Source organism: Leptidea sinapis, chromosome Z (genome assembly GCF_905404315.1).
Source record: "Leptidea sinapis chromosome Z, ilLepSina1.1, whole genome shotgun sequence".
Taxonomy (NCBI): domain Eukaryota; kingdom Metazoa; phylum Arthropoda; class Insecta; order Lepidoptera; family Pieridae; genus Leptidea; species Leptidea sinapis.
Window position 1 is genome coordinate 35804709 of NC_066312.1, and position 288358 is coordinate 36093066.

The 288358-nt window shown below is 37.2% G+C and overlaps 8 protein-coding genes and 2 pseudogenes across 11 annotated transcripts; 5 read left to right on the top strand and 5 right to left on the bottom strand.

Annotated features, from left to right (window-relative positions):
* The first annotated feature begins 13887 nt into the window (after nt 1-13887).
* Nucleotides 13888-27971, top strand: LOC126978584 (uncharacterized). Of its 2 annotated transcripts, none has more exons than XM_050827540.1 (6): nt 13888-14034; nt 20196-20316; nt 22587-22793; nt 24230-24466; nt 26734-27017; nt 27392-27971. In XM_050827540.1, the coding sequence occupies exons 1-6, from the start codon at nt 14022-14024 to the stop codon at nt 27787-27789; spliced, it is 1260 nt and encodes a 419-aa protein (XP_050683497.1). In that variant the 5' UTR covers nt 13888-14021; the 3' UTR covers nt 27790-27971. The 2 variants fall into 2 exon arrangements, with proteins under 2 accessions (XP_050683497.1, XP_050683498.1); XM_050827541.1 differs by having other exon boundaries at nt 27691-27971.
* Nucleotides 27972-30531: 2560 nt separating this feature from the next.
* On the bottom strand, nt 30532-59147 carry LOC126978578 (alkyldihydroxyacetonephosphate synthase). Its single transcript, XM_050827530.1, has 9 exons — nt 58929-59147; nt 48586-48672; nt 42191-42482; nt 40777-40962; nt 40291-40464; nt 39634-39750; nt 35501-35661; nt 35097-35218; nt 30532-33506 (listed from the first exon to the last, which is right to left on the bottom strand). The coding sequence occupies exons 1-9, from the start codon at nt 59099-59101 to the stop codon at nt 33307-33309; spliced, it is 1512 nt and encodes a 503-aa protein (XP_050683487.1). The 5' UTR covers nt 59102-59147; the 3' UTR covers nt 30532-33306.
* A 701-nt stretch (nt 59148-59848) lies between these two features.
* LOC126978595 (attacin-A-like) lies at nt 59849-61806 on the bottom strand (annotated as a pseudogene).
* Nucleotides 61807-64573: 2767 nt separating this feature from the next.
* Nucleotides 64574-107625, bottom strand: LOC126978596 (uncharacterized). The gene is made up of 2 exons (XM_050827556.1): nt 107353-107625; nt 64574-66316 (listed from the first exon to the last, which is right to left on the bottom strand). The coding sequence occupies exons 1-2, from the start codon at nt 107367-107369 to the stop codon at nt 65740-65742; spliced, it is 594 nt and encodes a 197-aa protein (XP_050683513.1). The 5' UTR covers nt 107370-107625; the 3' UTR covers nt 64574-65739.
* Nucleotides 107626-116178: 8553 nt separating this feature from the next.
* LOC126978586 (putative mediator of RNA polymerase II transcription subunit 26) lies at nt 116179-132890 on the top strand. Of its 3 annotated transcripts, none has more exons than XM_050827546.1 (2): nt 116179-116423; nt 131744-132890. In XM_050827546.1, the coding sequence occupies exon 2, from the start codon at nt 131795-131797 to the stop codon at nt 132863-132865; it is 1071 nt and encodes a 356-aa protein (XP_050683503.1). In that variant the 5' UTR covers nt 116179-116423; nt 131744-131794; the 3' UTR covers nt 132866-132890. The 3 variants fall into 3 exon arrangements, with proteins under 3 accessions (XP_050683503.1, XP_050683502.1, XP_050683501.1); XM_050827545.1 differs by lacking the exon at nt 116179-116423 and adding an exon at nt 121549-121857; XM_050827544.1 differs by lacking the exon at nt 116179-116423 and adding an exon at nt 130791-130925.
* An 8070-nt stretch (nt 132891-140960) lies between these two features.
* On the top strand, nt 140961-149761 carry LOC126978587 (E3 ubiquitin-protein ligase RING1). Its single transcript, XM_050827547.1, has 4 exons — nt 140961-141817; nt 142019-142188; nt 142662-142834; nt 149487-149761. The coding sequence occupies exons 1-4, from the start codon at nt 141069-141071 to the stop codon at nt 149529-149531; spliced, it is 1137 nt and encodes a 378-aa protein (XP_050683504.1). The 5' UTR covers nt 140961-141068; the 3' UTR covers nt 149532-149761.
* Nucleotides 149762-159957: 10196 nt separating this feature from the next.
* LOC126978598 (60S ribosomal protein L22-like) lies at nt 159958-162176 on the top strand. Its single transcript, XM_050827558.1, has 3 exons — nt 159958-159994; nt 160089-160375; nt 161983-162176. The coding sequence occupies exons 2-3, from the start codon at nt 160096-160098 to the stop codon at nt 162144-162146; spliced, it is 444 nt and encodes a 147-aa protein (XP_050683515.1). The 5' UTR covers nt 159958-159994; nt 160089-160095; the 3' UTR covers nt 162147-162176.
* Nucleotides 162177-175813: 13637 nt separating this feature from the next.
* Nucleotides 175814-205459, bottom strand: LOC126978574 (probable aconitate hydratase, mitochondrial). Its single transcript, XM_050827526.1, has 16 exons — nt 205154-205459; nt 204774-204854; nt 204493-204636; nt 201401-201592; nt 201131-201317; nt 200967-201053; nt 193377-193555; nt 193119-193241; nt 192776-192973; nt 185167-185286; nt 184807-184987; nt 184580-184729; nt 184308-184509; nt 178344-178562; nt 177202-177331; nt 175814-176204 (listed from the first exon to the last, which is right to left on the bottom strand). The coding sequence occupies exons 1-16, from the start codon at nt 205184-205186 to the stop codon at nt 176064-176066; spliced, it is 2367 nt and encodes a 788-aa protein (XP_050683483.1). The 5' UTR covers nt 205187-205459; the 3' UTR covers nt 175814-176063.
* A 2887-nt stretch (nt 205460-208346) lies between these two features.
* On the top strand, nt 208347-224011 carry LOC126978575 (exocyst complex component 6). The gene is made up of 17 exons (XM_050827527.1): nt 208347-208539; nt 208709-208858; nt 209154-209259; nt 209557-209695; nt 211612-211792; nt 211981-212056; nt 212439-212565; nt 212911-213044; nt 213114-213270; nt 213345-213480; nt 213753-213838; nt 215138-215348; nt 217574-217666; nt 220390-220504; nt 220947-221043; nt 222079-222279; nt 223699-224011. The coding sequence occupies exons 1-17, from the start codon at nt 208519-208521 to the stop codon at nt 223937-223939; spliced, it is 2271 nt and encodes a 756-aa protein (XP_050683484.1). The 5' UTR covers nt 208347-208518; the 3' UTR covers nt 223940-224011.
* A 10299-nt stretch (nt 224012-234310) lies between these two features.
* LOC126978264 (uncharacterized) lies at nt 234311-238466 on the bottom strand (annotated as a pseudogene).
* Between the last annotated feature and the right edge of the window lie 49892 nt (nt 238467-288358).

Sequence of the window (288358 nt, forward strand, 5' to 3'; positions counted from 1 at the left end):
ACAATCACGCAGTTCTTAGATACAATTTGAAACGTATGGCTATTCTACGAAATTACGATCCGTTCGTTGCGGCAAAGAATAATAATATATAATTATTGTACTACATAGTACGAGGTTGCGGGAGTAGGTACGATGTGCCACGGGCCAAGGCAATGTGTGTCTACATTGCTGCATTTACTCTAGTTATTTAAAATATTCTTCGTCAAAAAGCAGCAATTTAAACCATTTACTCAGTTCAGGTTATCGTGTATGTTGCATTGAGACCCGATTCGTACAGTGACAGTTGACACACGACTAAGGAGAAAGGTGTGCTTACATTGTCTTAAAGCACACTTTTGCTGTCTGCTTTCAGACTGCGAATATCCTTAGTCCTTAAATGTGTAGGGGAAGGTGGTGTAAGACGGGGTAGCGAGGTAAGATGGGGACCCTACCAAAATAGGTAATGCAGTGTCACAAGAAAATTAATTTTAACACTATTTGACAGTGTTTAGCATTAGTTGTTAGTGTCACAAAAATAATTTTCGAAGAAGTGCACCTTTCTTGTTGGTTACTATGTTTTTTTAATTTTAAGTGGTTTTATCTAACTATTGACGTATATAAACTGCGTGACTGCTCGTAATATACGAGTATGTTATACAAGCTGCCTTACTTATTTTTTTATTAATGATTTTTTATTTTACTATTCTAAACTCATTATTTCGTTCCGGTTTGCTTTGACTTATTACCTCAAAAAATTTAATACAACTTATAAGTACAGTTTGGGAAAATGGGGTACCTACTTGCGGGCAAGACGGGGTTGGTACCCCCATCTTACCCGCTGATTTGTTATTATTTTTTGGATGTAAATTTAATTCAAAATATCATTATTCTTTTGTTTAAATATCTTTTTTTTATAAATTATGTTTGGAATTATAAAACAAAAACTGATAGAGGAGGGTGGTGTGAAGAACAAATTAAATTAGCCATTTAAGAAGTTTTGGATGGAAAAAAAGGTTACAAATCGGTGAGCAAGGCTTATAATGTCCTTCAAACAACACTCGAGCGTAAAGTTAACCAAGCGAGAAAAAGAGACAATAATTTACTAAAAGTCAAGGTCCCCTTGGGTCCAATTACTACAGTGTTTTCCGAAGTAGAAGAAGAACAAATACTTGTTACTTATTTGAAGGAAATGGCAGAACGATTATTTGGTCTGTCAACTTCCGAATTCCAGAAGTTAGCTTATGAGCTACCGGTTCGTAACAACAAAAAACATAAATATAACGATCTCAAGGAAGAGCCCGGTAAAGACTGGTTGCGTGGATTTCTTAACCGTCATCCTGTCTTGAGTTTACGAAAGCCAGAAAATACGTCAGCGGCTCGTGCTGCTTGGCTAAACCTTTTACTCCAAACAGGATTTACAATTGTGACGAAACAGGTGTGTCGGTGGTGCCAAAATACGGGTCAAAATGATCGCAGCAACGGGTAAAAAGCAAGTGGGAGCTGTGACATCAGCTGAACGAGGTTCAACTATAACGATTGAAATTTGTTTCAACGCTGCAGGTACATGCTTTCCTCCAATGTTTATATATCCCAGAAAACAGTATGGAGCCCGAAATGCTCAATGGAACTCCTCAGAACTCATGGCAGAATGTCCAGATTCTGGATGGATCACTGCAGACATTTACTTAAAATGGTGTCAGAAGTTTGTGATACTCACCAACGCTTCTAAAACCAACCCAGTAATGCTGATTTTAGATGGTCATACCCCAAGGTTGGGTACCCCACCCAGGTCAATATATTATAAAGATACACTTTGTGTTTAAGAAGTGATAGAGTTAAACAACTGTCATAAGAAAATTTATTATTATTTCCTCACAAACATAATTTTACGACCGTGTGAGTTATAATTTAAAATAATGTCTACTTAATAATAGCTCATAGTTATATAATAATTAAATTTAAATGAATTTAAAAGGGTAACAATTACCAATTTAAATTTGATAGATGTTTAATTTAAATAACAAAAGTACCTATTTATTATTGGTTTGATAAATGGTAATTACCTACTTGTTTGTGAAAATATATATTAGTTAAATTTGGACTACGGCCGATGGAGGTTATATAAATATTAAAAAATTTCTAACATCTTATATACCTAAAGATTCAGTTATATGTGTTGTATTCCTTTACCAAGTGCTTAATTCGAATAATAAAATTAAATTAATAAAAATAAACTTATACCTACAATGCAGATAACAAAAAAAAAATATCAATTTTAATTCCTAATATAAGAGTTATACCTACTTATAACAAAATATTCATTTTAACTAATATCAGAAATAATAATATTACATTTCATTGCACACAACATAGTTATTTCAAAAGTTATAAGAATCATCCGGTATATTTAATTCGCCGTTAAAAAATCTAAACATTAAAAAAATGTCCCCTTATGTAGGTAGCAGCTATCCAACAACATATATCACATTCGCTTTTTTTAAATATAATTCGTTGTGATAATAAAATAATACAATTTCCTTTTACATGAATGACCGAGGTAGTGTATTAGTCAGATCATGAATTGCAGTAGCCAGTGAAGTTAAAGCATAAGGTACTTCATCTGGTGACTGGTCCAGGGTCCCGTGGCTCACTGAGCCGCCTTAACCGTATCTCCGATTCAGAAATCGGAGCTCTTGGCCATAATCTTGTTTAGCCGTAACTATTTTCACTTGTACCTAATGTGTTTTTTTAAAAAAGCCAGTCTTACCATTTAGATGCGGGGATTCGAACCCGCGACCTCTCTCTCGGGTTCCATCCGAGCGCACTTACCACTGAGCCAACCGTTCGAGTTCTGTATGAACTATTTTGTACATTTCAGTATTCAGGTGTGTAGGTTGACGCCCTACACGTAACTTGGCCGAGGCATTGTCTAAAGTTTTATTTATTTTATTTTCTTTATTAGGTATAATAAACAGGTGTTACAATAAGTCTTAATTATATGCCGTATACACGGGCCATGCAGGTCTCTCTTGGGAAAACGTCGACCAGTGCCGGGAGAAACTTATGTCTTCTAACGAGTCCTCTCTCGAGAAGGTCGCGCAATGGGGTAAGTTGAACCATGTCCAATTTAACCCCCAGAAGACTCAAGTTTGCGCGTTTACCACAAAAAAAACCCCATTTGCCGTATCACCGCTCTTCTATAACACTTCCCCTAGTATCGGAATACTGGGTCTCGAAATTTCGAGCGATTGCCAATTCCGTGGCCATCTGGAGGGCAAAGCCAAATTGGTTTCGAAGAAACTGGGCGTCATAAATAGAGCACGGCAATACTTCAAGCCGGCCCACATTCTAGCGCTCTACAAAGTGCAGGTCCGGCCACACATAGAGTATTGCTGTCATCTCCGCTCTGGCGCACCCCAATATCAGCTCGATCCATTTGACCACGTGCAACGCAGAGCAGCTGGAATTATAGGGGACCTAGTGCTCTGTGAACGGCTGGATACTTGGCGTTGCGTAGAGACGTCGCTTCATTGTGTGTTTTCTACCGCATTTATCACGGGGAGTGTTCCGAAGAGCTGTTTAACCTGATTCCTGCCGCCGAATTCCACCTTCGCACGACACGCCACAAGTTAGGATTTCATCCCCACCTCCACAGTGCGGTTTTCAAGGAGCTTTCTCCCTCGTACTACAAAGCTATGGAATGAGCTTCCTTGTGCGGTGTGTCCGGGACAATACGACATGGGTACCTTCAAAAAAAGCGCGTACACCTTCCTTAAAGGCCGGCAACACTCTTGTGATTCCTCTGGTGTTGCAAGAGAATGTGGGCGGCGGTGATCACTTAACACCAGGTGACCCGTACGCTCGGTTGTCCTCCTATTCCATAAAAAAAAATATATATATAATAAATTAATTACGTTTTTACTAAAGATAATTTAAAATTGTGAGCACATTAATTTGACTTTAAATGAAAAAATATAGTTATAATGAAATAACAATCTACTCGGTTGAATTCTCTATGATATCTACAAATGTAATATTTCATCAACTTTTTGATCATTTACCGAGCTATAATCACCGAAACAACTTTGATCATTTGATGTGTAATATTTATCCTTTATTAATAGCAGATAGAGTACAAAATAGCTTTTAAATAAAACTATTTCAGCATTTCCTGTGTAAATAAATAGTATATATTTATTAACAAGGTTATTACATTATTTATTAACAATTCACACGCAAGGTCCCACAAAGAAACAACAAAGTCCTGCTGCGTTTTATATTATATTATTACTAGTCCACGTTGACATACAAGCAGTAGCGGATGTTCCATGAGTTTGTTTGGTATTGTTTCACGCCTTGATGTTCACATTACTCCAGTCCAGTAATCCAGCGAGTTAATCCAGTCCAATTCTGGACTGGTTCATATTACAGTCCACATTATTCCAGTCATTCAAAAGCTGTTAGATCTGTAACATTATAGTGACAATGCTTTCAAGAAAGAAGTTTAGAAATTATTTTAGAAATAATCTATGTAATCTTTGAAATTATTACTATATAATCAGAAGTGATATCTAATCAACAAACACACATGTTCTCTGTGCAAAGAAACATACTGAAGTATTTGGGTTTCAGCTTTATTGTTAGGAATTAACTATTAAATTTAAAAAAAAAAACAAACTGTGTGTTCACTGTTGAACGTTTAATGAAGTACTAAATAACTATTCCAGTGGCACTCGAATGGGCGAGCTGGAATGAATAATAGACTGTCAATCCAGTCTGTAATGGTACACTCCAGTACAGGTTCACATTATTGTAGCACTGGACTAGAATACTTCGCTGAAATAATGTGAACCGGGTATAACTAAATAGCCAGTCATGAACATTTTTATATACACCTTGAGAAGTAAATAACATTTTTAAGATTTTCCGAAGATGCGCGATTACGAAATTTATACGGATGAAGTCGCGGGCTGTATATGTTCAGGAGTGGTAGTGCCATGTTGGGTCCTCACGGACACAACCGAATTGGGCCGGCACGCCCGGAGAAATACCACTCCCCCACTCGAAACCGGCGTGAAATAGCGGCTATGCCGCTGTGTTTCGTCCGGTGAGTGGGGTATCCGGAGGCCTACACCCCCCCTCCCAAATACAAATGGCAGCACACACTAAAACGAGACTACTTCAGGACGGTACCAGGCTATGCAGCCCTGGAGAATCCGTCCCTGGGCGTCCACAATTAGGGCCTGTACCTAACAGTGGTTGCCCAGCGTATTCTGGAGGGGGCAAATCTGCGCTGACTCGGGGCAAACAGAGCAGGAGGCTCAAACCACCCTCCTCCACACTCGCTGTGGACTTTTGCAACATCAGGGGGCTTCGCTCAAATTTAAATGCCGTCCACTTTCACCTGGAGACGGCGAAGCCGGCCCTGCTCTTTTTAACCGAGACACAGATATCCTCCCTGGCTGATTCATCTTACCTTTCCTACCCGGGGTATAATTTGGAACACTCCTTTATACCACGGGCTGGCGTGTGCGTTTACGTCAGGGAGGATGTCTGTTCTCGACGCCTGAGTTTTCTTGAAGGACAGGACCTATCCATCATCTGGCTGCGTGTAGACTGCGATGACCATCCGCGAATCTACGCATGCCTGTATAGGTCCCATAGCGGTAACGCAGAGACTGACCGGCTCCTCGAATACATCCAAATGGCTACAGATTCCGTGTTGGAGCAGATCCCCACTGCAGAGATCGTGTTTCTTGGCGATTTTAACGCCCACCACGCCGAATGGTTAGGCTCACGTACCACTGATCATGCAGGGAGATCTGTTCACGACTTCGCCTTAGCATATGGTCTGACGCAACTGGTTATTGCGCCAACGCGAATCCCAGATGTGCAAGATCATACACCTTCACCTTCTGTTGACCTCACATCCGAACGGCTACCTAGTTTCCGTTGACCCTCCTCTGGGATCGTCGGACCACTGCCTGATCCGGAGCACCGTGCCGATCACGCGCCCAACACGGCCCCGCTTCTTAGGCTGTCGCCGCGTGTGGCACTATAGGTCAGCAGAGTGGGACGAGATGCGGTGCTTTTTTGCATCCTACCCGTGGAGGCAGATCTGTTTTTCGCTGGGAGATCCAGATGCCGCTGCTGATGCTGTTGCTGATGTGGTACTGCAAGGTATGGAACTCCTTATTCCATCCTCCTCTGTGCCTATCGGTGGCAGGTCCCAACCATGGTTTGACCGCTCCTGCAAAATGGCCTCTCGCCGAAAGCAGGAGTGCTATCAGGCTTGGGTCAATGCGGTGGTATCTAAGGATGTGAATTCCAGCAAACTTAAAAAACACTTCAATCATGCCTCCAGGTCCTTCAAAAGAGTTATTGCTGACGCGAAGTCGAAGCACATTGGCAGAATTGGCGACAGACTTGCACGCCTTCCCTCGGGAACTCGTGCGTTCTGGTCGCTCGCCAAGGCTGTCCAAGGAAACTTCTGCCAGCCAGCCATTCCGCCACTGCACAGGGATGATGACTCGCTGGCCCATGAAGCGAAAGAGAAAGCTGATCTCCTGGGCTCCCTCTTCGCGTCCAACTCGACTCTGGATGACCAAGGTGCACCACCACCGCATATTCTGCGGTGCGATTCATATATGCCGGAGGTAAAAATCCAGCATGGTGCCGTGCTTAAGGCGCTTCTCACCTTGGACATTCACAAATCGAGCGGGCCCGATGGCATTCCCCCGATAGTGCTACGGACATGTGCTCCGGAACTGGCGCCGGTCCTTACCCGTCTTTTCCGGCTCTCCTACTCATCAAGCGTAGTCCCGAAATTATGGAAGGCGGCTTTAGTGCACCCGATCCCTAAGAAAGGTGTACGCTCAGATCCGTCCAACTACCGCCCCATTGCCATTACCTCCATTTTCTCCGAAGTAATGGAGTCGATCATCAACCGCCAGCTCTTGGGATACCTAGAGGGGCACCAGCTGATCAGCGACTGCCAGTACGGTTTCCGTCAGGGTCGCTCAGCTGGTGATCTTCTTGCGTACCTCACCCATAAATGGGCGCAAGCGGTTGAGTCGAAGGGAGAGGCATTGGCGGTGAGTTTGGACATAGCGAAGGCCTTTGATCGGGTGTGGCATAAAGCGCTTATAGCGAAACTGCCATCCTATGGGCTTCCCGAGAAGTTGTGCAAATGGGTCACTAGCTTTTTGGCTGATCGGAGCATCAAGGTTGTTATCAACGGTGCATGCTCCGACTTAACACCCATAAACTCTGGTGTCCCGCAAGGCTGTGTGCTATCCCCTACGCTGTTTCTTCTTCTTCAGCAATATTCATTGCTATGCAGACGACAGCACGGGGTATGCTTCCTACACCGGCCGTGCCAACATGTCCCGGGATAGCGTCGACAAGAACCGGATCAAACTTGTGTCTGAAATCGAGACTATGCTTTGCAAAGTCTCGGAATGGGGCCGACAAAATTTAGTCCAATTCAACCCCAAGAAGACACAAGTTTGTGCGTTCACCACTAAAAAGTCTCCCTTTGTCGTATCCCCTCGATTCGAGATCACTCCTCTAACTGCTACAGCCTGTATTGGCATACTTGGCGTCGATATATCGAGCGACGTTCAGTTCCGTGGTCACTTGGAAGAGAAGGCCAAACTGGCCTCTAAAAAGCTTGGTGTACTCAGTAAGGCGAGACAGTACTTCACTAAAAGCCACCGCCTGCAACTTTATAAGGCGCAAATTCGGCCTCACATGGAGTACTGTTCTCACCTCTGGGCGGGTGCTCCCCAGTACCAGCTTCTTCAATTTGACCGCATACAACGAAGAGCGGCTCGAATCATCGATGATCAAGTCATCTCCGATCGGCTTGATTCTCTAGCATTGCGTAGAGATGTGGGATCTCTCTGCATCTTCTACCGCATTTATCACGGGGAGTGCTCAGAGGAGCTGTTCGGGTTCATTCCAGCGGCCGAATTCCACCATCGGACATTACGTGCAAAGTACCATCCGCATCACGTAGACGTCTGGCATTCCACAACCGCGCGTTTTCTTCGAAATTTCTTGCCTCGCACAGCCACTTTGTGGAATCAACTACCGACAGCGGTCTTCCCGAACAGATACGACTTAGGGACCTTCAAGGAAAAGGCATACTTCCACCTTAAAGGCCGGCAACGCATTTCTTCACACACCTGTTGTTGCGGATGTCCATGGGCGGTTGCCTCACCTCTCCCCATCCCGTGAGCCTCTTGCCCGTTTGCCCCCTCTCATATAAAAAAAAAATAGTGAATGAATAGTGGATGGTCAATGGAAAAAAAGCCTAGAACTGGTGTCAGTGATAAAACGTATATTTATCACAAATATTTAACAAAAAATATACAATTATTATTATATATAATACAGACAGAAGCTATAGACTCACATTATAGTAAATATCATCCGCAACAAATATACAAAAAATCACGGTTATAACAATTTAATTAATTATTATTATATATATTACAGACACAAGCTATAGACTTACTTTATAGTACATATTCAAATTCAAATTCAAATAGTTTTATTCAAAAAAGGATTTAAAATCACTTATTGAACGTCAAAATCTATCACCCATTCAAAAGAGACTGCCTCAGACCTGAGAAGAATGGGCGCAAGAAACTCAGCGGGCTTTTTTTTTAACATAAAATATGAATTACAATGTAATATCGTACAATAAACATTTATAATTAAAGAGCCTGAGGGTGTTCGCTTTATTCCCAGTCCGTGGTGTCATTAAGAAAATCGTTTATGCTATAATAACCTTTCCCACACAAACGTTTTCAAACAATTCTTTTAAATTTTGTAACACATTTGTTTTGTACATTTTCTGGGATCATATTGTAGAAGCATATACATCGCCCAACAAAAGACTTACTAACTCAACCCAACCGAGTAGTAGGCATAACAAGTTTATGTTTGTTCCTCGTGTTAACATTATGAATGTCACAGTTTCTAGAAAATTCCTCAATGTGCTTATGAACATACAAAACATATCAAAAATGTATTGAGAAGCAACAGTCAAAATGTTTATTTCTTTAAATTTTTCTCTTAATGATTCTTTAGGACCTAGGTTACAAATCGCGCGAATAGCCCTCTTCTGCAGCACAAAGATAGTATTAATATCGGCCGCACTGCCCCATAACAATATACCATAGGACATAATACTAAGAAAATAACTAAAGTATACTATACTCGCCGTATCTATGTCAGTTAACCGTCTAATTTTCTTAACCGCATATGGTGCAGAACTAAGCCTATTCGCCAATCCTTCAATATGGGGGCCCCACTGCAATTTGGAATCAAGAGTAATGCCAAGAAATACAGCAGATTCCACTGGTTTTACCACCTCTCCATTCGCATCTACATTTTTGACATTTGGCGCGGTGAATTTAATATATTTAGTTTTATGATTATTTAACAATAAGTTATTGGCGCTAAACCAGTACACGATGTCAGATAGAGCATTGTTTACTTCGTCATATAAAACTTGACTTCGTTTCACTTTGAATATAAGTGAAGTGTCATCCGCAAACAATACCACCTTGTGTTTTTTTTCTACAAGGTTAGGTAGATCATTTATATAAATTAGGAAGAGGAAGGGTCCAAGAATAGACCCTTGTGGTACCCCCATACCGAGGGGAGTCCCAGGAGATCTTCTGCCATTCACCTGGACCCTCTGAATCCTATTATTTAAATATGAGATCAGAAGATCGAGTGCAGATCCTCTTATACCATAGTGGCATAGCTTCCTGACCAGCGTTGAATGTTGAACACAATCAAAAGCCTTAGATAAATCACAGAAGATACCAAGTGCATTCTGTGATCCTCCCATGCCAAAAAAATATTCCTGATGAGTTCAACACCTGCATCCGTAGTCGAGCGTCCCCTAGTAAAGCCAAATTTATATGAAGTTTTATATGAAGTAACTTATAAGTGTTAAAGTGAGTAAGCATTAGGCTTAAAATATTTTTTTTTTAAATTTTACTAAGGGTCGGAAACACCGAAACAGGGCGATAGTTATTCGGGTCAGAAGTGAGTCCCGATTTAAATATTGGTGTAATTTTACTATACTTCAGAAGGTCAGGAAACACGCCATGTTCAATACAGCTATTAAAAACTAGTGCTAGATATGGTGCTATGACGTCAATAACAGAACTTATTATCCGCAACAAATATACAAACAATCACGGTTATAATAGTAGTAGCTAGTTACTTCAAGAGACAATCGTAATCTTTTCTCATTATATGCAATACATAAAGCTATAAATAATAATTAAAATGATATAAAAAAAATTAAATCAACGAGTATAAAGCAACAATTATCATTTAAATACAACATTTTTCCGGTTTTTCTAAATTGGTAGGCCTCCTCGTAATGACGCGCCTAGTGACTAACTTCATAATATGTAATGACCTTATCAGTTTACATACGATATTATATATCATAATATTTGATTCAAATTGCTTATTTCTTGAAGAGTAGACAGTTGATCTGGTGGTGCACCATCGTGACTTCGCCTTTGCATATGGTTTGACACAACTGGTTATTGCCGCAACGCGAATCCCAGATCATACACCATCACTGTTGGACCTTCACATCCGGACGGCTACCTAGTTTGCGTTGACCCTCCTCTGGGGTCGTCGGACCACTGCCTGATCCGGAGCACCGTGCCGATCACACGCTTAACACGGCCCCGCTTCTTAGATTGCCGCCGCCTGAAAAAGCTTGGTAGTTGGCAGTAAGGCGAGACAGTTCTTCACTATAATCTACCGCCGAATTTAGTACTGTTCTCAACTCTGGGCGGGCGCTCCCCACTACCAGCTACAACGAAGAGCAGCTCGAGTCATCGACGATCAAGTCATCTCCGTCCGGCAGCAAATATTTTAATACTCACAACGTTAGATGTACGAGTATAAGTTAATCGACTGAATTTTAAAGATCGCCAGGAAAATATTATTATTAGATCAGTGCCGGATTAACCACACAGTAAGTAAGAGTAGCAATTGCTACAGGCCCCGCGTGAAAGCGGGCCCCAATTATTTAAGCCCACTCATCTCTGTGTGAGCGTAATTTTTGCACGCTTTTTATTAGCTTCACCTGTATGTATGTTTGTTTGTAACCGACTCATTTGGGCGTTATCTACTTTGGCCAGATTTCATTCAAACTTCGTAGAGTTATTGAGGATCAATGACAATACATTAATTTGATAAAATTATTCCATTTTTCCAATTTGCAAGATAAGATTTTTGTTAATTTATATAATTTTCATCTATCATCTTTAAGAAATGAATAGATGTAAATTATAAATTTATTTTCTATTTTTTAGTTCGGTTTTCTATAAAGCGTGTTTTTGTTGAATGAAAGTTATAAGGAGGTATACTGAATTTACTTGATGTCCCAAAAACGTGAAACTTTTCCAAGTAAAACAAACCACGTCAGACACTCGGTAACATACTATTTCCAATAGGTACAGATCAAGGGCTCTTTGAAAGAATTTGCTACGGACCCCGCTTTTGCTTAGTCCGACACTGTATAAGAGTTAATTATGATTGATGATGTATAGTTCAACTATCATATCAATCATACTTGCGATAGCATAAGCCTCTTGTAACTGGTATGTTTACTGAACCACAACAAATGGATGAGAAATAATAAATTTCAATATAAGTTTTAAACAAAAGTTTCAATTCTTTCTAATTGTGTATATAAATATTAAATAAATAATGATATTTAAATAAGCGTTATTCAACTACATTATGAGGTATAATAATATTCGTTGGGCGAATTTAATTGAATATTGTTCTTTAAATAAACATTAAATAGGACGGGGAATAAATATTTTAATGCGCCAAGAAATCTTATTGCGTGCGTACATAAGCAAACCATCAATTTTTTATTTATATCGGCATTGTTTGAGACCTTGCTCCTCACAAGGCCGTTTTTCAAGGCTCGGCTGGGCTTAGGCAAGGAAGAGTTTTAAATAATACTGCAATAGATAATCATTGACTTTGCAATGAATAAAAATATTTTATGTGCAATACAATGAAATTGTTACTTATATATATATATTTTTTTTCTGTATATAAATGAAGTATTACTGTTTGTATTGACACGAGAGTGGGCCAGGGATTGGAAATAATACTCTGCTTATAGGAACGAGTCTTTATTTGCGGTCACTTTTTCCGAACTTGCACTTCGCCGGTGTGCCGCTGTTCCTCTCGTGGGCGGCGGTACCTTCAACGCGTCACACCGCACCGAACACTAAGTCTCTTCTATCTTCTTCTTCTTGGAACACTTTCACTTTTCACTACTTCTTTTTTTCTTCTTCCTTCTTGGAACACTTTCACTTTTCACTACTTCTTCTTTTCTTCTTCTTCTTCTTCTTCTTCTTCTTCTTGACACTTTCGAGTCAGAACTAGAACTGCCGTAGGCCACGTAGTAGGCCAGTACGGCTTATATACCCCTGGATATGACGTTTGACAACTCTCGTCATATACGTGAAAGCGTTGCTACGCGACAATATAATGACCTTCCATAATACCTTACCCCACCAACCCACCACCAACTTCTGAATGAAGTTCTTTGTGCTGTTTTCCCGTCATGATATGATATCAATATAGTTATAGATAAGTAGATATAGATATAGTTATGGTCGGCGAGTAGTTAAGGTTGGGGTCCGGACACTGTGGAAAATTTTTATTGTGGTCCAGAAAAAACAACTTATAATTATTAAGTGCTATCTATTCATTGTAAGTTTTAAATAAAATTCAAAAATTATAAAACTCATGGACTAAGATTAATGGGAAAAACTACACCGCCGGTCTTGAGCTAGTTTTTTATAGTTTGGTTCTCGACAAGAACAGCAAAAAAGGGCGTCTTCTAATGTGGGAGGCGTCCTAACGAACGAACATCGAACGATATTTGATATTGATAAAGATGTTTCACATACATATGTCGAGCCAAACATAATGGCTAAATTGAAAGCTAGTTTTTTTGCAATTTCATATTTTTCTTTATCATATTTGGCTTCAAAATATTATTCCAATAAATAAAGGTAAAGTATACCTGCTCTACGTATTAATTTGTACCTGGCTTATAATACTTTACGATATTTGGCGGTCTGAGATTCGATCTACCTCGGTTCGCCTGTTGCCCACCCTTTTGATATGGGCACCCTCAAAAGCAGCGCGGAGAACCACAAACAAAACAAAAAGTCGACAACGTTCCTGTGATTCCTTTGGTGTAGCGAGAGATTGTGTGCGGCGGTGATCACTTAGCAGCAGATAACCCATGGCCGTATCCTGGAGGACAAACCTTGAGTTCCATAAAAAAAGAATATTAAGTTTGTAAGTAAGATGACTTTTGAGTCTTCAACTTTATCTCAATCGTTTATAAAAAAACATGTAGAATATCTTCTTATGATCGAAAGTACCTATGATACCTATAATACCTATGTAGCTACGATTTATTTTTATAATGACATAGCTAAGCTATATTGGTCAGGTATCTTCGTTTGTCCTCCTCTTCCATATAATAAATTAAGTATCATGTTAATATAATATTCATGTCATTCATACATTAGGTTGAAGTTGTATGTAGCTAAATTGGTTTTCTTTCAAACGAAAAAAAATAATATTATAATTTTCCCAGATTTCAGGCCATATTATCAAATGTTGTTTTTCGTGTAGAAGCTCACAGTTGGAAGATGGTCAAATGTCAATGGACAGGAGCTAGAAGCACGAGCCCACTCGTCACAACAATCCAATTCAACAGTCACAAAAAGTATATGAGCATAAGAAATTATAACGACCTTGAGAAATGTACATTTTAATATGAAACTCAGTTATTGCGTACTTCACTTACTTCTTACACTTCTTATGAACAGTTGACAAGACTTAACAAGGAAATATATTCAGTTGTGCAATATCTTCGGCTCTGAGCGTACTCCGTACGTACTAAATATATCAATATTTATCATCAAAATATCAAGAGAATCTATATAGTAATGGACTTAAGTGGTGAGTATGTTCGACTAAAATATATAAGTCGGTCATAATAGTGTTACAAGAAAAATTATTTAAAAGACAATTTCACCAAAGTTTTTCATATCTTTAAAATTAAAAAACAAAAATTATAAGCAAGTCTTAATTTGGATCGAACAAGTAACTGGAACAGGCTCACTGTGAAGGTCTCAATTACCTATTATTATATTTCATATAAAATAGTAACTTAACTGATATAACTTAATTGATATTATATATTATCTGAAAGTTGACTGTGATGTTAAAAGGGAGCGAACAAGACCTTAAGCTCACTTACACAACAATATTGTAATTCTTATGAAACTTCCCAGATATTTGGGTTCTACAAATATATTTATTGAATAAGGCGTTACTTTGCGGAAATCCATAATTATACAAATTATTTAAGTTTTCTTTAGTGTTAATTCCGCCAATATTTGTCTTTAAAACAATTCGACACGTGTTTCGCCTCTACACGAGGCATCCTCAGGACGTGTTGTCTCGCCAAAATCTGGCACGAGACTAAGACTAAGACTAAGACTAGACTCTCGTGCCAGATTTTGGCGAGACAACACGTCCTGAGGATGCCTCGTGTAGAGGCGAAACACGTGTCGAATTGTTTTAAAGACAAATATTGGCGGAATTAACACTAAAGAAAACTTAAATAATTTGTATTCTACAAATATGTTTACGAGAAAGACACTCGACGGTACCCGACTGTTTCGCAATAATTCGCACACAAATTGCATATTAAGATGTCTAGACGTCCATCTAGCTAAATATAGAAAAATATTAGGTATATGATAATTTATTATGTATATGTAATGGTATGTAAATTATTGCTAATTTTATCTTGACCTTGATAATGCTCTTAGGTAGTTGAAGTTCATTGTCGGAACGTATAATTTACTTACATCGTTAATTAAAAAAATATTACATTATTATCAAAAAAAATTTTTTTTGTTTTCTTTTATTTCTGGTATATTAACAAATTTTATGTATAAATAAATATAAATAATTAAATTTCTGAGTGTTTATACTATCCTCCTAAGACCCATGTCTATATTTTTTTTGTACTCATTGGAACTCTCTGTACAGAAAAATGTACAAATTAAAAAATCCTTGTCAGACCCAAGGATTGAAATGCTTCGTATTTGTATTAATTGAGTTGCTAAGATTAGAATTATATTTTTTTATGTTGTTGATAAATGGCTGGAATACATTTATAGTGTTTAAATGTATTTGTATATGCCCTGTACTTTCCCCGGGGCGTAAAAAGAATAGGGGAGTCCCAGGCCCATGGGTGTCGTAAGAGGCGACTAAGGGCTTTTTAGAAGTGGGAGAGTCACGCTGCCGTCTTATGACGTCAGCACAATCGGGCCAGACTCGTCCGGGTTTATTACCACACTCGCACAGAATACCGGCGTGAAGTAGCGGCCTAGTGCCGCTATGTTTCGCATAGGTTAGTGTCGAGGACCGGAGGCCATCCCTTACCCCCACCCCCTCCCCCCAACAAAATATGAGAGCGGTCCATAAAGAGATATTACCCCAGCAGGGTACCGGCTCTGCCAGAGCCGGAGAAACCCTCCCACAGAGAACAGCCCTCCTCCCACAGAGAACACCACCTCCCACAGAGGGCACAGAACCGCGCATGACCGAGGACAAACGAGGCAGAAACACCACGGCACCCCGCTCCACGCTTAACGTGGACTTTTGCAATATCAGGAGAATTCACTCCAATTTAAACGCCGTCCACCACCACCTTGAGACGGCGCAGCCGGCCTTGTGTTTCCTTACGGAGACGCAGATATCTCGACCTAGCGATACGTCATATTTAACGTACCCCGGGTACAAAATTGAGCACAATTTTTTGCCTCATGCCGGGGTATGTGTGTACGTTAGGGAGGATATCTGCTGTCGCCGTCCCGGCAATTTTGAGGGGAGGGACCTGTCTACTCTCTGGCTCCGCGTAGATTTAGAGGACCGCGTCCGTATGGGCTGCGTTCAAGCGGCAATTGACGACGTGCTTGCACAGATCCCCTCCGCTGAAATCGTAGTCTTGGGTGATTTGTGATTTGGTGACTGGGCACAAAGGATCTGAACTGCAAAGTTGTTAAGAGGAAATATAACCGTGCCTCCAGATTTTTTAAGCGGCAAATCGCCCGTGCGAAGTCTAAGCACGTCGTCAAAATCGGCGAGCAGCTTTCCAGTTACCCGACCGGAATACGCAAGTTCTGGTCGTTGTCGAAAGCTGCTCTTGGTAACTTCAATCAGCCGTCCATGCCGCCGTTGCACATGAGGAATGACACCCTGGCCCATACGGCAAAAGAGAAAGCCGAGCTCCTGTGCGCTCTTTTCGCCTCCAACTCGACACTTGATGACAACGGAAAAACACCGCCGACCATCCCGCGGTGTCAGAGCTCTATGCCTGAAGTACAGTTCAGACAGAAAACTTTTAGGTGAGCTCTGTTTTCGTTGGATGTCAGGAAGTCGAGCGGGCCGGATGGCATTTCTCCAATCGTGCTTAGAACGTGTGCACCTGAGTTGACGCCGGTGCTAACGCGTTTATTCCGGTACTCTTATTCCAAAGGCGTAGTCCCTGACTCATGGAAGTCAGCCCTTGTCCATCCGATCCAAAAAAAAGGAGACAGTTCGGATCCGGCGAACTACAGGCCTATTGCTATCACCTCCCTGCTCTCTAAAATCATGGAGAGCATAATCAGCCGCCAGCTTTTAGTATACCTAGAGGGTCACCAGTGATCAACGACCGACAGTACGGCTTTCGCCATGGACGGTCGGCAGGTGATCTTCTGGTATACCAACACATAGATGGGTGGCGGCTATTGAAAGCAAGGGGGAAGGCCTGGCAGTTAGCCTGGATATAGCGAAGGCCTTTGATCGTGTATGGCACAAGGCGCTACTCTCCAAACTTCCATCATTTGGGCTTCCCGAGAGCATGTGCAAGTGGACCTCCAGCTTCCTCACTGGGCGTAGCATACAGGTCGTTGTCGACGGATATTGCTCGAACCCGAAGCCCGTGAATGCTGGAGTGCCCCAAGGCTGTGTGCTATCTCCTACGCTGTTTCTTCTGCATATCAATGATATGTTGGACACCTCCAACATACATTGCTATGCGGACGACAGCACTGGTGATGCCGTATACACGGGCCATGCAGGTCTCTCTTGGGAAATCGTCGACCAGTGCCGGGAGAAACTTGTGTCTTCTATCGAGTCCTCTCTCGAGAAGGTCGCGGAATGGGGTAAATTGAACCTTGTCCAATTTAACCCCCAGAAGACTCAAGTTTGCGCGGAAAAAAACCCCATTTGTCGTATCACCGCTCTTCGAGAACACTTCTCTTAAAACCGCGCCTAGTATCGGAATACTGGGTCTCGAAATCTCGAGCGATTGCCAATTCCGTGGCCATCTGGAGGGCAAAGCCAAATTGGCTTCGAAGAAGCTGGGCGTCATCAATAGAGCACGGCAATACTTCAAGCCGGCCCACATTCTAGCGCTCTACAAAGCGCAGGTCCGGCCACACATGGAGTATTGCTGTCATCTCTGGTCTGGCGCACCCCAGTATCTGCTCGATCCATTTGACCGCGTGCAACGTAGAGCAGCTCGAATTGTCGGGGACTCAGTGCTCTGTGAACGGCTGGATCTCTTGGCGTTGCGTAGAGACGTCGCATCATTGTGTGTCTTCTACCGCATTTATCACGGGGAGTGTTCCGAAGAGCTGTTTAACCTGATTCCTGCCGCCGAATTCCACCTTCGCACGACACGCCACCATCTGGATGTGTGGCGGTCCTCCACAGTGCGGTTTTCAAGGAGCTTTCTCCCTCGTACTACAAAGCTATGGAATGAGCTTCCTTGTGCGGTGTTTCCGGGACAATACGACATGGGTACCTTCAAAAAAAGCGCGTACACCTTCCTTAAAGGCCGGCAACGCTCTTGTGATACCTCTGGTGTTGCAAAAGAATGTGGGCGGCGTTGATCACTTACCACCAGGTGACCCGTTCGCTCGTTTGTCCTCCTATTCAATAAAAAAAAATGTGATTTGAATTTGTACATTAAAATGCACATTAGGTATTTACACATACTTAATAATTGATCTAAGAATACTAAATAAAACAAGAATATTGCTATTACAATGAGAATTAGGTTATTCCCACCAAATATTCCCTTGTTTTGCGAAACCAGATGGTCTACAAAGTACAAAAGTATTCGAAGTTTCGCTCAAAATTTCACCAAAATTGTAGAAGCATTACAAGACCTCTCAGAAGATCAAGCCACTAATTCTAAGACAAAGGTGAGAGCTTACCAACTGCGTACTGCTTTGACCACCACAAATATTATTGTGGCATTGCATTTTATTGCTACTTACTCGGCAAAGCTTGAGCCTGTCTGCAACCAGCTTCAACAAGTGGATTTACACATTAATACAGGGAATGACCACATTTGAGATTAAATGCCAACGAGTTACGAAACGACAGATCCAACCACCCATCCGAAAACTTTGAAGAATTTTACAGAAGAGCTTTACATCCCTTACCTTGATTCGATCATTTCTTCTTTAAAAGACAGATTTTCTGAAACACATAAAAAAACATTTTCTGTTACAACTACACAAAAATAATAAAAGGCCTCAGTAAAGAAGAATTTCTTAGAGCTGCAAAAGACATTGAAAATTTGGCGATGGCGATCTTTTACCTAATTTTATTCAGAAGTCACAACTTGGTTTGAAATGTGGAAATATCCACAGCCAGCGGCAAATAATATCAGTGGCGTTGATATATCGATATGAAAAACATCTTATAGACTACATCGACGAGGCAAAATATTTCTTTCCTTCGGTAGCAGAAGCGATCAAGATTGGTCTTAGTCTAACCGTCACAACGTGCACAGTAGAAAGATCTTTTAGCACAATGAGAAGATTTAAAACTTGGAATAGGTCCACAACAGGTGACGAGCGACTGTCTGGACTATGCTTATTAAGTGTCCACCGAGGCAAGATAACTAAGGACAATAAAGATAACTTTATAGAAAACGTCATTAATAAGTTCGGTCAAGAACCCCGCCGGCTGCAGTTGCTTTTTCAAGGGGTGCAAGTGCACCCCCTGGCACCATATACCATTATTACCTGGCACATTCTACAATTATTGTATAATGTGCCAGGTAATAATGGTATATGTATGAATTCTCATATTATGTAATGAAATGTCATTGACTGAATTATTTGTATTGCGAATACATGTTTGATTCTAAGTCAAAAAATATAGATTCTTATACGCACCAACATATCTTATACTTACTATAAACATTCTTCAAAACACGCTGCATCTTGTCGGTTATGCAGCTCGGTTCAGCAGTTTTCGCAGCATAACCACAAGCCTTATAAGCGCAGTAAAAAACGGCTCACCATTTATTAGTGTAGATTATAGATATTGACATATTCACTAATTAATTAATGTCTTATTGATAAACGCAATGAAGGTAAAGTTACTCCAGGTTTAAAATTAATTCTCCCTGTTACGTAATTCTGTAGTTAAGACAGTAAAAAGCGTTTGTTAATAACACAAATAGTGTTCGAAATGTGATTATAAAGATTCTTATTATAATATACGTAACTGTATACAGTAGGAATAGGTACCTACCTATTCCCACCCATAATATATTATATATTATGAGTGGGAATAAGTAGGTACCTACTAATGTATTAGTATCTAACTGATGTCATTTGATTTAATATAATACCGTGTTTATCTTTTAGATACATGACATACCAGAGCTAATTCTCATGTATAGATTAAGTTTAGTTTTACAAATTAATATGAGAAGATACTAATTGAGAAAACTTAAAAAATAAATTAATTATGACGTAATTACCTTGTTGCTTAAATAATAATAATTAAGTTCAAGAAAAATAATATTTGAATTAAATATAAGTTACATGCATACATCTATTTGGTGGCCGCGGCCTGATCGCCGCACCCTCAAACCGCCTCTTTTACTTGTGTCGCCTATTTATCTCGAAGATGTTCTACTTATATGTTTTTGTAGGAAAATATGATTACTTCAACAATTAAAAGAAAAATGTTGTTGTATATTTCGGAAGATAGTTACACGATCGCAACAAATATAAGTGGACCGTCTTTTTCAGCGGAGGAGGTGGTGAAAGGTTTGCTGAGTGAAGCTGCCTACGCGACACCGTCTGACAATGTAAGAGTAGAAGATCTGGAGATGAAGCTACCGAAGTGGTTCGATGAAGCTAAATTTAACCAGTGAGTTTAATTCTGGCTCGTGTTCCATTTGTTTGATGTGTAGTTATTGGTTTTTAGAACGTATGACGTAAATCACACAGGATGTAAGTCAAGTAAATCTTTAGACTGTCTAGTTGCAAGCAGTGCCTGTATGTAAGCTCCTGACTTAGTTAGAATCCCTAATTAGGTAGTACGTTTCTAACCTCCAACATTATATTGTATACGGAGATACATTTCCTCGGAGTATTATCCAAAAGGGTGACAGTGATGCTGACGTCAGTGTCGCCGTTAGCATCGTCCTAGTAGTTGTAACTCATGTCAAAATGGAAGTTCAACTTCCATAGTATCCATGTATATTATTAGTGTTAAGTTATCATGAGAGTTTACACTATTGTGGAATTCCGCATTGTCCGATAGCAGGAGAAGAACACCGGTCATATCATATCGGTTAGTACCAGGGTCTGTGCTTCCATATATCCGTGCCAGCCTCTACCAGGCTCTGTGCTGGGATCAATCCGTGCCAACCGCTACCAGGCTCTGAGCTGCGATAAATATGTGCTAGCCTCTACTAGGCTCTGAGCTGCGATTAATCCGTGCCAACCTCTACCAGGCTCTGAGCTGTGATAAGTCCGTGCTAGCCTCTACCAGGCTCTGAGCTGCGATAAATACGTGCTAGCCTCTACTAGGTTCTGAGCTGTGATATATCCGTGCTAGCCTCTACCAGGCTCTGCGCTGCGATAAATACGTGCCAGCCTCTACCAGGCTCTGAGCTGTGATAAGTCCGTGCCAGCCTCTACCAGGCTCTGAGCTGTGATAAGTCCGTGCCAGCCTCTACCAGGCTCTGAGCTGCGATAAATCCGTGACAGCCTCTACCAGGCTCTGAGCTGCGATAAGTCCGTGACAGCCTCTAACAGGCTCTGAGCTGCGATAAATCCGTGACAGCCTCTACCAGGCTCTGAGCTTCGATAAATCCGTGACAGCCTCTACCAGGCTCTGTGCTGCGATAAATACGTGCCAGCCTCTACCAGGCTCTGAGCTGCAATCAATCCGTGCCAGCCTCTACCAGGCTCTGAGCTGCAATAAATCCGTGCCAGCCTCTACCAGGCTCTGAGCTGCGATCAATCCGTGCCAACCTCTATCAGGCTCTGAGCTGCGATCAATCCGTGCCAGCCTCTACCAGGCTCTAAGTTGCGATAAGTCCGTGCTAGTCTCTACCAGGCTCAGAGCTGCGATCAATCCGTGCCAGCCTCTACCAGGCTCTGAGCTACGATCAATCCGTGCCAGCCTGTACCAGGCTCTGAGCTGCGATAAGTCCGTAACAGCCTCTACCAGGCTCTGAGCTGTGATAAGTCCGTGCCAGCCTCTACCAGGCTCTTAGCTGCGATAAATCCGTGACAACCTCTACCAGGCTCTGAGCTGCGATCAATCCGTGCCAGCCTCTACCAGGCTCTGAGCTGCGATCAATCCGTGCCAGCCTCTACCAGGCTCTAAGCTGCAATAAGTCCGTGACAGCCTCTACCAGGCTCTGAGCTGCATTCAATCCGTGCCAGCCTCTACCAGGCTCTGAGCTGCGATCAATCCGTGCCAGCCTCTACCAAACTCTGAGCTGCGATAAGTCCGTAACAGCCTCTACCAGGATCTGAGCTGTGATAAGTCCGTGCCAGCCTCTACCAGGCTCTGAGCTGCGATAAATCCGTGACAGCCTCTACCAGGCTCTGAGCTGCGATCAATCCGTGCCAGCCTCTACCAGGCTCTGAGCTGCGATCAATCCGTGCCAGCCTCTACCAGGCTCTAAGCTGCGATAAGTCCGTGCCAGCCTCTACCAGGCTCTGAGCTGCGATAAATCCGTGACAGCCTCTACCAGGCTCTGAGCTGCGATCAATCCGTGCCAGCCTCTACCAGGCTCTGAGCTGCGATCAATCCGTGCCAGCCTCTACCAGGCTCTGAGCTGCGATCAATCCGTGCCAGCCTCTACCAGGCTCTAAGCTGCGATAAGTCCGTGCTAGTCCCTACCAGGCTCTGAGCTGTGATAAATCCATGCTAGCCTCTACCAGGCTCTGAGCTGCAATATATCCGTGCCAGCCTCTACCAGGCACTGTGCTGCGATATGACCTTCGAGCTCTTTTTACGACTAAAAATATTCCATGTCTGTGATGTTCAATTGCCTCGAGTGTCTTTGTTCCGAAACATGTTTGTAAAATATAAACCTAAACTTATACTTTAATATAGAATAAAAAAAAAAATATTGACAAGATTATAGATGAACTACAAGTGCTTATTTTATTTTTCAGAGGTCGCCGGTTTTTTTCAGACTTTTGCATCGCGCACACGTTAAGCTTAATATCAGGATTTATAGCTGTTCTGGCGGTGCCGACTGTGATCAAGGTGATGATCGGAACCCAGAGGTCAAACACACCGTACACTGCTTACAAACGATACCTGTCTACATATCTCCACATTATCACCTGGGCCTCTCATGACCTGAAGCCAGGCTCACCGTAAGTAGTTGTTACAATGGCAGTAAGGAAATGAATTTAAAATTATTAAATTAAAATTAATAAAAATAAAATTTGACTTATAAAAGAAACCTTAAAGGATTTGTAGTTTGCGTTTATTTGAAATAGTACCTACTATATATTTTGACATTGCACAATATGTATATATTTGAAGCGTGTAAATTTGTAAAAAAAGTAATCATTTATTTAAAAGGGCCATTAATAGACATGAAAGGCATTTATTTTCTCATAATTGAATATTTAATGAATATTCCTTTAGATTTATTTTTGATGTCATTTCTAATATTCTAGATACTTCTACCGCTTCGGAAACAAATGGCGCTCTGAAAGAGAAGAAACGGCGCAATAACTCTCTCAGCATTCTTATTTTGCACTCTTTTTAATAAAAATATACAATATTATACTGTATTGCTATACATAATAAAATAATCTAGTCCCAGGCTGTCCGATCACTTAGAGCTGTGGAGTAATAGGATCTATTATCCACCAGATTACCGGATAGACTGGTTTATGGCCACTGAACAACATTATACCTAAATAGTAGCTACGCAATGTGTATAAAATTATTTAATCACCTACCTCTAGAAATAAAAAGCATACCACAGAAACGATTTAGTGGACTCCTGTTTAAATGGTTAATCGCCAAATAAATTTATAGTGATAAGGATTTTTTAAATTTTAAGTAAAGTTTTTGCATGCTTATTTAAATTAGCCGAATAGAAGACAATACAATAAATTTAACATCTATAATGTATTCGACGCAATAAATAAATTTCATTTCATTATATTCATTTTCCGGTAGATTGTGCTGTTTTTTGATACAAACTCAAAAAAATTTCTTCTGTTTAAAAATTAATTCAGTCAGCAGCCCTTTAATTTTAAATATACAGGAAGTGGCGGTGATATGTACTCGATGACTAGAAAATTAAATTTGCTAAAGCTAATATATAAAATTCTCGTGTCGGGGTGTTACCAAACTCGTCAGAAAACGACGGAGCGACTTGTAAAAAATTTTGTGTGGATATCGGGTAGGTCTGAAAATCGGCCAACATCTATTTCTTATAGCCCAAAAATCTATTTTTTCATTTTTTATTAATTTGTATCGTATTACAACGTTAGCTGGATTAGCTAGTTTATTCATAAAGCTTAGAAAAAAAAACATTATTAGAGTTAGCCGTAGGTTAGCCCCTATTTTGACAATTGCACGCACACTAACACAAGTGTCATACAAATTGCAAGTGTAAGACGTAGCTTGTGACGCAAAGTAAAGTATGAAACTTGGCCTGTTTTATCGGTTGTCTAGCAGCAAGAGACTCTGACTAGACATATAAATTATCTAAGTCATAAAACTGAACATTCTTATATGACGTAGGTGTGGTTCATACATATCTACGTGTCTGATATAAGTATATTGACAGAACCTGGCGATCTTTGAACACAGTGCGGGCCCGCCACGTGGTGGCAGGTAGAGCGGCCAGGCTGAAGAAGCAGGGCACCGTGTCGCAGCGTGACCTGGCACTCACCATGCTGGGCTTGATAGGCTTCTCCGTGCTGAAGCCGGACAAGTTCCATCTGGTGTCGGTGAAGAAAGGAGACATGGAGGCCTTCCTCCATTTCTGGGCTGTAATTGGCGCTATGATTGGGTGTCAAGATAGGTAAGTACTCCTATATGTTATATGTTTATGGAGAAATATATACGCCAAAAGAAGCGTTCAATATGCCTATATTATAATCATTTGTGATACTCAAAGCGAGTTGGATGGAACCACGAGCTAAGAGGTGAACAACTCATACCAATATTTACGAACGATACGTTACTCGAACGGTTGGCTCAGACGCGGAAGAACGCTCAGACGGAACCCAAAAGGTCGCGGGTTCGAGCCCCGCATCATTAATAAATTTTGGTTACAAATTTAATTTAATATATAATACACTGGCCTGCAAAAGTAAGTATCACACTTTTCAAATTAATTTTTTTTCTTAACTATAGAAGGTAGAGTTTTAAGATTAAAAACGTTTTGTTGCAAATTTTATAGGCTTAAATTCTTAGAAACTAAAATTATACATTAGTAATATTTTTAACTTAAAAAAGATAAAACAATGAAAATAGACATTTTTAGTTTAGTGTAAAAAAATTCAACTAAAATGTATTACATGTTATTTAATTTTTAATAACTGGTATTGCCTCCTCGAGCTCTGATTACAGCTTCGAGCCGATTTGGCATACTGAACACTAGGTTTCGGAGCGGATGTTGGGGAATATTCTCCCATTCTTCTAGCAGGGCCAGCTTTAGTGCCCTGAGGGTAGTAGGTGGTGGTCTACGATTTCTGACTAGCCTCCCAAGCTCATCCCAGGCGTGTTCAATCGGGTTGAGATCAGGACTTCTTGATGGCCAAGCCATCACGCTGATACCGACCTCCTGAATATACTCTTGTACGATATGAGCCGTGTGTGGCCGGGAATTATCATGCATCAGTATCGATCCATCACCCATATTTGCTAAATACGACCCTGCATACTCATTGAGAATCTCTTGAGCATATCTTTGCCCAGTGAGGGTGCCATTTTCTATGGCTACTAGCTCTGTGCGACCTTCTGAAGATATGCCACCCCATACATGTACACTGCCTCCACCATATTGGACTTTTTCTGAGATGCAGGCTTGAAGGTATCGCTCACCAGGTCGCCTGTAAACACTTCGCCTTCCATCACAAGTGTAAAGGGAGAATCGAGACCCATCTGCAAACAAAATTCTTGACCATTCTTCTTCATCCCACTGCATGTGTTCACGGGCGTATCGCACTCTCGCTACTCGATGCTGTCTCTCGAGTTTTGGGCCAATCGCTGGTCTTCGGGGTTTCAAATTTGCTTCAGCAAGTCTTCTTCTCACTGTACTGTCACTAATGTAGTCCCTCCGGGTCTGAAGTAGCTGTTGCTGGACTTCAACTGCATTTTGGCGGCGATTTCTTAACACAGTGGAAATTATATAACGATCTTCTCGGGCACTGGTAAACCTGGGTCTGCCATTACAAGGTCTCCTCAGATGGTGTACAGTCTCTTCGTACCTTCGCTTTACCTTCTGGACCGTTCGTACCGTCACAACCACCATTCTTGCAGTGCGACGCATACTGATGCCTAGTTCCAGAAAAGCCATGATCCTAGCACATTCTTCAACTGAAAGAGGCATGATAAATAAATGTTATGTGCTTTTTAGCATAAATTTTTAAAACAAGACCCATCGATCGTTAAAAAAATTTAAAACAGAAAGAAAAATGTGAATGGTAAAATTGTAATTCGGTAACGTCCACTTTGAAAAAGGTATGGTTTTGTTTTTGAAGTTTTTTTTCAGCCAATTCTTAAAAGAAGGTTACCGACTATAAAGTTTTTATGTACAAAATTAAATTCTCTTTGGAGTCCTTTTTATTTCGAAAGTATATCTTGTGAACTTAAAACGTTATCCCAATTTTAAAAGTGTGATACTTACTTTTGAAGGCCAGTGTATTAATGTCGCAACATCCGAATGCAAAAAAATATCAGGAAGGATAATAATCATTATTCTTACGTCTTGTATGTTATCGCTAGTGAGGTGAAAAGTAGTATGACTGTATGAGAGCAAAGTATTTTCTTTTTTGTGCACTAGGCTTAGAATTCTAAATTAGATAGGCCGGTGATATATTCGTACACTCTGTCGCTTGCTGGGGATCTAGCTGTGTTAGTGCAGATGACATAATGGTGTCTTTTCTGCTTAATTTATTAATAAATGCTCAATTATTATACTCTAAAAAGTATTTGTATTCTACAGTAAGTAGCGAGTCGAAGATTTAAAATTATTTTGAGCCTAATTGAATATAAACTATTTTTCTTTCTCAAGTATGAAAGGTTTTATTAAAGTTCTTTAATTAATCACATCATCTGCTACAGATACAACATTTGCCGTAAGACGTACGATGAGACCTATCAGGTCTGCCAAGAGCTCGTGGACAGAGTGCTGCTTCCGTGCCTGGAGAATGTTCCGGAATACTTCGAGCATACCGCCAGGGTCTTGATCGATGGTGGCTCGGCCGTGTTCTCCTTTATTGACGGTGACTTCATTATATACTGGACCAAACACTTAGCAAATGTCCCTGGCTACATCTACACTGAGGAAGAAAGACTAGCCTTACAAAGGAAATTGAAGAAGTTTAGTACTGGAGCAGATAAAAACGGTAAATATAACATGAGATTTATAAGTTGAACTAAGTTGAGACGTCAAGGTTTATGTAAAATTCAATTCTTATACTTTCACTTCCATCATTCTATTGTGGCTGTTAAGGTACTGATAGATCTACAAGCTAAACCCGAATACATTTTCACTGTACTATTTTTCATTTGAGTATAGGATAGACTGTATCCTGTAGTCAAATGAAAAATAGTAAAAAAGTAATACTAGAAAATGGTCAAGTATCAAATTATTCCAAAAATAAGCATCCTATAGTCATCTCCAAACAATTCCACATAGAATTGTAACAGTCCCATCCCGATACGTTTTATAATTGAACCTCAGAGTAAAGTAGTTTTAGAACTCTTTGTCTTTCTGCAGGAGTCGATGCAAATGAATTGATTGAAGCTTGTGGGCTGCCCTTTGATACTAAATCGTCGCGACGGCTTCATGCTGATGACTACGACACCGTGGCAACCTCGCCCGCCTACAAGAACCTACCATTGAAAGCCAAGTTCAATATGGCAGTGCATCATATAATCCTGTCTATCTACTCAGTGGCTGTCGGAAGAGCTATACTAAACTTTATTTTTAAGTGTATGCTGTTTACAGTAACACATTTTCCAATGACAGCAATGTGGAGATACGGCTATTACAACGCATTCGTAAATATATTTAAGGAAGGACCAAAAGACGACACGCCGCCCAAGCTGAACTGCGAATATCAAAAGAAGAATGAAGAGACGTGGCACCAGGCGCTCACCAGTCTTATCTGGTAAGAGTCTACTGACCAAACCAAAACCTAACAGCTTCATCATATTATTATTACCTACTGTTAATAATGACGTAACTTTGGTTTTATTTATAAATACCTAAAGTTAAATGCAAGCTGTGTTACTTATCTAAGAATTATTATGTTTATAATATTGCATCTTATTAAAAGAATAGATAGGTAACTAAATGTGTTTCATTTTATATTGTATATAATGCTTTGCAAGCAATAACAAGAGTCACTATTAAGGTGGGGATACACATGCCCGTAGCTTACACACTAGCAGACCAGCACATTGCAAGTGCCAGCTACTGCAATGTGTATACACTAACTGACATGCCTGTTAGTGGCATACATGTAGCTAGCACAACATTTGATTTACTTACATGCCCATTGAGGGAGGGCACGCGGGGGGTGCCCAAACTGGCATGTGTGATCAGACAAGCACATTGCACGTGCCAGCTACTGTAATGTGTATACACTAACTGACATGCCTGTTAGTGGCATACATGTAGCTAGCACAACATTTGATTTACTTACATGCCCATTGAGGGAGGGCACGCGGGGGGTGCCCAAACTGGCATGTGTGATCAGACGAGCACATTGCACGTGCCAGCTACTGTAATGTGTATACACTAACTGACATGCCTGTTAGTGGCATACATGTAGCTAGCACAACATTTGATTTACTTACATGCCCGTCGAGGGAGGGGTCGCGGGGGGTGCCCAAACTGGCATGTGTGATCAGACGCGACAGCTACGACGGTAATGCCAGTAGCTGACTCGTTGATTTTGTTTAATTCGCTTCGATTGTTATCCATTTTTAGCGCGCAAGGATAAGTACAAGTTCTCTCACGAACTATCCTGAGTATACGCGATGGTATTACTGGCAAATGTATCCGCAGTGTGCTAGTTACTCGTAAAAGGCAAAAGCCAGTAACTTTTATGTCAGCTACTTTGCTAATTTACTGGTATGTGTATCCCCGCCGTTACTGTCTTGAATTGAGGTCACTGAGGTCACGGCGAAACATCGTCACTAAAATAAGACGACTCAGTCAAATGTTGCACGAAATATAATATTTACACAAAATAATCACGTTTGTATTACTGACGAATAATATATGGCTTCTATTCATGACGTTGGTTATATTATAATGACGGATAATAAATAGCTTAACCTTCAAATCAACGTAATTAACTTATTGTAAACTACTGATATAACATACTGTTTCATGTATCTGCCTGAGAGTTGTAATAATATTTCTATGGAATAAGAGGAATAACTGGTCATCGGGTTACACTTGCCACACTAAATTGCTGGCGAGACTCTTGTCTTACCTATTGTGATGCGTAGGTACCTCGTATGTTATAACAAAGTGTGGTCCGCGGTGATCACATATCAACAGGTGGCTCATATGTATGCTCGTGTCAGATTACTGGGACGTTCGTTTGGTTTCCTATTTCAAAAATCATTAATGGGTTAACTGAATCCGATATAATGTATTTGCTGAAGACTTGTCGCACACCTACCTGCCTTCAGAATAGACTTCTCATCTTTCATCTTCAGAATACCTAACAACCGTCGTCAGTTCCTGCACCTGTTTCTGGTATCGTTGGCCTAAGACTAACTATTTCTATGTGTGATTGTTCCAGCCCACGTGTCCCAAGGAACATTGTTACTCTTGTGAAAAAAGGGGCGAAGTGACATTTTAAATGTAGATATTTTAGTTAATAGGTAATATGATCTAGATAACTAATTGAAGTTTTAAAAGTCTACAAGGAAGCGCTGTTCGCCATGAATGCAGTGGGCTATATAGTCTACACGTGTCGAATCAGTTTGTAAATAGTTGGATTACAATCCATTAAATCCGCAGCATCCTTTTGTAATGAGAAGCAGGTGATCACGTGCCTATAAATGAGCTCCATGCTTGTTAACCTTACTCACGTACACCCCATTTGCCTCTAAATAAATAAATAAAAACACGGACTATTTTTGAATCTTTATTATAAATACATTATAAATTTAAAAACTAATATTGACACCATTTCACACTAATTTGTCTTCAGAACATGTCAGGTGAGTGCCCATTATACAAAGTTTGTTTTTTTTTAGAATATGTATTGGAATGTCCGGTTCACAAACAATATTTCATCACAGTACTAGAAATATTACAAACACTTAGCCACCTACAAACATTGTTAAGCCAGCCTAGTGCCGAGTAAAATAATATGAGTAATTCAAAAAACGTAGGACCGTATATCAAAATCAGCTACATCTAAAAGAATTATTATCATTCCGTTCCCGCCCCACACCAGTACACAATTGTCACCAAAATTGCCCGCCTATTCCTGTCTCGCATCTAGTCCCTCAGCTGATAGACAAGTTGCATAATCGTCAACGACTCTATCAATATAATTATAAGCCGTCTCACAAAAAAGTCTCGCAGATACGGCGCCGCCATGCGAAGGAATACAATTACTAACCTAAAAATTATATAATTTATACTCTTTGCTCTTTACAGATTTCGCCTAGAATTTCCCCCTAGAAATGTTGTAATTTTAACATTTATTTTTATCGTTTGTATGAATTGATACACATTTTAAAATAAATTTAATTATTTAAATTACTTAATTAGCTCCCTTTAACGCCGCGGCCACTTTCGTGAGGCGGAATCTGGTTTTAAAGTTACAACTCTACAAGGTCAATCGGTTTCGCACTGTATGTAATTGTTGACTCGCGTCAATCTACCGTAAAACAGTTACCTCCCCAGATGAAGGTAGATAGAAATTTAATTTAAGCGATCATTTCACTCAACCACTCTAGAAGCTCTGCCCCAATGGCTAAACAAATGGAGACTCGTGGTGAATGTGGCGAAAACGCAGGCGATCATCACGGAATACGAAACTACCCTCACCCTTGAAGCTGATGTCGGATGAACTCACATGGAGGCCGGACGTCAAATACCTGGGAGTAACCATTGACCGGAGACTCAGCTTTAAGAAGCACATAGATAAAGCCATAGGGATGGCGAGGGGAACCCGCGCCAAACTACTACCCATCCTTCGGTCCAAGCAGCCACTAGGAACAAAATTAATGATTTATAAAACGTACATACGGTCCAGACTAACCTATGCAGCAGCAGCTTGGTATCCCTTTCTTACCACGTGGAACCGGGATCGCCTGCAAGCACAAGAACACCTGGCGTTGCGTGCCATAGTGGGGGCACCGCTTTACGTACGAAACGCAACGATCGCCAAAGATAAGGATTGAAAATATAGACGCCTTCGTACGAAGGCTTACAACAGATATGTTCCGGCGAACAGATGCCACTTCACACCCACATCTGGTGGGAATTGCCCCGCTACACGCAAGACCCCCGGATGAAGAGGGTAGAAGAAAAATGAAGGCGTATTCCAGGGACTGTATAATTGAAGAGGAGGACGAAAACTCCACAAGACCTCGAAAACGACGAAAACTGACAGACTGACAGCCTAAGCTACAAGCTAAGGGAAAACGAAAAAAAAACAGAAAAAAAAAAACACAAAATCACAACAAAAACACATACCGATGTGCCCCCAGCATGTAGCGACGACCAAGTATACCCAATGACTCTCCCAACGTCTTGGGAGAAGAAGTGCCAGGGTATAGGGCACCGCAATGACACCCTCCTTCCGCCCTCACACAGCCGGTGAGAAGAAAACTCGACGACTGCACTCTCATTTGCACATTGGTCGACCAAAAACACTTTTATGCAATAATATCTGCTAATATGACTAATGAAGATGACGTCTCTACAACGCAGACACATGGTCACACTCGATCCTTGATGTGAATAAAATATGACAGCGACTATATTTGTCAAATAAGAAACAAAAAGCCTGATACTATGATAACAGAATGATTTAAAATTACAGAATAAATAGATAATCATAGTACATATTACATTTTAGTTTTCAACACTTTGCTGTTAAAAAAGAGTCAGGCGTTACTTTTACTTTGATAAGGTATATAATTCATTCCTCTGCATGTTTTATAAAATAATAATTTTATTAAATTTAATATCTTATCTTAATATATATTATAAATTGGCGATGGACTCCTAAACTAATGAACGGATTTTAATGGGGATTACTTTAATGGGGATTACTTCATGGAGTGCAGTTTGGTCCAATTTGAGAAATAGGGTAGTTTTTATTTCGATTTGGGGTCCATAATTTTTTTATGAGAGAATTTAGTGACGCACGGTTTGACAGGTCCGCTGTGAAACAATTTCATTGTAACAACAGGGAGCATTATTTACGAAATAATTTTTGATGTTTTGAAATATTATTGGCAAATTCCTATAAAACAGTATTTTTTTTACTATCTACAGAACAACGTCTGTCAGGTCAGCTAGTAATATATATAAATTACGTGACACGTTGTTTGTCCGCGATTGACTCCTAAACTAATGAACGGATTTTAATGGGGATTACTTCATGCAGTGCAGTTTAGTCCAACTTGAGAGATAGGATAGTTTTAATTTCGATTTGGGACCCATAATTATTTTTATTTCCAATATTTGTTTTGTATGGACATATTTTCTGTGAGAGAATTTATTGACGCACGGTGTGACAGTTCTGCTGTGAAATAATTTTATTATAACAAGGAGCATAATATGTTACAATGAAAAATTATTGACAAATTCATCAAGAACAGTATTTTATTTATTATGTACTGAACAACGTCTGTCTGGTCAGCTAGTTATATTATATAGTTAATAGGTGGTAATGAACAGTCCTGTTTAAATAAAGATGAACTTTGTATAATTTAATGAACGAAGGTACCAAAATGAGTCTTCCATGAAAGCGTTCAGTTCATCGGTTTTAGGGTAGGTATAACATATATACTTATATATGTATATATAAACAGAGAAAACACTTAAAAATGAAATGGGTGACCCGTGCTTTGAAACCTGTTAGTTACTACTACTACCTACTAGTCCTTGTATTTTATTTGATACTTTAATATTTTAGTTTATATTTTAGAATCAAATAAAATTAAAAAAAAACTAGAAGTTATAAGTAATTTAAATGAAAACATTGATTAGTTCTTATCAGGTAACCTCTTTATACAATAAATAAATAATTGGAATTGAAATAAGTGACCAATCATCAATTACCTTTAACTCCTGAAGGCTGAATTATTTTATTCAAATATAGTACTTACTGGTGAGCTACATACTAACTTATACATAAATTATCATGTAAATAATAAATGTGGAAAATAACATTAATTGTTTGCATATTTGGTCAGTTGTATATTTTTTTGAGTTGGTACATATTATTATACTTAACTTAAGTCTTTTTGAACCTTTTGTACTAGTAACTACCAAGATTTGATCGATCGAGGTGATTGTTTCAAGTATCCTGATCAGGTGATGACTTCATGAACCATTATTAGCGTCCGGGTTACCGTTGAACGTCTACAGCCCTTCTAACCTAAACACAATATGGTCAGACCACTGGACGGTCACATCTATATCTACAGCTTGCTCCTGGCCACCCCCGCTGCCCCCTCGCCGGGGCCCGGCTGCTCCAGCACCATGTTGTTCAGCGCGAATATATTGTCAGGGTCGAGCGTGGTCTTAGCCGCCACTAGCAGCCGCCGGCCTGGCTCGCTCACCGCCTGCGTGTACCACTTCTTCCTCAGCTTGCCCACGCCGTGATGGTGGGATATTGAACCTTCCATAACAATCGATTTATTTTAAAATACCAAAAATCCGACTAGGTGTGCCATTAACTTTAAATTTGAAGAATTAAAGAACCCTTTTTAAATTGCATTTAAATATCAAAGCATATTTTTTGAAAAAGTAAAAATGGAATTTTTTGAAAATTTCATTTATACATTTAACCATTTTCCACCACTTCGGAAAGGTTGAGCTTTAATGAGAAGAAGTAGTAGCGAGAAACTCATTGCCACTGTTTTAAATCAATATTTACATCTTCAACATATTTTTACAAAATATTTTATTTACAATCTATGTGAAGCGATGTAACAAAAATTTCTCAGCGTCATGGCTAATTATTATTGAGTAAGAACCTACAAGTAGATGCATCAACCAATGAAAATATAATATTATATTATTATAACTATAAATTTAAAAATTGAAAACATGAAACAGAGTGATTTGATAACAGGATCATCCTCCCACCACAAGAAGCGCGTGTTCGCGAGTATAACGCGTGGACCAGCCATCACCTTCGTCCACCATTTTTTTCTCACAATATCTTTATTTTAATACTATTTCTATGCAGCATGTTTTAAAATAGCGTTTACGATAAAATGGAACTTCTCGTGGTTCTGTACCATCGTGAGGATAAACGTGAGGTAAACATTAAGTAATTCAAACCAATGCCAACTAAAACTGAAAATCACTTATTGTATGTCAACAACTACCACCCATTCGAAATAAAACATTACAATTAAAAAATATATTAACTGACGGATGAGGAGCGGGTTGTGGTTATCTGCTGGGTGGAACTAATAGATCCCAAATATTGGTTTGCAGGCAGAAATAAATCATGCACAGAATGACCTATCATCATCATAAGTTTAGCTTGCAGCCGTCCACTGACGGACAGTGGCCTCCCAGACCACGATACAACTTTCGGTCTTGCTCCTTGTGTATCCAGTGGACTTCTAGACATTAACCAGGTCGTCGGTTCATCTAGAAAAAGCTTACAGCCCTACTAGCCATTAGTTCTGCGGTCTATGTGCTAAACTAGAACCTATATGAGTTTTAAATTAATATTGCAATATACATATACAATACTTTTTTTTAAAATATATCTTAGGTTAGATCTTTAGATCAAAGACTTGTAGTAGTTCCTTGTACATTAGCTACCCAATCCACATACCACAATACTATTTACCAATCACTAGTCGTAGGCTCCTTTGCGCAGGATGCCGGCTAAATTTTGGGTACCACAACGGCGCCTATTTCTACCGTCAAGAAGTAATGTGTAAGTATTATTGTCTTTCGGTCTGAAGTGCACCGTAGCTAATGAAATTACTGGGCAAATGAGATGTAACATCTTATGTCTCAAGGTGACGAGGGCAATTATGGTGCCGCTCAGAATTTTTGGGTAATTCATGAGTCCTGAGTGGCACTGCGTTGTAATGTGCAGGGCGTATCAATAACCATCGGCTGAACGTCCTGCTCGTCTCGTCCCTTACTATCATAAAACAATAGTTCTCTGTACATTCAGTATCATCTGATATAAGCTAGCCAAGTTAACTTATTAACACCCTGGTGAGAGGTGCGGACCGACCTCCAGATGCGATGATCTCGTCACGCGCCGCCTCCTCGATCAGCTCGTACTCCCGCACGGGGTCCGCCAACCCTTGCGAGTTGAACCCGAAGTAGAAGTAAATACAGCAGCCGGCATCATATCTGATCACAATATACAAATTGTTTAACATTATTGTTGCCATCTGAAGGATGGGAAGAGAGGGAAGACCATCTAACGGAGTTACAGCAAGATAGAAAAGGAAAGCGAACCTGTTGTTATTGTGATTTTGTCAGGTCGCTCATTCTCCCAGAAACACAAACAAATCACATTTAACCAGCAATGCGTGATTATCTAAAAGATGTGCATTATTGACGACTTAGTCCGGTGAAAGTGGTCTGCACTCTTAGCAGAGTAGAGGAACTACAAATGAAGAGAAATCCTACGTCTGCGTGAGTCTGCACGAGATGAGATAGTGGGAGATGTTCCGGGCGCGGCACTCGTCCCGCAGGCGCCGCTTGGTGTTCCGGCACAGCGCCAGAGTCCGCTCCCACGGGACTGAGGTCTCGAACGACTCCGCCACCACGCCGTACTCCAAGGCCAGGTCCTAAAAGGACAATGTCAAACTTTAATTGTAACAAACGAACGATGCGGGACTCGAACCCGCGATCTCTCGGGTTCCGCCCGACCGCTCTTCCACTGAGCCAACCGTTCGAGTCCCGTATCATACTGCGTATTAATAATATGGGATTTTAATTTTAATTTGAAATATAAAATATTCTTATTTAGATTTCTGTGTACCAACTACTATAGGTGAGTATTTATCTGTGTACCAACCGCTATATGTGATAGATCAATGACCTATGTATACATAGGTATAGACAATGCACTTCATAGAACATCAAAGCCGAAATATGGCACATGCCGCAAATGACGCCATAATAAGCTTCGACTGCTATGTCAATACATTTCTGCGTTTACTCCAGTTGTTTAAAATACAATAATATTTTAAATAGGCATATAACTACAGCAATGTAAAGACCTTTTTAATTCAGGCTGTTTATTTTGAAATTAGAACTCGATTTGGACAGTGACATCAGTCGAGTAGCAGTTACGTTTTTTTTAAGCCCAGACGAAAAGGAGGGAATGCTATAAGGTTAACGTTTGTCAGTCTTTCCTTATTTTCTGATCAAGGTACGTTGAGTCGAAGATTTATTTCGTTTTTAATCAAACATCACACTCATATTATATAGGCGATAGTTTGTATGTTTATTTATTGGTTTGTGCGTATATTTATTACGCCTTATCGCTTTAAATGTATTTGGATCTAATAAATAAAGATAACCTATAATGAGAAACACAAACACTCAAATCTAATATTTTTATTTACATAAAATAATTCGTTATTGAGCGAAGCGAAGCTGAGCGGAACTCCCACCGGGTGACTCCAATTGATTTCTGTGTTAAATTGTTTTCATACTTGCTATAATCAGTTCAAAAGTACAATCAAACAGCATATAGCTAAAACTCCACGAGCATTCTGGGGCTACATCAAATCAAAAAATAAAAATTCGACATTACTTCCAGCGACTATGTATAGCGACAACACATCGGTTGAATTCGGGTCTGATATTACTGATCTCTTCGCTAGCTACTTTTCTTCAGTTTATAATGCTACCGAGAACTCTTCACAAAACACACCCTATGATCATTTCATTATTAATAGTAATTCTATTAACAAAATTAATGTAAACGAAAGAGAAGTATTAGCTAAATAAAAACAAATAGTTATTTTAAGGGTTCTGGCTCCGACAGTTTTCCTCCTATTTTTGTTAAGCATTGTAGTTCTGCTATTGCTTTACCATTATACATTATTTTTAACCGCTTTTTGGCTGATGGATGTTTCCCAGATGAATGGAAAATGGGGCGAATATTTCCGTTGCACAAAAAAGGGAATAAGAAACCGTGAAAAATTATCGGCCAATAGCAATTTTATCTTGTTTTGCAAAAATATTCGAGTCTCTTGTATGTAAAATCTTAACATCACATGTAAAACATTCCCTTTCTGGTTTGGTTTCAGTCTTACCTAGCAAAAAGACTTCAGATTGTGTCAGTAAATGGTTACATTTCGCAGCCTTACTTTGCTATTTCTGGCGTTCCTCAAGGCTCTCACCTCGGTCCTACATTATTTTTAATTTTTATCAACGAAGCCTCTGTAATATATTATTCAAAATTTTTGTTATTTGCAGATGATTTGAAAATTTATAAGACAATTATATCGTCAGAGGATATAATCCAATTGCAGTCTGACCTATGCAGAATTGAACAGTGGTGCACGAACAATAAAATGGAACTTAATACTCAAAAGTGCTATCATGTTAGATTCCATAAGAAGAAACCAATTCAAACGTATTACAATCTCAGTACTACAATATTGCTTGAACTTATTGAAATAAAGGATCTTGGGGTTATATTTTACAGAGAAATTCGCTTTACATCTCACGTTGATCATATTGTGACTAAATCTGCACAAATGCTTGGTTTTATCAAAAGAAATTCAAAAGAGTTCTCTTATCCACCAAAATTAATCTCTTCAATGCTTTAGTCCGAAGTTAATTAGAATATGTCTGTGTAATATGGAATCCCTTTTATAATATACATTCTCAACACACCGAAAACATTCAATGATCACTCCCAGACACTTGGCTTTTTTGGCAAGTGGAATTAGCCAAATGTCCTCACACACAGCGCCTTTCTTTCTTTAAGATGAAATCCCTAAACAAGCGCCGTAAAATGTTTGATATTTTGTTTATTTCCAAAATAGTTAACAATCATATCAATAATACGGAGCTACTCGATCAAATATCTTTCACCGTACCTTCGAGGTACCCGCGTAAAAATATTCATAATAGATTTAGCAGAACTCTAATAAAATCAAATTTCGGACTAAATTCGCCAATTATCAGAGCTGATGAACAATATAATCTGCTTGTTAGAAAACACCCAAATGTAATATTCAACTACTCTCATGGCTCACTTAAGAATAAATTACTAATATCTTAAGTCATTCTATAAAGTAACCTAGTAACTTAAATCAATGTTCACATTTACTTTTATTTGTACTTAGTTGTAAAACACCTACTTTAAATTATTATTAGTCAATGCTGTGCATTTCTTTTATAGGTGTAGGACATATTATTAGAATTGTAAATAATGTTAAGTTTGTATTTGTAAATGTAATAATATGTATTCTATTGAAATGTCTAATAAAAAAAAAACGTTTTAACGTTCTCTGTTAGTATTATAGATTATAAAGTAAACATTTTTTTTATAGAAAACGAGGACAAACGAGCGTACGAGTCACCTGGACATACATACATGGAATAGAGTACAATAATCTATTTTAGCGCTAGCTTGACAACCCATTACATACATTCAGGTGAAGCTAAACTAAAACCTTTAATGAAGTCCACGTTTCAACTTGCCCTGATGTATGCGATGACGAAGGTGAGAGTGTATCCGACCTCTCCGTTCGTCGCCCCGCCCGGCACGCCGCCGAAGCAAGCCGCTATCTTGTTGAGCTGGCTCTCCCGGTCGGCCACCTGTTCCACGCTGCCCTCCATCAGCAGGGTCACCACGCACAGCCGTTCTGGATCAAACCTCTTGATCTTGGTGATGTACAGTCGCTTCAGGCCGTCCAGGAGCACCCCGCCCCACGACTGCTCAGTCTTTAGCGCATGCCCGAACCTGAACTAAGGATATACGAGCACTTAGAAAATATTTTATTTGTTAATCTATAGATCAGCGGGCATACCTTACACTCTAGTATACCTTACACTTATATATGGACAGAGGCCATCGAAATAGTAATAGTAAAAAATAGTCCAAGACTGGGACAAGGGATTCCAGTAGACTAATAAAACCCACCTACTTAAAATATAATGTTTAAATTGTTATATTAATAATGAAATCATGATACATTATGTACATAAATTGTTGATGCTTCATCTACCCTTATATAAATATAAAGGTAAATGAAGTGTTTATCCTATTGTAGTAGTTTATAATTCTGGAAATAAAAAGCTTTCTCGCACCTGTTCGTTGTCCAGGAGACGAATGCTGGAGGGCTGTAGCCGCTCCCGGGCCACTTCCCGCTCGAACCTGACCCCCGACTCCCAGTCCGGGAACACCAGCGACCCGTAGCGGACCACGGCTGGCAGTGGACGGATCTTCAAAGTCACCTGCCAAGTCAATTGTGAACAAATAATAATACCAGTAGTCATAGCCTTGCTAACTTTTTTTTATGCACGAAAATGTGAGCGGTGGTGATCACTCAACAGTAGGAGACCCGTACGCTCGTTTGTCCTCATCTTCCGTAAACAATAATAAATTTATGTAATCTTAGTTTGAGATTACATAAATTTATAGTTTTTTGGAGAGTTTATTATAGAGACAGGCCTACCAAGTTAATAAGGATCGGGTACAGAACATTTAAACGAAATCCAAAAAAAATATTCCAATGGGAATGAGAAGCAACTATCATGTCATGGCATGCGGCATATATATATTGTCAGTGTACCTCTGTGACGACTCCCAGACAGCCCTCGGAGCCCAGCACCACGTGTTCCCACTCCGGGCCGCACGACACTCGCGGCGCGCAGCTCCCTTTCTCTATGACGCCGGTGGGAGTCACCATCTGACAAAGATCACCCACTCTTAAGGCCTGAATTGACTTTGAATTCTGAAAATTCACTCTAGTTTTCTCTAGATTATTATAACTGGCAGTTCTAAAATAATATTACAGTGTGTGATGTGGTTGTTGAACATTTTATATAAAATCACATGTTGTAACTAAAACTAACATCTAGGGTCGGTGTGCGCGCATATCGTTAATATTGTCTGTGAGAATGTTTTCCCGACGCGCCAAAAGAATATAAATTTTGAGTTAGCGAGACGAACATTGAAAATTATTTATAATGTATTATTATATTTATTTATTAGAAATATACAAATACAAATAAATAAGTAGACAGTGAGTTCTAAAAATTATAAGATATGTATTCTTCACGTGTTCCTCTGATTTTTAACAATATTGCGTAATCTACGCTTAATAAAATTAGTGGTTAAAAATAATGTGTAGGTATTTAGCGATATTTCAATTTAATTATATGTTATTTAATGAGCCCCCAGTGCCATCAAATTAGATACAGGTCACATCCATAGATCGACTACCAACCTTGGTCTGTACCACGAGGTCCTCAATGTTCCCGTACGTGTTCTTCTTCATGCCGCTCGCTCGGGTGGCGACCCAGCCGCCCAGGGTCGAGAACTCGTACGAGTCGGGCTCGTGGCCCACGGTGAACCCGCGGGTCCTCATCTCTCTCTCCAGGTCCTGTCCGACAATACCTGCCTGGAATAGGTCCGCGTTAGATACATTTTAAGAATATTTTTATTTTTTACTGTTCTTGTTTTGTTTATTATTATTGTATTTGAAAATAATGGTACAACTTGTTTGATGTTCTTTTATTAATTATTTTCATTATTATTATTTTACATAATACTGAAAATTTACTCAATAACAACAATATATTTTTTCTTCTACGCATACATTCACATGCACATAAAACATTACACACTCACGCATACAGATGCACACCGAATGGATCTGTGGAATTGAAGTACTAGTCAATTGTCTTAGCACTATACATATATTTATACCGACCTGGACTCTAGCAAGCAGCTGCTCCTTGTCAAGCCACAGTATGGAGTTCATGGCGCTGGTGTCCAGGGCCACGATGGCTCTGGTCTCCCGCTCGGGACACGAGATGGAGCCGGACACAGAAGTTCCACCGCCGAATGGGATTATCACCAGCTTGTGTGTCGACGCACATCTCACTATTTGCTCTACCTGGGGACAGATTACCATGCAATGACATAAACACTGTCTGGTAGTAGGTATTCGACCATACGATATTTATAAAAAAGAGAATTTTGTTTGAGCATTGTTTAATCACTGCTCTCCAATCTTGTAAGAAATGATGCCATTGACAGTAAAGTAATCCCGAATACAACACAGAGCTCATTTATAATCCGGATTGGATCTAGTGATCAATCTGGATCTGAAGATGGAGTGAGCATGACTTCTCATTAGCAGGCGAGTGTCGCTCTGTCACAAAGAACACATAAACAATATACACAGACTATCATAACATCGGGACAAGGGAGTTCGAACACTATTCCACTTTTACCTGAGATTACAATACATAGCGGCGCGTCACTGCCACAAGAGCTAGTACCGTCGACTCTCAACACCGTTCGAAGCTCGTCCGCGTCGTACCAATGCATGTTTGGTTCTTCTTCATCGCTGTGTGATTCATCTGGTGTTACAAGAGAGTTCGGGCGGCGGTCATCACTTACCATCAGGTGACCCCTACGTACGCTCGTTTGTCCTCCATAAAAATATGACAAGATTGAACCGAATTAAGAAAACGCTATTACGGTTTGTTCGTTACTTAGAGCTAAGAAAATAGAGAGAATAGTTATCTGTTCAACAAGTGAGCAAAGTTATATTTGCTGAGAGTGCTGATTAGAATTGAATTCAATCACGAGCGTAGCGAGTTATTCTAATATAGACTACTGAGGTAGTGAGTGATTTAAAGGCACGAGACAAAAAAAAATTTGCTCTCGTGTGAAACATACAACTTTTCACCTCGACTAGCGAGAAAAGTGTTATAGGTTATAGTGAGAGAAACAATTAAGATAATATTTAACAATGTTTATTATAAATATCATAACTAGTATTTACTCTAAATATTAAGTCTTTAAAAAGGCAACAGTAAAATTTATAAATCTAAATTTTGATAAGTAACATATAAATTTTTGAGACAATAAGATAATACGCTAGGCTAAAATGAATTTCGGAACGCACCGGATCACATTGTTAATTTTTTTGGTTCGAAATTTAAATCACTTTGCCTCACTCTCGCAGAAAAAACGCTTTTTGTTGTCACGTAGCAAAAGCGCCCTTTTCGTGCTGGTGAGGTGAAAAAATTTTTTTCAATTTGTTTTGTGCTTTTTGTAGTACCAAATGTAGTATCGTAAAAAAAGGTTTATTTTGTACAAAAAACTATATTAACCTGATCATGATTCTCTGGCCACACGACAGCATCAGGTATCCTCGGCATGGTGCCGTTCCTCAAGTTGGACACTTCGTGTAGGGTCTGGCCGTGAGACCGCATCAGTCGGTCCAAGCCTTCTGTGCTGACGTCTGCTATACTCTCCAACTCCTTGCGTTGAGATTCAGAAAGGATGCTCGGTGGAAACGTGGTGGGCAGGGCAGGTATCTTGGGTGGCTGTGTCAGGTCCAAGTCGAACTTTTCTTTGGCGAAATCCAGTAAGTGTGGCAAATGTTTTCCTCCAATTAAATACCTAAAATTATAGAGCTAATAAATATACATTTTTAGAATTTTTTTAATGTTTGTTATGTCCCATGTCGTGGGATCGTATCTCATAGCAATCCGCCTGATCCTATCTCCTCCTATCCTATATCCTACCTCCATCTTATTTATTTATTTATTCACTTATTTATGAAATTGCCGTTTTATTATAATAGGTACTTGGAATTTAAATAGAACCTTCATGGTTTGAGATTATTGAGTGAAACTTTTTTTATATGGAAGGTACGATGTAGTTCTTCTTTTAAAAAATGTGCAATATTCGAATATCAACCTTCATATGCTTTTTTTATTCGGCTTAGACAAGAAAGAAGGATAAAGTATTTAAAGTTTGAGCGATATCCCTACTATTTTCGATGACCATTCCATCTTTTTAAATATAGATAGAATCTCTATTTGTTTTATTTTTAACTGTTTCCCTATATATATTTGCCAAGGTTCGTCATGCTAACTGAATGGCATTGCTTGCGGCGGTGTCGTGCGCCTTACCTCAAATATGTGGGAGGGGAACGAAGGCTGGTCCATGCGTCAACTCGTGAACTGCTTGTGGTGGCAGGTCGAGCTGTTATTATTAATAAATCATTGTATTTGTTGAATGCATCTACTAATTGTGATAATAACCATGACCATCATGTTCACGAAGCTACACAAACAATGATGCATCTAGTATACGATAATTTATATTAATATAGTAAATTGCGTACGTTAATGTATATTATACAGTCCTTATAAAATACTCTATTTGATTAATAAGGGTGGCCGTTGAGTTTCTTATATTATGTTCTTCTCACGAGCTCAACTTTATAGGAACACTAGCTGACCCAGCAAACGTTGTATTGCCGATATTAAAATCGCGATCAAAAGTAAGTGTTGATCGTAGATGAGTGAAAATTTGAAATTGTATGTATTTTTTAATGCTGACTCCTAATCAAACAAATTAAAAAAAAAATGTCAAAAAAATTAAAAAAAAAAACTGTGGACCTGTGGGATGAAAAATAGATGTTGTCCGATTCTCAGACCTACCCAATATGCACTCAAAATTTCATGAGAATCGGTTAAGCCGTATCGGAGGAGTTCGGGCCCGCACACCGTGACACGAGTATTATATATATTAGATATGGTAAATTCAGTAATTTATAAGAAATATTTATACTGACGATTCAAACGCGCTTTGTTTAAGCCTCATTTAGAAAAGTTTATTTAGCCTTTGACTTTGCCCGCGCACACAGGTGAATGAAACAATGAATTGAATGAGATTGTGGAAGCTGATCTGAGCCAAACTACCCAGAAATTAGCGGTTTAACGTTACCTTACCAACAAATAACAATATGGACTCATTAGCGACAAATTAATAAAATAAAATAATATGAAGAATGGGTTCCTCGTGATTTGACTGATCTGCTGAAAGAAGCGCGTGTTGTAACTTGTGTTGCCTTATTGAATCGATACAGAAATAAAGGAGTATTGACATCGAATTGTGACATGCGATACAAAATTGATTGTTTACGATGACGATAACCATAACGCGCGATCTCATACAGCACGAGAAATCATTCGTCACCCTCCGTATTCGCCAGACCTTGAACCAACGGACTTCCATTTTTTCGCGATTTGGACAATTTACGTGATAAGACGTTTTCTTCTCAGGAGGCAGTACAAAATGCTTTCACACAGTGTGTCGAATCGAAATCATCACAGTTATATCGCAAAGGAAAGGCATAAATGACCTAATAATAATAATGGTAATTATTTTGATTACATAAATAAGTTAAATTATAATTATATATATTATAATTATTGTTAAAAAAAATGAATTTAAATTTTTCTGTAAAATCGCGAATTTCTTTCTTTTATCCCTAATATGTATATTATGTAGGCCTGTATATTGTCAAAGCCATGATATTACAATTTCACTAGTAATATTAGATTTAACTAGCTGACCCAGCAAACGTTGTATTGCCATATAACATATCAAAAAAAATCAAATATTAAAATGTTGATGCAACCAATTCATCTATCTACTAATCACATCTACTAATTATATCGTACTACAATTATTGTGTTCGATTGCTATCTTGCAACCCTATATCGGTTTGGCAGATGGAACAGAATAATATAAAAATGATACAAAAATAGTAATTGATCGTAGAAGGACGAAATTTTAAATTTGTATGTATTTTTCAATGCCAAATCATAATAAAATAAAAATAAAAAAAATTGTCAAAAAATTTACAAAACAATTTGGGGTAGTCCTAACATTTAGGGGGATGAAAAATAGATCGTAACCGATTCTCAGACCTACTGAATATGCATATAAAATTTAGTAAAAATCAGTAAAGCAGTTTCGGAGGAGTAAGGTACTAACTAATATTGTGACACGAGAATCTTATATATAAAATTCTTGTGTCACAATGTTCGTTCCCGTACTCCTCCGAAACGGCTTGACCGATTCTCATGAAATTTTGTGAGCATATTGAGTAGGTCTGAGAATCGGCCAACATCTATTTTTCATCCCCCTAAACATTAAGGGTGGTCCACACGAAATTCCTTTTTTTAATTTTTTTGACATTTTTTTTTAATTTGTTTGATTATGAGTCAGCATTAAAAAATACATACAACTTCAAATTTTCACCCATCTACGATCAACAGTTACTTTTGTATCGCGATTTTAATATCGGCAATACAACGTTTGCTGGGTCAGCTATAATATATATAAATTACGTGACACGTTGTTTGTCCGCGATGGCTTCCTAAACTAATGAACGGATTTTAATGTGGATTTCTTCATGGAGTGCAGTTTAGTCCTACGTGAGAGATAAGATAGTTTTTATTTCGATATGAGAGCCATAACTATTTTTATTTTCAATATTTGTTTTGTATGGACATATTTTCTATGAGAGAATTTATTGACGCACGATTTGACAGTTCCGCTGTGAAACAATTTCATTATAGTTAACAAAAGGGAGCAATGACGTTCTATACATAATATAGAAAGTCATTGACAGGGAGCATATTTTACAAAATAATTCTTGGTGTTATGAAATACTAGCTGACCCGACAGACGTTGTTCTGTTCATAATAAAAAAAAAACTCTTACGGATGGAATTTTTGAAACCCCGTTCTTAGCTGACCTCTACTCAGTTAAAAGAATACTCCTACCAAATTTCAAGTCTTTAGCTCTAATGGTTCCAGAGATATCGTGATGAGTGACTATATACGTGGAAATCTCTTATATATATACAGATTATTGACAAATACATAAAAAAACATTATTTTTTTTATTATGTACAGAACAACGTCTGTCGGGTCAGCTAGTTTTATATATAAGATTAAATGGTAGATTGACAATTGACTTCATTTTTCACAATTCAACGGCCAAATGTATTATTTGTTTGTTTAAAAATTTTAATTATTTAGTTTGATTTTTAGATTTTTTATCAGAGTTCAGTAATTTGTGTTCAGTGTTCATTTAATATCACCATTGTGGTGCCAATTTACAATATCGTAAATGGAAACACAAGTATTGAAACTCAATAGTTATTGAGTATGAAGCGTAGTTTGTTTGTTTGTTCGTGATTGCATTCCGGTGTTGTTCCAGGTATGCCAATATTATGACGTGTACTTCAAACGTTCCGGCTCGTGTGCGGCCGAGACGTGTGACTCTGTTAGTCCTTCTCGTAAGGTTTATTAGACGTCAGGTTTTATTTACTAACAACTCTATATTAAAATATCAGATAGAGATCTCTAACTGTGCTAAATATCACAAACACCCGGTTTCTGAATTGAGAATAAATAGCAGATCTCAACAGTATTCTTCATCAAAAGTATTCTCAAATCATTTGAGAAATATTTGTGAATATTGCAGTTCACAAATAAAAATTAACTTTTATCATAATAAATATAATACCGTCACATTCTTATTCATTTTGACAGTCAAAGGTAGCATGTGATATAATGAAACATTAACTTTAAGGATGCTTTCTGCAACTTTGAAGTTTGAACTAAAGTACATAAGAGAAGGATATTACTTGTTCTGTTACATAATATAATGTTTTATTAAACGTAATGTAAAACGAGAACAGCGGTTTTTCCATTATCTAATATTTGACCATATGTTATCAGCTTTTGCAATAATTTAATTATTTGCTCCTAATATTTCTTGTATATTTTTCTCACGAGCTCTACTTTTTCCGAACATATGTTAGATTCAGTAATTTAAGTTAAATATACATAGTGACGAATCAAAAGGACTTAGTTTAAGCCTCCTTCAATAAACTTTATATGACTGACTTTAAATTCATAACCAAAAGAACTTTTTTAATATTTCCTTATTAGAGAACTTTCTTTAAATACTAATTACATTTTTATACCAATTCTTGATTTTAAAATATATTATTGGGTAAAATTTAATTCTTTAGAAATTTTAAATTTAATGAGTAATTGTTATTTCTAGCTAGCTAATTCTAAAACTTGAAATAATTTAAAATTGATTTAATTTAATAATGTCTCATATATATTTACCTAGTACAATATACTTAAACCTAATACATATATACATCCATGACTCGGAAACAAACACCTATATTGTTCATATAAATGTTTGCATCTGCCTGCAGGTGGTCTGCCTGCATACCTTAGCTCAGTAGGCAGGGTCACTAACCACTGAGCTATATGGGTAAAAATGTAACAAATTTGTGTATTTTTTTGCAATAACCTAGGTCCATTTTAGCTTTTGTCCTTATTATGTTATTTTGCTATTATGAGCGTAACAACTACAAAACAAGAGCAAGTGCCACACGTAGTTGAGTGGTGAGTAATCCGGAAACGTCAATTCCCGGCGAGTGCGGCCGCCGCCCACCACAACACGACTAGGACCGAGCCGCTCACATCTGTATGATGACGCAGGACCCGACCAGCACATTATATTACTAGAGCTCAGGCAGGCGCGCCGCTGTCTTTGGAGAAGATAACATATTAGGGCTCCGCGCTTCAACAAATAACGGAACTCTTGTTACCGAGACTCCTTACTGTACGTTTGTTTATTACAAAAAGGAACGAGACGAGCAGGATGTTCAGCTGATGGTTATTTATACGCCCTGCCCATAACAATGCAGTGCCGCTCAAAATTCTTGCCGTTGTCGTACCCATAAACTAGCCGGCATCCTGTGCAAAGGAGCCTCCCACTCTTGCCTAAAATAATGTCAAGTGTCACAGGCTGACCATAGCAGTGTCGTAATACAACACAAAACCACCTAAAGTACCTATAATATATTATGATATGACCCCGATAACATCACACTGTGCCCGTCACCCTAAGACTATAACACAATACTCGAATAACAAAAATCAGACACATATAGCAATATCAACGCAATATTAGAGTACATTAGGTACATTATTTTCTTATCTTCGATGTGCTTATATTAATATCGTAATTAGGTACTTAGGTACTGCCGATCATCTCACCCACGTCATCGCGACGGTATGTTGTTTTACAGTTTTTAAATCTAAGAAAGCCCTGACCTAATATTTTCTTTTAATGAATATCGTCCTTATCATCAGGACGTGTGGGGTTCCTCTACAGTGCGAGGTTGTCAAGGAACTTCGTCGACGATTTTACCTACTTGTTTAATGTGTTTGGACGTTCATGTAAATTGCCAAATAATACCCATGTCAAATTATTATATTATAGATCAATTGTCTTCATTCAGAATGAAAATTAATTATAAAATTTATCACAAGTGCTTTACCCCTGACAATGTTACGTACATTACTATCGGTATATTATATTATAATATTAGAAAGATTTACGGCCTAATAGAATTTCACCAAAACAGAAGAAATATAAAAAAATCGAGCTTGACTAATCTAATATAATGTTAAACTTTCATTTTTTAAGTGTTCTGCTGTAAATATTTAGGAGAGGTTTAGAAATCAGTTTAATAATAAAAGATAATAAATATAAAACTACATTATACACTCAACTCTGATTTACTCTCTTACTAAGTACCTCTTCGAGCTATTTAAAACATTCCTGTCCATCTCGTACGTGATGAACTGTTGTATCGTGGACGTACCTGTCTCCAGTAAATGTGGCCTTTTCGTTGACGAGCTGAAACTTGGAGTCCTGGTAGCCCCAGCCGTACCATTTCAACAGATCCTGTCTGTAAACAAAATACAGAATATGTTATTGCATGCTCGAATAACTGCCCATACCTTTACGTATTAAAGGTATAAAGATCAATTCTATTATGCAGAAGTTTCAAGCGGGTTTCGACTGAAGATAGGAACTTATCAGTTTTCATTTCACAGTTCACAATGTCGACATTCAGGACCTTTTTGTCGATGTAAAAATATTCAAATGAACTAACACAGCCTATCTTCTGAACAATGTCAGGAGGTTGTCGGTAGGCTATGTACGTGCTTGGAGAATAGTTATTTAAAATGTAACTCCGAGCTAATATGCTGAGCAGTATTGAAAACTCCAAAACGTTTTATTAAATAAAATAATCTTTAGTTACCACCTAAATACTGGCTCATTACACCTGCAACCACCAAAGGTGTCAGAGCCTTACAATAAATATCCTTTCAAGTAGATCAAATATAATATTACTGCATACTTAATAATATAAATATAGTAAGTGGTATTATATTATGTTATATATTATATTATGTTTACTTAAGTAAGTGTGTAAGTGTAAGCTCAGTTATAATTTCTGTATGCTTAACTCCTAACTTAATTAACAAGTTATTTAGATAGTTCTATCTTATCTCCTCTTCGTTTCTTAGCCCCACAGGACGAATGTGTCACTTGTGTAACGCACCGCCCCCTGAGTTAATCTGATTTCATTTTAGTTGCTAAAAGTAATAATAATTTAAGAGTGATAAGAATTTAGTACGTGGTACTGGATGATATCATATTGATAATGTTAAATTCCAAAACATTTGATGAATCAGTGATATCGCCGTGTCTGACACTTACCTACTTCCTTGCACTCAATCCAAATGATCATGGCACTGTCATGAATGTACGTACATGTTAGTGATATTCGACAATATCTCTGTGTATGCTCTGAGTGCCCGGAGAATCGTAGCTATACTCCAATACTGGCTTTAGGTGCATCGTGACAGTAACCAAATAGTTATATCAGTACACTTTGTACGAACCTAGGTTTGGGGCAATTTTAGTTTTAAGTTATTTTATTTTATTGAGCGAAGCTAGCGGAGTTCCCACCGGGTGATTCCAATTAATTTCTGTGTTAATTGTTAATATAATTGTTACTAGGCCATTTCTGGACCGATTTTAAATAATTTTGAACTCATAAAAAGCTTTCGAAATTTTCTAGGTCATTGTCAAGACAGAATTTTGAATTTCGACTTCCATTATTATAATTTAAAACAAACATGATTTACAAATTATTCTAAATTAGCACGCGCTATTTATTTTTATTTTAAAATTGAGCCGATTGATCAAATCTTGTTTGATTAATTTTATATTGTTTTTGTACACAGACTTAGTTTACCTGGCTTCGCTTAAACATACACCGCAGCGAAGCGGTACAACGAGCGACTGCGGCATCCTAGTAAATTTTATTTATTATATAGAACTGTCATTATATAATAATTATTATTATACTACCTCTTAGATGTTTAGAACTCAGATAACATAATGAGTGGACTTATTCAAGTAATTGTTACATATGTGGCGTGATTACGTAATGCAAGACCTAACTCCTTGTAGCGTTACAGAGTTCTAAGCCTCACTATCCTAGCAATGCTTGCTTTCTACAGTCGTTTAAGTGTACATACATAAAATCGCATGTTCACATACATACATCTCGTTACATACATACATACATTCTGGTTTACACACTTCTCTTCCCTATCGCTGTAACGGCGCAGAGACATCGCAGATGGACAGAGGATCAACGTCCTTGAAGTGTGCTATTGGCGTCACGGTCGTATGCTCCGATGTCGTATATATAGCGCAAATAACCGCATCTTAAAGCAGCTCAAGATAGAAGATGCTCGGCGTCTGTACACGGCCTGCTTAAAGCGCATAGAGCGATAGTTTGTTCATGTCGGACGCAGAGGAGCAGACTACCTTAAAAATAAAGGGTAAAATACCTAGATTCCGTAGTCCTAAACGATGATCGGATCGGATTTCCGAAAACTGGAAAACGTTCATAATCGCAGCAGTCCACCAGGCGACAGGCGACCAGGAGACAGCTCGTTGACCATTTGATTATTATGAGTCACGATTCCCAGCAGTGAGGAACGACTAACAAGAAGAGACATACATACATACGATCATGTCTGCCGCTCAGGCACAGATTACAAACTTCCGCTTGCAATAGGCCCTCACATAGGTTCTGAATTGGCTACTTCCAATACCATCACACTTTACAAGCATGCTTTGTTTTAATCTTGTTACTTTTAACACTAGACAAATAAACTTCTTCCATCCATTTTGTCTCTCTGTACATGTATTCTGTCAATCTACTCGTTCCGTAATAGTCCCATTAGCAGCAGCGAATGTTACATACTGATTCTAGTACATTTAGTGCAATGGGTGCGGTAACCTAGTTGGCTTACTATAACATTATCGTTAACATTAAGATATAAGTGATATCGCTTATCAGTCAACCCATAACCCACTTTACAAGTCTGGCGAACGCTTCCGGCACCTGACGGAAAATATATTACTAAATAAACAGAACCAAGGAGCTGGTTGGCAAGGATGAAATCATTTTGTCTCTAAATATGCTGCTATCAGTTGTTTATGTTCCGGATACATCTTTGACAAACCCCACCATTATATCACCTGGGCTTTATAATATTATTCTCACACTGAAAATACAAAAAAGAGCAATAGGTTTCAGGTCGTGGACATTTAAATTAAAACTTATCCAAGTACTTACAGCAACCAAACGTTAGAACGACCCTCCTCCGATGTTTTCGGAAAAAATAATGCGCTTAATATTCGTAATAAATAACCAAATAAAAAATATTTGATTAAAGGATTCTTAAAAATGACATAGTTTTGATATAAATTAAAAATATATAAAATACTAGCTACTGCCCGTGACGTCATCCTCGTGAATGCTATAAAGTACCTGCATCTTGACGGACATTATGTAACGTACAATATATCCCCACATCTGTTTAAATAAATAAAATTGTTGTGAATAAATTCTATTCAGTAGTTTTTACGTTTTGCCCTGACATAGATACAGGCAAACAGACAAAAATTGTATTAAGTAGATATTTTTTTGGATTCTGTATTATTTGTAGAACACACAGCAAGCATTATTTCGAATAAATAGTAAATGTACCGGTTTTACTTTGTTACAAATTGAAATTGAAATATTTTAATTCAAAATAGGATATACAATAGGAGCTCTCTTGCCATTTACGTTAATCTTCTGAATTTTATTATTCAAAAATATGAAATCAGAAGATCGACCGCAGTTCCTTTTATGCCATAGTGACGTAGCTTCCTGACTAGCGTTGAATGTTGAACACAATCAAAGGCCTTAGATAAATCACAGAAGATATCAAGTGCATTCTGTGATTCCTCCAAGGCATTAAAATATTCTTGATCAGTTCAAGACCTGTACTTATACGTTGTTGAACGTCCCCGAATAAAGCCAAATTGTTTTATATGAAGTAATTTATGAGAGTTAAAGTAAGTAAGCATATGGCTTAAAATTATTTTTTCAAAAATTTTAGTAACGTTCGGCAAATAAAAAATTAGAATTTAGTACAGTTCAAATGTGGAACTTAATCGAAATATTTAGATTAAATAGGTTACAAAAGGTACTAATTACAATAACAAGAATGGCAAGTCATTACCATAACCTTTTGTCCATTATTTAATTTATTCTAATTATTACAATTACGAAATATAGTTTTAAAGTCCGCCATTAGAGTTATTTTTCTTTACTATATTTAATTGATAAATAACTGGTAAGAAATAGAAATGTCACATTGGTATATAGCTGTGGGGTTTCTGTTTCTCGAGGGTCGGGTCGAGCAGAGTCCGGCACCAAAGACCGACGCAGTCACGGCGTGACAAGTGGAGACACCACCTCCCCGTGCCTTTCCAGCAGTCGAGATAGCCCCCACTGGCCTTTCTGAACGCCGTGTACATTTATATTTGTTAAAATCTCGTGATGGAGCAGGAAGGTGGACATAGGAACTCAGTAGAGAAACGACACAATCCCTGGTCTGATTCGTCTTGAACAAGTACTTTGGTGCTAGATGGTAACCAGGGTCTGAAAATGGCGATTGGAATTCAGTAATTAAACGACAGGACCCCATTGAGTATGAACTCGTTTGATTCATCTTGACAATAACTTAATTACAAAATATTAAATAACAGCCCAAGATCAATTAATCGATGGAACAAAACAGATTGACCAGATTGATATTATTAAATATATAATACACTTGTACATTGAGAGGCTGAATAGTGTCAATAAATTTGAGAGTTCGAGATTCACCACACCACACCCACTATATCTTCTGCGATAAAATAAGAGGTGTCACACGCCAATGTGGGGAAAAAGTGTACTAATTTACTTCAACTGTAAGCTTAAGTAAAATTAGCGCTATAATCAAAATCCACTAAGAAATTTACATAGATATAGTTACGAAGGATAAGACAGACATTCCTCAATTACCAAAACAATATGTCATTGTTAGGTACAAGGGCGTTTACTTTTAATAAAGATATGATTATGGTATCCCTCTTATAGAGATGAGCCCCAGGAGATATTCTGCCATTTACATAGACTTTCTGAATTCTATTGTTAGTTAATAGTGCTATAAATAAAATCGTTTTCCTATCACAATAATGGAACGTTAAAAACACTACACCTTCATCAATTTTCTTTTGCAATCACAATGTGTCACCTAGGTACCTGTAAAGAGTTATTTTTCTTATTAGGTTTAAATTATTCTTGTGCTAGTGTGTTTAATAGAAAATAGTTTTGAAGGGCCGGTAGCGTCATCAAAGTAAATAAGAACCTAAACCTAAAAAAATAATACAAACTCATTATTGAATTGGCTAGTGTAGAGCTAGAAAAAGCAATTATAATTCTTAAAAACAAAACATTGGAAATACATGCCAGTATAAATAAATGCTCACCAAATTGTGTTTCATAAAGTTTTGTAGAAATGAACCTGTGTATTTTCCTTACACTCACACTTAACGGTAAATAATCTACTACACTCCAAGCAATTTGGTTTTAAGAGGATAAAGTCAACGATGGATGCTGGAATGTCACTTGTTAAACATATGTTTGACTTTTGGGAGGACTCCCAAGCAACAGCGTTTTTTTAACTCTCGAAGGCTTTGAACTTCGAAGGCGTGGGTTTTAGTACCCCTTAGTTCAGCTTGAGTTTAATGGTCCTTGCGACTATTAGACTCAATCCTATTTATGGTAATCCTCCATCAAATAATCTTATTTATGGTAGAGAAGCTCGCGGATATAGTTTTATTTGCTGATGACACCTCACTTTTATTCAAAATAGAACGAAAAGACAATACGGTGGATAGCAAAATGCCTTATTTGTATGGTTGTATGTATTAAATTCGTTCACAAATACTAACCTATTGTTAAATAATAAAAAACCAAATGGGAAACAAACTGAGGTAAAGGTAATGCATTACTCTATTCTATTTTGATTACTTCCATAGCATTATATCATATTGACACGGGAGTGGGTCAGGGATTGGAAATAATACTCCGCTCATAGGAACGAGTCTTTATTTGCGTTCACTTTTTCTGAACTTGCACTTCGCCGGTCTGCCGCTGTTCCTCTTGTGGGCGGCGGTACCTTCAACGCGTCACACCGCACCGAACACTAAGTCTCTTCTATCTTCTTCCTCTTGGAACACTTCCACTTTTCACTACTTCTTCTTTTCTTCTTCTTCTTCTTTACACTTTCGAGTCAGAACTAGAACTACCGTAGGCCACGCTTAGTACGGCTTATATACCCCCGGATCCGTTCTATTTTCAAAATGATTCTCCCATTCCATCTTTAAATTTAAATTGTACTAGAAAATTCTTTTAACTATTTTTATCCTGCTTACACATTTTCCATCCCTTTTTTTCTGTTCTTTTTGATCCTGAACTAACTAGAAATTTCCTTTAACTTCACAAAACCCAAAAAAATCCATACACTGGTAGGTGTATCGAACCCGGGTCTACAGCGTCTAAAGTAAACACTTTTCCGCTGAGCTACGAGTAATGCTGACGGAGCTGTTGAAATTAACAATCTCTTGAAGTTTGACAACTCTCGTCATATACTTCGAAGGGTTGCTACGCAACACTATGTTTGTTATTGTGAGGTAATGCTGAAAGTATTTTTGTCGTCGGATGTTCATTGTTCATTTAATTTTTGTGCCCCAAAAGAGGGCTATTCTATTAGTAGGGCTCGCTACAGAAAAAAATCAAGTTGATAAGCATCCTAACGCTTCCTTCACAATACATAGATATTAATATAAAGTATGTTAGAAAAAAACGATGATTTCGTGATCGTGATTTAAATCCTTTCAATTCAAGAAGAAAGAATAAACTGTATTTGCCATTTTGTAAGTTTGCTAGATTAAAGGCCCCTTCATAGCTTTAGGATTAAATTTTACAACAAAATACCAGACAGTATACTAGGACTCACTCAGCACAAATAATAGAAATATTTAGATCTATAAAGCTTCTTTGACAAAGAAGGCTTAATATAGTAAAGTAGATTATAATAAAGAGGATAATGATGCATGATATTGCCCTCTACTTTACCCGGGGCGTAAAAAGAATAGGGGAGTCCCAGGCCCATGGGTGTCGTAAGAGGCGACTAAGGGCTTTTTAGAAGTGGGAGAGTCACGCTGCCGGCTTTTGACGTCAGCACAATCGGGCCAGACTCGTCCGGGTTTATTACCACACTCGCACAGAATACCGGCGTGAAGTAGCGGCCTAGTGCCGCTATGTTTCGCATAGGTTAGTGTCGAGGACCGGTGGCCATTCCAACGGGGGGTTCCAAGTGGGGTGATTTCAACGGGCACAATGCCGAATGGCTTGGATCACGTACTACAGACTACGCAGGGCGATCTGTGTATAATTTTGCATTGGCGTATGGTCTATCCCAATTGGTTGAGTCGCCAACGCGGCTCCCGGATGTGAATAGCCACATGCCGTCCTTATTGGATCTTCTACTGACTACACATCCCGATGGTTACCAGGTCTTTGTCGACGCCCCTCTCGGAACGTCCGATCATTGCCTGGTCAGGAGTGTAGTGCCTATCCGACGCCAACGTCGCAGACCACCAGCGACCCGCCGCATTTGGCACTACAAGTCAGCAGATTGGGATAGGATGCGTTCCTTTTTTGCATCCTACCCTTGGGGCAGGGTTTGTTTCCCTTCGGATGATCCTAGTGCCTGCGCCGTTGCAGTAGCCAATGTGATACTACAGGGTATGAATATTTTTATACCAAACTCTGTAGTACCCATCGGTGGCAGATCACAGCCCTGGTTCGATGCGTCAGTTAAAGCAGCATCTGACTGCAAAATACAGGCGTATCGAGCTTGGGTTGCGGCGCTGGGCACAAAGGATCCAAACTGCACAGTTCTTAAGAGGAAATACAACCGTGCCTCCAGATTTTTAAGCGGCAAATCGCCCGTGCAAAGTCAAATCACGTCGTCAAAATCGGCGAGCAGCTTTCCAGTTACCCGACCGGAACACGCAAGTTCTGGTCGTTGTCGAAAGCTGCTCTTGGTAACTTCAGCCAGCCGTCCATGCCGCCGTTGCACATGAGGAATGACACCCTAGCCCATACGGCAAAAGAGAAAGCCGATCTCTTGTGTACTCTTTTCGCCTCCAACTCGACTCTTGACGATAACGGAAAAACACCGCCGACCATCCCGCGGTGTCAGAGCTCTATGCCTGAAGTACAGTTCAGACAGAAAACTGTTAGGCGAGCTCTGTTTTCATTGGACGTCAGGAAGTCGAGCGGGCCGGATGGCATTTCTCCAATCGTGCTTAGAACGTGTGCCCCTGAGTTGACGCCGGTGCTAACGCGTTTATTCCGGCACTCTTATTCTAAAGGCGTAGTCCCTGACTCATGGAAGTCAGCCCTTGTCCATCCGATCCAAAAAAAAAAAGACAGTTCGGATCCGGCAAACTACAGGCCTATTGCTATTACCTCCCTGCTCTCCAAAATCATGGAGAGCATAATTAGCCGTCAGCTCTTGGTATACCTAGAGGGTCACCAGTTGATCAACGACCGACAATACGGGTTTCGCCATGGTCGGTCGGCAGGTGATCATCTGGTATACCTAACACATAGATGGGCTGCGGCTATTGAAAGCATGGGGGAAGGCCTGGCAGTTAGCCTGGATATAGCGAAGGCCTTTGATCGTGTATGGCACAAGGCACTCCTCTCCAAACTTCCATCATTTGGGTTTACCGAGAGCTTGTGCAAGTGGACCTCCAGCTTCCTCACTGGGCGTAGCATACAGGTCGTTGTCGACGGATATTGCTCGAACCTGAAGCCCGTGAATGCTGAAGTGCCCCAAGGCTGTGTGCTGTCTCCCACGCTGTTTCTTCTCCATATCAATGATATGTTGGACACCTCCAACATTCATAAGAGGTGTATTAAATTAAATTTTAAGTTATTTCATACTTCTTCGTTTTTTAAGTCGGTTTTTTTAAACGTAGTTTTTTTATTTCTTACTTTAAGTGTCAGTTAATAATAATATATAATCAACCTAAATGAAAACTCATAAAAATGCCGTACATATAAAACAATTATATCATCGAGGAAATGTACATAAAATGAAAACTACTGGGCCAAACTATATAAATTTATGGGACCAAATGGCATCTATTCTGCATCGAACTAAAGAAGAATTACGTAAATCGGATCATAAATCTCAGACTAATCGGTGTACATACATAAAAAAAATACCGATTGAATTGTAAACCTCCACCTTTTTGAAGTCGGTTAAAAATGATAAAGCAATCCGACTGATTTAAAAAAAAAGTCAAAACAGAGAGTCAAAATAGTCGATATTTAAGCGGGCACACGCATCAGTATCAGCTCGAACCATTTGACCGAATAGTCGGAGATCCAGTAACTACTCTCGGAACGGTTCGATTACCTGGCGCTGCGTAGAGACGTCGCTTCGTTGTGTGTGTTCTCACCCATATAAAGGGAAGTATCAGAATTCAGGAGAGACTTTACCAGTCGGAGGGCTCTTTCACAGGATGACGGCCATCAAGCAGTTATGTGCAAGCACTATCGTGTTTAGGTTTAAAGGGCGCCGTAGCAGGAGGAGTTATTGGGCTGTGAGGCTTTATATATTATGTCTCAAACTGTCTCTGAACTTTAGAGTCAAAACTCGTGAGCGGCACTGCATTGTAATGCAATAACATTCAGGTGATCGTCTTGTAATGTCTGCTGCAGGACTCAACCATTGTACCACACACACGCCACAAACTACAAGCAGTGCCTCACTAACACACTAGCTGGACTTAGTAAGTAAATAACTTTCTAGAACACACCTACTCTCAAACTGATAATGAGCTTCCTTGTACACTGTATCGGTCCAAACAACCTGGATACCTTCACAAAAAGCACGCAAACTTAAGGCTGGGGACCAAGCCAATGACCTCGAGGAATCGAGCGAACCTAGGTTACCGCTCTCGCACAAGATCAGCATAGTTTTAATTCAGAATTAGAAGATTTTAATTTATTAAAAACATAATACAATTTTCATTACAAAACTAAGAAAACTATGCCATGTTAAATAGTTTTTGGTGTACAGTTAATAAATTTTCGTACAATTTTTATCTACCCAGATTGAATGATTAGTATGGCTCCAACTGTTAGTACCCAACTTTTAGTTGGGGGTAGTTCAATTATTTTTTTTTTTTTCACACTTTCTATAAAAAATAAAAATGTAAAGAATAAATGAATTTTCGTCTCATATTGTGTAGATATATAATTATTATTTGTAAAAATATAAGCTTTATATAAACCGCCTAGAAAAGGTTTTAAATATGCGCTATTTTCGCGATTTCTTGGGATAGCGGCCTTAACTCAAAAGTCAGTAACGCTCCTGTGATTCCTCTGGTGTTCTGTGATCACTTAGCATCATACGCTTGTTTGTTATATGTCCGAAAAACTATTTTGAAACATTTTATAAAAAATATTTAAGTGGACGTCAGCATGCGATACTTTGGAAAAATTAAAATTTTCAAACATGAAATACTTAGTAATGTTTATTTTTAGTTAGCTTCGTTAATTATATCCTAGAACTGGAGCAACCGGCAGCTGGCTCGGCTTATTAATTGACGATTACTGGATTTTGCTTAATGACATAACATCCAAGAAAAATATCGGAAATAAGTACTCACCTTCTCCTAGGAATAGCGCTTTTAACTTTAATCTCTGTACTTTCGTGAATCTTGGGCCCGCTTTTATGAATAAAATCACCTTTATTTTTAACACACTGTACGTCACCTATAGTTTTATTTATTCGATCCGCATTTTCCGACATATTTGGATTTATTTTATCATTTGATGACATTTTATAACACACGACGATTATAGAATTGTGTCGGGGAACATTTGCTGCGATTTTATAAATCGCGCATCTAGCTGCGCATACATGTGCGTCTCGAACGTCGATAGCAGAAGTCGTTTTGTTTTCTACGCCATCTGACGGTTTTGCGCTGAATTATTGTCGACGTATCATGTATGTAAGTCATGCATCTGTAAAGTCTTTTATGCAGCATAGATGGCATTAAAAAGCAATCATGTTTTCAAAATGTATTTGATAACCTATTGACAATAATATCAACCCGCGACTTTTGCTTACAATTCGGCATATTGTCTTATTAAACTTTTTTGTTTATAAACTGATTAGAATAATACAAACACTAAGCTTACCACAATACATCAAGGAAGGCTGCATAGAGCATTCAGAATTGTTTAATCCAATCCATTCCTGACCAATTTTTGTCTTTTTTCCCTAGGTAAATAGTATAATAATTATTATAAGTATTATTATCTACTCAAAGAGCCTCTTGCTGTTAGACAATGATGACTGATTACAATAGGCCAGGTTTATTACTTTAGTGTGCACTGTGCATGTCAATAAGTCAGTTACTTTGTTTTAGTGTGCTATGTTGCTGAAAATAGAGGCTAACAGTTCGCCACTATTTTTTTCGACGTGTTCTCAGCTGTAACAGTCTATCTAGACGTATAAATAATCTCAGTTTGTTCATTAATAACACATTTATTATTGTTTTTTAAAATAAAATTTTTACATAAGTAAAGAAGTATTTAGATTTATTTGGAATGAAGACGGTAACATATATTTAAGCATATAAGGGTAGGTAATCTAGAAGGATTTACTGAAAGTAAAACCAAAGTTAGGTTCCCAACTACTCTTGGGTATGTACGGTGCGAAGGATCTTGAGACGCCTGCATTGAAGTCAAATGACGAGGTCGGGTTCTTGAACAGGTTGAGTCTCCCTCCGGCAGGTAAGTCAGTGCGCTGCAGATATTTAGTGTTCGTCACTCCTAAGTTAGCACCAATTCTGTTCCTGGAAGGTAATACATAGAAGTCAGAATAAATTTTTAAATAAAACTTTGGTATTTAAATCTTTATCGGTCGTAACGTAAGTAAGTAAGTATACTCAATACTGCCGATGATGTACATTATTATTATTATTATTACAATTAGTCAGTAAATAAATACAAACTTATAATAATGATGACTCTATTTCATAACTATGGGTTTTAAAAGTGTATACTTATAATATATACTAGCGTATAGACAAACAGAGCGTGCGAGGGAGAAGAACATCTCTAACGGAGATAAAGCGAGATAGAATGGGAAATGGAATCTCTTGTTACTGTTACCAATTTTGATTGACAAGACAAGAGTCAGCCGCGCTTCTTATTAGCTCCTTTGTATTTTCAATATAAAACAACTAGCACCACGCACACATTGACAAAACAAAATTGGTATGTTAGTTTTAGAAACATACAATCGAATAGAGACCATTATTTACATTTTGGTAAGTTTTGACCAATCTTAGAAAATAGTCATCTCGAATATTGTTATTGAGAACCACAGCTCAGCACGCATAAGAATTTTACACTAAAGGATTACCTTTAGTGTAAAATTCTTATGCGTTCAATTTTAATTAAACTTACTTAAAAGTGTAATCCAAATTTCCTCCGACAGTGTTGAAATCGGGAACATTTGGGACCCTGGGCATGTTCCTCGTCACAAAGGCATTGGCGTCCAGATTGTGACAGTCAGTTTTGATTAGGTTCAGTCGCCCTGCTCCCGTGATCTGCTTGCCGAAGTCCGGGATCTCCTTGGATACGGCTCAAACCATGGCCATTACTGAATAATTTAACACTGTTTAGTAAATTATTAAAAAATAAATAATTTCTTAATCGCGTCACTTGGTCGAAGACTAATAATTAAATGGTGTTTGTCTGCCATGAGGACTCCGCGCGGCCGTAACGGTATGGCCACTCTGCCGCTAATAGACGGTATACCTCATTAAATAATTTATCAGTCTACTCAATCTAGCATTGTCAACGGCTGAATAAAAAAAATAACACTTCTACTAAAGTTCTATTTAATACGTAACTATCAATACTCTTTCGATTCTTATAAATTATTATATAAAACTAAAAACTTAATAAGACACAGCCACTTACACGTTATCCAAAGCCAAGCCAGCTCCGTAAGACCTGAGTTTGTCACTAATTGAAGCTGATCCAGTAGCACTGAGCATGTTCTTGTGATCCCCCAGCAACGGTATTTTACCAGCTAAGTCCAAGTTCCCTTTGTTATCAAAACTTATCGAGCCAACTGCTTGTCTCTTGGACCTCGGATGATCATACTGGAACAGGCCAGACTCTTCATTCGCGTATACTGGTGTTCCATCTTCTACCAGGATATACCTGCCCTGAGCACAGACGAACAGACCCAATAAAAATAGTTTAAAAAACATGTTTCTTGTTAAGTGGTTGTTTACAGAATGATACAAATATTTGTTCTGCGTTTCTCCAGGATTGTTCCTGGTTTTATACGCTCACTTGGGACCTGCTAGTGAATCCCCTGTTGTATGAAAGGTCTTATCAAATTTACGGTCACATTGCTACAGACTTACTAGAGACGTCTAAAAATTATATATTGATGGTTACTGTAAAGGTATGAGCTTGATTAAATATTACAAAATCAATGCTGAATTAATATCACTTAATGTTAGTCATCATATTCTGCCAATTAAAATATCAAATCAAATCTAATCAAAAGTTATTTATCCATGTTCGTTAAAAAATTTCGTGTATGAATGTCACATTTGTACATTTTCACTTTTGAAAAGATGAGTTTTAATAAGAAGACGTACCAAAAAGCTTATCGCAACTCTTTTGAGTCAATATTTAATGCTTTATCATTTTTTAATACAATCTAGAAGAAAGTGATGCAACAAAATACTCAAAAGTGTCTATTTAATTCAGGTAAGTAAAAAAATTAAAATCATAATTTAATCATATCATAAAAAAAAACCCTCAATAATTATTAAGCATGCATCATTTGACTCACACTGTAAATAAAATAAAGCGTAATTCAAACATTTCATATCATAATATGAAGTATTTAGAGAAGATATAACTTACAATTTAACAACAAGAGCAGGGCTCTCTATGGCATGATCAGCTACCGCAACTAGTGCCCATTCATGAGCATGACGCTTGAACCAGCCAACGTTTCCCTCGACCACTTTTTAGGGAAGGTAACGACCCTGAAATGTGAACACTGCGTTGGAGTTTTTTATAAAAGCTATTTGTACGGAGTCATAGAACCGATGTAGGTAGATAATTATGTAGATATTATACGAGTGTGTGGAAGAAACGGGCTTTTTATTTTATTGATTTAGAGGTGAAAATTTATTTAAACGCGCTGGAAACATAATTTTTTGAAGGATGCTGAAACTGTTCATGTTTCATAATGATTTGTAAAAGTGATAATGATTCCAATTATTTAATCAATTAAATCTTAGCTTTTCTGAATTTTTTTTCAATTAAATTTTTTTTATTGTATGTATGTAGATTTCAAGTAAAGGTCACTGGGCAACTTAGTATGAAATCTATAGCCCAGACCTACAGAAAAAAAATTAAAAGGATGTTTAGATAAATTTCTCTAGTGCATGAATATATCTGTCCCAGTAATGTGGATAATTGGATTCAGGCCAAAAACTAATTGTAATATTACTAAAATATGAAGGTAAATAATAAGACATCTTTGAATTTTTTTCGGTTTCTTGTAAATAATATTATCATAGGTCGTCTCGCCATCTTTTGCGGGATCGGCTCCGGATTTAGAATCATCTGATAATGACTAAATATGTTTATACGATTAGGTACTGAAAAATAAGGATGGTTATTGACTGACCAAAATATAATGATTATTAATTGAGGAAAACTGATGACAATTTAAAATACGTACAATATTAAAGTACACATTTAAATTAATCATCTTTACATTTTATTCCCGTTGCACGTTGTTAAAAAATAAATATCTACATAAAATTGAATGTGGGTTAATACGTTTTGGTAGGAAAAAATTAGTTAGCCGGGTCTGATTTCGCCCAATGATCTTTATTTGCATCTGAATTTACTACTAAAATTACCTTACCAGCACCTTGACAAAAGTATATAGATAATAATAGGTCTGATGAGAAAAAGTGCTATGAGAAATTGGTAAACTGTATCTATTTATTACTTTGATTTTAATAAGTGTGATGTTTTGAGCTGCATATGTTATGAATAAATAATAAGTGGTAGATTGATATTTTAAATTGTGTTCCAGTAATATTTGATAGCTATATCTTAAACTTGGGCAGTTCTCTCTGTTATCAGTGTAACCCTGTCTCGTCTTAGTGTGTGATGGATATGAAACAAGGTATTCCTTGTTTATTATCAGGGGAATACCCCTGGTCCATTGTTCGTTAAAACAAAGATGATGTAACAGGACAGGATGGAAAATGTGTTCATCAACCAACGGGTCGCGAGTTGGATTCTCGCTGGATAAGGAAAATCATAGTTCAGCTATATTCAGATGAAATGTAACGTAAATTGAAAAGTTATGTCTATCTGTTCGTGACCTTTCCAGTTGTCGTATGACCAATGACTTCATTAGATATACTGGGTATATTGACGACCCGTATATCACTGTCTAGTAACCCAGCCTACGAAGGTAGAGGGCCCGGGTTCCCATACATGTTTGTTTCCCAGTGTTTTAATATGTAATGTATATAATCGTTGTCTCACAACTATATAGCACCGGCTATGGCTAGTTTGATAATAATAATAGGTCATACCTACTATGTACTTCATAGTAGGTATAACAATATTGCACCAAATCACATTGTAGTTTTAGTACCTGGTTAGGCACAAGATAGTTTGGGTGAAATTATGTCAATATCACCCGCCAACAAGTGAATTTGAAAATGATACATGTGGCAATTGGGAGGGAGGACCATATTGGCCTCTGAAAAGCTTGGGGTAGGTGCTGAGGCGAGACAGCTGTTCACTTCAAGCCACCGCCTGTAAGATAAAAGGCGAAGCATAGGGTTGCCACAGTCTTTCAAGACCTACAAATTGTCTAAGGTATCTTCAATTACCTTTTAGTATGTATAAAATAGTTTGTAAGTGCATCATGTGTTCATCTGCTATTGCAGGAACATGATGTCTGGACGTGGCGATATAATATTATGAACTGACACCTGTATTCTGTGTAAGTGGACCTTCAATAAATAAATAACATAAAAATAAAGACTGACAACGCATCTTTTAAACCTCTTAACCGCTTTTTAACCCCTGGTGGTATCGGATGTTCATGAGCGGTTGCTTTACCACCTCATAAAAAATCCCATCACGTGAGCCTACTTCCCGTTTGCGCCCTTTTATATAAAAAAATAGGTGAAAATGACAACAAATTCTCTAAAAAACATTTATTGCTAGGTTTTTAAATGTTGTACAAAATATAGTTAAGTATAAATATAATATGTAGGTACTTATATCAAAGAAAAGTGCGTTTTATATTTTACACTATAAATCTTATAGAAGACGAGTACCTATTAAAATATTAAAACAACGTGAATTTTTTTACATTAAATGATAAGCTCGATTAAACTATAAGAAAAATAAACTGAAAATGTACGCGATCTAGGTGTTAAATAACTCTTATTCATGTATTAAGTCATGTAAAGTCATGTTATGTCATGTAAATTAAATTACTAAATAGAATAATACATATCAGACCTTTAGTTTATTTATTTACCAAGTATAATACCTGTGTATGATACAGAGGTACCTACATGATTATATATTATTAATAGTCATGCCTAGAATATAAAAAAGTTATGGAAGTTAAATTATATATTATATTTAAAATATAAAAATGAGTTTCCAATAAAAGTAATTGAAGTAACCAATAATAAAGTTACGACAGTTTTTTCAATAATTTCTTGATTACTATTACAGAATTAATAAGAGTTAATAGTTTTTCTAGCCTCATCAATCTATTTCTAAGAATCATAAATGCATGGTTAAGTATTTAAGTAAATGCTAAGTGTCAACTTAAGGTACTTATGTACTTTCTATGTTAGCTTAACCTACATCGTATGTAGAGTCGAGTTTTAGTGTTAAAACGTTAGTTAAATTCGTATCGCAATCTTAACAATTAAAAGCACCTAATTTAAGTTGTGACTATTTACATAAGTTGTGCCGGGTACCAAACAACAATTAGCAAAGACCTTTATTACTAAAAGTCACCTAGTCCAGGATAACGATATCAAATAAGTATTTGGATAAATAGCAATTACTTCCGGCCTCACTCAGTTTAAAAAATACATGCTATTGTTATTTAAACCAATACACGTTAACATAATTAAATAATAATAATAATCGTAAATATAAAGTTTAATTTAAAAAATCTTGCTGATATAACTGATGTGTCTATAAAGTATCAATGAATATTGCTTGCGGTACAAATGAAACCTCAAATTAAAACATAATTTACAATAACATCCGTACTTCGCACTTTTATATTTTGCTATGTTTGCTTTAAAATATAATGTATTGTTACACTGATATTATTTAGGTACGGTATTAACAGCATGAAGTCTATAATTACGGCAGTAATTTGTGATATTCCGCAGCCATCTTGTTTTTTTCTAACACATAGAAAGATTTCGGCTTGCCATTGCCAGAGTAATACTTCCTGAATGAAGGTTTCTTCGCTGGCACATAATACGCCATGGCTTCTATGGAGTTTGGGTGCCCTTTGGTCCATGTTGGCGTGCCCTCCACGTTGATGACGTCATCGTTGAGCCTGGCTTGCGGCCGGTTCTTTGCCAGTTTACTTAAAACTGGGAGATTCCAGTGATAAACGCGAGCAGGTTTTCCATTGCTGGTCATCTGCAGGGGCAAGGTTCTGGCAGCGGCTGGTGACGGTTCTATGTGGCTGTAATAGTTCATGTTCGGGGGGAGCTTGATGACAAACATCCTGGAGTCACCCGTTGCGTGCCTCCTTCCTTGCTCGGCGAGCCGTTTCCTATGGTGCGCTGCCGGGACCACGAGCTTTTTGAGGCCGAGGGACGAGAGCAGTTGGTGAGTTGTGGGGTCCTTGTCTATCAGGTTTTTAGCGCTCGGAGACGAGGCTGGTGTTGCACATGTTGCTCCTACTGCGAACAGGAGAATTGTGCATCTGAAACAAGATTATATTGCATTAATCCTGAGTTTATTGATAAATCTTTAAACACCGGAATTACAAATAATGTTTTTATGTAACCTAGAGCATTCGAACCAAAATTTATGGACGATACGCAATCGTCCATAAATTTTAGTAAAAATTAAAGTATAATATATAATACCAAAAGTCAGGGATTTCGCTTTAAAATAACAAACTGTTAAGATATTTTTTTATGTCTCAAAAAATACAAATATAAATGAAGTATTTTTATGACAACAAGGGACGAGACGAGCAGGACGTTTAGCTGATGGTAATTGATACGCCCTGCCCATTACAATGTAGTGCCGCTCAGGACTTTGAAAACCCTAAAAATTGTAAGCGGCACTACATTTGCGCTCGTCACCTTGCGGCATAAGGTGTTAAGTCTCATTCGCCCGGTAGATGACATTTATATAAAGCCGCATAGAGTGCGGAATTCAACGTGAAGGGCAGACACTTGTTCTCATCTGCAGCTCAAAGTACTCTTCAGTTCTTGGAGGTAAAAGCTAGACCATAACATCACCTCTGATTGATGGGATCATTGACCTCCTGTTTCTGTGTCAACACAATATCCTCAGCGAGGTGACACGCGTGTGTGGCGTTGTTCTTGCTTCTTGTAACTGGTTTCCTTGTTGTCAAATGTGGACTTAGCGGTGAGCCACAGTCTTATCAATAGAGCTCTTGTTTTGTGATAATTAGCGCCTTATTTTATTTTTCCTCAACCCCGTAGGATGGTATTGGTGAAATATTATACAAAATTTAATTGAACAATTGGACAGACGAGCTTATAGGTCCCTTGATTGTAAATATTTTGTTTACGGAAGAGGGGGGGTGTTCCGTAGAGCTGTTAAGGTTATATATGGCGTTCCTCAAAATGGCGGTTTTCAAAGAACTATCTTACACATACTACAAAGCTGTGGACTGAGCTTCCTTGTGCGGTGTTTCCGGGACGATACGGCATTCAAAAAATGCGCATACACCTTTCTTAAGGGCCGTCAACGGTCCTGTGATTCCTCTGATGTTGCAAGAGAACATGGTCGGCGGTGATCACTTAACACCAGGTGATCCGTATGCTTGTTTGTCCTCGTTTTCCATAACCAAAAAAAAGAGAGGGAAATCTAGTGTACGGGTTACGTGATAGTAAATGATAACCATCGCCCATACCGCCCGCAAACCATGAGGAACGTGTACACTGAAGTTCATCCCACAGGTTGATGGCAAGGATGATATCCGCAGGAATCAGATTAAACAGCTCTTCAGGAAATTCCCGGTGAAAATACTTATCACTGGCAATTCACGCAGCTAAGCATTTCACGCGCTCAAATGATATATAGTGATACCTAGTGGGGTACCAGACCAGGGATGACAACAATACTCCTTGTCTGGCCGGACTTGTGTCTTTCACAGCGCTAGAATGTGAGTCAGCTTGAAGTATTATCTTGTTCTATTGATAGCCTCCAGTTTGGTAACTATCGACTTTGACTTCCAGATAAAATGATGATGAAATTAAGTCACCTGAGATTGCCAACACAGCAGTAGATCACTGCCATCCGTGACGTCCTGCGATACCCGTGGAACTAAAGGAGTGAACACAACCTCAGGGTGTTTGTTGGCTGTCACCGTAATGTGGGTAGGAGCATCTTCAATAGGAAGGATATGAAAGAAAGATTATCTCATGTTGTGCCTTCAATTTCCAACACCCGTCAAACCGAAACACTGCAGTAATAAACCACAATTTTGTAGAAAAATATGTGGTGACAGCAATGTCCCAGAAATTTCTACGGAAGTAACAGTCAATTTCTGTTTATTTTAATTTGTTTGAGTTCTTTTGATCAAAACATTCATAAGACTGTTGTATATCGTGCAACATATGCCTTGTGCCACCGTGGCTTCCATTAAGTCATCGTTTGTGTTCGCTCGGCCTGACGACACGTTGTACAATTGTGGTTTCTTACAAGTGTTGCCAACGTGTTGGAAACACGATCACGACAGATTGTAACGTGAATTACAATGTACTTTCATAGATGTGGCAAAGAACGACTACCATTGCAATATTTGATATAATCTGCAAAATATGGTGTAGAATAGAATTACTTATTGAATCTTGATGTGAAATCTAAATCATGATATTGTAACCAGTCCTACCTATTTAGTCCTACCTATCATTAACAATAATTTTAAGGTGATATCCCTCAATTCTTAATTATCAATATCCTATATGATTTGGAGACTTAACAAACGGAGAATTCTCGGCTTTTTGTAGTATGATCTTCTCATGAACTATATTTTTTCCGCACATATAATTACTTCCTGGTAAATTTGAATCAAAAGTACTCAGTATGAAATTAGATAAATAAAGACTGTAGGATTCGCTTGTCAAAGTTTGGATTATCATTGTGTGATTGAACTATACGGAAGTAAGGGGAGGTCGCTGTTGGCTCATTAATACAAAGATTAGTATTGTGAGACCATTATGTATGTAGAGTGATACCCTTCACACGGCACAACTGATCATTATGTACAAACATGTAACAAGGCTTAGCTTAATAGCGTGAATATGGGGCTTTACATTAACAGCATTTTTTTCAAATATATTAAGCTCTCGACTGTTTTTCGTTGTTTTAAGTTAAGTAATAGTCTATGGCTCCCTATTTGCTTTTATACAAAATTGCCTAGTATGCAGATAAGACAACAATAAGCGAGACAATATCTTCAGACACAGAAAAGTCTTCCTTCTCATTTATTAGTTTTGGACTCATCTATGTCTCGAATGATTTAGAATTCTTAAATCTCAGAAAGCCCTGGGCTAAATCTACTTCTTAATAATGTAGCTTGGTTGCGGGGCCGGATAGATACTCCATAACAATAATTATTAACTATTTAGCAATCTTCAAACGGTACATAATATACGGCGGACATTAATATTAAGGAGGGTGTTGTTCAAAGCGAATCATGAATCAACGTAACTGTAGTAAAGTCAATTAAGAGCTGCCTTGTGTAACAATATACCAGAATATTTTAATTTAGTGCAATAAATTGAGCTGTGGTTAGATTGTGAGAAACGCGAGTTACACGGTCAAATAAAATACTTTTGTAGGGTTAAAACGCGTGTATTAGTTATAATTAAATTTTATAGTTTCCCAATGGAAACTATGCTCCGGCTGATTATGATGAGCCAAGGCCTCCCCCAAAGATCTCCACTATGATCGGTTGAGCGCTGCCCTCATCAATTTATTGACCAGATCGTCGGTCTGTTATATTCATTCAATTTTTAACCGGCTTCAAGAAAGGAGGAGGTTCTCAATTCGTTGTTTTTTTTTACCTTTGTTACCTCTAAACTTTCGACTGGGTGAACCTATTTTGATATTTTTTTTATTTGAAAGCTGGTGCTTCCCGTGTGGTCCCATTGTAATTTGGTCCACATCTGACAATGGCATCTATGAGAAAACCATAAAAGTCTTACATTTGCTATACATACGTATAGCAAAGTGAATGATAAATTTACGAATAACTCATTATCACGCCAATCGATTTCGATGATTCTTTTTTTATTGGAAAGGATATACTTCAAAGATAGTTTGGTGAGAGTTTGGTTAGGTTCTGATAACGGAATCCATGACAAAGTAACGAAACTATTCAATTCTTAGGAGCAAATTAACGATACTCGGCCGAATCTTTTTTATGCTATCCGGATATTTAAGTCATCTACCAACACATAGTTATGGTCTAGTAATTATTGTCGTAGTCAAATATGATGTTCAATGGGACTCCTAAACAACTTACAGTAAGGGTGCGATCTGTAACAGAATTTATAACTGTCAGTAATCAAATTGTAAAGCACTTACGTTCATTGCTGTACTGAAAAATTAAGTATATTACACATATTTAGACAAATTGTTTGTTAGTGTACTTCAAATTCACTAAAAATCATAAAATAAAAAAAAATAACAAAAAAACAACCGACTTCAAAAACACTATTCCAAAACAATAGATATAATGTGCACTAAAAAGTCATCCAAGATAGGTCTGTTACTAAATACATAGTTATAGGTGAGATGTGGTTGTGCGCCCTCTATTGCCTCTCAAATTTATTGAATTTAAAAAAGTTTTATGGAAATCGAAAGAGCTTAGTCCAGTACCAAAAAAAACCTAAGCGCACAATTACGATCGCGACCCTAGTGGTGTATACTATGTAGTATTTCGGAGTTCAGTGTATGCCAGCACTCAGCAGTGACCGCGTGATCTTGCCCTGCACCCTGTGCCACTCCCCCCCCCTTCGCCGGAGCACGCTCCCAGGTCGACGATCGAGGACTACCGACGAAGGAAATCGTTAATGGAATTGGAGGAGCAGAGCCTGAGCGACTCTACTGTACTGTAACACCAGAGGAATCACAGAAGCGTAGAACTAATGAGTGTTTTTTCATCGGAATATCTTTCCTACTCAGCATGAAAGAACCAGAAAGGAGAAATAATTGGAAATGCTCAAATTCCTTAAATTAACTACACTCAATTTCCAGGAAAAGACAAATATGATAACAAAAATAGAGATTTACGGTCATTGGGTCACGCTGCTGTGTATAAAATGTCCTCCATCAGCTCACGATATGGCTGACCGGACAAAAGTGCCGCGTGCTATACGTAGTTGACACGGACGGTCATGGTGCTCGCTGACGCTTAGGGGTTACCAGCAGCATCCTTATAATTAAAATATTAATATTTCCATTTTGGATACAAGTGCAAGGCCTATACCCCTTCATCTCTCGGGAGTTGGACTCGATCGTCCCTGGCTATTACTCTTTTGCCAAAGAAGTTTGAAAAGTTCTAGTGTTAGTCCAAAGGCGTTTGTATGGATTACGGGATTGATAAAGCTAGTACAATGTGATTACTTCGAAAAGTTAGGAAGACTAGTCGTCAGTAATTCCAAAATTATCAGAATATTTACAAATCTCTAGAACAGAAGATGTCCTCTTTGATGAGTTTTTCAATATAATAGTATTCATATATCTTCGGAACCATCTTCCAAGTATAAAATCCAAGCGATCAACTTCAAACTTCACTGATACATAAGGTGTAATGTGTGAAAAAAAAATATGACCGACAGACGCCCATTAGATGTCAAACATATTAGTGATAACTAGATGACATAATGCCTTAATTGTAATAATAATAAGAAGCGGTACACATATATTATATGTTATAGTCTAATGGATATAGTAAGAAGCTTATACAAAGACGCAACGGTGCACAATGGGAGTCGAGAGAAGTGGTATAGACGGTAGAAGGAACATGAGAGGACGTGGTGGCATCGTGCAGCTTGACTGGCCTTTTAAACACCCAAGTGCATCAAGTCAACAAATATTTTTCTATATATTTTTTTTTTATTATATTTAAAAAAAAATATACTATCCATCTGGATGTGTGGCGTTTCTCCACAGTGCGGTTTACAATGAACATTCTTCCTACCTCCCTACAGCCAAGCTGTGGATCGAGCTTCCTTGTGCGACATGGGTACCTTCAAAAAAAACGCGTACACTTTGGTGCTGCAAGAGCATCTCGAAGGACCGATGATGGTGTTGATATATTGCTATAGGACAGTGCAGACGATATTAATACCATTTTTGTGTTGTAGAACAGGGCTATTCGCGTTATTGATAACATAGCACCCAAAGAATCCTACAGAATAAACGTTTTAACTGTGGCCTCCCAATATATTCTTTATAATGTGATGTATGATCATAGATGTGTATGAATAATTGTTGTCAATTATTGTCTATATTAATGTGATTGAGGTTTTCTCTTGGCGATGCGCCCTCCTCGCCCCCTCGTGTATGTATTCGGCTAATATTGAAGCGTCACGCGACATTTACACACATCATGCTGCGACTGGAGTCTCACATTTTCGACTCTTCAAATGACATGTTCTTAATTATAACGTTTTTTATAAGTAGGTTATATATAATGTTTGTAAACTCTACATTTATTAGGATGCAAGCAACATCTCAGCTTCGAATTTGATTGTCATAGTAGCTTCATTGATTAACGAGAGTGTTACACATTTAAATAAAATACTTTTAAAACGATTCAAACGCCTCTACTGTATTATTATGTTAGGTTTTTGCTTTAAAGAGGACTTTGTAGTATATGAGGCTGTCCGTCAATATTGTCAAACACCATCAGCTGTCTTTATAGCAACCTCCGAGGCACCACATGGCGCTAAAGTTCATAATGGCAATAATGACAAATTTACGCTCGACTCCTAACAACCGCAGTCCCCCTGAAAACGTGCTCTGCAAAGATCACGTAACGTCGGAGCAAATAAAATAATAATAAAAATGGAACTTTTACGCAAAAACCTAATGTAAAAATATAGTTACAGTACCAGTTTTGATTTTCACTAAAACAACTTTTATCTATACCTACTGCCACAGTAGGTATAGATAAAAGTAGAGGAGGGATACTCTGTCTATACACACAACATTTTAGTTCAAATGTTTTGATAAATATTTCTTTTGCGGATAACTGTTACCAACTCCATTATTTTTAAAATCTGTTCCCTTTTATAACTTAAGGACCACTTGACATATGTACATGGACGACATGCGAGATAAACTAAAAATGTAATGACCTGAATTCTATACATAAGAACGTCATTATAAAAATGTAATAAATCGAATGTTTATGTTTATAGAATTTTAGTTTATTTATGTGTGCGTTTGTTCCGCTATTCTCAGACATGGCATAGCGCTCATAAGGTTTCACGAGATGTATTGCAAAAAGATTAAATAAAAAAAGGAATGGCGAATAAATTAAGCAATAGACGCCTTCTAAAAAATGTCTCAAGAAACAATAAACATAAATAAATGGCTATTATGAAGTAGCGTCGAGCACGTAAGCCGCTTTACGAACGTTTAAGTCTTAAATACTGCAGAGTAATGTGTTATCTCCGACATTTAATAGTTGATCAGCGAGCCCTAGAGTTAGTCTGACCACATTCCCAGCTTCGAATAAGTTGTTTATTATAAAAATAATGCCATACTCATTTATAGAAAAGTGTTGCATTCCAACAGTGTTTCAGTTTTGTTTTGTAATTATAATAGGGTTATTTAATATTTAAAATAAAGATACAGATTATAGTCCGGTCAAATTAGTCCAAAAAAATAGGGGTGAGGTTTTATAAGGATTGTTCAAAATACTATTATAAATGAAACGTGAAAAGTTCCCATCTATCCGACACCAGGAAAAAAATTTACTCGGGGTCAAAGGTAACAAGAACAGGTTTTTCGCGATTCCCAAAAAAACGGTTAGTTTAGATTTTAGGTCAAACAAATCTATATCAAATCAATCTATAAAAAATATCTTAACACTTTTTTTCTTAAGTGCCACCGTTTTACAGATAACAAATTAATTGTTTTGGGGGGATATCGAGAGGGACACTAAACTTATTCTTAATATTAAAACTGAATTATCATATATTATAATAATAGATTAAGAAAGACTAAACATCAAATCCAAGAAATCTCTACATTGGCTCAAGCTATGTATATTAAAATATGCTAGCCTTTCTTTGTGAGATATAATGTTGTTTGTAAAACAAGCGTTAAATTATCCTCACGTCACCATTCAATTTATTTCCATTCAACCCATGGTATCGCAGATAATTTGCCAAGTTTAGTAAGGCCAGGTTCAATTAGAATTAATATTTCATAAGATATCTATCGTGGCTGTTCAGTTTTTATATTATTTGTAATGGTGCACGAGTGATGCTGATAAAAATGAACGTGTACTTGCTGCATCCAGACCGCAGTGAACTAACAGGGTTGGAATATTAATGGACCGCTCGACATTCTCGGCAGCAGTACTTTATCTCATAGTTATTAATAAAGTGCCTGCGTGATAAACCATACATAGTTATATACGTATTACATGTTACTATTATATTAACTTTTTCAACAACATTCTATTATATTCTTATCAATCAAAGGTTTCAGCTGAAGTCTGTTAAATTATATCCAAGTTGTATGAATTGCAAGCTTAGAGAACAATTATGATTTTTATTTCAATGTCATAATAATATGTTAGACATCCAACATGTAACATGTGAGCCCTTCTATCTCACGTCGCAGTGAAACATAAACGTTATTTCTTCTACATTTTATTCGGCTGCTGTTACTTCTCTATATCATTTTGTATTAATTCTAGTTCACGTTTTTTTGTTAACAAAGTTTATTTCCAATTTGTCGTAAGTATAGAGAAATCGCCTCCAATAATTTTACAAAAGCAAACATTTATAATCGAATGAATAATCGATATACCGATTTCTAACGAAGAAAATTAGAAAATAAAAAAGCAAAAAAGGAGATATTTCTTAAAAGTTAACAAAGTCTACAACAATTAGAATCATAGAATGCAGTCTTTTTCAGTTAGTAATAGGTAGGAATACGTAGGAAGAAGTCAGACATTAAACTCCGTTTATGGCAAGTCGAGTCTCGTTGGTTCGTTTGGTTCTAAAATTAACTTAATTTGTATGTGCTTTGTTCAGAGACGGGAATGCGACGCAATTATCGTCTTCGAGATCTATGAGAAGTACTCACACGAGAACATTTACTTTTTAGTGTGTGTAACATATAGAAGCAGTATGTTTTGTTATTGTATCTTCTTATTTAATCAATTACAATTCACAATAAACTTGTACATATTTTAACTTGAGCATACATTTAAATCTACATAAAATAGTTTATATACATATAAATACTTCGACTTTTTTTTGAGGGATTAAGTAACACGCTTATATAATTAAAATTTTTATTATTTCTAGAATTCACACAATTTATTTATCATGTTTCGGTGTGTCAATTCTGCATGCTCACGGTCACATTCGCCGTAGTATTTGTACAATCTCTATGAAATTAAAATGACTTTCGTTGAGGTGTAATCACACAAGTGCAACTAAAAGTATCGTAGTAGCTGCCACTGTTCGATGCTACATACATATTTTTTTTCTTTTATATTATAATATTGGACCACAGCGAAGTGTGGGCAGATTAAGCTAGGTTGTTACGCGTTTGAATCTCTCTACAATGAAATAAGCTTGAGTGATATTCTTAGATCATTAAAATTTATTAAACAAATACTAACCATTATTTTATTAAGTTCTTTATTCTCTTTAGCAATATTTGACATTTTTACAAGAATTATCGTCTTACAAACTAGGCATAGCCTTTACTATGAATGTAACACAATGCAATACTTATTGTACATAATAGCATGTGTAATAGTACTGGGAAATGAACCCGGAACCTCTAGCACAGTTAATGTTTACTTTACTAACGTCTGCACACACGGACAGACAAACAAAAAATGGTAAGACTCGCACTGTTGAATTTTTATAGCTGTCTATTTTGTATAAATTCTCTGTTGTCGCCAGACAAGATGTGAATTTATAGTCGATACTTGTATCTCTGGTCACGTACAAGTCACTGGATAGTTTCCGTTACTGCGAGATTTTCACATTGTTTCGGTCGGGTTTGTTGACAATCGTATACGTGAGATCGACGAATGTAATAAAAAAATAACTAAACTAGTTCTGCTTGCGACTGCGTTCACGTAAATGAGGTTGCATTTGTATGAACGCACCGTATTTGATCAAATACAGCCTATATGTTGCTGCAAGTTACGTTGAAAGCATTCGTGAAAGTTTCATGACAATCTGTCCAGTAGTTCCAGAGATTAGCGTTCACAAAAAACGACGGACACATTCTTTTTTAAATTTGTTTATTTGTGTTCAGCTACTCCACAGACCACACATAACACAGGTTTTGAAAAAAATATCCAATGTACAGAAACGTCGGCTGGAAAACTCTCTTAGCTTTGATTTTGTCGCTTAATTGTTCTCGTTTTGTGTTATCTTATATCTTTAAACGAGCAATTCTTGTATATATATATATATATATATATTTAATCTGAATCTCGGAAACGGCTCCAACGATTTTCATAAAATTAAGTATGCAGGGGATTTCTGGGGTGATAAATCGATCTAGCTAGGTTTCAATTGAAAAAATATGGTTTTATCCATGTTTGAATGAGAAACAGCTACAATAACATTAGAATACAAAGGTAAATTTCGCCACTATATACAAGACTATTATAGCTCAGATGGGACATTGGGTGATCCGGAAAGCAGAAGACCCCGGTTCGAATCCAGATGTCCTATTAGTTTTTTTTTTGTTCAAGTTTTGTACATTCTTAAAAATCCGAGCAAGACTCGGTCGTCCGGATATTGGTCCTTAAAATAGCCTCAACACATGATGACTTGGTACGATCGTATCATCAATAAATAAATGGATAAATTATCGGAAGCGGTCCGATAGGGGACCATATTCCTTGGTATGTCGCATTGTTCATCGCACCAAATTATTATTATTACAGTCCGGACCGTACCGAGAACGACGCTGGACCTATTGGTGCGAGGCGCCCACCGGACAGTCTGATGGTCCGCCCGTACCAAATGTGACCATGTGTTTAGGCTATACATATTATATAACCACCGCTCACGCTCGGTCGAACATCATAGAAGTGACATGAGCGATGCTGGTGTTGGAGCTATTTCTGCCGGAGAGCCAAACATAACGTTTCAATAACAACAATTTGCAATCGCACCACTGTTTGTCTCCGTTATATTTATCTTGATACACTGTCATGTAACGTGTAATGTTACGTTCTTGTGGTCGTGTACAAGTGAGCCGTGCGGTGAGACACCGCCGACCCGGAGAGAGCGTCGCGTGCTCACGACCCTCATGCAAAATCTATGTTCAGAATGTTTCATTTTCTAATTCATAATCGCCACCGAAATGTTAATATCAGTACTCGAACGTGTCTGATGTTGGAGAAAATCAAGGCTCTCAAAAAGTGAGATGTTAGTGGAAAACTACACAAATTCAAATAAAATTTGAAGCTTGTTGAACGTTTCTATAACATATTAGAAAATATATTAGAGATGGGAAGAAAGGGGAGAGAAACTAAGTGGTATATTTTTATATTCATTGAACAGAAGTGTGGTTTTATTAAGAAAGTAATTTATGCTACAGTAACCATTACGGTTTACCATATTAACGATTTTGAACACTTTTTCACAATTTCAGGGATTTTGTTGTAAAACATAAACACACTTACATCGCCAACCAAAACTTGCCAACTTGCCTCTACTGAGTAGTTAAAATCATAAAAAGTTTCTGGTATTAACGATATGAAAATCACAATTTCTAGAAAATTGTCTTTATATGTTTCATGTTTCTCGGGGGAAGAATTACTAGTGGAGGATGATTTTCAATAACAGTAGTGTGAGTCCTGACAGACTGAGATATTGGACTCTGACAATTACAATTATATATTTCTGTGATTGAGTCTAATTGTTTTGTGTTGTAGTTACCCAACTCAATCGAGCCATCAATAGCAGTCATGTGTATTTCTATTTATTTTTATACATCTGCTATTTATTTTTGAGAATATAAGAAATATTCAATTTATGTAATTTTATATACCTAGTCTTGCCATAAATACTGAAACAAACAGCGGTTTTCAAGAAGCTTTCTCCCTCGTACTACAAAGCTGTGGAATGAGCTTCCTTGTGCGGTGTTTCCGGGACGATACGACATGGGTACCTTCAAAAAAAGCGCGTACACCTTCCTTAAGGCGAGGTTTTCCCAACAGTTTAGGTAAAAATTGTGCGAACGTTAGATTCGATAGGTACGCATGGACACGGGCGTCGGGCATGGCTGAGAACGAACCGAGCGATGCGGGTCAACGACCGCCGACCCAGAAGGGGCGCGTAATATTTTTTAAAACTTACAGTTGTGCTAGAGTACGGAATTACTGTGATAATATTTTTTATGCATTTTTGAAGTAAATCTTTTTTATCGACGTATGAGAGAAATGTTATATTACGCGCAAAATTATGATTTCGACATTGTGGATATCGTATCCGAGATTCTCGAAGGTGCAGAGAACTAATTTGGGAACATTTTTGAAATCCAAGATGGCCGCCGCGCAAAATTATGATTTCAACAATATGGGTATCGTATCCGAGGTTCTCGAGGGTGCAGAGAACGAATTTGGGATCATTTTTGAAATCCAAGAAGGCCGCCGCGCAAAATCATGATTTCAACAATATGGGTATCGTATCCGAGGTTCTCGAGGGTGCAGAGAACGAATTTGGGATCATTTTTGAAATCCAAGTTGGCCGCTGCGCAAAAATATGATTTCAACAATATGGGTATCGTATCCAAGGTTCTTGAGGGTGCAGAGTACGAATTTGGAATCATTTTTGAAATCCAAGATAGCCGCCGCACAAAATTATGATTTCAGCAATATGGATACCGTATCCGAGGTTCTCGAGGGTGTCGAGGACGAATTTTGAGCGGTGGCCATCTTGGATTCCAAAAATGATCCCAAAATCGTTATCTGCACCCTCGAGTACCTCGGACACGATATTGAATTAAAAAATGATCACAGAATCGTTCTCTGCACCCTCGAGAACCTCGGACACGATATCCATATTGCTGAAATCATAATTTTGTGCGGCGGCCATCTTGGATTTCAAAAATGATCACAAAATAGTTATCTGCACCCTCGAGAACCTCGGACACGATATCCATATTGCTGAAATCATAATTTTGTGCGGCGGCCATCTTGGATTTCAAATATGATCACACAATCGATCTCTGCACCCTCGAGAACCTCGGACACGATATCCATATTGCTGAAATCATAATTTTGTGCGGCAGCCATCTTGGATTTCAAAAATGATCACAAAATCGTTATCTGCATCCTCGAGAACCTCGGACACGATATCCATATTGCTGAAATCATAATTTTGTGCGGCAGCCATCTTGGATTTCAAAAATGATCACAAAATCGTTATCTGCATCCTCGAGAACCTCGGACACGATATCCATATTGCTGAAATCATAATTTTGTGCGGCGGCCATCTTGGATTTCAAAAATGATCCCAAAATCGTTCTCTGCACGCTCGAGAACCTCGGGCACGATATTCATATTGCTGAAATCATAATTTTGTGCGGCGGCCATCTTGGATTTCAAATATGATCACACAATCGATCTCTGCACCCTCGAGAACAATCTGACACGATATCCATATTGCTGAAATCATAATTTTGTGCGGCGGCCATCTTGGATTTCAAAAATGATCACAAAATCGTTATCTGCATCCTCGAGAACCTCGGACACGATATCCATATTGCTGAAATCATAATTTTGTGCGGCGGTCATCTTCGATTTATCTAATTTCCCTAAAGTACATATATACAAAAATCCCGCGTGGCATAATATTCAAAATAATATTACGTAAATTTTATTTTAGTACTTTCCGACTTACATTTACCTATATATTTCAACAAATACGCTGTCGCATCATCATTATTTTTTTAACTACCGCTTTGTACTTGTTTGCTAAAACCTTACGTAATGTGAGCCCGAGAGACACGAACACAATACCTTCCTTGACAGTGGTCACGGGCGTACTGCTGGCTTGAGCGAGCATGCAACCAAGGCGTCGCGTTTGGTTTATTACGAAAAAAATTAATATAAAATAATTCATAAAGCGTATTGATAAATCCCACAGTGAAAACTTATAAATACTAATAAACTATCGAATAAAATAAGTTTTGTGTTTATAGCTATCATAGTTTTATGATAATATAAACAATTCAAATAAAAAAGACAATTTTTCAAAAAATAAATCTATCGAGATTTTTTTTCATAATCGTGTTTTCGAAACAGCGATAATTTAGATAAAGAAATGAAGATAAACATGTCAAAAAATTGGAACCGTAGTATTTGTAGAAGTATTTTAAGTAGATTTTTAAAAATGTTACTTTTTAGGGCTATAGCGCCTTAAAGGCCGGCAACGCTCTTGTGATTCCTCTGGTGTTGCAAGAGAATGTGGGCGGCGGTGATCACTTAACACCAGGTGACCCGTACGCTCGTTTGTCCTCCTATTCCATAAAAAAAAAAAAAAAAAAAAACAAAGAGAAAAAAAAATCTATTGTGCATAACAGTTATTACTTAAATAGTGTGTCAGTTTAATACATAAATATAAAACAACTTAAAATATGAAAAGCTTGTTCGAAGTGGTCTCCATTGGCTACAATACAGTCCTTTAAACGTTGAGGTTAGGTATCAATAGAAGCAAGCACTCTTTCCATGGGAAAATTCTTCACTGCCAATCGTACGGATTATTTTAGGGAGTCTAAATTATCATGGCGTTTAGAGCATGCCGTACTCCCTACATGACCACAATAGGATTAAGATTGGGACTACACGACGTCCAGTCTTCAGCTCTGATGAAGTCCGAAACGTTCGTTTGCAACAAAGGCTGCGTAGATCGAGCTTTATGACCCGGCGCCGAGTCTTTCTGGAAGGACCATCCTTGGTTATTGAACATGGTGTTGTTAAGGGGCTTCACTACCTTTTCAATAATGGTATCTTGCTACACTTATCAAGATGTGCCGATCTTTTGATACCTTTTTCACAAAAGTATGGCTCAGGTCACTCCTTCATTGCTAATACCCCACCAAAAAATGACTGAAGTCGGATAGTGCCCACGTCGCACTCTGTCGACTGATTGGGAAGCTTCCTTAAAGCTTTGAGCATAAATACGGTCATTTTGTTTGTTAAAATGTTGCTCAATTGTAAAAATAGTCTCATCCGTAAATAAAAGTCCTCTGTTGTAATAACCGTAAATATACGGATGTGTATTTATTTAGATAACTATGTGAGCAAATAGCAATCTATTGGAAACCTTAACACAGTCACTTAATATCCCGTTACGATGTCATGAGGTGTGACGATATTTGTGTGGAGAGTGGAGACATAACTGGTTAACTCAGTGACACGGGGTCGTATGTGCCATCCGAACACATCATGAACCCACTTGTCTATAACGGTTTATAGCTCCATGGGATATTAGTGAACACACATATATTGATGAAATCTTTAGTATATCATATCGTTTTCTCTGGCTTGTATCATAGTGACCCTGCAGGCCTGAAGACAAATTATATCACTTCACTTATTCGTGTATTGCAACGGTCGCGGTGGTCTGAGCAATAAGTATTTACGATATGATTGGATTCTGAAACAAAATTCAGGAGTTAAGGTCCCAGACGGATCTGACATAAATTATTTCACATATATGAAACCTTAGGTTCTCAGTAGCGTCTCATGTTCTTTGAATACCTACGTGCTAGTGGAGCTCTCCCTGCGACAACCAGGTCAGAAAGGTTACTAAAAATAATAATTACTCAACTTAAACTTACATTATATTATATGTTTTGTAGAATATTATGCTAAAATAGTATCATAAGTGTCAGACAATGTCCATGGACCAAAACTTTTGTCAGACGCTTTAAAGTTCCACAAAAATTAAATGCACAGCACCGACATGTTCTTGTCATGTCTTTGGTCGTGAATATATTTTTTTTTCCTATGAGAGGCCAACACATAGACAGATGCCATATACGATTCACTGTAGGCGTGTGTTCTCTAATCTCTCGTATTCGAGGAAGTTGTAGAAATGATCGCGCGGTTTATTGTCACTCATTAAGTCGTTTTATCTCTCTTCTTGATCGCACAGACTAATTGCATCTCGCGGAAAAGGAATCTATAGATGGCGCGGAACGAACGTTTAAAAAATTTCTATGATTCCAATGAGGAATACATATTATAGGTGATCATGATACGTGTTACAACGTTCGATCCGCTATTGTAAAGTATCAACTTTGTAATTAACGATTATTTTACTGAATATTTTACAAATCGAAAATATTTACAAGATTTTTAGAAATATTTAAATACATAAATAAATATCTACAAGCGCATACTCTCTGTTACTTATATACACATACACATTTTTGTTTCAATTAAAGTATTTTTTTCATAGTAATGTGTAAGTTTTAGGTAAATTAGTTTTTATCCATATAGACCCATGAAGAGCGGAGCGTCCAATTGCAAGCACCCATTGACATTGAAAGAACTATTATTTTATACAAGTTACAAGTCTTACAAACTCATCAAGTGCTTTGTATTTAATTACAATTAGTATATTACGATAAGTTCGCTCAGGTTGAATTGTTTTATTAAAAGAGAAAATAAAATATGTCTGTCTTGCCCTGCACAGGAAATGAAGTATGAGCTACCTACTTGAAAAAATAAAGTCAAGTTATCTAAACGAAATAATTAAAAAACCTCTTTTATCCGTCACTCTAAATTAATAAGGTACCAAATATTTATAAATATATCTCCATACTATAATTAATACACACTATTAACTTTTACGGTGACATTTTTGTAAAATTCAAATAATATACGGAAACAGTTGATATACAAACGAATAACTTTAGCTGGTTTGCATTGCAAAGTTATTTGACTTTAGCAATAAAAATGTTTAGATACCGGCTAACCAAAAATTGTGTTGTATTATTTGACAATTTTTATATGTCATAACTTAAAATGTTTACCGTAACCGTCCAATCTTCGCCGGTGAAAGCTATTGTTAATGTTAAATTGCGACCTGTCAAAATTTTCAAATAAATATTCGATATTGACTTTAGAGCCTAAGATACCATTGTTCGATTAAGCAGTTATGTGTTTATTTTGATAAAACTAATTTTAAATGAACGTACATGCAATGTATTAGTGATAGGTTTATATAACAGCTAATACCCAGCCTTAAATGGCTCCGTCTATTCAATTGTTTTGATCACAGATTAATTGCTGTATGATTGTTTAATAATGTTCGCATTGCTTCATCTCGGCTATAAAACTAATTAGATTTAACATCTGCGTTGTGGATTTCGGTTATAAAATGTTACAACCTCTATTTAATTAAAATAGTTTGGTAACAGTTAGACGTCGCGGGTAACGCTGACTCTTTTACCATAGTAGACACGCCGACTGTGATGTAACCAGAAACCATAGAGATAGGAAGGATACAATGTACATATCAGCTGTGGTAGTTTATATGAAATAAATAAATACGGAAGCTTATTAAACACTTTAAATAATGATACTGGATGAAACCTGTTTTGTAATTATTAAGGTAATACAATATGTCCTATTCGATACGGTGACCTTCTTAGATAGTGATGAACGGAACATATACATGTTACGGGATTTTTCGTGGTGGTTTTAAAGTAATTCAACGTAAATTAGTGACGCTGCGACCTGTGTTGGTGATTCTGCTGGTGATCGGATCGTAACATCGGATCGGATGATCCTTAACCATTAAAAAAAACGCTATGGGAATAAAAATGTTAATGGGGTATTTGGTTTCGAAGCGTATGTGATAACTTGTATTTCTAATTAATAATTTAAAACTTTATACATAAACTAGATTCTAATACGGGTGAAATTTTATTTAATTTCAGACCGCGTGTGCTATAATTGGTAGATAGACTAAATGTTAACGAAAACTAGATTACGGCTTTCACCCAACTATTAATGTTTTAGATCATAAATATAACCGCAATTATCATGATTGGATGTTTTTGGTGAGTTGTTATTTATATACATAACTCTTGATCGTTAAATGACACCGGAACGGCGAATGCTTACAATTTAATACATTTAAATGTCCCACACCACTGTTGCAAGTTATAATATCACCGATGTAGTTCGTAAAGCTGTAAAAAATAAACATTTTGTCAAATTTCAGCTTCTAACTCTTAACGAAAAAGAACGAGGCATCCTCAGGAGGTGTTAACTCTCCGAATTACGGCCGAAACTGTCTGACTAAGAATTTCATTTGGATAAATGAAAAAAAAAATCCAAATATAGTTGGGTATTTTTATATGAATAGCAAAATGTATTTTTCATCGACACAAATGATGTGTATAGTTAGTATATTGTGACCAGTTACCACATAACTGTCATTTGTGAACGATGTCTGCTCAAAGCCGGATAATCAGAAAGAACACAATGTGTTGGTTAGTTGAATAGTCAACAATAGGAACATTGCACTCGGAGCCAGGTATGTACAGACAGACAGACAGACCTACTGGACGGAGAGCTAAATATAGTTGAACTGGGAACTGGTTATCGCTAACACAAACCTGTAGGTTTTATGACCGAGGACTTTATGAGTTAGCATTATGTGGTGCCAATGCTATGGAAGTTTGTATTGATTTTTATAAAAGGTATTTAGGTAATATCACGAATTAAGAATAATAAATATACAGTGGGAGGCTTTTTTATGGAAGAGAGGACAAACGAGCGTACGGGTCAACTGATGTTAAGTGATTACCGCCGCCCACACACTCCGGTAACACAAAAGGTACAGGGGCGCTGCCGGTTTTTAAGGAAATTATACGCGCTTTTTTTGAAGGTACCCATGGCGTATCGTCGCGGAAACACCGCACATGGAAGCTCATTCCACAGGCTTCTTTGGATAGGATATAAATTAGTGTGAAAGGCGCTGTGGCCAGTGATATTACTGTGTATATTAGACAGTTACTATGTATATTATGTTAATATAAATAGGTACTTATGTACTTACTTAATGCTATCACGCCTCTCTTGAGTCATCTTTTTACATCGTTTACAAGGACTGATTTACGTTTTCTGGACAACTTCACTGATTTTCTAAGTTTCCGCCGTAAATAAAAATGGTAGTTAAAAATAACTCTGGAGTATTAACTATAACCAACAGCAAGCAAGGGTATGTCTAACAAGATAAATTAGTGTTCATAGCTCCAAATGCTATATTTTCACCATAAAATTTACCTAAAAACACCGTGTTTGCGTGTTTTCTCGTCACTCTTCGCCTTAATAACTATATCTATCTTATGTTTTCGGTTTAATTTAGAATCTCGCGTGGCACGGCATTGTATCGGTCACTTTTCTCACAACACAGAAGTTAATGTTATGTTAAATTTAAAAAAATCGTCGCCATTATCATATAATAATTATAATAATAAAAGCCCTTATTAACAATAAATAAATAAGTGTAGTTACATTTCTAATCTTAAATCTACTATTTTAATTTGATTATATAAAAGTACTGTATGTAATAATTTACTATATTAGATACCGGTTTCTAGATTGTTTTGCTTTTCAGCATAGGCCAAGTTTTCTCCACAAAGACCCATCTCTTGCTGTCCTCATCCAAGTCGCACCTGCCACCTTTCGAATATATAGAACTATATTATATTAATACTTAAAAATATAAAATAAATTTGTCATTTTCAAATAAATAGATTTTATATAGCATTTGTATATGAAGCAATATTTGTTGATAAAACTTGTAAGGCGTTACTTATTTGTGCATAAAAAACGTGATGCGTCGGTAAGTATTAAATACTAGAGGCCGTACCTTATCATCACTTGGGTTATCAAACAAAAACTTATTTGTAACTCTTGCTAAATAATATACGTAAAACTAAGCTATAAGTAATTATAAATGAAATTTAAGTATAAATATATACACAAGAATTAATGAAGTGAAATTATCAACAATTACCAATGTAAATAGTTCCTTGAAGCGCACTCAGGCAGAATGCACCACGACCTTTGCCTTCAACAGTACAATAGAAAAACAAAGGTGAGTGACCACACACGATAGTGACGGCCGAAGACGTTCACGAGAGCTTACTATTATTTCTCACTCCTATCTTGAATAAAACAATATTTGCAATAAACTTGGGATATTCTATTTATTTATATAATGACTTTAACAAAATATTCACTCAAATTGAACCACCTCAAGAATATAGGTATATTATATACAATTTAATATTAGCTGGGCTTGAGTTTAGTGAAAAAATAATAATTAAACACCATAGAGAATTGATTTTGCGTACATGGAACGGTTTCTTGAGTGTTACTTTCTCATGCTGACATTACCTATGATTGTTACTTTTTATTTGTTGGTTCCTAATTATAATACTTTTGAAGTTAGAACATAAATTTTATTTTTTACTATATTAATTTTTTATGAGGTGGGTGTACATTGTTTGGAAAGTTTAATACTACGTTTAATTCCACAGTTTGGTTGAAAGTGGAAGAATCTAGAAAGTTCCTAAAAAGAAAACTGTAGAGGAACGCCACGCATCCATCAACATATTCTAAGGATGCTAATATTGAGCTTATGGAAGACAACAAGACTAATTTATATTTTATGGAATCCTTGAAATGTGAAACTGTCATAATACTATAAAATACTATATAATTTTTGTACTGTCCTGACTTGGGACACTTCAAGAACACAGGATTTCAAAATGAAACCAGAACAGAAATCCGCAGAACAAGCAAGTGGCCTCTCCACAATTCTTGACATTCCTCCACTAGTTTCCTGTAATTTAATTAGGAATGCAGCGATCACGTCAACTTGTCATATATAATAATATAGCAGCTCGCAGTACGACGACTTCTGTTACTGATATTCGAGCTTTTTATTTCCACCTCGTATGGGAACCAATAACCGCAATCTGATCAGATACACGCGAGAGTTACACATTTACATACTTTTAAAAGTACTCGTGTTTTAATTCTTTGAAAAATATTTTTGAAGTTATACTTCTTTTGGCACGTAATGAAAAATTATGAGAGTGAAATTTAAAGATGCGCGCGCATCACTGTAACACAAAAATAACAGGGTGAAGTTGGTTCCTAACATTTTCTGACGTTCTCTCTGAGTTTCTTCGTCCATTATTAGTACAGGTAAAGCGTTCAAGCGTATACGGTGGTATTCGTTTTTTAATAATTAAGTATCAAAGCCATTGTTGCAAGTTTTTTACAATATTGTTCTTTCTACAAACGTAGAATAGGAGGAGGAATAAATAATTTTAATAATTTTTGCTTAATTACGCCAAAGAAGTATAACTTCTTGTGTGCATACATAAGATATAACATATAACATACATTGTACGTACATACATAAGATATAACATATAACATACATTGTATGTGCATACATAAGAGTTAGTAGGATCTTTAATTATGATGATATTGCGCCTTACCTTAATTACTGGTTATAGGTATAGCTTCATAAATAAAATTTTCGTGTCATGAACCGATTTTAATCAAATTTTGCACATCGTGTGCAATTTGATATAACTTCAGCAATATTTTTAATATTTCGAGACCTTTATTAATTTTTAATTAATGAAAATTGTTCTTAATTAATGAAAAATATTTTAAATTTTTATATGAAATATGTGAAGAGAACCGCATCACTCAACGCCAGTTATATACATACCTATCACTAGTAATATATAAAATTCTCCAAATACCATTTCCACACCACCAATTAAGATTAAAGATTTTTAGTTTTGATCACTATCCATTCAACAGTGAAATGTCGTGGCCAATATATCTTTTTTAAATTAGAAGTTGATAGCAACCATATTTTAATAAATCACATCCAAGTAATCTGTATCTTAGAGCAATGAACAATTGAGAGGTGAAATTGGCTCTCGAGTAGAAATGGGACGCTATAATCAAAAGTCTAACTGAATAATTAATAGTCGTAAATACATTGTACTAATAGTCGTAAATTGAATTGATTTGTTCATTAACTCTCGACTTTCGTACTAAGATTATTTAATATAACTTCACAAAAATAAGTTCTGGATGAAAACATGACCAATTTACAATCATTTCATAGCACTAATTATATGAAGTAAATACTGGTAGCTCTACGAGGAAGTGTACCAAGAACACTGGTAGCTGAGCTGATCCGCTCGCCTACATTGCGGCCAGCGCTTGGGTTTCCAGTTATAGGTGTACATTTTATAGTTTCTTAAGTACCTGCTACTATGAATTTAACATTTATATCTCCAAATGGGATAATATAATTGTAATAATAACAAATTTCACAAAACTTAAGTTATCGGATTATCGCGCGCTGTGCCTACCATTGATTTAAATAAATACTTGAAGCTTCAGTCAGATAGGCTTGATTTATTGTACTTAGGTTAGTTATTAGTGACCTACCGCCAGCTTCACTTTGCTTGCACACGATCTTAAATAGATGGACTTGTGGCGTAATTACATGTATTTGGCGATTCTAGATATTATTAAATAGTACCACTAATATATTAAGTATTACTAACAACAACGTATGAATTAAAAGGTTAAAACCTAGCTCCTTCAAGGTAACAACAAATACTGTTGGGAAAACCCCTTGGGCCCTTGACAATTGTAATTTCAAGGATGTGTGTAATTTTATTATTGTAATTTCAAGTCATATTTATCATACTGATCCGGTCAACGTTGTTCTGAATAGGAAATAGTGCCGGCAGAAGTGAAAACTTGAACACTGAGATTGTTGTGCATTTTTGAATATTTTGGAATGGTTAGGGAATTATTTCGCACGAATTCTTTTATTTATCAGTATAAAAGTACAAGCATTTATGTGGTTAAATACATTATTCATTTATTGCGCTATCGTACACAATTATGACTATTTATTTTACATAAAAAATTTAAAACTTCACAACTTATCTCTCAGACGAATCTCTTTTACGAATCTTTTACGAATTTCCGATCAAGCCACGTGCCCTGACGCGAATTTAACATTTTATCATCCAAAATAAGTACTCAATGCCGCTAAAGAAGTTTTCACTTCAAAAATCTGGATCACCTAGCCTAACTAGCCTAGCCTATATATAAAATTTCATAAAAATCGATCAAGACGTTTCGACGGAGTATGGCAACAAACATTGTACGACAACCAACTAACACGAGAGTTTTATAAATCGCCTATTCCAGCTGCAGAATGATATTGTAGCTGGTGAAGAATACGAGTTATATAGCTCTGTATTTTGTAATGTTTTTTTAAAAGGATATACTTATCATGTCATAGGTAATATTTAGGTACTGGCGGTATTTTTTTTCATGTTCTGAGATTTATAATTTATGGTGTACCACAAGTCACAATTTTTAGGTACAAGAGTGGTCTTTTAGGATATATTGGCTTTGCATTAGAAATTTGTATTATATATTTTATTGGTACAATATAACATGTATCATCGTCGCGGGCTTCTGTTAATAATATGATACGTAAGCGTGCGTAATGTGCTGGAAATAATGTGCTGGAACTAATAACAGTTCTGTCTAATTAGTTAATGTTATCTCAAACATTTGGCGCGGCCGCCACGCGATCCGCGGCCAGCCACCGCGACCGTTACCATCAATTTATGTTTGCTTATTTTACGACATTATTATTATCTCCACAATGTTATTTAATTTACCGGCATTACTCATCCTCTTCTCATTCCTTGATTATAATATAGGTATTCTATCTAATTATCTCAATCTTATAAAACAGCAACATTAGCCAACCAAAACAATTAAAAAAATCAAATTTGTTATTTTATTTAAAAAATTATATTTCTAGGGAGACCTAGGTCCCATGATATCAGGGGGAGCCCGTTGCCGTGCTTCTGAAATATTCCTCAAAAAAAAAAGCAGGATACTACTTTACACAAGCCGGGTTCGAAGCCAAGACCTCGTATACAACAGGTCGCAGTCGCCACTGAGGCAATATTTACATGTTAAAATATAAATAAAATTGGAGTGTCTATTTGTAATATTGAAATAACTGTTTTGTACTACGTGTATATGAATATATTATATACGGTACATACACAAAAATAACTTCTTTTAAAACTGTTTCTTGCGGCTAATCTCTGAAATGCCTGGACTGATTTTGACGGGACTTTTATTGGCAGGTAGCCTATGTAATAAGGAGTAACCTAGGATTACTTTAACGTTTACTTTAGAAAAAATCTTTTATTTCAGAAAAATAAAGTAATGTTGCAATGTCCAAGAAACTGTCTCACTCTATATTAATCACAAATGGAGCCTTTGAAGGGAGGCTTTATGCAACGTCTGTTATAATAATGTAAACCAGAGCTACAATTAAAATGACGTTAACTAAACGTCGTTTAGTATTTTATTTGATTAACGCGAGCATTATACATTTAAATAAAACACTTTTTAAAGGATTAAAACGCGTTTTATAATAGTAAATGTGTTTTTACATTTATTCCTTTAAAAAGTGTTTTATTTAAACAGGACGGTTCTTCAATAATTTTCTTACGAACCGGCTCCTTAAATAAAAACCCGCGAAGTAAATGTAGAACTTAATAATTAGAATGTGAATGCCTGAGTCACTCAACAACGCAACCTCCATCTGGTCGACATGCCACATGTTTACTTGATCCAGTGTTTCACTGGAAGACGATTCATCAAAACTCACACACGCTGACTAATTGTACCGACAGATTCAATCATTCAACAGACGGAGCAAGGAAAAATAAATTCGCTCATCGTTCTTATATATTAATCCGATAAATTCTGAAACCAACTTTTATTAATATTTTGAATGTTGAAAAATTAAAAATAAAATCAATACATGCAAATAATTTTTAAGTTTGATAGTCAAGTAGATAGGCACTACGGCAGCTAGCAGATAGGAAAAATTTTAAAATTCAATATAACCTTAACAGATTGTTTCATATATTTTGCATGGATCCTTGATCACTTTATGATATCAGATTTCACAATAAAGAAGCATTATTTCTCCAACTTCTCCAACTTCACGAAGAGCACAATAAAATATAAAATATATAATTGACTAATGTTCCTATAAATAAATAATCGATGATAATAAAGGCTTATCTAAGACTTAATAAAACTCTTCCGTCAAGTATGTTCACTGGTCAGTGAAGTCGCTCCGTCTATCTCTCACTCGGTCTCGGTTCATCCAACATTTCCTTATGAGTCAGACTCATTAGAATTGTGAGTGGGTTAGTAGAAAGTCGTCTTAATAACACATACCAGCTACTCGTAATCCTGAATTCTTCTAATTCCACGGAATAACTTTCCAGTTTCAAGTGAAACATGAATCCGCCTCGAGGGCCGACGGAACATACCTTACAATGTCTCACCATACAGTTGGTGCAACACTTAATAAGAATAGTGCATTCATTCATGTTGCCACTCTCACAATAATGTTAAGGATCACTTTCCACTGACGCTCAGTTTGAGGCTATTTTATGAGATACCCAATTATAATTTTGAAACAATGGATATGTTTTAGGATGTCAGTGCTACAATTTAAAAGACTTATATAGCAGGGCTATTGCTTCCATACAATAATAAATCGTGGAACTCGCTCATATTAAATTTAAAACAAAATAATTATAATTTCTTACACGATTCTTAAATAAAATATCTAGTCACAAATTATGGCTATTTGGGTGATTGACAATAATATTATATTTAATACAATAAACATACACATTGATAAATTCAATCCGGATACAAATGTTTGCACCTACTTACTAGGAAGGTGCAAATGTTTCTCTATTCTTAAATTTAAATCAGAAAAATCCAATCAAAAGATATTTATCCAAGGACATGACACTTCACAAAGCTATTTTACCATATGTGTATAATTTTACCACTTAGATTAAGGATTGGCCTCCGCTGCGCTCCAACTAGATACCGTACTACCTAAGAAAATAGCCTTTTTACTATGACAACTATTTGATGCTTGTGTGCGTGGCACCTTGGCACTCAATAACATCTTTCAAATTTGATTGTTTTCCTTACGTTATTTAAATATTAGTACAAAGCCTTAGTTATATGTATAATTATCTACACAATATCAACTGTATACTAAAAAATTGTCAGTATTTTAAAAAATAATTTTTCTATAGTATTTAAGCTGACAAAAAGCATATGAATTCTTATTATTATTGAGGATCGGAATCTACATTTAGTGGTTATTAGGTAATACATACCGACCGATGTATAGACATGATTGTAACGAGCTGCTTGATGATCAGAGAAAGTAAACCAATTACATTATCATAATATTACTTGAATATGATTCAATAGTGAAGTGGTGTTCTGACACTTATACACTCATATTGAAGTATATACCAGAGTCCGGATAAATACTTACGTATAACTAGACGTAATGAAGACGATAGGCGTATTATTATTTTAAGTATAAAAGAGTATTGGCCATGGTGATCACATACCATCAAGTGAACCCTATGTATGCTCCTCGTTTGTCCTCCTCTTCTACAATGAAAGTTTTTAGCCTTTTGAATAATATTATAACACTAACGCAGTTATAGTTAAAGATATTAATTAGTCCATCACGTACCAAATATATTATGATGCTTAAATGGGTGTATTGGATAAAAAATAACAAAGTTTAAATTATTTGACCTTAAATTCTTTTGACAAGTACTAACACGTAATATAACAATTTAGTTTAAATTATATACTTTTTAATTCTTTAAAAAGTATTTTACTGATAGCTTTTATCTTATTTTAGTTTGTTTACATGTGTATGATGATATTGGCTATAAAATTTAGTGTGTTAAAAGCGTTTTATATGTGAATCCTTATCCAATAAATTTCAAGTTAAACTGTATTCTTGGTGACAAAAATTTATATTGACTGGACTTCCTTATGTTTATTAATCTTAAATCATTTTTTAATTTTATTTTATTGATATTTGCATGCTATTTCAAAGAATGATAAAATATACTTCTACGAGATACTTAACACCTACATAACTTTATCAATTCCTCATTTCCAATATAAATACCGTGTTTTATGCAATTGTTTATTATTATTTAACAGTAGCCCCCATTGTTTCATATTTTGTTTACACATCCAAGTGACTTGTAAACTATCTAATTAATTATCAAACAACAAGCTATCAATACGTTTTGTGTATTGGATTGGTCTCGGATTTCGCAGAATACTCTAAAAACAATTCAAAATATTTCGTATTGACGAATATAAATTATTTGTACATAATAATAGTAGATAAGTTCAAATAATTCTCGTCTCAAAAGGTATAGGTATATCTATACGCACATTACTTGGTAGCTATATACTATATACATATAATCTGTTAGCTGATATTAGACGCTACAAATATGAAATATCCAATAAATTTGAAACCCCAAGAAGGCTACATACCTCAGCTAATGTATTCCTAGTAGGAGCCACTTTGTCAGACTTTCTGTAAATAAACAACAGAGGCGGGAAATGTCAGATAGACTTTACTTTATGGTTTCTGCCACATTCAATGTGTTTATTTACAATACGGTGCTGAGTCGGACGAAGCAATAATAATTCAATGCGTTACGAACATTCCCAAGTTAAAGTATTTTAAGATGCTGCACAATTTATAGTCGTGATTATCCTGTTATTAAATATTAAAAATATTAAAAATCCTGTTACACCTATGTATGTACATGAAGTATCTTTATTCGTTGAATTTCCATCGTTTGGTATTTTTCTACCACTTCGTGACATACTAGATATATTGTTAGAAATTAATGATGATCTGGATCTCTTTAGGTAGATGTACACTGACTCCATTATTTATCACATCGAAAAATAATTAACTAGCAACGATTAAGAAAATGTCAACATGAACAGATGCTTTATTTATATTTTATATTTAAGTATACCTTGAACCACTTCACGAAATCACTTCGCATAGACACTCGGGTGTGGAGATGTTGGAGATGGAGAGCACAATGTTATTCTCAGACATACTTTGTGAAATAGCACGCAGATAATTTATCACGCGGAAACAGCAACAGTGTCTGTACAAAGCCGTTTATTAGTTAGTTTGTTGTTTTTATAACGAGTTCTCTTTGTGGTCGCCCGACTTTGTCGTGGAGTGGCTGGCCTGGTCGTAACTCATAACTTTATGTTGCTATTAAAAATGTCTTTGAAATACCTTGCCATTTATTTTACATTTTACTCTTACCAATATTATAATTTTGGCTGGAATTTCTGGTTGGTGGTCGAGTTCACCTATATTACTTAATTCCATACAAGTATATCTCCTGCGAATGGATGGTATGTTTGAACTATCAATAAATATCGAAATCCAATATTGAATAAGAAAACTCAAAGCTCAAACTTTTAAGAAGTGGTGGTTAAAACTTAACGTGACTTAAATGAAGAAAAAAAGAAAACTTTTGACATTCGTAAATGTCGTATTCTTGACCTACAATACATGACTAAAGTAATTTTGATTTGATTTGAATTTGAATTGCACATTATTAAAAGATGAGTCAGCCCCGGTGACAGTTTTTAAGGGAAATAAATAAACCCGTTAGTTTTTGTTACACCAAAAGCCTTATTATACCAGTCGGGCAAGCAAATAAACACTAAATCGGTGTCCGGAATCGAGTTAACAATAAAATATGATGCCGCAGTACTGTTAAGTAATCAGATCAATGAAAAAGTAAATCTACCGTTCGTTTAAATCTCAAATATAAATTCGCATAAAAATGCGATGGCGTTTAGCGCGCAGGCGATACAAAAAACTATTTATATTGCAATTTCTACGAATAGTTGACCGAGCACGCGATACCTTCTGGCTTGTTGGTTGATACCGACGGGTACCTGCCGACCATAAGATGTATCACGTTATCGACACAGCAATATGTCTGTCCGTCACAACTTTATCTCTCGTGTTACAAGCCGCTAAGCTAGAACTGTCATAATATTCAATAGGAGCACGAGCACAAACGATCTTACCCTCTCGGCTATGGTCTTGGTGACCATACGGGAACTACTAAGACTCTACTTTCCGTAGTCCATTCGTCTGTCTGTTTGTCTGTCTATATCCTACCGCAATAGCTACAACAACAAAAATAAATCAATATGGCGAAATTCAAAATGGCCGTAAAATAACTTTAAAATAACAGTGTCTCTTACAAGAGTACTAAGAAGTACATTGTGTTGTATGTTGGAAGATTGTTCGTTCGTGTCTACTTGATGGATATTGCTTGCAAGTTGTAAGTGATGTGAGCAAAACAGCCACGATCCGCGCTTATTTGACTGGAAAACGCACGAGTGCCCATGATGTCAGATAGGATTGAGAGGGTAGTTCATTCTCGCAGTGGATGAGGGAAGTTCACACAGCTGGTGAGAGCGATGACTTACGGTTTTCAATAATGTATCTCTAGTTACGGATTTATTGCTATCACCGTTTAATGACAAGATCTTATCTATCCATAGGTCCAATATAGTTATATTATAAGTTATAGTCCAATGCTACCTGTCGATAGGTTATTGAAATGTAAGTAAGCGTAATAGGATAGATTTGTCTACTTCTGATAAGTTAAACTAAGGATAGATAGGTTATTGAAAACGGCCGTAAAACAATGGCTCCATGGCTGCACGAGATGATTTACAATGAAAGAACGTTGAAATAGTTGTTAGTGTTTGTGTAAGTACTGTATATAGAGCAGAAACTAATTGTTATATTATATATTAAAGGATAGTTTACCTACCAAGCTTTGAATACGATTGTTATTGAATATGTTAAATAGAGAAACTATACGAAACATCATTGAACAACCACAAGTATGCACCTAACGTAAAGCTCAAATTAATTAATAATTTAATTTACACTCTCTTCACCCTACACAATGTTTCAATCGACTGTCACTTTGGACCACTTTGGACTGTGTTGAGAAACCATTTTATTTCATTGTGACAATAATAATCAGAAAGTAATAAGAATATTATGATGGTATATACTACAACAATATGGTGACAACAACAGTGACGTTCTGTATGTGTCGGCTGCTAAAACGCCGTTTTCAAGAAATGCTCATCACAAATTTGTGGCGCGGGTTTCGTGGAACTTCGCCGCACTACATTTACGTTGTTAATCTTTATTAACAAAACGCATGTTCTGTCTTGATTGTAGGTCGGTTTGGTCTAATATACTAACTGACGTATTAGAGAACGTTTTTATGTATTTAGCATTACAATAATAATAATAATAATTAACAATTACGTTTATATTAAGTTATCACACACGTAGTTTCAACATTTGATTAGTAACAGTTGCATAATCCAATATCAGACATAAAGGAACGCCTTAGATGAATCTAGGATTGCACGTGCTCCTTTGTTTCATGATACACGTAACACTATAACTAATTTTAACTTTATGTGTGTGTGTTTTAACTATTTGTGGGTGAAATTTCTATTGGGACGCTGTTCGATTGGATTTATAAATCGAACAAGAGACGCCTATAAATTACAAAATTTCTTAATTCAACATGATCAATGTAATCACTTAGATAATAAATTAGCCACAAAAAACTCAATACAATAACAGAGAGACTCAATATAAATGAATATTTTTTTATGACAGAGGATGATAAACGAGCGTACGAGTCACCTGGGTTTTAAGTGATCACCGCTCCTGCAACACCGCAGGAATCTCCATCCATTTTAAGTTGGTATGTGCTATTATTTGGACAGCTTTTCACTGAACACTTTGTCATTGCGTGGCGTTGTATTCAAAGCGCGGTCAAAACACAACTGAACGACAATTCTGCCTAATAGACTCGTTAGCAGAGTTTTGATTCAGACAGTTTTTAAGTGTGATTGTAAGTCTAGTTGTACATTGTACGTTCATGGATAAAGCACGTTGTTTATAGTTTCCTGCGGCTAGCTATGGTTCGTAGCGTGTGGTAGTGTCCCACTACTCTGGCGTCGTACTCGGGCCCGTACCCCGTATCTGCATACGAAGGAGACTAGTCCACTACTCTCTGGATATACGAAATATATAAGAAAAGAAGAGGAACGCTCAATATAGTACATTATTTTGAAGTGAAGTTATCACTTTAGGCGCCATGATTCACTTTTTTAGTGTGTATTGAATGAGGCGATGAGATCAGACAGATATTTTCTATAACAGTGTATACTAATGTATATTTTAAATGACTGCTTATAGTCTCTGGAAATATTTTATGCACTCAAACATAAATAACTTTATATTAAAGTAAGTAAGTTCAGTGAAGTTAAACTGCCATGTTCTCCACATTATCGCTTGTAGTCAGCCACTTGGCCGCGGGCCAGTCTAATATTGACTCTTTTAAAACAAATTCCCTTCCTCCCCGCCTTCCCCAACGTACACACAACGATGTATGTTCCTGCCATTTATTATTGCAGTACAAGCTGAGTATCAGTTGTTTGAATTAAACTGCTATATTATGTGGAGTATCTCGAAGTCTAAGTCGATTAACAATTAGGCTTAAACTAAGCGCTTTTGAATCGTCACTTTAAATATTTCTTTTAAATTACAGAAGCTACCATGTGTTTGGAAAAAGTAGAGCTCGTGACAAAAACATACAAGAAACTCAACGGCCACTATTTTCAATAAAATAGAGTATTTTACAATGGATGTAATGTAATATAGATAACATATTAGTATGTAAGGTGTTACGTCCAATTTTCTGAATTATTTCATAAAAAGCAATAAAGAATACGCTGTGTAAATATAATATATTATCATATATTGGATGCATCAACCTTTAGAGCTTGAATTAACTGTTTGTGTAAGAATGCTTCATTAACATGATAGTCGTGATTACTATCATATTTAGTAATCCTAAGTTTATATTCAATAAAAACACATAATTAATAAGATTTTTACCTATGATTAAATAAAGTCCAACGATAGCTTATAATAATAACAAAATTCGTTCCTCTATTGTATTTACTTAGGTTATAGAAACCGATGCATTGCTATCCATAACCGTAACTGATAAATTAAACCCTAGCCAACTTATGTTGTTAACAGTCGACATGTACCAACGTGTTCACACGGAGTGATTTTGGTTGATCAACTAATAATCACTTGCGTTTAAAACCGTCTGAATAGACGTTCAAAAAATCGAAGCAAAAAAAATCGGTACGATAAAAGTTTGAAACCCCTCAACCTAAGTATACCTACTTGGTCTGGCCATAAATGCTGTAACAATTAAAAATATAAATTTTAACAAACAAAATAACCGTATTTATGCTCAAAACTCTAAGGAAGTTTTCCAATTAGTCGACAGAGTGCAACGTGGCTACTATCTGAATTCAGTGATGCTTTGGTGGCGTATTAGCTATGAAGTAGTGTCTGAGCCATACTTTTGTGAAAAAGGTATCAAAACATCGTCACAGGTGTATCAAGATACCATTCTTGGGAATGTAGTGAAGCCCCTTAACAACACCATGTTCAATAACCAAGAATGGTCTTTCCAGACTCGGCGCCGGGTCATAAGACTCGGTCTACGCAGTCTTGGTTGGAAACGTACGTTTCGGACTTCATCAGAGCTGAAGACTGGACGTCGTGTAGTCGCAATCTTAATCCTATTTTATTTATTTTTTTATTTGGAACACGAGATTCAAAATTCAAAATGGAACACGAGAGCTACATATATGTGCAAACGCTAGGCGTAGCCGCCATTTTATGACCAGTGGGCAGTAACACAAATAAAGAAAAGTTGAAAGGTTTCAAAGCGAGTGACAGTTGCCAAAACTTTCATTTTCGGGCCAACTAACAGATGGCTATAGTGCCAGTCTTCTGAAAACGTCACTTTAAGGCGTCTGACCCACCCCTGGTCTCTTATCAACTTCAGTATATTATTTATTTACGCTATTTATTATTAAACAATAAACATATCCGTCTGAACATGTTTATTTTCATTCGCTTTAATTTTTTAATTATTGTGCAATAAAAGTTGCTCAACTAAAATCTCTCCGTGTGAACCTGTTGTCAGCATAGAGTACACGGGTATATATATATTATATTATCTACTAATAAAAACGGAATCACCAAAATTCATTAATATTAATTATGAATTAAATTGATTTTAAAATATTCTTTTAAACTTGTTTTAATCAATAGTGTTTTATTTTTAAGTTTTTTGTAACATTATTAATTTATATATACTTAGTTACGTAATTTTAATTTATAGCATACTAACTTGCAGATTCTACGGCAGACAAAGCATATTATCACTTCTAAGAATCCTAAGCACAGGATCACTTTCTTTTCCGTCTGCCCATCTTGACTCTTTCTCTTAGGACCTCGTGGAGGGATCAATTTGATTTTAATTTAGATAGAATCATAAAATTTTCCGAGTTATACATATTATGTCACACCATAATTCGGTACTAATGAACAATATACAGGATATTGTTACCTTTTATAATAAAATTGTAATCATGCTTGGCCTGTGCATTTGATATATTTAAAGGTTTTTTGAAAAAAATACCACCATTTTTTATTTCGCTAACTCTAGTTTGTTAAATCTTCATTGTAAGTTTATTTTCTAACAGTTTGGTAACAGTTAAATTATTTATTTATCCCGACTTTCCTGGAGTTTAGAATTTTAGACTTATCGGTAAACAGGATATTATGACAATACTAATAATGACTGGTTAGCTAAAATTTAACCAAGTTTTCAATATCCATCCAGTGAAACTACTTGTGGTCTTAGTATGAGATATGATTCAAAAGAGCTCTATTTAATTCGTACCTGACAAGTTATGTCAATATTAACACTTAATGTCCTTTTCAAAAGCGTTCGCGAAATCCTTAGAGAGAAATCAGTATATATGACGTCAACCTGGTGACCATAGTTGACAAGCCTGGAAGGATTATATTTAAAGTTCACCATATTGGAAATTAAGTGATCTTTTGTGAAACCATGTTGCTTTGATTTAATAATTTGAGAATTATTCATTTATCTGGTATATATTATACTTTTATTTTGGTCCGAGAATCGGCATTGCAGCCCTGCATGGGCACCAAGCCAACCAATGGAGGCCTCATAATGAACTTACTATTTGGGGCAATAGTTGAATGCGTAAAACTAGTTATTAACCAGTTGTAATTATATTGAAATGTTAGAACTGTCCGTCGATTATTTTAATGAATTTCTTATAAATTTATCACGTTTAAATATGACATTATAGCATTTTTGACAAAAGAGAGTAGTATTCACGTTCAGGTGCCTCGATACACATACTTTTCAGTTGGTTGACTTTTGTAAATAAAGAATTGCAGGACTGACATATTCACTTGAAAATAAGTACATTGCACAAACGCTAACTATATAGAAGTGAAAATCCTTTTATCTTGAAAAAGTTGATGAGCCTGCACGTAAGATAATATCTCAGCTAATTTGCATTTTATGTATCAAAAGGGTTGATAATGTACTGATAGCTGGTCCGCGGAGAGTGGAGTCTGTCATCTCTCGGTGATTACTTATCTTACTGGATTAAACGCTTATTTGCAAGTATAATGAAAAACTAAAGTGATAATTGCATTAATTATTAATATCTAACGGTTGTTAGAAGGGCAGGCGATGAGCTCGGCGGATATGATCAAAAATAAATTTATTGTGTTTGATTAAATATTATCCATTACTCCGTCCGTAGTGACAGCCTCATCTGGTGATGAAAATCGCTGATCATAACTGGTATTTAATTTTTGGGAACAAGAAAGTCACAATGTTGGGACCACTGGGACTGTATGCGGAATCGTTTACAAGGTCTGCGTTTTTCAAATTCAAAAATTTATTTACCTGTGTGGTCTTGTTGAAACTGGTATTAAAACACTGAAATTATATTAGAATTTAATATGATGATATCCTATAACTTGTCACAAGATGAAAATGCAGCTAAGAGTCATAAACAGTGGGCATAGTCGTATATTAGCTACTCGTATATTTTATTTAAAAAAGAACGGGTTGCACTCGGAAGTACCGGAAAAAGTGAAAACTTAAACAAAACATTGTGCATTTTTGAATATTTTGGAATGGTTAGAGAATAATTTCGCACGAATTGCTTTATTGAATTGAAAATGAAAAATGACAATATATAGGAGTTTATATCAGAACTAATTAAATGTTTAGCAATTATAAAATAGGTGAGCCACAAAAAACGGCATTGCTGTTGTTTAAATAATTTGGTGAGCATACAAAGATTTTGTTTGCAATAAATAAACATTCAGTCCGCAAAAAAACTACATGTTGTATTGTATTTTAGTGGGTTGTTATATTGCAAATTGAAAGAAATTATTGAATAAAAGAGAGATGTGACTGTCCAGTCCATAATTTAAAAAAAATTATTAGGTTAGGTTATGCTATTACAGTTAAAACAACGAGCGTAGCGGGGCTCGGCTCGTTCGCGGTAGCGGCCGGCGAGTGCCATAAACGAATTCTAGGAACTTTTTTGCTTACCCTCTAAGGGCTTACCAAAATTTTATTAAACAAGAGCAGCTCATTGTAACTAATATAATTAATGTGCAAAAATAATTACATCCTTCCAGAATGACATAAATTGCTGATTGGTTTTGAAATATTTTGCTGGCTATGAGTTCCTGAACAAGTTGGTATTTCTGTTCACAGATTATATTTTTCTGCTTACAAAAATACTAAGACTATGCTTACTATTTAAATTACACCTAATATATATTACATAAAAATTTCACATTTCAGAACTATTATGTACATTTATTTTACATTAAAATGTTTCTCTCTCAGTAAAATGACTTTCATCCCTAATTTCAACAACGCTATAGAAGTTTTCACTTCCATTATTTCAACGAATTTTCCATCAAGTAACGTGTCCTGACGAGAGTTTAACATTTTAGAGCCATCCCAAGAAAAGTGCTCACGCCGCTAACAAGTTTTTACTTCAAAAATGCAGTGCGATTGTTTTGTTCTGAACAATTAAAATGTCATATTATAATCTGCCATAAAGGCTGATAGGTGATGAAAATGATATAATTCTGACAGGGATCACACCACTAATAAGTTTCGCAAGAGCTTCAATTCGCTTCTGCTCGCGTGTCTTAATGCCTCTCTTTACGGATATAAAACTTGAACTCAACTCATCATTTACGTGGATGGCGGAGTTCGTATCTCTTTCAAGGCTCAAGAGGTAACGATGCCGCTGACGAACCAGCCAGTAGGGGCTCACAGATGACAGCAATTGGACCAGAACAAGTAGCCTCCTGGATGGCCTGCATCAGTCAAAAGAGATACCAAGGAGCTACATGATAAATACTGGACGGAAGTGAGTGGGTGAAGACAGAAGAAGCTCTACCATCCATCGACCTTCTCTCTCGCAAGCTGGTGAAACTCCCACGACCTCTATGGAGGCAGAGTAGACACAATCTTTCTGGAGTGTGGAAATTAGGTCACTTACCGGGTTTGGTCCGGGGTCAAATTCAAATATTTTTTATTCAAAATAGCATTCTAAATCACTTACTGAACGTCAAAAACTACCACCCACCTTAGGCCTCAAGGTAACAGAGGACACTCCCTGAGGTCATAGGGGACATCAGGGTATTGATATACTACCTTGAGGATTTGGGATAGCAAGATAAAGCAACACCACTTAAAATACGCGCGCTGGAGTCGTCGAGTTGCGGAAAACAGACCGTAAGTACCTATACCGATGGATTGGGGTCACAACAATGAGTCTTATGACTATTAAGGCTCAGAAGAGAACCAATAAAGACAGCACAGAGTTGGACAGATTATTTATTATATATATTAACAAATTGCAAGCGTAATAATGTATCGCATTGCCAGCCCTACTTACTCGTATTTATATACTTGAGTTGCGTGTCACAACTATCCTATCCTAACATTCGCGCAGCCAATGATCCGTCAAGTAGGACGCGGCCGCGGTTGAGGTTCACTGGATTGACACCCGGTGCTCCTTGGCATTTAGCTAGCCGACACATAAAAGAGTCTAATCAAACTAAAATTAAAAAAGGAGTTGTGTATCAATGTAGATTTATATATTATTTAATAAATTCAATACACACCTTGTTTTTATTTTAAAAATTTGGTTGAACTGTGTAGATCAGTTGACAGATCGTAAATATGAAAGTAACAGAATAACATATTAATCTTTACTTTTAAAAAAAGAGAAGAAATGGCACAAGTAAATATCTTAGCGGAATGCAGTACCCCTCTCTCTTAAAAAATTATACAATATTGTACTGTGTAACTGCTTTTTCTATAAAATAATATTAATTATAATCTAGTCCCTGGCTTTTTAAATAATTATAATGAACCAGTAGCAGTAAATTTTTTGCTGTATAAGCTTGTTTTGTTTTTAGTCTCAAAAACAACATCAAGTAACTTTATTTGAGTGCTTAATGTTTTTTCCTATTGATATAAGTCAACATATTACATTCATAAAACTATTATATATATATATATATATATATATATATTTATATACCTAATCATCTGTCATTGATACGTAGTTATGTAGATTTTGAAGTTATTCAAACATCATAAAGTTCGAAAAAATTATGATGAAAAATCTGATAAATAAATTCAGCTAATGAGTCCAATCCATGTGGTTTAATGCCTGAAGCGTAACTGGTGATAATATTCAAAAAATCAAGAACCTCCGTATCTTTTTGATCGGTTTCTGAAGTCGGTTGCTAAACTATACGAGCTAATACCGAGTCTATGATACGCTTATCAAAATGAATGATGCTCAACATTAACCAACGCGATTGAATCCAAATAAAAAGTAATAGACCAACGTCACAATACTTCATTAAACTGTATCCGCCGAGAATCAATTACAGCCGCAGGTTCGACTTCCGCTAACGCACAAAAAGCGGCCGCAGTGCCAGTCGTATATGTCGAAACCTTTTACAAGTTCCACTAACTTTCATATTTCCTGTTCTATATTTTATGGAACTAATCATGGAATTACTACATGGCTGAGCTTGTTTTATGGAATAGAAGGACAAACGGGTCACCTTATGGCCACCTATACTCTCTCACACTCATTAATAGAGTACGGCAATACTTCAAGCCGGCCCACATTCTCGTGCTCTACAAAGCGTAGGTCCGGCCACATATGGAGTATTGCTGTCATCTCTAGTCTGGCGCACCCCAGCGCTGGTTGGAGCTGATACTCCAACCAATCGACCGCGTGCAAGCTGCTCGAATTGACGAGGATCCAGTGCTCTGTGAATTTGGCGTTGCGTAGAGACGTCGCTTTATTGTATAATATCTGGACGACCGAGTCTTGCTCGGATTTTTAAGAATGTACAAAACTTGAAAAAAAAAATGCTATAGGACATCTGGATTCAAACCAGGGTCTTCTGCTTTCCAGATCACCAAAATTACATTTTTTAATATTGAAACCTAGCTAGGTCGAATTCTCGCCCCCGAAACTACCTGTATACTAAATTTTATTAAAATCATTGGAGCCGTTTCCGAGATTCAGAATATATATATATATATACAAGAATTGCTCATTTAAAGATATTAGATATCATCCCCACCATCTGAATGTGAAGCGTTAAATTTGTAGATATTGCTTATGGAAGACCTTAGCCTTTTTATGGTCCGGTACGCAACGGGAATGTTACTGCTAAGACTGCGCTACCCGTGTGTCTGTATGTTTGTGAGCAGTCTGTATCTCATAAGGAATCATTGAGAGCAAAATACAAAGAAATTAACTTCTTGACTGTTGCTTCTCAATTTATTCTTGATAATGTAATGTATGTTCATAGGCACATAAGTGAATTTGCCAGAAACTGTCATAACCATAATGTTAACACCAGAAACAGACATAAGCTTATAATGCCTACTACTCGACTAAGTCGAGTTAACAAGTCTTTTGTGGGGCGATGTATATGCTTTTACAACAGGATCCCAGAAAATGTTCAAAACAAAAGTATTACGTTATTCAAAAGAATTGTTAAAAAACCTTTGTGTGGTAAAGGTTACTATAACATAAATGGCTTTCTTAATGAAACCACAGATTGGGAATGGAGCGACCGCCCTCAGGCTATGAAATAATTAGTTTAATTTTACAATGTTACTTTGTTACTTTGTAAATGTTACTTTAATTGTAAAACATATTTTTGATGAAAAAAAAGCCCGCTGAGTTTGTTGCGCCCATTCTTCTCAGGCCTGAGGCATTCATTTTGGAATGGGTGGTAGTTTTTTGACTTTCAATAAGTGATTTCACATCCTATTTTGAATAAAAATATTTGAATTTGAATAAGCCGACATAGTGAGACTGTTCAAATTGTGACAGAGTGTGTACCATTACTGTTATAACAAAAGATAAGAACCAAGTAATACAATGTTTATTTTACAAAAGTATTTTAAAAAGACATTAACATCATGTACGATGTTACAGAACCTTTATCATGCGGTTCCGACTCGCATTTGACAGTTTTTGTTTGTACTCCTAAGCATAATATAATGCATCTGATTCCCTGGTAATATTAATTACCCTTTAAAGAAAAAACTATTTTAGCGTTATTTGCGATTTTACGATATTAAAATAGAGTGCGGTTATAAAGAGAACCGAATCGCTGTGATTATATGACACAAAGAAGGTATGGAGCCGAATGCAATTTTTAAAACTCTCCATACGCTTGGTATTAGTAAAATGTTTGTGTACCGGACAATTAATAGGTACAATTAGACCTCCTTTGTTTGTGACAGAAAAAGATCTGGTCGTCCACGTAGTGTTCGTACGAAAAGGTGGTCAAAGCAGTAAGGAAATGAATATAGCACCCAGAACCATGTCGCGGATTTTAAAAGATGACTCCAGAGTCATATAAAATATCTTATAGGCTGCAAGTCCAGACTTGCAGCCTATAAGAGACGTACTTGTCATTTCTTAACTGATAATTTGAAAATGAATAGGGTGGTAAAATCAAAAAAACTACTTAAGCGGTACGCAAAGAGATTTTCACAGAAATTTTGTTTACGGATGAGATTTTTTTTACAATTGAGCAAAATTTTAACAAGCAAAATGACCGTATTTATGCTCAAAGCTCTAAGGAAGCTTCCCAATTAGTCGACAGAGTGCAACGTGGGCACTATCCGACTTCGGTAATACCAACAATAATACACCAAATTATTGTTGGTATTAGCTGTGAAGGAAGCCATACTTTTGTGAAAAAGGTATTAAAACATCGGCACAGTTGTATCAAGATACCATTCATGAGAATATAGTGAAGCCCCTTATACGTCTAGTCCCGATCTTAATCCGCTGGATTAGATGGTCAGTTTTAGAGAGTATGGCTTGCTCTAAACGCCATGATAATTTGGAGTCCTTAAAACAATCCGTACGATTGGCAGTGAAGAAATTTCCCATGGAAAGAGTGCGAGCTTCTATTGATATATTGGCCTCAAAAGCTTTTTATATTTCAAATTGTTTTATATTTATGTATTAAAATAACACATTGTAAAACTCATAAATGTTGTTTGCAATTGAAATTTTTTTCTTTGTTTTTTTTTTAAGACTAGGTACTTACACACTAACATAATTTAAGCTTTTCGAACGAAAATAGTAAAAAATCACAGTAATTATGTGGAAAAACATTAAAATTGCTCTTGCTCTTGTGCATCCTCTAATAAAGGAAGGTAAAAAACCGCAATCATACGCTTATTATTTCCAGCACATGTGAATTAAAGTTTATTTAACTTAAATTTAAGCAGTTATTTATAGTTTAGATTTATTTTCTAAGATTTAGTTATTACTTTTTTTGTTAGTAGGTAATTTTTAACTATTCTACAGGAACCACTGAGTGGGTGAAGATCAACTGCCAAAAACTCTAAATATCTCTATCATGAGTAATTTGTATATTTACTTCATCTTTCCATCTTGTTATGATCTGCCTGTATTGCTTTTTACGCAATCATATTATAGATGATCGAAGTATAAATAAGTTTATAGATATACACCGACTTGACTTTATAAAATGATTGTAGAATCCAGCTTGATAGAACCCGCAACCTTCGGGATCATAATATTATAAATGACAGTTATAGGTATAGACGATGTATGCTAAACGGACAGCTATATAGTATTGTTTTCCGCGCCACACATGTTATGTATGTACTACAGGTAAGACAATAAAGTTAACGGCGCTACCAGTTCCCATCACACATTCTTGTGTTCGAGTATGCGAATTATTTACCAGCTAACGCCTCATTTCAATCAGGTTGCCTAAATCACAAACATAGATCTGTCTGGAAAACGCAAAACATACAAAAATATTCCCGCTTTTGATTTGTGCAGGATATATTATTTAGTTGACCTGTTGTTAGTTGTCGTCAAATAGTTTTAGAACTCACCGTATAAAGTTCTGCATGGTTGACAGTCCGTCGACCTGGCAAGTGGCAACTGAATTATAAAAAGCACTCGGTTTACGATCACGACGTACTTTCCCGCGCTCGTTACCGACGTGTGTCCTCCGTAGCAGCCACTAGCACTGTGTTACTTGTTAGTGTCTGGCCGGCGACTGGCGAGTGGCGAGTGGCGACAGGCGCTGGTGGCGGTGGCAGTCCACAGTTGGGATGGGAGTGTGGGCACTCCGACCGCGACGCGACGCGGCTGAGTGGCGGCTGCTGCTCACTTGTGCGGTGCGGTGTACACTCTGCGTGGCCCTACTCTTGAACTTGTTACTTGGAACCTGCACATTGTATTACACATCGATGCATTACAGACAAAAGCGTCGTGACTTAAAAGTTTATGTTACGACACACCCAATAAGAACATTCAAAGAGAGAAGCTCGCCGTCCTTACTGACTTGACTTGAGTCTATAATATGACGCCGAGTTTATCTATAAACCCACTCATATTTCATTAATTATGTCTCTGATGATAATATATTAATTATATAATAATATTCCTTTCATGTTATGAGATTGCGAAGACCCCGTGAAAACTATATGAATTGTTTGGGACTCCTGAACGAGCAGATGTGTGTAGTAAAGCGCTATCAACAGTATTATATCAGCAGATTTCAATTATTAATTAATTGACATATTATTTAAAATATAAAACATATTTAAATAATCATTACTCGAACTCAAACTTAAAAATACACTTAGCACTCGGATTGGGGTAGGAATTTATGTAAATAAAATAACGACATAACAATATGACAATTCAGCAATAAGCTTCGTAATGCGAAGTAAAATTATTATAATATTAACATTGCCACTACAGAATATATACAAGACAGGAAGAAGTAATTTTAAACTTGGACTAACTTTACCTACATCGCTCTTATTAATAAGACGAAGACGTATGCCCACTACTCGGCTAAGTCGTGGTAGTAAGTGTTTTGTGGGGCGTTGTATACGCATTGACGCCTTTGAGATGTGGTGCTGGAGAAAGATGCTCCGTATCCCCTGGACAGCATTTCGATCTAATCTCTCCATACTGCGTGAACTCAGGATCTCCTCGCGATTGTCTTCCGAATGTCTGCGCAGAGTTTTAGAATACTTCGGTCACATGGCAAGGAAGGACGATGGAAACCCTGAGAGGCTCATTGTGGTCGGCAAAATAGATGGGAAGAGGCCTCGTGGACGCAGTCCAACACGATGGTCCGATCAGATCCGCTCCGCCCTCGACTCTACGGTTCACAATGCCTTTCACACCGCCAGAGACAGGAATAGATGGAGAGCGATCATACGTGAGAAAGTGATACAGAGGGGTGGTCACGACCCTCAGTACTGAGGATTACGACGCAGGGAGAGGTATATGCTTTACAACAAGATCCCAGAAAATGTTAAAAAAAAAAACAAAAGTGTTACGCAATCGAAAAGATATAATTGTAATAAAAGTTTATGTGGTAAAGGTTACTATAACAAGAATGACCATGACATGATACCACAGATTGGGAATGGAGCGACCGCCCTCAGGCTAAATAATAAGTTTTATAGTACGATATACATTGTAACGGTATTTTTATGAAAACAAAAAGCTTTTGCACCCTTTCTTCTCAGGTGGGGTGGGGTACTGTTTCGAATGGGTGGTAGTTTATGACTATCAATAAGTGATTTCATATCCTATTTTGAATTTGAATTTGAATATGCGAATACTTTATGACTGAATTATAATAATTTAGAGTTCAATCGTAGACATCATATTTGGGTAAGGAGCGATACTCGTTCAAAGTTCGCGGAGACTGATGCTGGTAGTACGTGAGCAGAGAAAGCATTTGTTTAACATGTAAATAGGTGGCGCATACCTTCAGGCCGCGTCATACTGGCGGCATTCATCAACATTACATTTGTCAACCATATTCGACACTAGATTTAGTTACATTCTGTAATTTATTACTTGTTTCCATCAGATTTCAGGTTGTGTATGAAATATAAATAAAAACCAAAAAATATTAAAACTTTTCTGATGTCTAAGAAAAAAGTCACATAGAATGAGCTGATTTGAAAGTGACCCAACCATCCAGTCACCACATACTTACTGTTAATAATCGGTTAATACAAACGTATAATGCCAATGATGTACACTACTATTGCCTCAATTTGCCTCATTTTGTTACTTGTAAAATGTTTATAATTTAATATTTACGTACTTGTTTGGGTGATGACTTATCCATTAAGCTTTTAATCGGTCATTAAGCTCACCATTTGTTGAGCGTACAACTTACACAGTAGTTAAGAGGTCGGTGTGTTTGGCAAGCAATTAACGAGTTCCCCAATTAGTGAATTAGCGGAGAGCTGTGGGACACGGTTGGAAGATCCGCGAGTCACAAATTCAAATTCAAATATTTTTATTCAAAATAGGATTTATAATCACTTATTGAACGTCAAAATCTACCACCCATTCAAAAGAGACTGCCTCAGACCTGAGAAGAATGGGCGCAAGAAACTCAGCGGGCTTTTTTTTTATATAAAATATGGATTACAATGTAATATCGTACAATAAACATTAATAATTAAAGAGCCTGAGGGTGTTCGCTTTAATCCCAGTCCGTGGTGTCATTAAGAAAATCGTTTATGCTATAATAACCTTTCCCACACAAACCTTTTTTAACAATTCGTTTAAATTTCGTAACACATTTGTTTTGTACATTTTCTGGGATCATATTGTAGAAGCATATACATCGCCCAACAAAAGACTTACTAACTCGACCCAACCGAGTAGTAGGCATAACAAGTTTATGTTTGTTCCTCGTGTTAACATTATGAATGTCACAGTTTCTAGAAAATTCCTCAATGTGCTTATGAACATACAAAACATTATCAAAAATGTATTGAGAAGCAACAGTCAAAATGTTTATTTCTTAAAATTTTCTCTTAATGATTCTTTAGGACCTAGGTTATAAATCGTGCGAATAGCCCTCTTCTGCAGCACAAAGATAGTATTAATATCGGCCGCACTGCCCCATAACAATATACCATAGGACATAATACTATGAAAATAACTAAAGTATACTAATCTCGCCGTATCTATGTCAGTAAACCGTCTGATTTTCTTAACCGCATATGCTGCAGAACTAAGCCTATTCGCCAATCCTTCAATATGGGGGCACCACTTTTGAAGAGTTAGAGTTTAATGAGTATTGCTACTTTATAATATTATTAACATATAATTGTATATGAATGTTCTTTTTGTTATTTGGTTGAATCTTCGTGACAGGCTCTGTCATGCTTGCTTATATGTTGCTGCTTGTGGCGACATCGTGCCACTGGAAATGGTATACCTACATAGTAGAAAATAGAATCATTTTCATGGTTCTTGAAATGATGTGAAAATAATTTTGGTATATCCCTACAAAATCCTTACTAATATTTTTATTATATTTATAACAAAAACATAAATAACTATTAAATATTACTCGTAACCCACAAACCTCAGTTAATATGATAAATGGTGTTTTTGCTAACAATGGGCAAAACCAACATGGTTAATTATAATTATTAATCGAACTGGCTCCTTGCTCCTGCTGTTCATTAAAGTTGTAAAATATATAAAGTGATTGATGGTATCATCTGGTAATAAATTATAAGCAGATATTATCAGTAGAGCTTGTTTATTAAAGCAAGACGAACGCTCCACACTAGAAGCTTTAAGGAAGCAGTCGCCATCTATGGCAAAGCCTCATGAATGAATAGAATGACAAACTTCTAGGGTGTAGGTGCTATTGTCATGACAAACAAACATAGTACCCAAACCCAAACACTCTTTGCGGCATACACAACGTTGGCTGAATTTACAATTTTTAATTTTCATATCCTAGATAAGTACCAATATATATATATATATATATATTGGTACTTATCTTATATATATATATATTACTCTCTTTATTTAAAACGTTATATACTTTTTAAAATCGATATGGTCACTTTAAAATGCTGTTAAGTAATTAATTGCTAATAAATTGGCCGAATGTGTATTACATGGATCTCACAACTTTTTACGGTAAAGTTACTCTGTTGCGAGACTTGGTTATTATACAATTATGTTTTGATGGCATCTCATATTTTCTTTTTTACATAGTCCTACTTTTTTCCTTTCAACAGATTTCCTTAAACCGTCCTCTTTGTCCTTTGTCCTTTGACCTTTTCTTATCTTTGTAGGTAGTCTTCCACTTATACTTTTCCGGTACTATTATTTGAGCTTCATTTTGTTACAATTTTTGACATGTCTGGACGATAATATTCCTTCCTTCATTCCTTAAACCTGGCAGCAGTGATAAAAAGGTTGACAATTACAACAACGGACTTGTCCGTTAACAATTTAAATATTTGCTCGTGGATAATGAACCGTGACATATTTGATAATAATAAATATAATTCTAAATAATCAGAAGTACCGTTAATCCGGCTTTAGCCCCGAAATGTCACTGTTAAGTAGTTAGTCAGAGATTTGGTGCGGAACAACTCATTAGCCTCGTGAGATGCAGCGACTAATCTTCTATTATTTTGGTAAATTATATTTCGGTCGGCCGAGAAATAACTAGAGGACTCTCGTGTCGGAGGCCAACTACTACTACTTTGGGTCGCTGCGCCGCTGGAGTAAGTTACTGTTTACCGAATTCATATTTATATAAGAACTTAACTTGAATATGATTTTAAAAAATACTCATTTACAAAGATCCGTATGAAACAAAGAATTGCAATCACTGCCAGCCGCGCAACGGTTTGATTTATGAATTAAGGAAATATGTGAAATATAAGTATATGTGTGAATGTTTCTATTCTCTCTTTTACCATTAATATTGGTAGGTAAACTAAAAAGAGATGCCGTCGACACGGGCCATGTAGGTCTCTTGGGAGATCGTCGACCAGTGCCGGGAGAAGCCTGTGCCTTCTATCGAGTCCTCTCTTGAGAAGGTCGTGGAATGGAGTAAATTGAACCTTGTCCAATTTAAACCCCAGAAAAAAACCCTATTTGTGGTATCACCGCTCTTCGACAGCACTTCCCTTACAGCCTCGCTTTGTATCGGAATACTGGGTCTCGAAATCTCGAGCGATTGCCAATTCTGCGGTCATCTGGAGGGCAAAACCAAATTGGTTTCGAAGAAACTGTGCGTCATAAATAGAGCACTGCAATACTTCAAGCCGACCAACATTCTATCGCTCTACAAAGCGCAGGTTCGGCCACATAATTATGGAGTATTGCTGTCATCTCTGGTCTGGCGCACCCCAGTATCAGCTCGAGCCATTTGACCACGTGCAACACAGGACAGCTCGAATTGTCGGGGACCCAGTGCTCTGTGAACGGCTGGAGCACTTGGCGTTTCCTAGAGACGTTGCTTTATTGTGTGTCTTCTACCGCATTTATCACGGGGAGTGTTCCGAAGAGCTGTTTCATCTGATTTTCGCCGCTAAAATCCACCTTGACATGACATGCCACAAATTAGGATATCATCCCCACCAGGATGTGTGGCGGTCCTCCACAGTGCAGTTTTCAAGGAGCTTCCTTGGTCGGTGTTTGCGGGATGATACGACATGGTACAAAAAAAGCGCGTACACCTTCCTTAAAGGCCGGCAACGCTCCTGTGATTTCTCTGGTGTTTGAATGCTCGTTTGTCCTCCTTTTCCATAAAAAAAACGTGATGGACCGATGATCTGGTCATGATGGATGACGGCAGCTTAGAACCGAACGTCGTGAAATGATGATGATGTCAAAACATTGCAGTCGCTAAATAACGAAGCCCGCGGCCACGTACACTGCACTCTCGCAATGCAATTTTCTTTGTGGGGTGCATACGTGATGCGATCCATATGTTACTGGGGTATATGTTACCACGAGGTACTGGGGTAACGCCCTGTTCTTGTTTAATAACAACAAATATTACAAACCGGACAATAAGTATTTTTCGTGGTTCGAGAGTTCTTAACAATTTTATAAAAGTAACCTTGGATATGTACTAGGTATAGTTAAAATCTCCAAGTGGAACACCTTCGGGACAGATAGGCCACATTGGGATAAAGCGGTGCAGTGTGAGTGCCGGTGGAGAAGTCGGGGTTAGCACTTATTAAATCATAATATTCACACCAATATTATAAAGACGTAAGTTTGTATATAAGTATGTGTGTGTGTATGTTTGTTGCTCTTTTACGCAAAAACTACGAAACGAAGTTTAAATTACATATATAATTTGTAAGAAAATCTCGACCTATTATTCCATAGGTTTGACAAGGTATATTTTTAATTACATAAAATTTATGCATAAACAGTAAATCGTTATGACACAAAGTTAAATAAAGAAAGCCTTCAGAACATATTTTCCCACCAATACCATTTATGCTTATCTTTTCATTATAGAACGGAATATTTCTAGAAACTACGTGTTCGTATTTCACCGCTGACAACGATGCTTCGGTGTCAACAAGCCATGTACTTTGTACGCCATTTAGGTACAATATAATAGAATTTAAAAAATTGCATGAACTAATTGCATGATTATGTGTGTTGACGAAAAGATGTAGTAGCGGATTCATTATTATTCGGATTGGTATTATTTTCCGTTTGAGCTATATTTACTCGACCAGTACGAGTACAATTATCTCCATTATTATTTGGTCGGTTATGGCCCCGAAAAACTCAAGTATTGTAATTACTACGGCTTACAGAACGATTGCCTATGAAATTTTGCCGCGAAGTGTTTTGACTATTGTTAAAATGAGATCTTTGATTAAAATTGTTTGCATAGGATATGCGTCCACGATTTGACTTAGAACCGCGATTAAATGTACTTGTGTTATATTTACCTCGGAATTGCGGTCAGTGACGTGAAATAGACTTACGAAAGTCTTCGATGGATTATTGGTGTTGTTTGGCCTTCTGCAACTGCTGTTGAATCGCTGTGTCAGATTTCCTAGTAAGCAGAAACTGTTTCATGTCTTTAATTAAATCTGGAACAGTCGCATAACTTTGAGACAAACGGAGTTTAGCACCTTCCGAAAGTCTAGATTTTAAGAAAAAATTAATCAAAGCTGGTTTAGAACTATTTTCTAACATACCATCATACATTTCAATATTTGCAATAAGCTGTTTGGTGACTTTTTCGTCGTCAGTCATTATAGGCAGTAGAGGAACTGCAACATTCAATTCAAATCTCTCCATGTTGGTGTTTTCCTTTTTTTATCGATACTGAACAAAAGCTATTTATCTCGTCACACAAAGATTTAACCTCTATACTTAGCTTATTTATTAATTCAAGGTCTCCTACCGTTAACTCCTTTCTTTCTAAAGAATTAACAATAATGTAAATTTATCATACAATTGTTTAGCTTATGAACTCTTATCAGACTGGAATTTAACAGTTCGACGACTTGAACCTAATTTAACTAAGTATTGTCTTATAGACATTATTTCTTCATAGATTTCGTTTAATGGAGGATATGATGCGCTACATGCCGTTCTACTCTTTTGTCAAAACAGCGTATATAGATGCGATATATGCCATACAGCAGTGCCAAAACCACGATGAACAGGATCACACCGAGCATAATATTTGTTGTGCTGACGTGATATGTCAACTCCTTCTGCATAGACGTAGCCTCGTTCGTGCCATTTCCAGCAGCACTTTGCGCTATTATTACTTCTTCTTGTTTAGATTTATAGCCACCCATTTTCTCGTATTATAAGTCGAATTTCGCACTTTCACACCGTTTAAAACAAGGTCTATGTATGTTAATGTAGAAACTTTCTGGGAACGAATCGTATAACTTTTCATTGTAAGAGCAATATGATGGCATGTGAAACACGAGGCGCGAGCGACAACGTCGACCCAGCAGGGTCGCCATTTAACGTTCCTATCGGGATGCAAATGAAACACCAATGTCTGAGTAATAACTGAACCTTTATTACGTACAAAAGTATACTTATATGCTAGCATAATATAAGGGCGAGTGCACACTACAAATAAACACTTAATTACTTTGCATGCCGTAAAAATCCATGTTTGCCGCGAGATTTTTTTTAAAAACAAAATGATGATGATGTTGATGCTATATCTTTAGCTATAGTTTGCCATATCAAACTGCCGTGAAATTAGTTTAGTATTATAAATGCGAATGTTTGTGAGTGTTTTTGTATGTATGTTACTTCTTCACGCAAAATCTAATGAATGGATTTTAATAAAACCTTACAATAATAGAGCTTGCACATCAGAATAACTCATAGGCTATAATTTACAAACAAATTGTGTGAATTATCCAAAATATAACGGTAAGTCGGAAAAAATCTCCAATCTGCGAGCTGTTCATGCGTGCGGCGCTAAAACCGTAGGAGTTACAAAGATACATTCTACTAATTATTATAAATATATACAACGTGAATCAAAAAGGGTATAACATCCCTTCAATGCTACGTTATATAAGTCATATGCAATAGTATTGTGATGTTTAAATTTGAAAAAATAAAATAAATAAGAATAAAAAAAGCCTTCAAAATAAAAATATTATTTTTCAATTTCTTTTCTCAGACAACCCTAATAGTGAAGCAGCTCATTGCATAGTGCACTAAAATATTAATGCTTCATTTATGTGGATAAATTATGGCGGCGTCTGACGCATTGGGCCTTCTGCTAACTTGAAATTGTATTTAGTTACGCATGAAAGGTCTAGATTGCGCTAGTTGTCTCGCATGCGCGCTGAATACGTGCGAATAATCGACTCGCGCGCCATAAAACATTATCAAAGTTGTCTTCGAGTTGTCTGCCTGCCGTGATTGATTGTATAACCTTTTAATTGTCTTGTGTGCCACGTGTCCGCTACATATATTTTGAAGACTTGCTTGTGACATCAATCTAGTTCCCGAATATACCGTGGATGCTTCCTGATTGCTGTTTTTATCCGCTCTGCTGCAACAACGACAAGCCACGAATCAAGACTGATCTGCGAGTATTCCTCTTTAGGAAACTCTAGATTCAATACAGGTTAGTGGATTGGTTCTTACATTAGTTGTCGCCATAATTATCCGCTTTCTTTTTCGAGTTACGTTCCCCGCGGTAGACTGTCTATTTACACGACAGCCTACCAACATTTATGTGCAGGGTTTAAATGCCCTACCACACTTTATGGTCCTCACGAGCTCAGATATTGTCCAGCATATAATTATCATAACGTAATTAATATCATAATATAAATAAATTTCTTTATTTAACTTCATACAACAACCAATTAGCTTAATATTCATCATATAAACTTGTTCAAGTAAAATGAGTAAAGACAAAATGGATCATGACAAATTATCTAAACAGCTTAGTATTTTGAACGGTGAAAAGGAAATAATATTTAAGAGAATAAATCGTTTGTATAATTTATCTGTCAATGTTTCTGGTTTCGAATCACGCAATAATGAACAGTATTTTAGCTGATTCAGAAACTATAGATGCGTTGAGGGTAGAGTATAAAAAGTTATTGCATCAGATTATTGATATTGAATTAACTTTAAAACCAGATTCTTCACCTAATTTGCAAAGCTTAGAATCATATGATGATTTATATATTAAAATAAAAAGGGTTAGGAATAAAATATTATCGGATCACTTGTCTTTGCCACACACACAGCCGCGCTTGAACAACAATACTTCCTTCCATATCAAAATTCCATCCATTGAGCTGCCTTGTTTCGATGGAAAGACAGAAAAATGGCCTGTCTTTTATGAGTCATTTAAAACAAATATTCATGAGAATAAAGAACTAACAGACTCTCGCCGTATCCAATATTTAATGGGTAAGTTAACTGATTCCGCTTTAAGAATAACCGCAGGTATAATACCTACAGGTGATTCCTATAAAATTATTTGGAATTCACTAGTTAAAAAGTATCAAGATAAACGATCGTTAGGCACACATTACTTAAATAATATCTTAGAATTAAAGGGTTGTTCTCATTCCGCATATAGTTTAAATGCTTTTATAGAAAAATATTCGTCATCACTAGCCGCTTTAAAGCAATTAAATATAAACGATTTAACAGATTGTATTATATTGCACTGTGCTTTAAGAAAAATAGATTCTCAAACCGCACATTCATTCGAGTTATCCGTCCGCGATGTTGAAATTCCTTCTTCAAAAGACTTGATAAACTTTATTCAAGATCAAGTTAAGATTTTAGAACGTTCAGACAAAATACGTAATTCTAATATCAACACAGGCTTAGCCCCGGCTGGGAACAAACCTACCGCTGCGACCACGCGTGAATCGCGCGCACGAACCTACAAGTCATTCGTCGCGAGCCACGACTGTACTACTATACCTACTTCTCCCGCTTATTCAAATACACCGCTTGTGTGTGTTTTTTGTTCAGATAATAAGCACACAAAACTTTATAATTGTTTTAAATTTAAAAATGTACCTTCTGTACATGATCGGTTTAATTTCATTAAATCTAAACATGGATGTGTTAATTGTCTTAGTGTTACGCATACCATAACTAACTGTAGGTCGTCGTCTGTTTGCGAATTATGTCAAAAGCGACACCATACACTTTTGCACTTTAATAAAGATAAAAAATTTGATTTTAGTAGACGTGAAACACGAACTGTTGCGCTGTCATCGCAAGATATGCCGGTGAAGCTCGCGTCACCACCGCCGCCGCCTGGGCCCTCGCTCGCGAACGTGGCCACCTCCAACAATATTACCGCCACCACCGCCGTGCCCTCTGCTGGCAACTTGCCGGTACCACAGTTGCGCGATGTGCCCGGATATATTAATCCGTCGGTTTCATTGACGTCAGAGGCTAGATCTAATAATTCGATTTTACTTTCGACCGCTCAAGTATTTGCAAAGCCGCAGGGGAGAATGGGGCGAGTTGTAGTCAGGTGTCTTATTGATAATGGTTCACAGAATAATTTGATTACTGTTGAATGTTGCCGCAAATTAAACTTATCGATTGAACTGTTATGTAATTCGTTTGTTAAGGGTGCTGGTATGTCATGTATCCATGGCTATGTTTATGTTGAGATTGAGTCTCGCTTATCTACTGAATATAAATATAAGATATACGCTTTAGTTGTAGATTGTATAACGGATGAGTTACCTTCCCGCTTTATAAAATTAGATAATGATTTAAGATATATTTGACAAGTTACCGCTCGCCGATTTGACTTGGAATATTCCAGGTAACATCGACATTATATTGGGTGCACAGTTATTTCCATACATTTATTTGGGAAATAAATTAGATATTGGACCGCGTGCCCCACCCGCCTTATCTACTGTTTTTGGTTATGTTTTTATGGGTGACTATCCTTCTCAGAAAAATGATAATACCGCGCGTTTGTGTACTAAGACCGCTTCGCTTATTGAATCGACCGCTTCCGCTGATTTTAATTGTAATGTCACTACCGCTTCTTTTATCTCGCTGAATTTAAATGATTTAATTCAAAGATTTTGGCATTGTCATTATGTACGCTAAATTACTCATTAAAGAGCTGTGGCTGAGCAATATTGGCTGGGATGATCCTACTCCATTGCACATCACACAAAAATTTAACGCCCTAATACAGGAATTCCCGCTACTAGATAACTTGCCTATTCCGCGTCATGTAGGTGTTACACTTGAGTGCACTTTAAACCTTGTTGCATTCTGTGACGCAAGTATTCAAGGATATGGTTGTGCGATTTATGCCCACTGTACCTTCCCTTCTGCTGTCACAGTGACGTTGCTTTGCGCAAAGTCTAAGGTATCACCAACTAAAGTGACAACGTTGGCACGACTCGAGCTATGTGCAGCCGTGCTAATGTCTAAATTAATATTAACTGTGAAGGAGTATTACTCCAGCCGCTTTCCAATTTCAGAAATTTATGCTTTTTCAGATTCCACGATTGCTCTATCCTGGATTCACTCATCTCCACACCGTTTTTCTGTTTTCGTCAGCAACCGCATCGCGCAGTGTCAAGAAAACTTAAGTCCTGAACATTTCTATCATGTCGCTGGAGTTGAAAATCCCAGTGACTGCCTTTCTAGTGGTTTGCTGCCATCCCAACTTGTATCTCATCTGTTGTGGTGGAATGGCCCCTCTTGGCTGCAGCAACCACCAAATTTCTGGCCCATTCAAAGATTTTCTCCTACGAATTCCGTAGAACTTCCAGAGCATAAAGCTCATGTTTTAACCACTACCGCTATGACCGAGCCTCCTATATTATGTGAGTTAGCTCAGCGTATCTCTTCGTGGGATAAATTATTGCGTACAATATGTTATGTACTACGCTTTATTAAATATAAAAATAATGTAACCGCTAATTTGACTCCTGTTGAAAATATAAATTTGGCGGAACGAGTTATGATCCGCACACTACAATCTGTATATTTTTCACAAGATATCGCCTTACTTAAAAACTCGAAATTGCCGTCTAAGAAACTTCGACCGTTTCGACAGTTTTCTTAGATGAAGAAGGTATTTTGAGAGTTGGCGGAAGACTATCCAAGTCAAGTCTTCCCTTTGATGCCAAGCATCCCGCTCTTCTTCCAAAGAATAATCACGTGGTTAATTTGATTATTCGACATTACCACGTAATGAATTGTCATACAGGACTAGGACTTCTTGTATCAATTCTTAGACAGCGTTATTGGATATGGATGCCAGAACTGTCGTAAGATCTGTTACTCGAAAATGTAATTGTTGTTTTAAATTAAACCCGCATCATCCGACACCGTTCATGGCAGACCTTCCTGCGTATCGTGTCTCAGAGGCTAAAGCATTTGTGCATACTGGAGTAGACTATGCAGGTCCTATTCGTATCACTCTTTCTCGACGAAGAGGATAACATGCTCAAAAGGCATACATCTGTCTATTTGTATGTTTAGTCACAAAGGCAGTCCACATTGAGTTAGTTTCTGATTTAACCACTGATGCGTTCTTAGCCGCTTTCAAGCGTTTTATTTCCCGTCGGGGGCCTGTGTCTTGCCTTTATTCCGATAACGGAACAAATTTTGTTGGCGCTAAGGCTCAATTGGATGAGCTATATACATTTTTATTGACTTCAAAATTTAAGACTTCCCTTTCTCAAGAATTTATCTTGCATAAAATTAATTGGAAAATGATACCGCCTAGATCACCACATTTTGGTTCTATGTGGGAATCAAATATTAAGAGTTTGAAGACACATTTATATAGAGTTATTGGGTTGCAGCTTCTCACTTATGAAGAGCTCCAAACAGTTCTAACCCAAGTTGAATGTATCATGAACTTACGTCCTCTTAATGTGGTATCCTCTGATCCACATCCTGAGGTTATTACACCCGCTCATTTTTTAATGGCATCACCGCTAAAATATTTACCTGCTCCAGATTTGTCTGATCAACCTGTTAATTTAGTACAGCGTAAACATTTGTTAGACAGCATGGTGCAATCGTTTTGGAAGAAATGGCACACTGAATATCTGCATACGCTGCAGATTCGACAAAAGTGGTCTACTCCTGATAAACCAGTGGTGGTTGGAACTGTCGTATTAGTTGGACAGGATGACTCTCCCCCGCTAAGTTGGCCAATAGGGATTATTATGGAGGTTTTTCCTGGCACCGATAATATTGTTCGAGTTGTAAAGGTTAAGACTAGATTCGGTATTTTCAAGCGTCCGGTTGTAAAACTTTACCCTATACCAACTCAGTAACTTCTTTAGTTTTTCTGTTAGTTTATAAGATTTATTTTAGCTTATTTTTAAGAAAAAAAAACTATTAATTAATTGACCACTCTTTGAGCCATTTTGTTTTTACGTTTTTTTGTTTTTTGTCGTAATTCTAAGTTAATCTCCTTTACCGCTTAAATTTATTTCTTATGGGATTAATTGAGATTTTTCACTAGTACTCATGATACCGCTTAGTTAGAGGTAACTATAGATAATTGGTTGTACTCTTTTATTTAATTTATTTAATATTACTTCATTCATGTTGAAAGGTCTCCGACCTTCCAAGGCAGGGAGCATGGTGAAGCAGCTCATTGCATAGTGCACTAAAATATTAATGCTTCATTTATGTGGATAAATTATGGCGGCGTGGCATTGGGCCTTCTGCTAACTTGAAATTGTATTTAGTTACGCATGAAAGGTCTAGATTGCGCTAGTTGTCTCGCATGCGCGCTGAATACGTGCGAATAATCGACTCGCGCGCCATAAAACATTATCAAAGTTGTCTTCGAGTTGTCTGCCTGCCGTGATTGATTGTATAACCTTTTAATTGTCTTGTGTGCCACGTGTCCGCTACATATATTTTGAAGACTTGCTTGTGACATCAATCTAGTTCCCGAATATACCGTGGATGCTTCCTGATTGCTGTTTTTATCCGCTCTGCTGCAACAACGACAAGCCACGAATCAAGACTGATCTGCGAGTATTCCTCTTTAGGAAACTCTAGATTCAATACAGGTTAGTGGATTGGTTCTTACATTAGTTGTCGCCATAATTATCCGCTTTCTTTTTCGAGTTACGTTCCCCGCGGTAGACTGTCTATTTACACGACAGCCTACCAACATTTATGTGCAGGGTTTAAATGCCCTACCACCTAACTTTTAAAGAGACCGCCATTTAATATGGGCGGAGCCGTTGTTTGTAAACAAAATTAGGTAACCTACCTACGGACTTAAACATTAGGTATTCGATAATAATAGTACATACCAATCTTGCTGCGCAGCTTTTTAACACTCCTTGAGTTTCACAATAAATACACAAAAAACACCACATCACGTCATGTTGATTATGTTTTAGGTAGTTAGGTACCTAAGTAGATACCTAGTTATTTCATCACTAGTACATTCAAAACAGCCCAGGTACATCACACATGATACAGTTATAAGGAGGTACGTAGGTTTTGCAGCAACACCACTAAAGGAAGGGTTCAATCATGCACCAATCTTCGGAAACAGGCGTATGAGGGAAGCCTCCTATTCCGGTACCGACGGTGGTACACTTCGCGAGCTGCGACCAGATTGTTATTTGTCACCGCACCAACACACAATATCATGTTGTAATATTCATTGTTCCCATAATCTGCCATGATTATCGTACGAAAATACTGCAATCCAAAAGTCCAACGCGACGATCTAACAAACATGAATGTCGGAACATAACTAATGTATAAAAATTATTAAATAAAATGTCTGCACACTCGTCGAAATAACACGCGGCTTGTATTTTTTATGGAAAGGGAAGACAAACGAACGTACGGGTCACCTGGTGTTAAGTGATCACCGCCGCTCACATTCTCTTGCAACACCAGAGGAATCAGGTGAAACAGCTCTTCGGAACACTCCCCATGATAAATGCCGTAGAAGACACACAATGAGGCGATGTCTCTACGCAACGCCAAGTGATCCAGCCGTTCACAGAGCACTGGGTCCCCGACAATTCGAGCTGCTCTGCGTTGGGCGCGGTCAAATGGATCGAGCTTACTGGGGTGCGCCAGACCAGAGATGACAGCCTATTTGGCTTTGCTCTCCAGATGGACTCGAAATGACAATCACTCAAGATTTCGAGACCCAGTATTCCGATACTAGGCGAGGATGTAAAGGAAGTGTTTTCAAAGAGCGGTGATACGACAAATGGGGTTTTATTAGTGGTATACGCGCAAACTTGAGTCTTCTGGGAGTTAAATTGGACAAGGTTCATATTTACCCACATAATAGGGACAAGCCTCCACATTTCTAAACTCTGGGCTGCTACTCAGAAATTTCTTACTAAAAACCCAATGCTTTGCAAATGCCCGGCCCGGGAATGAAATACCTACCTATCTATTATTAATACGAGAATGGTCAAAGACATCCATTTTGACTAAAGTTATCTATTGGATAATACATTTTTTTGTGTTACGAAGGGATAAGACGAGCTGGACATTCAGCGAATGGTAATTGATACGCCCTGCCCATTACAATGCAGTGCCGATAAAGAGTTAAGAAAAACCCAAAAACGCGTGTGGAACTACAATTGCGCTCGTCACCTTGAGACATCAATCATTCAAATAATCCTACGTTAAAGTGCTTATGTAATAACTTATCAAAAATGAGAACTCATTTAATTTCAATCACAACAAAAATATCTTGAATTAAAAATGGTCCGGTGTGTAGGTTCTTTTACAATCGGCAATCCCTTTGATTTTACAAACACATAAACATTCTCCAATCACAGAGCAGTAAATATTTGAATCATGATATTCACATTCACATAATTCAAAGAGTAAAAATGCCGATAGGCCGAACTTTTTAAAATAAAAGTATGCATTACAGAGTTTCATAATTGGATTAGTATTACCTATCTTTATTGGTAATTAAAGTAAATACAAATTTAGAATGATTTTTAATGTCAGCTAAAGAAAATTCACATACAAAATAACTTCGTCTTCATGGCAAAATGAGATTATAATTTTCCTCACAGGTGCAATGAGCAGTAGGCATTTTACTATTATCTGATATTATGTCACATCTACGTTATTCATCTGTTTTAGGTCAAAGAGAGTTCAGAAAAACAGCTGATAAGGGTTGCGGGATGCATAGTTTTTGCGAAAACTGTGGACTTTAAATATTGTATTTAAATATAACGCTAATTCATTTCTGACTTCACATAGTCATTAGAGGTGACCTAAGGAATGTCGGGTTCAAAGCATAGTATACCCTTTTTGATTCACGTTGTATGTTTGTTACTGTTTCACCAAAATCTACTAAATAGATTTTGATTAAGATTTATAAATATATAGCTTACACATCAGAATAGCACATTGGTATAATTCATAACAATAATATAGTGTCAATTATCTTATTATCACAGAAACGGAAATAAAAAATTGTGTCCGTGTGTCTGTATTTTTATACACGCTTGTATCTGGAACTACTGGACAGACATTCATGCAACTTTTACAAAGCAAAATTTAGGCTGTTTTTGATTAAAATTGGTGCACGAAGAAAAAGTTATTATTTGTATGGTTTATATTAAGCATAAGTATTCATATAAATGCATCCTTATTTTCATTAACAAAGTACAGAACGAACACAATTAGTTTGTAAATAATTTTATTTATTTATTTTATGACATTGTTTTATATGGTAGGTGTTAATGTCAAAAAGCAAATGTATACACCTACATAATATATATATATACGCCGACATAAAACAAAATATGTTTTATGTCGGCCCGAGCAAATAACGATGTTAAGATTAATTCCTTTATTTTCCAAGTATCTAACTAGTATTCCAATACTATAAGCTGTAAGTACCTAACTTAAGGTCTGGCCTATAAAGCTCAGTACGTTAAAGAAATTTAAGAAATGGGGAACCTTTTGATGCCCGTCTGTCCTGTACACAATAAAAACAAGATGAACACTTAAAGCCAATATTTTAACCCATAATTTAATCAAATCTGTTGAGATTATTCCATTGACCTGAAACCATAAAATCTGAAAAAAAGTCGACTTTGTAAGCAACAGTTGATTAATTGTATTTTAAGCAATAGAAGTGTGTAACCGTGATCATAAATAATATTACCTAAGCATGCAACCTAGTGAAAGTCCAGAGATGGTTTAAAAGATGAATAATTATATGAAAATGCTCGGAATTAAATAAAAACAATAATTTTGTTTTTCCTTTAATGTGTCCTCGTTCAGAAATAAAATTGAAAGAATGTTTAAAATAATAACTAATAATTAGAATCATTATATCTTTCTAACTTTCTCAGGAGGTAAAAAACAAACATAATTTGAGCTACCTACAGTTGGTTGATTAACTAGAGTTGTTTACTATCAGATTATTTTTATGTAGTTTTATAAATCTTAAGTTTTGTCACAAATTAAATTTCTGAACCTAACCATAATATTTGACATTTGACAACCAATATGTCGATCGATATCTTTGTGAGTGACAACTACCGCTACGTGCGCGAGAACTTTTATTATTTTATTCTATCCTTTGTGATAGTGACATCAAGTTATGTGCATTGTTTTGTTGATTTTTGTGATAGTGACACTTTAATGTTAAATGCGCGAGAAGTTTTATCACTTTGATTAATGACAATTAACGATGCCGAGGAGAAGACGACCTGACCTAGGTCGTCGCAGTCAATCAAATGTGCGAAGAGCTATCTCACTTGCTAACCGCAATGATGACCAGAGAGAGACAGGTCAAGAAAAAAGTCGTATTGCTATGTCAGAATTGCGTTCTTTAGTGAGTGACAATGAAGTATATAGGCTTAGAATGCAACGAGTTCGTGCACATCAAACACAACAAAAACAACAACAGCGTGCACGATATAATGAAATTGAGTGATTCCGCAGACGCAGTGCTCCTGTGATTCTGGAACGAGCTGCATTCCACTATGATCAATAGATTATTGTGCAATAGATTATTGTGCCGACAAATCCCGTCCACACATACGCAATAGAATATAGCAAGATGGCAATCGAATATAATAATTATAGTAGTATCATAATTTTTATGTACGATATATATTAAGTAGGTCTGAGAATCGGTCGTCATCTATTTTATGCAACGTGAACCAGAAAGAGTATAACATCCCTTCAATGGTACGTTATTTGGGTCATATGCAATAGTATGGTGATGTTTAAGTTTTAATAAATAAATAAAAAATAAGAAAAAAAACTTCCCTACGAAATAAAAATATTATTTTTCAATTTCTTTTCTTAGACAACCTTAACTTTTAAAGAGACTGCCAGTTTTAGGCGGGCCGTTTGTTTATAAACAGAATGAGGTCACCTACCTATGAACTTAAACATGAACAATAATCTATGATTAAGGAGTATGCACACTATATGAAATGTGGCTTGTGTCTATGTATTTATTCATTCATTTTTTACTTCCTGTTATTGCGAAACAAATAAATAAAATAAGAATTTACATAACATTACACAGTTTCACATCTGTATTCCTGAAGGGTTAGAGATGTATTTTTTCCACCCACGTTTCACAATGTTTAATTCCCACGTAATAGGAGGTGTGCATCTACATTTCTGAAATTTGCTACGAAAAACTCAATAACTGCTCCATTCCATACGGGTAGAAAACCCGGTCCGGGAATGGAGTACTTATTATTAATACGAGGATGGTCAAAGATATCCATATTTGACAAAAAAAATCCGTGAAGAACAATTTCTTAATAGGAGCCTATTAGAATTATCTTTATTGGATAAAACATTTTTAAATTTAAATGTCAAGTCTCATTTGCCCAGTAATAACAACAGCTACAGTGCTATTCAGACCAAACCATAATAATGCTTACACATTTTTGCTTCACGGCAGAAAAAGATGACGTTGTGGTACCCGTAATCTATAATTACAAATTTGGAATTATTTTCAATGTTACTTGAAGAAAACTTCAAATAATTCTACATTGAAGTGCTTACGTAGTAACTTATCAAAAATGTGAACTCTTTTAATTTCGAACATAATAAACAAATCTTGAATTTAAAATGGTGCAGTGTGTAGGGTGCCTTTAGAATAGACATTTACACACACACAGAGCAGTAAATATTGTGTTTCAAAGCACAATTCAAAGAGTATTAAGGCAGACAGCCCGATCTTTTCAACCTAACATATTTAAATAAACACAAAATGTAAAAACACTGTTACAATTACACTAGTTTTTATCTTTTAAACGTGTTTTATTTAAATGTGTAACACTCGCGGAAATCAGAGTAAATACTAACATAACATAGTTTCATAGTTAGATTAGAATTAACTTTCTTTATTGGGTTATACATAACTACAGTAAATACACATTTAGAAGTATTTTCAATGTCAGCTAAAGCAAATGCACACACAAAATAACTTTGTCTTCATGGCAAAATGAGAACACAAATTGCTTCACAGCTGCAATGAATAGTAGGCATTTTACTATTATCTGATATTATGTCACATCTACGTTTTTCATCTGTTTTAGGTCAAAGAGAGTTCAAAAAAACAGCTGATTAGGGTTGAGGTAATCATAGTTTTTGCGAAAACTTAGGACTTTAAATATTGTATTAAAATATAATGCTAATTCATTTCTGACTTCACATAGTCATTAGAGATGACCTAAGGAATGTCTGGTTCAAAGCATAGTATACCCATTTAGTTTCACCTTGTATACCCCAAATATTATGACAAAAAATTAAAAAAAAAAAATTACTTTATATGGCAATAAAACGTTTGCTGGGCCAGCTAGTTATTATAAAAAATATTGTCGTGCCAACTAACTAAATTATGGATGCGAGTGTTTTGTTAAACGGAGATGTGATAAAACCGGTGGAATCTGCTTGATTCCAATGGGGCCCTCATATTGAAGGATTGGCTATAATACTTACTCAGTTCTATAGCATATGCGGTTAAAATAATTCAACATTCAAATATTTTTTTCAAAGTATAATTTTAATATTTAAAATCACTTATTGAGCGGCAAAAACTACCATTCGAAATAGTATCCCTCAGAGCTGAGAACAGGCGCAAGAAACTTACTACTGATTAGACAAGTTACGGACATAGATACAGTGCGACCAGTTTACTTTAGTTATTTTTATAGTAGTATTTTCTTTGATTAAACACGAGTGTTACACATTTAAATAAAACACTTTTAAATGATTAAAACGATTAAAATTACACGCGTTTTAATCCTTTAAATGGGATTGGTTTAAATATTTTCATAGTATTATGTCATATACTCTATAAATTGTTATGGGGCAGTGCAACCGATATTAATACCATCTTTGTGCTAGAGAGCGCCATCTCCAACACATTAATGAGTGGTGAATAGAGCAGCTGCAACCAAGATACAATATCTGCCAACTCATCTGACAAATTTAACCGTGCGCGTCGCTTTAATCGATAACTTTAACAATAAGATAATTATAAGCATGACAGTTGCTGTGGAGAATTTTGACGTCACACTTAATGTCTTATCGATTATTATCATTACGTTGTTGATAAACCTCAACGACTAACGGTGACAGAAAATGTATAAAAATCATCAGCGGTCACTTAGTAGTAGTACCTACCTTAGTTAAAAAATCAATAATAAAATATTTGTTATTTGTGTATTCTATGTTGTGCAAAATTTTCAAAACAATGGATTTCAAAAGAACTTTAAGAGATTTACGATTACGAACCAACCCACATTAAATAAGAATTGGATTGAGGCTTATAATCAATATTAATAATTTTGTCCTCCAGTTATAATGTGAAAACTACTGAACTGATCGGAAAAATACTTTTACTATAACATGCAGCGTGTTTCGGAGAAGGTTTTAATCTATGATGTGTTGGTGATTATTTTTTCTGAACTTATATTTATTGACTTATTCGCCATACAATAATTTCATTACACATGACAAATTACTCATACATTGAGCGGGAGCGGGGTCCAGGCAACGTTAGCCAGGTCAGCACTTGTAATAATTATTATCAAGATATCTGTATATATAGTTGTAGTCATGTAGCCATCGTGGTTGTAGTATTGTCTACCACCTCACAATTATACTCTTTCCAATGTATACATGAGAGCCAGACTCCACGCCATCCGGCAACAAGGCGAGAGAAAAATTTAAAGTAATGTTAATAATTTAAAGTAAATATATTAAGTATACGAGAGGAAGACGGATGACAAGAGATATGTCATGTTTGTTTAGCTCGATCCAACTAGAGATGTTAGCTGTGCCATGCAAGTAGACGGCCGCGGCGGCGCGTATCGGGTTGCCTGAAGTAGCTGAGCTCTGAGCTGGAACGCATCTCCGCTTTGGTGGAATCTGGCCCTAAGGCCCGTGCAGTACAAATCGTACTGCTTGCTGCAATACTTGTATCTTCAGATAAAAAAACCGCTTGTACCGGCTTCGCGCCGTCAAATTATTGCGAGAATCTAAACATTCAAACATCCCTCCTCCCAATTGAACAATAGACATGAGTTGCAAACAGACAAGATGTGAAATTCTCTCATGAAATTCTCCTTCGATGTAGTCAGTTGTCCGGATCATTTTCACGGTGTCCGGTTTACATAATACTAGCTTTTACCCGCGACTTCGTCCGCGTACACACAGGACTGAGCACGTAGTAGCGACATATCGATTAAATAATATAAATAAAAGAACACTCATTATGTTGTTGCGACACTTTTTGTAATCAATGATGTGTTCCGCAAAGTCATAGTCATTTAATTCTATCATCAATACTTTTTGAAGAGCACGCCTATGCAAAGAATATTTTAGGTATTTTTAACATCTTGGGTTACATTATTGGAGTTTTAGTAAGGACCCCTAATTTTTTTGAAAATATAACAAAGCCTATGTCAACTGGGGATAGTGTAGCTCCCCAACAGTAAAAGGATTTTTCAAATCGGTTCAGTAGTTTCGGAGCTTATTGAATGCAATCAAACAATAAATTAATATTTATTCTTTATAACATTAGTACGTAGGTCTCACTAAAAGTTTTGCGTAACTTAAAAAAACAACACGTTATAACCTAAATATTATGTTTATTGCCTTTAAATACTCTCTTTTACATTTTAAACATTTTTTCATGCGATCGAAGTATTTTTGAAAACAGGAGGACCATAGATCTGAAGGCATGTTTTCTACGTGCTGATTGAACGCTATCACTGCCTCTTTGGAATTGGTAAAAGTGAAACCTCTCATCAAATCTTTGATTTTAGGGAACATACAGAAATCACAGGGTGGGTGACGAGTTGTACTTTTTCGGAGGGTAAAATTAACTTAGTTTTGTTGGCCGTGTGTGAAGAAGCGTTGTCATGTTGTATGAGAACGCGGGTTTTCGTCGTCTTTCGCGAACTTTTTTTAATAGCCTGGGTATACAAATGGTAGAATACCAACCGGCATTAACTTTTAAAATTTTGATCTCCAAGTGGAATTGTGCAGATGGGACCCTTAGCTGAGAAAAAAAATGCAATCAATGTTTACCTGCCTCACTTTTGTTGGCCTGTTCTCATTTTCAAACACCCATTGACAAGATTGCTGTTATTTCCGGGTTCAAAACAATAATCCACGTTTCGTCTCCTGTGACAATGTCATAAACAGCATTTGAATGTTCGTGGTCGTACTACATTAGCATGTGTGTTCCGATTACGTAGAAGTTCAAAACGTTTAATGTGCCCCATGTATACATGGATTTCATCAAAATGTTTCACAAATACTTACTTTATTATGGGTAATTATATTAATGAGTACTGCTTATAAACCCTGGGGGATTCCTGATATGCTACAATAATGTAATATGTTTCTTATTATATGTCCATTACAGTAATTAATAGATCGCTAGGTAGTTAATTAAACTAATGGGTTTCAACTAACCACAAATTCGAATTAATTTTGTACCTAAGTACTTTGAAAATCCATAGGTCGTTAACAAATTTTCTGGTGATGAATCAAATTGAGGAGCTATAAATTGACTATCAGGAATTATTAGCATCAGTAAGAACAGTTACATTGTCGTGCAAACATGGAAAGAAAAATTTTGGTAAGGATTATTACTAGCTTTACATTATAATATTGTTTGTTACCTGGGGTATTTTTATTGGATATCAATACTGCCCACACAGTTATCAACCGTTTCAATTTTAACATTTCAAAGCATTACAGTATTTTCTTTATTCTTCGTTATTTTCATTATTACAAAGTTTTATTTTTGTAATATGCTTTCAAATTGTTACAACTCATGACCAGACCTGCGGATGAAGTGAGAGACAAAAACACCACTTTTTTTAATTTATAACTCCTGTACTCAGATATCTAGCAAATACTTAATATGTGATCAATCAATCAGAAACTCACTTAACTTGTTATTCATTTAAGTAACCACGAATCAATTACCTACACTACAACTAATGATTTTTGAAGCGAACACTTATTTGGCGGCGTTGAGCACTCTTCTTGGGGTGTGTATAAAATATGAACTCGCATAAGGACACGTGACCTGATCAAAAATTCCTAAGACAGTCGCTGAAATTATGGATGAAAGTTGATATTTCTGAAGGATATTTTATGTAAAATAATTATTATCGTTTTGAAGTGTTAAATTTAATATAATTATTTATATAAATTGTCATATTTGTGCACTATAGCGCAATATGGTATTTAACCACATAAATGCTTGTACTTTAACACTGATAAATAAAGCAATTCGTGCGAAATTATTCCCTAACCATTCCAAAATATACAAAAATGCACAACGTTAATGTTCATGTTTTCACGTATGCCGTCACTACCGGAGTGCAACCCGTTATATTTTTAATTGTTATCTAAATATTTATTTAATATATTTTTATTTAATTTCAGCTGGGTATCTTTGGAGCGGCTCTTTTTGCCTTAGCGTATGGAGGACCAATAATGAGCGGCCAGAGTAAAGACATAGTGTCTGGTGTCTTCATTCCAGCGGAAACATTTCAAAACCTTCAAGCAGCTCAGAAAAACAACCTAAAGTCTAATAATAAAGGTTCTTTAGCTGAACGAGATGGATCGGCACAAGACGACGATCTAAGACGCGCAACGAACAACCCGGCGCAATCCAGCGCTCAGTCCACCGTTGTTGTGAACCAGCAGGGCTCCGGCGGACAACAACCCAGCCAACAAGTGACGGTCAGCCAGCCCCAACAGCAAGTGAGCATTAATCAGCCAAGCCAACAGCAGACTTATGTCGGTCAGCCGAGCCAGCAAACGGCTTACGTCAACCAACCAAGCCAGCAAACAGCTTATGTCAGTCAGCCAAGCCAGCAAACTACGTATGTCAGTCAGCCAAGCCAGCAGACAGCTTACGTCAGTCAACCAAACCAGCAAACTGCCTATATCAGTCAGCCTTCCCAGCAAGCGACTTATATCACACAACCGCGCCAGCAAGTGGTAGTAAGCCAGCCCAATCCACAGCAAGTGTTTGTCGATCAAAATGGCCAAACAATGCTTGTTAGCCAGCAGCCAGGGCAACAAACATACGTGGTTCAGCAACCAACAAACCAGCAAGCAATGATCATAGCCAATCAAGCTAACTCTCCGTCAATGTATGTACAACGACCAGGCCAAATCATTGTTTCTTCGTCCAACCAACAGCCAGCTCAACAAACAGTGTTGCTCGCTCAACAGCCAAGTCAGCAGACCGTGCTAGTTCCTCAACAGACAGGGCAGCAGTTTGTGTACGGCCAGCGACCAAGCCAGCAAGTGATTGTACAACCAAACCAACAAGTTCAACCAACAGGGCAACAGACTATACTTGTATCTAGACCCTCAAATCAACAACAGACCTATATACTTCAACAACCCAATCAACAAACCAACGGTAATCAAGGCAGCACGTATACTTTGTTGCCTGTGGGCAGTCAGAGCAACTTACCAAATCAAAACTCTGGTACTATCTTGGTACCCGTGCGGCAGGGATCGAACCCTGTGTATACTGTGGTTAAAAAGTAAGGAATATAGTCCATAGACAATTTCTTCCGTTATATTAAAATGTTTTTATTTAATTATTATGTCTGTTCATTTATTTCTCAATACATTAAAAAATGTGCACTTTGTGCGGAGGTGTTGCGCTGTAATAAACTTTTTTTGTATAAGAGGTGCAAACGGGCAAGATGCTCTCATAATCTCTCTTTTCTCCTAAGTCAAATCGATTCGGGAACAGCAGCCGGTATGTAATTGATTCCACAAAATGGCTGTAAGGGGTAAGAAATTCCATGCAAAACGCGCGGTTGTAGAATACCAGACGTCATCGTGATGAGGGTAGTATTTAGCATTTTGAGATAATATCCGGTGGTGTAATTCGGCTGCTAGTATCAACCAGAACAACTCACATGAGCACACCCACATCTCTACGCAACGCCAAAGAATCAAGCTGAACGGAGATAACTTGATCGTCGATGATTCCAGCCGCTCTACATTGTATGCGGTCAAATGGAAACAGCTGGTACTAGGGAGTGCCCGCCCAGAGCTGAGGACAGTACTCAACGTGAAGCCGAATTTGCGCCCTAAATAGTTTTAGGCAGTGGCTTGTAGTGAGGTACTGAAAGTCACTCGATATATCGATATCAAGTATGCGGATACAGGCTGTGGCAGTTAGGGAACCCATTACATCACTACCTAATCGTATACTTTAATTTAAGTAACTAAAATTACAAAATATTTATAAATAATAACCAAAATAGTTATAAATTAAAATATGTTGAAATTATAACCCACTCCCATGCCCTTCTGCAAAACCAAGTGAATCACACGAACGAGGATATTTCAAATTGATCCCACAATAGTTAATCGAAGTGTCTCACAGCTCACAAGTAGTTTGTAGACCAACAATTGTTGTTTTTAATCCAATCGCAACTTCAAAATATTGAATGCATTTTTTATCCAGACGTGTTCTCCAAGGGGTTTTTCATAAAATAACTTTATGCTTTATAAACACGAGTCACACTTTAATAAAACAATAAGTCGCTCATGACAGGTCGTAATTTAAATTCTAATTGAAATATTTTTATTCAAAATCATAATCCTAATAATCTAAATATCTTAATCTTAATAATATTATAAATGTGAAAGTTTGTATGTTTGAATTTCTTACCTTCTGTTTCTTTAACGCAAAAACTACTGAATGGATTTTGATGAAAATTTACAATAATGTAGCTTACACACCAGAATAACATATAGGCTATAATTTATAAAAATATTGTGTGAATTATCTATACATATAAATAAAAATTGGATATTATGAATATATATACGGTACACATACACCAAAATATCATTTTCGTTCTGTCATTTATTGGCAGGTAGCTAATGTAATAAGGAGTATACAAACGACTTAGGCTTTCTTTAGTGTTAATTCCGCCAATAATTGTTTTAAAACAATTCGACACGTGTTTCGCCTCTACACGAGGCATCCTCAGGACGTGTTGTCTCGCCAAAATCTGGCACGAGACTGATGTAATTAGGGATGACTTTTAGATGTTTACACTGTTGATTGAACCAAACGTTTTGGGCTGCCCGACGCTGAAGCTTGGTCAACTTGATGTATAATTTCGCCTGTTCAACTATACCTGCTGACTTAAGAAAATTTATTGAATCAGGCGTTACTTTGCGGAAATCCATAATTATACAAACGACTTAGGCTTTCTTTAGTGTTAATTCCGCCAATATTTGTTTTTAAAACAATTCGACACGTGTTTCGCCTCTACACGAGGCATCCTCAGGACGTGTTGTCTCGCCAAAATCTGGCACGAGACTAAGGCACGTAATAAGGAGTAACTTAGGCGATGTTTATTTTCGAAAAATAAAGTAATGTTGCAATGTCCAAGAAACGGTCTAACTCTAAAAATAATTTATATGGCAAAACGACGTTTGCCGGGTCAGCTAGTAGGATATAAAATTACTTATTTATGACTTTCAGTCCAAAACTACCACACATTCCAAAATGAATGCCTCAGACCTGAATGAAGAATGGGCGCAACAAACTCAAACTGTGTACAAAGTAATATTGTACACTTAAACTTATTATTTAATAGCCTGAGGGCGGTCACTACATTCCCAATCTGTGGTATCATTAAGAAAGTAATTTTTGTTATAGTAACTTTTACCACACAAACGTTTTTTAACAATTCTTTTGAATAACGTAATACTTTTGTTTTGAACATTATCTGGGATCTTGTTGTAAAAGCATATACAACGCCCCACAAAAGACTTACTAACTCGACTTAGCCGAGTAGTAGGCATCATAAGTTTGTCTGTTATGTTTAAATATAATAATAGCCTTAAAAATACCGTAACACTCCCCAGTAAACACCGATGTTTCCGGTGGAAATTTCATTTTCTGTGATATTGAGCATAATATATAAATTGAGCGTGATAGACACCTACACCAATAGGGTCGGAGGAGGCATGTTTAGACGCGTCCGTGTAAATATGATGGTAATCAACCCAAACTGTATTTTTAAGAAGATTAAATGAAAAATTTGTACAAATATCGTGCTTATTTAAATCTTAGTTAAAATTATTTTCTGTAAGAGACACTTATGCTTCAAAGCTTGTACTGAAAAGAGGGTAATTAATGGATCGATGAATAGGAGCTTTTATGTTGATACATTTCTTAAAACTATTGATTAGACAAGATGGTTTTTATGTGTCCAATATGCAGATGAATCTATAGAATAAGAAAATTGCTGAAGTTTGTTATAAAGAGAGTGGTTAAGAAACTGAAAAGATCGGAATGTATAAGTTTTGTCTTCTAAATATTGACGACGTAGATGTAGTGGAGGATCACCACATTTTACTTGACCGCATAGCACCAGAAACTACTCGTAAAGCTTTGGACTGTATGAGATCTAGTTTTTTAAATGCCTTAACACTGCCAGGTTCCAGCAAGTATGTACCATAATCTAACATACTTCTTATAAGAGCATTATATAACAATTTCACGCTAAAAGGGTGAGCTACGCACCAAACATCTGACAGACATCTTTAAATATTAAGAGCACGTTCACATTAAGTATTTAGGTAATCACAATGTGGGATACCAGTCAGTTTCAAATCTAAGACGATTCCCAAAAACTTAACATTATCTTTAACACACATTATCTTTTGATACCCCTCATAAAATATAGAAATAGAAGGAGGAGTTCTTGATCTCGTGAATAAAACTATTGTACTTTTTGCAGGTGATAGATCAAGGCCATTTAAGTCCAACCAAGTTTTTAAATTTATAAGCGATTGTGTAACAGAAGAACTGGCTTTTTCAATAGAATTATCACGACAGTAAATTAATAGATCATCAGCATACTGAAGAACATTTACACTATTAAGTGATGATTTTAAATCTTGTGTATAAATATTATATAATATTGGACTAAGTACTGATCCCTGAGGGAGACCCTTTAAAACAAGTCGAATAATTGACTTCCCGTCATCTAGTTTTAGGTTTATGTATCTTTCGGAAAGCATGTTTATGATAAAATTTGTTAATACCAGTGGTATATGAAGTTGTAAAAGCATACTCTTTAAAATACTTATAACGACGTAATCATAGGCACAATTTACATCTAAGAACGCAGCTATTACTGATTTATTATTTGCAAATGATACTTGAATATCAGAAATGAATATACTTAAGCTCTCAATAGTACTTTTCACACGTCTGAAACTGAACTGGAATTCACATAATAGACCGTTATGCTCAACAAACAATTCTTAACGATTTTTTATAAGATGTTCTGTAATTTTCATCAAAACAGAAGAAAGTGGGATTGGGCGATAGATATAGAACACCTACTAGGTTTCAGAACGGGAATTATTTCATGACGTTTCCACGTGGAGTGGTTGTTACCAGATGTCAATGTGGAATTTATAAGAGATAAATAATAAAATAATGCATCATCATTTAAATGAGAGATAAAGGAATAAGGAATACCATTCAGTCCAGGAGCTTAACATGTGACAATACACCTTTTAATTCAGTGAGAGAAAATAGACTGTTTAAACCAAAACAGTTATTATTATTTATATTTATTACAGGGTAACGAATTATCAAGTCTTGAGGAACGGAAGATAGAGCCAATCTATCTAAAAAGCTATTAACCAAATGAAAAGGGATTGAATTTGTATGCAGATCTAAACCTTCTTATATTTTGCCATACAAGAGATGGTTTGACATCAGGTGATATTAAATAGCAAAAGCTTTTCCAGCCATCAAATTTCTTTTTCGTTAGAAATTTTGAAGTTTCTGACATTATCTTTGTAAGAATTTCAAAATTCTCATCAGTGAAACCAAAGAGAATTTTAACATGAGTGGAACATTAACAGTATGTAATTTCAGCATCTTTTCTTCTCTTTACTGCCTCAGTACATTCGGTATCCCACCAAGGAGAAGAAGGTATAAAACCCAAAGAGTTATTTTTAATAGGAAAAATCTCATTGGCAACCTTAATAAAGATTCTTGCTAAAGACTGCACACTGAGATTCTGTGCCTGGAATAATTTTTGGAAGTGTAATACTTTTGTTTTTTATGAGATCTTTATATAAACCGCAATAAACATCATTAAGCTATATTTTAGACGAGGAGAATATGTATTATGTAATACTTTATTGTTATTATTGCAGGTTGGAAATGATAATAATAGTGGGAAGTGATCACTACCAAAAGTAGAATCCCAGTCAAATCGCAATGAATCCCAGGATAAAGAAGAAGCAAGATTAGGTGTAGTGACTGTTAAATCTGGAGCACTTGGGCCCTCGTCAGGATTACCATCGATCGAGTAGGACGACCATCATTTAATATACACAAATTCACTGAATCATAATATATCTATTAATGTGTTACCATAACTATGAGAAGATGAGAAGATAAGAAGATAACCCCAGGATTCATGGCGACAGTTAAAATCACCAAGGATCCTATAAGGCTTCGGAGGAATGGAAATAATATCTTTAATTTCATTCAAGATTGCAGAAGAAGGATGAGGTATACAAATAGATACATAACAGAAATTTTATTTTTTTTATTTGGGTGTGATGCTTTGACAATACCATTGAAGAACTTTGTCCATTATTTGGCTTATAAATTTGAGTAATTGCAGGAACTAATAAAGCAGCGTTGCACGGTGTAAATTCATTCGTTTGACTAAGAGATTTTATAAGAGAAATACTTAAATCAATTACTGAGGTTTCCAATGGGTTTTAATTTTCTTTGTTAACTAATTCACATCCATTAGAGGGTTGGGGAATATTAAAATCCCTTAAAATTTCTTGGTGAGCTGATTTGTCATACCCTTTGCTAAGTGTGGATGGACGCTTTGGTTTAACAAAGTCAGTTTTTTATATGAAGTACTGTTTATAGCTTTAGGTGTAGAATGTTGATGCTGGGTTGGAAATGTATTAGGAGTGACGTTAGGTGATGAGAGCCATGCATCTGCATAAGAAATTCGAGAGACAGATGGATGTAACTTTGAAGCTTCTGAATAGGAAATACAGCTTTTAGCCATTGATTCCTTTATAACTCTTTGTCTTTCAAATATTAAACATTTTTTATCAGTTGCAATATGGGAACCTTTACATAAGCAACAAGATATAAAATCTTCTTGAATAAAGCAGTTATCGCCACTTTGTCCTTGGCCACATCTAAAACATCTGGTTTAGATCTGCATTGATATTTCACATGACCGAACCGACAACAATTGTAGCATTGTATAGTAGGATATATATACAAGTCTACAGTAAGAGTGTAGCATATATAAACTCGTTTAGGCAAAAACTGTCCATCAAAATACTACAGACTCAATACATTTAAGATGGTTATGTCCATCAATCATCATCTTCCGTTTTAATCTCCTGATTTTTATGACTAGGCCGCAGCCAATAGGTAAAGAAACATTATCTTTTATTTCCTCTTCGGACCACTCAGCTGATACTACATGGAATAAAAGCCTTATTTTTTTTCACTTTCAAAATCTTTGTTTTTTGTAAGTCATTTGCATCTTGGTGCTTAGAAAAAGAAATAGATAACCTATTTCGGCCTATCCTTTTAAAACTTCCATTCACAATATTTTTAACAGGATTTCTTTTGAGAAGCGTCCAAATGTAACTGGATGTAAAGAAACATTATCGTCGGGAGATGAAAAGTGTTTTTGAACGTGTACAACATAAGGAGCAGCATCGAATGAGTTATATAACAGCCTTGCAACAGGGGGCTGTGGCTGTGGTGGAGTGTCCGTGTTTTTTTTTTGTATGGTCTCTACAACTATAGAAGAATTATTGCAGGAATCTACTTTGGAAAGAATTTGTTTATCCATAATTTCTTCATTTTGGCAATCACTTTCCTTAATAACCTTCTTATCACCACTGTTTTTCGTTGTCTTTAATTACAGTGCCTGCAGATTCTGGGCTGAGCTGACACTCTTTTACGGCCACTAGATGTCTGAGACACAGAACCATCTGTATTCATTGTACTATCATCGTCATTATTCGTAATTGTCACTACATGACCTATATCGTGGGCTGTCCGCCCAGGATAACCCGGGGGGTCCAACATGTCATGAAAGAAAAGTGAAGAAAAGAAGACTTACCAATAGGATGAAATTTACACAAAATAAACAAAATTTACACTTTAATACAAACTAACTACCAAAATATATACAAACTACAACTTATCTGATCTAAATATATAAAAATTTACATGAAATTCAAAATAAAATGAAAATTTTTCAAAAAGTACGTGCGACTGATTTGAGGTTTACCGCCCTTTTTTTCTTTTTTTTTTTCTTCTTTGCGACATTAATTAATTTTTTTGGTTTCTTCGTCCATTATTAGGACAGGCAAAGGGTTAAAGCCAATACAGCCGTAATCGTTAATATTCAATAATTTATTTCACTATTTTACAATATTGTTCTTTCTACAAACGTAGAATAGCACGACGAATAAATAATTTTAAGGATTTGTTTTGTTACACCAACGAATTATAACTTCTTGCGTGCATACATAAGTATACACACACTTTTTTTTTGTTATGTTATGGTACTATAATATAAAAATAATTATCGTTACATGCTTTTCATTATTATGTTTAATTCATTTACATTCCCAATCATCTGTTGAGTATGTGACATTATGTCCTACGATTTAATACCGTGAGGGGTAATTTTAGTCATATTAAAAATTTAACTGCACCTTAGACTACTCCTGTCAAAACTATTGCTATCTAAAAGGGGCAAGCGGGGACTACTTCTATAGTGTCAATATTCTAAGGTGCAATATTTATACGCGGTAGAAGTGAATCCTTCAAAAATTTTGGCTTCAAGGTGATGAGACAAATGTAAAATTTCGGGAAGAGGATAATTGTAGGTTTTAGTAATGATCATAGTGATATAAAGTTTGATAATTATTATACATTTTATTCATTTATATATTTCATAGATTTATTCCGACTCAGAGCTTACATTGTCGATGTTAAATGTTACAAGATGCATGGTAACGAAGTTCTGGTATATGTTGCTAGAATGACATATGATTTCGACCGCCATGAAAGACATTGCTATCACCACTACTATATTTATGTTCTCCTGGTGTCTATATATTAATAGGCCGTGCGCATGACGTCAGAATAATATACAAGTAGTAGGTGTACTCGCGTCATACATAAAACAATATCTTCTTCAACGATGATCGCTTGGTACCAAAACACAGTTCCTATTATTACCACGTTAAATCTTATGAATATATGTGTCTGTCTCTTTTTACTGTCGCTTTAAATCATTTTTAGAGACCCAGAACGTCTCATGTATTCTATCTCATTCTCCCGGCTTAATCCCTATACATTTACCTGTTTTTGTTCCTATCGTCTCTCTTTTTCATTTCATTGAGTTTCAAATCGCAACGATTCTAAGGAATATTCACTTAAAAAATACAATATCAATGATAGATTAGAATATTAACCCCTTAGAATATGAACTCTAAGGTAGACCCTGATATAATGACAAATCGTTACCAGGCCATAAAATCCAAAAAAAAAATAAATAATGACAAACAAATTCAAAATGGCGATGATGGCGATGGCGGCTTTACTCACCATAACTTGTCAACAATACATATTATCGTAACTACTTATTTTTTCATGTGTTATACAGCAAAATAATATATCAGGATGTCTTCAATAGAGCCTTCACAGAACAAAACATGGGAACTATCACTTTATGAATTACATCGCACACCACAGGAAGTAATCACAGATGCCACGGAGATTGCTGTCTCCCCACGAAGTTTGCACAGTGAATTGATGTGTCCAATTTGCTTGGATATGCTAAAAAAGACCATGACTACAAAAGAATGTCTTCATAGATTCTGTTCAGATTGCATAATTACAGCGCTGCGATCTGGAAACAAAGAATGCCCGACTTGTCGAAAGAAGTTAGTGTCTAAACGATCTCTGAGACCCGACCCAAATTTCGATTTACTGATATCCAAGATTTATCCTAGTAGAGATGAATATGAAGCTCATCAAGAACGAGTCCTGGCTAAAATTAATATGTCCCATTCGCAGGCATCTCTTGTTAATTCCATCACAGAAGGTATTAAATTGCAGTCTCAAAATAGGCCTCAGAGGTCAAGAAAAACGCTAGAGGAAGGTGGTCAAAATAACATAGCAAACCCAAATGGAAACTCTGAAACATCCCAAAATGGAAGCAGTGCACCTTTAAGTAGAGAGAGCTCTTCATCAACAGGAAACCCCACTCCATCTGGACAGTCCACCTCGAACCCTGCCTCTGTGCGAAGCACTCCATCTCCAGTGCCGTCCAATGTGAGTTCGGTATCAAAAAACACGAGCATAACTAAGCACACAAAGTCTATTCTGACTTCAGAGAGGAGTGAGGAAAGTGAATCTAGTGATGGCAGGTTTGTGAAATAAGGAATATGATATAATATACACAAGTGTGTTGTAATCAGTCAGTAATTACATATTGAATATACTTCTAAATGCACTTGTATGTCTGTATCACCTCAAACTAGATTATGTGCATTTTGTAAATATAAATAATTAAATTCATTATTTTCATAATCATTCATAATAATAATAATGATATGTGAATATTGCAGAACTGAGGGTGAGTCAATGGATACGGAAGGTGAAGGAGAGCCCTTAAATCCAAATGAAATAGAGCTTGTGTTTAAACCACACCCCACAGAAATGACTGGTGATAACCAACTGATGAGAGCTCTGAGGGATAGTTCTGTTAGGTACCTGAAGACAACTGCTAATGCCTCGGGTAACTGTATATTACATTAGTATATATCGGTAACTTTTATAGCATGCTGGTTAGGCTGATATAATATAAAGTTTTTGGAGTAAAGGTCTTTGGAGGTCATAAAAAAGCAAGGTACTATGAAGCACCCACATTGTCTTGCAACATCAGAGGAATCACAGGAACAATGCTGGTCTTTTATGAAAGTACACACTTTTTTTGAAGGTACCTATGTCCTTTTGTCCTGTAAACACTACACTGTACATGTCTTGAAGGCTGGCAACACTACTGTGATTTTTCTGGTTTTGTGAGTGTGATCACTTAACAGGTGCTTGTTTGTCCTCCTCTGCCATAATACAACACCTGTCATTTGTTTGTTAGGTTTATCTATTTAATAATTAATCAACAAGTGACAATAAATGTTAAATTAAATTTATTTATAATAATTTAAATAACATGTCATAATGATTTATATTGATAAATTGTGAATATTTCAGTTGACCATCTTAGCAAATATTTGGCAATGCGCTTAACATTGGACTTGGATGCTGAGCTGCCAGAAGCATACCGCCTACTAAATTTCTGCATTTATGTAGTTCCTTCCCCGGGTCAGTTTGTACCATTAGCAGGCTCTCAAACTTTGAGGCAAATCAATGATAAATATTGGAAGGTTAGTTCTCACTCAATTATTTTTGGATGTACAAATTTCTATATTTCAAATACACTCAGCGGCACAATTAACTGCCCACCTTGATATTTTAAGATTTTGGTTAAAAAAAAAATTTGGCCTTACTTGTGACTGTTATTTTATAACGTAGGTATATTGAAGTAAAATGAAAGCTAATATTGTTTTTAATTATTACGTTCTGTAAAACACTTTGACCGTAAATTAACAAATGTGATGAAATGGCTTAAAAATAAAAAAATCTGCTGAATAAATGGATTCTAATAGTGCGTATTTCCACCTCTGGCCCTCATGACTTCCATCAAACGGTTTGGCATGCTGTCGATGACATCTTTGATCTGTTGTTGTGGAATGTTCTGCCACTCCTCAATCCCGGATTGTTTTAATTCATCTATGGTGGTTGGAGCTGGTATGCGGCTTCGAACACGTCTTTTTAAATTGTCCCATATGTGTTCAATAGGCTTTAAATCTGGGCTCCGGGATGGCCATGTTAATTTTCGAAAGCCGACGGTCTCCAGGTACGCGGTAACGGTGCGGTGGGGGCGAGCGTTGTCCTGCATTAATAAAAAATCTTCGACAATAAATGGAGCAAATAAGTAATGCCGCCCCATATCATGATAGAGCCACCTTGGTAACCTACTGTTTCCACAACAGTACATGGTGCAAACCTTTCATTCTTGCTTCTGTATACACGCTGGCGACCGTCAGGACCGTGCAAGCATATTCTTGTCTCGTCAGTAAACATAACATTCTTCCATTGTTCCATATTCCATTCGGCGAGCTCTCGGGAAAAACGAAGTCTTTCTCTCCGGTGGCCTACGAGCAATTGTGGCACTCGAGATGGTCGAAAAGCTCCAAGGGCATTATCTCCTAGTCTTCTTCTCACTGTTCTTTCACTCACTTGAACATTGCGAACCTCACGAAGTGGGTTCGCGCCTCAACAGCTGTAGTGAACCGATTTCTTAAAACATTGGTCACAAGAAATCGGTCGTCACGAGCGGAGGTGCATCTTTTTCGGCCCTGTCCTGGTCTTCGCTCATAAGAGCCAGTTTCCCGAAACAGTTTCACTGCATCCCTTAAGGTGGTACGTGCGACACCAAGCTTCCGCGCCACGTAACGCTGACTAAACCCTTCGTCGATAAGAGCGACGGCTCTCGCCACTGAATTAGCATCAAATGGCATGTTTGTGATGTCCAAACACTAGCTTTAAGTTACGAAATCAAAACAAACTCAAATTGTTTACTTTTAATGCCACTGAAGCAATGTAAGAAGTATGGCAACGATAACGATAATGAGACGAAGTTCGATCCTATTCACAACTTATGCGTAAAAAAAAAAGTTAAGTGAGTAGTTTGTAATTTTTTCGTCACTACATTTCTTTCACACTTGACTTAGTTATGCCCAAAATTTTGATGTTATCGCAGTTGTACTGCGATAGCATCAAAATTTGCCACTTTAAAAGAGTGGGCGGTTAATTGTGCCGCTGAGTGTATATGTGTGGGTATATTACCTATACATATTAACCTTGCTGTTCTGGGTAGCTCTGATCGTGTGTTATGCCTCAGATCCACATGATTTTGGCGCTCATGCAGAGTTCTGTCAATGCATATTATATTACATGTATTAATAATTGCTTAACCACCTCAAGGATGTTATCTTGATACACCTGTGCTTATATTATTTATTATACAAAGATTTGTGTGCTAAAGACAATGTGTCTGAGTCCCTTGTACATAACTAACACTCACCGGCCATCACCACTGAAGTTAGGATCACTACTAACAGCCGTTTTCAATAACATATCTCTAGTTATGGATAAATTGATGTCACCATTTATTGACAAGATCTTATATGGCCATACTTATGTCCAATATAGTTATTATCCAATGCTTTATGTTGATGTAAAATGATAGATTTGTCTACCTCTAGTAAGTAAGTTAAAATAAGGATAGATAGGCTATTGAAAATGGCAGTAAGAAATGTGGGCTCCTTGCTTCTACTTTTTCTACTAAGTTTTTTCATGTTTTATCGCCAACTAGAGTGGTACTCTATTCTATAAAGAAGAAAGAAATAGGAAAAAGAAAAATATGTGTTTTTTTTTGGTGTTGTATTTAGAATTCTAGGATATTTCTTTTATTAACTGATTGTATTTGTGTTACATATCAAATAATCCTCATGATAGTTTTACTTGAATTACCTAATAAAAAGTACTAACAGTCTTCCATTCACATTTATATGGTAGTTCACTGAAGTCTCTTTAATAATCTCATGTAATAATAAATTCTATGGTTCTATCCAACCCTTTATCCCCTCTAAGCCCTGGTTCTTTCCTCAAAAAAAACAAAATAAACTTTTCACTTCTGTCATCATACAACTTCGCTTGGGATTTGTCTGTTCTCCAGTATTTTTGGCCAAGATCCGGGTAAGGGACCATTCTATATGTGAATGTGGCCTTGAGGAAGGTACTCTTGAACAAATTTTTTTCTATTGCCCTAAATTGTCAATTCCTTTATATGACCTTTTACCGAAGGATATCCCTCGCCCCATCAACATCCCTTTTCTTCTTACTTTATGCCATTCCCCTTTCATAAAGATTCTTTACAAATTTATCTCCCACAATAATATTAAATTGTAATTTCTATCCTCCATACTTTCTACGCTTCTATTAGGCACATATTCCCACTTACAGTCACACATTTCTCCCTTAAACTTAGATTAGATACTAACAAGGTAGTTAATATTGTTGTGTTATGGGTGTTTATTACTAACCATACTAACTCTTGTTGCCTATAATTCTTCAGTTCACAAAAAAACCACAGCTATATCAACCGATCATTCCCTTTTAAATCAGCTCTTTATATACTTCAATCAGCTAAATTAAAATAAAAAATCTTTCCACCTTGACATTGGCCGAATCGTCGACATTCAGTCGACGGAGCCAGTTATATAAAAAAAAAATCAAAACATATCAAAAGCACATCATAATATATTATATACTAAGACAAGTAAGTATTTCAGGTTTTAATGGCACTCCTCATATTATTTAAATGTTTAAATGGTTGTGTGATTAATGGGTATTTTGTAACAAACCTGTGGGTGTAAGTAACAATTTAACAAGTTCAGTTCTGAGAGTTCTCGGTAACATACATATGCTCACTGAACTTACCAATATAATAATTCATATTCGCGATCTGCGCTCCATCCGCCGCTGCACGCTATTATGACTATGAGTTCCGAAAAACTCATAGCCAATGAATTGCTGGCATTCCTTCAGCACGCAATTGATAGTATGGACGACATCAGTATCATCCAGATCTGTGCGTAAAATTTCACGAGTGAGGAGATCATCAACGCCAAGACGTTCCTGTACGAGGTTTTGATGAAAACAGACCTGATGCCATCCCACTGGAGGGATTTAAGGGGGAGAGAGAAGTCTTCAGGACATGATAAATCTACTGAAAGATATTGATCCTGACGATGTGCCGTCTTCGGTGGCAAGGAACTTGCACAAGTTACCACTCATCACCTTCGACCATGTCGACGTCACCAGGTTGCTGAAGGACATCTCAGAACACCATCAGGGACCTGCAAACTGAAGTAGCGACGTTGCGCAACAATACACTTTATTGTAGGTCAACAAAGGCCAATTACTGATGTTATCGTGACGTGGGGCATGCATTGCTTCGCCAGCAAGTTTTGAATACTTGCCACCCGTCCCTCACCTCTCGGAGGTGTCACCTGTTATCGTTATGTCAACGCCTCAACGTGACGATGCTGCGGCCATCCGCCACCAACCAAGAAAGCGGATAGTGCTGAAGACAGAAAGTGGAAGTTCAACGAACCTGCTTGTAGAGCTGTTTCATACCGACAAGGATGGCTTCATTAAGGTGGAGCGGAAGAAGAGAATCCTCGTAATAAATGTGGCACAGCACCGATAGCACAGAACCAGCTGCGTCCCGTAGTCCCAGCGACGTATATCTACGCGTCTCGCTTTCATTAGACCACCAAGGGCTCCGGCATAGTTCAGTTCTTGGTGGAGAAGACTAGGTTCCGGATGGGGTATCGAAAAGTTGTAGTCACGCAGTAGACTTTAACTCTTTTGTTGTACGCGTCCGGACAGAACATATATCGACCTTCCTGGACGTGAAGCTGTGGCCGAAAGGGATCGTGTTCCCCAAGTATCGCGGACGTTGCCGACCGCCTTATTTTCTCGAGCCTTAATTGAGAAATGTGATATAGGTTGAAATCAAAAATTATCACATACCTACCAGCTTTCCATAGTTTTAACTCTTTGTAAATTTTTTTAGGTGTTGGTGTAATAGTAATCTAGATAATACACTTTTAGTGCAGTTTTATCAGTACATATACAGGCAACAGCATGCCGTCAAAGATTAATCTCTGAGTAGATAAATATTAGTTTTACCAGTGGACTGAGTCTTTATGAATCAGTCTATTTACAAGTACAAGTATTGCTGGCACCCTGTGCATCCTAGTAGCTGACAGAATCTGAATTTACAAATTGGATCAACATTTATGATGATACAAAATGATCTGTGTGATCACATCAGACAAGCAGATCAACTACTTCAATTGTGTAATGATAATGTGAGGAATCTCTGAATCATATAAAAATGTCTGACACCAAATGTAGTTCTCAAAGTCCTCCTCAAGTTATCCCTAATTACAATAGTAGTATGGATACGAATACATTAATTGTTCTCTCAGATAAAATAGGCCAAAACAGAAAAATCTTATAACTCACATTATTCAGAATATTTGTAAACTTTTATTCAATCAGTAAGTACTTTAAAGTTAAATAAACATGAAAATAATATATGATTGTTTTGAATATAATTGTATAATTATGTTATGTTAATGTAAGTATAATAATAATAATATTGACACACTCTTGCACATATTATCTAGCCCCAAACTAGGCACAGCCTGTACTATGAGTACAAGACAACAATATATCTAATAAAGAAAACTTAATCAAACATACACAAATTAACATCCATGACTCAGAAACAAAAATTCATAATATTCATCATGTAAATGGTTGCACCTACCAGAATTCGAACCCAGGACCACTAGCTCAGTTGGCAGTTCTAACGACTGGTCTATAGGATTAGCCAAATGGTAAATTGTATGGTGATAGTATAAATGTTAATAAGCTTGATCTAGTGAGGAGTTAAAAACAACTAATACAAATAAGTAGGGAGAATGGATGTTAATTTATGACCTGCACTTTATCTTACTCTGCAGATTTGCTTAGTGAGGAAAACTATAAAATGTATAAATTGAATATATTAATGTATAATGTGACAACAAGTCATAGCGACTCATTTATATTTTTTGAAATAAATTAATTTTTTAATTATAAGTTAAGAAAAGATATTTTTTTATTATCCATGGAACGTCTAATTGAGTTATCATGTGGTGAACTGGAGCGTCTTATTGTGGTATGTGTTTATAGACCACCACATAGTAATATGATGGATTTGAGATTATAATGGAACAGTAATAAATTAATTATAGTGTGTGGTGATTACAATATAGACCAGCTTGTAAGATTAAGAAACTCATTTTAAATTGTCAAACTCTTTAGATTAGGTTATCTTTTTGATATGATAAACATACTTGCTAAAAGAACATTAAATTCACTGACATCTGATCACTACACTACTCAGATTAATAAAATTATTTGTAGACCCATAACAAAAAATCTAATAACATGTTTCCAATTTAATATTGCTCAAAAACTTATTGAATATATACTTTAAAACTTATTGATATTGTAAAATAATCTGACCCAATTAAAATGTTCTATATTTTTTTTTTAAATATTGCGTAAATAATTTAATTATATTTTTAAAGTAAAAAACATGTCTATCAACGATCAATCGAAATTCGTATACTGGGCAGTGGACTACAGTAAGTATTTAAAGGAGAACGCGTCTTTATGAACTCTATGAGTTATAAATTTGAACAACGATCCAGTATTCAAGGAATATGTACGTAACTATTCTAAAATATTATGTAAGAAGTTTGTGAAGAGGTAATATGTATCAACATTCTCCACCAGATTGTTTCTTCAAATAAAATAAAAAATAGAATAACGACTTGAGCTATAATAAATAGGGAAACAGGTAACAATTGAACAAGTAAAGATTCTAACTATATTAAAAAAGATTATATTACAGCCATTGTAAAATACTCTATTTGATTAAAAAGAGTGGCTGTTGAGTTTCTTGTATGTTCTTCTCACAACCTCAACTTTTAACGAACATATTAAAAAGAAATATTTGTAGTGACAATTTTAAACCGCTTACTTTAAGAATAATTGAATAAAGTTTATTTGACTTTATACCTTAGAATAAACCAAGAATCAGCATAATGTTGACTATATCACTGACAACACTTTCAATGCAATGATAATTCTCAAGTTTTCTTTTGTAAGACCATTTAACTCTAAAGCATAGTACAAGAGCTAGAAGCCACTTGCATTATTTCAGGTTTAAATTCCTAGGATCACAGAACTAAATCTACACAACTGATTGGAAACAACATTACTGACTTCACCACCAAACATGGAGACCATTAATAATGGTTTTTATATTTTGTTCTCTTATTACAGGTCAATAAGCCTCTGGAAATGTATTACTCATGGAAGAAAACTTAGGGAGTAGTGTAGACTTTAGTTAGATGAAGATAACTGAAGTGCATGTAATTTATTGACGGGGGAACAATACTTTTGTTCTCAGTGTGATCTGGACATAATACCAAGTGTATATATTTTATGAATGTGACGAAATTAAGAGTATTTCAATACTGTTTTTAATTATTATATCTAAGATGAAATTAAATGAAAAATTATATTTTAAGATAGTACATGGTATATCATCATTTAAATGTGTTTTATTGACATAGAAGTTATAAGCTTGATTGTGGAATTATTTTAAATTGAAACAATTGCATGAATATTTTCTATGTGGATATATCTTAATGTATTTAACCACTTAGTTATTTCTGGAAGATCAAATATCTGCTTCAATGTGATGTTTTTAATTTATATTTGAAATTATCTCACTTGATGTGGCTAGTGAAATATTTTATATGTTGGTGGCATTACTGTTGTATATAATATTTTATTAATGATGAGTAAGTGGAACTTTTATATTTAAATTGAACTATAGTAAAATTATATCAAAATTATGTTTTTTATTGTTGTCCAACAAACTACCAAACACAACAACCAACAGATATATTTGTATGCATCTGGAAATTCATTTTTATATTATTCATGAATATAAGAAAATAATATATGTATGTTTCATTAATATTTATATTTCATCATTTTCAATAATAATATTGAGACAAATGTTTAAATAAAATTATTTCTAATAAAATAATGTACTTTGTACTTTAACAAGTGTTCCACCTGCTTAGTTCAATAAATAATACAAATATATACATATAAATGCCATACACATAAAATGGACTGGATTTGACTGTAACTGTTAATAATCACTTATATTTAGTAGGTATAAAACGTTGTCTGAAAGCATTGTACTCTCTCCTGAGTGCTTTGGTTGCTTCCAGCTTAATTACTTTTAGTGCTTCTATTATTTCATCTTTATTATCTGAATCACGTGCAATTGCTAAGCGTTCAACTGAAGCAAAATCTAATTCTTCTACTCTTTCAGCTTCATCAATAAGATGATCAATATCTCTTAAATAACTACGAAATGATGCACTTTCGGCATCTTCAGAATAATTGATCAACCTCTCTGTGTGTTCCCAAAAATCCAAAGTCCTTCTACCATGTTTCATGTTGCTTGAAAACATAAAGTTTCTAAACAAACGGCGGCCCTTTTCGTCACTTAAAACATTTTCAATTTTATCGGTGAAACGATCTAAGTCCGAATTGGTTATCCCTTCAAAATCATCGCAACCACACACGGCAAAACATTTCTCCATTGCAAAATCATTTGCGTAATGCTGCCCATCTGCCAATATCGATTTAATAAAAATAAGACATTCATTCATACATAATGAACATTTTATCAAACTCCACCTCTTAAATCGTTCAACGATTTGAAACGTTGTTCGAACTTGAAAGTGAAACTAAAAAATCGTAAGTAAAAGAATCTTGAATGAATCACTGATGACTAACTATCAAGTTAAAACAGATTGAAGAGTTGCTTTACGAAAAAGTATTTTGAATTTCCTAATGCAAAGAGGATATAAATACTACGTAATAAGAGGCGGAACTGCCTAAGTAAAAATATAATTTTAGTTTACTATGAAACGTGCAGTGATAATTATATCGCGATTGGCATTGAAGTATAATCCGCGTAAATTTGAAAGCGAACAGTTGCCTAAAACGTAATGGGATTCGGCTATCACATTTTTTTACAAGATTATAGCCGTCGTTTGTCAATGAATTTCATACAATCGAATCAATCAATTTTTTCTTAGTTTCGCTAGGTTGTTCCCATGTTCCTTGAATTGAGCAAAGGTGAAAGAATTAATTATTTGTTCTAATGAAGAATTGATTTGTCAGTCTGATAATTATTGAGATGTACCTAAGACATAACTGCAATTACATCATAGTATTTACATCCTCTTAGACTGCAATTTTAATATCTTTTCTTTTTATTGTGGCTTTTGTAGAGTGCTACCACAACTTAGCCTTGTCAGGTCGAGGTAGGCCACCAAGTACAGAGTATTTGTTTTGTTAGAGTAAATTTTTTATTCTATGATTTGTATCGTGAAATATGTTTAAATGAGCTCTTCCAATATGTAAAATGGCAATGCTTGGTGTTTAAAAATCATAAAATTTGTATAGTAACGTACGGTAGTACGTTACTATACAAATTTTAAGTAGTAAGTTTATGGTTATTTTAAAACAAACACACTTGCTGTTGGGACTAGAAAATTACATAAATAATACAAAATTTAGTGCTACTTACTTGTGATGAGAATAATTTCTACTCTTAAATCATTTTTATGAAATTACTTTTAACCGAAATGTAGATATGACATAGTTGCAAACGTACGCCTAGCTAATTACAATCAATGAACTTATTATATATATTATATATATATATGTGTATGTATATATGTATACATATAATAAATATACAGCATACTGTAAAATCCATAGATTTTGCAATGTAGCCACATACTTGTACATGCATTTGCTGACGATACACAAAATACGAAAAATAGACGATAGATAGATTCGGTCACTGGGTCAATGACTCAATGAAATTGAATCTTTGCACATCAAAATGCGATGTTGCCATTCCGCGCGCTTCAAGTTCAAAGACGCTGATCGTATGTCGGACAGAACAGAAGCGATGTTGCCTTGTCTTGTTCGGCCTTCGTGGTGACTTCAAATGCGTCGGACGGTCCTAAAGCGAAAGAACGCGAACGGGCATAGGGTAAGGCACAATGTATGGATAAATAGCCTCTTTTAAAGGGAATAATACCCGATACAAAAAGCTATTTGACTTTAAATACTTTGCGCACAGGGTTTCTTGTAATATCGTAAAAAACCTTAAACACTTTGCACTAAAGTATTTAAAGTTATTTTTGTTTAAGTAGTTAATACAAAATAAGGATCAAAGGAGAAATAAACAATAAACTTTGTAATGCCTTTGATGTTATGTAATACAAAGCAATCTAATTTTTTAAAACTATAACAACTTACCCGTTGCTATTCAGGATGATTTAAATGGAAAAATAAGCGTACGGGAGACCTGATGTTAATTGATAACCGCCGCCCAAATTCCTTTACAAGACCAAAGGAATCACAGCCTCACCTCACTCAATCACCTTGCGGGGCTTTTAGAAAGGTGTACGGGCTGATTTTAAGGCCATTCATATTAAGGAAGAAAGTTCTTTAAAAACAGCACTTTAAGGGCACACATCTTATACCTTAATTTTGTGGCTTACCTTAATTAGTAGCAACGTCAAGTGATCTAGCTGTTCACAGAGTACTGTATCGCCAAAAATTCGAGCAGCTATGCGTTGTACACGGTCAATAGGTTCGAGCGGGGTGTGCCGCACCAGAGATGAAAGCAACACAGGCAGTATGTGGTGTTCCTGTGCTTTCCAACAGCACCAGAATCTCGTTCAGCTTGAATAGCTTGGTAATACTTGGTGATCTGTTAACGCCCAGAGCTTCTTTGAAGCCAATTCGGCTTCCTTGACACCTTCTAGATGACCTGACGCGGTCCTCTAAATCTGCTCGCAGCCAGAGATGTACCCTCAAAATTGCCGAAATATTATTATTCAAGCTGGTTTTTGTGCGATTGTGGAACTTAATCCGAACGAGTCTGGCCCGTTCGTACTGTCGTCATAGGACGACAGCATGACTCTCCCACATCAAAAAAACCCTTTTAGGAACTTACAACTCACAAAACAGTAGTTTTGTAAGTTTAATCATAAAAAAATACTTTTCTTATAGGTCATTAAATTTATAATTTATTAAAATTATTAAAACTTTCGAATAACACAATTTTTTTTGTATCCTAGCCTTGGGTAGGTATTTGATGAAGGTTGCTAAATAAGTGTAAAAAAGTATCGATAAACTGTTATTGTGAAGTATTTTTTTTATAAAAGATTTATTTTTTTCGGTATTTGAAAGTTCACCACTTCAGTCATCTGTGACCAGTGTATCGAAAGTCTTCTGAGCGAAAAGATTATGTGTTTGCCTTTCGAAGGAATCAAGCTGAAATGGACACTTACTATGTACATGTGTAAATTGTGTTTTTATGTGTTAATTGTTATTGCTTTTTAAGTTGAATTTGACATTTATTTTATTTATTTTTCTTTGACGTTTGCGTAAACGGGTGAGTTTTTTTGAAGATAAAACAAGATGCAAAATATTGTAAATAATAATATTTTTTTATGAAAATTAGGGACGAGACGAGTAGGACGTTCAGCTGATGGTAATTGATACGACCTACCCATTACAGTGCAGTGCCGCTCAGAAAGCAGCACTAAAACTGCGCTCGTCACCTTGTGACATTAGATGTTAAGTCTCGTTTGCGTAGTAATTTCACTAGCTACGGCGCCCTTCAGACCGAAACACAGTAATGTTCACACATTACTGCTTCACGTCAGTTCAATGTACTTTTCACCCATATAACTCACTACATATTGTGGTCACAATTTGCTTCACTAATCTTAACTTATTCATTTAGATACCATTAACACATAATTATATATCCGATACTAGTCTATCTAGTCTTGCCATAAATACTGAAACAAAGAAAAAATATTTCTATTGCAAATAACATTTATTACTTTTACAGTGGGTTAGCTTAATACATAAATATAAAACAATTTAAAATATATGACGAGGAAAGAACCTCTGTATTGTTTTTAAAAGGTGTGACGTCATTACTGTTGACATCACAATTGCTATCTTGCTGAAGATCACTCATTGGTTCTTCTAAAGAAAACTATACGAGTAGGTATTTTATTACTTTCGTTGCCCGTTGAATAAACGGGCAGCGTTACGACGTCCCAGAGAGGTCCGCACCGTACGACAGCCCGAGCACGACTGACTCCAGTGTCGATTTTTTTTTTTTTTTGCGCCCAAGCAAGGGAATGGGCTACCCTCCGGGATAACGACGGGAGGGAGGTGGTGAATGCTCATGCATACCAACGCAGCCTAAGTCTGCGTTGGTTATGTGGGACTCACGTGAAAACCTAGGTGCCTACCCACTAAACACCACCTGCAGTTGGCTTTGGGCAGGTGCCCTCTAAGCCTACATCGAAGGCGACCTTCTCATGGGGAGAGAGAGGCGCAAGCGGCACTCCCTATGGAGTTTCCGCTGGGATATTGCACAGAGGGTGCTATCTAATTGGGACTAGTCACATCAGAAGGATGATCACAAAATAGAGGTGAATCTAAATGCGTCTGATTGTCCCCGGATGCCAAGAGGCGTTCCAGGTCAGACGAGAGTTTGTTAGGGGGATCGGAGAGGGCGTGTCTGGGCCTCCTGACTTGATAACGTGAAGGAGGGGAGGCGGTATAATCCGCTGCCTCCTTAATCAGGGGATTTGGGTGATTGTCTGAGGACTTAAAGAAAGTTTCAGTCAAGCACTTAAGGTGTTGTTGGATGGTGGGGAGCTCTAAGTCCCGGTGAAGGTCTGCGTTTCTAACACACCAGTGGGCATTGACAGCCTTACGGCAGAAAATGGATTGAACTGTTTGTAGTTTGTCTATAATATTGGGTTTCGCATGAGCGAAAACTGGAGCGGCGTAAGTCATAACCGGTCGAATGCAAACCTTGAAGAGTGTTCGCTTGTTCCTAAAAGACAATTTACTGTGCCTACCTAACATACTGTTTAGGCGGTACAGATAGAAGCGGGCGGTTCCGGTCACCTTCTTGACGTGAGGCCTGAAGGTGAGTTGGGAGTCGAGGGTCACACCCAAGTACTTGGTTGTGGACCTGAAGGGGATAGGGGAGCCTAATAGATGAATGGGTCGATCCCGGCAGAAGCGTCTGCGCTTAAAATCAAAACGGACTGCGGAGCTTTTATCCGGGTTGACCTCAATACGCCATTTCCTAAACCAGTCACCTAGCTCATTAACTGAGCGTTGGAGCCTGGAGAGGACTGGAGATATCTGTTGGGACTGGACGTAGAGAGCGGTATCGTCAGCGAAAAGAGAGAGTTGGACTCCATTTCTAGGGATGGGAATATCGTTGGTATACGATATGTATAGAAGTGGTGAGAGCACTTAGCCCTGTGGTACCCCAGCCGTGAGCAGGCGAGGGGAGGAGAGGTCCAGTGTCGATCGTGCGGGCTTTATTTATAGGACCCGGCGCATGTGCTACTGCACGTGTTTTGAAATGTGGCCGTATTTATGGGGCTCGGTGCACGTGCACGTGTTTTCAATTTGTGTAGTTTTTACAATAATTTCACATCACAATGAATTAATGAACTAAATATAACTAAAATTAGTTAAACTGAATTATTCCCGTTTTTATAATAGGTGTATTGTAGTATTTGCGCCGATATATAAAATATGAAATTGTCATGGCATTTAGAGCAAGCCGTAATCTAGGACGGACTTGACGTCGGCCAGTCTTCAGCTCTGATGAAGTCTGAAACGTTCGTTGCCAACCACGACGGCGTAGACCGAACTTTATGATCCGGCGCCTAGTCTTGCTGGAAGGACCATTCTTGGTTTTCATTTTAATACCTTAAAATATTGTAATATGAAATATTCTTTCCAAAAGTATTGATTATTGATCAAAAGTCACCTATTTTCAGTAAATTTGTCGTAATCAAAATAAAATTAATATAAAACAGTGACAACCAAAATGTTGCCATAGCATAGATATAGTTTTACCGAAGTCTTAGAGTTATTATTTATTTTATACCTTATTTTATTCAATTTGATTAAAATAACGTACAGCAAGTATTTATTATTAGTATTAATAACTTACAACGGTATATTTGTATGGAGTAAGGAATTTAGATCGCCACTAGTACGTTTTCCTATAAGTATTCATGTAAGTAAATAAATTACCCACTCTCACCTCTCGCCTCGTCACGTCGCGAGTCAAGCACATCTCGCCTATAACTATATATGTAGTTACAAACCTACCTTGTCTGACACCGCCTCCTAAAATAACAATAATTGTAACTACATCATATTGTCGTAATAATTTGATTGACTTTAAGGTAGTCTAATATATATATATATATATATATATCATTTCATTTTACTTATGAGAAGTCTACAAATAATTTTAAGATAAGATTATTCATTTCTAGAAGAAAACACAGATATTTTTTTACTTTATAGTGCATGCATATACTAAGTGAATCAGAACGGGTATAACATCCCTTCAATGGTACGTTATTTGGGTCATATGCAATAGTATGGTGATGCTTAAGTTTTAATAAATAAAAGAAAAATCTCCCCTACGAAATAAAAATATTACTTTTCTTAGACAACCCTAACTTTTAAACAGACCGCCATTTTTAGGTGAAAAATTAAATGGTATTTAAAAAAAAAAGATGAAGTACTGAATAATGTGTGCTTGTGATAATGATTATTAAATTGATATGCGTATAGTGTGTATGAATGTGTTCCGAATATATGAGAGTGGTATGAGTTGTAAGTAGTGTGTAGTGTTCAGGCTAATGGGCATCGTTCTCAGCTTGGGACACGTGCTCGATCACTGAGTTATGATTACGGCTGATGAAAAAAATGTCAATATATTTAAAAATGTTTTCATATAAATTTACTATCCTGTGCAGATCAGAATTTCTACCATAGTTTGTACGCGGCTAGCCCACGTCGAAAAGGCGTCTACTCGGTCTATGTACTGGCCCGATCCGTCCGGTTAGAAGCGAACAATCTATTGCAGAGTTTGCTATCGAATAATAATTTCATGTCCGCTACTTTCCGTCTATTTTCAAGGGTAAGTAGATCAAAATATATAAGTCTATCCTCGTAGACGTGCTTTCTTCGTAGAACATAATTTAGGCAACGTGTCAAAGGACCTCTGAATAGACTCTAATTGAGCTATGTAAGTAACATACGATACGTACCAGATTGGTGAGGCGTACTCCATAATGCTACGAACATAAGCAAAATACAGAATTGTATGGTAGGCAATTTTTCTAAAAGTTTTAACATTTCTATATAAAAATCCAAGCATTCTATAAGCTTTTTGTATTACAGTCGTGGTAAACTAATTAGGGACATTCAAGGTAGTGAAGAGAAATAACCGGTTATGTACATATAAATATAAAACTCTATTGATTTCTCAGTAACTATAATTTGCATAGTTTGGTCCAATTATTATGCAATAAATGGCTGTAAATAAAGATTAAATAAATAGAAAAAAGTGTTTAATATCATCAATTTCATATCATCAGGTTAACCATGTATTCAATTTAAGGTATAATTCTGTAGCTGGACATTTAAGGAAAGTAAAGTAAAATGAAAATTAGAGTTAGACTAAACTGTAATCTAATAATTTCTTTAACAACTCCATTTTATTACGTGTTAAATCAGTGCCCAGTAGCAAAACCTTTGTTAGTGATTACCGCTTGACACCGATGTGGCATAGACATTATCAGTTTCTGACGAGAAAGGTTGAGTCTGAGAGTTTGCCCATGCCTCACAAAAAGCTTCATTAAGTTTGTCTAAAGTGGTGGTACTATAAGTAGCAACTTTTTCTTGATTTCGTGCGAAAGGTGCTCGATTGGGTTGAGGTCCGGGCTATTTGCTGGCCGATCTAGCACTGATACCGAATGACTGTTAAGAACCGACTTGACTGAACGGGCGGTATGTTTCGGGTCGTTATCATGCTGAAACGTCCATATAATAGGGAGATGTTCCTCAGCGTAGGGAAGTTACCTTTAATATTGCCTTGTATTGATGTTGGTCGAAATTACCATGAACTTTCCTCACAGGTTGGGACCTGTATTGGATTCTGGACGTGGAGTGGGCTCCACGTCCTGAAAATGAACCCCACATTTTAATGTTTCCACCGCCATGTTTCACCTGCTTATTTGTGATTCTTGGATTCATTTCCGATTTCACAGGACGCCGTACGTATTGCCTTCCATCTGAAGAAATCAAATTAACCTTGGTCTCGTCAGAGAATAATAAATGTTGCCATTGGGCATAGGTCCAATGTCCAATTTACGTGCAAAAGTCAAACGTGCATTTCTATGTTCTTTCTTCAACAACGATACTTTGCGAGCCACTCTTCCGAACAACACTGCTTCTACCAGACGTCGTCTAACGGTCCTCGCTGATACACCCGCTCTTTCATCCGCCACAAACACTTCGTGTTTAATTAAAACAGAGACTAGGAACGGATCTGTCTTAGCTAACCTGGTTATAGTTCTATCTTCTTGCGGAATTGTTTTTCTCGATCTTTTTTTTCTGGGCACTTATAAAGCTGTGTTGTTGAGCCTGAAATGTTGCAATGCATTGCATACATACATGGTTTTTGAACAATTTAAATATTCTGCTATCCTTCGGTATGACCAACCATGCTTGACAAATTTCGTGATGATTTTTCGTAGTGCTGCATCGCAACTTTTATTTTTGCCCATTTTTCTTCAAAATAGTTCTCAAAACTTAAAATTAAGAATCTTGATTGCCGCCAAAACTACCATGAAGCAATAGGAGAAGAAATAAAAAAATATTGAGATTCAGATTTTGAAAATAGAACGCAATATCTCAGTGTCCCTAATTAAATGACCAGCCAGCATTTTTTTAACAAATAGCACTGTGATAATCTATCAGCTATACTGTAAAGAGGTTTAATGTTTTAGAAGTTGTTATTGTTTGTATAATCGGGCACATAAATGACTAATTATACTTACATAAAAGGGATATGGAATCTTGTTTAGACTTATTGGAAAATAAAAAATAAATTCACAATTTGGTTTAACTAGAGTGTCCCTAATTAGTTGACCACGACTGTATATAATCATAGATCCAAGATCACGGACGTGCTCAACTCTAGGAATAGTGTTACCATAAAGAGAATGGTTGTGAGAGATAAAATTGCATTTTCGGGTATAAGTGATAATTTGGCATTTGTTGACATTTAACTCCAGTCGATTAATTCTACAGTAATCTGAGAGTCTATGAAGGTCTGATTGAAGTTTGTCGCAATCAGCCAAAAAATTAATAGGAGAAAAAGTTTTTTGACCATCGGCGAATTTTAAAATTTTGGAGTAGGTGAAGCAAGTCTCAACAGCATACAGATAAATATTGAAAACCCCTCAAAAATCAAATACAGATGCCTCTCTCTGTGGCTCTGCCACCGTGAGCTCAGCCCTTGGGTATGACTCCGCTGCTGGTGGCACTCAAAGTTTATGATATTTTGTTTTTGTTTCTATCGAATAATATAATATATTTTTTTTATACATAACTATTTTAAAAACTAAGATTTATGAAAGAAAGTAAATACACATGTGAATACTATGACTACTGCTGTGAAAACTATTGCTATCTAAAAGGGGCACTTGGAACTGCTTCTATAGTATCAGTATTCTAAGATCTATAATCTATGTGTCTGAAAGGAATCAGGCATCGGCCATTTTGCTGGTGTTTCGGCAACTGTAACACGTGTTTTTCAGGTTAAGTTTAATATTATATTATTTTTGTAATTGGATTTAAATTGAAATGTTTATTATTTGTCTTAACTGCTTAAATTATTCTCCAATATTTCAGTGCTAAAATGGCAGTGACGAAGAAACCTGTTGCTAAAAAAGCCCAACTTCACCAGAGAACTGGTAAGAAGGGAGTCAAAGGCGGTAAAATCAGAGGAAAAGGGCAGAGGAGGAAAATAAATCTTAAGTTTACTATTGACTGCACACACCCCGCAGAAGACAGTATTCTCGACGTTGCAAATTTTGAAAAGTATTTAAAAGAACGTGTTAAGGTTGAAGGCAAGACAAATAACCTAGGAAATCACGTTGTTATCGCTCGTGACAAGACAAAAGTCGCAATTAATTCAGGTAAGGCAATCCTCACAGCTCATTACTTGTTGACAGTATTACGTACTTTTTAATTTAAAAGGACATCACTGGGACGCCAATTGGTTCATAGAAGTAAGAAATGAGCACTTTATGTTGCTTTATTATAAAAAATATTTAGCTTTACTTTAAATGTTGAGCCATCAAGAATGTTCTTGAAGCCTGGGACTGGAAGGCATCATGGTATGAATTTGGTATCTTCGACTGTTTATTGTGCCCGTCATTCATCACTGCTCAAGAAACTGTTCATGATGCTATGGCATAAAGGACACTGCTCCTGATGTTCTGATTTGTGATCTTATTTTTAAGCTAAATATTTTTATTCAAGTTTGTTATTTTAAACACTAATGATCATTTAAAATTTTGTTGTTAAGAATTTGCCGGAAAACACAATAATTGCTCTTTTAAAATCAATATAATACAAATAGCTGAACTATAATATAATAAATAATAATATGTTCTATATTCTTGAACTGTTCTTCCTTATTTATATTATTTATCTACCTAATTTTGTCAAAAAAATAAGGTATTATTGACAACAACACAGTAGGCTTTCACATAGTAATTAGTGACGGGAGCTGTCAATTTAGTTTGCAGCTCCTTAACAAACTAGGTTGGTTTTCTAGTTTGTTAGTTCCTTTTATGAATGTGATAACTTCTTGTTCACCCAGTCTGGCTTTTCCAGTAGCTTACTATTGAACTGCAAACTACAGTGAACTTCCCCAGGTGCAAACTAAAACGAATATCGTTAGTGACATAATTAGATACAAGATAATTATAAACAATTTAAAAGTTTAGTTTGTGAAGTACATAACAGTATTAGATCTGTTGCACAGATTACTAATTTGTAGTACCTGTAGGAATGAACTAAGGAGTGAGGGATCTGGGAATTAGTTGTAGTTCATCAGTGGGAGTGCTCTTTTGAACTAGTTTGTTGGCAAACTACACAAGACTACAACACAGTAAATAATGTTTTATCTGACATTGTGCACTGATGTTAGTGCCAATAACCTAATTTTAAACAGCAAGACAATTCAATAATATGTATGTAAATTTTGATGCACTCATTCTGCTAGTGTTTATTTAACAGAGGAATGTAAAACCTGTGGAACATTCAATCCTTCGCATTACTCTTGATTCCAAATTACAGGCACAGACATTGCATAATTATTAGTGAATTTTCTAGGCACTGTGATTTACCAACAGGAAAAAACAAACTTGCCTACTATGTAAGTTGATTTAGTAAGTCTTGTTGGGTGATACTTTTACAACAGGATCCCACAAATTATACAAAACATATGTGTTGCAAAATTCATAGCTTTGTGTGTACTACCAGACAAAACTTTATATAAGTTATAATAGCACTTTGTAAGATATACCACAAAATTAAAATTTTAAATACTGATTTGAAAGTTCTTGTGTCATTTTATGACAGTCTTATATATCATGTCCCTCGATTTATTATTGTTATAATATGATAGAAATGCAATAGCACACTGTGTTTGGACTTTATCTACAGAATCTATATCTGATATAAGTAATGTAATCTAAAGATATATAAATAAGTATAAAGATGGTGTCAATTGCAGACATTCCTTTCTCCAAGAGGTACCTGAAATATTTAACAAAGCGGTACCTCAAGAAAAACAACCTCCGTGACTGGCTGAGAGTGGTAGCATCTACACATGACTCCTATGAGTTGAGGTACTTCAACATCAATGCTGACAGTGACAATGAAGATAATGAGGAATAACCTGTTGTTAAATAAATAATTCCTCATCCATTTGGTTTTCTTATTTAACCACAAATGAAATTAATTCTTATAACTTGGAACAAAATCTTGTATCGCAAAGATAATTCTTATAACTTGGAACAAAATCTTGTATCCCAAAGAGAAATGGATATAAAGTCAAACAGAGATCCAGTACTTATAGAATATTGCTCTTTATATGTGTGCTTTATTCTTCTTCCTACTGTGGAAGAAGAATAAATAAATGACAATTTAGCCAATACCTTTTATGTTAAAGTAGACCTTTGAGTATATTTGTATTGTTTTCTAATGTTAAAGGTAATGATTGGTGCTCAGATTAAAATTATATTTTCTTATAATACCCACAACAAATATAGATGCTGTTTGACTATTCTTTGTGTTCCAATTTGAGTTGATACTTATTTTAATTATCAGTCAGTAAAAATACGTATAAAATTGTGCCTTTTACAGATATGTGTTAAGTGATCACCACAGATTTGCACAAACTAAATTTTAGGTACTTTCATGTGGTAATAATGAGATATTAGGAGTCAGGTCTCCAAACCGACTGGATGTCCCCGGGTGTAGTCCACATAGCAAAGCTTAGTTCTTTCACTCATGATCAAACGTGGTGACGAGGATTATCTGTAAGTTTTTCCTTATTTCAATATAAAAAAGGAATAATGCCAAGACAAATTTTACTGTACCTGCAAATTTTGAGTTAACAATTATAGTTGTTCATGGAAGTTAAATATAGATAAATATTACTATAGCATAATTAACTCTTAAATATTTTGATTTCTGTCGGAATGAATTCTATTACATTATTTTCGTGCGCGTAGTTCGGATTGCTCGTGATTTGGAGAGTAGATAAATAACGAAAATCTACATACCAACATATATGTGATAATAGTTAAAATAATTATCGAAATGCGTATCAAATTGGTATAATGTAATAGTTGAATGAAGTAAAGATTTTACTATACATATTTCATATTCACTTTCCTTTTCTTCTGACATAAAAATATATAACTGAAATAAATTTATTAGAGCATTAGATTGCGTTAAGTACTTGAGCATTGAATTTAATTTATTAGTTGTATTAAACTTATTTGTGTCTGCCTACATTAGCATTAAATTGCAAAAAGGTGCATTAAATTGCAAAAAATGTTTGTGCATTAAATTGCGAAAAGTGTTTGTGCATTAAATTGCAAAAAATGTGTGTACATTAAATTGCGTTATGTGTTTGTGTATTAAATTGCGAAAAGTGTTGTGTATTAAATTGCGAACAGTCTTTGTGCATTAAATTGCGAAAAGTGTGTGTGCATTAAATTGCGAAAAGTGTTTGAGCATTATATTGCGAAAAGGGTTTGAGCATTAAATTGCGTAAATGGATTAGAGCATTAAATTGCGAGTTACATTAATTAGAGAGGAGAGATTGAAACGGCCCCGTATATATATTTACATTGAGGCGGCAGGTTTAGAATATCACCGTGGACAGGTATTACAAGAAATCTTTTATGAGTAATAAATGAAACGAATGCACTGCAGTACGTAACGTAAAGTGGCGTGTAACATCACTTGAAGCCTTGTTCAGTACTCTCATGAGGCATGACATAGCGAGGCTTATACGATGGTAGACCATTGGCAAACATCCCTAGGCTTTGAGTCAATGTCGGTGGAGCAGTTGGTGAGATGTGTACCTATTGCTAATTTTATTTAGAAATCAGACAGGGCTGAAACAGAATTGCAAGGCGTCTAGGATTTCACTGCATTTACTTGAAATACGTTTTAATAAATTTTTCAAATTTAATGGATCCAACTGTGTGTCACTGGCTCGTCGCAATATATAGTGGCACATGTATTAGTTGTAGTACCTGTGTCTTGCGCTGGCGGAGGGACGCAGGTCTATGGTGCTGCAGTGTGACAACTGTTCGTGTTGCATCAGGGTTACATCTACACATAGTTATTTACTTTGTGCTAATGCGCGCTTTGTTTCGCATATTCTAATGGTTTGTCATGACCGCATTATATATATATCTACTCGATGCTTTAGGCTGGGATATATAGAGCGTACTTAGACTTTGCTCTGACTTTTTTCTAACTTAGCTGAGCCTGAGTGTGATAAAACGCTAACTTGACTTATATATTGAGTTATCTTAGTTTAAGTTCAGCTGTGAAATAACAATATTAACGAAATCAAAGATAATGCAAAGCTTAAAATCTGTTTTTACGTACTCTATACATTTTACCGTTAGAGCTTGCGACACCTGCCTTCTGTGTACGAATTATAACTCGTCAAAAAGTAGGGTAAGGTGGGGTACAGTGTTACATGGGGTACACTGTTACAATGCAAGTATCTATGTTTCCGACATTAATTTCTATAATGTTGTTATAGAGCTTTCACAACCTCATAAGCGGCCATCTTTGAGCAGTTGTAATCGCTTCAGTCTGTACCGCGTTTTAGAAAGATAAATCAATTTATGTGATCAAAATTAGAAAAAATCTGATCAATTTTATTAATTTGTTTCTTGATGTATTATGTAAAGGTAAGTGATTGTAATTTTCCTCTATTCTCTGTATATTTAGCTTCAAAGTATCGTTAAGTAGATTTTTGTAAATATTTCTGAAAAGGCTCTATTGATATTTTACTCCATTTGTCTCACCTGGGGCACTGTGCTACATTGTAACAATGATACCCAACTAATATTTTAGGTTTTAAAAGAAAATGGTAAGAAAAAGAAATTCATTGCAAGAGAGCTGAAAAACTTCGAAAATTACCGAAAGATTTTAAAATGATAAAGGCAGTTATTTACGTAAAAGTAGAAAAGTTGACACTCAATCTACATTCCTCTTGAACCAGATATGGCAACGGTATCGTTGGATAACATATTTAGATTTTTTCTTTATCTTGAAAACATTTTTATACTATTTTGATATTGTAACATTGTGCCCCTTACCCTGCAACAGAGTACCCCAGGTACGGGGTTCACTGTTACAATTGACTGTACTGATTGAAGTGCAATTTAAGTGAAGAAGTTCTTAATAAAAGTTATGTTTAAATAATTTTAAATGAAGAGAGACTATTAAAGTGTATATACATACTAGTTAGAAGTTGATTAAATAAATATTTTCGTCGCTAAATTATCGATTTTCTTTTTGTTACAATGTGCCCCACCTTACTCTACCTATATATGAAGTGTCCCAGTGGGCTATATATATACATTTGACTATATTAATATTAACTGACCGGTACACAGATTCATAGCCAAGCGACATTTGCCAGTGGTCTTCCACCGCTTGAGCCTGGTTGTATCATTCGAATACTATGCAATGCATCACATGACATTGCAGCACACTCATTCCTGTATGTAACCAAAATTCATTACAAAGTACAACTGTAAATATAATAATTAAAGTTTCTCTCATGCTAGGCATCGGGACTTATTACTCGTCATTTTCGGAAAACTCACAAGTTATGACATATCTTAAGGCGCTATAGTCCTAAAAAGTAACATTTTTAAAAATTTACTTAAAATACTACAAATACTACGGTTCCAATTTTTTGACATGTTTATCTAAATTATCGCTGTTTCGAAAACACGATTACGAAAAAAAATCTCGATAGATTTATTTTTTGAAAAATAGTCTTTTTTATTTGAATTGTTTATATTATCATAAAACTATGATAGCTATAAACACAAAACTTATTTTATTCGATAGTTTATTAGTATTTATAAGTTTTCACTGTGGGATTTATCAATACGCTTAATGAATTATTTTATATTAATTTTTTTCGTAATAAACCAAACGCGACGCCTTGGTTGCATGCTCGCTCAAGCCAGCAGTACGCCCGTGACCACTGTCAACGAAGGTACTGTGTTCATGTCTCTCGGGCTCACATTACGTAAGATTTTAGCAAACAAGTACAAAGCAGGAATCATAGTAAAAAAATAATGATGATGCGACAGCGTATTTGTTGAAATATATAGGTAAATGTAAGTCGGAAAGTACTAAAATAAACTTTACGTAATATTATTTTTAATATTATGCCACGCGGGGTTTTTGTATATATGTATGTACTTTAGGGAAGTTAGATAAATCCAAGATGGCCGCCGCACAGAATTATGATTTCAGCAATATGGATATCGTGTCCGAGGTTCTCGAGGGTGCAGAGAACGATTGTGTGATCATATTTGAAATCCAAGATGGCCGCCGCACAAAATTATGATTTCAGCAATATGGATATCGTGTCCGAGGTTCTCGAGGGTGCAGAGAACGATTCTGTGATCATTTTTGAATTCAAAGATGGCCGCCGCTCATAATTATGATTTCAGCAATATGGATATCGTGTCCGAGGTTCTCGAGGGTGCAGAGAACGATTTTGGTATCATTTTTGAAATCCAAGATGGCCGCCGCACAAAATTATGATTCGAGAATCTCGGATACGATATCCATAATGTTGAAATCATAATTTTGCGCGTAATATAACATTTCTCTCATACGTCGATAAAAAAGATTTACTTCAAAAATGCATAAAAAATATTATCACGCGGTCCTTCTGGGTCGGCGGTCGTTGACCCGCATCGCTCGGTTCGTTCTCAGCCATGCCCGACGCCCGTGTCCATGCGTACCTATCGAATCTAACGTTCGCGCAATTTTTACCTAAAGTGTTTGGAAAACCTCGCCTTAAGGTACTAAATAGAATTAGCCTAACGCATTAATAAATTTACTATTATGATTTACAGAAAATAAAAATCACAAAATAGCAACTCACTGAAGAATTTAATTCTCATAGGTGTTGCTACAAATAAGTGCTCAACTCATATTGGATACGGTATCTTTTTAATTATTAACGCAAAAGCTAAGTCTTAAATATTGACGGTAGCGTGAACTCAATCGGCAATAAGAAAAACCACATGCACGGTATAGCTAAATTGTATTTTATTGTTTTTCGAAGTTTTCTCCGTTCAAGTTAATGCACTTTTCCATTCGTGCAAACCAATCATTAAAACCGTAATTCCAGTCTTAAGTTGATGTTGACAAAGTGGCTGATTTGTACGCTTCTACAGCTGCGTCGGGGTCTTCAAACCATTGACCGCGTAATAAATCTTTCATTCTAGGGAATGTAAAGAAATAGTTTGGTCTCAGGTCAGGACTGTACGGAGGATGGCCCATCAGCTTGTAGCAACCAATAATATCAATGTCTAATATCTTGTAACGTAGCATTATAGATCGGAGAAATATTAATCGTGCATAATAACTGTAATAAGCGTATGCCGAAAGATCCGTTCTGAAAAGAGAATTTTATTTAGAACCATTTCATAATGCTGTACATTAACTCATAGAATCATACAGATCACCAGTAGTCATCTCATCGTAGTACAAGCATCGTACGTTCTCTCGACGACCGCAGATATACTCACGTGATCAGTCATATTTTCCGCGTTACACAACCGCACCGCAAGTCCGAGCGTTCTCGACTGACGCGTCGGGACTAGAGGTGTTCGCAACAGCTATATATTGAAATCGCGTTATAACGATACGCTATTTTTAAAACGCCTATTATTTTTTACGCTATAATATATTGGTACACTTCGTTATGACATATGACGCGTTCTGATTATCGTTACAGAATGTTGATGGATCGTGCGCTGTTATTAGTTATTCTATACATTATTGTTGTGTGAGCTTTTAAAAGTGCTTACTAATAATGTACCTACTTATTAAAATAAATGAATTTCCTTCGTACTTTTTATACAGGCTTAGTACTGTCTGACTGAAATTATGATTTATGATAAAATATAAATATCTATTATTTATTGATTTTATTTATACAAATTAAATTTAATCTTCCAGTCAGTTGTTCTAGTCAGTAAATTGTCAGGCGTACTTCAAAGTGCATTGATTTTATGTACAATAGTTATTTGCAGTTATTTATACAGAAAATACTCAACCTATAACTTTTTAAATTATTCTATGAAACAAACGATCAATTCAAAATCATTCACAAACGCACGATAGTCAATAATCAATGTTCAATACTAATTAAAATACGTCATACGAAGTCAAGTGCGCCGCAAGCGCGTTATATCCGATCTGACTTAATATTTATTCAAACAAACAAAATAATCTAACGTTGGATAGCCAAACAAAATATATTCTTTTGCCTAATATATTTCCAATTACAACTGGACTTTTATTTGAATATAGTTCTCATGCAGTCCTCTTAGAGCATAATTTGGCAGGTGACAAAAATCGCGTATCACATAAATATTAAATAACGCTTGCCAGTTTTAATAAATAATAGGTGATATGATTATAAATATATATTAGATTATTTTATCAGCTATCTAATATAACGAACACCTCTAGTCGGGACTCGGGGGTCGATCGCTATTCATGCAATTTTAATCAATGAGCGACAGAGTAGGTGCTGAATGCTCATTGACATCGTATGATCGAGGTTCGACGCGAGTTTACACAAACCGCGTTCGCTGGCCGGCTTACTGCGGTAGCATTAGTTTTAGAGCGAGATAGAACACATAATATTATTCTCATTTCTTATTGAATGAAACGTTTTACTATTGGTTAAAATGTAAGCTTTGGTATTGGTGTGTATTTTCTGAACTTGTAAATATTTTTTAAGTTACAATTGTATTTGGGTAACTAGTTTTAAGGATTTTGTATATATATCATGTAACTTTCAAATAAATCATATCTTCCACATATTCCTCACAGTCAAGCAGTTGTTTTATTTAAACGCCAAACGCTCAGTCTCCAAAAGCTCAACGTTTTCCTGCTTCAAAAAAAAATTTGTCTTTCGATTCGTATGGGAGCTCGCATTATCTTGATGTAAGTTGATACGACGTTTCGGGTTATTTTTTCGGAGTTCGGCTATCATTTCTGGCAAACAAACCATATATTATATACCGTGATATACCACTCAGCGGTAACCGTTCTGCGTTCCTGTAAAGGAATTGTAGCAAAATGCCCCTTTTTCGAGACAAACGTAGCGACCATTTTGTTTGACACGCTGCGGGAGCGAACCACTTTCGTTGGTTTGACCTCGTCTTCGAAGACCCAAACTGCTGACTGATGTTTTCTTTCAGGTTAGTATGAATAAATCCATGATTCGTCACCTGAGACAATATTATAAACGGCATTTGACTTCCCTCCGTTGAAGCGTTGCAGAGTATTCCGCCACCAATCTACACGAGCCGCCTTTGGCTCTTCGGACAAATTGTGGGGAACCCAGCGGGAAACTAGCTTTCTTACACACAGCTCATTATGTAATATCAACTGAATTGCACTCATTCCGATACTGATAACAGCCTGAATCTGCTCGTATGTCACATGCATTGATATTTAATAGATAGGTTACCCAGACAAGATTCGGTGTTTGTAAATGATACACTACAAATGAATAATTTAACATTGCAATACAATTACATGTCAAAGAAGGATAGTACCTAAATGCAATTATCGCAAGCGAAAAAGAGTTAAATCTAATTTGTTAATTGCTTCGTATTTGATAGAACAAATTCAGAATAATTCATCAGATATGATTTTTTACCGTACACCGTGATTTATGCCTAAAATACGATTCATTGAGTTCATCTAGTAAAAGTTATAAAGTAATAAAAGTGTATTGAAATTAGGTAAATAAATTGTCATTGATTTTATAAAAATTTAATTTAATATTGCTTATAATATATAGCCACATTGATGATATCAATTATTTGCATATAAAATAATAAAAAACATACAGACAAAAGGGTCCCATTTTTACTAACGACGGCTCCCAAAAAGTTTACAATTATAATTTTTTTTAACTTAAGTATATTATTTATGAAGGTTTTTTTGTTGAGGGTTTATTACATTAAGGACGCGTTCTCAAAACAGAGAGGTATCGAATCACACTACTACACTGACACCCCTCAAACACATACACGTACTTAAAGTTAATTGCGGGAATCAAATGAATTTGATACTTTAGCAAGTTTGAATTTTATTTTTTTAATACCTATGTATTTTTGATAATTGGTTGATGTATTCGTTTAGTAGTTAAATATTAGAATTTTAGATGGCAATTCTGTCGCATAACGTCGTGTGCAGTAAACGCAGTTTTTTTAAATCCAAGATGGCCGCCGCGAAAAATTATGATTTCAACAATATGGGTATCGTATCCGAGGTTATCGAGGGTGCAGAGAACAATTAGATAGGTCTATCAAAATCAAATTTTGAGATTTTTTAAATAGATTGGTAACGGAATGTGTTTTGTACATATTGTGAGTGAAAAGTCGAAACGTAATTATTACTATATTTAGGGAATGAAGAATTAATTTAGCATGTGGGATATTGTTAGACAGGCCTTTTAAAGATAATTTAAGTTTATGAATGAATTCTAATTTTGACGATGTAAATGACCACCCATGAAGAAAATTTTGTAAATTTCATAGGCGCCATCATGGATTTCGATTTAGGCCCGCTATACGTTATTGTTGACCCCAAAATCCATGAAAATGACACCCATGATAAGAAGTTGGTAAATTTCATAGTCGCAATCTTGAATTACGATTTTGACCCGATATTCGATATTGTTGACCCCAAAAACCATGAAAATGACACCCATCTAAAGAAGTTGGTAAGTTTCATAGGCTTTTATGTAAAAGGCATTAATTATTTTCTCAAAATTGATTCCTTTAGAATTCTGTTTTATGTCATTTCTAATAACTACTAGATACTACTACCGCTTCGGAAACAAATGGCGCTCTGAAAGAGAAGAAGCGGCGCAAGAAACTCTCCCAGCATTCTTTTTTTGCGCTCTTTTCAATAAAAATATAAAATATTTTACAGTCTTTTCTATCGCTATAAAATAATCACAATCTAGTCCCAGGCTGTCCGATCATTTAGATATTCAGCAGTGGAGTAATAGGATTTACGACAGAGTCATTTTTTTTATAAAACATTTAAATTTATTTATTTATATGTGTATAGAACATCATTGGGTTTTATAGCTGATTTATTGATGTCTTATGGATATATTTTATTTTGATTAAAAGGTCAAAGTTATGACTTATCAAGTATTTATTCAAACCTATTGTTTACTTATAAGAAAATTTTTCCGATTACTTACCAATGTTATAATGTTATGCTATTAATATTTTCCTTAAATTGAGAAGTGTATTAGTTACTAACAGATTTAATTTTATTTTTTGTAAATATATATATATATATACTTATATAAATTTATTGCCAATGTTTATGGTAGCAGTAGACTGGGGGATTATAAATACATAAATATTTAATTCTCAAAGTCTGTGTCTCGGTGTCTATAGAATACCAGCGTTGAGAAGTAAAATTCCCAACATAATGCTGACTAGACACCATTTTGGTTCTGTAATGTCCATAATATTGTTATTAGTAATAAGATTTCTGTATTTTTGAACCAAATAAAGTATTTTTTACTAATTAATATTATTAAAAAAACATGAAAATGACACCCATGAAGAGAACTTGGTAAATTTCACAGGCGCCATCTTGGATTTCGATTTTGACCCGATATTCGTTATTGTTGACCCTGAAAACCATGAAAATGACACCCATGAAGAGATGTTGGTAAATTTTATTGACCCGATATTCGTTATTGTTGACCCCGAAAACCATGAAAATGACACCCATGAAGAGAAGTTGGTAAATTTCATCGGCGCCATCTTGGATTTCGATTTTGACCCGATATTCGTTATTGTTGACCCCGAAAACCAAGAAAATGACACCCATGAAGAGATGTTAGCAAATTTCATCGGCGCCATCTTGGATTTCGATTTTGACCCGATATTCGTTATTGTTCACCCCGAAAACCATGAAAATGACACCCAAGAAGAGAAGTTGGTAAATTTCATCGGCGCCATCTTGGATTTCGATTTTGACCCGATATTCGTTATTGTTCACCCCGAAAACCATGAAAATAACACCCAAGAAGAGAAGTTGGTAAATTTCATCGGCGCCATCTTGGATTTCTATTTTGACCCGATATTCGTTATTGTTGACCCCGAAAACCATGAAAATGACACCCATGAAGAGAAGTTGGTAATTTGCATAGGCGCCATCTTGGATTTCGATTTAGACCCGATATTCGTTATTGTTAACCCCGATAATCATGAACATAACACCCATGAAGAGAAGTTGGTAAAAAAAAGGCGCCATCTTGGATTTCGATTTTGACCCGATATTCGTTATTGTTGACCCCGAAAACCATGAAAATGACACCCATGAAGAGAAGTTGGTAAATTTCATAGGCGCCATCTTGGATTTCGACTTAGACCCGATATTCGTTATTGTTAACCCCGATAATCATGAAAATAACACCCATGAAGAGAAGTTGGTTCAAATTGAAAATGAAAATTCATAGGCGCCATCTTGGATTTCGATTTTAACCCGATATTCGTTATTGTTGACTCCGAAAACCATGAAAATGACACCCATGAAGAAAAGTTGCCAATTTTATAAGCGCCATCTTGGATTTCGATTAGACCTTATATTTAGAGATGAACTTATAAATCACTAATTCTTCAAAAAAAATATAGAAATATAATTTTTTGAAAATCTGACTGCGTACAAAATATGTAAAGTATCAAAGACAGTATTGTATAGCTTATAAAAAATATTCATGTTCGTACAGCGATCTTTCCGAGTACGAGCTGCTGCTTACAACAGACACAGAGTCTACCCACGACGGCGGCCGAGCGCGGACTGAGGTTATTTCGATAGATCTTTCTGTGCAATGCGTACGGAGTGACAAAATAAAATAACCCTTAATACCACACTTTAAAGCTCATGTTTATCAGAGATATATATGAATTTTAGACGATTCATTTTTATTTTTTTCTGAGATTATTTATTAGATATTCATTAATTCATTTCCCGTGTTTTTGAAAATATTATATCTGCTTTCCTTACATAATTTTTAAGAGCCAAAATTGTGTAAGTGGTAGCAGAAAACTGATCCTGAATGAAGCCCCATTTCGTCAATTTTGTGTGAAGAGGTAACGGATAATCGTTTTTACGACATAAAATATCAAAATTTCAAAGCAAACATTTTCCGCTAATTGGAGATAAAGAAGTTATCTATTTGTGGCAATTTTTAGTTTTGTTAGACTTAGTTTAATTTCATCACAAACTCTACCGAAAAATATCATATTTTTGTCGGATTCGTAAACGCGTCCTTAAGATTCTTCTGCAGTTAGCAAGTGATATACCGAAAGGGATAATGTTAGTGAAAAAACTCCTACGTAAGCAATTAGCACTCACTGTCTATGTCCGCTACCTACCCTAAACTTGATTTTGTTTGATAGTTCATTACGAACTTGTTTATTAAAAAAAATACATTTCGTATTACATTTACTGCAAGAACGACTTTTTTACATCATTTCCTTAATTATTCTACCTCGATCATCCCGCAACAATATTTCGTCATTTCTGTACGTTAATCTATGATCGGCTTGGCGGCTATCGGCGTTGTCATGGCGACATATTTATTTTGTTAGATAAATAATGAACTCAGATAAAATTTTATAATTCATGATTTCTTAAGGGGCCGTTCATAAAATACGTTCGCATACAAGTGGTTTCTTTGTTTTTTTTCCAATACTTGAGAGAGTAACGTTTCCACGTACCCTGCGCTCTCGATTCAGTAACAAATGAAAATACTGTTTCTCATGTATTTATTATTATTTTATTCCTTCATTCGCCATTTGGCAGTGAACTACTACAGATGCTTTTTTCATCTTCTCTATAGTTAATTACTTTATACTCTTTATTGCCCAAATTTTCAGAATTTGTGTAGCATAATTTAGAATTTATCATACTCAGCAGGGGGGGGGGGTCGTAGCTTTTGTGACGAAATATTTCTAGGGGGGGTCACAGAAAGTGTGACACAGCGTGACATAAGGGGGGGAGTGGGTCAAAAAAAGCTGATTTTAGTGTGACGTATTTTATGAATGGCCCCTAACTGTGGTATGTAATTCTATGTTTTTTTTACTTTCGTAATTAGTGCATCTTCCCATAACACAAGATGGCATTTTAATGTTGTACCTATATCCAATTGTAAGCATTTCTGTCAACAACAAACGCGTGTGTACCGTTTTCGTATCGAGAGAGCGACTACCACCAAAGGGACCAATTGTCTCCATTTAGGCGATTTATTTTTAGCCTAGTCTACCTCTTTTAATACTATAATATCATTGGCATGAGCTACATTTCTGTTAACGACGCGACGTGTCAATCTTAAATCAACACAGTTTTTGTTTTAAATTTTTTTTTTATTTGTATGAATGTCATTAAGATTCTAAGAGACTAGTATTCAAATTCAAAAAAGGTTTTATTGTAACTAAATCCGAAATATTCTATTCCCGATCATTTCAGTGTGCCCCTCGTATTTTTACAGAAATTAATTTCATATAAATTCAAACACTTATTTCAATTTGTTCGTTTTTATAATATAGGTAGGTTTTTATAATATCCATACAAATGAAACACTACCAGTGGGAGGCACCTTTGCACAGGATGCCGGCTAGATTATGGGTACCACAACGGCGCCTATTTCTGCCGTTAATAAGTTATGTGTATGCATTACTGTGTTTCGGTCTGAAGGGCGTCGTAGCTAGTGAAATTACTGGGCAAATGAGACTTAACATCTTATGTCTTATGGTGACGAGCGCAGTTATAGTGCCGCTCAGAATTTTTGGTTTTTCAATAATCCTAAGCGGCACTGCATTGTAATGGACAGGGCGTATCAATTATCGTCAGTTGAACGTCCTGTTCGTCTCGTCCCTTATTGTCATAAAAAAAACTAACGTAAGTAATTAACTAACTCCTTATAAGTAACAACTTAACACAAACACTTAAGATGTCGTGGAATTATTGTAAGTATAAAGTAAAGTAACCTACCGATGTAATCTAATAAAAATAAAGTATCTTCCTATACGTGTCTTTTAACCACAAAAAAAAAACCTTTAAAAACTATTACAAAACACCCGAAAAGTGCTTGAAAATTCTCTTGCATCATGCGTTCGGGTCGCGCACTCAGTTATGAGCGACCCCTTCCCGCACCCCGCGCGCAGTCGTCTGAACGCCCGCGCGCCCGTGCCTTTAGAACATAGACCCAGAAACAACATATTATTATCGTCATCGTCATAACTATTCAAATATTTGTCCAAATAATGTAGTGTAAAAGACAAAAATAATCTACTTTAAATACCAGATGCGATAAAAGCACTTAAATTAAAAGTTAAATGTGCGTTACAAATAAATTAATATTTTCTATTGTATTTATGGTTCACTTTTTTGTAGGATTATATATAAGATAAACATTATTATGTATATTTGTAACTACTGTGATTTTTGCGGAGCAAGCATGAGTAGCTTGAAGATTACAGATTTATTTTCAACTTACTTCACACTTCTTTAATGTATTGGATAATACACACTATAGTTTTAAGAATTTTAGCCTTTGTGTTATTCTGGTGTGTAAGCCGTATTATTGTAGTTTCATCATAATCCATTCAGTAGTTTTTGCGTTAAAGAGGTACAAACATACATCCACCCATACAAACTTTCACATTTATAATATTTGTAGGAAGTAGGATTACTGAAATAAAACTGTATCAGAATAATTAAAAGTTTATTATATAATATTAAGTATAGATTATTTACATAAATAAGTTCGTTTAAATAATGATTTAAAACAATAATATTTAATGAAAACAATTGTTTAAACTTACTCGCTAAATATTCCACCTATAAGTAACTTGTACTGCAGCTACACTACAACAATGATTGTTGTAACTACACCAACCGGTATTGATCTAATGCTAATTTCAAATAGTAAACAGTAAGGCTCATCAGCGGTAGGTACTTCTACGTGGAGCGCGCCAGTTCCTTCATCCTATTGAGCGCGGACCCGGCCTGGAACCACTTGATCTGCTGCTCGTTTAGCGAGTGGTTCAGGAGGACGCGCTCGGAGCTGCCGTCCTTGTGTTTGATCTCACACTGCACCGGCTGCCAAACACAATAGACAGAACCGTCATCAGCGAGCTGACTCAGACAGACAGTGGATTAGCATAGTGACCTAACATCGTGTCCGTGCCCACTCCTGGATGGTTAAAACCTGGTGACAGACTCCATACACACTATTAACACGCAAGTGCTGGAACGACGAGGATGCTGCGTATTGTGACTATAATGTATTACGTTCAGCACTAAACTTTATACAAAGAGATATAATATATTAATAAATGCAACTAATAGATCGATAAAAAGTTACTACTCATTTAATATCAAAACTCAAGACATTTTTTTAAAACTGTATATACGGGGCATTTTGTTCGATAATTTTGACGTGACAACGTCTTATAATTCGATAGAGCCGGCTGCACGCACGAAAAAACATGACTCATGCGGCGTTACCTCGCTCTGAGGCGTTCCATGTAAGGCTTGAAGTGCAAGCGAGAGCGCGGAACGAGCGACAAAGAAGCACAATCGGCCTTTGCGTTCGGCAGCGTTCGACATCAGAATAACACAGATTGTAAGAAATTAAATATTACACATGTTTAAAAGTTGTGAAACAATTGCTCAACGCACATTTATACTTGTAAAAACTATTAAATTGTAAAAAAAATTGACATAATGGTACAAATAAATCTAACTTGATCAATTTCATTGTGATTTCCAATTACCTCCTTCTCTATATACATACAAATCTATTAAACAAATGAAATTAAAATTTTCTTTTGAAAAATGCTACCATTCCATCAGTATTTTCTTAAGACGTTGTCACGTTCAACTATCGTCAGTAAACCGACTGTTGCTGTAGAAATAGTTGTACTTTTGATACAAAAAATGCTACAAGCTGTATTGGTAGCCCTATCCTGATACTGTACTGGCAGACAAAGGCGACCCACCTAGGGGACATTTGTGAAAAGAAGTCTCACACCGCTAAATGTAAATTATTTACACTAGCCATATAATATATATTACAAGTCGGTAGTGAGTTTACCTTGCCTGGCGCCAGGTCCCTGAGCCCCAGCAGCGAGATCTTGTCGGAGGGCTGGATCTTGTCGTAGTCAGCCGGGTTGGCGAACGTGAGCGGCAGCATGCCTTGCTTCTTCAGATTCGTTTCGTGGATTCTGACATAATGTGAATAATAAAATGTTAATCTATTTCACTTTTATTATCATTTCAAGATCATTGACATATTAATTTTCTTCAAGCCCAACCGAAACTTTCCTACGGAACCCCATTGGACTCACATTTTATTGGTTGAATAGTACACCACAGTTAAACACCTAGCTTGAGCTAGTTTTGTTTCCAAGGATTATAGCTAAACAAACGGGTTACAGGGTTGACAGAGTAAGGCGCAGGCCTTTAGTAGTGTATACTTCGATATCAATAATCTGATCGTTTTCATTTCAAAAATTATATAGTCGAGGATTTTTGAAGTAATTTCTTTTGGCGCGTTAGGGAAAAAATATCAGAGTGAATTTTAACAATACGCGCCTATACCGACACATAAATTCGTTAGTTGGTCATCAAGAAATATATTTATTACGATAAAAGAGTCATACTAACCTACATATTGTAACATAATATATGCATAAAGGTGACCCATGGCCCCATCTGATGCGCTTCATCAGAAGGGGACATGGGGGGAAGAACGGATTAGAGACTTCCAGCCCATCTTTGAAATCATATAACTTATCCTAACCTAATATGAGGTGGATTGCACAGAACTAGACAAGAATCATACATTATTATACACTATATAATATAAAATGCAACTGAATATAATTAGTAAGTGTTCTTGGTCAAAGAAGTTTTAATAAATTTTCTTAAATTTGTCATTAGTGAGTGTTAGAATAATATTTCAGATTAAATTTATTGTATTTAATACACCTTCTTTATTACAACTTTCTTTCTACAGCACGACGAAAGTATTTTTATTTTGGTTTTGTTACGCTAAAGTATAACTTCTTGTGTGCGTAATTTAGTACATAGGTACACACACCATTTTTTTTTCATTATAAGGCCCTTTACTGAACATGTAAATTTTTTTTAAGCTATTTATTTTAATTTAAGCAATGACACGTTCGCCGACTACTTTGGCCAGCCTGCCTGTTACATTGTCACACCAGTTATTACCTGGCGAAGGACTTGACGATGATGGCTCGGCCGCCCAGGTGGCGCGGCTCGAGCGCGGCGTGTTCGCGGCTGGAGCCCTCGCCGTAGTTCTCGTCGCCCACCACACACCAGCGCACGCCGCTCGCCTTGTACGCGCGAGCCGTGGCCGGCACCGGGCCCCACTCACCCGTCTGCTGGTTGCGGACCTTGTTCAGCTCGCCGTTCTCGGCGTTGGTTGCGCTGCACATACATATTGATATTATTACACTACAAACAAAAACGATTGAACCCCGTGTGAAGCCCATTATAACTGGAGAGTCTGTTTATATTTTATTGTTACCAACAACCTTCTGAATTCTGTTGCACTGGTAATCATTTAGTAGTAGCAAATCGCAAAAGACAACTAATGGCGGCTCGATTGAGCGAGTGTAAACATTGACTTAGTGTTTAAAAATTAAAATAAAAAGAAATAGTACACATGCATAAGTTAATTATGTTTTAAAATATAATTTCAACTCCAATATGTAATATGTATTGTTGGCAAAACCTAAAAATCTTTAAATAACGTAAAAAGTGTAGTTAAAATTTAGTGATGTTGTGATGTGCTCGGAACTATTGCATCATCCTACATCCTCAACGCTAAGCTAAGTGACTTGTTGGAACATACCTAACGTTACATTACCGCCAGCTGATTAAAAGAGAAGTATTTTTTGTAGTGTAAACAATAGATATTAATTACTGACTTAATTAAATTAAGTGTCTATATAGGATCCGACGCAAGTTCCGAAACTTACGCGAGAGCTGATCGCCGATATAATTAAATCAAATAAAATAATCATTTTCGCATTTTCTTAAATTTATGTGCAATATGTTTATCTGACTATAAGTGATCAGGTATTATTGTTATAATAACTATAGTGTAAAAACTTGAACTTACTGGCTCATTTTCGAATATTGTGTATATAAACTAGTTTCGAGCCTTGCTAAAAGTTAGACAATCTTGCAATTTTTTAAACTCATTATAATATAAAAGATATGCCTGAGGTTGATCACATTTAGGAGCACATCTGTAAATTATAAAATATACAAGCTGAAAAAGGACAATTTAACTCATTATAAATAATAAAACATAACACAAGCATCAGAATATTGCAAGTACCTTCATATTAGTCTATCAATCGATCCGTGGAGACTACTTGTTATGATTTTTCCTCTTATAACTAGAGGGCACTAAAACGAAACTACAAACGAATTAAATAAAAATTCGAGTCAAACATTTCTGTATTATAATAATAATATTCTAGATTAGTATTAAATAATGGAATATTATTCTACTATGTCTTCCATCACCGCTAGAAAGCTTACATCTCGACAACTGGAGAGCAAATTAGGGCAAACGCTAGATGAACTAAAAAAATACAAAAGTCAATGTGAACAACTTATATTAGAAAGAGAAGATAGCGAAAGAGAATTTTTAAAAATTCTGAATCAAACTAAAACTTTGAAAATAGAAATGGCAGACATATATAAAAAATCAACTGAAATTGAAGAACAAAGAGATAATTTACAGAAGCTGTTAAATAAGATGGACCAAGAAAGCAATTTATTTGACAACACTTTACAACGCTGTAACTTTCTAGAGTCAGAGCTGGGCAATGCCCGTAGGCACATATTGGCCCTTGAGGCTCAAAACGAGGATTACCAATCCTCACGAAGACAATCGTTATTTGATGAGCTAGTTAATACCGGAAATATTGGAAATAATATTAGTTGGGGAAAACATCCAACAATGACAACTGCTTAAAGAGCTATTTATTACTTAGCAAAAATAAACTTAGAAAATACTCTAGAATTAATAGATATATTAAAAAAACAAATAGATTAATAAGGAAAAGTAAAATTTTCTGTAACAACACAGTATTACGCAAAGAACGCTTGCAATTATTAAATTTAATTGAAAAACATGAAGTACAATTACAACTGCACAAAGAGAATAGCCAACACATTATACTACAACTTGAAGAAAAACTAAATACTATGTCGGAAGATTATGAGATCCTAAAAAGTAGATATGAGCAAGCTCAACTGGAGACCGAAGAACATATTCTTAAAATGACTGAACTTTGCGATCTCAGTAAATATAACTACGATAAGTTCGAATCCTTGACAAATAACTACATATGTAACTGTAATAATTCATCTACCACACAGCCTATGCAGCCTGTTGACAGTTCGTCGGTATCCAGGCAGCAGGTGAATGCGTCACCTATTACTAACGATTAATCATCCATATGTAAACCTATTAGATGTAAGGACCAAGTCAAAAAGCATAATACAATTAATAAGTATTCTCAACAAAATAATAGTTGTAATGTTGTTATGTTTAGTGACGAAGTTGGAAGACATTTGTGTCATCCACTGAATAAATATTTGAATTATCAGATAACTAACTACTGTATGCCTGCCTGTTCTTACCAGGGCATTGTTAAGAATATTTGTAATTTTAAATTTTCTCCTAACAGCATTGTAATTGTATTTATAGGACAGACAAGGAATATGAACAAAAAAGAACTACAAAAAAATGTACAAAAATTGAGTTTATTAAATGTTAGGCAATAAGTATTGTTCACTTTTCCATATAGTAGAAACTTGTCCTATGAACAAAATTATTCAACATATGCATTAAATTTATCACTGCATATGATGACCCAATATAATAGTAAATTACATGTAATTGACATCAATAATTATATAAATAGTAACTATTTTATAGAAAAGTACAATTGTATTTCCAAATTTCACAAAAACAGAATAGCTGTTGCATTATCATATTATATAAATAACTCAACCAAAAATTTGGATAGCCTGACTGCCTATTTTGGACAACATACTAGTTGTAGTTTACAGACATGTATGGAAAATTGTCCAACTAATGATTGGCAAATTGCCTCTATTGGGCATGCAAATAGTTTTAAGACTTTGGAAAGCATTCCAAACATTTTTTTTAGATAAGTGTACAATAGAGAATGCCTCTAGCTCAGACTTTTTGTTAAATACTTATTCTTGTAAACATTCAAATGTTAAACGGAATACAAAAAATGTTAAACTTATAAACTTAGTACACCAAAATATACAGGGTATGCTAGGCAAAGATTTGGAAATAGAGTTATTCATGAATATACAGACCACCCTCGGCACCATATGACAGTTTTGAAAATGTAATGGAGAAAGCTCTATCAATGATTTGTAATAAAAACAAAAAAAAAATTATATGAGATATAGGAGACTTCAATGTAGATTTATTATTGGAAAATTCTTCTTTGTGCATCAAATTAAAAAGTTTGTTTCAATCATTTAACTGTAAAAATATATTTTTAGAACCTACTAGACTTACATCTTTTTCAGCAACATGCATAGACAATATTTTTACAGATTGTAATACAATAACTAATAAGTATATTATAAGTAATCTTACTTCTGACCACTGTGGTCAGCAAGTACAATTTAAATTGCCTAGTGTTACAAATAAATCTAAAGAAGAATGTACTGTAATAACAAAAACCACAAAACACTTTGAAATGTTTAAACATAACTTGATGTTAAAACTACCATCACTTAAAGTATGTGAAAACCCTAACACACATTATAATGCAGTTTTTAAAATTGTTAGTGAGGAATATAACTCAGTATTTACACCCAAGACTATTTTTATAAATAAAAGGCCATGCTTTAGTGACTGGGCTACTGTAGGCATCCATAAAAGTAGAAAACTACTGTATGAATTATATAATGAGAAAAAATTTAACACAAGTGTTAAATTCATTAGTTATGTTAAAAAATATTCCAAAATATTTAAAATAGTATGTAGAACAGCTAAATCTCGTTTTTTAAGTGAAAAGATTAAGAATAGCAATGATAAAATAAAAACCACATGGAGCATTATTAATGCTGAGACAGGAAAGTCTAAATCACATAAGACTGATTATTGCCTACAATATAACGGGAAAACGGTTAAATCAGAAACTGAAATAGCTTAATTATTTGACAATTTCTTTTTGAATATCCCAATCTCAACAACTGAGTCCCTAAATTCTTCACCTCTACTAGCTGAAACTATGTTGAAAGAAAATGTCGAAGAATGTTCTAAATATTTTAAATTTCAATATGTGCACTATACTGAGGTCGTTAAAGTATTTAAATCTTTAAAATTAAAAAATACAATTGACCTCTGGGGTCATTCTGTCAGTTTAATTAAAACTATAATCTCTGTCATAGCTCCACAATTAGCAATAATATTTAATAAATGTATTGACTGTGGTATCTTTCCTAATCTGATGAAATACAGTAAGACAATACCTGTTTTTAAATCAGGTAATACTAGTGATCTCTCAAATTTTAGACCTATATCTGTATTGCCTGTTTTCAGTAAAATCTTTGAAAAACTTATTTTAAATCAAATGCAGACACACTTTAGTACTTTGCTGACGTGTAAACAGTTTGGATTTACGAAAGGTCGCTCAACAACTGATGCGGGTTTTGAGCTTATTCATCATATCTATGGTGCCTGGGAGGATTCAATGAATGCGCTCGGTGTTTTTTGTGATCTATCTAAGGCATTCGATTGCGTCCAACACGAGACTCTTATCAGGAAATTACAACACTATGACATCATGAACAATGCGCTGACACTTATTAGTTCTTATTTAGAAAATAGAATTCAGACTGTTGATATAAATGGAAAGCGCGCCCCTGGATCAACCATAAAAATGGGTGTCCCACAGGGTTCAATTCTTGGTCCATTTCTATTCTTGATCTGTATAAATGATTTGCCATATGTTGTTAAGGATAATCATGAAATTGTTCTATTCGCTGATGACACATCCCTTTTATTTAAGATTAAAAGACGTGAATCAGTCTTGGATGATGTTAACAATGCTTTGTCCAAAATTGTTCATTGGTTCAATGTTAATAAGTTGCTTTTGAATAGTAAGAAAACTAAATGTATTAAATTCATAACCCCAAATGTCAGTCAGGTGAATTCAAATGTACTTGTGAACGGGGAGTACTTGGAACTTGTAGACACCACAGTTTTTTTGGGTATTACTTTAGACGCAAAACTCCAATGGCGTTCACATATAGCTGGTTTGGCGAATAGACTTAGTTCTGCAGCATTTGCTGTAAGGAAAATTCGCCAGCTCACAAACGAAGACACGGCACGTGTCGTATATTTTAGTTATTTCCATACTGTTATGTCTTACGGTATATTACTGTGGGTACACGTTAGTGATATTCAAACGATTTTTGTGCTGCAGAAAAGAGCTGTTCGAGCAATCTACAATCTGTCCAGTAGACATTCGTTGAGAGATAAATTTAAGGAGATCAACATATTAACAGTACCATGTCAATACATATTTGAAAACCTAATATTTGTGCATAAAAATATAGATCGTTTTAAAAAAAACAGTGACATTCATAACTGCAACACTAGAAATAAACATAATCTTGCTCTGATTCACACAAGGCTAACGAAAATAGACAAATCATTCAGAGGACAATGTGTCCGTTTTTATAATAAAATCCCTGAAGAAATTTGCAAACTACAATTAAAAAAGTTTAAAATATTTGTTAAACAGAAACTTTTAAAAAAAGCTTATTATACAATTAAAGATTATATAACAGATAAAAGTGCATGGGATTAAAGCATTAATATTATAATAATTTAGCAGTAGGACTGTATTATTCTATTATTTGTATATTTTCTTGACTTCAAAAAGTGATGCAGTTATCCTATTTTGAGAAATAAACTATTTGAATTTGAATGCAAAATGCAAATGTCTTGTAAATCCTTTCAAACGGTGAATATGCTTTTAATCAGCTCCGTTGTTGAACAACCCTTCATAAACCAAACTGTTTGATATGAAGTAAATTATTAAGTATTTGAAATATTATTGATATCGGATTACAAAGGAACGCAAGAGTACTCACGTGATAAACATATTGTTGGAGATGTTGTCGAGGTGGCCGCGGTACTTGAGCCAGGGCCCGGCGGCGGAGATGTGGTCGGTGGTGCACTTGCCCTTCACCTTGATGAGGATGGTCAGGTCCGTGAGGTCCTTGCCGTCCCACTTGTCGAACGGCTCCAGGAGCTGCAGCCGGTCTGAGGTGGGCGACACGTCCACTCGCACCTCTGGAAGCACATTACGAGAGTCAATAGTGGACCGCGAGCGACACAATCACCGTGTCAGCGTAGTACTCACGCGAGCCGTCGGCGGGCGGGTGCTCGTAGGTGTCTTGACCGGGATCGAAGCCACGCGCGGGCAGCTCGTCAGCGAACGGGTCCGACAGCCGAAACTTGCCGCCGTCGGCGCCCGTCAACTCGTCTTTCAAGGGGTTGAAGTCCAGCCGACCTGCGCATCAACCACTTGAGCACTGGTCCCAGAACATTAGCCGCCAGTATGTATTTGAGTGTTAGTGTGTGTGTTACCCGCGAGCGACAGCGCGGTGACCAGCTCGGGGCTGGTGACGAAGCAGTGCGTGGCGGCGTTGGCGTCGTTCCGTCCGGTGAAGTTACGGTTGTATGACGTCACTATTGTGTTCTTCTCTCCCTTCTTCACATCCTGCCGGTCCCACTGCCCGATGCAAGGCCCACAAGCGTTTGCCAAAACCTACACCATAAATGAGAGTATTAAAAAGTAACTTATTTGTTTATCAGTGTATAGAGTGTACAGGTTATATCACTGAAATGCAATTATTTACGTTTACATTTATATTTTTCCCTCTTTTTCTTAATTAATAACATATGTATTACATATGTACTTGTGTGTTATTATGGTACACTACGCACCGTTCCTCCGAAGTCCCTCAGCGTCTGCGCGATGCCGTCTCGCTCAATGGTGGCGCGGACCTGCTCCGAGCCCGGCGTCACGTTGAACGGGATCTTGCTCTTCACGCCGTGCTGGAGCGCCTGTCAAAGTACAATGAGTGTCGCTGCGTCAAATATCCGACTATGGGGGGAAATATCACTTAGAAGGCGTCACATTAGGGTAACGTTTAAAGGGAGCACCAAATTGACAACAACATAATTACATAGAATACAATAAAGTCGTTTTTCACTGTCTCTATGATGTGCACCAACATCAGTACGATACCAATATCACGGGAGGTTGTTATGTAGGTACAACAAAATGTGTGGCAAATCGACGCGCATTGTTCCAATTGATTTTATTTATTTATTTATTCATAAAGGCTTACCAACTAAATACAATTTATTAACTTATGCACTAAGAATTAAACAAATATAATAAAATAGTTTAAATATACTTAAATTATAGGTAGGCACAACATTACTATAAGAAATACATGTGATATTTTAAAATCTAAAATCTATAAATTTTGGAGAGCAATATAAATTTGTTTTTTAAAATTAAGAAAGTTTGAAAAGAAGATATCAGTGTTTTCATGTATATTAAAAATACAATTATATAATTATTGTAATATTAGCTGTAGAGGAGAGTTTAAGCCATAATTACTGTGGTGGAATTTAATGTGCATTGGGGAAAAAGTACTAAGCCGACAATTGAAGGCAGGCACATGCAAACAGATTTGTGATAAAAGCGAAGGACAGTCCATAACATAGCTTAAAAGTTTATGTAAACACAGCAATTGTGAAGCATGTCTACGTATTCGCAGAGACCTTCACAATTGCTGTGTTTACATAAACTACAACATTTGAAATGTTTTTAATCTATTCTCATAGCTATCATTACGGATATACTTATTTGCAAAAAAAAACTTAACTTTGAAAGAAACTTTTTTTGGACAGATTCTATTCGTGATATATATTTTTTGTGATATGGGCACCAAACAGCTGAGTTATATTCTAGATTAGATCTGACAACAGAGTTGAAAAGTATCTTGAGTGGTAAAATACTTCTAAAATCTTTCGTATTACGGAAAATAAAACCTAGCATTTTAAAACTCTTACGAACAATGTGATCTATATGTTTGTTGAATCTTAGTTCACTATCTAATATAATGCCCAAATCTTTAAAATATTTTTTTTCAGCAATGAACACGTCATTTACCTTGTAGCTAGTTTTAAGTTTAATATGTTTTCTGAAAAATTTTAAGAAGTTGCATTTGCCTTCGTTCAGTTCCATACTATTATTTTGACACCATAAGTAGATATAGTCGATATCATCTTGAAGCATTTTTTGGTCCTCAAAACATTTTACCGTCCTGTATAATTTTAGGTCATCTGCGTATAGTTCATATTCTGATTTTATTAATTTAGTGATATCATTTATGTATAAGGTAAATAATAAGGGGCCTAAGTGTGAGCCTTGTGGTACCCCGGATAGCTGATAAAAATCCCGAGAATGATAACCACTAACCTTAACCACAAGTGGTCGAGAAGCCAAATAAGATATTATCCATGTCAATAATTCATCCGATATGCCATAGATGTCCCTAAGTTTCTTTATTAGTAGGAAATGGTCCACTTTATCGAATGCTTTACTGAAGTCGGTATAAATGACGTCAACTTCATGATTATTACTCATTTCATTTATAATTCTATTAGTGAAGTTTAACAAGTTTGACGTCCTGCCCATTTGCCCATTCATATATTTAAATAACATCGTAATTTTGAATTCCTAAGCGGGGTTTTCACTATGCGAGTACACTCTGACAGAACTCACTACTCTTTCGCAACTCATACAGTGTAAACTATAAAATCGTGATCCGAGGGCACTCGGACTCGAACACGGACCTATTCTTACAAGTTCACTCGGAACATTACATAATTTTCGTCATTGGCGTCATTTAAGAAAAAGTTGAATGAACTAGTAGCAATTTGTTTCGAGCAGCTATTGCTTTCCTCAAATGAGTATTTTGTTAAGAGTTTTTTGTTGTATTCATTCGATTCGATTTTTATATTACGTAAAATACATAACAACCTATTATCTTACAGTGAAAACCCCGCTGTATCAGCTTTTCAAAGCTTCTTTAAATTGATTTGTGGTTGATTTCCTACAGTTATATCCGATGATATTAAAATATCTTATGTCATACTTTAAAACACAAACAATGACAGATTCAATGAAAATTACACAATTGTCAATTTTAACAGGTGACTAATTGTCAAATTTGGCAGCCTCACAATACAATCGCGTAGGCTTTCTATTTTTAGCTCGTACAATAATTAATTCCGCTGCAATTTGAATAATACGATACAAATATTTATTTAAGCTGACCTTTGTGGGTATTTGTAACTGCGAGCTGTTTATGAACTATGAGTCTTATATGTTGATAGTTGATATATAGGCCCGCCTTCCTTTCTTATCTTATTTAAGAATTAAATAGTAGCTGGCAACGGTGCCTCTATCGTCTCGCTTTTTCGTTTCATCGAGTTTCAAATCACAACGATTGTAAAGAAGTTTCACTTTAAGAAATTGCGGGAGAGCGTTTGTAATTAGTATGAGTTGGTCCTTTACTTTTTAGTGTGAGAAGAGGTAACACACAATTCAATCGAAACTTAACCGTCGATATTATTAAGTCTTGATCAAAGATTTTAGTTTATCACTACATATTATAAAACAAACAAACAGATTACTGCACCGATTTTTATTATTATTTATTATTATCATATTTGTTGGAGATGCCGGAATAAAATAAGACGTCTGGGGGCTTTCAACGAAAACACTGTCTAAAATATAATAAAATAATGTATGGTGGAATTGTGTAACTTGTATATGTCTACAGAAAAGTCCGCGATGTTATATGTCTATGTCTTAAGGATAACATACTATATTCATTTTAATACTTCATTTAATCAAAATTGGCAGTTCTGAAGCGGTTTTGTAAGAGCTCTGTACACGAATACGATATTGATCCTTATCATTTTATTACTATATATTATAAAATCGTAGTAGTAGATCTTTTTTTTTATAAAACCATGTTGTTTGTCAGATAAAAGGCGCTTAGTTTGCCAAAACAAGTGAGGATATAAAATTGATTCAAAGATCTTTGCAGGAGTTGATAAAATAGTTATCGGTCTATAATTAACAAAGTCACATTTATTACCTTTTTTAAAAATAGGCACTATTATGCCATTTTTCCATTCACTCGGAAATAACCCGTTACTTATTGAGGCGTTATAGATGTAACTTAGTGGATATGACAATTCTTTAGCACAGTACTTATAAAATATTCACAGAAATTTCATCACATCCTGCACCTTTATTTTTATTGATTGATTTTAACTTCAGTTCAACGTCCTTTACCGTAAAAAATTGCGTGTTTTGATTAGTGTTTGATTTATTTACTGACTCCATGTTATTTGTATGAAATGGCTTATTATAAACCGAAGAGAAATAATCCGCAAATAGATTACAAACTTTGAAACCTCCATTAGCTGAATTATGATGTAACTGCATCGTGGATGGAATGGTACTAGTGCTGTTACGTTTAGATTTGATATATACCCAGAAAGATTTAGGGTTGCTTTTAATGTTTTCTTGTACTTTTTCAATATAGCCCGAATAAGATTTATCTATAATTTTACGTGTTCTTTCTTTTAAAATATTGTATTGTATTTTGTCCATTTCATTATTATATTTTTTATAACGTATTCGATATTTTTCTTTTTCATTCAATACTTGTATAAGTTTATTATTAAACCAAGGAGGGTAATTATTATTTCGTTTGTATTTTTTAGGAGTATGTTGTTTAATCAGGTCTTTTAAAATTGTGTAGAATTCGAAAACCATGTCATCGACATCTTGACATGTACCTAAAATATCTGACCAATTAATTGAAGATAGTGTCTGTTTTATCGCTTCGTAATTACCTTTATAAAAATTAAATATCTTGTTTACTGGTTCCCTATTTTCTTTTAAATAACTGTAACGCATCAAGTTCAAAGAGATATTTAAAGGTGGATGATATTTATCGGCACTCGCGATAGGTTCCGAAGATCCACAGACTGTCATGTCCTCCATATTTGATAGTACTAAGTCCAATATTCTGTTTTTGCAATTGATCACAGAGCTAAATTGCATGCTATTACAAAGAGCCATAAAATCTATAAATGAGATGCCTATGGAACTATCAGGAGCCGTAGGTGTTAAAAACTTATTATTATATTCTCTTGTCCAAATAATATTACTCATATTAAAATCCCCCAGTATAAGATGGTTTCCCGAGTCATTAACTATATTTTAAGTTAGAGTACTCTAGCTCCACCCACAAATCTTCGGCTTTGCTTTCGAATTTTGGAACCCTATGCGATTTTATAGATTTATGCACAGCGATCAAAACACCTCCCCCCTATTTGTGGCCAAGCAATGGATTGGACTGTCTATCCCTTCTATAGACTTCGTAGCGGTTATCAAAAATCTCTCCATCTAATATGTTATCATTGAGCCAGGTTTCAACCAGCACAATAATCTTGTAATTTTGTGTTAAAACATTTTTATTAATATAGCCGAGCTTAGTTCTCATTCCCCTAATATTTTGGTAATATAGCATATTCTCAAAGCTAATGCGTTCATTATTAGTTTGTTTAGAATAACTCATAAAAAGAATAAGATGGAACACAAAAAATAGAGAAAAATTAAAATAGTTAAAATCTAAATACTATAATATATGAGTTCTATTATAGTTATTGTTGCTTAAATAATTGATGTAGATGTTCAGAGCTCAATATGTTCTTAGCAGGACTTGTCTCCTCTTTTCTAACAAAAATTTTGCCACTTCTTACCCAAACAAACTTATAGCCGTTAGTTTTGACTAGTTTACGTGTTTCAGCATGCAGTGATTTGTTCGCGGGGGTTAAGTGTTCATTAACATAAACTGGAACTGAAGAGCCCGTGATTCCAAGGAGTGATGAGGAAAGCTTATTATCCTTGTGCGATTTATTATAGTTTATGATAGCTGCAAGAAAATTATCACGTACTAACTTGTTCGAAAATTGGCAGACTAAATTTCTCGGTCTCTTTGATTCCCGATTAATTTTAGCGACCCTTGTGGTGAATATAATATCCTGCGGTGATGGAAGACTAAAACCGACCACGTTACAAATTTCTTTAATAATTTTATTTGTCTCCTCGTTCCGGTGTTCTGGAATTCCAACTATTTCAACGTTACTTTGCCTAGCAAACTGTTCCATAGAAGAAAGTCTCTGTTGCAAGTCTTTCACTGTCACATTCAGAATTTCTTTTTCTGTACACAAGGTACTGATCTCCTTCGTTTTATTACTGACGACTTCCAATAATTCCTCGTACTGATTATTGAGCAAAGTATTGGAATCTTTTAAAAGTTGGAGTTGCTCCTTTAATGGTTGCAATTCGGAGGCCAGAACTTCGCGAATTATATTTTGTAGTTCCTTTCTGATAGCAGTGACAATTTTGTCTTCGATTTTGCTAATTATATTAGGAGATATGAGTATCCGAAGACGTTGGTGGCATATTTTGCGGCGTTTTAAGAGTAAGGCGAACAACTGGGACAAGTCCACTGAGATCTCGGTCGTGAATCACTGCTATATCCGACACATTCCATGTGGTAATGTTTACTACATCTCAAGCATTCGAAACAACATCGAAAGCTTCGAGGTGACTCGATCTCCGGCCCCCGAATGTTATCTTTGAAGTTGACACCGTTCGGCTACGTAGTCGATACGAGCTAGTTTAAAATTTATAGTCGTATGATGCCTTTACAACGTAGTAAACGAGTTGTGCGTCTTGCGATGATCTTTACTTAAGAAGTCTCGAATACGATATAATATTTTGAGCCGGTAAAAAGCTCTCCGACTCAATTCGAGCACATGTTTCTCAAAATTTAAGCCATCGTCCATTAACACTCCTAGATTACGTGCTTCGGTTACCCGTTCTAATTGTATACCTATAACATTTACATTAGGCTGCGATGAAACAATTTTATCTATTTGAAGTTTAGACCCCAAAATCATGTATTTTGTTTTACAAGGGTTTAATACTAAAGTATTAGCCTTAGACCACATATGAATGCGCTTCAGATCGCTATTCAATTTATTTACTGCGTCGGTAGTATTTTCTGGTTGAAATGAGATGTATAGTTGTATGTCATCTGCATACATGTGAAAATTACAATGCTTTATGATGTTCGATACGTCGGCAGTATATAGAATGAAAAGCAAAGGTCCCAAAATTGAGCCCTGTGGGATTTCTCTACTTAATTGTACTGGCTCTGACAGCAATGGGTATCCACTATCATCTCGAAGCTGAACACGCTGGTTACGGCCACTGAGGTAGCTTGAGAACCATTTCACTGTGTCAGGTTTCACACCGTAAGCGCTCATTTTTGAAAGAAGTAAGGAAATATTAATAGCTTCGAAGGCGCGTGAAAAGTCAAGGAGCACCATGATAGACCCTTGACCATGATCACGAGCACACAAGATATTATCGACAATGTCTATGAGAGCAGTAGAGGTGCTGCGACCTTTCCTAAAGCCTGACTGATGAACCGGTAGGAGTTTATTACTTTCCAAGTAAGTCGCGAACTGCATATATACAACACGTTCTAAGACTTTCGAAATGCAAGGAAGAATACTTATCGGACGCAAATCTTTCAACTCCGTGACATCTGCTGTTTTTGGTAACGGTGTAACAATGGCTGACTTCCAGGCGTTTGGGAAAGTGTTTGTCAGAATGGATGTGTTAACAATATGAGTGATTGTACCTAAAGAGTGAGGAAGAGTTAGAAGTAGCATATCAAGAGATATGTCATCTATTCCGACAGCGTTAGACTTAATTTGATTTATCACCTTAAAAATGGTAGCTTCGTCTACTGTTTTAAGCTGGAACTCAGACTCTGTGAAGCGGTGGAACTCATAATATGTCAGCTGTGATAATTTAATTTCATTCTCGCCTGGGACTTTCGAAAAATGTAAGTTTATTGCGTCTGGGTCTCGTAAATAGTTTGGGATTACGGCGTGGCGGGTCTTTGGTGAAATATCAACGCATTGCAGAACATGATTTTACAGCGACTCAAAATATCTTAGGTCTAATTATATTACTGTATGAAGGTTACCTAATTATTAAGGTTAAATAAAAAAGGTTTAAGCATTAGCTTTTAAATTTTTTTGGGCGTTATTTTTTATTGTTTTTTAACAATTTTTCTGGCTATGATCTACTAATTACTATTTCCTTAATATTTGTTTATTTTTAATCAATCATTCCCTGTTTCACTACTATGATGGGTGATTTTTGTTAAAAAAAAAAGAATTTTCAAAATCCGTAAGACAGTAGTCCGAGTAGTACAGAGTAGGTACCTACTGTAAAAAAGTTATGCGTGGTCATATATAAAAAAATAAACGCGCCGACTCGAGAACCAAAGTATTCAATACGCAGTCAATGGCTCCACACCAATGTGGTGCTCGGCCGTCATCAGATAGGGTCGGTTACGACCCCTCCTACCTCCTTCACGATGCTAGCGCAGCGTCCCATGTCTTCGTACGAGGAGTTGGTGCAGGAGCCGATGAGCCCAACGCTGATGTTCATGGGCCATTTGTTCTTGTTGGCCTCGTCTCCCAGTTTGGAGATGGGGTTGGCCAGGTCGGGAGTGAAGGGACCGTTCACGTGGGGTTCCAGTGTCGATAGGTTGATCTCGATCAGCTATCGAAAATATTTTATAAAATTAATTATTCATTTTTTCAGCTGTTAAAGTAAAATTTATGTTTGAATAGGTAAGTTTTGTTTAAAAGCGGGTTAAAGGGGCCATTGTGAATCATAAGTGTGTGATCAGAGCGCGAGGTGTCACCTGGTCGTAGGGCGCGCGGTCGTCCGGCGTGAGCAGGTGCCGGTTGGCGGCGGCGGCGCTGGCAATGTCTCCGCGCCCGGTGGACTTGAGGTAGGCCTCCATGCGGCTGTTGAACGGGAATACCTGGAAGACACCTTCCTGTCACTATCTTCTAGTTTTCTTATCAAATTGCTTTGTTCGACACGGCATATAAAATGAGGGCTGGTGATATTTTTATGGGAAGTTCTAAATATAATATAATGTTGATGGGTGACTCACGCTGGTGGTGGCTCCGATCTCGGCGCCCATGTTGCAGATGGTGGCCATGCCGGTGCACGAGATGGAGTCCACGCCGGGCCCGTGGTACTCCACTATGGCGCCGGTGCCGCCCTTCACGGTCAGAATGCCCGCCACCTTCAGGATCACGTCCTTGGGGCTCGTCCATCCCGACAGTTTACCTGTTCAATGTTTTAAGTTAAGTGTATATCAAGTGTGTGAAGAGCACGTGGTCACGTAACATCTAACAATGAATGTCACGGCGCGCTATCAAACACGTCCCGCGCTCCTTACCTGACATGTACACATCACACTGCAGACCTGTATCCAAGTCAGGAGACAAACAAACGTCTTATTGCATTATGATAAGGATACAAGGTTCTTACGTCATTATATTATAAATTATACAGAGTATTACGCAGTACTCTGACTGCGTAATCATAATATAATAATAAAAGATCTAGTATTTCAATCATCATCAAAATATTATTATATAATCTTATTGTAATGTGACACAAAAGCCGAACAATACGGGATTACCAGGACAAACCACCTGGCGTCCGTCAGGGAACCTCGCGTGAGGTATTTTAATTTAAAGTTTTGTTGTACGTGGAGGAGGCTCTTTGAAAGCAACACATGAGCAATGTAACACCATGTCACTGGGTCGAGGGTCGACCTCAGCCGATATAGCACAATAAGGCATTTTTTTAAAGATTTTTCACTTTACTTGAATTTTTACTTTCACTGACTTAAGTAGTATAATAGTGGTAATAACCTCCTAATACTTCTTCCACTTTTCATTTCTGTAAAACAGCAGCATCGTTTTAACAAGTTAAACAACAATTAAAATAATTTGTTAATTTATTTTTATGTCTGTAAATCCATTCAATCCAACAAGTTATGTAAGCATCTATTGGACAGATTATATTTTGACAGTAAAATAACTCTTCAAATAAAATATTTCTAAATAGAAAATGTCCAATGTCCAAAGCATTCTGGAGGCGCCAAGTATTTAAATTATCACTAGAGTTCTAAATGATCACGTGCATGTGTATGTGACGCGGCGTGTTTGTTTCAATCACTACAATATGTAGCTCGCGTTATGTTCGTATGAGTCGTATTACTCAACAGTAATAACCATCACACGATATCGTCTTGAATCTTCTAATGTATATCAAACTATTTCAAATGGGTGCTATTTGTTTTTTCGTTAATAAGTGATTGTAGTAAACAATATTTTAATTTGGATTTATTGAACGCGAGCTTAACAATGTAATACAATTATTGCGAGCCGGTCGGCGGTCTCCTGCTGTTAGTGACTATCGCTGGACGCTGCCCGTGCTCTAGTGTATGTATGGAATATTACTCACTCGGTAGGACCATTGCTTCACAGCAGAACTGTCTGACCTCACGGTTTGACAGTTCTACTCAATAAATTCTCTCAAAGAAAATATGTCCACACAAAACATATATTGGAAATAAAAATATGTGTACCAAATCGAAATAAATCAATGAAGAATGAATGAATAAATCAATTAAAAAAATGAATGAATAAATCAATTAAAATCCGTTCATTAGTTTAGTTAGGAGCTCACTGGAAACAAACATCAGGACAATAGATTTATATAATATACTAGCTGACCTAGCAAACGTTGTATTGCCATATAAAGTAAAAAAAAGAATTTCAATAATTAAAAAATTTTGGGGTGTAAAAATAGATGACGACCGAATCTCAGACCTACCAAATATATCGTACATAACATTTACCGTAATACAATTATTGTATTCGATTGCCATCTTGCAACCTTATTGAGGATCTGTGGATGGAACAGAATAATATTATAACAATTGTGATACAAAAATAGATGTTACTCGTAGAGAGGTGAGAATTCTAAGTTGTGTTTTTTTCAAAACATTCAGTATTAATAATAAAATAAAAATAAAAAAAAATTGTTCAAAAAATATTTAGACGTGGGTTTATCCCACCCTTATCATTTAGGGATATGAAAAATAGATGTTGGCTGATTCTCAGAAGTACCCGATGTACAAACTAAATTTCATACAGATCGGTTTAGCTGTTTCGGAGGAGTTTGGTCTCAAATACTGCGACACAACATTTTTATATATTAGACTAGCTGACCCAGCAAACGTTGTATTGTCGATATTAAAATTGCCATACAAAAGTAACTGTTGATCGTAGATGGGTGAAAGTTTGAACTTGTATGTATTTTTTAATGCTGACTAATCAAACAAATTTAAAAAAAAATCAAAAAAAAAGTAAAAAATAAAAATTTGGCGCGGACCACCCTTAACATTTAGGGGGAAAATTAGATGTTGTCTGATTCTCAGACCTACCCAATATGCATAACTCTAAAACTTATTTTACTTTTATTTTTGGGTACAAATATTACATTTTTTTTAGTTCAATAAGTGTTTTCATTCATTCATGTATGTTGGTGGCTGTTGAGTGTGAGTGATGCTCTTTTATAATGTAGCTGCATGATTGAGGCGGGTGAGGCGGGTGGAGGGATTCGACAATAAATAGCTGGCTCGGAAAACATTGGCGCACCGCCCGCCCGCACCACACGTCACGCACTCAGGTTATTATTAACTTTATAAAAATATATGCAATACTACAGCAGAGGGCCTACCATCAACTTTTAATAAGCGATGCGAATCCGATGCAGTTTAGGTACCTAAACTCAATCACTAAAATTCGTACCATGAAGTGCTTTTAATAATACAATAATGAACGAAATAAAATTGCGTTTCGAAACCTAAAATGATATGATTTTAGCGGTTTTTTTGCGAAGAAAATACTAAAAATACATTTTAAAATTGCGCAATTGCGTCAAATTATAAACCATAACCTATTTATTATTCTTATTAAATAGTACTAATATAAATAAATATAGTTCTTTGAATTACAAATTAAATGTTTGCTTAAGTGTTTTCGTAAAAATAACGAGTTATGAACGCACCTCCATTGATGTTTGATTTGACAGGACCACAGAGTACATTTTTTTTAATTCGTTCTTGCGAACAGGCTATAGCCCGGGCCCTTACTGCCTCGTCTTTAGTATTTATTTCAGTATTTTGTTTTACAAAAAATTCCAATAAAGTATTCTCATCTCATCTTTAAATCAATAAAAATTTTCTTTACTATGTTTTCACTATTTTTTAAAAGTTATTAACAACACGATTCACTTTCCTCTAAGGAAGTAACTTTTTTCGAATCGGTCACTTTGACAAATAAGCTATCCAGTTTAGGTTGAAATAACACCTCATGGTACGAATGAATGAACGAACTAAATCAGTTTGCGATTCAGTTGATATCATTTTTGATATTCAATTCACATCATTGCAATTTAATCAGTTCATTTGAAGACAACCTAAATTAGATAGCTCTAATCACGTCGTGGTACGAAATAGCGAAGCAGTTCAATTTACGTTGTCAATTGAATCGCAATAAGAATTCATGGTAGGCCCGCAGGACTCACACTGCATTTAGTTATGAAACTACATCGCTTCGTAAAGGGGGAACATGGGAAGAACAACTGCTAGCAAATTACCACCGCATCCTATTATGTAACATCGATATAATCAAATCCAAAATCGGAAGATGAAAAATAATTGAAAGCTAAATTAAAACTTACAACAAATAAAGATACGTCAGCATGGACTTATATCTATCTCGGCATTATAATATAAAAAAATGCAACATGACTTTAGTTGTAAGTACAACAATTTACAACACTTACACAGGTAACATTAAATGTCCGACTGGATCGTAAAAAACGACAACATGCGAGCACACAGACACACACGTAAAATGATGAAAATATGTGACTGTTAAAGTTACACCAACGTAATGGATAATAAAGACTGTGTTCCAAGTTTATATGTTTGTTATAAGGTCAATGTTAATGGTCATAAAATGAATGCACATTTGTAATGTTCACACCTGCGCTACTTATGGTAATTGTAATTTATTTATTACAATCACACAGCACAACATATTTAATATATTACTAGTAATAAACTACTTAAGAATGGTCGCAACAACCTCAGCGGGCTTCTTCTTCTTTTTTTTTTAAATAAAATGTCAATACAATTAAATTTATAATTTAAATAAGCTGACCGCGGTTCCAATTCATTGGTGGCACAAGTTTGTGCGTTCACCGATAAAGTCTCCCTTCGATTCGAGATCACTTCTCTAACTGCCACAGCCTGTATCAGGATACTCGGCGTCGATATTAGTATCGAGCGACGTTCAGTTCCGTGGTCACTTGTAAGAGAAGGCCAAACTTACCTCTAAAAAGCTTGGTGTACTCAGTAAGACGAGACGGTAATTCACTACAAGCCACCGCCAAAAACTATATATAAGACGTAATTCCGGCCTCACAGGAGTACTATTCTCACCTCTGTTCGACACGAATCAGCGAGGATCAAGTCATCTCCGATCGGCATTCTTAGGCATGTATGTCCACGAAACAGTTCTAAGCTCAACAGAGTACAATACTTTAATTAAGAATCGAGTTTCCAAATTGCCTGTTATCAAAACTTCATTCCAGCCTTTTTGTACCCCCAAATTTATAATAAACTAGTCCATCTATGTAAATTTAAAGAACACTCAATTTTCAAGGCAAATTTCCAGGGCCGGAGTACCGCAAGGCTCCATACTTGGTCCAGTCCTCTATAACATATTTACAAGTGACCTACCCCAATCACCAGAAACAGCTGTAGCAACCTTTGCCGATGATGCGTCGTTCCTCAGTTTTAACAGTGACCCCAATGAAGCGACAAGACATTTACAAACTCAGCTCGATGCCACTTATGCTTGGCTGACGAAGTGGCGCATAAAAGCACATTTACCCTAAGACGGAAAACTTGTCCACCGGTCAATCTAGGCTCTGACACTCTTCCGCAATCAACCTGCGTTAAATACCTCGGATGGTATGGAAAGACCATATAAAAACGAAGCGCAACGAAATCAACTTTATATTTAAAAGCCTACTCTGCCTTATCCCTATCTAACAAACTTAGGGTATATTGCTCCATAATAAAACCGATCTGGACATATGGAATCCAACTGTGGTCGACAGCCAGCAAAGCTGCTAAAAGCTAGCTAAAAATAGTATTGGCCGCGTTAGTTCAGCTATTGTAAAATCTCTCAAATTTTCGAAGTAGGTATCCATCTTTCTTGTCTAAACTGAATATAAAAAAAAACAACTGAAAGCGATAAGCGATAATGTTTTGTTTCACTTCTTTTATTATTATTATTATTTATAATAGACTAACCTTTCGCTGATGCGTCTATATCATTTGCCATATCTATCCAAATGTTTGTCCAGTCTATTCTTAAACTGATTAACAGATTTTGATTTAACCACATCCTTGGGCAATCTATTCCATATATGAACGACTCTGTTGGTCAGAAAGTGTTTCAATGGATTTGATGATGCTAATTGATATTCTAGCTTCATATCATGTCCCCTTAGTCTAGGATTGCTCTTCCTTGGAAACATGCTCTCAAAATTTGGGACATTATAATAATTATTTAGTATTTTGTATGTTTCAATTAGATCGCCTCTTTCTCGTCTGCTTTTGAGGGTGCTGAGTCCAAGCTGTGTAAGTCTTTGTTCATATGTAAGATTTTTCAGTTCCCTAGGCAACTTAGTGGCTCGCCTCTGTACCCTTTCCAACAATTCTATATCCTTAACAAAATATGGATTCCAGACCTGAAATGAATACTCCAGTAATGGTCTGATATAAGTTTTATAGATTTTTAGAAATGTTTTCTTGGTAATGTTGAAGAATGCTTTTCTGATTAGGTACAGGATTGAGTTGGCTTTCTTCACAGTAGCCACAATGTGTGCTTCCCATTTGAGATCATTGCTTAAGATCACTCCTAGGTCTTTTTGTGTATCAACCGCTTTTAGTTGCTTATTGTCTAACCAATATGATACTCGGGGATTATTTTTTCCAATATGTAGAACAGTGGTTTTGTTGACATTCAGTGAAAGTAACCATTCCTATGTCCAGTGTTCAATAGCTTTTAAATTTTGTTGTATATCACCCTGTTGATGTATAGGGTTCCCAAAGAACTTGGTGTCATCCGCGAATAATGAAAATGGGAGACTTATAACATTTTGCAAGTCAGTTAAGAATAATGTGAATAATATTGGTCCCAGTACAGAGCCTTGTGGTACACCGCTGCGAACAGGACGATTACTTGACATTTCATTCCCAACCCTCACGCGAAATTTTCGATCATTTAGGAAGTCACTAATCCAGACTAACAGTTTACCACGTATGCCAAGGTGTTCTAATTTATGAAGTAGCCGACTAATTGGAACTCTGTCAAACGCTTTCTCGTAATCCAGATAGATAATATCAGTTGGTTGACGTTTGTCCCAATTTAATATCCACTGTCTAAGACAGCTGAGAAGGTTAGTGACAGTTGATCGCTTCTGTGTAAAACCATGTTGTTCTCGAATAATTATATTTTCTCTTGTTATGAATTCTCTTAAGCTGTCAACTATGATTTTCTCCATAGCTTTACACAATATGCACGTCAAGCTGATTGGTCTGTAGTTTTCAGCATTTAACTTATTGCCTTTTTTGAAAATAGGCGTAACCACTGCTTCTTTCCAGTCTGTTGGGAGTCTTCCCATTGCAAAAGACAGATCCATTATTAAGGTTACTTGGTTAATGATGGCGCTGCATTGTTGGAGCATAATAGCAGGAATATTATCCGGACCACTAGCTGTCGATTCAAAATACAATGTTTTCTAATGATGCCTGTACTCTCTCTATGTTCACATCTGGTAATTTCCCAGGTGGCTCACACACATATGCGTGTTCAAATTGATCAGCAAATATTTCAGCTACCTCTACTGACTTTGTTGTGATTTCAAATGTTTTTGGATTCATAAGAGCTGGCGGTATGTCAACTCTTGTTGATATTTGTTTTCTGACATATGGATAAAAGGCTTTTTCTCCACTATCAGCAATGTTTGATTCAAAATTGATCCTATTTTGACGTGTTAACTGTACTATTTTATTATTTATGGCACGATATTTTTTATAAGATTCATTATCTCGGTCAAGTAAATATATATTCCATTGCTTCTTTTTCCTGTCCGTTAATATACATATCTCCTTAGTCCATGGTAATTTAATTAATTTAATCCATGGTTTGGTTTTACTGTAACCCTTACGACTTTTTATTTTTGGTATAAACTTATCAATAGTAATAGAGATATTTTCTTTGAACATCCTCCATGTATTATCTATAGAGTCATTTTCTGGAATATCAGATGTGAGCAAGTATTTATTAATTGCATCATAATCGCCATATTTGAAAGCTCGTTTATTCGAATTCTTTTACAACTTGACCCACCAGTTGTATCTCAGCCAACAGCCAATTTTAATATCATATAAAAATATCAAACCATGAACGTCCTATGTCAATTCGAAGCACCTATTGCAATAAAACGGCAATATCTTTTACGAGATAGGGATACCCTGAGAAAGTTTGACAAAGTTGAATAGCTTAACAAAAACTTATTATATCATTGTAAGACTGACCAGTAAGTTTAACTCCAATGACCTTGGGACACTTGAGCTCCCAAGGGATGTCCGCCATCACGTCCACAGCATCAGCGCCACCCACTCCTGCGCACAATAAATATTGCGTTATGTCGATTCAATTATCAAATAGTAATAATGTGTTTTGAGTATTCATTTCTTACCAATACACAATCCTCCCAAGCCCCCGCCGTTTGGAGTGTGTGAGTCGGTACCAATCATGAGCAGGCCGGGGAAAGCATAGTTCTCCAGAATGATCTGATGGATAATACCAGAGCCTGGCTTCCAGAATCCAACACCATATTTGGCTCCAGCTGTTTCTAGAAATTTGTATACTTCTTTGTTTAGGTCCTGATAAAAACAAAACAAATGTCAAGATACAATAATTATGCATATACGAAACTATAAAAAGGTGATAGCAATTTGTGTGGTACCTTGGCTCTGGCAAGATCTTTGTCTCCGCCAAGCTGAGCCTCAATCAAATGGTCACAATGGATGGTGGACGGCACCGCCACTCGGGGCAGTCCTGAAGAAATAAACTGCAGCATGGCCATCTGAGCAGTGGCATCCTGCATGGCAACACGATCAGGTCTCAGCCGCAAGTAGCTTGTGCCTCTTTCAATTTCCTGAATAATAAAATATAAATACAGTGTGTTAAAAAAACCGGTACGATAATTGACTCTAATATGAAGTAGAATGCGGAGACACCAATCAAAACCCCTTAGATTAAATGGTATAGTAAAAAGAACATCTCATATTAAAATGGTTTCAAATTTCTTGTGAATAGCATTAGGCCTGTAGCTGTAGCGGCAGCTGAGCGGCCAGCGCGAACGAATCAATCGAAAAAGGTGGGGAAACTCGCCTCGCACCTTGATGTTGTCCTTTGGTCGATGCAGATGCCGCCAATCGCGTAGAATCATCAAGTAGAAAATCAGTTACGCGACAGACCGAATGTGCAAATTTTGCGCTCGCGTCGATTGCGTGATTTTTGATGTTAACTATAGTGTTAGTTATAGTTTGTTAGTTTTTGTGCATCGTGTACTCAAATGAAAAGTATTTTAACATGCTCATGTGTCTCGAGCGCAATAATTGGAACTACGCCGCAGGTTGTAGGGATTACGAACAAATTTATGCACTTGACTTGCAAGAGTGACACGACGATGCTACAACACTGTCGTGAATCGTTGCACTAAAGTCATCGGAGCACAAACTGCGGTTGAGAGATGCTGAGCAAGTGGACATAATAATGAATTAAGTATTTAACCGCAATCGTAAGCACGCCCTTCGAGATAGCATGAATGAAATAGGTGTGGGCGGGGAAAATTAAAATGGCTGCAGGCAGAGGTGTCCAAACTTTTATAATTGGGTACGTTATTACTCTTTATTATTCACTTTTTATAAATGTAATTATTTCCTGTATACCGATATTTATATATAATCACTACTTAATACCAACGTACGCCTTAAAAAACAGTACAGGATTTTTTAAACACCCTGTATAGAAAGATTATAATATTATATAGGATAAGATATTTCACGTTCTTGTACAACACTGAAATATCGTAAAGAACGTTTGTTAGCTATGAATGACAGGTAGCCTAAGACCAACTATTCGGCAAACGGGTTAGTAACAGACTTCAAAAAGAAGGAGGTTATCAATTCGATCGGTAATTTTTTTTATGTATGTACACCGATTACTCTTTTTTAGGAGATTTCATTCAGGTTGATTATATATTATAATTATAATTTAAGTGACATTAAAAAGTAAAAAATAAAAAACTACGTTTAAAAAACCGAACTCAGCAACTGAAAAGTAACAAATAACTAAAAATTTAATTTAATACACCTTTACCTTTAATATTAATAAAATACTATTATTTGTAAGTTCTACATATTGAAAGCTTTGAAGTCGGTGCCAAGCCAAATGTAAGTAGTAAGTACCTACACTCGCCACACGTGACTTTGAGCGGGATAGCTACAGTAAGTAAGCTGTTTATAATATTAAGTTTTATTTTGTTTAGGGTTTGGCACCGACTTAAAACCTATCAATAGGTAGCACATATAAATAATAGCATTTTAATAATATTAAAGGTAAAGAAAGGTGTATTCAATTAAATTTTTACTTATTTGTTTTCAGTTTTTGAAGTCAGTTTTTTTAAACATAGTTTTTTTATATTTAACATTTATTTAAATAACACAGCACTTAAGACAATACACATCCTAATCCCCTCTAAAGACTGGGATAATTTTCTTTAGAAAACAGATGTGGAGGGTAAAATTCCATTCATTTAGGCGAAATGCGAAAAGGCGGTTATTATATTTTTAATTTAGGTGGACTGTATATAGAAGGAGGCTAGTAATTCGCCTGTAGGTCCATACAGATAGATGGAAGACATGCCTTACCTTTACTGACGTGCATGTCGAGGTTAAGCTGTTCTAGCTCTATGATGACGAAACAGTATTAATCACAAGCTTTGCACCAACCACTGTCACTCACTGGTGATTCAATTTTCTTAAAAATAAGGTAGTAAAAAAACCTAAACTAGAAACTAAATCTAAAGAGAGATCCAACATCGGGCTGGATCCCATCAAGTCGTTTGCGATTTTCACGACAACAACACGGGTTGTACCGCCTTTAGAGGTATGATAACTTCTCGACACTGTCTAATGGCCACACGAGAGACGGAGAATTATCATTGATAATAATGACTTATATATATGAGGCCTTATAATGAATCCATTCACAATATTTAAGCACCATAATAATGCTGTATAACATGCCCCAAAAAATATTATTATTTTCACTAATGTTCAAACTCTATTTCAGTAAAAGTAAACAGTAAACTATTTAGAATGTACCTATAACATCAAATTTACAGGGGTCCAAAGTGTTCTCTGCCTTGCTCAATAGACAACCTCGGTTGTGGGGATATGGCTTGTGTTGCATTTTGCATCATTGTCGGTGTTATTGATGCAAAAATCGATCCAACACGCTGTTCCAACTCGGCAACTGTTGGGCAATCGGAAATAAACTCTGTCCTTCACATAACCTTTTTTTTCAACTTTTTTGAAGCCAGTACTTGAGTATAATGACATCCTTGTATTGAGGTGGCAAACATTTATGAATGATAAATAGAAAAACTGTTAAAGTAGACAATTATTAGGTAAAATGGGTCCATATTCCTTTCTGTTTAATAATCTGGTTCCCTGACAGCTTACTAGGGTTGACAAAATTTTTGGCTTTGATAATTAATTATATTTTCTACATTGTATTTTGAAAAATGTTGTATAAGATATACTAGAAAATTTTGTGGAAGTCATCATACCAATTTCAAATAAAAAGTTAGTAAGGCCTTCATTTTATGAACATAGAAAGACTTTCAACATTCATCAGAGAATTTTAAAAGGTAGTAAATCATGATATGGGAATATTTACTGTTATCATAAAACAAACAAGCACTTAATCACACATCAATCATGGGAATACAACCAAAATGCAAATATATTATATACTGGAATCTCTTACCTGCCCTTTCGGATCATCCAGATGAGAATATAGTACTTTCTCGGACAAGGTCATCTCCCGACCTAACCTCTTCTTCACCACTTCTAAATTCCGTGTTAACCTTTCATAAGGCAGTGGAGCTTTGTCGAACTTCGACATTGCCACCTGAAATGTCATAAGTTAGGCAAAAACAAACATTTAAAGACCTCCAATGAGCACAATATTCACTTTTGAAGATTACATAACACACTTTACAAAGCATAAAAAGTGAAAAAATTAAGGTGTAGATGGTCATATAGTACCTGTGCGGCCGCCGCAGTCAACGGTGAGACGCTGAAACATCTTTGCTGGATTTCCAACAGCACCACTTTTGTCCTGCTACCCTGAAAACAAATTCGATGACCCCATTAAAATGGCATTCATCACTGGCTAATTTCAAAGATTCAGAAATCAGAAATAGTTTCTGCTAGCTCTGATGACTTGCTAGGTAACTGAATATTTTAAAAAAATTACGGTAATCCATTGATGTTGACTATGCTAGAGCTTTATTTTGAGTTCTAGATATAACATAAGACATAATAACCTATGTTCCTTATATTATGTCAATTAGTATATTATCTTATTGAAATTGAAATAAAATAGTAATAGTAAATATATTCTGCTGTGCAAAAGAAAATCTTACCTGGCCATGCAAAACTCTCATACAGTGAGCCATGGTTTCGGACACTAATATAATTTTTATAAATTTATTACGGGTTAACAAATTACGTAAATATAGGCAGCATCGATCTTTTCTGCCGCAACTGTATCAGATAATATATCTACTCTAAATTTTAAATTTGTTAGATAACTCCAGACCACTGCTCACTGCTGACTGGTCACAGTTCTCTGTTCTTACTTCTTGCACTGGTCACGATTCACGAACGTCGAACATCAATGATCAAAGATCAAATCACCAACGAATGAATTATGAGATATGAATGAATGAATAATGAATAATGATCTGTACTAAATTCTAAGTTCAGCTTCATCAGAAATTGTCAACGATGACGTCTCAACTCAGAACTTCGGACGTCAAGTTGACAACTGACAAATTCAGAGAAAATATTTGGGGTTATGGAATATTTGGGGTGCAGACTTTACTTGGAATATTCTCAAGTCGTTTCATCTGAGAATATTAACTACAGAAGTAGCGTCGGTAACTTCATTACAAATAGAAAGGACAAGCGATATACAACATAGACTGAGATAGAACGGGACGAAGCCATTGATCTTGCATCTCTATCGCGTAACCCATTTGTTTGCTTGCCCCAATGTCAACTTTGAGGCAAACAAACAAGATCTGTCGTGGCATCGAGCTAGCGAATAGTATTTTTGAGATTTCATTGCTTTCAAACATATTTGGAGTGAGATAAGGATTTCTTACAACTTAAAAATCTTTATATCTGTTGTGTCAGCTAAGGCTGAAAGCTGTGTTTTTCTATTATTAATGTGCTATTTTTATCAAATATACTATATAACTGTATCTGCTATGTTATTATCAAACTCCTAATAGATTATGGGCCCAGCCCGTTCGGTATATCCCTTGCTAACTGCAGAAGAATCAATGGATCATTTTCTGTTTCTCCCATTATATTATTGTAATAAACCCTCAACAGAAATGCATTCATAAATAATATAATATACAACAAATAATAATTGTAATCTTAAAACTTTTTGGGAGCCGTCGTTAGTACAATTGTAAAAATGGAACCCTTATTGTTAATACATTTCGGTTTTGTTTTCATATTATGTCTGTATGTTTTTTATTATTTACTGTACAAATAATTTATATCATCATTATGGCTATATATTATAATCAATATTTTTTTTTAAATCAATAACACCTAATTTACCTAATTTAAATGTAGTTTTACCACTTTAAAACTTTTATTACATGAACTCATGAATTAATCGTATTTTAGGGATAAATCACGGTGTACGGTAAAAAATCATATCTGGTGAATGATTCTGTGTTTTTGCTATGCAAATACGAGTAATTAGCAAATTAGACTTATCTCTTTTTCACTTGCTATAATTGCATTTACTATCCTTCTTTGACGTGTAATCGTAATGTAGTGTACTATTGCAATGTTAAATTATTCATGTGTGCGTTTGTGTATCATTTACAAACACCGAATGTTGTCTAGGTAACCTATCTATACTTTTAAATATCATTGGTGCAGATGCAGTAAAAGCGCTAGAGTTTGCGTAAGTATATGTGAGCCGTGATGGCAAATAAAGAGAAGAACAGTAATACCTACGAGCTTCCTACACAGAGTACACACAGAGATATGACGGCTTCTACGAGTGTGGCCGGTTCAGATCTTCCAGCGATAGAGAAATTAAGTGGAAACAGCAACTACGACAGTTGGAAATTCTATGTTGAGTGCATACTACTACACGATGACTTATGGAAGTACGTGGAAAGTGTTCCAGCTGATGGAGACGTGGTTGTTAAACGGGGTGATCAACGGGCACGCACCAAGATCTGCCTACTGATAGAAGTCGCCTCTACAAGCATGGTAATGTGGTGGTTGACCGATCATAGCGCGAGGCTGTCCTCGTCGAAATCACTATTTGTTTTTTTTTGTATTTGTGTCAATCTTATTATATAGGTATACATAGTTTTTATACTTATTTTAAAAACTTCAAAATGTGAATAGAAATAAGAAATAACACAATATATTTCCTGAACAATAATAGTGTTCTGACTGTACTATAGTTTAATGGGCAATGATAAGTGGTTTTATGAAATTATTTTTGTTACTTTATGGTCCTATAATAAACACATTGTCCACTTACTACACATTGTCAAACATCCTTAAATCATGTTCCTTGTTTTATTATCATCATATCAATCAAAGGAAAACGTACAAATGTCGTTCTAATTTCCTTACTCCATACAAATATACCATTGTAAATTATTAATAATAATAATTTATACTTGCCGTTACCTATGTTATTTTAATAAAATTGAATAAAATAAGGTTTAAAATAAATCATTACCATATAACTTGGGTAAAACTATATCTATGTGTCGGAAGCATTTTGGTTGTCACTGTTTTGCGTTATGTTTATTTTAATTACGAGAAATTTATTGAAAATAGGTGACTATGGAACAAAAATCCATGCTTTTGGAAAGAATATTTCATACAAAATTTATTTGATACGAGCTTGTTACAAATTGAATAGAAAACATTAGGTGAAACTACGGCTTTGGCAACCAGACACACAATACCCAACCATGGCCTTAACTTTTATAAGTTGAAAGGCACCCGTATCTCACACCAAATATGATTCAAAACAATTAAATCACAAAAATACTATTCGCGTGCTCGATGACATGACAGATCTTTGTTTATTTGTCGCAAAGTTGACATTGGGCCTAATAAATAAATGGGTTACGCGATAGAGATGCAAGATCAATAGCTTTGTCCTGTTCTATCTCAGTCTTAGTTATATTATATCGATTGTCCTTTCTATTTGTAATGAAGTAAACGACGTTAATATTCTAAGTTTATTATCAATTTCATTGTGTTTACATCTAGGATCAAACACTGGAAAAGTATCAATAAGATATTATAATTTGACAACTTATTGTTACTTCTCCAGGCTCGAAAGTTACTGCGAGACAGGGGATGACAGTGACACATGAGTAATAAGACAGTGACACTGAAACAAAGTGTCATATTACTAATAGGAATTAAGAAAATCAAAAGAAATATTTACAAAACTCAAAACAAATCATGAAATCAAATCCATTTTAAATTATCATTTCTCAAACTGTAATACGAAGCTTACAATTCTTATTTATTTAGTAGTTAGTAAATTAGTATTTGTCTTTAATTTTTATCGTGATACCGTATATCTATGTATTAATAAATGTTTATATTAATAAATTATTGATTATTTAACGATTCATTATTTTTAATTTAAAAACTAAAAATAAATAATAGATCAAGATCGTACATTAATTTGCAAACTTTAAATTAAAAACATTAAATAATGACTAATGCAACAATTCAGGTCTGTGTTTTATTGTCAATAATTGTTTTTCATTGTATTTGTTAGTTAGTCATAAGTTGCCATCGCTGCTTGTGGGATGTAAATGGATGTTTATATTACGTATAATGATTTTGCTAATACATCTGTCTAAATAAATTCTGTACCTGCATTCTCTTTGTTACATTTTCAGGAAATAGAAGGTATAGATGACTATTGGGGTCCTGCTTTCCGATCAGTGTATGAAGGTGAAGGTGGGCACGAAGCATTCATTAAACAGCTTGATGAACGAATCAAACAACATGACAGGGAGATAGAGAAACTTTGTAACTTTTACTATCAGGTTTGTAAACAATTTACAATAATTATACAAAACTACCACTTACAAGTTCAGCCCACAATAAAACCATGAAAACTACAAATGTATTTATGCTGTTTCCATATGTGTATATTGCCTACAAGAAATGTATCAGATGTACCTACATCCAGTCCATTTAATATACATTTGGCTATGATTTTAATTTCACTGAACATACTATTAAAATGGGATGTAACAACTTTTTATGAATATCCTATTAGAATATAATTATAAATATAATAGTATAGCAAGGGAATATATAATTAATGAATATTTACAGGGTTTCATAGATTCAATTCGTGAATTATTACAAGTCCGTTCCCACGCTGAGGAATTGCATTCAGAAATATCAACTGTTGATGCCAATGTTAAGGAAACTGCTGAGAGTAAGTTACATCTTGATTTTGTTTAGCAAATGTCATTAATTCATGTAAGGGAAGCTCAAACAAGTTTGGTTGACAGGTGGCTCTCTTGAAGTCTGTTAACCATTCTAACCACTCCACTCTCTAATGTGTATTAGCTTTATAACAAAAGTACTGGTTAATTTTATTTTATTTACTTCCACAGCAATTATGTCATATTATGGTAGATTTTATTTATTTTTTAAGCTTAGTTTTCCGCACTTACAAAATCTCACTATATTAATTATGCTGGTCATGATCAAATTAATAATATAATTGCAGGTCTGTGTACTGGCGCCGAACAACTGATTAGAGCTAGACGTGTGGAGCTTAACATTGCTGCAACTATAGAGAAAATGGAATTATGTTTACCGGTGCTTATTACTTATTCAAAACTCAAATCGCAGGTTGAAGCCAAGAGGTTTGTTTGATTGTTGGCTAAAGATGATGACCAATATCTATTATAAAATATACTTTTTTAATCACTTTGGTAATGCCATATATTATGTATGGCTAAAACATAATAGTTGTTTAGCACTGATTTGAAATCACAAGCAGTGGCGTGCATTGGTTTTCTAGCTAGGTAAGCACTGTAGATCTAACTAGTCGTAGAACCGCACTCTAGTAGACATTACTAGGTTTTGAAATCTACATACTGGAGTTGTTTGTGTTTCGCATGTAGTTTCCGTACCATATGGTCAACCTAATATTTTAGTTTGTGTCATTCGAGGAACAAGTATACCTTACCTGCTTTCTTAGTTTATCTCAATAGCCTAACCATGCGTATTTATTTTACAAAAAATATTTGTTATTAAAATTCTAAGATTACACATATTTTCATTTTTACTGCCATCTAGCGGTATACACCCATACTGCAATCACTTACTGTCAAACCTAAAATTTCATGTGTTTATGATAATATTTATACCTTTAATTATTATTGAAAACTCTAAATAAAGTGATATTATTTTGAAATGTTTGTGGCTTCAAAAAATATCACTCAAATCACAAAGGACCATTGTATAAATACTCAAATTATATAATTTGTTTGAACTTATGACCTCAAAATAGCACAGAGCTGTCGGCTTCATAGTTCATATTATTATTTAGCTTTTCTAGATAATATTATTCATTCAATTCACTCACCACTTCTTTTGCCGGTTTTATCGGGCTGTAACTTGTTTTGATTACAATAACATTAGTTAGAGTTAGAGCCGGTCGAATGGTATTTTTTCACCAACACAAATATCTCAAAAATGCTTGAACATTACTCGTAAAAGTACTGGTCTATTAAAAGAAACAAATTTTATTTACTATTGAAACCTGTACCTATATCATAACCGGCACACTAATTTAATTTCTCTATTACTTGTATTTTTAAAACCCAATACCTATTTTAAACACAAATCACATATCAACCTTTTATCACAGTAAAACTTAACATGGGTTACGGATAACGGAGTGAACTATAATAAAAATAAAATACTAATTATTAATCAATGAATATACCTATTTACTCTAATGATTCTCACGAAGACAAAAAAGCGTAATAGCCATTAACTCCTAATATGGAGGGAGTGAGACAGATGTGGGGTAATCGGTTTATCTCGCTACAAGTCGTAAGTAGGCATGCCTACCTAGCCGCCCATACAATGCTAAAATCTTTTAACTGTGACCAATACTTTTCTAAATAAGACTATGAAATACTCGTTGCGTCGTATAGGCATTTTTGGGACTGCCTACCGTACGAATGTAGTATGTATCTAGCATAATGAGATATTGAATGAGTCGGTGTTCAATAGAAGTGTGGTTATAGAATAACGGAAGCAAATTAAACTTAATCAACTTTATTATTAAATATTTTATTTTAATTATATATTGAGTAACTGTTTTTTTTTTATTTTATTTAATACTTTCATAACGAGGTAGGCAATGCCTAAAGGCATATTATATGGAATGCACAACCCTGGTCACAAGACACCTTTTTTGAGTTTGTAAGTATATTACTGATTCTAACTGGTTTGGTTGGATTACTTATAAATAGTTTCTCTTCCTTTTTTGTCCATTTCACAGTGACGTCACTGTGTAATGGACAACCAGTTGCATTCAACTGTTTGTGGTGGAAAATGTGAAGTTCATTAACTTCCTTGTGTGTTGTTTCCAGGATGATAGGACATGTTTAGCTGGAAAAAAACAGCGAACATCTACCTAAAAGGCTGGAAACGCTCTTGTGATTCCTCTGGTGTTCACTCTCACTTACCATCACGTGATCTATACTCGATTGGCCTCCTCTTACATATAAAATTGATTCATGTTCAATTTGATCACTTGACTCAGGTACTACCCAGCTCTCAAGACCCTGGAGCAAGTGGAGAACGTTCTGTTGCCGCGTGTGACGCCCTACAAGTGGTGCGCTCACATCGCCACTGACATTCCGCGTCTCAGGCAGGACATTCAGGATGCCTCCATGGCGGATCTCAGGGATTTCTTGGAGAATGTCCGCAAGCTAAGTCCGCAGGTATGTTAACTTCTGTATGAAGCTCATAATATAAGATCTTGATTGGTTGTATGTTAATGTGTTGAACATTTTACTCTCCAATGAGCTCGGCTTTTGTTGAATTATTGACAAGTTCCATTGTATTTTGTCTTGGACTATGAAAATGTCTCAAATGAACTAGATCCTTTATGTTTTTATAATTATTGTAGGTTGGTGCTATGGCTATGAAGCAAACACAAGAAATGCTGAACAGAAGTTTAGCCAATATAGTTAAAAACAAGAAAGGTAAAAACCAATATTTTTTTACTAATATCACTAATTACCAAATAATATGATATATTAAAAAATATCTATTTTTGGCATTTCATAATATATTTTAATTATTAGATAACTATATATCATAGTATATAAACCTACCCAATTACGATGTTATTAAAGATAGCAGTAGCTACTTTCCAGTGTGTTAATCCATAGATCTATGACTTCAATAGATAAGAACATAAAAATTTATTTGAATTACATTATTCATTAATAAAAGATAGACCAAAATTTATTTGTAATTGAACTACTGGTCAAAGGCAATCCAATAAAATTCTATATTCAACAACACTTTCTAACTCCAATATTTTGTTGGCGATATCATTTGCCGCGGAATGGCATGTTGCAGACGGGGGCCGGGGGCAGGCAGAGGCCGGGCCGGCTCCGTACGAGGTGGTGGACTTCAGCCCGCTGTACCGCTGCCTGCACATCCACACCGTGCTGGGGGCCAGCGCGCACTTCGTCGACTACTACCGGTCAGTACCACCTGCTGCTCATCATAAGGGGCCATCTATAAATTATGTCGCACACATCAATCATTTCATGATTTTTCATCTTCTCCTCACCCTTGTCACATTTGTGAGACAACTTTCTACTGTCAAACAGATCACGAAATACGGTACTTATAAACTACCAGAAAAAACATACCATAAAATGAGCATGTCGTTCTAAGAACTAAATAATGTACAAGTGTGTTGCCACGTCAAATCACTCAATCAGAAAAAATTCAACAAATTGCCATGACGCAGAAATAAGGTCGGCGGTAAGTTAACGACACCATGTGTTATGTAATCGTATTCAAATGAGATCTGTTCCTGCAGTGCGCAGCGCAGGCAGCAGGCGCGGCTGGTGATCATCCCGACGGCCAACCTGCACGACTCCATCCAGAGCATGAAGAACTATCTCAACGCCATCCTGGGCTTCTTCATACTCGAGGAACATCTCATCACCACCGGTAAAGTGGTATATTATGTTGTTTACGTTTGTGTGTTGGGCCACGATAAAGTCCGGATACTGTATGTAGGTGGCGGGCTGGTCTCCAAGGAGTGGGTGCTGGAGACGTGGAGCGGCGCGGTGTCGGGCGCGGCCCAGAGCCTGCGTTCGGCCACGGCGCTGCTCACCGACCCCACGCTCATGCTGGCGCTCAAGCACAACATCCTACTGCTCATGCACACGCTCAAGTACGTGCCGCTCTCGCCGGGCTCTTGTTCAACTGATCAGAGTGGACTGTGGACTGACCGCGCCCGATGTCCAGGTGCTACGGGCTGCCGGCCGACCCGCTGCCGCTGCTGCTGCAGGAGATGGCGGAGCACTACACTGAGGTGCTGATGCAGCGCTGGGTCACCGTGTTCCGCGACATCCTCGACAACGCTACTTTCCTTCCGATTGAGGTACAACATTGTAAAAGTTTTATTGTATTCCTCTACTTTAATCTGTCATTATACAGCCACGATCAGTAATATAAGCATATACTTTATTGAGTGTTTGAAATTTTACCGTGGTGGCTGTATGGATGTACATTTGCCTTGTGATATTTGATGTTTAATTTTGTTTTATTTGAAATTACCAAGAAGTAGAAAGAATATTGTATGCGAGACGTTGTAATAAATTGAACTGTTGCATAAAATAAATTTGTTTTAATATTCATCATGCAACGCGACAGGTGGAGAACCAAGAGCAGTACGACGGAGTGATGGACACGTTCCCGTACGACGGGGATGAGCTCGAAACTCAACCATTCCCAAGAAAGTGAGTTTGGCGATGTCTTATATCTGATTTGTGTTAAGTACATCATAACATTGTAACTAATTGTGTTACTATTAAATTGATGAAAACATTAATAGGTATTCTGAAGTGATTGTAAAATCAAATGAGATTAGGTGATAAGAGAACTTGCAGTATGAATTGCTGTAAAAGCTTTAATAATTACTCTTAATAAAATATAAAATTAATAATTATGAATAATAACTAACTAATAATAATAACCTGAACATAGTTACATTGAAAGTAGCGGTATTAATTGAGTATTACTTATTATATTGTAGATGAACCTTCTTTTTTTGTAATTTCGTTAAGCTTTAATATCAATGCTAATAATCATATTTTATAAGGTGTCCACAAGGAATAAATCAGATATCAGTAGACTTGCCAGATTTCGATATATTCAATACGTCACCAAACGCGTTAAGAGGTACATTGACGAGACGTTGGATGAGTGTGTGTTCTCTTGATTGCTAAATACTTGAATACTATAATATCCATTCAATTTGTCTTCGTGTATTTATATCTATATACTTTTATTGTATTACTTTTTGATCTTTTTTTTGTTTTTTTGTTAATTATTTGTAACACGCTTATAGTCTCTTATATGCGAAAACTATAAATGGTTAATAGATGTACATTTTTTGTAACCTATTTATGTCATGTAATACTGTTTGTTTTCCTAATAAAATAAAATAAATAAAATAACGGTAACGAGGGACGGGTGGTTTTTTTTCCTAAAATATGATCGAGAGAGGTGATGGGTGGCCCATGCATCATGCTCGTGAACGGGCGATGCTTGTGATGGCTGGATGATCCGTTCAGGCTTTAAAAGTATTTTTCTTTATAATCTTTTATATTTTATAAATCCGCTCCCAAAATACCTTTATTTATTTACGGTATTTGTGGATGATGCGTCTACTGTACTTAACTGTTTTGTATTAATTTCCATTTATTATTTTGACTTAGGTACTCGTGTAAGGTATTGCCTATTTGATGTTTGAGTATTTTTATTGCATCACTTTACATATATTGTAATTGAAATTATTTGTAAATCAATGAAAATGTAAATGTTGATTTAAAAGAGCGACAATGAGTTTTACATCTTCTCATTAGCTCAACCTTTAACGAAGTGGTGGTAAATTCAATTAGAAATATTTTTTTTCACGTTCATAAGTGTCATTTTGTGACCTACATAAATGAAGTGACTAACTTGATAAAGATGTAGGTGCCGCATTAAAGCACGTTAGGCGTGTGATAATGATGGCGGTGTGTGTGCGTGCGCAGGTTTCCGTTCTCGGGCGTGGTGCCGTGCGTGTACGTACAGGTGAAGGAGTTCATCTACGCGTGGCTGAAGCACGCGGCGGACGCGGGGCCGGGCTCGCCGCGCCGCGCGGCCGCCGCACGCCGCGCCGCCTCGCTGCTGCTCACGCGCTCCTTCGCCGGCTGTCTCTCTGCGCTCTTCTCACGCGCGCTGCCGCTGCCGCGTCTGCAGCAGGTACACGCACCACTCACACATTGGTCCAGAGTTCATCTACGCGTGGCTGAAGCACGCGGCGGACGCGGGGCCGGGCTCGCCGCGCCGCGCGGCCGCCGCACGCCGCGCCGCCTCGCTGCTGCTCACGCGCTCCTTCGCCGGCTGTCTCTCTGCGCTCTTCTCACGCGCGCTGCCGCTGCCGCGTCTGCAGCAGGTACACGCACCACTCACACATTGGTCCAGAGTTCATCTACGCGTGGCTGAAGCACGCGGCGGACGCGGGGCCGGGCTCGCCGCGCCGCGCGGCCGCCGCACGCCGCGCCGCCTCGCTGCTGCTCACGCGCTCCTTCGCCGGCTGTCTCTCTGCGCTCTTCTCACGCGCGCTGCCGCTGCCGCGTCTGCAGCAGGTACACGCACCACTCACACATTGGTCCAGAGTTCATCTACGCGTGGCTGAAGCACGCGGCGGACGCGGGGCCGGGCTCGCCGCGCCGCGCGGCCGCCGCACGCCGCGCCGCCTCGCTGCTGCTCACGCGCTCCTTCGCCGGCTGTCTCTCTGCGCTCTTCTCACGCGCGCTGCCGCTGCCGCGTCTGCAGCAGGTACACGCACCACTCACACATTGGTCCAGAGTTCATCTACGCGTGGCTGAAGCACGCGGCGGACGCGGGGCCGGGCTCGCCGCGCCGCGCGGCCGCCGCACGCCGCGCCGCCTCGCTGCTGCTCACGCGCTCCTTCGCCGGCTGTCTCTCTGCGCTCTTCTCACGCGCGCTGCCGCTGCCGCGTCTGCAGCAGGTACACGCACCACTCACACATTGGTCCAGAGTTCATCTACGCGTGGCTGAAGCACGCGGCGGACGCGGGGCCGGGCTCGCCGCGCCGCGCGGCCGCCGCACGCCGCGCCGCCTCGCTGCTGCTCACGCGCTCCTTCGCCGGCTGTCTCTCTGCGCTCTTCTCACGCGCGCTGCCGCTGCCGCGTCTGCAGCAGGTACACGCACCACTCACACATTGGTCCAGAGTTCATCTACGCGTGGCTGAAGCACGCGGCGGACGCGGGGCCGGGCTCGCCGCGCCGCGCGGCCGCCGCACGCCGCGCCGCCTCGCTGCTGCTCACGCGCTCCTTCGCCGGCTGTCTCTCTGCGCTCTTCTCACGCGCGCTGCCGCTGCCGCGTCTGCAGCAGGTACACGCACCACTCACACATTGGTCCAGAGTTCATCTACGCGTGGCTGAAGCACGCGGCGGACGCGGGGCCGGGCTCGCCGCGCCGCGCGGCCGCCGCACGCCGCGCCGCCTCGCTGCTGCTCACGCGCTCCTTCGCCGGCTGTCTCTCTGCGCTCTTCTCACGCGCGCTGCCGCTGCCGCGTCTGCAGCAGGTACACGCACCACTCACACATTGGTCCAGAGTTCATCTACGCGTGGCTGAAGCACGCGGCGGACGCGGGGCCGGGCTCGCCGCGCCGCGCGGCCGCCGCACGCCGCGCCGCCTCGCTGCTGCTCACGCGCTCCTTCGCCGGCTGTCTCTCTGCGCTCTTCTCACGCGCGCTGCCGCTGCCGCGTCTGCAGCAGGTACACGCACCACTCACACATTGGTCCAGAGTTCATCTACGCGTGGCTGAAGCACGCGGCGGACGCGGGGCCGGGCTCGCCGCGCCGCGCGGCCGCCGCACGCCGCGCCGCCTCGCTGCTGCTCACGCGCTCCTTCGCCGGCTGTCTCTCTGCGCTCTTCTCACGCGCGCTGCCGCTGCCGCGTCTGCAGCAGGTACACGCACCACTCACACATTGGTCCAGAGTTCATCTACGCGTGGCTGAAGCACGCGGCGGACGCGGGGCCGGGCTCGCCGCGCCGCGCGGCCGCCGCACGCCGCGCCGCCTCGCTGCTGCTCACGCGCTCCTTCGCCGGCTGTCTCTCTGCGCTCTTCTCACGCGCGCTGCCGCTGCCGCGTCTGCAGCAGGTACACGCACCACTCACACATTGGTCCAGAGTTCATCTACGCGTGGCTGAAGCACGCGGCGGACGCGGGGCCGGGCTCGCCGCGCCGCGCGGCCGCCGCACGCCGCGCCGCCTCGCTGCTGCTCACGCGCTCCTTCGCCGGCTGTCTCTCTGCGCTCTTCTCACGCGCGCTGCCGCTGCCGCGTCTGCAGCAGGTACACGCACCACTCACACATTGGTTGGATAGACTTATCCATTTTCTTCCATTTTACCCCCAAAAACAAAACAAAATATAAGAAATATTCGTGTTGTTGCAGATCATTGTGGACACGCAGTATCTGGAGGAGGCGACGTCCTACCTGTACGAGTTCATCAGCAACATCACCGGCTCCGACGTGGTCGCTCAGCAGGTACTTGCTGGCAGTAACGCTGACATACGTGTAGCACTCGGGGACTGCCGCGGTGAAGCTATTACATAGCATTTTTTATTAACCTATGCAATTATACTACTTTATCTACTTTTTTACTTTTTTAAAATTGATAAAAGAGCCGACAATAATCAAACCATATTATTAATACCTCTGTATTAATCCCTATCCAATTATTATCCCACACTAAATCTTTATGATTTATATACAGCCTATGTGTTATTCTGATTCAAATTCAAATATTTTTATTCAACATAGGATTTAAAATCACTTATTGAACGTCAAAATCTACCACCCATTCAAAAGAGACTGCCTCAGACCTGAGAAGAATAAGAGAAGAAGGGCGCAAGAAACTCAGCGGGCTTTTTTTTTTAATATAAAATATGGATTACAATGTAATATCGTACAATAAACATTTATAATTAAAGAGCCTGAGGGTGTTCGCTTTATTCCCAGTCCGTGGTGTCATTAAGAAAATCGTTTATGCTATAATAACCTTTCCCACACAAACGTTTTTTAACAACTCTTTTAAATTTCGTAACACATTTGTTTTGTACATTTTCTGGGATCATATTGTAGAAGCATATACATCGCCCAACAAAAGACTTACTAACTCGACCCAACCGAGTAGTAGGCATAACAAGTTTATGTTTGTTCCTCGTACATCGCCCAACAAAAGACTTACTAACTCGACCCAACCGAGTAGTAGGCATAACAAGTTTATGTTTGTTCCTCGTGTTAACATTATGAATGTCACAGTTTCTAGAAAATTCCTCAATGTGCTTATGAACATACAAAACATATCGAAAATGTATTGAGTAGCAACAGTCAAAATGATTATTTCTTTAAATTTTTCTCTTAATGATTCTTTAGGACCTAGGTTACAAATCGCGCGAATAGCCCTCTTCTGCAGCACAAAGATAGTATTAATATCGGCCGCACTGCCCCATAACAATATACCATAGGACATACTATGAAAATAACTAAAGTATACTAATCTCGCCGTATCTATGTCAGTTAGCCGTCTAATTTTCTTAACCGCATATGCTGCAGAACTAAGCCTATTCGCCAATCCTTCAATATGGGGGCCCCACTGCAAGTTAGAATCAAGAGTAATGCCAAGAAATATAGCAGATTCCACTGGTTTTACCACCTCTCCATTTAATAAAATATTCGCATCTACATTTTTGACATTTGGCGCGGTGAATTTAATATATTTTGTTTTATGATTATTTAACAATAAGTTATTGGCGCTAAACCAGTACACGATGTCAGATAGAGCATTGTTTACTTCGTCATACAAAACTTGGCTTCTTTTCACTTTGAATATAAGTGAAGCGTCATCCCCAAACAATACCACCTTCTGTTTTTTTTCTACAAGGTTAGGTAGATCATTTATATAAATTAGGAAGAGGAAGGGTCCAAGAATCGACCCTTGTGGTACCCCTGTACCGAGAGGAGTCCCAGGAGATCTCCTGCCATTCACCTCGACCCTCTGAATCCTATTATTTAAATATGAGATCAGAAGATCGAGTGCAGATGCTCTTACACACAACACAACACAATCAAAAGCCTTAGATAAATCACAGAAGATACCAAGTGCATTCTGTGATTCCTCCCAGGCCTCAAAAATATTCCTGATAAGTTCAACACCTGCATCCGTAGTCAAGCGTCCCCTAGTAAAGCCAAATTGCTTTATATGAAGTAACTTATAAGTGTTAAAGTGAGTAAGCATTTGGCTTAAAAGAATTTTTTCAAAAATTTTACTAAGGGTCGGCAACACCGAAACAGGGCGATAGTTATTCGGGTCAGAAGTGAGTCTCGATTTAAATATTGGTGTAATTTTACTATACTTCAGAAGGTCAGGAAACACGCCATGTTCAATACAGCTATTAAAAACTAGTGCTAGATATGGTGCTATGACGTCAATAACAGAACTTATTATTTTTACAGATATGCCCCATATATCAGCAGTTTTTTTCATTTCTAAGGATCTGAAAGTTTTAATTATTTCTGCTGGGCTAACAACACTGAATTTGAAATATTGTTTACATTCCTTAACATTTTCCAAAAGAAGTGACTCGGCAACACTGGTGGAGGAGACAAGGGTGCTTGAGATGGAAACTGGAATGTCAGAAAAAAATTTCTCAAAAGCAGATTGATGTATAAAGTATATTATTGTAAAGTTTCATTAAAATCCGTTCAATAGTTTTTGCGTGAAGAAGTAACAAATACACACACACACTTACAAACTTTCCCATTTATAATATTATAGTAGGATAGTAGGATTTAAATCCATTATATCCATTATAACATAATTTTTCAGTATTATCATGTGATCTACTTTGTCCAAAGCTTCTCTGTAGTCTGAATTGAAAAAGAAAGTTGGAATAGGTAAATTAGAAGACTGGTTTCAGTCTAGTAGCACTTTACAAAATCATGTGATTTCACAGTAACCATTTAACACGAGCAGTTGTATCGCTTGTTATAATCGAACTGAATGTTCTGCAGGAACGCTCAGTCACCGAATGAATAAATCAATCAAGTGCGCCTCTACATACACCCTTGAGGATTATTCTTGTATATCATGCTCGACCTTAGTGTGACAAGGTTCTAGAGTCCTCGTACCCGCTGGTTACCAATTTAATGATTCGCGAACGTTTGACGTGACCTTCGCGATTATATAATCAACTTTTTTTATACAGACAGCGGGGAGCATGTTCCAAACGGCACGAGACGACGCCGAGAAGCAGATTTGTGAGAACTTGGAGAAGAAAATTGACGAATTTCTCGACCTTGAGAACTATGACTGGCTACTTGGTTAGCATATACATATTTAATACTTATGATTATTATTCTTAGCCTTAAGTTGATTGGAACCAGTGGGATATTTGGAAGCCATTTTGTTTTCAAATTTTATTTGTTTATTAATCCTAGAAGTGAGGGTTATCACTTTAAAAACAACAAATTGTTTAGCCATTTTGGTTTTTCCCTGATGGTATATAAATTTCAATAACGGAATCAGTCGTGTGTCACTTTGCGCACTTTAACCGCATTAAATTATCAATTTAGTAGTTTATGAGTTGAAGCGAACAGACACACTGGCAGACGCTGCGGGAGATCCAATCAAAGACAAAAATGTGGGCGGCGGTTATCACTTAACATCAGGTACGCTCGTTCGTCCTCTGTTCTATAAAAAAAGCGTGGTAACAGAAGTCCTATCGTTAAAGCATTAACTTGAGTGACGGTGGTCTGTGCGCAGTGGAGCCGAGCGGGCAGGCGTCCTCGTTCGTCACCGACATGCTGAGCTACCTCACCGGTGTGCTCGCCTCGCTGGACAAGCTGCCGCAGAGAGCGAGGTACGTGCAGCTGCAGCTCTAACTTCCGCATCTCTCTCAAATTGTTAATGAGCTCATTAACTCTCATAGATTAGCAAGAGCGACATCTCGAGTCAATTTCCTAATATGCAAATATTGGGGTTGAGCAGGTTATTTTATTGTAAAGTAGATCCTGTAGATGAAGCCACAACCTGAGAGTTGAACAAAGCATGCAAGATATTATCAAGATACTTCACTCGAACGGTTGGCTCAGTTGGAAAGAGCGCTCAACGGAACGCGAGACGTCGCGGGTTCGGGTCCCGCATCAATCACTAAATTTTGTTTTAGTTTTATTTGTGTAATAAAAAATTGATGTTTTTCGATTCTCTTCACCCGAAATGTACACAATATTTCATACAAATAGCTTTAGCCGTTGCGGAGAAGAATTATATATATATTTACTGACTGCGTAGACCGAGCTTTGTGACCCGGCGCCGAGTTTTGCTGGAAGGACCATTCTTGGTTATTGAACATGGTATTGTTTAGCTGCTTCACTACCTTTTCTAGTTCTGGCTCTGTCACTCCTTCATAACTAACACCCAACAAAAACCATCACTGAAGTCGGATAGTGCCTACGTTGCACTCAGTTGACTAATTGGAAAGCTTCCTTAAAGCTTTGAGCATAACTACGGTCATTATGTTTGTTATAATGTTGCTCAATTGTAAAAAACTCTCTAAATACTTTGTGCAATGCAATCACAGCGATTCGGTTCAAAATAAGAAAACTCAATAAACAATCATATAAAAATGACAGATTCCAAATTCATACGTAATATCTTGTTTAGTTTTAATTGTAACAGTATTTATGGCCAGAGTAAGTATAATTTTTGTTCATAGTCTGGGCCCAATAATAAGTCCATGGGCCCCAGTATCAACACTATCGGTTTAAATTTCGAACGCAACTCGATCAAGGCAGATGGCGATATCGGTTATGTTAATGTAGGTGTATCAGTACTTACGAATGACATACGACTGCCGGGATGTAATTATCATAGCTGTCCATTGTTCCGATGACAGAGTGGCCGCGGTGAAGGCGGCCACCAAGCGCATAGCGACCCGACTGCGGAACCTGCTGCTGGACCCCAACGTGAAGCAGATCTCGGCGGGCGCGCTGCACCAGCTCGACCTGGACGTCATACAGTGCGAGCAGCTGGCCGCCAGCGAGCCCGTCGTCGGGCTGCGAGAGGGAGAGCTGCTGCAGCACTTCGCCAGTCTGAGGTCGGTGGCATCCCGACCTGCTGCGACTATATTATTAGCTTTTTAGAGCGTCCTGCGGGCCTACCATGAATTCTTATTGCGATTCAATTGACAACCTAAAATGTACTACTTTTTTGCTATTCCGTACCACGACGTGATTAGAGCAATCTAATTTAGGTTGACATCAAATCAACTGATTAAATCGCAATGATGTCAATTGAATGTCAATTAAATCGCAAACTGATTTAGTTCGTTCATTCATTCGTACCATGAGGTAATATTTCAACCTAAACTGGATAGCTTATGTGTCAAAGTGAGCGATTCGAAAAAAGTTGGTACTTCCTTAGAGGAAAGTGAATCGTAACTTTAAAAAATAGTGAAAATACACAGAAAAGGAAAATTTTATTGATGAAAGATGAGATGAGAATAATTTATTGGACTTTTTTGTAAAACAAATTACTGAAAATACTAAAGATGAGGCAGTAAGGGCCCGGGCTATAGCCTGTTTGCAAGAACGAATTTAAAATAAAGTACTCTGTGCTCCTGTCAAATCAAATATCAATGGAGGTGCGTTCATAACTCGTTATTTTTACAAAAACAACTAAGCAAACATTTAATTTGTAATTCAAAGAACTATATTTATATTACGGTTTATTATTGGTTTATAATTAGACGCTATAAAGCGCAATTTCAAATAAAATTTTTAGTATTTTCTATGCAAAAGAACCGCTAAAATCATATCATTTTAGGTTTGAAACGCAACGCACATGGTTCGAGTAAGAGAGACAAAGTTATGCAACGACTGTAGAGCGTCATCTCTTTCTCACAACGCGGACCGCAGACAAATTTATTTCGTTCATTCTTCATAAGCGATCCAAACGCCATTCAGTAAAAGACACTTTATGGTACGAATTTTAGTGATCCAGTTTAGGTACCTAAACTGAAAGCATCGGAATCGCATCGCTTATTAAAAGTTGATGTTAGGCCATTTGGGCTGCTTCGTCACTCGATGTGTACAATGTATCAAGTGTTACTTTGACTCGCAAGTTTATGTCCACTTAAGTTAATACTTTATGAAAGAAGAAAGAAAATGTTTATTTTGAAACGTATAAGTGTAGAACTTCCATAAATAAATACAAAAGATGTAAAATAAACTTATGGTAGAGACAAACAGTAAACAAACAAATACAAAAAACTGAAACATTTATACTACATGATTGAAAAATGGTCCCATCTCAACACGTTTGCTGGTTTGAAAACTAACTGCACCGATAAATATATTATTATATAAAGCTAAACTTTTTTTAAGTAACAAACTAAAAAGTTACGTGAAATATACATAATTTAAGCTATTTTTTGGCCAGTATTTTAACAGTTTCGATGTTCTCCGCTTCAGTCAGTCTGGACAGGCAGCGCTACTCATGTTATATCTTTTTTTAGACAACTGCTGGATTTGATTACGGGCTGGGACTGGAGCTCGTATCTCCACGACATCGGCATGCAGGGGGCCAAGTACGAGTTGGTGTCTCCGAGAGACGCGGCCACCTTGCTAGAGAAGCTCAAGGAAGCCGAGCAGAAGTCGTCCGTGTTCTCCGTGCTCAAGAAGAACGAGCGAGACAGGCGCAAGTTACTGGACACCGTGCTCAAACAACTCAAGCAGTTGCAAAACCAAGATGGCTAATCATTTATTTTACTTTACATAACTGTCTCGTAATCTAAACAAATACTATTTATATGAAATATTTATGTACTATGTTTTTGTTTTATTTGGTGATGTTGTTGAGGTATAACTGTTTTGTGCATTTGCTTTTAATGTGTGACTGTATTGATATCTTGAGATGTTGACTCGCCAAACTGGCACGAGACTGTTTGTTTTATTTTGGTATCTCTCCAAGCGAGGTGTTACTTGTAAACCTATAATAACTTCTGTCATTTAATATTTTATCCATCCCTGACCAATGAAATGTATTGATTTTTTAGATTATAGACCTATTCAGCCTGCATCTAAATGTTTTGAATCTATTAATTTGCAAAGCAGTCCCTTAGGAATTAAGAGTAAGGACACTAAAGGTTGTGTCAAGGTGTTCAGTCTTGTGAAGTGAGAAAAAGTTTCTTGCGTCTATTATATTAGTTGTCGGCGCTGGTCTTTTAAAAGAGGATCCTCTTGTGCGACATTTAATTCTTCAACCTGTTCAACATTGCAATATAATCCGTCAGTGGTGGTTATATATTTTGGTTGTTATTGTTTCCCTAAAATACGGTCCATCCGTGATGCTCGTTAACGGTCGCGAGTGTGGTGGCTGGATGACTCTGACGTTTATTTATTTACAGTGTTACATAATACGTTCATTTAAAATGTTACATCATCATCAGCCGGAAGACGTCCACTGCTGGACAGAGGCCTCCCCCAAAGATTTCCACGACGATCGGTCCTGCACTGCCCTCATCCAACGTATTCCGGCGAGCTTGACCAGATTGTCGGGCCTACAAACGCTGCGTCTGCCGGTACGTGGTAGCCATTCGAGGACTATTACTGCCCCAACGGCAATCTCTCCATCGAACTATGGGCCCTGCCCACTGCCACTTCAGTTTCGCAATTATTTGGACTATGTCGGTAACTTTGGTTCATAAATGTTACATAATACGTTCATTTATTTACAGTGTTACATAATACCTTGACTTATTTACAGTGTTACAAATTACGTTTATTTACTTACATTTTAATGTAAGTTTAAGTATTGACTTGATTTTAAACTTTTGTGTGAGTACTTCTTTGTATATAGATTGCATTTGAAATAATTTGCTAACACCTGAAGCTGCAAATATAGATGTAAAAGAGTGACAGAATTTCGTAGTTATTTTGTTTGAATATGTGGTAAAGTTAGATACTCTTCCAAATATATTCATTTTAATTTCATTTCAATACGTTTCTTGTTATGTCATTTACACTCCAAATATTTTTGACCAAGCTATTTACTCATGGTAAATAGCTTTTGGGCTTGAGTTTTTTTTCTAAATCACTAAAATCGATGACATGTTGCCTCAAACAGATCTTTGTATGTCTTATAGTGGCAGACAACGCAAACAAAACTATCGTTTGATTCTCGCACTTAGCCCCACAACCTTGTATAACATAATAATATCCTTTGAAACTAATACTGATATAAAACAACTAATTTCGTGATAATGAGGTCATGATATGACTGAAGGTCGTACACTCAGCAGATTTGCGCGCTGAGTGCTGACCTTTATGTCAGTAGACATGTGTGCGAATTCGTGCATAGGTAACTAGAGTTAATGTTTTATGTGAATTTAGAAAGTTGACCACATTTCTTGCCGAAGGCTTTGTATGATCAGGTTCGACCAGAACTAATGACGGCCATGGAAATGTTGCCAAAAATTTTAGTCCTAGACAAAGATTTATGATCAAATAAAAATATAAGTCTTATAAAGTTGATAAAATACATAGTACTAACTTGAGAGAGTTTTGTACAGTAGATGAAGATATAATTCAGTTATTGGTGTGAGACTTTTGGGATGAGATGAGCTCAGGTAGATAGAAATGTAAAAATTAAAAGTGGGCGTGCATTCAAAGATCAGGCGAGGGATGTATTGACAAAGGACAGGTACCGACAAGGGAACCAACAGTAAGACATGCCTGTTGATCGTCAGGGTTGTGACTGATGGAAGTACGGCGTGTCTGCCTCCCGCTCTGACAGACTGCATGTATGTATTTGTAAAAAATATTAAAAATTGAAACAACCGATTGTTTTGACCCATCAGGTGCTTTGGATCGATAATCATTTATATAATTATGTTAAACAAGTACTACAGACGGTCTATTGAATCAATATTAAAACTTAATTTCATTTATATGTAATCATTTGCACCTTATTATTTCATATAATTAATATCGAATCGTCGACGATCAGGTCATCTCCGATCGGCTTGATTCTTTGACGTTACGTAGAGATGTGAGTTCTCTCTGCATCTTCTACCGCATATTTCACGGGGAGTGCTATATATATATGCCGGAATGGTTTGGGTTATACCCCCAGCTGATATCTAACCCCGCATTATGTTGATGTCTGGCAATCTACAACCGCGAGAACTTTCTTGCCTCGCACAACCACTTTGTGGAATCAATTACCAGCTGAATCAGTGGGAAAAGGCCGCTCAAACATATATAAAAAGTTTTAGGTGAACAAAACAAACGTAACGAGTCGTCAGGTAATATTGTCCTTGTCAGATTGAACCTCGATCGTACCTACTGTCACAAACAAATAGGTAAGTAGCGTTGAAATGGCCGCTAGCAGCAGTCGCCAATAAGTAAGTACGAGTATTGATGTATGTCATGAATGTAACGCAGCTGCGAACTGACTACGATTTAATATAATTTGTCTAATGATCTGTACTATTTCTCTTTATTCAGTGATACCTCGCCTATATCGGAATACTGGGTCTCGAAATCTTGAGCGAGTGCCAATTCCGCAATCACCTGGAAGCCAAAGCAAGTTAGCTTAGGTATATTATGAATCTGAAGGTCATCAATAGAATGAATCAATACGTCAAAGGACGTCCTGACTTTTTTACCTATGCTATCTCTAAGCCGCAGGTCCGGCTATAAAGGGAGCATTGCTCTTTATCTCTGGTCTGTTATATCCCAGTATCAGCTCCAACTATTAACTCGTCGATATCGGATCACGGTCCGAAGAGCTGTTTGACCTGATTCCTGCTAACCCTATAACCCGCAACAAAACATAAATATCACTCAACATCCAGTTGAAAAATGCCCATACTTGTACCTAAAAGACTAGACTGATTCCTCTGGTGTGCAAGAGAATAAGGTGATGCGGGTCACAGCTCATTCGTTTTCCTATTCTACATGGAACTAATATTTATAAATATATATGACGAGGAAAAAACCTCTGTATTGTTTTTAAAAGGTGTGACGTCATTACTGTTGACATCACTATTGCTATCTTCCTGAAGATCACTCATTGGTTCTACTAAAGAAAACTACACGAGTAGGTATTTTATTACTTTCGTTTATTCAACGGGCAGCGTTACGACGTCCCAGAGAGGTCCGTACCGTACGACGGCCCGAGTACGACTGACTCAAGTGTCGACCGTGCGGCTGTATTTATAGGACCCGGCGCACGTGCTACTGCACGTGTTTTGAAATGCGGCCGTATTTATGGGGCTCGGTGCACGTGCACGTGTTTTCAATTCGTGTTGTAGTATTTGCGCCGATACGGCCATTCTGACAGGCGGTGCGCGCTCTGCACCAGCCTGGTTGGTATTTGTAAGTTGTAGTGGATTCTTATAGATTTTCGTTAGTTCTTGTCGACTGTTATTGTAACCGTAGGTTGTCGAAGGTTCTCGTAAAGTTCTCGAAGATTCTCGTAGAGGATTGAGTGTTCTCGTAGATTTCTCAAAGATGTTCTTAGAGAATTGGGAGGTTCTCGAGAGAGAGATTGGTAGTTTTTCGCATAGCTCTCAGAGATGCTCGTAGAGGATACGGAGGTTCTCGTAGAGGATTCGGAGGTTCTCGTAGAGGTTTCGGAGGTTCTCGCAGAGTCCTCGCAGATTCTCGTAGGTTCTTGTTGACCTGCAAGTATAGATAGTTTTTCTTATCAACTTGAGTTGCTTTGTTGTAGTTACATAAACACAAATGCTATAAATATAACTGAGGGTTCTCAGTGCTTCTCGTAGAGTTCTTGGAGATTCTCATAGGATCTTGTAGAGTTCTCGTTGACCTGCAAAAATATAAAGTTTTAAGAGGCTTTTCGGAGGTTCTAGAAGAGTTCTCGGAGGGTCTCGTAGAGTTCTCGTTGAACTGCAAGAATATAAAAATTTTAAGAGCCTTTTCGGAGGTTCTCGGAGGGTCTCGTAGAGTTCTCGGAGGGTCTCGTAGAGTTCTCGGAGGGTCTCGTAGAGTTCTCGGAGGTACTCGTAGAGTTCTCGTAGATTAATAAAAGGTTTTCATCAGGATGTTTTGAATTATAGAATAAAACTGTTCACATTGTGTATCCATCAAGAGTCCGTGGTTAGCACAAGTGTGAAACGTGAGTAGGTCAGAGGTAACACGCTCCAGACACTCGTATGGATCTGTGGTGTGTACGTGTCTAATCACAATTCCACAAGGCTTCCCAACGGTATCTCCATGGTTCTCTTATGGATACATCATAGGTCCGTGGTTATCCAAGTTTATGACATGATTAGCTCAGGGGTACCACTCTCCAGATATTCATACGGATTTGTGGTGTGTACGTGTCTAATCACAATTCCACAAGGCTTTCCAACGGTATCTCCATGGTTCTCTTATGGATACATCATGGGTCCGTGGTTATCCAAGTTTATGACATGATTAGCTCAGAGGTACCACTCTCCAGACACTCGTATGGATCTGTGGTGTGTACGTGTCTAATAACAATTCCACAAGGCTTCCCAACGGTATCTCCATGGTTCTCTTATGGATACATCATGGGTCCGTGGTTATCCAAGTTTATGACATGATTAGCTCAGAGATACCACTCTCCAGATATTCATACGGATCTGTGGCGTCTACGAGTCTACTCACGATTCCACAAGGCGTCCCAACGGTATCTCTGATGGATACATCAAGCAAACGTGGTTATCACAAATGTATGTACGTTGTTAGCCTGAGCTACGACCGCCAGAGGTTCACCACGTTTCAGGCACTTTTCTCGTAGGACTCCCTCGTGGATTTATAAAAGATATTCGTCTTGTTGTTTGAATTGTTGAATAGAGGTACTTCCCTTTACTCTGATTATCCTCACACTGAGTCTTAGTGTGGCTGCAGTGACAGCCTTACTGTTGACATCACAATTGCTATCTTGCTGAAGATCTCTTATTGGTTCTTCTAAAGAAAACTACACGAGTAGGTATTTTATTACTTTCGTTTATTCAACGGGCAGCGTTACGACGTCCCAGAGAGGTCCGTACCGTACGACGGCCCGAGCACGACTGACTCAAGTAACTTTTTTTTTTTTTTTTTTTTTGCGCCCAAGCAAGGGAATGGGCTACCCTCCGGGATAACGACGGGAGGGAGGTGGTGAATGCTCATGCATACCAACGCAGCCTAAGTCTGCGTTGGTTATGTGGGACTCACGTGAAACCTAGGTGCCTACCCACTAAACACCACCTGCAGTTGGCTTTGGGCAGGTGCCCTCTAAGCCTACATCGGAGGCGACCTTCTCATGGGGAGAGAGAGGCGCAAGCGGCACTCCCTATGGAGTTTCCGCTGGGATAGTTTCCGCTGGGATTATTCAAGTGACAATCGTGCGGCTGTATTTATAGGACCCGGCGCAAGTGCTGCTGCACGAGTTTTGAAATGCGGCCGTATTTATGGGGCTCGGTGCACGTGCACGTGTTTTCAATTCGTGTTGTAGTACTTGCGCCGATATATATATATCTATACTTATAATAAATCTGTAGAGATCAAATTACTGTACAAAGAAAAAAAAATGATCAAAACCGAGTCAGAAAAAGAAGAATAAGAGAAGAAGAAAGAAGAGAAAAATCTCTGAAACTATTGCACCGATTTAATTGAAATTTTGCACGATGATAGTTTACAACCCCGGTCAACATCTTATATACTTTTCATCCCGGAAATTTAAAGAGTTCCCGTGGGACAGTTAATAACCTTTACGTTCTTTAAGTAAGTAACTTAAAGAACGTAGTACACAACAACGTAGGTATGCACATAATTTAATAATATTTGGCATGTTGATAACTTATATTGCCGGTCAACATCTTAGATACTTTTCATCCACGAAAATGAAAGAGTTCCCGTGGAATAATTAATTAGTAAAATAACTTATATTGCTTAGTAAAAAATAACTTATTTGTTGGCTTTAACTCATTTTCGAACACCCAAACTCGTGACTGGTTTTTTGTTTCGGGTTCGTACGCATATATCCAGGATTCGTCACCTGATACGATGTTGTATACAGCATTTGAGGATCCTGCGTGGAATCTTTCGAGAGTTCTGACGCACCAAGTAACGCGAGCCGCTTTTTGCTCTTCACAGAGCAAATGCGGTATCCATCGAGAAAACAACTTTTAGACACCTAATTGTTCATACAAGATTATTTGTATTTGACTCATGCCAATGTCTAAAGTTGCCTGAATTTCGCGGTATGTCACATGTCGATCTTCCTCAATCAGCTTACGCACAGCATCAATGTTTTCTTTGGTGACTGCAGTTTTTAGACGACCTTGACGGGGATCACTGATCTTGACACGTCCACGTTGAAATTCAGCAAACCAGCGATAAATTGTGGTTTTGGATGGGGCTTCATCACCAAATGCAGAAATCATCCGGTCAACACACTGTTTTTCTGCTAAACCACTTCGAAGATCATAATAAATCATCGCTCTAGAATTTTCTCGAGTCAATTCCATTTTCTCAACGACTAAATAAGTTTGACAAGACCTTGTGGCAAGACCGAGAATCTTTTTTTAAATAAATCAATGGTATTCGATTTTTAAAACCAAAGAGTTTTCAATTAAAAAGATTTTAATATGATTGGAACAATTTTAATTTGAAATAATTAATTAATAATTTGAATTTGAAAAATTTTAGTGCAGCCTATGTAGGTCAGATATTATATATATATTATATAGATATTATATATCGTCGATACATACTAAACTTAATCTCACAACCCTGGGAATATCTCAGCCCTACCTTCCAGCTTTCCAAAGAAGTATCTACTTATATTATAAATACGAACGTTTGAATGAATGTATGGATGCCTGGATGTATGGACCTGTGAAAATCTCAGCCCTAACTTCTGGATTTCCAAAAAAGTATGTGCTAATATTTTGAATACGAAAGTTTGTAAGAATGTATGAGTATGGACCTGTAAAAATCTTAGTCCTATCTTCTGGCTTTCGAAAGAAGTATCCACTAATATTATAAACTAGCTGACCCGACAAACGTTGTTTTGCCATATAAAGTATATTCACGCGATAGTTTTATAAGTAATAAAATATTGCCTATATTATAGCCTGTACATCATTTTGTTCTATTGTCAATAGTTTTTGCAGCGCACGCAAAAATAGGTTTTCGATTTTACACCTTGTGTTACAAAATAGCAATTTTATTACGGATCCCTAATTTTGAAAAATAAACATAGCCTTCCTCGATAAATGGACTACCCAACACTAAAAGAATCATTCAAATCGGACCAGTAGTACCAGAGATTAGCGCGTTCAAACAAACAAACAAACAAACAAACACTGCAGCTTTATATATTAAGTATAGATATGAAAGTTTGTAAGAATGTATGGACGGGCTTGCGGGCGACCAGAGCAGGCATTCTTTTGGGCATGTTTTTCCTAAGGCCAACTCTACGTGACTTGCTCAGGTGTTTTTTAATCGCAAAATCTGTTTGTGCTGTCGTTTAACATAATTTAGAAGGACATAGGAATTTATTTCAGTAACTAACCTATAACTTTTGCATTACTATCAATCATCATATACATACACCCGATCCATTTATCCTTACAAACTATAGCGTTTATAATAATACCTATTGGTGAAATCATCATAAAAAATCTTAGTACAAATTAACATAAATACACAATATAGTTGTTCGAAATCTGGGTTCCGGAGAACGGCAGGACTGATTTTTATGATTTTTAATTTGTTGGAATTGCCTCCGTCCCAAATCGCAGAATAATATAAAATCATTGAAAAATTGACGAAAGAAGAAAATACTTTCTTTTATTTAAAATCATTATCACAATTTTTTAGAGGATAATCTTTTTTTATGGAAAAGGAGGACTAATGAGCGTGTTAAGTGATCACCGCCGCCCACATTCTCTTGCAACACAAGAAGAATCACAAGAGCATTGCCGGCCTTTATCTCTGGATGTACTAAGCCGATTTTGAAAATTCTGTTACGAATAGAAATTAAAATTTTTGTGAGTGTCATATACGAGTACATACTATTTATTAACTAAAAATACTTTTTCTTTGTAGTTATATTTGTAATAATATAATGAATAAATGCATCGGAGAAAAAATCGACGAACACGAAAAATAAATTATATGGCAAAACAACGTTTGCCGGGTCAGCTAGTATATACATAAAACAAAGTCGTGTTAGTTACACCATTTATAACACAAAAAAGGTTGAACCGATTTTAATGATATTTAAATGTTTGGATTTCTCTTAGTCCGGAATAGGATAATAAGTATTAAAATAATGAAATATTGATTTTTTTGTTAGTTTTAACCTACATAACATATAGAGTAGTATAAGATTTGTACATCTATATTTATAATAAATCTGTAGAGATCAAAATTCTGTACAAAGAAAAAAATTGATCAAATTCGTGTCAGGGGGATGTAAGAAGAGAAATAGAACAAGTCCCGATTTTTTTGGAATTTTTTATTCTCTGTCTGTTTGTCTGTCTATTTCTGAAACTAATGGACCGATTTGATTGAACTTGCATGATGATACCTTACATCCCCGGTCAACATCTTAGATACTTTTTATCCCGGAAAATTAAAGAGTTCCGTGGGACAGCTAAAATACCTCTACTTACTTATATTGGGTAGTACTCAACGACTTATGCACATTATTTTATAAATATTGGCATGTTGATACCTTATGTTGCCGGTATGCATCTAGGTCTTTTCATCCCGGAAAATTAAAGAGTTCCCGTGGGACAATTAAAAACCTCTACTTACTTATATTACGTAGTATACAACAACTTATCCATCTAATTTAGTGAGATTTATGATGTTGATACCTTAAATTGGCGGTCAACACTTTAAATATTTTTGATCCCAGAAAATTAAAGAGTGTGATAGTTAAAAAACTTATATTGCTTAGCAAACAATTACTTATGCACATAATTTAATAAAATTTGGCATTTTAATTATATTGTTGGTCAACATCTTGGATACCTTTCATCCTGGAAAATTAACGAGATCCCGTGGTAAATTCATAAAACTAAAGTTTCTTATATAGCTCAGTACACAACAATATACATCTTATTTAATAAAATTTGGCATGTTGATAATTATAATGCCGGTCAACATCTTGGATACCTTTCATCCTGGAAAAGTAACGAGATTTCGTGGGGAATATATAATACTATAGTTTCTTATATAGCTTAGTACACAAATTATACATCTTTTTTAATAAAATTTGGCATGTTGATAATTATAATGCCGGTCAACACTTGGAAACTTTTCATCCTGGAAAACTAACCAGTTCCCGTGGGAATATTAAAATACTATAGTTTCTTATATAGCTTTGTACACAACTTACGCATCTTATTTAGTAAAATTTTTCAAGTTGATACCTTATAAAAAACAATGTGTAAGTGTTATAAAATTTAAAAGTCCCATAAACATAATATCATACATACTAAACTTAATCTTACAACCCTGGGAATATCTCAGCCCTACCTTCCGGCTTTCAAAGGAAGTATCTACTTATATTATAAATACGAAAGTTTGTATGAATGTCCATACATTAAATAAAGAGCAACATCCATCCATACATCCATATGTCTGCAGTGGCGGATTATGCTTATTGCCACCCTAGGCCCTATGTGATATGCGGGCGGCATATCAGATATGGCCTTTTGACCAACAAAATTCTTTGTATTTTGGTTAACAGTTGTTATTGAAATAAAGCATTTATTTTTTTAAATTATACTGTATTGCTCAATATGTAAATCTCTTCTTCCTGGCTTTTGTCCGAGAAAAAGCATCAACTATGTCATCGTAATTCATTTCTTGAACTAGTTGAGCTTCAATAGACAGTAATGCCAAAGCATTAAGTCTACAATAATTGGTAGCAGGAGTACTCAAAAAATACGCAGAGCAATGTCTACATTCGGATAAGCATCTCGAAGATTTCGAGAAAGCAATCTATGTACATCTTCCGTATTTGCTGGGGAATCTTCGAGCTGACATTGTAAATAAATACATTCATTCCCTAATGTCTTTTCCAAATCATTAGGATACTTTTTAACTAATTTATTCGCAAGATTTTTCAATTCAATCATATCTATCTGATAAATTATCAATAAATTAAAATAAGCTAATATCTAATTGTTGTGTATGTAGACCTCAGGTACACCTTCAGGATTTTTAGATCAGGAGCCACAATAAAACAAACAACGCACAATCAACAAACAAGTCTATTCTCCAACTGTCATGGACGATTGACATTTCTATAATTACTTTTTAATTGGCACGCGCATAGACAACCTAAACACATACATGACACCCCCCTTCTTAACTAATACTTATGTATAATATTTATTTAAATACTGTTTCGCCGAGCTCTAAAGTTACCTCGGTAAGATCACATATGATCATCATCTGCTCAGTACGAGTGGACCATTTATTAAGCATTAACTAGTTTTAGTAACAAACAAAATAAACGCACAGGCGGTTTCCTTATGCGCTTCGAGACCATGGGACCGGGGGCAGGTGTAACCGCGGGCGGGGTCGGGCTGCGGACGCGGGCGGGCGGCTCGGCCGCGGTCGGCGCGGGTGCGGCGCGCGGGGAGCGCGAGGGCGAGGCCGGAGCGCCAGCTGGCGTCACCTCCGGTCTGTTGTCTGATGGCACTTCATTTGGAATACAGTATACTGCACGTCTTTTTAATTGATCTAAATGCCTACTACATGTGGTACCGTTTTCCCTAGCCCCTAGAAAATTTCGAGATCCTGTCACTTTAGAGATCATCCCGGGTACCCACTTATCCCTTCCGCTAAATTCCTGCATCCATACGGGGTCGCCTTCTATCATCTGTTTTGCCTGATTTCCTCTTGCTGATTCGATTTGTTTCCTTTGACTGTGCTGCACTTTTCTTTCTACTAAACTGTGCGGTCTCAACAAATCCAACCTCGACCGAAGGGGGCGTTTTTGTAATAACATGGCGGGCGTTTCTCCCGTGGTGCTATGTTCACAGTTACGATAATTTAGAAGGAAAGTTTGCAACGTTTCCTCTACGCCTTTCTTTTCTCTGATCGCCTTTTTAATAGCTTTCTTACATAATTTGACTGCCCCTTCCGCGGCTCCATTCGATGCTGGATGGTATGGTGCTGTAAAGGTATGTAGTATTCTATTTAATTTCATGAAACAATCCATCTCTTGACTTGCGAACGGCGGGCCGTTATCAGAGACGACTTCTTTTGGCAATCCTAAACTGGCAAAAGTCTCTCGCAATACCTTGATAACTGCGGATACCGTTGTCCAAGCCATCAAAAAAGCTTCGATCCATTTCGTTATGGAATCAATTAGAACAAAAAAGGTTAGGCCTTCATAGGGGCCCAAAAAGTCCATATGGAGTCTAGATCAAGGCTCCGAACAGTATGACCAAGGGCTGAGATGTTACTCGTGGAGGCGCTGAGCCCTCCGCTGCACAAATCATACATAATTGACTGACTGATTCTATATCCCGGTCAATATGCGGCCACCAAACGAAGCTTCGCGCCACACTTTTCATTTTGACTACCCCCTGATGGTTGCTGTGCAGTTCTTTCAATATAGTTGATCTCAATGTTTGTGGAATAATCATACGATAGCCCCACATGATGCAACCGCCTTCTACATACAGCTCCTGCCTACGCGCGAAAAACGGTTTCAATTCATCCTGTTGACAATATAATGACCAACCAATCTTAATATTTGTTAAAACTTGTCTTAACACTGTATCCTTTTCTGTTGCTTTCCTTACCTCTTGACTGGTAATTGGTAAGAAATCCTGTACAAAATTTAAATATGTTACTTCTTCCTGCTGTTATGACTGACTGGCCGGTCTGTGCGGTGGTAACCGCGACAGGGCGTCCGCTTCATTCTTTGATGTATGTACATACTCGATATCATACTGATATCCACCTAATATGATGGCCCATCTTTGCATCCTGCTGGCCGCCATCACTGGAATTCCAGTCTTGTCACCGAATATTGTTACCAACGGCTTGTGATCGGTCCTCAGAACAAATTTGCGACCGTACAAGCATTGATCAAATTTTTTACCCCATACACTATTGAAAGTGCCTCTTTTTCAATTTGCGAGTAAACCTTTTCAGCGCTATTTAGCACTCGAGAAGCGTATGCCACCGGCCGCTCCGTACCGTCAGGCCACATGTGCCGACTGCCCCCACACTGACTGCTTCACACCGCTGAGAGACCTTCTTTGGGCATGTGTGCAATCCCTCCTTATCAACAACATATCCTAAGTCAGAGAGTCAGCTAGAAAAGAACACTTTTCTTTTTTAATCTTCAGCCCGTACTTCTCTAGCCTCTCGAACACTCTATATAGGTTATCAAGATGTTCCTTATCATCCCTTCCAGTGATCACCACATCGTCTAGAAACACACCAACTCGTGGTATATCCGCGAACATCTGTTCTAGGATCCTTTGGAAAATGCCCGGGCTTGATGAAAGTCCATAAATCAAACGGTTATATTTATACAACCTTTGTGCGTATTGATCACCGTATACTTAGCAGAATCGTCTAGCTCCAGCTGGGCATATGCTTGAGAAGGGTCAATTTTACTGAACTTTTGCCCTCCATGCAATTTTGTAAACAAATTCTCAATCTAGGTAAAGGAAAACGGTCCACATCTAGAAATTTGTTAAGACTTATCTTATAATCACCGCAAATGCGGATGGTTCCATCAGACTTGACCGCTGGGACAATGGGCGTGGCCCAGTCCGATGTCTCCACAGGCGTGATGACACCGTCCCGTTCCAGCCGCTCCAACTCGCGCTCCACGGGTTCGCGCAGCGCGTACGCCAGCGGGCGTGCGCGCAGATAAACGGGACGCGCGTCCGGCCGTACCCGCAATGACACCAGCCCGCCGTTGTATCTTCCCAAACCATCCGCAAACACCTCTTTAAACCTGGAACTGAAATTGGATATGTTAAAATTTTCTGTCATTTTAACATAATTGATCGCTTCTGGTACTTCCAGTTCTGTAGACAACTTTATCCCCAATTCTGCTAGCCACTGCCTGCCTAGTAAATTTGTCTTACCATTAGCTATAACATACAAATCCAGTGAAGTTAACTTGCCCTTGTAGTTAATAAGAGCCTTAATTTTACCTAGTGTAAGTACAGTCTCCCCTGTATACCTTAATCTTCAATAACTAGGTATTAATTCACAGTTTGCAAAGTATTTATGATAGACATCTGAACTAATGCAAGATATCGTACTACCAGTGTCAACCTCCATACAAATATCTTGGCTGTTAACATTGACTGTCATTAGAAATCGTACTAAGGTTATCATTTTTTACAAAGGAAAGATTTACCTCTATATCAAATTTTTCCTCCTCCGAATACTCATCCTCGACATAGTTATGTCCCGTAATGTTCGTCAGCTTGGAGCACATTTTCTTCAAGTATCCTTCTCGATTACAAACACGGCACACATATAACCGAAATTTACACGATTCCGATGCGTGTCCGCCTCCGCACGCCCGGCACTTCGTATGTCCTTGACCTGGTCGCTGGCTGTTATCCGCTGTTCCCGACGACACCTTTTTTCTTTGTTGTTCGCTCAGGCTCGCACCATTTACTTCGTTTCTCGTCTGCTCTGGCCATTTTCTAAAACCTTGGCCTCTATTACGGGCACTGCTCATCACGAAACACGGGGTGCTGTTGTCACTTCTGCCGCGATTTTCTACAACTGTCGCGTTTGTTTCCGCCGCCTCCATGGCAATTGCCAAATCTTTGGCTTTAGAAAATTTCAAATCTGTTTCCGTAAACAGCCGTAATCGTATGCTCTCGCTATAGAGCCCGCAGACAAACTGGTCACGTAAACTTTCCTCCAGCCACGTACCAAACTCACAATACTTTGTCAATTTCTGCAAATCTGCTATGAAATCGGCTATACTTTCGACTTACGATTGTTTACGTTGCCGAAACTTATATCTTTCTGCTAACACGCTCGGCCGAGGCTGCAGATGATCCCGCATGAGCGTCACTAACTCTGAGTACGTTTTCTGTGATGGTTTAGTCGGGGAACATAGTGTCACCAGTAGATCATAGCTTTCAGCTCCCATTACCGTGATCAGTAACGGTACTTTTCGTTCATCTTTCACGTCGTTTACCACGAAGTACTGCTCCAGTCTATCGATATAGGTCGATCAATTGTCCTTGTGCCGATCGAACGCGTCCATCTTGCCAACCGACATTGTCACCAATTCTGTTCGCACAAGATAACCACTTTAGATTCAATCGCGTCTTGCACCCGCCGATTCGATCACGACTCGTCGCCAATTTGTTGTGTATGTAGACCTCAGGTACACCTTCAGGATTTTTAGATCAGGAGCCACAATAAAACAAACAACGCACAACAAACAAACAAGTCTATTCTCCAACTGTCATGGACGATGGACATTTCTATAATTACTTTTTAATTCGTGGCGCATAGACAACCTAAACACATACATGACACTAATAAGCACTTTTACGTCAGGCCAATTGTATGCTTAAAAATCTAAAATTCGGTAATACACCAATGTGCAAAAATTTTCGTGACCAGCTGACGGTATTTTTTCATTCACCCGTGACTCATCTGCCATAATTTTTCTGGTTTTCTTGTGACCTGTATCTGTATAAAGATAATTAACTTGAACTGCAGACAGTGCTTTTGCTTTTACTTCATTCATATTCAGAGTATTGTTTGTCCCTCATATTTTGAAGAAATAATGCCAAAGAACCATAAATTTGTACAACAGATGGTAATCCGCATGAGGAATTTATTTTTATGGAATAGGAGGACAAACGAGCGTACGGGTCACCTGTTGTAAAGTGATCAACGCCGCCCACAATCTCTTGCCGGAAACACCGCACAAGGAAGCACATTCCACAGCTTTGTAGAACGTGGAAGGAACCTCCTTGAAAACCGCACTGTGGAGGACCGCCACACATCCAGATGGTGGGGTTGATATCCTAACTTGTGGCGTGTCGTGCGAAGGTGGAATTCGGCGGCAGGAATCAGGTTAAACAGCTCTTCGGAACACTCCCCGTGATAAATGCGGTAGAAGACACACAAATAAGCGACATCTCTACGCAACGCCAAGTCATCCAGCCGTTCACAGAGCAATGAGTCCCGACAATTCGAGCTGCTCTACGTTGCACGCGGTCAAATGGATCGAGCTGATACTGGGGTGCGCCAGACCAGAGATGACAGCAATACTCCATGTAGAGGGACCTGCGCTTTGTAGAGCGCTTGAATGTGGGCCGGCTTGAAGTATTGCCGTGCTCTATTGACGCCCAGTTTCTTCGAAGCCAATTTGGCTTTACCCTCGAGATGGGCACGAAATTGGCAATCGCTCGAGATTTCGAGACCCAGTATTCCGTTACTAAGCGAGGATTTATGGGAAGTGTTACCGAAGAGCGGTGATACGACAAATGGTTTTTTTTGTGGTAAACGCGCAAACTTGAGTCTTCTGTGGGTTAAATTGGACAAGGTTCAATTTACCGCATTCCGCGACCTTCACAAGAGAGGACTCGATAGAAGATACAAATTTCTCCCGGCACTGGTCGATGAATTCCCGAGAGAGACCTGCATGGCATGAGATTCTTGAAGCTTCTTACTTGCAGCATTAAAACGATATAAAATACCATTCCAAAGCATGAGCAAAATTGCCGTTTCTAGATGCTTTCTTCGTTCTTCTGTAGCTTCAGATCGCGTAGTCAGTTTTTCATCACGATTTTGAGCAATAACGTTCAGTGCATTAATTATTCCAGGCCACTCTTTTTCTAATACATAACATGCATCATGTCGAGCAGACCAACGGGTTTGAGAGAGACTCATAAGTCTTAAACTTTTATGCTGCACTAAGATTTTCCAACGATATGTGTTTTTTTTATGGAATAGGAGGACAAACGAGCGCACGGGCCACCCGGTGTCAAGCGATCACCGCCGCCCACATTCTCCCGCAACACTAGAGGAATCACAAGTGCGTTGCCGGCCTATAAGGAAGGTGTACGCGCTTTTTTTGAAGGTACCCATGTCGTATCGTCCTGGAAACACCGCACAAGGAAGACATTCCACAGCTTCGTAGTACGAGGAAGAAAGCTCCTTGAAAACCGCGCTGTGGAGGACCGCCAAACATCCAGATGGTGGGGATGATATCTTAACTTCTGGCGTGTCGTGCGAAGGTGGAATTCGGCGGCAGGAATCAGGTTAAATAGCTCTTCGGAACACTCCCCGTGATAAATGCGTTAGAAGACACACAATGAAGCGACGTCTCTACGCAACGCCAAGTGATCCAGCCGTTCACAGAGCGCTAGGTCCCCGACAATTCGAGCTGCTCTGCGTTGCACGCGGTCAAATGGATCGAGCTGATACTGGGGTGCGCCAGACCAGAGATGACAGCAATACTCCATGTGTGGCCGGACCTGCGCTTTGTAGAGCGCTAGAATGTGGGCCGGCATGAAGTATTGCCGTGCTATATTTATGACGCCCAGTTTCTTCGAAGCCAATTTGGCTTTGCCCTCCAGATGGCCACGGAATTGGCAATCGCTCGAAATTTCGAGACCCAGTATTCCGATACTAGGCGAGACTTTAAGGGAAGTGTTGTCGAAGAGCGGTGATACGGCAAATGGGTTTTTTTTTAGTGGTAAACGCGCAAACTTGAGTCTTCTGGGGGTTAAATTGGACAAGGTTCAACTTACCCCATCCCACGACCTTCTCGAGAGAGGACTCGATAGAATACACAAGTTTCTCCCGGCACTGGTCGACGTTTTCCCGAGAGAGACCTGCATGGCCCATGTATACGGCATCACCAGTGCTGTCGTCTGCATAGCAATGTATGTTGGCGGTGTCCTACATATCATTGATATGCAGAAGAAACAGCGTGGGAGATAGCACACAGCCTTGGGGCACGCCAGCGTTCACGAGCTTGGGATTCGAGCAATAACCGTCGACAACGACCTGTATGCTGAGCCCAGTGAGGAAGCTGGAGGTCCACTTGCATAAGCTCTCGGGAAGCCCAAATGATGGAAGTTTTGCGAGGAGCGCCTTGTGCCATACACGATCAAATGCCTTCGCTATATCCAGGCTAACTGCCAGGCCTTCCCCCTTGCTTTCAATAGCCGCCGCCCATGTATGTGTTAGGTATACCAGAAGATCGCCAGTCGACCGACCATGGCGAAAGCCGTACTGACGGTCGTTGATCAACTGGTGACTAACTGGATTTAACAATCGCAATAACTCGATATAAGACTTTATTCCAGTACAAAATTTCTTCATCGAGCTGTTTTATTAGACGTTAACACACCCTTGAACGACTGATAGAGCTTTTTTTGCGTTTTTCCAATCGCGAAAACCTTCACCAGTGAAAGCGTTAATTTCTCCACTTTTACCAAAGAGTAAACATATAAACAACACAAAATACAGATCCTTTAGTTTCGATATAAATGGATGGAATGGTTACATTCACGATGTTGAGTTTCTCCGTTTTTCAAAATACGTTCGAATAAAATTTTAGAGCAAAACAATTTAACTACGATTACTAAACTTCGATTTTCATAGAAAAAGCGGGAAATTAAAAACCAATAAGTATTTCAAATGCTTTCATTAAGTAAGAGTAATCTCATTAAAGGTACAAAAGTGAAAAGTTATTTAGTAATTCGAAAAGAAGCTTACAATTTGATTGTTTCTTTTTAATAATCTTATTCGATAATTAGACTATAAAAATTGATTCCATCAAAATAAATAATGCACCCTGAAATTGAAAATTCAATAAAAAATTAATTATGATATACCTAGTCCATAGAAATGTTTTAATAAATAAAAAAAAAAAACAGAGCCAATTTAAAAATAAATTTTCGGTATATTTCTTCGGCTCTTAAATTTTAACGTTCTGAAAATTTCGCCGCCCCCCCAATTCGTGCCGCCCTAGGCCCAGGCCTCACGGGCCTATCCGTTAATCCATCACTGTATGTCTGGATGGATGTTGCTCTTTCACGTGAAAGCTTACATATCAGAATCATACTTACATAACAGATATTTAGATTAGATAATCTCTGTCTATACTACATTATTTGGACAAATTCAAATTCAAATTCAAATATTTTTATTCAAAATAGGATGTGACATCACTTATTGAAAGTCAAAAACTACTACCTATTCCAAAATGAATGCCTCAGACCTGAGAAGAATGGGGGCAACAAACTCAGCGGGCTTTTTTTTTCATCGAATAAATATGTTTACAAAGTAATATTGTACAATTAAACTTATTATTTAATAGCCTGAGGGCGGTCACTCCGTTCCCAATCTGTGGTATCATTAAGAATGTCATTTATGTTATAGTAACCTTTACCACACAAACGTTTTTTAACAATTCTTTTGAATAACGTTATACTTTTGTTTTGAAGATTTTCTGGGATCTTGTTGTAAAAGCATATACATCGCCCCACAAAAGACTTACTTACTCGACTTAGCCGAGTAGTAGGCATCATAAGTTTATGTCTGTTCCTGGTGTTAACATTATGGTTATGACAGTTTCTGGCAAATTCACTTATGTGCCTATGAACATACATACATTACATTATCAAGAATATATTGAGAAGCAACAGTCAAGATGTTAATTTCTTTAAATTTTGCTTTCAATGATTCTTTAGGACCTAGGTTATAAATAGCGCGAATAGCCCTCTTCTGCAGCACAAATATTGTATTAATATCGGCAGCGTTGCCCCACAGCAATATACCATAGGACGTAATACTATGGAAATAACTAAAGTATACTAGTCGCGCCGTATTTATGTCAGTTAATTGTCTAATCTTTTTAACCGCGTATGCTGCAGAACTAAGTCTGTTCCTTCAATATGGGAGCCCCATTGTAATTTGGAATCTAGAGTTATGCCAAGAAATATAGCAGATTCCACCGGTTCTATCACCTCTCCGTTTAACAAAACATTTGCATTTACATTTTTGACATTTGGTACGATAAATTTAATGTATTTAGTTTTCTTGCTGTACCAGAACCAGTACACGATGTCAGATAAAATATCGTTCACTTCGTCATACATAGCTTGGTTTCTTTTCACTTTGAAAATCAGTGAAGTGTCGTCCGCAAACAATACTACCTTATGTTTTTTTTCTATAAGATTAGGAAGATAATTTATATAGATAAGGAAGAGGAACGGTCCAAGAATAGACCCTTGTGGTACTGAGAAGAGTCCCAGGAGATCTCTTGCCATTCACGTCCACCCTCTGAATTCTATTGTTTAGATCGAGCGCAGTTCCTTTTATGCCTTAGTGGTATAGCTTCCTGACCAGCGTTGAATGTTGAACACAATCAAAAGCCTTAGAAAAATCACAGAAGATGCCAAGTGCATTTTGCGATTCCTCCCAGGCATCAAAAATATTCTTGATTAGCTCAACACCTGCATCCGTTGTTGAACGTCCCCTAGTAAAGCCAAATTGTTTCAAATCAAGTAACTTATGAGAGTTAAAGTAAGTAAGCATTTGGCTTAAAATTATTTTTTCAAAAATTTTACTAAGGGTCGGCAAAACCGACACAGGACGATAGTTATTCGGGTCAGAAGAGCAACCCGACTTAAATATTGGTGTAATTTTACTATGTTTCCGAAGTCCAGGAAACACACCACGACTAATACAATTATTAAAGACTATTGCAAGATATGGTGCTATGACATCAATTATTGAACTTATTATTTTAACAGAAATGCCCCATATATCAGCAGTTTTTTTCATGTCGAGAGACTTAAAAGTTTTAATTATTTCTCCAGGGCTAACAAAACTAAAATTGAAAGTTTGTTGGCATTCTTTAACATTTTCCAGAAGAAGTGACTCAGCAACACTGGTGGAGGAGACAAGAGTGCTTGTGATAGAAACTGGAATGTCAGAAAAAAAAATCTTAAAAGCAGAAGTAACTTCCTGCTGAGATTGAATTATAGTCTTGTTTATTGATAAATTGTATTCAAGGTTGCGGTCTTTACTCTTCCAGATTCCCAGTTAATCAAATTCCAAGTCATCTTTATTTTATTCGGTGCATTTTTAATTGTCCGTCTGATATGCATAGACTTTGCAATAGAACAAACACTTTTAAATAAGTTAGAGTATTTTTTAACATACTCGAGAAAAGATGTATCATGATTATATAATGATCTCCCACTATATAGTTCATATAGCCTTTGTCTGCTCCTATGAATGCCAGCTGTTGCCCAATCATTAAATGACAAGAGACCACCTGATTTGACTGTCTTTAAGTAAATATAGAAGTAAACTCTGTTTTAATTATTTTAAATAGCATATCATACATTTCATTAGGATTAATATTATATTTCAATGAATCCAAATTTGAGAGTTTAACTGACACATTATCTCTATATTTCTCAATTCGCCTATTATTCACAGGAACAAACGTAAACTTTTTAATTTTAGTACATTTATTGACCTCAATATTAAAAGAGGCTAACTGGCCAAAGTGGTCTGAACAGTTTGTTTATTATTGCCTGAGAAATTGGTTTATAATTTGAGAATATGTTATCAATACAGCTTTTGGTGGTGCCGGTTACTCTAGTGGGCTCTAAGAAAATATTGGTTAAATCATATGATTTAACCAATATAACCATAATTTTAGTAAAACCTCCTCCAGTACACTTTCAAATAATTCATATACTGCATCTGGGGGTCTGTATATACTGACAACAATGGCGTGATCAAGCTCTGCACAGGCACATTTCAATGGTACATTTGGCTATTTCAATGGAATATTTGAATAGTCACGAGTTACGACGATGACGATAAACAACCGAGTGCGCGATTCTGTGGTGCGGTCCGGTTGCAGGCGGTAGGACGTGCTGCAGGAGACCGGACGGCTGTGGGTGGAGGGGTTATTAATTTTAAACGCCTGCAGTTCCTATTAATTTGCATTTTCAATGACTATCAACAAATGGCAGGGTCAAACCTTAAGAGAAGCAGGCATTTAAATAATGATATTTAAAAGTAATAATAATAAATATAAAATAATAATAAATATATAATAATAATAATAATAATAATAATAATAATAATAATAATAATAATAATAATAATAATAATAATAATAATAATAATAATAATAATAATAATAATAATAATAATAATAATAATAATAATAATAATAATAATAATAATAATAATAATAATAATAATAATAATAATAATAATAATAATAATAATAATAATAATAATAATAATAATAATAATAATAATAATAATAATAATAATAATAATAATAATAATAATAATAATAATAATAATAATAATAATAATAATAATAATAATAATAATAATAATAATAATAATAATAATAATAATAATAATAATAATAATAATAATAATAATAATAATAATAATAATAATAATAATAATAATAATAATAATAATAATAATAATAATAATAATAATAATAATAATAATAATAATAATAATAATAATAATAATAATAATAATAATAATAATAATAATAATAATAATAATAATAATAATAATAATAATAATAATAATAATAATAATAATAATAATAATAATAATAATAATAATAATAATAATAATAATAATAATAATAATAATAATAATAATAATAATAATAATAATAATAATAATAATAATAATAATAATAATAATAATAATAATAATAATAATAATAATAATAATAATAATAATAATAATAATAATAATAATAATAATAATAATAATAATAATAATAATAATAATAATAATAATAATAATAATAATAATAATAATAATAATAATAATAATAATAATAATAATAATAATAATAATAATAATAATAATAATAATAATAATAATAATAATAATAATAATAATAATAATAATAATAATAATAATAATAATAATAATAATAATAATAATAATAATAATAATAATAATAATAATAATAATAATAATAATAATAATAATAATAATAATAATAATAATAATAATAATAATAATAATAATAATAATAATAATAATAATAATAATAATAATAATAATAATAATAATAATAATAATAATAATAATAATAATAATAATAATAATAATAATAATAATAATAATAATAATAATAATAATAATAATAATAATAATAATAATAATAATAATAATAATAATAATAATAATAATAATAATAATAATAATAATAATAATAATAATAATAATAATAATAATAATAATAATAATAATAATAATAATAATAATAATAATAGTAATTTGAAAGTATAGATAGGTTACGTAGACAACATTCGGTGTTTGAAAATGATACACTAACGCACACATGAATAATTTAACATTGCAATAACACACTACATTACAATTACACGTCAAAGAAGGATAGTAAATGCAATTATCGCAAGCGAAAAAGAGATAACTCCAATTTGCAAATTGCTTCGTATTTGTATAGAGAAAATACAGTTAATTCATCAGATATGATTTTTTACCGTACACCGTGATTTATGCCTAAATTACGATTCATTCATGTAGTAAAAGCTATAAAGTAGTAAAACTGCATTGAAATTAGGTAGATAATGTGTCATTGATTTTATAAAAATATTATTTAATATTGATTACAATATATAGCCACATTGATGATATTAATTATTAATATATAAAATAATAAAAAAACATACAGTCACCAAAACAAAACCGAAAGGTATCTATAGTAAGGGTCCTGTAGAAGGGTCTAATTCTTACAATTTTACTTCCGGTTCCCAAAAAATTTTATGATTACAATTATTTTTTTTTTCTATCATATATTATTTATGAATGTCTTTTTGTTGAGGGTTTATTACAATAAGGTAATGGGAGAAGAAGAAAATGATCCATTGATTCTTCTGCAGTGAGCAAGGGATATACTGAAAAAACTCCTATGTAAACAAATAGCACTCATTGTCTACACCCGCTACCTACCCTAAAACTTGTTTTAGTAGTTTGATAGTTCAGCTAACTATATATGCACTTGTTTATCAAAAATGATTACATTCACTGCAACAATGACTTTTTTACATCATTTCCTAAAATATTCTACCTCGATCATTCCGCAACAGAGACCATCAATATTTAGTCATTTCTGTACGGCTTGGCAGCGATCGGCGTTGTCATGGCAACATATTTATTTTGTTAGATAAATAATGAAATCAAATAAAATGTTATAATTCATGATTTCTTAACTGTGGTATGTAATTATATGATTTTTACTTTCGTAATTAGTGCATCTTCCCATAACACAAGACGACATTTTTATGTTGTACCTATATCAAATTGTAAGCAATTCTGTCAACAACAAACGCGTGTGTACCGTTTTCGTATCGAGAGAGTGACTACGACCAAAGGAACCAATTGACTCAATTTAGGGGATTGATTTTCGCCGCGCTAGTGACATATCTACCTCTTTTAATACTATAATATCATTGCATTTAAATCGCAAAATCGCTTATGCTGACTGAAATAAATCGTTTAACATAAAACATAATTTAGGAGGACATAGGAATATACCTATAACATTTGCATTACTCTCAACCATCATATGCATACATTCGTATTGGTCAAATTATCATCATAAAAATTCTTAATACAAATTAACATACATTACTTAATATAGTTGTTCGGACATTTATATCTGGAGAACGGCTGGACTGATTTTCATGATTTTTAATTTGTTGGATTTGCCTGCATCCCGAATCGCTTAATAATATCAATTGGAAAATTGACGAACAAAGAAAATACTTTCTTTCATTTAAAATCATTATCACAATTTTCTAGAGCGATATCTTTTTTTATAGAAAAGGAGGAATAAAGAGCGTATGGTGTTAAGTGATCACAGCCGCCCATATTCTCTTCCAACACCAGAGGAATCACAAGAGCAATGCCGACCTTTATCTCTGGATCTACTTAACCGATTTGGACAATTCTGTTACCAATAAAAATTCAAATTTTTGTTTGTGTCATATAACAATATTCTATATATTTACCCAAAAATTAAAATACTTTTCCAAAGAAGTTGTGTTTGTAAAATTCGTCAAAAACTAAAAATATATTATATGGCAAAACAACGTTTACTGGGCCAGCTAGTTAGTAATAAAACACAACTAACAGTGTAGGTCATGTTATTCAAGTTACCTACCAGTTAATGTGTTTGTTTCGAGTTTCTTTTATAATTGTGCCGAAATTATCATTCACAATGCCGCGACTAAGACGATCAAATCTTGCACGATAAAGAGGTGATCCAACTAGGATTCGAAACATTGCGAATGAAAGGACTGAAGAAGAACAAGAAATTGCACGCGAAGAACGTAGTGTGCTTAATATGACTCGTCTTCGTGCTTCTCAATCACAAGAGCAAAGAGCAGCCAGTAAAACGTCTCGGTTGGCAATGCGAACTCGCCGCGCAAACCTCAGAGATCAAAAACTAGACAATTTTCGACGCACAAGTAGTTTATCAAGTACTGATTTGAATCGAGCAGCGTTTCGATACGATTGCAGCACTGATTACTGCTTGCATACTAGCGTTCGTATTGGGCCAATGGACGTCGTTTGCGAGTATTGTGGGGCATTAAAGTTTTCCGGAGAAACGCCAGGATTGTGCTTGCTGCCCCGGTGGGAAAGTGAAATTGCCATTATTGACTCTGCCACCTGAGCCATTGAAACACCCGAATCACGACATTTTCTAGCAAACGCTCAAAAATACAATGGTTGTTTCCAAATAACCATAGTTGGGGCAAAAATAATCGAAGAACCTGGATTTAATCAGAGATTCAAGGTATTTTTACAATACAGTAGAAGAATAACATACTTAATATAATACAAGTAAATGTATTATGTATGCTAATTCTAAAAAGTATTTTAAATTAGTAATACTGACTTTGATTTTGTAGATATAAGAACAGATTCACCATCAAAATGATCGAATCGAATGATCCTAATCATTGCAATCTCCCAAAGATGCGCAGCATAAATTTTTAACAAATATACTTCAAAAAGAGCAATTCGGTAATATCAGCAGCAACTACTTCATGAACATCATGCGTTGGTCAGACTTTTCAAGAGTGCTCTAGAGCGCATGCCAAATAATGACTACAAAGTCTTTATCAGAGCAGATAAACGACCATCTGGAACACACGAACGTACATTTAACGTTCCAATAAAAGACCAAATACACTGCTTATTGCTATTAATGGAAAAGAACAGACTTAAAAACTAGTGGCTGTTTGTTTGGAGAAAATTGGACAAATGACTGGCAACTGATTTAAAATCATCTCTGCTATAATATGAGTGTAAGTTTTACATAAAATTATTATTATACAAAATACTGAATCTACTAAAAAAAAATATTCACGTAGGCGTTACGGAAAATTTGCGGAAATCCATAATCATCCTAATTTTTTGAGTTTTCTTGAGTGTTAATTCCGCCAATATTTGTCTTCAAACAATTCGTCACGTGTTTTGCCTCTACACGAAGAATCCTCAGGAAATGTTGACTCACCAAACTCTGGCACGATACTCATACGTCTGGCATGTCTCGTTTGGATACTAAGGCTACAGGTTTAATTTCAGGTAAAGAAACTACTAAGAAGGTTAGCTTGATGAATTACTACGCAAATTGTTTGATGATTCACCAAAGTACATGGCTAATAGAAAACCATTCAAATACATCGTTTCTCTTATTTACTGACATTTATTACCCTAATATTATAATAAAATTGAAATTAATAAAGTTGAAAATCTGCTCATTTATTGCCTATAAGGGGAGACAATGTTCACCGGGTTACCTAGTTATACATAATATAAAAATAGTAAATTGTAACGGGATATCAGATTTTGTATAGTAACTAGTATTGAAGAGAACTGTAGCTGCTAGTGGTACCTAATGAAAACGTCAGGGGACGTACGGGTACATGGGATGGTAGTTGAACTATTCCCTGTCACTTACTGAAGTCTGTCTTCTACACGACATAAACCGCTGTCACCGTCTTCATAACTGGGCATAAAAAGGAAAAACAGCAACATAGTTGTGAGTGGATGGGCGCCGCTCTAAAAAGATTGCGCCATCGAGTCATATTATGCAAATCTCTTCATAAGATCTAAACATCGAGTTCGGGATGTGGGCATTGGACACTGTATCAATTATAGGGTCAGCTGCGGCGCGGTAGGTCGCACGCCGCACCACAGCGTATATAGCGCACACACTGTCTCATGCCGTGCGCGCTGAGACATTTGTGTCAAAGTCAGGCGGAGGAGGGTGACTCACGCGAACTTGATCGACTTATAGCTTTACGAGAGCTTAAGGTTAGCGATGTTAAGCGTAACATGTTTCATTATATAAGGACTACGTGCGTTTTGTCATACACAACGTACCTAACTCAATATATATGTTTTATAAAATGACCTCATACACAACCTGACACTAGAGTTACTAAAGCAGCAGCGCTAAGGTATTTCTAAATCCATTCGGCAACGCTATTAAGAGGAAGGATGTCCATTTGAAAAAAGTATTTATAGATTTAATTTTGTTCAGGTAGTATAGTACGGAGATAAAATTCTACATAATATATTCTGCATATTCATGTTGCATAAATTATCTAAAACAAATAGTTAGACTTCTAACAAATGCAAAATATATATTAAGTAGATATTATTAAAAGTTATGCAGGTAAAAAAAATGGAATTGCTTGCAGTACCTACATACGTACTTTACCTATATTATGTCTATATGATGAGACTGTATTGTTTCTACCAATAGACCTAACTAGATAACCTACCTAGATGTTGGTAGTGCAGGTACTGTAGGTATGTGTGAAAATAGACAATAGGTATTTTTGTATGATAGAGATATTATCATCCAACACAAGAGGAATCACTGGAGCTGTGAGTCGACCGCCGGTGGTTCAGCAATGTGTCTATATATCTACCTATACGCTTTTTTTGAAAGTAGGTATCTATGTTGTATCTTCCTGGAAACATCCGAACAAGGAAGCTCATTCCACAGGAGAAAGTTAGTACAATAGTGTATATTTTATTAAAACAGCGTAAAAAAATGCTGGACGATGGCCACTTGTTTCCGAAGCGGTAGTAGTATCTAGTATATTAGAAATGACATCAAAAAGAATTCTAAAAATAAAAATTGGCAATTGCAGATGTCGAGACTACTAGAGAGGTAGGTACTCTGTATATTGTTGCAAAGTCGTTCATCCAAGGATCACGATAAACAGTGAACACGCTTGTGGGTACTGTCTGAGTGCTTACAGCGATGGCTGATGGCTCGCCCTCCGGCCATCGGACGTTTGTTCATTTGACAAATGATGTGAGGCTATCGACGGCGTGACCTGCCCAGAGCTTGGGTGTATATCTGAATGTTACTTATTTATAGATCACATTGTAATGTAGTGTGACAAATGACCAATGACGGGGAGATTTAATTCAACACAGAAGCTACTATGGCCTCTGTGGAGTTAAAAGTTTCAATTCTGTTCGTGGGAGCGTGAAACAGGAGGCTGGTCGCCGATCATCGATCTGGTTGGCGTGAGGTTCTCCCAAACACAATACGCAATAACATCATGTTATACTGTCCACCGGTCCGTCCATATCCGCTTTCTGTGAGAAACTGTTCATAATAAATGTCGTAATAACAATGGGGTATATCAAAACGCTTCTCGAGGCTACGATAGTAGTTGCACGCGTTCCCATAGTAACGTATTGTTCTAGTATCCTGAACTAATTACATGCGGACGCAAAGTCTAATAGAAAAATGTATAATAAATACTAAAACTTATGTTAATCAAAACAATGCTTCTGTCGCACACTTTATTATTACCTCTCTGTTTAGTTCCGTAGTCTTCAAGAAAAAGTTAACCTTTTCAGGATAAGTTAGTTGTCTCAGGGTAACCAGCAGTTGTTACTTAACGCTCTGATATAATAAGCTTCCAATGTAAGAGGGACGGCACTATAAGTCTAATATTTAAACACCTCGCTAGTGAATCAACGAGTAGCTAGAAGTAGGACCTACAGACCACAGTTCAAGTAATATTCTTTAGTGTAGTTTAGAGAGGACACAGTTCCGCTTTCATCCACATTACTTAGTCACAACTTGCCGATGATTGTTTTAGAACATAATAAGCCGCTAGTGTATCTGTCCAATGTCCATAAATACTTGGCGCGCCTGATTGACAACCAATTTATAAGTGTCTATATATTGTAAGCGAGTCAATTTATATTATACAGTTTAAAATAATATCTTTTGTTTCCAAAATCAATTCAGACACTTGACACTTTAATTTAATTAATAAACTCGTTTTGATATAATAAATGAATTCCTTTTATGGTTGCGTGAAGGTTAACAATTCGTGAAATAAACCCACACACACGGTCTATTCCATATTCTATATATGGAAGGATCTAGAATATTTTGAACTGTGACATATTCACTGTTATAACGTTAATATTATGGTTGTTTAAATTAACATTCCTGAATTATGGGTGAATGAGTTATCACTTTATTTCTTGTTTGATTATTGTTATTTGATCAACGTTTAGCGAGACGCGGCTAGTGAAGTACCTACGTGTATTATGATATGTATTACCACAGAGTAGGGATAGATACTTAAGTACGTATCAAGTGTTACGTATGAAAAGGTATAAATCCGTTCTTTCGGTAATTGACCAACTGCCGATCCTCTGGATATATGACCTGGTTCAATTACTAGCGTTCAATTATTATTATCCAAGTTAGGAGGTTGCAGCAACAGCCTGTGGTAAGCCGATCAGTCGCTGTATTATCAAATGAATTCACTTCTATGAATTAAGGACTAGGTATGTCCCTGACTACATAACACGTCCAGGGTGTTTTATTAGCATCGTGGAACAGAGACATAATTTATACAAAATAAATTAAATAAAACTTAGGTACCTTAACATAATATAATATTATTATGTATATTCTCAGTCCACCGTCGTGTAAGTACGTTATTGATCATCACATACACCTCTCATCTTGTACTGCGCCTGTATTCTACGAGTACAACTAGTTAACCGCTAATCAACATAATATTAACTTTGTATACTTTTCGAAAGCTCATTACAAGTTTTCACTAACTTAATAAGCGTCTCCTCAAAGTGATACGTTTTCAGTTGATTGAAATAAACAAAGGTCTAACTAGTTTAGTAAGTGTTAGCTTTTGAGACATGAGATGAGTCTGTCCAAACAGCCAACATATCAAGCGAAGTACATAAAACGACATCTGAATACTAATTATCGTAAATAATAATTGGCAGCTTGCGACACACACGAGGTATCTTTCAACTATTTTGTTCGGGACTCCACTCGCATTATTTCACATAACATATAATAATATGTTTGCCCCCTGGACATCATGTTCCTGTTGTTACCCTTGCCAACTCATGTGCAACATGTATTATAATATGATATAGCCGAGCATGCATATTGCTTTCCAAACTGAAGACGAACAACTTTCTCATTGCGAGCTGCTGTTATCGATGGCTGGTGGTGCAATAAGCCATTAAAACCGGTCTTAGTGACAGTGTGGTTCTCGTTTCCAGCCGCCCCTCCACCACAGGGGTGCTCGGGAACACAACGGACCGCGGTTTACGCAAGTGTCACTCGGCTTATAATTTAGGTCACCTTACATTTTGAAAGTAGTCCATCGAGATTCCGTCAAAAAGAGCTGTAAGGTCAGTACAGACAAGCGACACCGCTGGAGGCGACGGCCAGATCAACTCATGTATGCAGTGTCCTTTCAGGGTTCCTTCTAGAAGCGAAACATTTTTATATTCCGATCTAAATCTGTCTTATTGCTTGTTGAATAATAATAATTGTTTTAATTAAAAAAATGATATATTGTGTATTCATGCGAGGGCCAAGTTAATAATTTTTATTGAAAATATATGACATTTATAATATTGATAAGGTCACTATAAAATGAACTGAACTAAAACAGAAGGACCCCTAAGTAGGGACAAGAGACTGAATAAATTCACCGACTTGGTATTACGACTTGATATAGATCTCACAACCTGGTTTTTTTACAAGTTATATTTTTGATGACATTCAAATTTCCTCTATCGTTTTTTAATCCTCTTCATTATCTACTTAATATACATATACATTATATACATAGTATAATGTGTTTATTTTGTTAAAGACATATTCTATTTACAATATAAAGAAGATGTCTACCGTGTTTCACGCTGTATCAAGTTACAGGTACATTTTGTAAATGTTTTTAAATAATATTTTTTTCAGTCAGAATGGGTCGTAACTTGTAATCCATGAAACGGCATCTTGTACGTAAATGTAAAAAATACCTCGTAATAGTACCTGCTTTGTTCATAATATGTTAATAATTATAAAAGTTACCTGAGTTACCTCTGTGATTATAATATCTTGACTTTAAAATATTAGTGCGGAACCACTCACTAATGAAACTTGCTTCACAACAACTGGATGCTCGCTGCAATGCCTTTTTAAAATAACTGATATTTATTATTTATACTTTCGTAATACTTATACACTTAACAACAAATACATTTTAAAACAAATCAATCAAAACTTGTTTTACAAACTCTGTTTTTGCGAGAAATTCTTTTACATTTTATTTTTACTTAGGTCACTATAATTTATGTTTCTGATATATTTTCAGTTGTTCCAGTATTCTCGAGGGACATATCGAATGGCCTGTTTGGCCTTGTAATTTGCATTTGTAAATCGTAAGTCTCTTTAGGTTAGATTATCTTCCTCGTAAATTTTCTTTAAATTTCGGAAATAAAAAGAAACTCAAGATAAGTACAAAGTCTGGACTGTATGGTGGATGTGTCCCATAACAAATATGGGAGAGGACGACAATCGAGCATACATAGGGGTCACCTGAGGTAGGTGATCACCGCCGCTCGCACTCTCTTGTAACACCGGAGGAATCACAGAGCGATGTCGACCTAATAACGCGTTTATGAAACGTACATATGAATTAGAAAACCGATAGCGCTTATATCTTTTAAATAAAACACTAAAGGATTAAAACGTGTGGCAGGTTCCTAAGCACAGGATGCCGGCTAGTTTATGGGTACCACAACGGCGCTTATTTCTGCCGTGAAGCAGTAATGTGTAAACATTATTGTGTTTCGGTCTGAAGGGCGCCGTAGCTAGTGAAATGACTGGGCAAATGAGACTTAACATCTTATTTCTGAAGGTGATTTTAATGATATTATTAATTTATAATAAGTATTAGAATGTTAAATTATTGAATAGACTATGTTGTAATATTGAATTGGGCTTTACTACTACTATGTAATTATGTAACCACGATTCATGCAAATACATTTCAAAGTTGAAATCTAAAGTAGGTTAGGTACTTATATTATTTTCATAGGTATGTTTATGAAATTAAAAATAAATGATTTATTTTGAAGTGAAACTTTTTAGTTTTTAATTTTATAATAAAAATGATGTAAAATCTCTACAAATGTATAATACGTACACGTATATAAAACATCACGGTTGTTGTGATGACGAGTCTCAAACTTAGTACGACGCATGCGCGCACAAACACGTTTTTTCTTGTCAGTGTATAACGCTGAGGGCCATGTTTGGCACTACATGTCAACAGATTGTGAAAGGTTGCGTTCCTTTATTGCATCCTACCATTGGGGCAAGGTTGTCCCTTCGGATGATCCCAGTGCCTAAGCCGTTGCAGTAGCCTATGTGATACTACAGGGCATGGATACTTTTATACTCTGTTGTACCGATCGGTGGCAGACCACAGCCCTGGTTTTATGCGTCAGTCAAAGCAGCATCTGACTGCAAAAATCAGGCGTATCAAACTTGGGTTGCGGCGCTGAGCTCAAAGGATCCGAACTGCAAAGTTCTAAAGAGGAAATAACACCGTGCCTCCAGATTTTTTAAGCGGCAAATCACCCGTGCGAAATCGAAGCACGTTGTCAAAATCGGCGAGCAGAGCTCTATGTCTGAAGTACAGCTATGCAATTCTCTAACGTAACCATCCGTGGCTGTACTCGACGTCGATCTACAAACGCATGACACCTCGACGTCGAACTGGAGCCTGTGCCGTTCATCGCTGTTCTCTAAGGCGAGTTAGGAATTGACTAAACTTCTAGTCAGTAAAAAACTGTGTTTTTTTCAAAGGCAATTAAATTAAATATGTTTATGTTATAAAATATGTTAATAAATTTTCTTCACACAAAAATGGTTTAGTAAATTATACTAACAGTTTTAGGTACCTTTACGTCTAACCGTTATGGGCAAAAAATATTTTTGATGTAGAACAAGAATTTTTTTTGCCCATAAACCTAACGGAATATACTCGATATTGAAAAAAATTGGAAATCCAAAAGTGCACGCGTCGAACGCTCATGCTACATTTTTAAGTTAATTTTCGAATAAAATAACCTGCGTTTTTTTTTTAAAAATAGAAGGCCTGCAGTAGTGATTTTCAAAAGGAACCTTCTCTGTTTAATTCTGAAAATGGTAAAAAAAAATTAGTTTCGTCAAGTCGTTCTCGAGATATCCGTACCACACCGTTTTTTTGAACCACAGACTAATGGACATCCAGGATATTTTTTTAATGAACTTTTTTTTTATTATTACGTATTCGACAACTTAAAAAAAGTATCAGGATTATTCATTAGTGTCTCAGCTTTATATTGTTGTGCTTTTTATAATATGTAAGAGTAATAGAAAAAAAAAATATGCAGTTTAAAGAGTGGAAATCGTGTGAACTTGACAGGTCGGTTATAAAGCACAACCTCGCCGCTTTGCGTTCGAGGCGTGCAATAATTTAATATATATTTCTTTTATTGTTTTTTGGTCTGAGCTGACGGTGTCGTTACCAATGCTCTAATTAAATAAAACTAAGCAAAACCAAACGCTTGTTGTTTAAAATAAATTAAAAAACTTGTTTGGCCCGCCCGTCCACTCTTTCTTTTGTATTGTGTATTACATTATAAAATCTGTTTTATAGTAAAATGGTATGTCACATTGTCTATCGCATAAAATTATTATTATTAGCCGGAGTATGAACGCCGAATAATATGGTGCGAGGCACCAACCGGACCGTACGATGGTCCAGCCGTACCAAATTCGATCAAGTGTTTAGGTTATAAGACTTGGTGGCAATGGGCTAAAGTGAGTTGACTTTATAAAGGTAATATTTTATACATGGTACCTAAGTATATATTTCCTAGTACTTAATTTCAGTGGAACGATAAAAATTTGTTCTCAAAAAAAGGTCAGTAAGCAAAACATGGCTAACGTGTGCCCCTTAGTTGACGCCGGTGCTAACGCGTTTATTCCGGCACTTTTATTCAAAAGGTGTAGTCCCTGACTCATGGAAGACAGTGTTTGTTCATCCGATCCAAAAAAAGGAGACAGTTCGGATCAGGCAAAGCATAATTAAACGCCAGCTCTTGGTATACCTAGAAGGTCACCAGTTGATCAACGACCGACAGTATGGCTTTCGCCAAGGTCGGTAGGCGATTTTCTGGTATACCTAACACATAGATGGGCGGTGGCCATTGAAAGCAAGGGGGAATGCGTGGCAGTAAGCCTGGATATAGCGAAGGCCTTTGATCGTGTATGGCACAAGGCACTCCTCTGAAAACTTCCATCATTTGGGCTTCCCGAGAGCTTATGCAAGTGGACCTCCAGCTTTGTCACTGGGCGCAGCATACGGGTCGTTGTCGGCGGTTATTGCTCGAACCCGAAGCCCGTGAACGCTGGAGTGCCCCAAGGCTGTATGCTATGTCCCACCCTGTTTCTTCTGCATATTAATGATATGTTAGAGGTGTCCAACATATCATTGCTATGCAGACGACAGCACTGGTGATGCCGTATATATAGGCCATGCAGGTCTCTTACGGGAAATCGTCGCCCAGTGCCGGGAGAAACTTGTATCTTCTGTCGAGTCCTCTCTTGAGAAGGTCGCGGAATGGAGTAAATGGAATCTTGTCCAAGCCCCAGAAGAATATATAAGAATAAGTTTGCGAGTTTACCACAAAAAAAACTCCATTTGTCGTATCACCGCTCTTCGACAACACTTCCCTTAAAGCCTCGCCTGATACTAGGCGAGGCTATAAGTAATACTGGGTCTCAAAATCTAGAGCGATGCCAATTCCGTGGCCATCTGGAGGACAAAGCCACATTGGCTCCGAAGAAGATGGGCGTCATTAATAGAGCACGGCAATACTTCATGCCAATGATTCAATACTACAAAGCGCAGGTCCGGCCACACATGGAGTATTGCTGTCATCTCTGGTCTGGCGCACTCCAGTATCAGCTCGATCCTTCCTTAAAGGCCGGCAACGCTCCTGTGATTCCTCTGGTGTTCCAATAGAATTCGGGCGGCGGTGATCACTTAACACCAGGTGAACCGTACGTTCGTTTATCCTCCGATTCCATCAAAAAATTCGATTAAATTTCAAAACCGATTTTTTGGAGTCGGGTTGTTCGTTATGCGTGGTACATCACTACGTACAGGTCACACTAAAATTTTTGCGTAACATAAAAAACCAACATATAATAATAATAATCGGTATGACACTTTAACTAAGAAAATATGAAACTTCATAGCTGTGAGATGTCAAAAGTAGGCGTGTGTAATGTGTATGCCAATTATCTATGTGTTGACCAATTATAGCGCTGCGTTAGTTACGTATGTGTGCGAATGCTATGCTTATTTGACTAGGGCGTATCTAGGGCGTGTAGTATAACATCGAGTGGCATCAGTTGTTCCTGTACAAATTACGTGTGATGGCCATTCTTATGTCTTTAACCTGTTCTGTGGTTCACCGATGAGTTCGATTCAGGCAGGCAACGCGAGCACACGTGCCGCGTTATCTGTCCTCCTTCGAATATTTTTATTACCTGCGTTATCGCACTATCTGCTCAGGCCACCTGGGCTAGCTATTGTTATCGCGCGCTATTGTTCGGGAATCTGAGTCTCGCACCTGTTACGTTCCTTCGCGGAACGTAGCTTAGTTATTATCAGTGTTAATTAGCCGGTTTTACGATCGTGTTAGTTAGCACCTGTGCTGTGTTTTGTGATTCTGCACGCTAATCGTGTGTGTTTGTGAGTTGCAGTTCGTGCCGTGTGTGTCTGCTCCGCGGGGGCCTGCACAGCGTGCACCGGGGTTCCGGCCCAGCCAGTCTACATCCAGTAAAGCTAAGTCTTAGGCTTAATTATTATTATTAATTTCTTTTAATTTTTGTATATTTCATTATTATTAATAGTATTTTATTAATGTACAAGTGTACAACTTTACTATAGTTGTCCACTTAATTATTATACTCCCCCTCTGCCTGACTCGGGCAGCGGGGGTGGTCACCCGCTCAACTTAGCTAAATATTACAACCATGGCTACACCAATGGTTGCCGACGAGGGCTTTTTAAGCGCTCTACTTGATAGGTTCCTTACGGAGAAGATCGCTCCGCTAATGACTGAGACAATAAATAAGACAGTGGATGCCGCTATCAAAGCGAAATCCAAAAACTATAACTCGTCGTCTGACGTTTTGGGTTCCGACGGGGAATCCGAAATGGAATTAGGCAACATCTCCGATGTTAGTTCCGTAGCCTCGGTCAAACCGAGAAAAGTGATCACCCGATCAGCCAGCCCGCCTGTCCTTCAGGCTTACTTTGACGCGCAGGCGACCCCTAAGGTGCCCGCGGTCACTCCTGACCGCACGGAAGCCCCTCAGGCTTCCAGTGCTTCACCGGCCCAGCCGGAAACCGTTCTACCGTCGAGAGCGGAGAGTGTCGCATCGGACACGGACGGCTTCACCACCGTGAGCCGTAAAAAGAAGCGCGGTCGCGAATCGCCTTCTGTCGATGGCACGCCTGCCAAGAAAGCCGCGGCCACGACTATCTCCACTCCCGCGCCCGCGCCCGCGTGCCGCCTCCGACCAAGCGCCCGCCCCCTATTTTTATAGGAGACCGAGGCCGCTGGTTGGTGATCCAAAATAGGATCCCAAAGACGCTCTCCTTCCAGGCGAGGGCGTACCAGTCTCTTATCAAATTAGAGACCAAGGAGGTAGCGGACCACCGCGCCTTGACATCGCTTCTTAGAGAGCTGAGTGTGGGTTTCCACACGTACGCCCTGCCTGAGGAGAAGCGTCTGAGGGTCGTTATTAGGAATGTCCCGAGAGAGATAGACGAGGCCGACATTCTGTTGGAACTCAAAGAGCAGGGTTACCCTGCACACGAGGTGCACCGTATGCGTGGCACCAACAACAAACAACCATTTAACATGGTTCTCGTCGTCCTCGACCTCACGCAAGAGGGAAAGGAAATTTTCAATATTAAATCGGTTTGCTCCCTTCAGGGCATCCGGGCCGAAGCTCCTCGCAACCGCGGGGGGCCCGGTCAGTGTCACAGATGCCAGTTATACGGGCACTCGGCACGCAACTGTGAACACACCCCAAGGTGTGTGAAGTGCCTCGGCAAACATGGCACGCCGGAGTGCCCTCGACCAGCGCAATGCTTGGAGCCCCCGGCCTGCGTCTTGTGCGGGGAGAAGGGGCACCCCGCAAGCTATCGCGGGTGTCCCAAGGCACCCAAACACAAGCGTCACCCAGGGCGCCGCCAGCCGCAAGGCAGAGCAGAGAAGGTGGAGTTCACTCCGACCTTCAAACCTGCGCCGCCTCCTAAGGTAAACGCCTGGGCGAGGTCTCCGGCTGTCAACGCTGCCACAGAGGCCACTCTCGCGGCCCCCACGCCCCTCCGGCCACCGCTAGCGTCCCGCCCGGCGGCATCGGTCCCGCGACCGAGGCCACCGGCGCCCGCGTCCGCGGCAACAAGCAACCAAGGCGGCAGCGCCTTTGCCTTTATGTTCGAGCTGTCAGAGCTGTTCGACATAGATGAAATCACAGCCCTGGCCAGCAGGCTCGAGGCTGTCCCGGGACGACCCGCAGTCGCTCCTGCAAGTTATGGCAGACAACGCCAAAATATTCCGTGCCCTCACCGATATAGGGCGAAAGTATAAAAACATTCGCGATGCCTAATTACGTAAGCGGACGGGTTAAACCACATACGCTCCGTATAGCTTACTATTTTAACGCTCAAGGCCTTAAGCCTCAACTAGACTTGGTGAAGGAGTTCGCTCACGAACATCAATTAGACCTATTCTTAGTGCAAGAGACATTTCTAAAACCACGTATACGCGATCCGCGTATCGCTAATTACAACTTAGTCAGAAATGATCTCACCATCCGTATGGGCGGTACCCTCATTTATTTTAAAAGGTCTCTACACTGTATACCTATAGATCCTCCGGTCCTCACTAACATCGAGGCCTCTGCCATCCAAGTCAGTTTGTCGAATCACCAGCCGATCACTGTTATTTCAGCTTATCTTCCGCCCAACAAACAAGTATTAGACACAGATATAGAAGCATTACTCGGCCACGGGGCCACAGTCATAGTGGGCGGCGATCTTAACGCCAAACACTCCAGCTGGAACAGTAGAGCCACAAATAGAAACGGAATCTTATTAGATTCGCTGACAGACAAGCTGAACTTTTCAGTAATAGCACCCGACGAACCAACACGTTATCCGGATAACGTCGCGCACCGACCCGACATTCTAGACTTTGCGTTACTTAAGAACGTAACGCTCAATGTAAATTCAATCGAGGTTTTTCACGAATTAGAGTCAGACCACCGGCCCGTCATCCTAAATCTAGGCCCACCGGTTAACTTTCAACCACCGGCAACGGCTGAAAAAGGATCTCGAGTCTATCAAGTCCGACGACCTTGACCTTATACCGGACGTCATCGACTCGGTCGACACGGCTCACAGTGCTATCTCTCATGTGACGTCACATATACAGAATAGGATCAAGGCCTGCTCCAGGCAGGTTCCGACGATGCAACCGCATCGCCTAAACCTGCCTACAGAGGTCAGGAACTTACTCACACAGAAGCACAGAGCCACTAGACTTTACAATAGGTATCCGTCGGTCGAGAACCAGCGCCACCTCCGCTACCTACAGCGGGTGGTACGGGAACGTATCGCGGAACTCCGCGGCGAACGTTGGGACCGCTTGCTCGGCAACCTTAAGCCATCACATGTGGCTTTCTGGAAGCTGCCTCGCGCGTTCAAACAGGAGCCGCCCACTGTCATGCCTCCTTTGGACAGAGCGGGACTACAGCCGGCGCTCGATGACGATGAGAAGGCTGAATGCCTCGCCGATAGTCTCGAGAGTCAGTGCTCTCCAAATGCAGCAGCCGACCAGACACACGTTGACGAAGTTGATCGTGAAGTTGTACGTCGCTCCGCTCTGAGCCCTTCAGGCGATGTAATAAAACCCACCTCTTACGAAGAGGTGAAGCTAATCATTAAGGAGCTTCACTCCAAGAAGGCCTCGGGGCCCGACACTATAAACAATAGGGTTCTTAAAATCCTACCCTCGACTCTTATTACTTTATTGGTTACCATTTTTAATATTCTATTGTCTAATAGCGCGTTCCCCGAACAATGGAAAGATTCCATTATTATCGGTATCCCAAAACCCAATAAACCTAAAGCTAATCTGAGTAGCTATAGGCCTATTAGCTTAATTAACTCGATCGGGAAACTTTACGAAAGATTAATTCTCCCGCGTCTTAATCATTACATCGTGGAGCTCAACCTGATACCCGACATACAGTTCCGATTCAGAACCGCTCACTGGTGTCCCCAGCAGGCTCACCGACTCACCGAGTACATTCTCGTACGGCGTCAACTTCACGCTACCACGGCAGCCGTGTTTTTCGATGTCGCGAAGGCATTCGACAAGGTATGGCACAATGGCTTAGTATTCAAGCTGTATCAACTGGGAGTGCCAGACAGGCTTGTGCGCATCATACGAGCCTACCTTACTGATCGCTCCTTCCGATATCGAGTAGAGGGCACCCTATCCTCACCCAGACCCATCAGGTCTGGCGTGCCACAGGGTTCAGTCCTCTCTCCCACTCTTTTCTCGCTCTTCACGAGCGACATTCCCAAGTTTCCGAGTGTCCAGCTCGCTCAGTACGCTGACGATACGGCACTCTACTTTGGCTCCGCTCTATTGAACCGCTCAACCTTGAGCAGGAACATTAAAGTGCTTCAAGCCGCCGTCGATGAACTAGGCAACTGGTTCAGAAAATGGCGGATTGAAGTGAACCCCACCAAGAGTGCAGCGGTACTCTTCGGTAACGCGAATAGCATCCGCGCTAAAAAATGACCGAACGACGTCATTAAATTGTATGAAACACCCATACCGTGGGTGAAGGATTACAAATACTTAGGAGTCACGTTCAACAGCAATATGAACTTCAAGAAACATATTGATACGGTATGCAATAGAGCCCGATTTATCCTCAGTCGCCTTTATCCACTTATGTGTGGGCGAAGCAAACTTCCGCTCAAACACAAAGTGACGCTGTACAAAACCATCGTACGGCCCATACTGTCATACGCAAGCGTCGTTTTCGCGCACACCCGACCGAGCTACTTACGTCTTTTGCAAGTAGTTCAAAATAAATTCACGCGCATGGCAACCGGAGCCCCGTGGTTCATCCGAAACGTTGACCTTCACCGCGACCTAGAGCTTCCGACGATAGCTCAACACTTTAAAGAGATCTCGCGACGCTTCTTTGACAAGGCGCCTAACCATCCCAACATCTTGGTTAGGAAGGCATGCGGGTACACCCCCCTTCACCATAGTCTCAACCCAATAAGACGTCTCAGACACGTAACGGTAGACCCGGATGACGACATCACCATCGCGAACGCGACACCCACACAAACACCGACACAGACACGCACACACCGCCTTCGCAGGCGTAGGCGCGGTCAACCACCGCAAACCACTGGCACTCGTCACTCTGACGATGGCCAGCGGCCCGCACCCTAGATACACCACACATTGTTTTGATACCCGACGAGACGTTAGTCCTCGCCCTGTAATCGTTTCACTACACTCACTCACACACGGACTGACTGACGGACTGACATACACCACTTACACAATCGCAAACACACTCCACAAACAGACACAAACACAAACATACATGCACACTAACATTTACACTACTAACACATACAAACATACAATCATAAACACATACACACACACTTACATACATTACACTAAACATCACCACACTCGCCGGCGAGTGTGTTCTTCTCATCTTCATTTTCATTTTCATTCTCTATCCTTCCCACAAGCACACAGCCGGTCTGAGGTTCGAGTCTCCTTAGGAGACGCCCCGCGACTATTGTTGCGTAGTCTTTGCGGCCTCCAGGGCCCACGTCCTACTTCGCTGTGAAAGCCAGGGCTGCTAACAGCACAGAGGAAGTTTTAGTCGGTATGGGGCGTCCGCTTACGCGGACACTCGAGTCCGACATATTACGCCCCGTTCCGGGGCGTAAATACGTAACAGTATTTCCTCGTCTCAAAAAAAAAAAATGGTTCACCGATACGTTGGGTCTAGTTAGTAAGTCTTTTGTTGGGCGATGTATATGCTTCTACAATATGATCCCAGAAAATGTACAAAACAAATGTGTTACGAAATTTAAAAGAATTGTTAAAAAACGTTTGTGTGGGAAAGGTTATTATAGCATAAACGATTTTCTTAATGACACCACGGACTGGGAATAAAGCGAACACCCTCAGGCTCTTTAATTATAAATGTTTATTGTACGATATTACATTGTAATCCATATTTTATATTTAAAAGAAAAAGCCCACTGAGTTTCTTGCGCCCATTCTTCTCAGGTCTGAGGCAGTCTCATTTGTATGGGTGGTAGATTTTGACGTTTAATAAGTGATTTTAAATCCTATTTTGAATAAAAATATTTGAATTTGAATTTGATTTACATATATTACATATATTTATTAGTAGATATTTGATAGCTCACTCCAGAGGAGAGATGTAACCGGCTATACAGTAGGATATCATTCACATAGATTTCGTCTTGACGCCAGGCAAAAATCACTTACAAATGACTGCCGAAAGTTTTCAGGAATGAAACTGATAAGCCTTGTTAACTTTTGTTTGCTAAATAAATAGAGGTTTAATAATTTGCTAAACAGGCGAGACGACCGCTACCCTCGGTCTATGTAGCTGCGACCTACATTGGAAATATTGTCTAGATGACGGCTGTGTGACTTGTATTTTATATCAAGTTTTGCCAACACATGATTTTGAATTAATTCTCGCTTAAATTTGTTATGCAGGTTGCAAACACAGCAAGGTATAAAATATGTAAATGATATGCTTGCAACATAGTCATGGTACCTAATTGTAACGTTGCTATATTTGTATCAAGCAGCTATCATTAATAGCTACGTATAATATAGGCCGCCGCCACACGCTCGCCTCCCGACTCACTGCCATCACTCTATATTATATAATTTGTTAACATATCACATCCATCCTTACTTACATTATACACGCGAAAGTTTCTATGTATGTTTCTTACTTTTTCACCCAAAAAGTACTGAATGTATTTTAATGAAACTTTACAATAATAAAGCTTAGACATTGGAATAACACATAGGACATAATATATAAAAATGTAGTGTAAATTATCCAAAATAAAACGATAAATGTCAAGTAAGTAGGAAAAACTTTTGCCATGTGAGCTATTCCGGCGAGCGCTGCAAGAACCGAGAGAATTTACACGTATATAAGTATATTTTTTTACATGAATATTTTGTTGAATTAATAATTATACCATCATATTTAAAGCGTACCTTGACAGTAGTACAAGATAGTAGTACAACATTAAACGTCCTACAACTACAAAAGTATGGACATAAAGTATTAAACAAAAGTTGTAGATAATAAAATAATCTTTAAAAATTAATAGATGCATTTTATTGATCTATCCAAATTTTAAGAGTTACCGGCGGATATAGAAAAACTGGTATTAATCGTAAACGGTAAGAAAGTTTCAACCGCAACCCTGTGGACGCTGCCTGCAAGATCGGTAGTCTTGGCTTAATTGCCCGGACTACGAAGAAGGTATTTGTTTAAAAAATTACCCTTAGTCTATATTGAGATTCGTGCCTTCTGGTGAGAATAATCGTCAACTTCCTAGCGACCTATTATATCGGCCTTACTCGTGGGACTAAAATGAACCAATAAATACAAATAATCAACAAACCCTACCAAACTGTATAAAACCGACCAACTTCTTACAGCATGATCCAACAAACTTTGCAGGAAAGCATGTTTATTCAGAACAGAAGCAACTCGACATCGTCTCTGCTAACAAAGCTTAATGAAACTGAAGTGGCAGTGGGCAGGGCACATAGCTGGACGGATAGATGGCCGTTGGGGCAGTAAATTTATTTATTTATTGTCCAATTACCACGGCAGTGCAACTTACACTAATTAGGCGAAACACTAAAAGGAAAAATTACAAACAAAAAAAATAAATATTTAAGAATAATTGAACCAATTATACAATATCAATGCTCTCCGCGTACCTTACTATTTCAGAAACTAGGGAAATCCACCCATCATTGAACGGACCCCAACGAGCGTTCTTGTCAAAGAGCGCGTTGCAAGATGCCAATGCACGCGGTAAAGGTGCCATGGCTCGGGCAGCGATGCGTGTAATGATGATAATGAAGCTTGTCGCTGTTCACCTACACCATACTACACATAATCCGTCAATTGAGTCTACAAAGTGGTTGTTGTGCGGTTGTAGAATGTCACGCGACAACATGATGCCGGTTGCGTCAATATTCTCATCCGTGCCAGCGACGAAACACTTAATTGGTAAAGAATAATTCGTACTGACGTTGTACAATATTTAGTCCATAAATAACATGTAAATGATTCACATTAGGCAAACGGTATGTTAATGTAACGAGCGTCGCTCTTCACACATTTTATCACTTTCTGACCATTGCTCACGTATTTCTTAATGCTTAAAGGATGAGCCAAGTGGGGCCAATTATAATTTATTTCAAATATTGATACAATATAACTTGTAAAATATTTGGGTTACTAGTGATGGTAGTGATACGCCCTGTCTATCACAATGCAGTGCCGCTCTGTATTGCTTGATTGAACCTAAAATTCTAAAAGGAATCACATCTGTGCTTGTAACTTTGAGACATTAACTGTGACGTGTCATTCGCTCAGCTAAATGTCATTGGCTACGGCGCTGCAGTATGCGACTGGCGTCCATGTGACCAGTCGCCAGTGCTTATCTTACCCCTTACAGTCTACAATCGGAAATGGCATCCTTCAATCGGTTATCCTTGAATTCTTGAATCTACTCTCTTTCCCCGAAACGAAACTTCGTAAACGAACGAAATTTAAATGAAGAAGCAAAATAACCGCTAGTTAGAAGTTTAGTGGCGGAAAACAGCCCGTAAAAACCAATCCCTATATGATATGAAAACAAAAAATGACAAAAGATTTGGAATAAGAAAAGAATATGTAAATATGATCGAAATAAAACAAGCTTTATCGCCCGCTAATACAAAAACCGACATTTTTCATACTTTTTATAAAATAGATAGATCGATTGAAAATAAAGGGCAAATAAAATATATTGTACAACCGTTTACTGTCGGTGGTTGGACGCCACTACATCTAGCGCGCCCTCCAACATCTGAAACAATACGTCCTTTGTGAAACGATTACATTATAACTTTATGAGCAGCAATTATGAAGGTATAAGGACAGTTTGGAATTACCCAAGTCTTATCCAATACGACCGTTTCAAAACCAAACAATAATATAAATAAAATAAAAATTCTTTATTTTAACCAACACAGGATCATAATATGTGCTAGTAACAAAGTGTTAGTACAACATTTCATAAAATCTAAGTTTTCCTAACCTAGGACAGGACCAACTTATCAGCACATTTATCGTACAGCAGTGGTTCAGGTACTGACAGTCGAACCAGTGGGAATACCATTGGTGCTAGTCCGGACTCTACGCAACAGTGATATTCACCACTTACTCATACTGGCGTTAAAACATTCTCCGCGCGGCTCACCAGACATCCCCGACGCGGACGCGCTGCAGTATCTAAATATACGGAGCAACTTATAGCATTGAATTTTGGAACCTGTTCCAGACTTACTATGATATTATATTATAATGAATATTTTTAATTGTTATACCAATAGATAATAATGTGATATTACAGTTTTCTGATTATTTTCTCGTCGTCAATGATATGCTAGTCCAGGCGGGCACCTACCCACCCCAACCGTCACAGCTCGTGTAGCCAACACTCATCCCCCTCCTTGTATATCAATCACTTGTTGTATATTTATATACTTAAACCAAACACGTGTTTCGATCATATAAAAAGAAATTCTATTTAAAATAACTACAACATTACCCTCTGAATACAATTTCGCCCAATGCGTAGACCGAGCTTTATGACCCTGCGCCGAGTCTTGCTGGAAGGACCATTCTTGGTTATTGAACATGGAGTTGTTAAGGGGCTTCACTACTTTCTCTAGAACGGTATCTTGATACGCTTGTGCTGATGTTTTGATACCTTTTCCACAAAATATGGCTCAGTATCTTTCATAGCTAATACCCCACCAAACCATCACTGAGGTCGGATAGTGCCTACGTTGCACTCTGTCGGCTAATTGGGAAGCTTCCTTTGAGCATAGCTTTGAGCATGAATACGGTCATTTTGTTTATTAAAATGTTGCTCAGTTGTAAAAAAATTCTCATCCGTAAACAAAATTTTTCTTGATGAAATGACCAGTACATTCTTATAGGCTGCAAGTCCTAAGTCATCTTTTAAAATATGCGACATGGCTGTAGGTGCTATCTTCATCTCCCGAGATAAAATCTTTTGCTTTTGAACAGAAAATCTTCGAACTCTTTCCCCTACTGCTTTACCACCTTTTGCGTACGAACACTACGCGGAAGGCCAGATCATTTTCTGTCACAAACAGAGGAGGTCTCATTGTACCTAATAATAGCCCGGTACAAAAACATTTTATTATACCAAGCGTATGGAGAGTTTTAAAAATTGCATTTGACTCCATACCTACTTTGTGTAATGCAATCACAACGATTCTATTCTCTTCATCACCCCACTCCTTTTTAGTGTCGCAAAATTTGTACAATGTATTGGCGCCAAAATGAGAAAACTAATGAACAATCATATAAAAATGATAGATTCCAAATTCAAATGTAATATTTTGTTTATTTTTAATTGTAACAGTATTTATGGCAGACTAAGTATATATCTATAGATATGAGTAAATAATATAATTATATTATCTATCATCATCTACCCGGATCTTCAAATATCAAAACTATGCCGCAATCAGTAACATATTTATATGTCAACGGAAATCGAACCAGTTGTCCGAACTCTACGAGCAAGCCAATTAGTTACTTGTAGCCGTAACGTTCGTGCCAAGGATGTCTCCAACAAGATGTAAGGTAACGTCGGCAGTGTGCGAGCTCGGTGACGAGCCGGCCCGTCGTTCACTAACGATGGAATGTGTCGTGTGCGGAGTGCCCACCAACACATCAGCTCGCATCATTCACCAAACAGAAACACAAGGACATGACTTACGACAGAAACAAGCGGGTTCATAACACATTAAGTTGTTTCAGTGCGTTAAGCTTTGGGACAAGTGCTGGTAAGTCCTTTGCGAATTGTTGATCTTGTATAATTTACTCATACTAATAAGAATTATTAAAATGTAAATAATAATATGTAATGTTTATAAAGTGATAACCCTCACTTCTAGGATTAATGCACAAATAAAATTTGAAAAACAAAATTTTATGAACGATGCGGGATTCGAACCCACGACCTCCGGCGTTCCGTGCCGGTGCTCTAACCAACTGAGCTAACCGTCCGAGTACCGCCTCGTTACAAAATTCTGTTTGCTTTGTTCAACTCTCAGGTTATGGCTTCATCTACAGGATCTACTTTACAGTTGATAACCTGCTCAACCCCAATATTTGCATATTAGGAAATTGACTTGAGATGTCGCTCTTGTAAATCTAAACAATATGTTATGTTTTTAAAGTGTCACTTCTAGGATTAATACACATATAAAATTTGTAAAACAAAATTTTAAGAATGATGCGGGATTCGAACCCAATCTATTTCCAGGCTGTCCGATCATTTAGATATTCAGCTGTGGAGTAATAGGATTTACGACAGAGCCGTTTTTTTATAAATCATTTAAATTTATTTATAGATAATGCCTGAACAGTGGCTGGGACTTTATTATAAAAGTGTATACATTTATGCTTAACGCTATTATGTATCTTATGAAGCAAAGCTTATCGCAGGGATACTCCGAGCATAGCCTTCTCCGTTGACTCCTTTGAGCGACCATGAGCTTTCTCATAAGGTCCATAGGTAGCGACCACGTCTGCGTATCGTAAGTCATCACTGGCAACACACACTGGTCGAAAACCATCGTCATAGAACACTGTGGTATTTGAGACGAGAAGATTTTACGGAGCTTCCCCAACGCTGCCCATCCGCGTTGGATTCGACAAGTGATCTGTTTTTTGTCGTTAGTTTGTCCGAGGTAGATGTACTCGTCGAAAATTTTGAATTCTCAATTGATATGGGTTACTTACTCCTTTAACTTAAAAATATAATGAGTGATAGGCCTACTAGAGTAGCCAGCACGTCTAAACACTTCACACAGTTTTTTTTATAAAATGTTAAAGCTGTAAATATTGCTTTTAAAGAGTGGCAATGTGTTTCTTATCATTTCTGCTCATTAAAGCTCAACCATGTCAGAACTGGTAAAATACAGCATAACTTTTGACATTCACACGTGTCATGATCTAATGATTTGATTTGGCTCGCCTTCTACCAGATACAATATAACAAGCAGCACACCCGCCATTCCGCGCTCGCTAAGTCGCTAGTATCGTGTGGGTATCATACACTTGAGCACGACCTGCGGTCAGTGCGGCCGCCAGTCCGCGCTCGCTAAGTCGCTAGTATCGTGTGGGTATCATACACTTGAGCACGACCTGCGGTCAGTGCGGCCGCCAGTCCGCGCTCCCTAAGTCGCTAGTATCGTGTGGGTATCATACACTTGAGCACGACCTGCGGTCAGTGCGGCCGCCAGTCCGCGCTCGCTAAGTCGCTAGTATCGTGTGGGTATCATACACTTGAGCACGACCTGCGGTCAGTGCGGCCGCCAGTCCGCGCTGGCTAAGTCGCTAGTATCGTGTGGGTATCATACACTTGAGCACGACCTGCGGTCAGTGCGGCCGACAGTCCGCGCTCGCTAAGTCGCTAGTATCGTGTGGGTATCATACACTTGAGCACGACCTGCGGTCAGTGCGGCCGCCAGTCCGCGCTCGCTAAGTCGCTAGTATCGTGTGGGTATCATACACTTGAGCACGACCTGCGGTCAGTGCGGCCGCCAGTCCGCGCTCGCTAAGTCGCTAGTATCGTGTGGGTATCATACACTTGAGCACGACCTGCGGTCAGTGCGGCCGCCAGTCCGCGCTGGCTAAGTCGCTAGTATCGTGTGGGTATCATACACTTGAGCACGACCTGCGGTCAGTGCGGCCGACAGTCCGCGCTCGCTAAGTCGCTAGTATCGTGTGGGTATCATACACTTGAGCACGACCTGCGGTCAGTGCGGCCGCCAGTCCGCGCTCGCTAAGTCGCTAGTATCGTGTGGGTATCATACACTTGAGCACGACCTGCGGTCAGTGCGGCCGCCAGTCCGCGCTCACTAAGTCGCTAGTATCGTGTGGGTATCATACACTTGAGCACAACCTGCCAGTCCGCGCTCGCTAAGTCGCTAGTATCGTGTGGGTATCATACACTTGAGCACGACCTGCGGTCAGTGCGGCCGCCAGTCCGCGCTGGCTAAGTCGCTAGTATCGTGTGGGTATCATACACTTGAGCACGACCTGCGGTCAGTGCGGCCGCCAGTCCGCGCTCGCTAAGTCGCTAGTATCGTGTGGGTATCATACACTTGAGCACGACCTGCGGTCAGTGCGGCCGCCAGTCCGCGCTCGCTAAGTCGCTAGTATCGTGTGGGTATCATACACTTGAGCACGACCTGCGGTCAGTGCGGCCGCCAGTCCGCGCTCGCTAAGTCACTAGTATCATGTGGGCATCATACACTTGAGCACAACCTGCCAGTCCGCGCTCGCTAAGTCGCTAGTATCGTGTGGGTATCATACACTTGAGCACGACCTGCGGTCAGTGCGGCCGCCAGTCCGCGCTCGCTAAGTCGCTAGTATCGTGTGGGTATTATACACTTGAGCACGACCTGCGGTCAGTGCGGCCGCCAGTCCGCGCTCGCTAAGTCGCTAGTATCGTGTGGGTATCATACACTTGAGCACGACCTGCGGTCAGTGCGGCCGCCAGTCCGCGCTCGCTAAGTCGCTAGTATCGTGTGGGTATCATACACTTGAGCACGACCTGCGGTCAGTGTGGCCGCCAGTCCGCGCTCGCTAAGTCGCTAGTATCGTGTGGGTATAATACACTTGAGCACGACCTGCGGTCAGTGCGGCCGCCAGTCCGCGCTCGCTAAGTCGCTAGTATCGTGTGGGTATCATACACTTGAGCACGACCTGCGGTCAGTGCGGCCGCCAGTCCGCGCTCGCTAAGTCGCTAGTATCGTGTGGGTATCATACACATGAGCACGACCTGCGGTCAGTGCGGCCGCCAGTCCGCGCTCGCTAAGTCGCTAGTATCGTGTGGGTATAATAATACACTTGAGCACGACCTGCGGTCAGTGCGGCCGCCAGTCCGCGCTCGCTAAGTCGCTAGTATCGTGTGGGTATAATACACTTGAGCACGACCTGCGGTCAGTGCGGCCGCCAGTCCGCGCTCGCTAAGTCGCTAGTATCGTGTGGGTATCATACACTTTAGAACGACCTGCGGTCAGTGCGGCTGCCAGTCCGCGCTCGCTAAGTCGCTAGTATCGTGTGGGTATCATACACTTGAGCACAACCTGCGGTCAGTGCGGCCGCCAGTCCGCGCTCGCTAAGTCGCTAGTATCGTGTGGGTATAATACACTTGAGCACGACCTGCGGTCAGTGCGGCCGCCAGTCCGCGCTCGCTAAGTCGCTAGTATCGTGTGGGTATCATACACTTGAGCACGACCTGCGGTCAGTGCGGCCGCCAGTCCGCGCTCGCTAAGTCGCTAGTATCGTGTGGGTATCATACACTTGAGCACGACCTGCGGTCAGTGCGGCCGCCAGTCCGCGCTCGCTAAGTCGCTAGTATCGTGTGGGTATCATACACTTGAGCACGACCTGCGGTCAGTGCGGCCGCCAGTCCGCGCTCGCTAAGTCGCTAGTATCGTGTGGGTATAATACACTTGAGCACGACCTGCGGTCAGTGCGGCCGCCAGTCCGAGCAGCGTACGTCCGTACGTCATACTGCAGCTGGTATCAATGTAGATTATACTTAACATAATAATTTAATATTAAGACATTTAAATACCATCCAGCGATGTGGTTATTAGAACTACAAGTAGAGGAGGCTAAAAGACCGATCAAGGAAATAAGCAATTATTGAAATTGTAATCTAACTATAGAGTAAAATTAAAATCTGAGCTGCGCTGTATATGTAGATACATACGTTAGGCTAATATAAAAAAATGATTACGAGATATTTATACCTATCTTAAGTGAGGCCAAAAAATTTTTCTTGAATTTTGTAGATTTCTCTGTTAGTTACTTTGCAATTTAATTACTTAATGGTAGATTGTGGCAGGCTTTTGTAGTATTTAGAGATTTTTCTTTCTATCTAGCCAGGCAAAGATCAAAAGATCAGCCAATATTTTCTTGTGCATTTAACAAATTGTTTGGTAAGTTGTGTTGATGATGATGAAGATCATTTGTAGATGTTATAAATAATTGTTCATCAGCACGGTGAGTACTACCGGTAGTAGATACTCACATACAGTTTTACTACTTAATTGCTTAAAGAAGAGAATTATGATCATAGATGAGTCATTGTATTATTATAACCTAGGTATATCAAAATAAATCGTTTATGAGTATTATTACTGAAGTGACGGTCACTTCAGTAATAATACTCACTACTACTAATGTCAGCCTCTCGTAAACTACGACGTGTTTATATATTACTTGATATAACGTAAAACAGGAAATACGATTTATGACCAGTGAGTGATACGTTTATTGTTACTATAAGTTTACGCACTCCGCAGACTGTTATCGTTAGACGACGCCACTGCTTGGAACGGGGCGTTCGCAATGAGCTGTTTCATATTACAATAATTTCACGCTGGAAATTCAATTTTTGACAAAAAGGTTCCGATCAAGTTCTTACCCTCGTTCTTCTAAGGGCTGAGAAAAAATTTTTTTGAGACAAAATGACGAGTCGAGCAATATGGTCATCTGATTGTAAGTGATGACGCCTTGATCGTAACAATGCAGGGCCGCTCAGGATTGTGCTTGAAACACTTTGAGATATGAGGATATGTTAAATCTCATAAGCCCCAACAAATATAAAATATCACTAGCTGACCCGATAGATGCTGTTCTGTCAATAAAAAAAATATGTAAGTATTCGGGAATAATGTAGCCTAAAACCATCAGAAATGTGTACCTAATGAAAGATAATGAGTTAAAAATGAAACAAAAAGTTATTTCTGAACGATTTTATAAAATTGTAATAATAAAAAATGATAAGGATCAATATCATATTTGTGTAAATTGCTTATACATTACCGCTACACAATTACCAAATTTTTATATATTAAAACGGATTAATGACAAGCGAGGTAGTAGAGCGTCGATATCGCCGCGGCTCCGAGTGGCGCAGTGAGTACACTGGCAGTGGGCCGCACTGTGCCGCCGCATTCCACCCGCGAGGTGATTCATCTCTCACATCGCTGATGCTGTACCGGATCTGTGTAATTGGGGCAACTGCTCCTGCTACTAGAGCAGTAGGAGGCTACTGATACGTTTTTAATGGAACCCGAGACAAACGATTTTTTATTTGATTTTTCGCAAAACTTTTAGTGTGATCTACGTATCAGACCTTCTCGCCATGTAAAGCCCCTTCACAAGCTGATGTAGCTACATGACGTTTACCAAGTGCTGTGGCAATATGTTATGTTATTGTCACTCCCTATGGTGAACAAATATATTTCTATTTCTAGAGTATTTCCAGCGCTGAGGATGGACCTGCATTAAAAGAGAACTTTCTTACTTTTCAGCCATGATTGCATAACCTGTTGCGTGTGCGTCATTTGGTAGGAACATTGTTTTAAGTTAATGGAAAGCGCTTATCTCTTACGAGGTAGCGGTCAATTGCGATCTCGTGTAAGGTGACTCCTACAAGCCGAACTGAGATTGATTGGGTGCCGTGTTCGGCGTGACGGCGAGGGATGTTGCGACACGCGCGGTGACGCCGGCGGGTGTGCGGGCGACCTCCCTCGCGGCGCTCCGCCGGGAGGGCGCGCTGCCTATGAGAGCGGGCGGAGGCGCGTCAGCCTCACAGCGCACTCGCCGCTCGACCAACGCGCACCTCTCAGTGGACTCGGCCGGCATGACCGCCTGACCGCCTGACCGCCTGACCGCCTGACCGTCTAACTCACACCATGAGGCTCTGGGTCCTGCTGCTGGCCACGGCCTGCGCCCTGCGCCCGGCGCTCGCCACCCGCCTGCTGTGCTACGTGGGGGACGCACGCCCCGAGCCTTACCCGGGCTGTACCCACCTCGTGTTCACGGGGGACGCGAGGGGAGACAAGCTGGACGCGCTACTGAAGGAGTACAGGAAGAGTAACCCCAAACTGAAGATTATTGTGCGAATAACACACGACGAGCAGGTGAGTCCTGATTACATTGTGACTTGAATCAATAAGTTCGAGCGGTGTGCTCATCAATAATGGAAGGACGGACGCCGACGAGGGTAGCTTCAGAATGAGTCCATGTTATTTTTACAAATATACCTACATACCATATACATATAACAATATATTTTAATATCATTTAATATGTACAATTAACAAGACATATTGAACTCTTGCATGAAAAGCGCCGCTGCGAAAGTTTATTAAACTGTTACAGATTAGTCGAAGATAAAATTGAATGTCTAATATATAAAATTCTCGTGTCCCTATGTTTATTTCCAAACTCCTCCGATATGGCTGAACCGTTTTGTAGAAAATTTTGTGTGCATATCGGGTAGGTCTGAGAAACGGCCAATATCTATCATTTTTCATACCCCTAAATGATAAGGATGTCCCCCTAAATATTTCTTTTATTTTTTTGAACAAAATTTATATTTTTATAATATTATTTTTCAGCATTAAAAATACATAAAACATCAAATTTTCGTCAGTCTACGATCAACATCTATTTTAGTATCGCAATTTTTATACAGAATAATCTGTTCCGTCCAAGTCCACAGATCCGCAATAGGGTTGCAAGATGGCAATCGAATATAATAATTATTGTAGTACGATAAATTTTATGTACAATATATTTTGTAGATCTGAGAATCGGTTGTCATCATTTTTATACCCGAAAAATATATATTTTTTTTTATTTTATTACTTTATATAATAATAATAATAATAATAATAATAATAATAATAATAATAATAATAATAATAATAATAATAATAATAATAATAATAATAATAATAATAATAATAATAATAATAATAATAATAATAATAATAATAATAATAATAATAATAATAATAATAATAATAATAATAATAATAATAATAATAATAATAATAATAATAATAATAATAATAATAATAATAATAATAATAATAATAATAATAATAATAATAATAATAATAATAATAATAATAATAATAATAATAATAATAATAATAATAATAATAATAATAATAATAATAATAATAATAATAATAATAATAATAATAATAATAATAATAATAATAATAATAATAATAATAATAATAATAATAATAATAATATTGACACACTTTTTACACAAATTATCTTGCCCCAATTTAAGCATAATATATAGCCTGTGTTATGGGTTACAAGACAACGATATATTTAATACATAATATATTTACTTAAACATACATAAATTCATATAAATATACATAAATACATTTAAACATCCATGACTCGGAAACAAAAATCCATATTCATCATAAAAATAGGTGCAAACCTACCGGGATTCGAACTCATTATGGCCTTACTTATCGTTTCCTGGGTCAGCTAGTATAATATATAACTTGTATTGTTATAGTCAAGAGCGACACTTAATACTGAGAATTTAAAGAAAAGTATATTTTTAATATACGAGTGACAGTTACACAGATCGAACAGCTTGTTAGTTAGTTAGTTAGCCGCGACAACCGTGACTATTGACAACTTCAAGTTTCAGGAGTTTCAGTCTGTTGATGTTGGACCGCGTTTGACAAAATAATATTTGTAATCTCGTTTCGAAGTCAATCTAGCTTTAACCTTTCTATAAGCTCCAGCGTAAACGACTATCAAATTGAGTCTACATTTAAATTGTATTATTTTGTATTTATATTTTTTTCACAAGCAAAAAAATATCTATTTCAATAGAGTTTCACAAAGTATCGCGGCGGTTGTTGTGTTACTGCTCTCGACGATGAACCATTCTCCAGCTCCCAAGTCACGAGTGTTTGCCCTCCACCGACTCATTTCTCCGTTCACCATTCAATCCATATCTACAACTTTATTCGTAACTATTTTTATATTGTTAATGTTTTTTCTTTATATTTTATAAGAGACAAGTAAGATTTTTTTAATGAAACAGCCTCGTGGCAATGACTCTGAATACCAGGCTTGGTATCATTTATAACTGAGGAAAACTAAAGGATATTTATAAAAGTAAGGCCGTAACGTGCTCTAGTTTCATGTTTATTGTTTTTATAATATAATAATATTTCATGACTGTTTAATTCACTGCTGGAATGTATTTGTTGGACTTGGAGTGGAGTGAACAAACGTGATAGTGTGTGCTTGTCCGCGGAGTGTCAAGCATGGAAAATGTGTTGTGACCATCAGTTCTGTTACAAGTAATAAATAATACACACGTTCAAAAAGTCTAAGCAACATGTACTAATTTAAATTTTAGGATGGTATTTCACATTATAACGTATTTTATTTTTAAAATAATATTTTTAGGGTCCTATGATGTAAAAATAACAGCTGTTGTCTTTATAAGTTCTTTTAATAACAGAAATTAACAATATTAGAATATACTGCAGAAACTAAGGTACATAAGCAACTAAACATTTTTTTAACAAAATGAAATTTCTAAAGAAAATGAATTTATTGTGAAAAACTAGGATAGTTTAATACAAAGTATGGCCTCCTCTGCTATTCAGAACTTGTCGGCAACGATTATTCATTGATTTAATGAGGCTGTTTATATCATCTTGCGGTATTCGCTCCCAATGGAATTGTAGCAAATCCTTCAGCTGTTGGGTTGTTGCCACTCCGTCCAAGTCCTTCAAAACACGTCTCTGGAGCATGTCCCATGCGTGCTCGATGGGGTTGAGGTCTAGCGATAATGCAGGCCAGGGCAATACCCGGACGTTCTCCGTTGCCAAGTATTGACTGGTTTGCCGAGCTGTATGTGAACGCGCATTATCATGCATTTACGTAAAATCGGAGCCAAAGGTTTGTGCAAATGGATGGACATAAGGTCTGACAATATCCTCAATGTAATTTTCAGCGTTCATGTTTCCATTAAAAAAACGAGCTCAGTTCGCCTGTTCTTCATAATACCCGCCCATACCATAACTGTTGAGCCGCTGTATGGATGAACTTCCTGAATGCACCTGAGCCTTTCAGTATTTCCGGGCTGACGGTACACTCGCACCCTTCATGTATCAGGCCTAAACCCGAATCGCGACTCTTCGGAAAACATAATTTTATCCCATTGTTCCTGGGTTGCATGTTCTGCGTTCTCTACACCATTCATTTCGACGAGCGCGATTCCCGTGAACCTAATTGGGCGTCGAGCTCGTAGGCCGTATTCATGCAGTCGATTTTGCACAGTTTGGGGACTTACATAAACACCACTTGAATTTTGTAGCCTCAAACTTATCTATCGAGCGGTTAACATCGGCTGGCGTCTTGCAGTCAGTTGTATGTACCGGTCTTGCCAAGTGGTTGTACTTCTTTTACGCCCTGAATGCTGTTCAGCGGGTACCCTTGTATTAATGTAGCGCTGCCAAAGACGACAAATAACACCTCTATGAATGCCAAAATGCCGAGATACCTGAGATTGATTACTTCCCGCTTGCAACATCCCTACAGCTCTTTGCATTCCATTTGCCCTCAAACGACGTCGCTCCATGACGTAAAGAATATCTAACAATTCAATTTTGTCGCTAACTTTATTTAAATGGTTATTAAAATTATAAAATCAAGACTAAACGTAGCAATAAAACGCACTTAAATTCCCTTTTATTTAATTTTATAAAAAAAAAAACAACCAGCCAGTATGTCATCAATAATAAAAAAGTTTACATACCTATTCACAGTCAATAAGGACTTAGAAATATAATTAACATCAATATATTATGCACATATTTGTAGAAGTTTCAATAATAAATATAAATACTTAGTGTGGCCTTAAATACTGTTACAATTAAAAATAAACTTAATAATAGATTTGAATTTGGAATCTATCATTTTTATATGATTGTTCATTGAGTTTTCTCAATTTGTCACCAATAATATATTACACAATATTTTGCGATATTTAAATGGAGTGGGGTGATAAGGAGAACCAAATCGCTGTGATTGCATTACACAAAGCAGGTATGGAGCCATTTGCAATTTTTAAAACTCTCCATACGCTTGGTATTTGAAAAATATTTGTGTACCGGACTATTAATAGGTTCGATGAGACCTTCACCGTTTATAACAGAAAAAGATCTGGCCGTCCACGTAGTGTTCGTACCAAAAAGGTTGTTAAAAAAAACCTGTCTGAAAGCAAAGATTTTATCTCGGGAGATGAAGATAGCAACTAGAACCATGGCGAGTATTTTAAAAGATGACTTAGGACTTGCTTCCTAAAAGGGAAGTACTTGTAATTTCTTAACTGATAATTTAAAAAACAACAGGGTGGTAAAATCGAAATAACTACTGAAGCGTTACACAAAGGGAGGAGAATGGATGAGAAAATTTTACAATTGAGTAACATTTTAAGAAACAAAATGACCTCATTTATGGTCAAAGCTTTAAGGAAGCTTCCCAATTAGACGACAGCGGCAACGTTGCCCACTATCCGACTTCAGTGATGGTTTGGTGGGTATTAGCTATAAGGGAGTGATTGAGCCATACTTTTGTGAAAAAGCTAACAAAACATCGGCACAAGTGTATCAAGATACCATTGTTGAGAAGGTCGTGAAACCCCTTAACAAAACCATCTTCAAAAACCAAGAATGATCCTTCTAGCAAGACTCGGCTCCAGGTCATTCAGCTCGGCCTACGCAGTCTTGGTGGGAAACGAACATTTCGATCTTCATCAGAGCTGAAGACTGGCCGTCGTCTAGTCCCAATCTTAATCCGCTGGATTATAATTTATGGTCAGTTTTAGAGAGTATAGCTTGCTCTAAGCGCCATGACAATTTGGAGTTCCTAAAACAATCCTTACGATTGGCAGTGAAGAATTTTCCCATGAAAAGAGTGCGTTGCTATTGATAACTGGCCTCAACGTTTAAAGGAGTGTTTTGCAGCCAATGGAAGTCTCCACTTTGAATAAGCTTTTCATATTTTAAATTGATTTATATTTATCTACTAAACTGACACACTAAAAATGTAATAAATGTTATTTGCAATAGATTTTTTTTTTCTTTGCTTTTTTGTTATTACTGTTGCAGCAGAAGCGACCGCTAGTGAAACTTGTTAAGTTATTAAGTTATTTTAAACTTTGCACTATAATTGTTACTGTTATGCGTTGATTGGGAACATTTAATTATTTCTAGATCGTCAGCTTTAGTTCCGCATGTTTTAAACTGTAGGCACTGATTTAAGCCATGGTCTGTAAACCAGGTAACAAGAGCATCTTGTTATCTAGCTTATTCCTCCATTATTTTTTGGAATGGTGGTTGAAATGAATGTTAAGTGTAGTGAGTCAAATTTGGACAAGCCCACTTCTAATAGTCTGCACTTACTGAGTCACAAGTCAGTCACTGGGGTACGGTTCACTTGTGTAACTCGCAGGCCGCAGACACTCGCAGACTGTGCCGTAGAGGTAGACGGAGCGCGTTTTTAAGCTACATAAAAAGAAGAAGTTACTTCATATCTATAATCCAGTTTTCAATATCTTCTTCATACCACCCAATAATGGGACAGACATTAGCCCGTTGATAAGAAATAGGGCATAAATATTCTTTAAAAGCGTACACTTCCATCCTGAACCTGGTAAAGTAGAGTGTTGTGTGAGTGACGCGGGTGCTCCGATATGTGGACACGATTTCCATACTAGGATCTAAATATTGTATGATGCACGATAATTTTACCAAAATAGCACAAGTAAATTTAAAACTCGGGGTTTATTCTTAGTCTTTAATAATTGTATTAGTCGTGGCGTGTTTCCTGACCTTCTGAAACAGTAAAATTACACCAATATTTAAGTCGGGTTTCTGACCCGAATAACTATCCTCCTGTGTCGGTTTTGCCGACCCTTAGCAAAATTTTTGAAATAATAATTTTAAGCCAAATGCTTACTTACTTTAACCCTCATAAGTTACTTCATTTGAAACAATTTGACTTTACTAGGGGACGTTCAACAACGGATGCAGGTGTTGAGCTAATCAAGAATATTTTTGATGCCTGGGAGGAATCGCAGAATGCACTTGGCATCTTCTGTGATTTGTCTCAGGCTTTTGATTGTGTTCAACATTCAACGCTGGTCAGGAAGCTATACCACTATGGCATAAAAGGAACTGCGCTCGATCTTCTAACTTCGTATCTAAACAATATAATTCAGAGGGTCGACGTGAATGGCAAGAGATCTCCTAGGACTCTTCTCAGTATGGGGGTACCACAAGGGTCTATTCTTGGACCGTTCCTCTTCCTTATCTATCTAAATGATCTTCCTAATCTTATAGAAAAAAAACATAAGGTAGTATTGTTTGCGGACGACACTTCACTGATTTTCAAAGTGAAAAGAAACCAAGCTATGTATGACGAAGTGAACGATATTTTATCTGACATCGTGTACTAGTTTAGCGCTAATAACCTATTGTTAAATAGCAAGAAAACTAAATACATTAAATTTACCGTACCAAATGTCAAAAATGTAAATGCAAATGTTTTGTTAAACGGAGAGGTGATAGAACCGGTGGAATCTGCTATATTTCTTGGCATAACTCTAGATTCCAAATTACAATGGGGCCCCATATTGAAGGATTGGCGAATAGACTTAGTTCTGCAGCATACGCGGTTAAAAGATTAGACACTTAACTGACATAGATACGGCGCGACTAGTATACTTTAGTTATTTCCATAGTATTATGTCCTACGGTATATTGCTATGAGGCAACGCTGCCGATATTAATACAATATTTGTACTGCAGAAGAGGGCTATTCGCGCTATTTATAACCTAGGTCCTAAAGAATCATTGAGAGCAAAATTTAAAGAAATTAACATCTTGACTGTTGCTTCTCAATATATTCTTGATAGTGTAATGTATGTTCATAGGCACATAAGTGAATTTGCCAGTAACTGTCATAACCATAATGTTAACACCAGGAACAGACATAAACTTATGATGCCTAATACTCGGCTAAGTCGAGTTAGTAAGTCTTTTGTGGGGCGATGTATATGCTTTTACAACAAGATCCCAGAAAATGTTCAAAACAAAAGTATAACGTTATTCAAAAGAATTGTTAAAAAACGTTTGTGTGGTAAAGGTTACTATAACATAAATGACTTTCTTAATGATACCACAGATTGGGAATAGAGTGACCGCCCTCAGGCTATTAAATAATAAGTTTAATTGTACAATATTACTTTGTAAACATATTTATTCGATGAAAAAAAAAAGCCCGCTGAGTTTGTTGCGCCCATTCTTCTCAGGTCTGAGGCATTCATATTGGAATGGGTGGTAGTTTTTGACTTTCAATAAGTGATGTCACATCCTATTTTGAATAAAAATATTTGAATTTGAATTTGAATTGAACAATCTCTTACGGCTGTTCCCAATATTCAGTCTACCTCTTACTTGAGATAAAAATCGTAACTATCGTTGACTTTTCTGTCCCAATAAACTTATCGACGGTAACTCACCTTATCCGTGCACACTGTCTGTCAATGCGACGACGTACAGCTTACCAACGATAGAAGTTTGTATGGAAATTCCAATTCACGTGTCCCAACTTAAGGCGATAAGAATGACTTATCGGGTATATTGGGACAGCTTCAGATTATTGACAGCTAATTACTGACAGTAGAAGGTAGTAATTTATCTCTGTCTGTAGTACTGTATATACTATATTGGGAACGGCCGTTAATAAACACTCCGTCTGCAACGGTGCGGGTGCTCTCTTTACGGTCAAGTTAGTTAAGATCATTGTATATTCACGTGTATTGTATACACGCCACCTTACTTAAGTCTTACTAAATTACCTACGGAGATGTTAATGGTCTGTTTGTTACAATGTTCAATCCTGGTGATTGATTGACATTGCTCAGTTAAGTAACTGTACCGGGCATACATACGATGCGTACATGTTAAGCACAAATAAATAAAGAGTCGTTTTTTTTTATTTATCATAGATTATATACAGAATACTCTATTAAAGTTTCATCACAATCTGATCAATGGTGTCAGAACGCTCAGGGAACAGACATCTTATAAACATTGATGTTAACGTATTATATTGACGTATGTTGTTTGCTCGTTACGCACCTGTTACGTACAGTGACATGCCAGTATTGTACATAATACTTGAATCATATCATGAGAATGTTAGACAGCTGTATATATTTTGTTCTCTCGAATGTATCCTGCTATATAACACAAACAACACAGTAATTGTCGTCCTGTATGCGTCACAAAACGTACTCCCTTAATTAATAATAAACTTACTGTTTGTCATTTGAATTGTCATATTTTTTATATGACAACTTTTTATTTTATTATAAACTAATATTAAATCAATTTAAACTTTTATAATTACAACCTTCTGTCCATGCCTCTCATGTTATTCGGTGCATCGAATTTATTTTATCATAATTTATTTAGATGTTAAATCGAGTATAAAAAATGAGATCATAACACTATCCAACAAATAGGATATATGATTTAAAATGACGCGGTGCAATATCTGTGTTGTTCAAAGTAGACATGTAGGGTGTGTGGTAATTACATGACGTCACCAGTGTAACTGACACTGTATCTGTCCTCATGTAACATACCACCGCTGGTAATGGTGGAGCAGGTGTTCGCCCTCAGGGAACTTGACTCTCAATAACTCTACATTAATGAACAGAAGGCACAACGACAATATTACAATATACTAATAAACTTGTAAATTATAATCGATGTAAGTTTGTTAACAGTGTAACGTACAGCGGACATGTTACTGTTGTCGCAACAAGAGTACAATACTCAAAATTATTAATCACCCGTCATAAAATGACAGCGGGCTGTATTCGCTGGTGACGGCTCGCGAAGTGACGGAGTGGCGTTAATGACAGAATGCCATGTCAGACGGGCGACACACTCGACATCACTTACTACATATATTAAAAAATAAATCTATTGTATTGATTGTAAGCCCTGGCAGAGTAAGGTGGCAACGGTAGTCTTTAATATACAAATCCACTCGGAGCCCGAAGGTGTACGTCATCAATCAATCAATACAAAGTAATACTTATGTTATTAAAATTGGAAGTTATACTTTTAACCATTTACCACCACCACCACTTCAGCTTGAGCTTTAATGAGAAGAAGTGGCACGTATCGCATTGCCACAATTTTAATCAACATTCTCAGCTTCATCGTTTTACAAATTATTTAAATTATTAAGTACGCATAATACGGAATATTGTAGATATAAGTAATGGATGGGAATCGGTAATTAATATCATTATTATCAACTTCAGTTTTAATTCAGAAATAAAAGTTATTAAGTCCTTTGATGATTACCTTTTTTACAATCGGCTTAACGGACAGCCCTAAGTGTAGATGACGTCTGGTTTAGGGTGATATGAGATCACTCAGGTAATCCTGGAATGTGCAGGAGTGGCCAACGTACTAACGAAAAATACGACCAACGTTAAAAATAAGAGTTCGTTTCGAGAGGAATGTTTTGAATTTGTGGAAGGAGCTGGGCTCTGTCTGAAGTTGTAAACGAAAACTGTCAACCAACCAACTTAGCGTTACGTAACGCACGTATTCAGAGACAAAAAAAAATATGTATTTATTATATTATGAGACGGACGGTTTGACTTTTCTGTTCGTATCGTTTCGTAAAAAAACAGAATACAAATTTTATAGAATAACCCGCGCCCGAATACAAGCTTTTCTCTGTGATATGAGAGAGCCCGTTCTTCTAGAATTAAAATAGTTTTAGGAAATCTAATAATTAAAGAAGTTGTTCAAGTTGTTGAATTAACATCCAATTGTGAAGTAGAGTTTCCACTTCATGATTAATTATAGTAGTAAGAGTAACCCATTGTTCAATTAACACCCACATAATAATATGAACTCAATAGTTTCAGGAGAAAGTAAAGCTGCCGTAAAGGATTCGGCAGTCGCAGGTGTAGCTTCTCAGTGGGTACTCGTACCAGAGCTTGTTAAGCGATGATGATGATGATGATGATGATGGAGGTGGTGATAATGTGATCGTGCGACTTATTAATAAAGTATAGGTTCACAATGCAACCGATATACCTACTTGTATAAGCGTATCGTATCAAACATAAAGTTAGGGTGAAAATGTTTATAATCTCTCGCAAATTTTAATAATTCATTAGAAATATATAGTTATTTAGTCATTGAAAGCTTCAAAGTGTCATGCTGTGGGCTTTTTACTGTGAAAGTATTATTCTCACAGATAGCCATCAGAATGTCGATGAAATGGGTATCGTTACATCAGCCGCGTCGATAGATTACTGAATGAACCATTCACTAAATGAGATACAGATCGGTGCGGTAACTGAACTAAGAATAGACCTGCGATATTCCTCACTATTGAGACTTACATACCATTCCTTATAACACCGCGGGCGCGGATGGATTATATCAATACATACGAATATCTATAATGTTCAACGTAGTGAAACAAAATTGTTGTAAAAATATCTTAGTGTTAGCAATAATCAGGAACAGATTAATAATAACAGTCTACTAACATTTATTAATAATAAATAATGCTCTGTCAAGATTTACACGAACCAATTAATGAACAAATTTTAATTAGTGAGCTTCGTCTATCCTCACGTCGCGGTCAAGCCAGAGTCGGGCCTCGAATGAATGACGTGGTGTCAAGGTCACGGTCGCGGTAGAACACACGCTTACAAGTGACGATGTGAGATGCCCGGAGTCGGTCTCGCGAGTGGCAGCTCGCCGGCATGTCATTCTGACAATTAAAAATATAAAAAGCTTATTTGAAGTGGTCTCCATTTGTTGCTATACAGTTCTTTAAACGTTGGGGCCAATATATCAATAGAAGCACGCACTCTTTCCATGGGAATATTCTTCACTGCCATTCCTACGGATTGTTTTAGGGACTCCAGATTGTTATGGCGTTTACAGCTTGCCGTACTCTCTAAAACTGACCATCATAATCCAGCGGATTAAGATCGGGACTAGAGGACCGCCAGTCTTCAGCTCTGATGAAGACCGAAATGCTCGTTTCCAACCAAGACTGCGTAGGCCGAGCTTTATGACCCGGCGCTGAGTCTTGCTGGAAAGACCATTCTTGGTCATTGAACATGGCGTTGTTAAGGGGCTTCACTACCTTCTCAAGGATGGTATCTTGATACACTTGTATCGAAACATCGGTGTTTAGATACCTTTTTCACAAAAGTATGGCTCAGTCACTCCTTCGTAGCTAATACCCCACCAAACCATCACTGAAGTCGGATAGTGCCCACGTTGCACTCTGTCGCTTAATTGGGAAGCTTTCTTACAGCTTTGAGCATAAAAACGGTCATTTTGTTTTTTAAAATGTTGTAAAATTGTACAAACACAAATGTAAAATTCAGTCTCGTGTCAGAGTTTAGCGAGTCAACATCTCCTGAGGATGCCTCGTGTAGAGGCGAAACACGTGTCGAATTGTTTGAAGACGAATATTGGCGAAATTAACACTCAAGAAAACTCAAAATATTTGGGTAATTATGAATTTCCGCAAAATAACGCCTACTTCAATAAATTTTCGATAAAATATTGTTAATGTCCCACCAACGAGTACATCGTACAACGAGTGTCAGTCGTGCAGGACAGTGTCATGTATTATCTGTGCTCGGTGTTCATTTATTGCCAGGACTGGCATTTATTACAGTTACACAATTTCAATTATGTATTAATATAGCTTTTATCGAGGTTACTTTCTGATTATTGTTTTTATCACATAATATGGCTTGTGACTCTCATAACAATTTAATAAATTGTGGCGACGTCGTGGGCCAGGTCATATAGCTGCTCCATGTGTAATTTGTAAGCTTGTAATAAGGTGTTTCTTGTTGTGAATGTTATGATAATCATGTTATTAACACAAACACACGCGCGCTAAACCTGGGCGATACAACGCTAGTAGGGAATGTGTTTTACTTACTCGTGGCACTACGTGCTTCATGCTACGTTCGTCCTTTCTTAGTTCTCTCTTTCTCTCTAAATCGTCTCAATCGCTCTATCTCTCTTCTTGAAAAAAAACGTCCCAAATTATTGTGTCACCTGGTCAAGTGCATTTTGTCTTTCATCCGTAAAAATCTTACCCTCATGCGCGCAATTAAGTTTCATTTCAAAATAATTGTTATATTAGTGAAGATTTTTCGCGGAGGCCATCTTAAATTTGACCACAAATAATGCAATATACGACCTCTAACTTTCCAACCGAAATTAACTTTCCAACCTAAAATTTGTATGGCG

What these genes read in the sequence shown, in the direction of transcription:
- LOC126978584 (XM_050827540.1), top strand. An exon ending in GACCTGAAGCCAGGCTCACC is followed by an intron (nt 22,794 to 24,229) that starts GTAAGTAGTTGT and finishes GTATATTGACAG; the next exon opens with AACCTGGCGATCTTTGAACA. An exon ending in TACTGGAGCAGATAAAAACG is followed by an intron (nt 27,018 to 27,391) that starts GTAAATATAACA and finishes GTCTTTCTGCAG; the next exon opens with GAGTCGATGCAAATGAATTG.
- LOC126978578 (XM_050827530.1), bottom strand. Translation starts at nt 59,101, where the DNA reads ATGTCATCAAATGATAAAATAAATCCAAATATGTCGGAAAATGCGGAT. An exon ending in AGCGCTATTCCTAGGAGAAG is followed by an intron (nt 48,673 to 58,928) that starts GTGAGTACTTAT and finishes TTTTGTTTACAG; the next exon opens with ACAGGATCTGTTGAAATGGT. An exon ending in ACCTCGTGGTACAGACCAAG is followed by an intron (nt 39,751 to 40,290) that starts GTTGGTAGTCGA and finishes GATCTTTGTCAG; the next exon opens with ATGGTGACTCCCACCGGCGT.
- LOC126978587 (XM_050827547.1), top strand. Translation starts at nt 141,069, where the DNA reads ATGTCTTCAATAGAGCCTTCACAGAACAAAACATGGGAACTATCACTT. An exon ending in GACAACTGCTAATGCCTCGG is followed by an intron (nt 142,189 to 142,661) that starts GTAACTGTATAT and finishes TGAATATTTCAG; the next exon opens with TTGACCATCTTAGCAAATAT. An exon ending in TCAATGATAAATATTGGAAG is followed by an intron (nt 142,835 to 149,486) that starts GTTAGTTCTCAC and finishes CTCTTATTACAG; the next exon opens with GTCAATAAGCCTCTGGAAAT.
- LOC126978598 (XM_050827558.1), top strand. Translation starts at nt 160,096, where the DNA reads ATGGCAGTGACGAAGAAACCTGTTGCTAAAAAAGCCCAACTTCACCAG. An exon ending in AAAAGTCGCAATTAATTCAG is followed by an intron (nt 160,376 to 161,982) that starts GTAAGGCAATCC and finishes TGTCAATTGCAG; the next exon opens with ACATTCCTTTCTCCAAGAGG.
- LOC126978574 (XM_050827526.1), bottom strand. Translation starts at nt 205,186, where the DNA reads ATGGCTCACTGTATGAGAGTTTTGCATGGCCAG. An exon ending in AAGATCTTGCCAGAGCCAAG is followed by an intron (nt 201,318 to 201,400) that starts GTACCACACAAA and finishes TGTTTTTATCAG; the next exon opens with GACCTAAACAAAGAAGTATA. An exon ending in TCCAACAATATGTTTATCAC is followed by an intron (nt 178,563 to 184,307) that starts GTGAGTACTCTT and finishes ATGTATGTGCAG; the next exon opens with CGCAACCAACGCCGAGAACG.
- LOC126978575 (XM_050827527.1), top strand. Translation starts at nt 208,519, where the DNA reads ATGACTAATGCAACAATTCAG. An exon ending in GGAACATCTCATCACCACCG is followed by an intron (nt 213,045 to 213,113) that starts GTAAAGTGGTAT and finishes TACTGTATGTAG; the next exon opens with GTGGCGGGCTGGTCTCCAAG. An exon ending in CTGCTCATGCACACGCTCAA is followed by an intron (nt 213,271 to 213,344) that starts GTACGTGCCGCT and finishes CCCGATGTCCAG; the next exon opens with GTGCTACGGGCTGCCGGCCG.